At 51.8% G+C, this 243793-nt stretch overlaps 1 protein-coding gene across 2 annotated transcripts; it reads left to right on the top strand.

Annotated features, from left to right (window-relative positions):
- The first annotated feature begins 837 nt into the window (after window positions 1-837).
- LOC140428115 (H(+)/Cl(-) exchange transporter 4) lies at window positions 838-126605 on the top strand. 2 transcript variants are annotated; one of them, XM_072514191.1, is made up of 12 exons: window positions 838-943; window positions 61752-61903; window positions 75511-75610; window positions 79299-79486; window positions 81795-81917; window positions 108626-108832; window positions 109389-109469; window positions 112139-112684; window positions 116100-116286; window positions 119503-119901; window positions 121092-121308; window positions 125382-126605. In XM_072514191.1, the coding sequence occupies exons 2-12, from the start codon at window positions 61760-61762 to the stop codon at window positions 125470-125472; spliced, it is 2283 nt and encodes a 760-aa protein (XP_072370292.1). In that variant the 5' UTR covers window positions 838-943; window positions 61752-61759; the 3' UTR covers window positions 125473-126605. The 2 variants fall into 2 exon arrangements, with proteins under 2 accessions (XP_072370292.1, XP_072370293.1); XM_072514192.1 differs by lacking the exon at window positions 838-943 and adding an exon at window positions 16139-16465.
- Window positions 126606-243793: the final 117188 nt, after the last annotated feature.

The following is a 243793-nucleotide window of genomic DNA, read 5'->3' as shown; positions in this document are numbered from 1 at the left end:
TTCTGAGCCTCCGAGACAGGGGTGGTCGCTGAGTTGATGTACGCCTCGAAGCAAGCTAGCCAGTGTTGAAAGCCCTTTTTGGGGTCACTTGAATGCGGATCCAGCTGCAGGCGATCCGGTTTGATACGGAGGTCCACCTTTTGAAAATCTTAGAGCAATGAATTGATGCACAATCAATTGCACAAAGACTTAAGTTGGGTACAACTGAGGCTTTATTGCTCTAAGATGCGTGGCCTCCCACAGCAGCTGGTGAAATGGCTGCAGCATGGAGGACACACATATTTATACTCCGCCTACTGGGCGGAGCCAGCAGGCAGGGACTACCAATGTACCTGTAGTACAGGTCCTACCTTACATCACCTAATAGAGGTGCAACAGTGGCTTACCACAACCAGTCGGTCCAGCTGTCTGTCCACTGTACCTGTCTGTCCATGTATCTGTCCGCTGTACCAGTCTGCCCATGTCTTCCTGCGGTCTGGCACCATTCACCTCTTTGTCTATTATATTTCTGTGCTTCCTGCCATGTGCAAACGTTGAACCTATTCCTTTCACCGTGGGCGTTGATTTATATCTTCACTGAATGCTGAGATTAGATGCAAAAGAACACTGCTTCATTTACAGATCTGCCAGAACAATCCCTGCCACAGCCTGGAATTTAATTACTTACACAGACATTTGCATATCATGTAAAAGAATTGCATTTCTTGAAAGACCTGCCAAAATGTTTATTGTTGGCAGACTGGGAGCACGCAGCAGCATTTTAGCATTTGCTGCAATGTGACAGAATACCTTGAGCTGGGTTTCCAGGTCTATTCCTGGAATTGACAGCTTCGCACAAAGTCATGTGATTATTACTCTTTCCTGTTGGTGACATCGCGGCTTTCCCAGCTGTTCCCTGGTCAGGAGAAGGCAGCAGTCAGCTGTAGGCAGTGTGGCAGTGCAGGTAGGAAAGAAACAGCTGTGTGGCGCCGGCTGAAACATCCCTGTGCCAAAATTCCAGCCAAACAGATAAATAATTGCTGCTTAAGTGATACCACCGGCGGATTGGTCTTTTGACTGACGAGGGACTCAAATGCAGCAGGCACACCAAACGATTTGCACTTGTCAAGCCATTTGTGTGCGAGCAGGGCTGTGCGAAGCTGTGCAGACTGCAGCAGTGGTCCTGTTAGCAGCGTGAGCCGGCACTGTGCGCTGGCAGAGGGGCTGCCCTGCTGACAGGGGCTAGGATGGGGCGGGAAATGGATCTGCAGCTCACTGTCTCCAGAGTATGGTGTGTTTTTCCAGGCTGATCATTCCAGCCAGCAATATAATCATTGCGTAGCGTGCAACGGAAGTGAAATTCAAGGAAGAAATTCCGCAATGGTGTTGCTAAAAAGGACCCGTTTGCGATAAAATCCCTGGACGCTCAGCGGAGGAGCTGCGGAATGACAATTCAATCTGTGTTTTTGGGGAGGAGGCGGGGCGGAAAGCAAACCCAGCAAAATATCTGCTGGGTATAGATTTGCGGATGACAATGTCCATCCCTGGACCTCCTCAGTTTAAAAGGCAGTCAGGAAATTAAACCTTAACTGTAAAAATGCACTGCAGTTGCAATTTTTTTCTCTCTGAGCAACAAACCATTTATTTTGAGAAATGTGTGATTTAGGATGGCACCAGCGGGGCACCAATATCCTGGGAGGAAAGTTTCCTACGGCTCTTTGGGGGTGGGGGGGCCGGGTTAAACTAATTTGTCAGGGGGATGGGAAAACTAGCTGTAGTCCATAAGCTAGTGTTCAGAGTAGTAAGGTACTGAGGAAGGTATCAAGGTGGCAGGAGTGTACCGGCAGGAAGGTGGGTTGAAGTGTGTCTACTTTAATGCAAGGAGCATCAGGAATAAGGTAAGTGAACTTGGAGCGTGGATTGGTACCTGGGACTACGATGTGGCCATTATGGAGACATGGTTAGAACAGTGACAGGAATGGTTGTTGGACGTTCCGGGGTATAGATGTTTCAGTAAGAGTAGGGAAGGTGGTAAAAGAGGTGGAGGAGTAGCATTGTTAATCAAGGATAGTTTAACGGCTGCTGAAAGGCAGTTCGAGAGGGATCTGCCTACTGAGGTAGTGTGGGCTGAAGTTAGAAATAGGAAAGGAGCGGTCACGTTGTTAGGAGTTTTCTATAGGCCCCCAAATAGTAATAGAGATATGGAGGAAGAAATTGCAAAGCAGATTATGGATAGGTGTGGAGGTCTCAGGGTAGCTGTCATGGGTGACTTTAACTTTCCAAATATTGATTGGAACCTCTATAGGTCGAACAGTTCGGATGGGGCAGTTTTTGTACAGTGTGTGCAGGAGGGTTTCCTCACACAATATGTGGATAGGCCGACAAGAGGCGGGGCCACGTTGGATTTGGTACTGGGTAATGAACCGGGCCAAGTGTTAGGTTTGTTTGTGGGAGAGCACTTTGGAGATAGACACCACTTTCACTATTGCAATGGAGAGGGATAGGGCCATACGGTAGGGCAAGTTTTATAATTGGTGGAGGGGTAATTATGATGCGATTAGGCAAGAATTAGGGAGCATAAGATGGGAACAGAAACTGTCAGGGAAAGGCACAAATGAAAAGTGGAGCTTGTTCAAGGAATAAATACTGCGTGTCCATGATAGGTATGCCCCTGTCAGGCAGGGAGGAAATGGCCGTGTGAGGGAACCATGGTTCACAAAAGAGGTTGAATGTCTTGTCAAGAGGAAAAAAGAAGCGTATGTAAGGATGCGAAAACCAGGTTCAGTTGGTTCGTTTGAGGATTACAAGGTAGCAAGGAATGAGCTTAAAAAAAGGGCTTAGGAGAGGGCATGAGAACTCCTTGGCGGGTCGGATCAAGGAAAACCCCAAGGCTTTTTACTCTTATGTGAGAAATAAAAGAATGACCAGGGTGAGGTTAGGGCTGGTCAAGGACAGTAGTGGGAACTTGTGCATGGAGTCAGAAGAGATAGGAGAAACGTTGAATGAATACTTTTCTTCAGTGTTCACCGAGGAGAGGCTATGTTTTTGAGGATGAGAATGTGATCCAGACGGGTAGGCTGGAGGAGGTAGATGTTCTGAGGGAAGATGTATTAGCAATTTTGAAAAACCTGAGGGTCGACAAGTCCCCTGGGCCAGATGGGATATATCCCAGGATTCTTTGGGAGGCAAGGGATGAGATTGCAGAGCCTTTGGCTTTGATCTTTGGGTCCTCACTGTCCACGGGGATAGTGCCAGAGGACTGGAGAGTGGTGAATGTTGTTCCTCTGTTCAAGAAAGGGAATAGGAATGACCCTAGTAATTATAGGCCGGTTAGTCTTACTTTGGTGGTCGGTAAGTTAATGGAAAGGGTCCTGAAGGATAGGATTAATGACCATTTGGAAAGATGCAGCTTAATCCGGGATAGTCAACACGGATTCGTGAAGGCTAAGTCTTGCCTCACAAATTTGATTGAATTCTTTGAGGAGGTAACTAAGTGTGCAGATGAAGGTAGAGCAGTTGATGTCGTATACATGGATTTCAGTAAGGCGTTTGATAAGGTTCCCCATGGTCAGCTCATGAAGAAAGTAAGGAGGTGTGGGATAGAGGGAAATTTGGCCAATTGTATAAGTAACTGGCTATCACATAGAAGACAGAGGGTGGTGGTGGATGGAAAATTTTCAAACTGGAGACCAGTTACCAGCGGTGTACCACATGGATCAGTGCTGGGTCCTCTGCTATTTGTGATTTTTATCAATGACTTGGAGGATGGGGCTGAAGGGTGGGTCAGTAAATTTGCTGATGACACCAAGATTGGTGGAGTAGCGGATGAGGTCGAGGGCTGTTGTAGGCTGCAAAGAGATATTGATAGGATGCAGAGCTGGGCTGAAAAATGGCAGATGGAGTTTAACGCTGTTAAATGTGGGGTGATTCATTTTGGTAGGACAAATTTGAATGCGGATTACAGGGTCAACGGCAGGGTTCTGAGGAATGTGGAGGAACAGAGAGATCTTGGGGTTCATGTCCACAGATCTCTGAAGGTTGCCACTCAAGTGGATAGAGCCGTGAAGAAGGCCTATAGTGTGTTAGCGTTTATTACCAGGGGGCTTGAGTTTAAGAGCCTTGGGGTTATGCTGCAACTGTACAGGACCCTGGTGAGACCACATTTGGAGTATTGTGTGCAGTCCTGGTCACCTCATTATAGGAAGGATGTGGCCGCATTGGAAAGGGTGCAAAGGAGATTTACCAGGATGCTGCCTGGATTGGAGGGTAGGTTTTATGAGGAAAGGTTGAGGGAGCTAGGGCTTTTCTCATTGGAGCGAAGGAGGATGAGAAGCGAATAATAGAGGTTTATACGATGATGAGGGGGCTAGATAGAGTGGACGTTCAGAGACTATTTCCTCGGGTGGATGTAGCTGTTACAAGGGGGCATAACTATAAGGTTCAGAATGGGAGGTATAGGAGGGATGTCCGAGGTAGGTTCTTTACTCAGAGAGTGGTTAGAGTGTGGAATGGACTGCCTGCTGTGATAGTGGAGTCGGACACTTTAGGAATTTTCAAGCAGTTATTGGTTAGGCCCATGGAGCACATCAGAATGACAGGGAGTGGGATAGCTTGATCTTGGTTTCGGACAAAGCTCGGCACAACATTGAGGGCCGAAGGGCTTGTTCTGTGCTGTACTGTTCTATGTTCTATGCTTTTTCTTCATGGCTATCAATTTTTGTCTTATTTTTTTATTGCTAGTTGTTGCAATTGCTCTATTTTCAGACAATGCCCCCTGTCCTCCAGCAAACATGAAGCCTGCCTGGATTGGTGGGCAGAGATTCAGAATTTTACATCTTTTGTTTCGATCCAGCGCTCCCTCTCTGAACAGGGGGGCCGGTTTAGCTCAGTTGGCTGGATAGCTGGTTTCTGATGCAGAGCTAAGCCAACAGCAAGTGTGGGTTTAATCCACATACTGGCTGAGGCCTGAAGACTCCACCTTCTCAACCTGACTCTTCACCTGACATGTGGTGATTCTCATGTTTATCTCAGTTGGCTGGACAGCTGGTTCATGATAATTAATAATTAAATTTAAAAAAAATAATCTTCATTGTCACAAGTAGGCTTACATTGCAATGAAGTTACTGTGAAAAGCCCCGAGTCGCCACATTCTGGCACCTGTTCGGGTACACAGAGGGAGAATGTCCAATTCATCTAACAGCACGTCTTTCGGGACTTGTGGGGGGGAAACCGGAGCACCCGGAGGAAACCCACGCAGACACAGGGAGAGCGTGCGGACTCCGCACAGGCAGCGACCCAAGCTGGGAATCGAACCAGGGACCCTGGTTCCATGAAAGAACAGTACTTACCACTGTGCTACCGTGCCGCCCTCCAGTGATACCAACAGCACAGGCTCAATTCCTGTACCGACTGAGGTTATTCATGAAGGCGCACCTTCTCAACCTTGCCCCTCACCTGAGGTGATCCTCAGGTTAAATCGCCACCAGTCAGCTCGCCCCCACAAAGGGGAATGCAGCCTCTGGTCATCTGGGACTATGGCGACTTTACTTTTATTACTTTACTTCTGAGCTGAATCCAGCTTGCCGACTCCTGGGGCTCACATTGATGTTTTTAGTAAGGGGAGCTACTTCCTCTGTAGCCATTTTATCCTTTTCCACCAGCTCATTTATTGAGCATAGGGGACCTTGTGGAGCAGTGGTGGTGCCCCTACAGCCGCACTAGAAGCTCCGTGTTCAGGTCCACTGCCAGGACTCATTGGTCACAAAAGGAATGTTCATAACAGGGTTCAACAGGCTAATAATAAGCTCAGGAATCTTTCTCCACAATTCCCCAAAAGGAAAAAAAGTCTGTGAAAATACGCTAAAAGAAAAAGAGTTTCTATTCCTTGTGGCATCCGTGACCTAGAGGTTAGGGAGCCAACCTGTTGCCACATTTTCTCCGACAAATCATTGTGGGAACTTTATGAACTCAACCAAGAGTAAAGCTCACCCAAAATGTGCTCCTGTGAAGGTGCTCAGCGTCAGCTCAGAAACCACAACATGTCCAACCAGTACAGGGAACTAATAATAAAGCCAACATGGTGAACTACATGCCCAAAATGGCAGAATACAGGAAGCTCTGGTCAGACCCCACCATAAATGTTGTGTCCAGTTCTAGTCACTCAAACACCAGTGCAGCACAGAAAGGAGCCTCAATGCTGATTCATTCACCTTACAGCTTTGAGTTATGAGGAAAGGCTGGAGGGAAAAAAAATAAAAATTGCTGGAAATACTCAGCAGGTCTGGCAACATCTGTGGAGAGAGAAAATAGAGTTCGCTTTTTGGGCCAGTGACCTTTCAGCTCTCCAGCTCTGGTGAAAGGTCATCTATCTGAAACATTGACACTTTTCCTGCCCACACGGATGCTGCTGAATATTTCCAGCACTCAACTTTCTCTTTCTTTTCTGCAGTATTTTGTTTTTTGGAGGGTCTTGGGTCTCTCACGTTGAAAGGAGGAGTCTGAGAGATGGGTGCAAAATTGTAAATGTTATGGAAAAGGTTATATTGTAAAATAAATAGAAAATACAGGAAAATTATATTTAGGTCCAAATGAGAAAAGGCCATATTAAGACTGATATTAAAAATTGCAACATTTGGAAGGAATTTTCAGAGAAAGCGGTGGGAAGTGAAAATATTTAATTATGCAAGAGGAAATCATTAGGTTCGGTAATGAGCAGAGTGTGGGGCTGATCGGGATGGGTGAACTCACAGTCCTGGCCTCATTCAAATTCAGCGGGCGACCGGTGGAATGCCAAGCAGGTGTGTCCTGCTGCAGCTCACCAGATTGAAGCCTGAAAACAGGACCAGAGCTGCCACCAGCAAGATAACTTGCAGGGAAAATGGTCCCAAGGTGGCAGTGACCAAGATTATTTTTGTGGGGGCCTAGAAGACCAGAAGAAATAGGGGCAGTAGTGTCAGCTTTTTGGCATAATCAAAAAGATTATAGCTGATCATCTACCTCAACCTTCCGCACAGTTACCAGTATTCAAAGATCTATAGATCTCTATCTTAAATATACTCAAATGACTCACTCACTGTCTGGAGCTCTCTCGGGGTGGGGAATTCCAATGACACAGAACTCTTTGAAGATATTTCACCTCAGCTCAGCTCTAAATGATCAATCTTATTCTGATACGGTGACTCCTAGTTCTCGACTCTATTCCAGAGGAAACATCCTCCCAACATCGACCCTCTCAAGAATGCTATACACTCCAATTTGACCGCTGTTCATTCTTGTAAATTCTAGGATATATCATACATTATCATAGATTATCATAGAATTTACAGTGCAGAAGGAGGCCATTCGGCCCATCAAGTCTGCACCGGCTCTTGGAAAGAGCAACCTACCCAAGGTCAACACCTCCACCCTATCCCAGTAACCCCACCCAACACTAAGGTCAATTTTGGACACTAAGGGCAATTTATCATGGCCAATCCACCTAACCTGCACATCTTTGGACTGTGGGAGGAAACCGGAGCACCCGGAGGAAACCCACGCACACACGGGGAGGATGTGCAGACTCCGCACAGACAGTGACCCAAGCCGGAATCGAACCTGGGACCCTAATCTGCTTAATCTCTCCTCTTAGACTAATCCCCTCATCACTGGAATTAGTCTAGTGAACCTTTGTTGTTCTCCATCTAAGACAAGTATATCCATCTTTACATAAGGATACCTGAACAGTATGCGTTTTTCCAGGTATGGGGCAGGATCCTCTGTCCATTTACAGCAGCGGGATTCTCCATAAGACCATAAGACAAAGGAGCAGAATTAGGCCACTCGGCCCGTCGAGTCTGCTCCGCCATTCAATCATGGCTGATATTTTTACTCACCCCATTCTCCTGCCTTCCCTCCATAACCCCTGATCCCCTTATTAATCAAGAACCTATCTATCTCTGTCTTAAAGACATTCAGTGATTTGGCCTCCACAGCCTTCTGCGGCAAAGAATTCCACAGATTCACCACCCTCTGGCTGCAGAAATTCCTCTTCATCTCTGTTTTAAAGGATCGTCCCTTTAGTCTGAGATGATGTCCTCTGGTTCTAGTTTCTCCTACAATAATAATAATCACTTATTGTCACAAGTAGGCTTCAATGAAGTTACTGTGAAAAGCCCCTAGTCGCCACATGACGGCGCCTGTTCGGAGAGGCCAGTATGGGAATTGAACCCGCGCTGCTGCCTTGTTCTGCATTACAAGCCACCTGTTTACCCCACTGTGCTAACCAGCCCCTATACAAGTGGGGCCCCTACAAGCCCCTACAAGTGGAAACATCCTCTCCACGTCCACTCTATCCGGGCCTCGCAGTATCCTGTAAGTTTCAATAAGATTCCCCCCTCATCCTTCTAAACTCCAAAGAGTACAGACCCAGAGTCCTCAACTGTTCCTCATACGACAAGTTCTTCATTCCAGGGATCAGGGGCGTCATTCTCCGACCCCCCGCCGGGTCGGAGAATGGCCGTAGGCTGCCGTGAATCCCGCCCCCGCCCCCGCCGAAGTCTCCGGTACCGGAGATTGGGCGGGGGCGGGAATCAGCCGCACCGGTTGGCGGGACCGCCCGCTGGATTCTCCGGCCCGGATAGGCTGAAGTCCCGCCCAGAAATTGCCTGTCCCGCCGGCGTAAATCAAACCTGGTATTTACCGGCGGGACCAGGCGGCGTGGGCGGGCTCCTGGTCCCCGGGGGGTGCCCCCACGGTGGCCTGGCCCGCGATCGGGGCCCACCGATCCGCGGGCGGGCCTGTGCCGTGGGGGCACTCTTTCCCTTCCGCCTCCGCTACGGCCTCCACCATGGCGGAGGCGGAAGAGACTCTCCCCACTGCGCATGCGCAGGAAACTGACAGCGGCCACTGACGCTCCCGCGCATGCGCCGCATTTCCGCGCCAGCTGGCGGGGCTACAAACGCCATTTCCGCCAGCTGGCGGGGCGGAAATCCCTCCGGCGTCGGCCTAGCCCCTCAATGTTGGGGCTAGGCCACCAAAGATACGGAGCATTCCGCACCTTTGGGCCGGCGCGATGCCCGTCTGATTGGCGCCGTGTTTGGCGCCAGTCGGCGGACATCGGCCGTTGGGGGAGAATTTCGCCCCATTTTTGTGAACCTCCTCTGGACCCTTTCCAAGGCCAGCACATCCTTCCTTAGATACGGGGCCCAAAACTGCTCTCATTACTCCAAATGGGGTCTGACCAGAGCCTTATACATTCTCAGAAGTACACCCCTGATCTTGTATTCTAGCCCTCTTGGCCCTCTTGACATGAATGCTAACATTGCATTTGCCTTTTTAACTGCCAACTGAACCTGCACGTTAACCTTAAGTGAATCGTGAACAAGGACTCCCAAAACCCTTTGTGCTTCTGATTTCCTAAGCATTTCCCCATTTAGAAAATAGTCTATGCCTAAATTCCTCCTTCCAAAGTGCATAACCTCACACTTTTCCACATTGTATTCCATCTGCCATTTCATTGTCCACTCTCCTAGCCTGTCCAAGTCCTTCTGCAGCCCCCCTGCTTCCTCAATACTACTTGCCACTCTACAGATTTTTGTATCATCTGCAAACTTAGCAACAGTGCCTTCAGTACCTTCTTCCAGATCATTAACGTATATTGTGAAAAGTTGTGGTCCCAGCAGTGACCCCTGAGGCACACCACTAGCCACCGGCTGCCATCCTGAAAAAGACCCCTTTATCCCCACTCTCTGCCTTCTGCCAGTCAGCCAATCCCCTATCCATGCCACGATCTTACCCTTAACACCATGGGCTCTTAACTTATTGAACAGTCTCCTATGCGGCACCTTGTCAAAGGCCTTCTGGAAATCTAAATAAATCACGTCCACTCGTTCTCCTTTGTCTAATTTCCTTGTTACCTCCTCAAAGAACGCGAACATATTTGTCAGACACGGCCTCCCTTTGACAAAGCCGTACTGACTCAGTCCTATTTTACCATGCACTTCCAAGTACTTCGCCATCTCATCTTTAATAACAAACTCTAAAATCTTACCAATGACTGAAGTCAGGCTAACCGACCTATAATTTCCCATCTTCTGCCTCCCTCCCTTCTTCAACAGTTTGTTACATTAGCATCTTTCCAGTCCTCTGGGACCCTTCCTGCCTCCAGTGATTCCTGAAAAATCATCACTAATGCCTCCACAATTTCCTCAGCTATCTCTTTTAGGACTCTGGGGTGTAGTCCATCCGGTCCAGGTGACTTATCCACCTTCAGACCTTTCAGTTTCCCCAGAACCTTCTCCTTAGTAATGGTCACTGCACTCACCGCTGCCCCCGGTTCTCCTGGAGCTCTGGCATCCCACTGGTGTCTTCTACCATGAAGACTGATGCAAAATAACTATTCAATTCTTCTGCCATTTCTTTGTTTCCTATTATTACTTTTCCAGCCACATTTTTCAGTGGTCTAATGTCTATTTTTGCCTCTCTCTTACCTTTTATATATTGAAAAAAACCTCTTCCTATCTCCCTTTATATTACCAGCTAGCTTGCACTCGTACTTCATCTTCTCCCCCCTGATTGCTTTTTTAGTTGTCCTCTGCTCGCTTTTAAAGGCTTCCCAATCCTCTGGCTTCCCACCAATGCTCACCACTTTGTATGCTTTTTCTTTAGCTTTTATGCTGTCCTTGACATCCCGCATCAGCCATGGATGTCTTGTCCTCCCCTTAGCATGTTTCCTCCGCCTTGGGATGAATTTCTGTTGTGCCTCCCTCATAACTCCCAAAAACTCCTGCCATTGCTGTTCCAATGTCTTCCCTGCTAGGCTCATTTTCCAATCAATCTGGCCAGCTCCTCCCTCATGTCTTTGTATTTAATTGTAATACCATTACATCTGATTCCAATTTCTCCCTCTCAAACTGCAGGGTAAATTCTATCATATTGTGGTCACTGCTCCCTAAGGGTTTCTACACCTTAAGTTCCCTAATCAAGTCTGCCTCATTACACATCACCAAATTCAGAAATGCCTGTTCCCTTGTAGACTCTGTCACAAGCTGCTCCAAAAAACTATCTCTTAGACATTCCACAAATTCCTTTTCTTGGGATCCACTACTAACCATGGGCGGGATTCTCCGCAATCAGCACGATGTCCGCCGACCGGCGCCAAAATCAGTCCGGCATCGCGCCGCCCCAAAGGTGCGGAATTCTCCGCATCTTGGGGGGCGGAGCCCTCACCTTGAGGGGCTAGGTCCGCGCAGGACTGATTTCCGCCCCGCCAGCTGGCGGGAAAGGCCTTTGGTGCCCCGCCCCGCCAGCTGGCGGGAAAGGCCTTTGGTGCCCCGCCAGCTGGCGCGGAAATGACTTTGCCGTGCGGCGCATGCGCGGGAGTGTCAGTGGCCGCTCATGGCATCCCCGCGCATGCGCAGTGGAGGGGGTCTCTTCCGCCTCCGCCGTAGTGGAGACCATGGCGAAGGCGGAAGGAAAAGAGAGCCCCCCATGGCACAGGCCCGCCAGCGGATCGGTGGGCCCCGATCGCGGGCCAGGCCACTGTGGGGGCACCCCCCGGGGCCAGATCGCTCCGTGCCCCCTCCAGGACCACGGAGCCCGCCCGCGCCGCCTTGTCCCGCCGTTCGAAAGGCGGATCAATCCACGCCGGCTGGCGTGGGTTGACAGCAGCGGGACTTCAGCCCATCGCGGACCGGAGAATCGCTGGGAGATTTCCGCCGACCGGCGTGGCGCGATTCCCGCCCCCGCCGAATCTCCGGTGGCGGAGAATTCGGGACACGGCGGGGGCGGGATTCATTCCGGCCCCCGGCGATTCTCCGACCCGGTGGGGGGTCAGAGAATCGCGCCCCTGATTTTCCCAGTTCACCTGCATATTGAAGTCCTCCATGATTATTGTTATATTGCCTTTTTTACATGCCTTTTCTATCTCCTGATTTATTTTCTGCCCCACATCCTGACTACTGCTAAGGGGCCTGTACATAACTCCCATCAGGGTATTTTTACCTTTGCGATTCCTCAACTCTACCCACAGAGATTCTATGCCTTCTGATCTATATCGCTCCTCTCTATTGATTTAACGTCAATCCTTACTAACAATGCAATCCCGCCCCCTTTGCCCATCTGCCTGTCCTTTCGATAGGACACCAGCCTTGATCCCCTTGCAGCCACATCTCTGTGATGCCCTCAACATCGTACCGGCCAATTTCAATGTACGCAACAAGCTCATTTACTTTGTTCCGTATACTGCGCGCATTTAGGTACAACACCCTCAATCCTGCATTGACCACCTCCCCTTTCACACTCTCCTCAGTCACTGCACCCTGTACTGTGGCCCTCTTTGATTTTTGACTATGGCTTCTCTGCCTTACACTTTCCCCCCCTTACTGCTTTTTGTTTCTGGCCCCTTTTTACTTCCCTCTGACTTCCTGCATTGGTTCCCATCCCCCTGCCACATTGGTTTAAATACTCCGGTCCTGCTGCAGTGAATGGTTGAGCGCCAAATTCTCCGTCTTCGCTGAATGTTAACTTTTGGTGATTTGTGTACAAGGACACCCAGCTCCCTCTGTTACTAACATTTCCTAGTCTAACACAAAAAAGTTTTTAATTTTATTTTTCCCCTCGCAAAGTGGATAATTTCACTCTTTCCCTCATTATATTCCATGCAATGTTCTTACCCATCACTCAACCTGTATATCATATATATCCTATGGATTCTTGACATACTCCTTATCACTTACCCTCCTACCTAACTTTGTATCAGCAACAAACTCAGTGACGTTAAACCAGTTCCCTTATAGACCCGAACTAGGTCTGACTAAAAATGATAACCGGGGTCCTGTTACCTACATTCTTACATTTAAAAATTGTAAGATTTTATGCAAATTTTTGTTTTGATATTGTGCAAGTAAAAAGTGCACACCTATTTTATTCACTGCTACGGAAAATGGTTTCTTCCTCTGTAATGTTCTGCATTAAATTTTTTCAAAATATTTGGAAAACGGAAACTCTGAGAAAGAGCAAAGTCACAATCTGCGATTGTTAATCACACACAAACAGAATCTCTGGCTGGCACAGGCTTTTGATGACTGCTGCCTTCCTTTACTTTTCACTAAGTTTATGTGCCTCCCACATCTGCCTTTTAATTGGTATCTTGCTCATTCTTCAGTTCCAATATAATGCAGTCTTCTTCACGTGAATTTTGAAACCAGGTGGCAGTGATGCATAATAAAACCCGGGGGCAGGAAGAGAGGAGGGAACCTGAGGGAAATGAAGGGAACACCGCAGAGTGAGGGCAGGGGGTGGAAGACGCCCCCCCCCACAAGGCAAACACGGCGGAAAACACAAAGGAAAGGAGGGGAGGAAGAGGGAGAGCGGAAAAGAGAGGGGGGGGGAAATGCCTGTAAAAATATTTTTTTAAAAAAACTGAAAATGCTGTAATTACTCAGCAGTTGAGACAGCATCTGGAAAACATTAAAGTGGTAACCACTGTTAGGCAAGTACAGAGGCAGCAAAAGTGGAGCGGGAAGGCAAGAAGAAAATGGAAGGCGTGCGATATGGCGGAGGCGGGAAAGATTATTTGAGAAAAAGGGATGATGGTGCAACGGAAAAGCAAAGAAGAAAATCGGTCCAGATGAAGTGCGAATGTGAAGATCAGAATCATCACCGATAGCTGGCTCCCAAAATGAAAATGAAATTGGGAGCAGTGGTTCTGATCTGCAATTGTTGAACACAATGTTGAGTTTGGAAGTGCCTAATCAATGAATGAGTTGATGTTCCTGGAGCTTATGCTGAACTTCAATGGAACAGTGTAGAGACTTGTGGATGCAGAGGTCAGAGTAGCAGTGGGAGGGGGAATTAAAATGACAGATGTTATACATACCTGGTTCATTGTTCATGGTAATGTTTTTGAAGTAATTTTTAGTTCTTGGAAGATTAAAGTTTAACTGTAGAAAGTGGGATTAATGCAACGAAAGCAGTTTGAAGAGTATTGGAGGTGACGTAGGATTTTAATATGCAGATTGGTCATATAAAAACAGCATGTGGGCTCACTTAGTTGGAGAATTGGAGATGACCGGCTGGGATTCTTCGAGCCTGTGCCGGCTCGGAGAATCGGAGTTTATGCCGAGATGGGCCGTGACACCGGTCTGACGCCGGGACGCGATTTTCCCAAGGTCCAAAACCACACGAACGCGGCTGGTGGGGCCGGAGAATCGCCTAGGGTGCCCCGCCGTGCGATTCTCAGGGCCCCTAACCATACTGCGGCCCGGATGGGCAGAAGTCCCGTGCCGACTTCATTTCAACCTGCTAGAAAAAAGTGTCAACCAGTTGTGCGTCACGCGCCGCGACTCTAATGCCAGTCTGGGGCCACACCCCCACGCTTCCAGTCGCGCCCGTGCTGGCCCTTTGTTGCGCGCAGAATCGCTGCGCTTTCTGACCCTTTGATGCAAGCGTGAACCACTCTGGTGTTTACGCCGGCATCAACACTTAGCAGAGATTTCAGAGAATCCTGGGCTCTAGGCAGCAAAATTGTTGCTGTTAGCTGGCTCAAGACAAGTCTCAGTCTTTTGGTAGTTCTGTGCAGAAAGGACCAAGGAGAAGTCTGGGAGATTGGAGCTTAGCAGTATCCATAGACAGTGTTAGCTTAGTGAAGCTAGTCGGATATTAAAAAGCTGACAGTATGCCAGGAAATATAGACTGGAGTGCATATGCGGAAATCTAAGGGAATAGAGTCTCAGGAAATGAGATTGAAACCCTGGGAGATGTGCAGTCATTGAGGCAGTCTGAGTTGGAACAGCTTAGGGAAAATTCAGAGGCTTGATCTTTGAAAGTGAAAAGTTTGGAAAGGTTTGCTGAGAAATCCAAGGAATCTGCCTTGGTTGTATTTGCTAATTATTGCGCACATGGGGTGTTTGACCATAGTTTGCCTGTTAATTCACATATTCCTCATATTAACCCTGAATGTTAGAGTATAAGATAGATATTGTAAATTATTTTATCTTTTCAACCTTGTACTGTGAAGTTTTTTGTTGTACGTTCAAAACCTCTGGTCATGTGGCTTGATTCTTTAAGCAAGTGTCTTGAATCTCAAATTTCTGTCTACTTTAAACAAAAGGTATTGGTCACTCACTGGATCTTACCAAAAATTTGGGGATTCGGTCTAGGATGATAACACAGGTGACTGGAAGCTCAGGGCTGGGCTTGTGAACTGATTGGAGGTGTTCTGCAAAGCTTCCACCCAATCTGTGTTTCCTTTCCCTGACGTAGGATAGGCCACATCCTAAGCAGTGAATACAGTATGCATACGTAGATTCTTACCTTGCATTAAGCCACTTTTAGTGGCCATTCTGGTATTGACTAGATTCCTCAGCCACTGCTGTGCATCTTATTAGCTTGCACTCTGCCTTTGTGTCAGCCCTTGTCACTTGGGAAAAGAATTCACCCCCCAGGAGTCTGAACAAAGACGGGCAGCAATGAATGGGAGCGTGATAAAGAGATTTGCTTTGCGTTTTTATGTACTGAATTGAATGCATACTGTGGAGGATTGCTTAACTTCCACTTTGGGCAATATTTGTTCCCCAAATCAAATGCAGATTGTTGGATGATAATACTGGAGCAGTCACTTATATCAAACATGACGAATGCTTTGAAGCATGATTGCTGAATGGCTGCTGGCTTCCCATACTCCTCGGGAATGCGGCTGATTAACAGTTTAGGCTCTTCAATATTTTACCAATTTATATAAGCCACAAGGTGACAGATGTGATAAATAAAAGCATTTTGGACGCGTTTTTGAAATTGTGGTGTTGCTTTCTGTTAGTTCCGAGACATCGCAGCCTCAGTCTGAAACCACTCATGCCTGCGTTTCAGCACCAGCATTAACAAAAGACAAGTCGGGCATCAGAATCATTGATTGCAAGTGCTGTTGCGTAGCAACATCGAAATGTTGTCCCTTGCTCCAGCCATTATGTAAAATTAGTGTTGCATGCATCTTTGGCAATATTGCAACCAGGCAAGCATGGTTAAAGGGGCATTGATCTCATTGTTAAGTCGGGAAAAAATCCAAGCTCTGTGTCTACCTCTGCAAGTCTTTTCACTCAGTTACAGCAGTGAAACTCTGCTCAATGATCTCTGATAGCTTTAGAAATTCCTACCACAATTCTTGCATTTGTATAGCACTTTAATTTGATAAAACATTCTAAGGCGCTGCACAGGAATGTACATGGGTATAAAATGTACACCTAGTGAAAGAAAGAAGACATTACAATGGACTACAAGAAAGGTGGGGAGGGATTCTCCATCCATTCATGCTGGCAGTGTTCTCCTCTCCTGCTGCAGTGAATAGAGGTTTGGCTGTGCATCACATTGTCCGTCCTCGCTGGCAGCAGTAACGGGGCGAACTCGAATCGGAGAATCCCGGCTGTTATCTCAGCAGTGGGGTTTAAGGAGAGTATTAAAGGAGGAAGAACGGCTGAGAGCTTTAAGAAGGGGAATTCCAGAGCTCCAGGTCCAGGTAGGTGAAGGCTTGGGAACCAATGATGGTGCAAAGGCAGTCTCGGATACAGAAGAATGCAGGATCTCAAAGGATAGAACAATAAAATAGAATTCTTACAGTGCAGAAGGAGGCTATTCGGCGAATGGAGTCTGGACAGACCCTCTGACAGAGCACCCTACCTTGGCCCACTCACCGCCCTATCCCTGTAATCCCATAACCCCACCTAAATTGCACATCTTGTGAGAGGAAACCCGAGCACGAGGAGGAAACCCACGCAGACACGGGGAGAACGTGCAAACTCCACACAGACAGTGACCCAAGCCGGGAATCGAACCTGGGACCCTGGCGCTATGAGTAACCACTGTGTGTAGTAACCACTGTCACCGTGCCGCCCCCTGATTGTAGGGCTGTAGAAGGTTACAGAGATAGGGAGGAGTGAAAGGGAGATTTGAACAGCAGGCGGGGAGTTTTAGGTTTGCGATTGTATAGTCAGCTGTTTTAAGTTACTGGCAGGGTGGTACAGAGAGGTGCTTGGGATTTCTTTTCAAATTTAGTACCTGGTCCTGAGCTTTCACCATTGGTACCAGAATCCAAAAACATTCCTCTTCTTGTTATCTTTGTGGACACAATAACCCAGTTATCTTGAAGTGGTTAATGGCGCCTCTGAAAGAGAAGTGGAGAAGAATTTCAGACATTTGTCTGTTCGGGTTTCTAATCTCAGGGCCTTGATGTTTCAAGCGGATTTATTTGGTTCCTGTTAACCAGTGAATATCTGAGTCATCGGAGGAACTTGCTGGGCTGCTTTGAAGAGAGAATATATCTCAAAACAAGGTGACTTTTCAAACCGTCAAAATATCTCTTGCTAATTCCGCTGCTTGAGGGGGTAAGCTTTACATGCAAAAGTGGACTTGAGTTCAAATTCCACCACCGCCATTTGTATATTTGAATTCAGTTATTTTCTTGAAGAATATTGAAATAAATTTCGCATATCAATAAAAGTGTCCCTGGAGCTGCCATTTTGTTATTAAGTACTCCATTGGCTCACTAATGTCCTTTTGGGTAGGAAGCCTGCTATCCTTGTCCAGACTGCAACACGTGACTCCAGCCTAATACTAACTTGACTAACTCTTAATTGACCTCTGAAGTGACCCGACAAACCTCTTAGTTGCATCAGATTTCCATAATTCGGCAATTCCAGACGATGGCACACCACCACTATCTCAAGGGCAACTAGGGATGGGCAATTAATGCTAGCTTTGCCAGTGATTTCCATGTTCCAGAAAAAGGGATTGCTGGGTGATTTTATGTTTCCTGAAACAAACAACAAACTTGTACGTACCATTTATTTATTATAAATTTAGAGTACCCAGTTATATATTTTTTCCAATGAAGGGGCAATTTAGCGTGGCCAATCCACCTATCCTGCACATCATTTTGGGTTGCGGGAGTGAGACCCACGCAGGCATGGGGAGAATATGCAAACTCCACACGGACAGTGACGCAGACCGGGATCGAACCCGCGTCCTCGCGCTGTGAGGCAGCAGTGCTAACCACTGCACCACCACCCCGCCCGATGCGAACCATTTATGAATCACTGCTTGGACATCAGCCTAATTCTCAGCACCATACTTTGGAAGGATTCCAAATTGGCCTTGGAGGGGGACACAGGGGGGATTTAGCATTGGGATGAAGAATCTCCATTATGTGGAGAGACTAGAGAATCCGGATATATTCTCCTGAGCGAAGAGCAGGTTAAGGGGATATGAATTGGAAAGGTTCAACATTATAAGGGAATTTGGGAGAATGAATACTGTAAGACAAAGCAGTTTTAAAAAAAATTACTTTATCGGAGTTACAAAGCCAGAGCTCAGAGCGTGCACAGGGGCAAACCCCTAATCCAGCTCCTTGCTTGATTCAAAAACCAGTTCAAATTGAATCCATTTCATGGTCCCCACATCTGTGCTAGTCTCCTATTTCCATACTCACGAGCACGTGGCACTGCGGATAATCCAAAGATTACAACCCGAGAGGTCCTGCTTTTTACTCTACAGCCTAGCTCCCTGAATTCCTGATGCAAGACCTCATCCCTCTTTCTACCTATGTCATTGGTACCAACATGAACCATGAGCTCTGCCTTATCACCCTCCCCATTCAGGATGACCTCCAGCTGTTCAGTTACATCCCGAACCCTGGCACCAGCTGGCACCACCCAATCCTGGAGTCTTTATCACGACCACAGAAGCGCCTATCTGTGCCCCTTACTATGGAGTCCTCTATGATTATTGCTCTTCTACGCTTTGACCTTTCCTGTCCGAACAACAGAGCCAGCTGTGGTGCCACTGCTCTGGCCGCTGCTGTCGTTTTCCCCTGATAAGGCCACCCCCAACAGTATCCAAAGTGGTATACTTGTTAGAGAGGGGGAGGCCACACGGGATTCCTGCACTGACTGCCTGCCCTTTCATTTTAAAAAAATTTAGAGTACCCAATTATTTGTTTCTAATTACAGGGCAATTTAGCGTGGCCAATCCACCTACCCTGCACATCTTCGGATTGCGGGGGTGAGACCCACGTTGACATGGGGAGAAAGCGGAAACTCCACACAGACAGTGACCCGGGGCTGGGATCGAACCCGGGTCCTTGGCGCCGCGAGGCAGCAGTGCTAACCACTGTGCCACCGTACCCCCTCTTTGTCCCTTCTTTGCTTGTCCTCGTTACTACCAATTAGTGCCCTTGCAGATTATAAACCACAAAATTTAGTTTCAAACTATAATTGATGAAAGTTGTAAAGACTTACCAACCTTGTCCACTACTTACCAATCAGCTCTCTCCCTTGTATCCTCAGCTGCCGCAGGGCAAGACCATTCTCTGAAGAGTTCACACTTCAAGTCTTTTGGCTTTTCATCAGAACTAAAGGAAGGCAGAATTTGTTCGAACTGAGAGATTGCAACAAAAAAATAGCAAATTTACGCACAAACGTCAAATGGCCTGGTATGGGAAGGGAGGGGAGTGTTGTACTGAGGCAATACATGTATGGAATATTTTAAAATGGGCTTAAAGATGGAGGAGAAAAGTCACAATCTAAGCTTTTATTACTTTTTAATAATCTTCATTGTCACAAGTAGGCTTACATTAACACTGTAATGAAGTAAGGGCAGCACAGTGGTGAAGTGGGTTAGCCCTGCTGCCTCACGGCGCTGAAGTCCCAGATTCGATCCCGGCTCTGGCTCACTGTCCGTGTGGAGTTTGCACATTCTCCCCGTGTCTGCGAGGGTTTCGCCCCCACAACCCAAAGATGTGCAGGGCGGGTAGATTGGCCATGCTAAATTGCCCCTTAATTGGAAAAAATGAATTGGGTACTCTAAATTTGAAAAAAAACACTGTAATGAAGTTACTGTGAAAAGCTCCTAGTCGCCCCATTCCGCGCCTGTTCGGGTTCACAGGGAGAATTCAGAATGTCCAGTTCACCTAACAGCACATCTTTCGGGACTTGTGGGAGGAAACTGGAGCACCCGGAGGAAATCCACGCAGACACGGGGAGAACGTGCAGACTCTGTACAGACAGTGACCCAAGCCGGGAATCGAACCTGGGACCCTGGAGCTGTGAAGCAACAGTGCTGACCACTGTGCTACCGTAAAGTTGCAGAACTCAATGTTGGGTCCTGAGGGCTGCAATGCGCATTGCCTCAGCTTAAACACTGGGGGCGGGATTCTCCGAGCCTCCACGGTGAAAGTGCAATCAGCGCGGGGGGCGGAGAATGGGCACTGACGCCGAATTCTGGCAAGATGCCGCTCCCGCAATCCCTGGAGAATCGCTGTGAATCGCGCACCCACGGTCTCCGCGGCGCAGGTAGGGGGACCATTGACAGCGTCCCGATGGGACAGATGGTCCCACCCGTCGGGAACTCGACGTGGCGGCTGTGGACTCAGTCCGCGGCCGTCCTGGTGGGGGGCGGAGGGATCCTTCACCGGGAGGGCCTCACAAACAGCCAGGCTATCGATCGGGGACCACCGATCCGCGGGTGTGCGCGATCTCGGGGGGGCGGCCTATCTTTCGTTTTGGTGTGAGTCCGCCATGGGCGCATGAGCGGACCTCCGACCGGAAGTGCAGGGCCCTATATCGGCAACAGCAGCTGCGAGGGCTACTCCGGGGCCCTGCTAGCCCCCTTCAGTTAGGAGAATCACTCTGGACTTTCTTCAGCCCTGTGTCACCCGTCTTCTTCTTAAAAGCTGCTACTTTTTGTTGCAATCTCTTATAGCTGGGAAACATTCTCCCTCCCTTCAGCTCCTGACCTTATTATGGCCTCAGTTCAATTATGGACAAAAGAGCTGAACTCCATTGGTGAGGTTAGAGTGACTGCCCTTGGCATCAAGGCAGCATGTGACCAAGTATGGCATCAAGAAGCCCTAGCTAAACTGGAGTCAATGGGAATCAGGGGGAAAACTCTCCGCTGGTTGGAGTCATACCTGGCACAAAGGAAAATGGTTCTGGTGGTTAGAGGTCAATCATTTCAGGGCAGCACGGTGGCGCAGTGGTTAGCACTGTTGCCTACGGCGCTGAGGACCCGGGTTCGAAACCTGGCCCTGGATCACTGTCTGTGTGGAGTTTGCACATTCTCCCCGTGTCTGCGTGAGCTTCACCCCCACAACCCAAAGATGTGCAGATAGGTGGATTGGCCCCTTAATTGGAAAAAAAATAATTGGGTAATCTAAGTTTATTAAAAAAATTAATAAATAAGAGCTTAATCATTTCAGCGGCAGGACATTACTGCAGGAGTTCCTCAGGGTAGTTTCCTAGGCCCAACCATCGTCAGCTGCTTCATCAATGTACTCCCTTCCATCATAAGGTCAGAAGTGGGGTCGTTCGCTGATGACTGCACAATGTTCAGCACCATTCGCAACTCCTCAGATAATGAAGCTCCATGTCCAAATGCAGCAAGACCTGGACAATATCCAGGCTTGGGCTGACAAGTGGCAAGTTACAGTCGAACCAAACAGGTGCCAGGAAATGACCAGCAAGAGAGATCTAACCACTGCTCCTTGACATTCAATGGCATTACCATCGTTGAATCCCCTACCATTAACATCCTGGGAAACTGAACTGGACCAGCCACGTTAATACTGTGGCTACTAGGGCAGACCAGAGGCTAGGAATCCGGCAGGGAATAATTCACCTTCTGACCCTCCAAAGCCTGTCCACCATCTACATGGCACAAGTCAGGAGGGTAATGGAATGCTCTCTACTTGCCTGGATGAATGTGCAGCTCCAACAACACTCAAGAAGCGTGACACCATCCAGCACAAAGCAGCCCGCTTGATTGCTGCACCTTCCAAAAACATTAAACCCTCCACCACCACGCAGTAGCAGCCGTGTGTACCATCAACAAGATGCTCTGCAGTAACTCGCCAAGGTTCCTTCGACGGCACCTTCCAAACCCACGACCACTACCATCTAGAAGGACAAGAGCAACAGATACCTGGGAACCCCACCACCTGGAGGCTCTCCTCCAAATCACTCATCATCGTGACTTGGAAATATATTGCAGTTCCTGCACTGTCGCTGGGGCAACATCCTGGAACTCCCTCCCTAACTGCACAGTGGGTGTACCTAAATTTCCGGATCTGCAAATGTTCAAGAGGCAGATCACCACCACCTTCTGAAGGGCAACTAGGGATGGTGAATAAATGCTGGCCGAACCAGCTTTTTGAAAAGTTCTGATGAAGAGTCAAAGAACTCTAAATGTTATCTCGGTTTCTCTCCGAACAGGTGCTGCCAGACCTGCTGAGTTATTCCAGCATTTTCCGTTCTTGTGTCTGTTTTAGTGCTTTTGATTAGCCAGGACATTAAGGAGAACTTTCCCTCTCCATTGAAATGAGACCCTGGGATCTTTTATGTCCTAGGAGGAAGGCAGATGGGGCCTCAGTTTAATGTCCCATTCACAGGATGACACCATTGTCTGCGCTGCACTGGGAGTTGCAGCCTAGATTTTATATTTGGGTTTGTAAAGAAGGCCTTGAACTTGGAGGCAACGCTGCCACCTGCTTAAGCCAGGGCTGTCAGGATTCTACCAAAGCTTCAACAAAAACACTAAAAACCCTGGTTCTAATGAAGGACAGTGACTAAAGCGTTAACTCATCACTTCTCACCACAAATGCGGTTTCCAACATGTTCTGTTTCTTGTTTCAGAATTCCAGTATCTGCAGTATTTCTCTCTTCAATTCCCCCACAGGCCCAGGAATGTTCTCTCCCACTAATATCCGATAACCTGAACAAAAACTTGCATGAGCCAATCAGGAGTGTGAATCACTTCCACTTTCAGCTAACTTCAGACCATTTGGTCCATCTGGTTCACGCCAGCGTATATATTCCACATGCACATATATCCCTGGTGTTTTGTGCAGTTTTTCCTTACATACATCAAATAAAGATGGAGCAACATGACCCCAGCTATTCCACCTTACTTTCTGTTTCAGGATTTGCCTGTCTCTCTCTTATTTTAAAGCTTGATCTACATCAGTAACTGTCATATGAGGGTACCTTTAAGACATGGATGTTTAAGCAATGTACCTTTAAGAAAACAGTGATGTCATAGAGTGAGTGGAGCTCAGCTCAGTTCAGCCATTTTGAAGTTTCAGTTTTAAAAAGTGCCTGGCTGGTTTTGCTGAGAGCAGTTTAAAAGTGCCTGGCTGTTTTGCTGTGAGCTGATTAAAAGGAGAAAGCCAGTTTGAGACAGAATCTTGAGAAGTTCTGGTTTGCTGTGAGTTGCTTGAAGGGAGAAAGCCAGTTGGAAAAAGCAGTTTTTGTGTGTCTGTGCGTTTCCAGAGAGCTGCAAGAAGAAAGCAAGTTGCTGGAGCTGAAGTCAACCAAGCTAATATGTCTCTGCCATTCTACAGAAAATATATATATCATTTAACCTGGTGTGTTACTGTTTAAAGGTGTTAAGTCTCTTGGAAGTTTGAAGGAACATTTTAAGGAGTTATTTACTGTTGCAATATTTTCTGAGTTATCTTTGGAGTAAGGGGTGTTAAGAGATCCAATGTTTATTTAAGATGTTAAGTTGAGTTCATGGAATAAACAGTGTTTTGTGTTTAAAAACGCACGTGTCCATAATTGTAATCCCACACCGAGGGAAAAAGCCATGTGCTAGGAAAAGCAACAAATCCATTAAAGGGAGAGGTTGGTTGAACTCCATGATACATTTTGGGGTTCTGAAAACGCCTCGCCCAGAACAGTAACAAACTGTAATATATGTACTGGCAGATTTCCGGGGACAGAATTCAATGAAAAATTTTGTAAGTTCATTTGTGGCGGGTTTTTGAGGGAGCTATCCGGCGAGTCCCCCACCGCTATCAAACGACATGTAGTCACTTTTTGGTCCCTGGGAGTTTCGCGACGGTTTAACCCACACTTTTTGCAGCACTGGGAGCTGAACTCCGAGATCGGGCTGCCATTTTGAAAGCGTGCCCCGATCTCGAAGTGAACTTGTGGGTTCCGCACACCCTGTACCCATGGGAAATGTCACTCCCCCCCCCCCCCCCCCACACACACACACATGGGCACTACCTCATACCTCTAAGTGAGGACACTCTGCTATGGAGTCCCTGGGATCCCTCCCTTCCAGGACCCCCAACTTCCCAGAGACCCCTATTTACCTGCCCTGCATACCCCCACACTTTAACCCCCCCCTCCATCCTCCTTTCATGGGCATGCCCCCCCCCCCCCTCGGGCCTGACCCTTGGCAGTGCCACCCTAGTACCTGGGAGCAATTGCACTGGCACCCAGTCAGTGATCCAGCCAACTTGGCAGTGCTACCTGGGCACCTTGGCAGTGTCAGGGTGGCAGTGCCAAGGTGCCAGCTAGGCAGTTCCAAGGCGACCATGTTCCAGCGGTAGGACCAGGGGCCACCCGGCACCATCCCTGACCACCCAGGGCAATCCAATGGCCAAGGAGATCCCCCGGGTGCCATTCCACCTGGTCCATGTTCCTGTAGACCAGTACTGATTGGTGCCCGGCTGCAGCCTCCCTCGGGAGGCCGGTGAATCGAGGGAGGCAGGTAGATTCTGGGTAGGTAGGCCCGAAGTAGATTTGCAACCTACTTTAGTGAGCTCCATTTGGTCCCGCCCCTTTTGGACAGAGTTCCGATGCCGACGGCTTGGGTAACTTGGGTGTATCCGCAGATGATGCACTGTTTTATAAGGATAGAAGTGTATTACCAGATAAACCACAGTGTATAATCTTACTGGGAGTGAGGAGCTGTTTCCTTGTTCAGACCCGGGGGAGCTCCTTGGCCATTGGATTCCCCTGGGTGGTCAGGGATGGTGCCGGGTGACCCCTGGTTCCTTGTTCAGACCACAAAGTCTAATTATTAAGTAGCATAGCCTGGCTAATCAGAGTGCAATTGCTGGATGATGTCTTTTACGGTCCAATCAACTTAATAGAATCACAGAAATAAACTCAGGGACAAATTAAATGGAGCCTTTCCTGGTAGTGACACTGCCCAAAAATAACAGAGAACAACGGAAACCATCAAGATTAAATCAAAATATGATAAGAGGGGTCGATAAAGAATCCAACCCCTGCTCTGCCCACCAGACATGGAAGGCCTTGATGGTGTCCATGGACACTGTATGCTCTCTCTCCGAGCACACCTGGCCACAAATAAAGCCATGGAAGAAGGGCAGGTACTGGGGCGGGATGACCTGCTTGATCGGCCGCAGTCTGGACCTGTTAATGTCGAGTTTCGCCAGGCCCAGGAGCAGGTTTACGAGGAGGTCCTCTGCCTCTCTCCACACAGGGTAATTGCTGGATGATACTGTGCAGGGTGAGTTCAAGGATAATCGGTGTGTTGTGTCTATAAAACCTCGGATACTTTCCACCAGTTTACTTACTCAAAGGTTGACCTAGGTGTCCTTAATAACGAGGAGAACAAACCACAAATTCAAGTTGAACAATATTTATTTATCACAATTAACCCGTAAATTACCCACAAAATATATTCTAGAGTACCCAAGATCAGTGTATGCTACCCACAAAGATAGCTTGGTAGGCTATGGATTCAATCACTGCATTCCTCTGGTCTGTCTTCACGAAGATCGTTCTCGCCGGCAGTTCTTCCCTTCCCTCCCCTTTCCCATTTCCTCTGGCTTTCCACCAATGATGCATCGGGAGGGGTGTTAGCACCCAATGGTCTGGTTGCTGACCGTTTGACAGGACACCTGAGCCCGCCCCAGGTGTCCATCTCTGGTGGCGTTGGGTGCACCTAATCTGTTCCCATATAAGTTCATGATGTGGAGATGCCGGCGTTGGACTGGGGTGAGCACAGTAAGAAGTCTTACAACACCAGGTTAAAGTCCGCCTGCAATACGTGCCAGATCATCGACATGGGTACCACCATTAAACGTGAGAACACCACCCACGATGTATGTGGTACATACTCGTGCGACTCGGCCAACGCAGTCTACCTCATACGCAGTAGGAAAGGATGTCCCGAAGCATGTTACATTGGCGAGACACTGCGACAACGGATGAACGGGCATTGCGCAACAATCGCCAGGCAGGATTGATCCCTTCCAGCCGGGGAACACTTCAGCAGTCAAGGGCATTCAGCCTCAGATCTTCGGGTAAGCGTTCTCCAAGGCGGCCTTCAGGCCGCGCGACACGCAGAATCGCCGAGCAGAAACTTATAGCCAAGTTCCGCACACAAGAGTACGGCCTCACCGGGACCTTGGATTCATGTCGCATTACATTCACCCCCCCACCAACTGGGCTGGGCTTGCAAAATCCTACCAACTGTCCTGGCTTGAGACAATTCACAAGTCTTTAACCTGTGATTATCCCTCTCTCCAGTTGCTCCATCTGGACCTGTAAAGACTTAATTACCTGCAAAGACTCGCATTCAAAGTATCATATTGCATCATTAACTTTGTCTCTGGAACCCACCTCTTCATTCACCTGAGGAAGGAGCTGTGTTCCGAAAGCTAGTGATTTGAAACAAACCTGTTGGACTTTAACCAGTTGTAAGACTTCTTGCTGTGCCCATATAAGGTAACAGCAGAAACTCTGGGTGGCAGAAAGTCCATCCCGATTGGGCTGCTGACAATAGACCTGTGCATATCAATATGGTGCGATGATCTCCTGTATGGTGATTGACGGGCAGGTCCAGACGTGTTCTGGCAGCTTGTCTGTTGGTTGTGTATTTGACTTTAATCAAGTCTGAATTCCAACATCCTGCCTGAGCTTTGACTGCAGTATGATTTTAAAATGCCCAATTCTTCAATTTAAAATGGCCAATTGTAATCGGGCCTAAAACTAGGCCTTGCTAGGTTACCATAAGTGTATAATTTCTTGATGATGCTATGCATGGTGAGGTTAACCAGAGCTTAAATGCTTGATGAGACTGCGCAGAGTAAGACCCTTCTCAATAGTGGGGAATTCCTATTCTTCTGGAGAACTCCCCATCTTTTTGTGAGGAAATGGATTCTTTTTTAAAAAAGTATTTTTATTCCAATTTTAACATTTAACATTTTACAATAAAAAAGAATAAATACACCTAACATATTATCCCCCCAAACTAGAAAACCCCCTTTCACCCCTTAACAGTCAATAGTAACCAACTCTCCAAAATGCAAAATGAACTCTTGTGGAACCCATCACTCGTCCCCCCCCTTGTAGAAACGTCACCTTCTCCAGGGCTAAGAGCTCCATTAGGTCCCCCCGCCAAGCCGAAGCACAGGGTGGAGAAGCTGACCTCCACCCCAACAGGACCTGCCTGCGAGCAAACAGTGAGCTGAAGGATAAAACATCTGCCCCCACACCCGTCCGCAACTCCTACATCCATCCTCCATGATTCCCCGGATTGGCACAGCCCTCGACTCCGCTCCCAACCTGCCGGAATTGCCTCCAAATCTTCGGCGTGGCCACTACCACCGGACTTCCCAAATACTTCCCTCGAGCCAACGGAAGAGGGGCCGTCGCCAGTGCCCGCAACCCTGACCCCCTACTCGAACCCGCCTCCATCCTCACCCACAAAGCCTCCACCTCCCTATTCCAACCCCGTACCTTCTCCTCATTCGCCGCCCAGTAATAATGCATCAAATTGGGCAAGCCTAACCCCACCCCCACCGACTCCCATCCCCTCTGCAGTCCCACCTTCCTTATCCTGGTCACCTTCCCCACCCAGACAAATGAAGAAATCAGCCTATCCACCCACTTGAAAAACGCTTTGGGCAAAAAGACTGGTTGGCCCTGAAATAAAACCCCCCAAACCGTGGTAAAATATTCATCTTCACTGCTGCCCTGCCAACGACAGAGGAAGATTATCCCATCTCAACAAATCTGCTTTCACCCTCCCCACCAAACTTGAAAACTTCAACTTCTAAAAACTGCCTAGTCCCGAGCCACCTGCATCCCAGATGTCTAAAATGAGATACTGTCACACCTAATGGCAAACCCCTCCCCCGACCCTGGAGCGGAAACCACAAAATACTCACTTTTCCCAAGTTCATTTTATACCCCAAAAACATCTGAAATCTTTGAAGCAAACCTATTATGTCGCTCACTGAGGAGCCCGGCTCCAAAATGTATAGCAACAAATCGTCCACGTACAAGGATACCCAATGCTCCACCACCACCCTCACTATCCCCTTCCACAACTCTGAGCTCCTCAGCGCAATGGCCAAGGGCTCTATTGCTAACGCAAACAGAAGGGGGGACACAGAGCCTCCCTGCCTCGTTCCTCGATGCAAGGAAAAATACCCTGAGTTCATATCGTTCGTATGCACACACATCATCAGCTCCTTTTACAGCAACTTCACCCATGCCACAAACTTAGGCCCAATCCCAAACCTCTCCAACACAGATAGCCTCACTCCGCTATGTCAAACGCCTTCTCCGCATCTAACACCACCATCACCTCCAACTCCCTTCCCTCTGCCAGAGAAAGCACCACATTCAGCAGCCGCCACATATCAAACCCCGTTTGATCCTCCCCAATCACCCTTGGTGGCACACCCCCGACCTCAGTGGCAGCACCTTTGCCAATATCTTGCCGTCCACATTCAGCAGAGATATGGGCCTGTATGCCCCAAACTCCACTGGATCCTTGTCCTTCTTTAGCAGCAACGAGATGGAGGCCTGTCCCATCGTTTTTGGCAAATACCCCCCCGACCAGCATGTCTCGAACATTTCCACAAATACTGCTGCCAGATTATCCTTAAATTTCTTTAAAATTCCACCGAAAAACCATCCGGCCCTGCCACCTTCCCCGTCTGCATCTTCCCAATTCTTGCCGTCGCGTCTTCTACCCCCACCGGCTCGTCCAGCCCCACCCTTTCCATTTCACCCATCTTCGGCGCTCTCACTTCCCCAAAAACTCCGTTCATCCCCTGGTGGTTCCGACTTATACAAGACGGGCAGCACGGTAGCACAGGTGGATAGCACTGTGGCTTCACAGCGCCAGGGTCCCAGGTTCGATTCCCCGCTGGGTCACTGTCTGTGCGGAGTCTGCACGTTGTCCCCGTGTCTGCGTGGGTTTCCTCCGGGTGATCCGGTTTCCTCCCACAGTCCCAAAACGTGCAGTTTAGGTGGATTGGCCATGCTAAAATTGTGTGACCTCAGTGACCAAAAAAAAAAGGTTAGGAGGGCTTATTGGGTGACGGGGATAGAGTGGAAGTGAGGGCTTCAGTGGGTCGGTGCAGACTCGATGGGCTGAATGGCCTCCTTCTGCACTGTGTGTTCTATGTTGTTGTTCTAAGTCTCTATAAAACTTCTCAAACACCTTATTAATCCACCCCGGGGCCATCACAAGATCGTCCCCCACCCTAATCCTCACACAAGCTGCAGCTTGTCCACGGAGCTGACCTGCCAACGTATGGCCCGCCTTCACCCCATACTCATAGAACGTCCCGCTCGCCTTTCTCAGCTGACGCACCACTTTCCACGCAGCAACAGATCAAAACTTGCCTGCAATTCCTTCCTCTTCACCAAAGGTCTCAGGTCTGGGTCCCCCGGATGCCTCCTGTCCACTTCCAGAACCTCTTCTATAAATCGTTGATGTTCCTCTCTCTCCTCCTTATCCACCTTAGCCATAAACAAAATAACCTCCCCCCTCACCACTGCCTTCAGAGCCTCCCAAACAACCGACGGTGAGACGTCATGGGGCCGATTCTCCGATATTGAGGCCAAGTGTTCGCGCCGGCGTTCACAACGACGCAAATAGGGCCCGAACACGACCTATTCTGGCCCCCACAGGGGGCCAACATGGCGCTGGAGCGGTTCACGCCGCTCCAGCATCCTTACGCACGCTGGCCCCTCACCAACATGGAGCCGGTGTGGAAGGAGGTAGACCCGGGGGGAGAGAGGCCGGCCCGCCGATCTGTGGGCCCCGATCGCGGGCCAGACCCCATCGGAGGCCACCCCGGTGAATGCGTCTGCCCCCCCCCCCCCCACCCCCAGCATTCCTGCAGAGTTCCCGCTGGCAGCGACCAGGGGTGGACGGCGCCGGTGGGAACCTTTTGTGTCGTAGTGGCGGCTCGGCCCATCCGGCTGGAGAATTGCTGCTCGCTGGTTCTCCGTGCAGCCCGGTGCGAATCGCGCGCCACTGGTTTCCGGGGGGTGGGAGAATCTCGTGCAGGGGTCGGGGCGGCGTGGCGCGATTTTAAGGAAAATCCCAAGGCTTTTTACACGTACATAAAAAGCAAGAGGGTAGCCAGGGAAAGGGTTGGCCCACTGAAGGATAGGCAAGGGAATCTATGTGTGGAGCCAGAGGAAATGGGCGAGTACTAAATGAATACTTTGCATCAGTATTAACCAAAGAGAAGAAATTGGTAGATGTTGAGTCTGGAGAAGGGTGTGTAGATAGCCTGGGTCACATTGAGATCCAAAAAGACGAGGTGTTGGGTGTCTTAAAAAATATTAAGGTAAATAAGTCCCCAGGGCCTGATGGGATCTACCCCAGAATACTGAAGGAGGCTGGAGAGGAAATTGCTGAGGCCTTGACAGAAATCTTTGGATCCTCACTGTCTTCAGGGGATGTCCCGGAGGACTGGAGAATAGCCAATGTTGTTCCTCTGTTTAAGAAGGGTAGCAAGGATAATCCCAGGAACTACAGGCCAGTGAGCCTTACTTCAGTGGTAGGGAAATTACTGGAGAGAATTCTTCGAGACAGGATCTACTCCCATTTGGAAGCAAATGGACGTATTAGTGAGAGGCAGCGCGGTTTTGTGAAGGGAAGGTCGTGTCTCACTAACCTGATAGAGTTTTTCGAGGTCACTAAGATGATTGATGCAGGTAGGGCTGTGGATGTTGTCTATATGGACTTCAGTAAGGCCTTTGACAAGGTCCCTCATGGTAGACTAGTACAAAAGGTGAAGTCACACGGATTCAGGGGTGAGCAGGCAAGGTGGATACAGAACTGGCTAGGTCATAGAAGGCAGAGAGTAGCAATGGAAGGATGCTTTTCTAATTGGAGGGCTGTGACCAGTGGTGTTCCACAGGGATCAGTGCTGGGACCTTTGCTCTTTGTAGTATATATAAATGATTTGGAGGAAAATGTAACTGGTCTGATTAGTAAGTTTGCAGACGACACAAAGGTTGGTGGAATTGCGGATAGCGATGAGGACTGTCAGAGGATACAGCAGGATTTAGATTGTTTGGAGACTTGGGCGGAGAGATGGCAGATGGAGTTTAATCCGGACAAATGTGAGGTAATGCATTTTGGAAGGTCTAATGCAGGTAGGGAATATACTGTGAATGGTAGAACCCTCAAGAGTATTGAAAGTCAAAGAGATCTAGGAGTACAGGTCCACAGGTCATTGAAAGGGGCAACACAGGTGGAGAAGGTAGTCAAGAAGGCATACGGCATGCTTGCCTTCATTGGCCGGGGCATTGAGTATAAGAATTGGCAAGTCATGTTGCAGCTGTATAGAACCTTAGTTAGGCCACACTTGGAGTATAGTGTTCAATTCTGGTCGCCACACTACCAGAAGGATGTGGAGGCTTTAGAGAGGGTGCAGAAGAGATTTACCAGAATGTTGCCTGGTATGGAGGGCATTAGCTATGAGGAGCGGTTGAATAAACTCGGTTTGTTCTCACTGGAACGAAGGAGGTTGAGGGGAGACCTGATAGAGGTATACAAAATTATGAGGGGCATAGACAGAGTGGATAGTCAGAGGCTTTTCCCCATGGTAGAGGGGTCAATTACTCGGGGGCATAGGTTTAAGGTGAGAGGGGCAAGGTTTAGAGTAGATGTACGAGGCAGGTTTTTTACGCAAAGGGTAGTGGGTGCCTGGAACTCGCTGCCGGAGGACGTGGTGGAAGCAGGGACGATAGGGACGTTTAAGGGGCATTTTGACAAATACATGAATAGGATGGGAATAGAGGGATACGGACCCAGGAAGTGTAGAAGATTGTAGTTTAGTCGGGCAGCATGGTCGGCACGGGCTTGGAGGGCCGAAGGGCCTGTTCCTGTGCTGTACATTTCTTTGTTCTTTGTTGTTCTTTGTTCTAACAAAAAGTAAAAACATTTACACATAGGGGCGAGATTCTCCGTTATCGGCGCAAAGTCCGCCGACCGGCGCCAAAAACGGCGCAAATCCGACCTGCATCACGCCGTCCCAAACGTTGCAAAGTCTCCGGCCCGGAATGGGCTAGCAGTGATATGACGGGATCCGCGCTTGCTCACGTGGTTCACGCCGTGCGGCGTGTATGACGCCACACGGCGTGATGGCTCATAAGGACGCGCTGCTCCCCCCACACGACCAGAACACCCGACCGGATGGCCGCCCGCCGCTCAGCCCCGAGGTTCCAGTCTCGTGATATTGAGGCGCTCCTGGACGCGGTGGAGCAGAGGAGGGACGCCCTGTATCCCGGACACGGCCGCAGAGTTGCCCCACGCCACAGCCGGCGTATGTGGAGGGAGGTGGCAGAGGCCGTCACCGCTGCGGCCCTGACACCACGGACAGGCACCCAGTGCCACAAGAAGGTGAACGACCTCGTCAGAACAGCCAGGGTGAGTCCCCCCTCCCTGCCCGATATCCATATCCCCCTCCCCCATATCCCCCTCCCCATATCCCCTGTCCCCCATATCCCCCCTCCCCCATATCCCCCATATCCCCCCTCCCCCATATTCCCCCTCCCCCATATCCCCATATCCACCCTCCCCCATATCCCCCATATCCCCCCTATATCCCCCCTCCCCCATATCCCCCACCCTCATATCCCCCCTCCCCATATCCCCCCTCCCCGATATCCGCCTTCCCCCATTTCCCCAAGTGAATCCAGCCCTAACCTTAACCTCTGCAATACACGCGCACCCGATGGCATGCATTCATATACCTGTCTAACACTGTTGCCTTTTACCCCTGCCACCACCCCCCCCCCACAGGAGAAACGCGCACACAACACCAGGGAGCATGTGAGGACTGGAGGAGGCCCCGCTGATAAGAGGCCACTGACCGAACATGAGGAAAGGGCCCTGGAACTGGCTGGCGGACCTGAGGTCCGGGAGCCTACTAGCAAGTGAGCCACCGACAGCCCGTCCCCATATCCCCCCTCCCCTATATCCCCCTCCCCCATACCACCTGATCACTGCCTGCGTGTCTAACCATGCATGCTTCATTGTGTATCGCAGGAGCAAACGTCGAGGCACCCATCCCCGCAGCTGTCGACCGCCCGCATGATGCCCCTCGGAGACCACGGCAGACGGAGAGACCAGACCCTCTGGCATGCGACGCCCGCAGGATGCCCCTCGCAGACCACTGGAGATGGAGAGATCCGGACCCTCCGGCATGCGACGCCCGCAGGATGCCCCTCGCAGACCACGGGAGACGGAGAGACCTGGAGCAACAGGGAGACGACGCCCCCGTCACGTGCGGGTGCGATGACGCAGGCGTGTGCCACCCAGCGACGAGAGGGGCAACCACAGGCCCCAGGCACAGCCGAGCCACAAAACCACTACCCAGGACACCCCTACCCAGGCCACCACTACCCAGGAAACCAAAACCCAGGACACCACTACCCAGGACACCCCTACCCGGGACAGCACTACCCAGGAAACTGAAATACAGGACAGTGACACAGTGTGGATGGGTGGAGACGAACCCCCACCCCAAAGTGCCAAGGACTCAGAGTGGGATGAAGAGCACGACACAACGCCACTGCTGTCACCAACACCCTCCACCATCGCAGAAACATTCACCTCGGTTGGGCACTTTAGTGATGAGGCGTCTGGTACACTCACTGGTGCGCACAACACAGCCGTCCCGGTACAGCAGGTGGAGGTAGGAGCAGCAGAGGGGCCGGGCGGTCGGAGGGCAGCCCAGCCCAAGCGAACATCTGCCGCCCAGATGGATCCCGGGTTCCTGGAGTTACCACACCCACACATAGATCCGATGCAACCACCGACCCGGAGACGAGCGAAGAGGGTGACGGCCGGCTTGCGGCGGCTGCAGTCGCAGGTGGAGGAGTCCACCTGCGTCCAGGAGCTGGCAATGGTGCCGGTCATACGTGCCACCCAGGCTGACACCGCACGTGTGGCGTCCGCGGTGGAGGCAATGGGTGCGACGGTGTCAGACATGGGGAACGGTTTGCGAGGCCTGGGGCTTTCCGTGCAGGCGGCGTCTGTGGCCCAGGACATGGCTGCCCTTTCACAGGAGGCCATGAGCCAGCGCCAGCGGCAGATGCGCTCAACGCCATGGCCCAGTCTCAGCAGGCCATGGCCCAGTCTCAGCAAGCCATGGCCCAGTCTCAACAGTCCACAGCCCAGTCTCTGCAGGCCATGGCCCAGTCTCAGCAGGCCATGGCCCAGTCTCAGCAGGCCATGGCCCAGTCTCTGCAGACCATGGCCCAGTCTCTGCAGGCCATCGCTGAGGGCATCGGCGCCATTGCGCATGTCCGAGCCGGCGTCGCACAGTCACAGACAGGGTTTGCCAATCCCCTGAGCTCCATGGCTGCAAACCTGCAGACCCCTGTCGATACCAGCACGGGCCTCCAGGACTGGCAGCGCCAGATGTCAGGGGGGCGTCGGATGGCCAGTCCGTTCGCATCCCCCACCCATGTAGAGGCCTGGGGGCCATCGGGCACCCCGAGCGAGGAGGAGGTGGTGTGGTCCGTCCCGGCTCCCCCTGTAGGGGAGGTCCCGGAACACCGCGACACCTCTGACTCCCCCCCTTCCGTCCCAGGTGCATCGGGTGGGCAACGGGCAGGACAGGCTGGCAGCTCGCCATCCCAGTCGCCCGGGCCGCAGCCTGGCCCATCTAGGCCAGGATGCCCCAGGAAACGGCCGCCAAAGGGATCCCGTGTCAGAGGGCAGGAATCACAGGAGTCCAGCTCAAGTTCTGCTGTACCGTCTGGGGAACCACCTAGGCGTAGTCAAAGGGCCCGTAAGGCCAAACAATTAGACACTGAGTAAGTTGGCACGGGTGCAGGGCACAGATGGGTTTTAGGGGCTAGGGCACGTGCATGAACTCCTTTGGTTATTAAACTCAATGTTACACCGACAGAAGCTGCCTTTGTGCTCTGTCCAAAGCGTGCGGGGGTGTCATGTACGTTGAGCGCAAGTGTGTGTGTGAGGGGTGGTCTTACCTCAGACCCAGGTGAGTCTGCCCCCTTCCCCCTGGGCCGCCATCAACATCCCCCCGGGCAGAGGACGGGACCGTGCGCTGCAGTGTCACAGCCGCATGCAGGGATGGTCCGGGTGGATGGTGGTACTGTGGCCATGGGTCAGACATAGTCCAACGATGTGGAGCCAGGAACTCATCGCAGGGCGGGTTGTCATCATCCTCCATGGCCTGCGATAGACACGCGTCCACCCGCAACTGTGTGAGCCCGGCCCGTTGTGCCGCAGGTGGATCGGCAATGGGGGGGTGGTGTGCATGCGGGTGGGGTGGGTGGGGTTGGGGAGGGGGGTGAGGGTGCTGGGTGGGTGGATGGGTGGGGGGTGTGGGTGGTCGGCTGTTGCCATGGTGTGCGGTCTGCGGCCATACTACCCGATTCCCACGCCCATCTAGTCAGTGAAGCGGGCGGCTATCAGCCTGTCCCGTGCCCGCTGGGCCAGCCGGTAACGGTGGACAGCGAACCGCCCGTGTCTAGCCCGTCTGCCCTGACCATTGCCCCCATCCCCCTCATCTGGGGAGGACTGCGCCTCTTCCTGCTGCTCCTCCACTCCGCCCTCCTCTGCCTGCGGCACATCGCCCCTCTGCTGGGCTATGTTGTGCAGGACGCAGCACACCACAATGATGCGGCCAACCCTATCTGACCGATACTGGAGGGTGCCCCCAGAGAGGTCCAGGCACCTGAAACGTATCTTCAGCACGCCAAAGCACCTCTCGATCACTCCCCTTGTCGCTACATGGGCATCATTGTAGCGGTTCTCCGCCTCATTGCGTGGCCTCCGTAGAGGCGTCATCAGCCACGATCGCAATGGGTAGCCCCTGCTGCCCAGCAACCAGCCCCTCGGCCGGGGATGGCGTCCCTCGTACTTGCCGGGGATGTATGACCGCAACAACACGTATGAGTCGTGTACACTGCCCGGGTACCGGGCGCAGACATGCAGGATCATCATGCGGTGGTTGCAGACCACCTGTATGTTAGAATCATAGAATCATAGACGTTTACAGCATGTTCATCGAATAGGTCCCCTTCCTATTAGTGAACACGGCCCTGTTATCTGCAGGTGGCCGCACGGCGACGTGCATCCCATCAATCGGGCCCTGGACCATGGGGAACCCGGCCACGGCAGAGAAGCCCACGGCCCGGGCATCTTGGCTGGCCCGGTCCACAGGGAAGCGGATGTAGCGGTGCGCCATGGCATATAGGGCGTCTGTCACTGCCCGGATGCACCGGTGCACCGATGTCTGCGATATGCCGGACAGGTCCCCACTCGGTGCCTGGAATGACCCCGTTGCATAAAAGTTCAGGGCCACCGTAACCTTGACGGACACGGGGAGAGGGTGTCCCTCTCCAGTGCCACGCGGTGATAGGTGTGCCAGCAGGTGGCAGATGTGTGCCACGGTTTCCCGCCTCATCCGGAGTCTCCTCCTGCATTTCCGGTCCATGAGGTCCTGGTATGACTGCCGGGGCCGGTACACACGGGGTGCCCTCGGGTGCCTCCGTTGCTGTGGGGCCGCGACGTCCTCCTCCCCCCCCCTCGTCCTGTCGGTCAGGTGTCCCTTCAGCCTGGTCGGCTGCCGCCTGCCCCTCTGCGGCAGCCTGCGCCGCCTCTCTGGCACGCTCCTCCTCCTCCTCCTCATCCAGGGCAACATGGACATTAGCGGCTGCCACCACGGCGGCCAACATCGCTGGATGATCGGTAAACATGACGGCCTGGTTGGGGGGGGGGGGGGGGAACGACGACTTGTCATCATTGCCCATACCCCCTCCTCCCGCAGCCAGGTGGCATGGACCGCATGAGTCCGACTGTTGGAGGCTGGCACCTGGCCAGGTAGACCAACTCACTTGCCCACCCCCTCATCCTCCTCCCCGGCACGGACCCCCCCCCATCCCCCTCCCCGGCACGGACCCCCCCTCCATCCTCCTCCCCGGCACGGACCCCCCCTCCATCCTCCTCCCCGGCACGGACCCCCCCCCATCCCCCTCCCTGGCAAGGACCCCCCCCCCCATCCTCCTCCCCGGCACGGACCCCATCCTCCTCCCCCGCACGAACCCCCCTCCCCCCCCCCCATCCTCCTCCCCGGCACGGACCCCAACCTCCTCCCCCGCACGAACCCCCCTCCCCCCACCCCCCATCCTCCTCCCAGGCACGGACCCCATCCTCCTCCCCGGCACGGACCACATCCACCTCCCCGGCACGGACCCCATCCTCCTCCCCGGCACGGACCCCCCCCCATCCTCCCCGGCACGGACCCCATCCTCCTCCCCGGCATGACCCCCCCCCCCATCCTCCGGCACGGACCCCATCCTCCTCCCCGGCACGGACCCCCCCCCATCCTCCCCGGCACGGACCCCATCCTCCTCCCCGGCACGGACCCCCCCCATCATCCCCGGCACGGACCCCATCCTCCTCCCCGGCATGACCCCCCCCCCCATCCTCCTCCCCGGCACGGACCCCATCCTCCTCCCCGGCATGGACCCCCCCCCATCCCTCTCCCTGGCACGAACCCCCACCCCCATCCTCCTCCCCGGCACAGAACCCCCCCCCCCCATCCCTCTCCCCGGCACAGACCCCATCCTCCTCCCTGGCACGGACCCCCACCCCCCACATCCTCCTCCCCTGGCAAGGACCCCCCCTCCCTCCCCTATCCCCCTCCCCGACACGGACCCCCCCCCCATCCTCCTCCCTGGCACGGACCCCATCCTCCTCCCCGGCATGACCCCCCCCTCCATCCTCCTCCCCGGCACGGACCCCATCCTCCTCCCCGGCATGGACCCCCCCCATCCCTCTCCCTGGCACGAACCCCCACCCCCATCCTCCTCCCCGGCACAGAACCCCCCCCCCCATCCCTCTCCCCGGCACGGACCCCATCCTCCTCCCTGGCACGGACCCCCACCCCCCACATCCTCCTCCCCTGGCAAGGACCCCCCCTCCCTCCCCTATCCCCCTCCCCGACACGGACCCCCCCCCCATCCTCCTCCCTGGCACGGACCCCATCCTCCTCCCCGGCACGGACCCCCCATCCTCCTCCCCGGCACGGACCCCAACCTCCTCCCCCGCACGAACCCCCCTCCCCCCACCCCCCATCCTCCTCCCCGGCACGGACCCCATCCTCCTCCCCGGCACGGACCCCCCCCATCCCCCTCCCCGGCATGGAACCCCCCCCCAATCTTCCTCCCCGGCACGGACCCCACCCTCCTCCCCGGCACGACCCCCCCCCATCTCCCTCCCCAGCACGGACCCCTCCCCCATCCCCCCTCCCCGGCACTCATCCTCCCGTCCCCGGCACTGACCCCCCTCCTGGCACTCCCCCAGAGCCCAGCCCACTCTAACCACCCCCCCCCCCCCCCCCCGCCGCACACACACACACAAAACCCTACACACACCTCTCCCCCACACATTCAGACTGCGGCCACGCCATCGCCTGCCCACCGGCCAACCCCCCAGGCCGTCACTCACCTCCACGCTGGGGCACAGGTTCATGCCGATGAAAAGGAGGTTTGATTTACGCCGACGTGACCCGTCATCACGTTGACGGGACTTCGGCCCATCCGGACGGGAAAATATCGGCAGCCCCAAAATCGATTGCCTTGCGCCCACCCGTGCCAATCTCCGAGGTCTCCGGCGCCATTGACGCCCCGCCGACTTTTCTCCCTTCGGAAACTTCGGCGGGCGGCGGGGGCGGAATTCACGGCGGCCAACGGCCATTCTCCGACCCGCTGGGGGGTCGGAGAATCTCGCCCCTCATCTCTAAAAAAACAGAAACATAGAACAACCCCTCACAAAACCTAACTCTCGCCCCTCCTCCAACAACTAATGGTGACTAATTCCTTGAAATAAACAATAAAAGGCTGCCATCTTCGATAAAGCCACTTGATTGTTTCCCTCACGGTGTACTTATCTTTCTCAAGGTATAAGAACTCCATCAGATTGCCCAGCCACACGGTGGAGATGGAGACCTCCACCCCAGCTGTACTCGCCTCCGGGCAATCAACCTTGTGGGCCACGCCCCCAGGCCCATCTGCAGCTCCAGCGAGTCTGACACACCAAACATAGCCACTAAAGGACAGGGCTCCAATTCAATCTTCAGAATTGCCAACATGCTGCTGAAGAAGGAGACCCAGAAACCCACAAGTTTGGGACAGGACCAGAACATGTGCATGGAGTTAGCCAGACCTTCTGAACAGCGTTTGCACCTGTCCTCCACCCCGATAAAGAAGTGACTCATCCTGGACTTGGTCAGGTGCGTCCTAAAAACTACTTTGTGTTGGATTAAACCAAGCCTCGCGCACGAGGACGTGGGTTCACCCTGCAAAGGGCCTCACTGCACACCTCACCATCTCATATGGGCCTCAGCTCCTCCTGCCACCTAGCCATAACCCCCTCCACAGACACCGAATCTTCTGACACAATCCGTCCATAGATGCGATATAAACGCAGCGCAGAGGACCAGACGGGCTTTGTCAAAGGTTGACAGCTTACCTCAAACATGAGGCACCTGCTGAACGTGATAATGACCCCATCTGGGGAGAGAACACCAGAGGTGATTGTCTCCCTAGACGCAGAAAAGGCCTTCGACAGAGTCGAATGGAAATACCTCATAGAGGTACTGGAGGGGTTCGGGCTTGGAACAGGATTCACCTCCTGGGTAAAACTTCTATACAACACTCCCATGGCGAGCGGATGGACCAACAACACCAATTCCCGATACCTTCAGCTGCACAGGGGCACCAGACAAGGATGCCCACTGTCCCCGCTGCTGTTCACTCTAGCGATCGAGCGACTAGCAATTGCGCTCAGAGCAGCAAAAAGCTGGAGGGGGATCTGAAGGGCAGCAGAGAGCACAGAGTCTCACTCTATGCAGATGACCTGCTCCTCTACATCTCGGACCCACAAAGCAGCATAGACGGAATCATCGCGCTCCTGAAAGAGTTTGGCGCCTTCTCGGGCTACAAACTCAACATGAGCAAAAGCGGGATTTTCCCGGTACACCCACAAGGAGGGGGGCAGCACTAACGGGAATGCTGTTTAAGCAAGCCCGACACAAATTCCACTACCTGGGATCCAAATAGCCAATGACTGGAAAGAGATCCATAAATGGGCAGCACGGTAGCATTGTGGATAGCATAATTGCTTCACAGCTCCAGGGTCCCAGGTTCGATTCCGGCTTGGGTCACTGTCTGTGCGGAGTCTGCACATCCTTCCCGTGTGTGCGTGGGTTTCCTCCGGGTGCTCCGGTTTCCTCCCACAGTCCAAAGATGTGCAGGTTAGGTGGATTGGCCATGATAAATTGCCCTTAGTGTGCAAAATTGCCCTTAGTGTTGGATGGGGTTACTGGGATAGGGTGGAGGTGTTGACCTTGGGAAGGGTGCTCTTTCCAAGAGCCGGTGCAGACTCGATGGGCCGAATGGCCTCCTTCTGCACTGTAAATTCTATGATCTATGAAATCAGGATGCAATGTGGTTTGGAGAGAATTTTGTTTCCTCATGTGCCTGCTGCTTTTGTCCTTCTAGGTGGTTGAGGTCACGCGTTTGTAAGGTGTTGTCTGAGTTCCTGCAGTGAGTCTTGTACACATTGCTGCCACTCTGCATCAATGGTGGAGGGAGTGAATGCTATCGGTAGTGGATGGGGTGCTAATCAGGCTGCTTTGTCCTGGATGGTGTTGAACTTCATGAGTGTTGTTAGACCTGCACTCATCCAGGCAAGTGAAGAGTATTCCATTACGCTCCTGACTTGGGCCTTGTGGACAGGCTTTGGGGAATCAGGAGGTGAGTTGCTCACTGCAGAACTCCCAGCCTCTGACCTGCTCTTGTAGACACTGTATTTATATGGCTAGATCAGTTATTCTCGGGCAATGGCAAACCTCAGGATGTTGATAATGGGTGATTCAGTGACGGTAATGCCATTAAATGTCAAGGGGCAATGATTAAATTCTCTCTTGGAGTAAATGGTCAATGTCTAGCACTTGTGTGGTGCAAAAGTGTGCCTTGGATTTTTATCAGCCCAAGCCTGAATGTTGCCTAGGTCTTGCTGCAAATGGACATGGACTGCTTCAGTGTCGGAGTTGTGAATGGGACCATGGGGTGGAATGGCCAGCTTGCATGCAGGGATCACCAAGATGGACGGTGGAAAGTGCTACCGTGGGCAGGAGTCAGACATTGTCAGATGATACAGAGTTCATCGCAGAGCGAGTTGTCATCATCCTCCATCCTAGGGACCAGGCACACTGTTACTGCCAACTGTAGGGCGGCTCGTTCTCCATCCTGGGCGGCTGCCTCCTGTTCCTCTGCTGCACGCTCTACTGCTGCACACTCCATTCCTGCAGCTTCCGCCTCCTCCTTGAGCAGCTCCAGCTCGTACAGCCGCAGGGCATTCCCCAGGGCTGCCGCGAGCAGAAAGAAAGCCACCATTGCTGGTTGAATTTCAATATCAATTGTCTGCAGGGTGTGAAAGGACGACATGTTAGCGTGGTGCATGCTCCCGTGCCCACCTAGGGGTGTGGCAGAGGGCTTGATGCGGGGTTGGCATGGTGGGGCACCTATACGGCAGGTGTTACTCTGCAGAACCAGGGTGGGTACACAGCAAGATGGCTGCCTTACAGGTTGCAGTAATGGCGGTCCATGCCTGGACACCGCCCCGGTCCTGTGAGGGGACACCCAGGTCACTCGGCCAGTCCCCCCCGCCCCACCCCCCGCCCCCGCCCTGGCATGCCCCCTCACCCCCAGCCAGCCCGGCCAGCCCTGCCCAGCAGCCCTCAGTCACTCATCTCTGTGTCCTACCTCTTCTCTTTCTCTCATCAGCCATGATGCCGATTTCATGATTTGTAAAAGCACAAATGAAACGCGCCGTCGGGAACTCGGCCCATTGGAGGAGAATACCGGGGCGGGCCCGCTAATAATATGCAAACAGTGTTTTCTGTACGTGCGTTCCGGAACGCATTGACGCCACTGTCGAGGTGACGGAGAATTGCGATTTGGCGGCAAATCGGCTCCCGCCGCGATTTTGGTGTCTGAACCGCTTCTACGCCCAATCGCGTTGCGGTGTCAGCCAATGGAGAATCCCGCCCTGTATCTTTTCAAAAAGCTGTTAGATACAGCCCTTAAGCCAAAGGGGATCAAAGGATATGGGGGGAATGTAGGATTAGGCAATTGAGTTGGATGATCAGCCATGATCATATTGAATGGCGGAGCAGGCTCGAGGGGTCGAATGGCTTCCTCCTGCTCATATGTTTCTATGACTCTGGTTGTAACTGCTTCAACCTTGTCTTTTGCACTCATGTTCGGCTCCACCATCATTGACCATCACCATGTTTTTGGAACATTCATCTCTGGTTAGTTCTTTAATTGTCAACCTCCATTCATGGCAGGACTCTGCAGAGCTTTGATCTAATCCACTGTTATTGTGGGATTACTTGGGCTCTGTCAATAGCACAAAAGCCAGGCACTGTGGATGCTGGAAATCTGGAATAAACACAGAACATTCTGGAAATACACAGCAGGTCTGGTAACTCTCCGGAGAGAGAAACAGTTAACGGGCGAAATTCTCCCCCAACGGCGCGATGTCGCCGACTGGCGCCAAAAACGGCGCCAATCAGACGGGCATCGCGCCGGCCCAAAGGTGCGGAATGCTCCGCATCTTTGGGGGCCGAGCCCCAACATTGAGGGGCTAGGCCGACGCCGGAGGGATTTCCGCCCCGCCAGCTGGCGGAAATGGCGTTTGTTGCCCCGCCAGGTGGCGAAAATGGCGTTTGGTGCCCCGCCAGCTGGCGCGGAAATGTGGCGCATGCGCGGGAGTGTCAGCGGCCGCCAACAGTTTCCCGCGCATGCGCAGTGGAGGGAGTCTCTTCCGCCTCTGCCATGGTGGAGACCGTTGCGGAGGCGGAAGGGAAAGAGTGCCCCCAAGTCACAGGCCCGCCTGCGGATCGGTGGGCCCCGATAGCGGGCCAGGCACCGTGGGGGCACCCCCCGGGGTCAGATCGCCCCGCGCCCCCCCCCAGGATCCCGGAGCCCGCCCACGCCGCCTGGTCCCACCGGTAAATACCAGCTTTGATTTACGCCGGCGGGACAGGCAATTTCTGGGCGGGACTTCGGCCCATCCAGGCCGGAGAATTGAGCGGGGGGTCCCGCCAACCGGCGCGGCCCGATTCCCGCCCCCGCCCAATCTCCGGTACCGGAGACTTCGGCGGGGGCGGGGGCGTGATTCACGGCGGCCAACGGCCGTCGGAGAATGACGCTCAACATTTCAGATTGTGACCTTTCATTAGCACTCATGCTGAAAGGTCACGATCTGAAACATTAACTTTCTCTAACCAAAGATGCCGCCCGATCGGTCATGTCTTCCGAGTATGTTCTGCGACCATTTCTGTCTATTGCATGCGTGTACTCCTGTGTTGTAGCTTCACCATTTTTAGGTGTGCTTGGTGCTGCTCCTGGCATGCCCTCCTGAACTCCTCATTGAATCAGGGTTGATCCCCTGGCTTGATGGTAATGGTAGAGTGAGGGATATGGCGGGCTATGAGGTTACAGAGAAAAGTGGACTCTGTTCTCATGTTGATGGCCCACAATGCATCACGGTTGCCCAGTTTTCAGCTTCCAGATCTGTTCCCAATTAGACAACAGGATGGGGAGTGTCAACAGGCGATTGTGTCCGTGGTGACTGCAGATTTCCTTCTTTAAAGGTCGGTAGTGAGGCAGATGGGTTTTTCTGACAATCCAGTAGTTATAAGGTCGCTTTTGCTGGCACTGGCTTTTTCTTTTTCATTTGTTGGAATAAATTAATACAATCAATCACTTCTGGATTAGTCGTCTAATAGGGTAAACTCTATGATACTGGATCAGTAGGCGGTTCATTGTAATCAAGAAGACTAGGACTTGCCGACATTCCCAAGCCTTATGTGGCCCATCCATTGCAGAAGTTATTTCTTTAAAAAAAATATTTTTATTAAGCCATTTGTACAAACATTGAACACAAACCAACACAAAAGTAAGAACAAATAGAAAGTTCAGAATAAATAAATAATTAACTGAACGCCTGAACCTCCTGCCGTCCCCCTCCTCCCATCCTGCCCTCTCCATTTGAACCCTTATATCCACCCCCCCAGCCCCAGCTGACATCTCAATTCTCCTTGTAGAGGTCGATAAATAGCTGTCATTGTGGTGTTGGGCGTTCTGACACACAGATGAGCCAACACGGTTGTATATGGTACAACGCTATTTTATTTAAACTTTCTATGTACAGTTTTGTCTTGATACTCTGCACGTGGGGATTCCCTGTTTGTGATGTTTTAACAGGTCGTGTCCGTGTCCTTGTCCCCGGACCTACTGTCCACTAGGTGTCGTGTTCGTGCTTTTATGTGGTTCCTGTCTTTGTGTGTGATTGGTTGTGGTGTTGTGTGCTCTGATTTGTCTGTTGGTGTGTCCATCATGATGTGTGTGTTTGAATATCATGACAGTCATCTCCGGGCAAACCCATCCACTGACCCTCTTAAGGCAAACTTAATTTTCTCCAGTCTTAGGAACTCCACCAGGTCACTCAGTGGCTGCGGGTCCCTCCACTCCAGCAAAATCCATCTCCGGGCTACCGGGGAGGCAAAGGCCAAAAAGTCGGCCTCTCTCACCCCCGGATTCCCTGGTCTTCTGACACTCTGAATATCGCCACTTCTGGACTCAGGACCACCTTCACCCTCAGCACCTCGGACATTACGTCCGCGAACCCCTGCCAGAACCCCTTCAGCTTTGGACACAGAACCGCCTTACACAACCCAGACTCCATTCACCCCCCTCCCCCCAGCTACTCCTTCCATTTCCTCTTCATTTCTCCTATCGTGGCTCCCCCCCAGTCCAATAGCTCCTTGTAAATCTCAAACACCGTACCCTCCCCCACTCCTTCCTTTGACCTTATTGTGTAATCTTGGGCACGGCAGATCGATAAAGGACGGCACCTGCTTCCTCACATAATCCCACACCTGTAAGTACCGGAACCCATTCCTGCTGGGCAGCTCATATTCCTCCTCCAATTCCTCTAAACTCAAAAGTGTGCCCCCCACAAACAAATCGTCAAACCGCTCGATCCCTGCCCGTCGCCACCCCTGAAACCCCGCATCCAACACCCCTGGTGCATCTATGTTTACCGCAAATCGGTGCCCACACGAGGCACCTTCCAACCGCAGATACTGCCGCTGCAGTCCCCACACCCACAGTGCCACCATCACCACACGACGAGAACGGCAGAGGCTACGTCAACAGTGCTCCTAAACCCGTACTCCTGCAAGAGGCTGCCTCCATCTGCCCCCATGCCAACTCCTCCCCCAATACCCACTTCCTTACCATAGCAATATTCGCTGCCCAATAATAAGCCCCCCCCCCCCCCCCCCCCCCCCCCGCCGGCTCCCATTCCAACAGCACGTTCTTACCTGTGGGATTTTCCCACCCACACAAACCCCGAGATCAAAGCATTAACCTTTTGAAAACTGATTTTGGAATGACTTCCGGTAGTGGCCATGGAGTGAGTGGTCACACATTTGGCAGCTCCCGCTTGAGCCGTTTTTTTCCGGTCCTTTTCTCCGGTTGCCCGGCGGATGTTTTGGAGGAAAAACGTGTAGAGGTTGTCATGATATGCAAACATGCAGCTAATGAGCACATAGAATAGGACACGACCAATGAGCAGTCCGGACACTCAGGGGTGGTATCTCACTATAAAAGGGATGAGGCACTCACACCCCGCCTCTTTCCACAGACCAACATCTACAGAGTGAGACAGGGTGTATCCTCAGCATCACACCCTAGCACATGGGTTAGAACAAGGCTGGTTCAGTTAGACTGAGTTACTACATTTAGATTAGTAGAGAGTCAAACTCATTGAGAACTGTGCTAATAGTTCAATAAAACACATTGAACTCACTTCAAAGTCTGGGGAGCATCTTTTACACAAAACTGCATCAAATGGCAGCTTGTGTTATTCCAAATTACATAACACAACAGAGATGATGGAGGAAAGTTATACTCCACTAGTGAGGTTGGTGGATGGATTCGTTGACCAGAAGTGGGTTTAGAAGAAAGGAGCTGCAAGAGCAGGAAACTCTTTGTGTAACACAGGGGAAGATGGCGGAGAGTAAGGGGTCGGCCCAATGAACCCAATGGTCAACAGAGCAGTTGGTGAGACTAGCTGTCTCACTTTAATATGCAGATTTGCCAACAAATGATCCTGCCCACAATTGGCGAGGTTCACATTGCAACACCTTGCGAGATCCGCTTTAGATCTCAACGCGGGCCAAGTGAGCTGAGTCGATCCCGGGAATTGGGTCTCCCGAGTTTTGTCAGTCATACTGTACTGCGGCGAGCTGACTTTCAGGCACAGCGTGGCATTTGGATCATGTCTCTTCAAGGCACTGACATTTACCAGGCAAATTAAAAAGTAGCAATAGACTGGATGTTACACAGTTATTCCTTGCCGAGAGGGTAGGACGCCACTGGAATGCATTGAGTCATGTGCTAATTCTCTTGCATGACTTCAAAGGAAAGCTGGACTGGCTCTTGGTTAGTGTGAGGCTTGTGAGTTAAAGAAGAATTATCCAAAGTCTTTTCCCCTCCTTACTGGCATCGGTGTTTTTAAAAATGTTCTTTTTCCTCTCCCAGGAGATGATGCAGCTGAGAAAGGTTTGGGGTCTCTAAGTCATAACTTTCCAGTGATCATGTGCCAACATGGGGTCCTGGCTAAGTCCGCGACCACTCCCGCCCAGAATCTTCCCAATTTTTCGCAACCCCAAAAACATGTGCGTGTGATTCGCTGGCCCCCGCCCACACCTCTCACACTCATCTGCTGCCCCCTGAAAGAACCCACTCAGTCTCGCCCGAGTCATATGCACCCTGTGCACCAACTTAAACTGTATCAGGCTCATCCTTGCACAAGAGGAGGTCCCGTTTACCCTACACAGTGCCTCACTCCATACTCCCCAATTGATCTCCCCTCTCAGCTCCGCTTCCCATTTCTCCTTGATGCTTTGTTCTATTATAATCTCTACACTGTCTTGCCTTTTTAGATCCTCTGTCCAACTGCACGTGGTGCCTTCTACTGTCAGCTAACATTTTCTGTCGGAAGAACAGCGTCCGTTCAGTGTGGTATTGTGTGTTTTAAGCTGCAGCACAGTTTAGGCCAGTTGCCTTATGCACTGCAGATTTGAAAGAGCGATGTTGAACTGATTGAAAGAAAGCCTTAAATGTAACACTTTTCATAACCTCAGTTTGTTTCAAAGTGCTCCACGGGCAAAGAAGCACTTACTGAAAGGCAGTGACTGTCGAGATGTAGGAAACTCAGCCAAGGCATTTTGTTCACAAAATCTCCCACAGTCATGTAACAACCAGATAATCCTGTTTAGTGATGTGGATTGAAGATAGCAGGGACAACTCTCTTGCTCTTCAAAGTAGTACTACTGATTATTTTACGTACGCCTGAGACCTTCTAAACTCTTCTCTCCAGCTCGCACTGTTTCAGCTGTTTCTCTTTCTATCTGAAACCACACGGCCTCTGTAATTTTTAACAAAAATTTTAAATTAAAAACAAATTGAAGTACCCAATAATTTTTTTTTACCAACTTAAGGGGCAATTTAGTGTGGCCAATCCACCAACCTGCACATCTTTGGGTTGTGGGGGCGAAGCCCACCGCAAACACGGGGAGAATGTGCAAACTCCACATGGACAGTGACCCAGAGCCGGGATCGAATCTGGGACCTCAGCAGTGCTAACCCACTGCACTGCTGTGCTTCCCAAGAATACATGTTTTTACAGATTAAAAACTGATACGTGTTGGATCCCGAGGGTTTTGGGTATCCTTGCCCCCGAATCACAGAAAGCGTGCAGTCAGGAAAGCAGACAGAATGTTATTCCGAGGGGGTTGAAGCATAAAGAGTAAGAAAGTCTTGCTGCAGTTATGTAGGGCTTTGGTGTGACCACACCTGGAATACTCTGTGCAGTTTTAGTTTCCTTACCGAAGGAAGGATATACTTGCCTGCGAGGCCTGACTGCAAAAATTGAGCGCTAGGCTGAGAGAGCAGCTTTATGAGAATAGATTTGGCCTATATCTCTCACGTTTATAAGAATGTGCGAGGGTATTGGCAAAGTGTGTAACGTTCTTAGAAGACCTAGTAGGGCAGGTGTTGAGAGGATGTTTTCCTTGGTTGGGACATCCTGTGTTCAGGGGCGCAGGCTCAGAGTAAGGAGTTGGCCTTTTCGGACTGTGATGAGGAGGAATTTCTCCTCTCAGAGGGTAGTGAACCTGTGGCATTCTTTACCACAGAGAGCGGTATAGGCTGGTTCATTCAGTATGTTTAATGCTGCAATAGACAGATTTTTAATCAGTAAGGGAATCGAGGATTATAGGGATAAATCAGGAAAGTGGAGTTGAGGATTATCATATCAGATCCGTCATGGTCTCATTGAATGGTGGAGCAGACTCGATGGGCCAGATAACCTATTTCTGCTCCATGTCTTATGGCAGTGATGCACTCTGCTAATGGGCACAGGGGCTCTTTATGAAATCTTTTCCCCAGTTCCTTGGCATACCCCATCACCATGGGTGAAGGACGGCACAGTGACACAGCGGTTAGCACTGCTGCCTCGCAGCTCCAGGGACCCGGGCTCGATTCTGTTCTTGGGTGACGGCCTGTGTGGAGTTTGCATGTTCTTCGTGTGTGTGAGTGGGTTTCCTCCGGGTGCTCCGGTTTCCTCCCACAGTCCAAAGATGTGCAGGTTAGGTGGGGTTGCGGGAATAGGGTGAGGGATTGGGCCTGGGTGGTCTGTTCTTTGGCATCCTTCTGCACTGTAGAGATTCTATGCCACCGGATAGGAGGCTCTTAAGAGGAGGACTGAGGCAGAGAGGTTTAGGGAGTGAGATCAAAAGCATGGCACAACAACATGGCTGTAAAACTAAACAGGCCCCCGCACAACAACATGAACCGCCTCAGTTCTTTCACTCTGGGAGCTAACATTCTCGGGCTACAGTCTGAAATAATTTCAACAGAAAACCTTGAGAACTTATGCTGGAAGAATCTTGAATTTGTTGCATTCCGTCAAGGACTTACTCCAGCCAAAGAAATCGCAATCTGCTTTTGTCAAAAATAAAGCAAGTTGCACATTTTTACCCGATAACAGAGCTTTTCAAACTTGGCGTTGAAATATTCCCAGTATCTTTTGACATTTGCCCTATTTAGATTTCAGCCTTGGCTCAGTAGATTGCACTCTGGTTTCTGAGTCAGGACGTTGAGGGTTCAAGTCTCACTTGGAGCTCGGTTGGCACTTTGAGGGAATGTTGCACTGTCCGAAGTGCTGACTGTCTCGTGGAGTGTGAATGGAAGCTGCACCTGTCTCAGGGATCCCATAGGACGTTTCGACGAAGAGAACCAGGAGAGACTGAAAAATCTGGAAATATAGAAAAAAGCCGACAACAGTAAAAGTGGTCATAAAAGTTGAATTGTTGTAACAGCTCAACTTGGGTTCACTGATGTTTCCTTCCCTAAAGGTCCTGCTGGCCTTATCTGGGCGGGCCCCTATGATTCTAGCCCCCACACTAACCTAACTTCCCTCTGAATCCATTATGTTAAAGTGCTGCACGATCGCCTTCTTGAAGGCAGCTAGGGATGGACACCAAAGGCCAATAATACCCACATGCCCAGAATTACATTGATTGAAAAGAATAGCCAATTGAGAAGAGTTTTCAAAGCTGGTTTGGTGCACCATCTAGAGGCCAATTAGAGAACAGTATCGGTAGAGGTTTGGAAGTCAGGAACTTGCCCTCAGAAACAACACTGTGTGCTCGAGAGGGATTGAAGAGAGAATGTCTTTGTTTAACAAAAAAAGGGGGGGGGATTTCAATTATCTTTTTAAATCTTTGAGATGTGAAACGCCTGGTTTCTCACATTTGAGTTCCTGTACACTATTGTCAGAATCCAACAATGAAGAATGCATTTGCTCACTGTGGTAATGTACTCATTCTAAATTCTTTTGGGAATGATTTTTTTTTCAATTCAAGAATGAAGCCTTTGTTTTTAAATGAGTTAACAGAGAATGAAATGTGTAAAATATGCCTTGCAGAGGAATTCAGCAGGCCTGCCAAGTGTGTGGCGACAGTATTGGTTGAAAAATGAACCGCTTTTGGGCCTGGTGTATCGATATTGCGATTTAGGGGGTGGTAAATGGTGCTGCTGGCCCTGCTGTGGTTTGATCTGGTTGTTGTTTGGCTAACACAACTTTCCCAGAACACAAGACCTTGTTTATGGTTCAGGGCAGGAAACTGAAATTAAAAGTAGAAGATCAGCTGTGAATTTTTGGGGCAGCACGGTAGCACAGTGGTTAGCACAGTTGCTTCACAGCTCCAGGGTCCCAGGTTCGATTCCGGCTTGGGTCACTGTCTGTGACGAGTCTGCACATCCTCCCCGTGTGTGCGTGGGTTTTTTCCGGGTGCTCCGGTTTCCTCCCACAGTCCAACGATGTGCGGGTTAGGTGGATTGGTCACGGTAAATTGCCCTTCGTGTTCAAAAAGGCTGAATGGGGTGGTGGGTTGCGGGGATAGGGTGGTGTGGGCTTGGATGGGGTGCTCTTTCCAAAGGCTGGTGCAGACTTGATGGGCTGAATGGCCTCCTTCTGCACTGTAAATTCTATGATCTTGTTTTTTTTTAATATATTTTATTCAAAATTTTTGGCCAACCATGACAGTACCTTGTGTATCCTTTACACAGTAATATAACAATATAAATAACAATGGCCAGTTTTAAACAAGAAATAAATAATATATAAACAACATCAAAATTAAAAAACAAAACTAAATGGCAACTGCCTTGTCCCAAATAAATACTCTCCAAAAATACAATTCAGCAGTCCAATATACAATTACCTATAACAACAACCTATACATATTATACATATACACTAACATCCCTGAGAGTCCTTCTGGTTCCCCACCCCCCCCCCCCCCCCCCCCCCCCCCCCCCCCCGCTGGGTTGCTGCTGCTGTCTTCTTCTTTTCCATTCCCTCTATCTTTCTGTGAGGTATTCGACGAACGGTTGCCACCGATCCCCTTAGGACGAACTTAATCCGTTCCAACTTTATAAACCCTGCCATGTCATTTATCCAGGTCTCCACACCCGGGGGCTTGGCTTCCTTCCACATCAACAGTATCCTGCGCCGGGCTACTAGGGACGCAAAGGCCAAAACATCAGCCTCTTTCGCCTCCTGCACTCCCGGCTCCTCTGCAACCCCGAATATAGCCAACCCCCAGCTTGGTTCGACCTGGACCCCCACCACCTTCGAAAGCACCTTTGTCACCCCCACCCAAAACCCCTGTAGTGCCGGACATGACCAGAACATGTGGGTGTGATTCGCTGGGCTTCTCGAGCATCTCGCACACCTATCCTCTACTCCCAAAAATTTACTGAGCCGTGCTCCAGTCATATGCGCCCTGTGTAACACCTTAAATTGTATCAGGCTTAGCCTGGCACACGAGGACGATGAGTTTACCCTACTTAGGGCATCAGCCCACAGCCCCTCCTCAATCTCCTCCCCCAGCTCCTCTTCCCATTTCCCTTTCAGTTCATCTACCATAATCTCCCCCTCGTCCCTCATTTCCCTACATATGTCTGATACCTTACCGTCCCCCACCCATGTCTTTGAGATCACTCTGTCCTGCACCTCCTGCGTCGGGAGCTGCGGGAATTCCCTCACCTGTTGCCTCGCAAAAGCCCTCAGTTGCATATACCGGAATGCATTCCCTTGGGGCAGCCCATATTTTTCGGTCAGCGCTTCCAGACTTGCAAACGTCCCATCTACAAACAGATCTTTCAATTGTGTTACTCCTGCTCTTTGCCATGTTCCAAATCCCCCATCCATCCTCCCCGGAGCAAACCTATGGTTATTTCTTATCGGGGACCACACCGAGGCTTCCGTCTTACCCCTATGCCGTCTCCACTGCCCCCAGATTTTCAGAGTAGCCACCACCACCGGGCTTGTGGTGTATTTCTTCGGTGAGAATGGCAACGGCGCCGTCACCATAGCTTGTAGGCTAGTCCTCCTGCAGGACGCCCTCTCCAATCTCTTCCACGCTGCTCCCTCCTCTTCTCCCATCCACTTACATACCATTGAGATATTGGCGGCCCAGTAGTACTCACTTAGGCTCGGTAGTGCCAGCCCCCCCTATCCCTACTACGCTGCAAAAACCCCCTCCTCACTCTCGGGGTCTTCCCGGCCCACACAAAACTCATGATATTCTTCTCAATCCTTTTGAAAAAAGCCTTCGTGATCACCACCGGGAGGCACTGAAACACAAAAAGGAATCTCGGGAGGACCACCATTTTAACCGCCTGCACCCTCCCTGCCAGTGACAGGGATACCATGTCCCATCTCTTGAAGTCCTCCTCCATCTGTTCCACCAACCGCGTTAAATTTAACCTATGCAATGTACCCCAATTCTTGGCTATCTGGATCCCCAAGTAGCGAAAGTCCCTTGTTACCTTCCTCAGCAGTAAGTCCTCTATTTCTCTGCTCTGCCCCCCTGGATGCACCACAAACAACTCACTTTTCCCCATGTTCAGTTTATATCCTGAAAATTCACCAAACTCCCCAAGTATCCGCATTATCTCTGGCATCCCCTCCGCCGGGTCCGCCACATACAACAACAAATCGTCCGCATACAGAGATACCCGGTGTTCTTCTCCTCCCCTGAGTACTCCCCTCCACTTCCTGGAACCCCTCAATGCTATTGCCAGGGGCTCAATCGCCAGTGCAAACAATAATGGGGACAGAGGACACCCTGCCTCGTCCCTCTATGGAGCCGAAAATATGCAGACCCCCGTCCATTCGTGACCACGCTCGCCATCGGGGCCCTATACAGCAGCTGTACCCATCTAATATACTCATCTCCAAAGCCAAATCTCCTCAACACCTCCCACAAATAATCCCACTCCACTCTATCAAATGCTTTCTCGGCATCCATCGCCACCACTATCTCCGCTTCCCCCTCTGGTGGGGGCATCATCATTACCCCTAGCAGCCTCCGTATATTCGTATTCAGCTGTCTCCCCTTCACAAACCCAGTTTGGTCCTCATGGACCACCCCCGGGACACAATCCTCATTGCCATTACCTTGGCCAGAATCTTAGCGTCTACATTCAGGAGGGAAATAGGCCTATAGGACCCGCATTGCAGCGGGTCTTTTTCTTTCTTTAGGAAAAGCGATATCGTTGCCTCTGACATAGGCAGAGGCAGTTGTCCCCTTTCCCTCGCCTCATTAAAGGTTCTCATCAGTAGCGGGGCGAGCAAGTCCACATATTTCCTGTAAAATTCAACTGGGAATCCATCCGGTCCCGGAGCCTTCCCCGCCTGCATGCTCCTAATTCCTTTCACTACTTCCTCCATTTCGATCTGTGCTCCCAGTCCCACCCTCTCCTGCTCCTCCACCTTAGGAAATTCCAGCTGGTCCAGAAAACACATCATTCTCTCCTTCCCATCCGGGGGCTGAGCTTCATATAATCTTTCATAGAATGCCTTGAACACTCCATTCACTCTCTCCACTCCCCGCTCCATCTCTCCCTCCTCATCCCTCACTCCCCCTATTTCCCTCGCTGCTCCCCTTTTCCTCAATTGGTGGGCCAGCAACCTGCTCGCCTTCTCCCCATATTCGTATTGTACACCCTGTGCCTTCCTCCACTGTGCCTCTGCAGTACCCGTAGTCAGCAAATCAAATTCTACATGTAGCCTTTGCCTTTCCCTGTACCGTCTCTCCTCCGGTGCCTCCGCATATTGCCTGTCCACCCTCAGAAGTTCTTGCAGCAACCGCTCCCTTTCCCTACTCTCCTGCTTTCCTTTATGTGCCCTGATTGATATCAGCGCCCCTCTAACCACTGCCTTCAGCGCCTCCCAGACCACTCCCACCTGGACCTCCCCATTATCATTGAGTTCCAAGTACTTTTCAATACACCCCCTCACCCTTAGACACACCCCCCTCATCCGACATTAGTCCCATGTCCATTCTCCAGGGTGGACGCCGTTCTTTTTCCTCCCCTATCTCCAAGTCCACCCAATGTGGAGCGTGATCCGAAATAGCTATAGCCGTATACTCCGTCCCCCTCACCTTCGGGATCAACGCCCTTCCCAAAACAAAAAAGTCTATTCGCGAATAAACTTTGTGGACATAGGAGAAAAACGAAAACTCCTTACTCCTAGGTCTACTAAATCTCCATGGGTCTACTCCTCCCATCTGCTCCATAAAGTCTTTAAGCACCTTGGCTGCTGCCGGCCTCCTTCCAGTCCTGGACCTCGATCTGTCCAGCCCTGGTTCCAGCACCGTGTTAAAATCTCCACCCATTACCAACTTCCCCACCTCTAGGTCCGGGATACGTCCTAACATGCGCCTCATAAAGTTGGCATCATCCCAGTTCGGGGCATATACGTTCACTAAGACCACCACCTCCCCCTGTAATTTGCCACTCACCATTATGATCTTGTTTCATAGATAGAATTTACAGTGCAGAAGGAGGCCATTCGGCCCATCGAGTCTGCACCGGCTCTTGTAAAGAGCACCCTACCCAAGGTCAACACCTCTACCCTATCCCCATAACCCAGTAACCCCACCCAACACTAAGGACAATTTAGCATGGCCAATCCACCTAACCTGCACATCTTTGGACTGTGGGAGGAAACCGGAGCACCCGGAGGAAACCCATTGACAGAATGGGAGCTAGTGGTCATATAGCCTACTCCTACTCCTGATGCTCTTTAAACCTTGGGGAAAGGCTGTGTTGAAAAACAAACAGACAGTGCCCTCAACTATCTTGGCCCAGAGCTATGGAATTCCCTCCATTGCCTCCACTGTCTCGCCACATCTCTCTGTTGCTAACTTTTGCCTTAGTTTAATTGCTCTGTTTTATCACCTTTGCTCTTGAGTCGCCAGGTAGCTTTCTGATACCGCCATGTTGTTCAGGTCCGAGTAATGATCAATAATCCAATACACCGCTTAGTAAGATTTAAATCAAAGCACATTTATTATACACAGCAATCACTACTCGTGTATAAATTTTACGTCTAAGCTACTTCTACACCTAACAGGCCAATACTTAACTTGGAACTGGCCCACCAGGTCAGGGAAACGAATGGCCTTTCGTTCGGGTTCTGAGCCTGTGGGATTCGAAGTTGGTAGCTAGGAGCGCCTATCTCGTAGTGAGCGTTGAAGTAAGACTTATTGGATATCAGCGGCGGCTGGACCGGTCACTGTCAAGGGTTGGTTCGTGTTGCTGAGTGACCCGGTCAAGAAGCGAAGCAGAGGGCGATTTGAACTTGGGCTTGATTCTTATCGTCCCCAGGGGCTTCCCGCCTTTCGGGGCGGACCCTGTACCTGGTTCCAAGTGATTGGACTTTGTCCCACACTCAACCTGCAGCTGCTCGTTTGTGTCCTGTTGGCTGACTTTCCCATCAGCCTTCGCCGTTCGCCATTTTAAATCGGGAGTTAGCCATTCTAAATCGGGCGTTACCCATTTTAACTGGCTACATCTCTTAATAAGACTATCCTGAAAAAATCTACCTCGGACCTAACTTTTGGCCACCTTTCGTAATGTCTGCTTGGGCTTGGGTATCAACCTTTCTCTTGATTTTGGTCCTTTTGTGATGAAACTCAAAAACTTACCTTAATCTGAAGTCGGAGATCGAGGATTCCAGTTCCTGACAAGCCTCCGGCATTTTTCTTGTGCGCGGTTGGAGGACAGCGCATATGTGCAGCTCATTGATTTTTTTTTACCTTCCTCAGGTTAGGAACGAGTACTGGGCATGTACGCAGTAGCATGGAAGAGCAAACAGTGTGAAAAACAGGTCAGATGACCTGAACCGGACTACTATTACCGAGTGGGTGTCTCAGGGAGCACAGGAGGGGGACATGGAGAAGGTTCCAGACCAGGTAGTGGGGGCAGGGTGCGTTCCCAGAAGGATGTCCCAGGTAAGGGACAAAGACAAGGGATCAGGAATAGGTCCCGTTAAGTTAAGTTAAAAGAAAGGAGCAGAGAAATAGGCTCCAAGTTGAAGAAAAAGCTGCCCGGGGCTGACTTAAAATGAAGTGGAATTGAGGGAAGTGCTGAAGATGCAAGGAGACAGCCGAAGGCGAGCCAATGGGGCAAACATTCCCTTTGGAGCAAGTGGTGACCTGCTCAGTGTGCCTAACGATATGGGATTGTGCTTCGAAGGTGATACTTTAAAATACTCTTAAATCCAGCCAAAAGTAATCGCAGAAGGTGCGATTGAAAGCCTGCGAGGTGGGCCATTGTTGAAATTGTCCAAGTTAGAGTGACTTTAGAAAGAATTCCAAGGTGAGATCTTCAAATGTGGAGATTGGAAACCAGTGTGAGAAAGATGAAGTTCCAGTCAGATTAGTTGGCTCACAATGTGACAAAAGTCTGGGTGGGCTATTAAGAATCCATGGAATAAGGGCAGCACGGTGATGCGGTGGTTAGCACTGCTGCCTCACGATGCCAAGGTCCCAGGTTCAATCCTGGCTCTGGGTCACTGTCCGTGTGGAGTTTGCACATTCTCCCCGTGTTTGCGTGGGTTTCGTCCCCACGACCCAAAGGGTAGGTGGATTGGCCATGTCAAATTGACCCTTAATTGGAAAAAATGTATTGGGAACTCTGGGCGGAATTCTCCCCCACCCCCCCTCACGTCGGGTGGGAGAATCGCCTGGGCGCCGCGCGAGTCCCGCCACGTCGTCCCGACGCCCAGACGCGATTCTCCCACCCCCCCAAACCGGCGCGAATCACGGCTGGCCGCTGGGAGAATCGCCGCTTGCCGTTGGTAATGGGTGAGCGGCAATTCTCCGGCCCGGATGGGCCGAGCGGCCTGCCCAACACAACAGGTTCCCTCCGGCGCCATCCACACCTGGTCGCTGCCGTCGGGAACAGCGTGGGAATGCTGGGGGGGGGTGGCCTGTGGGGGGCGAGGGGGGTTCCTGCACCGGGGGGGGGGGGGGGGACTCAAAAGGGGTCTGGCCACCGGCGGGGGGGGGGGGGGGGGGGGGGGCTCCAAGGGGGTCTGGCCCGCGATCGGTGCCCACCGATTGGCGGGCCAGCCTCTCTGAAGGAGGACCTCCTTTCCTCTGCTGCCCCGCAAGATCAATCCGCCATCTTCTTGAAGGGCGGCCGCGGGGAGGACAGCAACCACGCATGCGCAGGTTGGCGCCGGCCAATCCGCGCATGCGCGGGTGACATCATTTACACGGCGCCGGTCGCGTCATTTACGCAGTGCCGCTTTTACGCGGCGCCAAGGCCCGCCGCACGTAAATGATGCGGTGCCGCTCCTAGCCCCCCGGGGGCGGGAAAATAGGGGGCAGGGAACAGCCTCTGACGCCGGAGTGAAACACTCCAGTTTTCACTCCGGCGTCGGGACTTAGTCTCCCGATGGGAGAATTGCGCCCTCTATATTTAAAAAAAAAGAATCCATGAAATCTGCTTTGGTCGCACAATTTACCTGTTTATTGTGGGGTGTTCAGTATCTGTCAGAGAGAGAAGACCGGGACTTTAATGAAATGAAATGAAAATCACTTATTGTCACAAGTAGGCTTCAAATGAAGTTACTGTGAAAAGCCCCCCCGAGAAGAAACATTGCAAGGCTCTGGGATCGTTGCTAACTGAATAATCAGTTATAGGACTCAGCAAAGTGATCAGTTTAGCAGAGGTGCTACTGAAAGGCTGAGTTTGGGGAACTAATTTGTTAGCTCTGCAGTTGAAGAAACAGTGCGGTTTGTGGGTATCTTTGGGAGAGATACAGGTTGGGTGAGAAACATCAAATTTCAGGAAATTGCTGGAAGAAAACCATTTGCAACTGTGCCAATTCCACACGAGAAGCCATAGTATCAAGCTGGTGGTAACATTCCACTGAGTTATGTGTCTGTAAAAGATATTTCTGGGGTAAAGGAATGTGGGGAATTTGAATTGTCTTGTGTTCACATTGAAATCCTTCCAGCATTTTTGTCCTGTGTAAAAAAATTAATTTTTTCTTGTTTTATTAAGTATTCCATTCTTTGTATTAAAAATTCATCAGCAAACCCTTGTGAATTTGTTCAGTAACTTTCCTCCATGGCTTCGCAAAACATTTTAGATTTATCAGGCCAGGTTTCACTCTGGGATCTGACTTGTCCAGTGTTAGCATCAGCTGGGATTAACATTAGCTGGGATTACATAGAACATACAGTGCAGAAGGAGACCATTTGGCCCATCGAGTCTGCATCGACCCACTTAAGCCCTCACTTCCACCCTATGCCCGTAACCCAATAACCCTCCTAACTTTGTTGGACACTAAGGGCAATTTATCATAGCCAATTCACCTAACAGCATGTCTTTGGACTGTGGGAGGAAACCGGAGCACCCGGAGGAAACCCACGCAGACACGAGGAGGAGGACGTGCAGACTCCGCACAGACAGTGACCCAGCGGGGAATCGAACCTGGGACCCTGGAGCTGTGAAGTCACAGTGCTATCCACTTGTGCTACCGTGCTGCCCCCACTGATTCCCACTGTGCCGCCGTGCTGATTGTAACTGTATGAAGAATCTTGGGCTCTATGTAAATGTAAATTCTTGTTTTAATTTGGTAGGAAAAGCATAAGGAGCACACTCATTCAAATCAATCTTTATTTTTTGTTTAAATGTCCTAAAGTTTATAAAGCAGTATTTGTGGATGTGCTATCTATCTAGTCAATTAATCAGCAGGCACCTTGAATAAGCACAGAGTGAATTTATTTTTTTCATTTTAGAAACACATGGGATAGATTTTTGCCAGTCATCTAATGTGCCAAATTACCCAACGATTGTAGACTAGATCGTCTGTGCTCTCTTCAATTCGCTAACATTGCAAGGTGACCAGCCAAGCGAAGACATTGGGCTGGACCACTTGGCTAAAAGGTCGGTAGCGAACCCGCCCACCATAGTGATGGCTGCCCCTCAGCAAATTAACACTGGAGGCCATGTTACCTTGCCTTAAGGTGAGACTTCTGCTCCCCCCACCCCCCAGGCAAAACCATCTCCCCAACACCAACCCATATAACTAAAGCTGCTAGGCTTCCCATATGGCAGGGGCCTCCCCTCACAATGGATAAAATGATGGTGAGGATGGAATGAGGCCCTTAAGTGGCTTCTTAAAGGTCTCAATATGTCCCAAGGGCATGCAGGTTACACTGCCCCCTGTGAAATATGGAACAGGTTCGGAGTGGGTAGGTGGTGGGCAGGCCATGCGCTGGATTTAACGGTGTCAAATATCAGCTAGGATTGAATGGCGGAGCAGACTCGATGGGCCAAGTGGCCTAATTCTGTTCCGATGTCTTATGGTGTCCCACAAAATCCAGCCCAGTGTCTTCACCTGGCTGGTCACCTTGCAATGTTACCGAATTTAAAGAGGAGCCCCCGTCTTCAAATAGGCCAGTGGAAGACAGTAAAATACAGCCCAATTTTTCACCCCACTTTTTAATGATGTTGGCCCTTTTGCTCTCATTTTCTTCACCTCTCAAGTACCGTGAAGGTTTGTTGAGCCATGAATCGAGAGGCCTGCCTATCAGCCAGCCAGCAAGCACTATTCATTGCTGAAGGGACTTCCAGCTGGCCTCTTCCTTTCAACTGTAACTGAGACTGAAAATGCTTCAAAACTCCTTCAATGATTTTGACTGATGTAAAGACTACAGAAAAAATATCTGTAAAGACCTTTTATTGCACTGTAAAATAAAACAATTTATGTGAAGATGAGGGGTGGGTTTCTCCCAGCCCCGCGCTGGGCCGGAGAATCCCCGCAACCGCGCTACGCCGGCGGCGAATCGACGCCATTGGCGCCGGCGCGTTTGGCGCGGCGCTGGTCGCGGGCCGCTCTACGCAGCCGGGCTGCCGATTCTCCGGCCCGGATGGACCGAGCGGCCACTCTAAAGCAGATTCCCACTGGCGCTGTCCATACCTGGTCGCAGCAGGCGGGAACTCTGCACTCAGGGTCGGGGGGCAGCCTGTGGGGGGGAGGCAGGGGAGGCTCCGACCCCAGGGAGGGGCCCACCGATCGGCGGGCCAGCCTCACGCTCCCCGGGCCTTTTGTTACGCACCGGCCTCTGAACTCCCGCGCCATGTTGCGTCGGGCCTGACACGTTGAGGGAGGCCACCGCGCATGCGCGGGTTGGCGCGGCGCACAGTTCGCGCCGGGATGGGAGGCTGGAGCAGCGTGAACCTCTCCAGCACCGTGCCCCCACCCCCCGCAAAGAGACTTTGGACTTTTAAGTCCACCTCCATCCCAGGACACTTCCCTTGGGGTCTCACTGCAATCCCAGCTGTGGTCACTGCTCCCAGTGGCACTGTTGGGACCAAATGGCCAGCGGCTCTTGGAGGTGAGACTTCCTCTCCCACAAGAGTGGCTGGCCCACCTTAAGCCAATTAAAAAGGCCATCCACCCTTTAACAGGCTTTACACCTGGGGTCAGTGATCCTGCCTCCCCTATTATAACCTGACCAATAACTTTCATTTACATAGCGCCGCTAACGTAAATAGTCCCAAGCAATTGGCAGGAACTGTTAGAATACTATTGCACTGTGCATTATTGTAAATATACTCCATAGACCATGGCCGGGATTCTCCAATCCTGCGGCCAAGTTCCGACACCGGCGTGAAAAGCAGCGCCAACCACTCAGGCGTCAATGGTCCCCGATAATGAGGAATGCTCCCCTTCCCAGGGCGCTAGGTCGGCGCCGGAGTGGTCCCCGCAGCTCCAGCCGGCGGGGAACAGCTGGCGTGAGTTCGCGCATGCATGCTGCAGCCGGTGTGATTCCGCACATGCGCGTGGACAGAGTGGATAGTCAGAGGCTTTTCCCCAGCGTAGAGGGGTCAATTACTAGGGGGCATAGGTTTAAGCTGAGAGGGGCAAGGTTTAGAGTAGATGTACGATGCAAGTTTTTTACACAGAGGGTAGTGGGTGCCTGGAACTCGCTACCGGAGGAGGTGGTGGAAGCAGGGACGATAGTGACATTTAAGGGGCATCTTGACAAATACATGAATAGGATGGGAATAGAGGGATACGGACCCAGGAAGTGTAGAAGATTGTAGTTTAGTCGGGCAGCATGGTCGGCACGGGCTTGGAGGGCCGAAGGGCCTGTTCCTGTGCTGTACATTTCTTTGTTCTTTGTTCTTGTTCTTTGTGTGTTCCCGTCTCCGTGCCGGCCCCCGGGTAATATGGCGGAGCCCTACAGGGGCCTGGCCCGGAGGAACATCGGCCCCCATGGAACCACCCCGTCCGCCGATCGGTAGGCCCCGATCGTGGGCCAGACCACTGTGGAGACTCCCCATCAGGTTCGGATCCCCCCGCCCCCCCTCCAGGGCGGCCCCCGCAGACACACCTTCCAGGTCCCGCCGTGTGGGACCTGAGTAACCCACGCCGGTGGGACTCGGCCGAACTTGGCGCTTTCAATGGCCCCCCCGATCGGTACGGCGGTGATCCCGCGGGTGCCTGAGAATCGGCGCCGGAGCATTGCTAAGCCGGCGTCCGGGCGCGATTCTCGCGCCCCCCCGAGGATTCTCCGACCCGGCACGGTGTTGGAGAATCCCAGTCCGTGTGTTTATAGCACAACATATTTCAACACGGTTTGATTTGCAGTCCAAATATTTTCTTTACATTGGAATATATTCTTAGTTGCTTAATCTTTTTTGCCTCTTTTTTAACAGGGTATGATATGGCAACAGGAAGTGAGATGAATGGCTCAGGAAATTTAATGGACTTCCTCGAGGAATCAGTCCCAGAGGTTGGAATGTATGAGGACTTCTACACAATTGACTGGTTGAGAGAAAAGTCCCGTGATACCGACAGACACAGAAAGGTATTCTTTAAATTATTTAATTTAGTCTTTCATGGCAAGGCCAGCATTGAATGTCAATCTCTAATTGTTCTCAGGAAGGTAGTGGTGAGCTTCCTTCTACAATGCTGCAGTCTGTGTGGCGTATAGGAACTCCCACAGTGAACATAGAACATACAGTGCAGAAGGAGACCATTCGGCCCATCGAGTCTGCATCGACCCACTTAAGCCCTCACTTCCACCCTATCCCCGTAATCCAATAACCCCTCCTAACCTTTTTTGATCACTAAGGGCAGTTTATCATGGCCAATTCACCTAACCTGCACGTCTTTGGACTGTGGGAGGAAACCGGAGCACTCGGAGGAAACCCACACAGACATGGGAAGAACGTGCAGACTCCGCACAGACAGTAACCCAGTAGGGAATCGAACCTGGGACCCTGGCGCTCTGAAGCCTCAGTGTTAATCACTTGTGTTACCATGCTGCCCATGCTGTTAGCATTTTGATCCAGGCGTAATTGGATACATATGCTCCATTTAAAAACAGTTCATATCGGAATCTGTACTTTCTTCTTCCACAGGCGACTGTTAGTTAAAACTAAAGCCCAGTAAACAGAAAGCCTCCCTACAGGGCCATGATGGTGAGGAACATCCCACCTAATACACCAGCTGAAGTGTTGGGTACTCTGCGACACAGATGAACCAACAGGGTTGCGAATGGTACAACGCAGTTTTATTTCAAACATCTATTTACAGTGGTAAACTGTTTACTGAGGTTCGATTATGACCCTTGATTCTATGGACCTATTCCTAATTCTATCTTGTAGTGGCACTCAGCACATGGTGGATGTCTGAGTGGCTTGTAATGAGCTCTGTGCCCTGAGCCGTCTCCTGCTCGAGTGCCCAGGAAGTGTCGTGTTCCCTGTTTTGTACTGTGTATGCTCTTGCCTGTGATTGGCTGTCGTGTTGTGTGTGTTGATTGGTCCGTTGATCTGTCCATCAGTATGTATGTATGTATGTGCTATGATGTTTACCTGAATATCATGACATCCTCCCTTTTTTACAAGAACATGTGCGTACGTGGTCATAAATAGAGATGCGTACTGAGTGTAGCTAAATGTGTGTGTGTGCAATATTTACAGCATGTACATGGGGCTAAACTATATACAAGGGGCGATGTTGGGTGCGACATAACAATGAGGTTGTACCATAACAAAGAACGGGGAAATGTTGAACGACAAAACAAATTCCTGTAACGATAAGAACAGAAACATATTAACACAGTGGTAGTATGAGTTCAATGTACAAGCAGTCTCATAAGTCCAGTCTAGTAGGTGGGCGTCGAATTCAGGTTGACCGCCTCAAGGGTGGGTCTGGAACCACCGGCTGAGGAATGGGCCTGGCCACGGGCGACGACGGAAGGGGCATGGTGGCAGGCAGCTCCACGAAGTCGATATCAGGAACAACAGGAGGGCGCAGTGTCGGTGTAAGTTCCCGTAGCGAGCGTGGAAGTAGGCGAAGAGCCCGGCGATTGCGCCTATGAATGGATCCATCAGGCATGCGAACCAGGAACGAGCGGGGAGCCACGCGTCGGAGAAGTTCGGCAGGTGCTGACCAGCCACCTTCTGGGAGGTGGATGCGGACTTCGTCTCCAGGGGCCAGGGCGGGAAGATCAGTTGCCCGTGCGTCATATGCCCTCTTCTGGCGACCGCGCTGCTGTTACATTCTGTGTAGCACCGGAGCGTGGTTGGTTGTGGGTGTCAGAATGGAAGGCACAGTGGTCCTGAGGGCACGACCCATGAACAGCTGGGCTGGTGAGAGGCCAGTGGCTAGTGGGGCCGAGCGATAGGCCAGCAGGGCTAGGCAGAAATCCGATCCGGCAGCAGCAGCCTTGCAGAGGAGCCACTTGACGATGTGAACGCCCTTCTCCGCCTTTCCATTGGACTGGGGATGCAGAGGGCTGGACGTCACGTGTTTGAAACCATATGAGGCAGCAAAAGATGACCATTCCTGGCTGGCGAAACAGGGCCCAGAGTCCGACATGACAGTAATCGGAATGCCGTGGCGAGCGAAGGTGTCTTTGCAGGCCCTTATGACAGCGGGCAATGTCAAATCGTGCAGGCGTATGACCTCTGGATAGTTGGAAAAGTAGTCAATGACGATGACATAGTCCCTGCCGAGCGCGTGAAAGAGGTCCACACCCACCTTCGCCCAGGGGGACGTCACCAGCTCATGGGGCAGAAGCGTCTCAGGAGGTTGCGCCGGTTGAAACCTTTGGCAGGTGGGGCAGTTGAGCACCATATTGGCAATGTCATCACTGATGCCCGGCCAGTATACCGCCTCTCAGGCCCACTGTCTGCACTTCTCGACCCCCAGGTGGCCTTCGTGTAGTTGGTTGAGGACCAGCTTGTGCATGCTGTGCGGAATCACAATCTTGTCCAGCTTCAGAAGGACACCATCAATGACGGCCAAGTCGTCTCGGACATTGTAGAACTGCGGGCACTGCCCTTTGATTGGTCCGTTGATCTGTCCATCAGTATGTATGTATGTATGTGCTATGATGTTTACCTGAATATCATGACACCAACAGGGTGAGAATATAGTGAAATAGATGATATATTCAATGTGAGGTGGAGGTGCCCTTGACATCAGGGTACATTTGGTCAAGAACCTGGCATCAAGAAGTCGAGTCAAACTGGAATCAATGGTAATCGTGCAAAATTCTCCACCATTTGGAGTCATACCAAGCACAAAGGAAGATGGTTGTTGTCAGAAACTCACTGGACCCGGCTCTCTCAATATTGTGTTGGGCCTTGGACACTACCCTGAGGAACTTCTGCAGTAATGTCCTAGAACTGAGATGATTGACTTCCAACCACTACAACAATCTTCCTTCGTGCCAGGTATTACTCCAATCAGCGGCGAGTTTCCCCCCTGGTTCCCATTGACTCCAGTTTAGCTAGGGCTCCTTGATGCCATACTCGGTCAAATGCTGACTTGATGTCAAGGGCAGTCACTCTTGTCTCATCTCTGGAGCTGAGCTCTTTTGTGTATGTTTCAATTAAGGCTGTAGTGAGGTCAGGAGCTGAGTGATCCTGTAGGAACCCAAACTGAGCATCAGTGAGCAGGTTATTGGCAATTGAGTGCTGTTTGATAGCACTGTTCAAGGCCCCTTCCATCACTTGGTAATTGGACGGTTTGGATTTGTCCCGCTTTTCGTATACGGGACATTGCTGGGCAATTTTCCACATTGCCAGGTAGTTGCCAGTGTTGCAGCTGTACTGGAACAGCTTGGCTAGGAGCATGGCAAGTATTATTGGTGGAATATTGTCAGGGCCCATAGCCTTTGCAGTATCCAGTGCCTTCAGCTGTTTCTTGATATCATGTGGAGTGAATCGTATTGGCTGCAGACTGACGTCTGTGATGCTGGGGACCTCTGGAGGAGACGGAGATGGATCATCCACTCGGTACTTCTGGCTGAGGATTGTTGCGAATGCCTCAGCCTTGTCTTTTGAACTGTTGCGCTGGACTCCTCTATCATTTGAGCCTCCTCCTCCAGTGAGTTTAATTGTCCACTGCTATTCATGGCTGGATGTGGCAGAATAGCAGAATTTGTAAGGACAGAAAACAGCGAGGAGTGAATGTGCGTAACAATTTGTGTGGAGTGGAGGGAAGGACAAGATTTATGGGTGGGTGGATTTCTGCGAGCTATGGGTGTGAGAGGGGAAGAGGGTGTGTGCGAGTCTTGGCTGCTCAGATGGGAGTCTTACCACACCAGGTTAAAGTCCAACAGGTTTGTTTGAGGTTGCGCAGATGTTTGAAGGCAAGTAGTGGGGATGTGGGGATGACCTGGGCAAGATGTTCGTCTTCATCGATGACATCTGTATGTATGTTTCTGGAACCTACCTCTTCACTCACCTGAGGAAGGAGCAGTGCAACGAAAGCTAGTGATTTGAAACAAACCTGTTGGACTTTAACCTGGTGTTGGAAGACTTCTTACTGTGCCCACCCCAATCCAACGCCGGCATTTCCACATCATGGCTACTAATCCAGTGACATCACCACCACGTCATGGCTGGCATGGATTCAATGTACCGAATGGCCTCCTGTGCCATTATAACTCCATCTATAACAGTGTTTTTCAATGTGGGGGTCGCGGCTGTTGAAAAAAGGGTCACCAAAAATTATTCTCAACCTGGGGCGAGATTCTCCGACCCCCCGCCGGGTCGGAGAATCGCCGGGGGCTGGCGTGAATCCCGCCCCCGCCGGTTGCCGAAGTCTCCGGCACCAGAGATTCGGCGGGGGCGGGAATCGCGCCGCGCCGGTTGGCGGGCCCTCCCGCGCGATTCTCCGGCCCGAATGGGCCGAAGTCCCGCCGCTAAAATGCCTGTCCCGCCGGCGTAAATTAAACCACCTACCTCACCGGCGGGACAAGGCAGCGCGGGCGGGCTCCGGGGTCCTGGGGGGGGGCGCGGGGTGATCTGGCCCCGGGGGTTGCCCCCACGGTGGCCTGGCCCGCGATCGGGGCCCACCGATCCGCGGGCGGGCCTGTGCCGTGGGGGCACTCTTTCCCTTCCGCCTCCGCCATGGTCTCCACCATGGCGGAGGCGGAAGAGACTCCCTCCACTGTGCATGCACGGGAATGCCGTCAGCGGCCGCTGACGCTCCCGCGCATGCGCCGCCCGGAGATGTCATTTCCGCGCCAGCTGGGGGGGCACCAAAGGCCTTTTCCGCCAGCTGGCGGGGCGGAAATTCATCCGGCGCCGACCTAGCCCCTTAAGGTTGGGGCTCGGCCCCCAAAGATGCGGAGCATTCCGCACCTTTGGGGCGGCGCGATGCCCGTCTGATTTGCGCCGTTTTGGGCGCCAGTCGGAGGACATCGCGCCGTTTCCGGAGAATTTCGCCCCTGATCTTTTTTCCCATTTTCTCTGAGTAAATTATTGCTGTGAGTACATTCATAAAGTTAAATTTCATATCTAGCCAATTAACAAATACAATGGGCGGAATGCTCCAACCCCCCCGCCGGGTCGGAGAATCGGCGCGGTGCCGCGAATCGTGCTACGCCATCCCGACACCGGGACCAAATTCTCCACAGTGCAGAGAATCGGCACCATCGGCGACGGCATGGTCGGCACGGTGCAGGTCGGGGTATGCGCCGACTCTCCGGCCAGGGCCGGCATGAGCCGGCGCGCCGATTCTTCGGCCCGGATGGGCCGAGCGGCCGTCAACAAAAAGCCAAGTCCCACCGCCGCTGTTCTAACATCCTCTGATCCGGTGGGACCTCGGCGTTGATGGGTCAGGGGGCGGCCTGTGGGGTGGGAGGGGGGTCCGACCCCGATGGGGGTGCCTCCGTAGTGGCCTTGCGCGCGATTGGGGCCCACCGATCGGCGGGCCAGCCTCTCTGCCCCCCGGCCTCCTTTCCTCCGCGCCAGCTCCCATAGCCCTGCACCATTTGGCATCGGGGCCGGCGCGGGGAAAAAGGCCACTGCGCATGCGCTAGTTGGCGCCGGCCCTACTGCGCATGCGCAGACCCCGCGGCCCCGGGTTCAGGCCGGGATCGGCAGCTGGGGTGGCGGAGGCTGCTCCAGCGCTGTCCTAGCCCCCTGTGGGCCGCAGAATGGGGTCCCGGAACAGGCACTGACGCGGGAGTAAAACACTCCCGCTTTTACTCCGGCATCGGCATTTAGCCGCCCGTTGGGAGAATCCCGGCCAATGTGTCATTCTGAAATGTAATATCAGACCAACAAGTTTAGGTAGGTGGGATAGTACACGGCTTGTCAAATCCTCAGATTGATTAAGCAGCCTTTTGGTACTTTGAACCCAGAGTTAAATCCCGGGTTCGAGTTGGAAACATCTGATTGGACAAAATCAGTGATTTCAGTGTCAGCGATGTGAAACTATTTGTTGGTGAGTGAAATTTTCAATATATAAGGTGGAATTGTTTTGTGGCCACGCAACATATTGCTTTCAACTATGCAGAACTGAATACAATTTACCGTCATAAGTGAGGTCGATCAATGATATTAATTTTAAATGCATAAACGTGAGGACAGGCTCACCTAAGTAGGAAGTGAACGTGGTGGTGGTCACGAGGGCCAGCATTTATGAAAAGTGGGTCGCCGGGAATAAAGTTTGGAAACCACTGATCTATAAAGTAATGTTTTTGGTTTTAACTTCAATCACACAACAGAATTCTGACAGGCTCAGTTTGTGCATTCCTTTTATGTCCTTATTAAAGTTGTCAGAAAGTTAAATGGGAGGGTAAAATTGTGGGTGAAAAGAGGATTGTTAATCCCGAGGCTGATCTGATCTCAGTCAGTTTGCCAGGCCAGTTTGATTAAAACTTTCCTTCCTGACTTGGACAGACCGTTGGGGCAACATTCCTTTTGTAAGTAGCACTTTGTTGGGTAACTAACAAGAGTATTTTATTTTAATTTTCATTGCATTGATTAATAAGTTAAATAAAACCTGAATTTTAAAATTTGCCATGGGCCATGATATTTTCTCTGCACTCGCTGCAGTTGCACGATGTGTGTCGGATCACAGTGAACGTTAAGACATTCCCTGTGGCTATTCCATAAACATAAATCCATCAACTGTAAATTCAACCCTTCCTCTCCCAAGGCCATTCTGTAAATGTAAACCTGTTAAATCCACTTCCTGAGAATATAAATCAGCTATTCCTCCAGGATGATATATTATCAACGTATTCCCCATCCTGTCTCCTGCTGGTATTGGGAATATAAATTCACTATTCCAGAAAGATAATATTATTCATTCTCTCAATTGATGTGCTGTGATGAGGAATTCCTGGGTTTTTTTCTCCCAAGGATTCTACAATTTATGTAGACTCACCAGTCAACATACGGTGAATGTAAATTATACTATGCCTCCCAACTGTACTATCAGTACTAATGCACAGTGATTGCATCCATTGTTTCCTGTGGATACATTGGGTACAATTCTCTGTTTTTAGACTAGGTGCCGCGAGGCCTTTCCTCTGGCCAGAATAATGGGATCCCGTGCCAGATTCTGTGCTTGGAACCTTATTAATTATTCACAAGCGAGTTCCCCTCCAATTCTCCTGGTGTCCGGCAGCTGATTTGTCTGCCCGCTGACATCCAGCCACCTGTGAATCCACCTGTCCAACACACTTGTATCATGCTCTTCAGCCCCCCTGTCTTCACCAGACCATACAGGATGTCAGCCACCCAGAGGGAAAAGGATAGAAGCCTCAAGAAGAAGTTTGTTCCTCAGTTCAACCATCCTCCTCCTGGACCCATCACCTGTGAGGCTCCCATGCCCCACTTGGACCTTTACCCATTGCATCTGGCGTCTTTGTACATCCCCTTCCAGTAAATAACATGGTGTCCCTTTCACCCCCTTGTTTGTAAGCTCCCTCATGCTGCCTTGTTAGGGTCTAGCTTCCCTCCCCTCACTCTTCCCTCTGTCCCCCATTGTTTGTCTTCCTCATCCACCTCCTTGACCCTCTGCATGCCATTGGAGGCAATGGTGCTGTGGTATTGCCACTGGTCTAGCCAACCAGAGACCCAGGATAATGCTCTGGGGGCTAGGGTTCAAATCCCACCATGGCAGATGTTGCAATAGGAATTCAATAAAAATCGGGAATTAAAAGTCTAATGAAGACCATAAAATCATTGTCAATTGTCTTAAAAACCCATCTGATTCATGAATGTCTTTTAGGGAAGGAAATCTGCCGTCCTTACCTGATCTGGCTTACATGTGACTCCAGACCCACAGCAATGTGGTTGACTGTTCCCTGAAAGGACCCAGCAAGCCACTCAGTTCAAGGGCAATTAAGGATGGGCAATAAATGCTGGACCAGCCAGCGATGCCCACATCCCATGAACTTCCACATTGCTTCCCTTGCCTTTGTCAGGCCATCCAACACCCTGCACTTCACTTCAGCCTTCAGCCTCCACCCCCCCCCCCCCTCACCCACCCCCCACATTGAACTTCAAGCTTTTGCTGCGGTGGCACCATGAGTCCCACAGCACAGCGCTGTGCAGGTAGACACTGTTGTGTGGCTCCAGGCGGAAGGAGACCCTGTAATCCCCAACACCAGACGCAGTGCTGATCCGACTCTATAACATAGGAGGCTTCATAGTCTAGCAGCGCGGTGCTGTCCACGAAGACCAGCTCAGCATGGAGATGGAAGCAGAAACTGGTCTGCCTCAGCAGCGTGGTGAACAACACATCAGGAGCAATGCAGCATGATTGCAGTGTTACACTTACCTCAATCTCTGGTGAGCTGAGGGCCGCCTTGTGCACTCCACTCATTATCTTCTTTATTCCCTGTCTATTCCCTTGTTCCACCCTTCCTTTTATTTTTGCTGTGACATTTTGATCGATGGATGATTTATGAGCAAATGTCTTTAAGGTAGCCTGCCATTTGAATTCAAGCAGACGGAAGCAAAGGCCTGTGCCTCTAATTTTGGGGCAGCATGGCAGTACAGTGGTTAGCACAGTTGCTTCACAGCTCAAGGGTCCCCGGTTCGATTCCCAGCTTGGGTCTGTGCTGAGTCTACACGTTCTCCCAGTGTCTGCGTGGGTTTCCTCCGGGTGCTCCGGTTTCTTCCCACAGTCCAAAGATGTGCAGGTTAGGTAGATTGGCCATGATAAATTGTCCTTAAGTTAGGTGCGGCTACTGGTTTACGAGGATAGGGTGGAGGTGAGGGCTTAAGTGGGGTGCCCTTTCCAAGAGCTGGTGCAGACCCGATGGGCCAAATGGCCTCATTCTGCACTGTAAATTCTATGATCTATAATTCAGACAGAAGGCTGTGCTGTTTTGTACTGGTGATTGCCGACTGGCCGGCATCAGGGATGACTCGGTTTGATTGATTTGGCTGATTGCCAATGAATGGGAGGCATGGTGGCACAGTGGTTAGCACTGCTGCCTCACAGTGCCAGTGGCCTGGGTTCATTTCGGCCTCGGGTGACCATCTGTGCGGAGTCTGCACTTTCTCCCCATGTCTGCGTGGGTTTCCGCTGGGTGCTCTGGTTTCCTCCCACAGTCTAAAGTTGCGCAGGTTAGGTGGATTGACCATGTTAAATTTCCCCTTAGTGTCCAAAAGGTTAGGTGGGGTTACTGAGTTATGGTCGGGGCATGGAAGTAGATAGGGTAGTCTTTTAGAGGGTTGGTGTAGATGATGGGCCTTGAGGCCTCATTATGTAGGAATTCTATGAACTGACCCAAAAGGCTGTGCCCTGCCCGGTTACTGGTGGTAATTGGATATTATCGCACTGGAATGTTTTTCAGAGCCCGAGGTTCCATTTTGCTTTCACTTTTGATTTCAGCAGCATGGAGGTAAAAGATCCAGCCAAATCCTCTCCGTAAACCTGTTGCGGAACCTCAGGGGCTGGTTTAGCACACTGGGCTAAATCGCTGGCTTTTAAAGCAGACCACGGCAGGCTAGCAGCACGGTTCGATTCCTGTACCAGCCTCCCCGAACAGGTGCCGGAATGTGGCGACTAGGGGCTTTTCACAGTAACTTCATTTGAAGCCTACTGGTGACAATAAGCGATTTTCATTTTTCATTCAAAAAAAAAATCCAGCTAACTCTCTCTCTCCAATAAGCCTGTGCTAGATTGCTGAAATCAGGGAGACAAATTACAGGAGGAGTTTGGTCCTTATTAATATTCAAGCAACTGTAACTGTGGAGCTGGTGACAAAGTGGTATTGTCACTGGACTAGTAAACCAGAGAACCAGATTAATGCTCTGGGGATCTAAGTTCAAATCCCACCACTGCCCATGGTGAAATTTGAATTCAATAAAATATCTGGAATTAAAAGTCTAATGATGACCATGAAACCATTGTCAATTGTCGTAAAAACCCATCTGGTTCACTAATATTAGAATTTACAGTGCAGAAGGAGGCCATTCTTAGAATCATAGAATTTACAGTGCAGAAGGAGGCCATTCATAGAATCATAGAATTTACAGTGCAGAAGGAGGCCATTCATAGAATCATAGAATTTACAGTGCAGAAGGAGGCCATTTGGTCCATCGAGTCTGCACCGGCTCCTGGAATGAGCACCCTACCCAGGTCCATGCCTCCACAGGCTGAGGGACTTGAGGCTGTTTTTGTTAGAGAGAAGAAGGTTAAGAGGTGACTTAATTGAGGCATACAAGATGATCAGAGGATTAGATAGGGTGGACAGTGAGAGCCTTTTTCCTCGGAAGGTGATGTCTAGCACGAGGGGACATAGCTTTAAATTGAGGGGAGATAGATATAGGACAGATGTCAGAGGTAGGTTCTTTACTCAGGGAGTAGTAAGGGCATGGAATGCCCTGCCTGCAACAGTAGTGGACTCGCCAACATTAAGGGCATTTAAACGGTCATTGGATAAACATATGACGATAAGGGAATAGTGTAGATGAGCTTTAGATTGGTTTCACAGGTCGGCGCAACATCGAGGGCTGAAGGGCCTGTACTGCGCTGTAGTTCTATCTATCTACCTACCCCATCCCCATAACCCAGTAACCCCACCCTACACTCAGGGCAATTTTGGACACTAGGGGCAATTTAGCATGGCCAATCCACCTAACCTGCACATCTTTGGACTGTGGGAGGAAACCGGAGCACCCGGAGGAAACCCACGTAAACACGGGGAGAACGTGCAGACCCCGCACAGACAGTGACCCAAGCCGGGAACTGAACCAGGGACCCTGGAGCTGTGAAGCAACAGTGCTACTGTGCCGCCCCTAATGTCCTTTCGGGAAGGAAATCTGCCGTCCTTCCCTGGTCTGACTTACATGTTACTCCAGATCCACAGCAACATGTTTGGCTCTTAATTGCCCACTCAAGGACAATTAGGGATGGGCAATAAATGATGGGCCAGTCTGCAACACCTATGACCCATAAATGAATTGAAAAAATATCTGCTGAATATTTCAGCATTATTGTTGTTATAAATAAACAGTAATTGTATTTCAATTACAAACCTGGTGACTGTATGTTATAGCCTGCCCGGATCCTGTTGGCGGGAATTGGTGACCCCCTGATCCTTGGAAGAATATGAGCTTCCCCAATGAGGGGGGCGGTGCAATCATTAGCAGTGCAGTAGTATAAACAGAACTGGCCAGTATGGTACTGGCTAGAGAGGGCACCAGTAGTGAACTGCTGATACTTTGTACATATTGTTGTAAATAATGTTACTTTCTGTGCTGGATTCTTTGTGGCCCTCACAAAACTGTAATTATTGGGCATCCAGGGGCCAAAGACTTTGGGAATCTTTATAAGCATTATCGATGAATTCACTTGTGTTGTGACTCCGGGGCATGTGGGGCTGGAATTGACTGAACACATGCCCAGTGGGGAGTCTCATTAGCCATCGGGTTTGACGCCAATGTGATTTCCTGCTGGTGTGACGCAAGATTGGTAGGCCTGATGGGACACGGGCGTGCAGCTGTTTCAATGGACATTCATGAGATGCAAATAAATGCAAATGAATGCAAATTGCATTAACCCCACCAGTCAGCAGGATGACTGACCAGCCAGTAACCCATCATTGGAAGAATTGCAATGTGATTTTAGATGGCAGGTTTCTGACATCTTGGCTTCTGCCAAATACTCTGCTCCCGCCCACCACCAAACCCACCACAAGCTGGAGTGGAGAATTCTACCCACTGTTTGAAGCAAAGTCAATATGGATCGAAACAGACAATTTTCCTGATTGTCCGATGACTATAACCCCCCATTTCCCATGTACACTTTGTTTAAAATCAAAGGTGCAATGCACAGCTGAAGATTGCAACCATGGTGACATTGAGAAGAGTTTCCCTTTTAAGGGAAAGGAGATTTCGCGGGAGCCCTGATGGTACCAAATGTAAGAATATTGATATATTTTACATTTCTTTTGTTTTAATCGAGATAAAAGAGTACTTGTATTTCAATTACAAACCTGGTGACTGTATGTTATAGCCTGCCCGGATCCTGTTGGCGGGAAAGTACTTGTTTAAATCATGTTGTCAAGCCCTTACCCGAGCTGATCAGAGGCGCCTACAAAGAGGTAACACTCCAGTGTGATCGAGCAAGGATGAGGCCTCTCGCCCTCTGGGAAACCATTGGAAACAAGTGGATAGTTGGAGAAAGTTGCCTTCATCAAGCAGGGAACAAGAACTCAAAACTGTTCGAAGATGGATGCTATTTTTAATTTGGAGAAGGAAGAGAGGAAGGGAAGAAGGAACAAAATCCAGGAAGGCTTGGGGAAGCCATCTTCATGATTTCCCCTTGAATCTCCACTCTTGTTTTGGATACAGGGCCAATGTGTGCTGTTCTGTATGGTTGGTTAGAGTGGATCGCATAGATACGTTGGTTAGGGTGTGTCAGGTTAATGATTTGTGGTAATAAATGAATAATCAAACATATTGCTGCCTCTAGTTTATACAAATTTGTTAAAGGACTGAGGAAAAAATATACAGTGCCAAATATCTCTTATCACTTGGGATCAGATGTGATCAAGGACTAATCATCGAACCTCTACAGTACAGAGCGAGGCCATTCGGCCCATTGAATCTGCGCCAACCCTCCAAAAGAGCACACTACATAGGCCAAGCCCCCTCCCCATAACTCCACCTCATCTTTGGACACTAAGGTGCAATTGATCATGGCCAATCCATCTAGCCCGCACATTTTTGGACTGTGGGAAGAAACTGGAGTACCCGGAGGAAACCCACACAGACAAGGGGAGAATGTGCAGACTCCGCTCAGACAGTTACCCGAGGCCAGTATTGAACCTGGGACCTTGGCACTGTGAAACAGCAGTGCTAACCACTGTGCCACCCTGACTGGTAAATCTGCTAACATGAAGCCTGGATATATATTTTTAAACTATAGAAAATCTTACTCAGTGTTGACTAGCCATGCTAGATTTTTCTGCTGGCACTGTTCTAGGTGTGTCACTGTGTGTCAGTACTCTCTAGTGATTTGGACTAGCTTGGATAGTGGTTCAGAGCTGACAATCTACTAATGAAAAGAAGGAATGGAAAAGAGAGAAGTGAATTGATTGGGTTCACAGAACATATCTGACAACCTTAGGACATCCCAAAGTGTTTTATAGCCAATTGAGAACTATGCTTTAGAAGTATGTTTATAATGCAGGAAATTGTGACAGGCAGTTTGCACACAGCAAGGTCCCACAAACAGCAATAAGGACAACGATGCCTTGGAGTGAAAATGGTTGAGGGATAAATGTAGACCAGGATACCAAGGAGAAACTCCTTTGCTTGTCTTCAAAATAATATCATGGGGTCTGTCATTTACACATGCTTAAGCACCTCATCTGAAAGACATCACCTTTTACACTGCGTCATTCAGTATAACACTGATATGTCAGGCTGAACCTCTGGGACGGGGCTTGAACCCTGACCGTCTGACTCTCCGAGGTGAGAGTGCAACCAGCTGAGTCAAGCCTGATACCCATGCTTTCCAAAAGTTCCCCTTTGCCATTTACAGATCGTTGCCTAACCCGTGAGCAGACTTTAATACCCATGGACTTCATGAACAAAACTGATATGAGTTGCATATTAATGTAGTTCAATTTACAGTAAAAGTACGATGGTGACGATGAGAACAATCAAAACATCATCAACTTGCCTCTATTTTCAGATCACCAGCAGAAGTAAGGAGTCGCTATGGGAACGTATCAAAGGCTTGTTGGATGCATGGTCAGGGTGGGTCGTAATGTTGCTGATTGGACTGCTGGCAGGTATGACATCACGGAATATACTTCCCAAAGCATATTCTTTAAATAGTCCATGTGATCACCTCGATTGAGGAATCAAAGAGAGGTTTACCAGAATGTGGTTTCTCTTATTGCCACAGAGTGTTTTTTTACTTTTTTTGACTCTTTTTGAAAATGTTTTATTCAAGGCATTTTCGCATACAAAAAATGAATCAGAAGAACTACCAAACTATTCAATAAACAACTAACAACCACTCCCCCCTCCCCCCGCTCCCCTGATGCCAACCCCATCTCATGTCCTGCCTTCCCTATTTTAACTACCCCCACCCCCTTGCTGACCTCTCAAAACTCCTTAAAGAAATCAATGACCAGCTTCCACCTCCGGGTGAACCTCTCTGCCGACCCCCTCAAAGCCAACTACACTTTCTCCAACCTTAGGCATTCCGCCAGGTCGCTCACCCACACCCCCACTTTCAGTGGCTCCGAGTCCCGCCGTCCAAGCAAAACTCCCCTCCGGGCTATCAGGGAGGCAAAGGCCAAGACATCAGCCTCTCCAACCCCCTGGACTCCCAGGTCTTCCGACACCCCAAATATTGCCACCTCTGGACTCAGAACCATCTCCACACTTAGCACCTTGGACATCACATCCGAGAACCCCTGCCAGAACCTCCTCCGTCTTGGACACGCCTAGAACATTTGAACGTGATGCACCGCCCACACCTATCCTCCACCCCCTCACAGAACCTATTCATCCTCGCCACTGTCATATGAGCCCTGTGCACCACTTTAAACTGGATGAGGCTTAACTTCGCACATGACGAGGATGCATTCACCCTCCGCAAGGCCTCCGCCCACGTCTCCACCCAGCTCCTTCTCCCATTTCCTCTTAATACCCTCCACCAGGGCTTCCTCCCACTCCATCACCTCCTTACAGATATCCAACACCTTCCTGTCCTCTATTTCATCCTTCCAACATCACCTTGTCCTGCAACCCCAGGGGCTGCAGCCCAGGAAATGATGGCACCTCACTTCTTACAAAGTCCCGAACCTGCAGGTGCCTGAAGCCATTCCCCCTGGGCAATCCATACACTTTCTCCAGGTCCTCCGCCCTGCGAATTTGCCCCCTATGAACAAGTCGCCAAAGTGCTCAATCCCCACCTGCTGCCACCCCCTAAGCATCCAGCCTCGCCAGCACAAACCTATGGTCATCGCAAATCAGTGCCCACACCGAGGCACCCTCCAACCCCAGATGCTGCCTCCTGTTGCTCTTTTTAGCCTTAGTTTTATTACCTCTGATTATGTCACCTTTGCTCACGAGTCGCCAGGTATCTTTCTGATACCGCCACGTGGTTCAAGCTCGAGTTATGATTAATAAGTCAGCACACCGCTTAGTAAGATTGAAATCAACGGTCATTTATTATATACAACAACTAATGCTTACACAATAATCCTACCATCTATATCGAAACCTACCACTACTGGCCAATACTTAACTTTAGGAAGGGCCCACCAGGTCAGGGAAACGAATGGCTTATCGAATCGGATCTGGCCCGCGGGATTCAAAAGGCTGATACGGGTCGATGGCTAGGAGTCTTTATCGGGTAGCGATCGCTGGAGTCAAATTTACGGTTCTTTGCTGAAGGTTCTTGCGAAGGCTGCGAGCAGGTGAAGAAGGGAGAGAGAGAGATCTGAATTTGGCCCCTCACTTTATAGGGCCCAGGGGCTTCCCGCCTCACGGGGCGGCCCTTGACCCTGAGTCCCAAGTGATTGGACTTGTTCCCAATCATTGAGTTCGATATGCTCCAATAATGGGGCGATTCCTCGATCGGGGGGTGGTCGTTCACCTGCCTTTATTTCGGCCACTGCAGGCGCCGACAGGTCTGGCCTGGCATTCAATTGTTAATATGTTGCAATTGTTCCCAGGGATAGCCGATTAAACTGCAGATGTCTGGGTTGATGTGCTGCTAATAGTCTTGAGTATCGATCTGGGCCGACTTCCCCAGAGCCGAATACGCTATTCTGTCTGCAGCTGTCTTTGTGTCCTGTTGGCTGCTTTTCCCATCAGCCTTTTCGGTTAGCCATTTTAAAATCGGTTTTGGCCAAATTAATAAGGAATCAGCCATTTTAGGTGGCTACACTCCACTGCCACACAACCTCAAAGCCGACACCAGCACCGGGCTTGCGGAGTACCTCGCCGGCGAAAACGGTAAAGGTGCCAACAACAAAGCCCTCAAGCACATACCCCTGCACGTTGTAGCCTCTACCCGTCCCCCCATGAATTTCTTATCATAGCAATGTTCGCCGCCCAATAATAGTTCATAATGCTCGGCAGCACCAGCCCCCCCCCCCCCCCCCCCCCCCCTCACCTCGCCGCCCCCGGAAATCAACCCATTGACTTTCCTAAAAATGACCTGGGGACAAAGATTGGGAGGTTCTGAAATGCAAACAGAAATTTAGGCAGCACCGTCATTGTCACTGTCTGCCCCCGTTACCCCAGCGGCAGCGGGATCACATCCCACCTCTTAAAGTCCACTTTCATTTGCTCTGCCAGCCGGGGCCAAGTTCAGTTTATGCAACTGGGGTGAGCAGGGGGAAATTTGGAATATGAATGGTTGAAAAAAAATTCTGTCATGGATATTTCGCAGCCTCATTATATGCTTCAGTGACCCATGTTGGACTGTCTTTGGCTATTTGTTTATTGATTTAAAAAAAAAGTTCAAGATATAAAAAAAAACAAAGAACTTGATGGTTCTTTGGTTTGAGTGGTACTTCTCTTCACTCCTGCCCCTAGTATATTCATTAAAAATCCATTCTCAGGGATACAGATGCTGGCATTCCCAACATTCATTACCCATCCCTAATCGCTTTGTGAAGATGGTGATGTCTATGTGGCTTCAGTACTCCTATGGTGGTGTATGAAAGGGAGATCCAGGATTCTGCCCCAGTGACAGTGAAGGAATGGTGATACAGTCCCAAATTGGGAGGACGTGTGACTGGCTGGCTGGTGGTGATGTTCCCATGCCCCTGATTCTTCCGGTCTTTCCAGTTAGAGGAGGTTGTGGGTTTAGGAGGTGTTGCTGAAGAGGTTTTGGCAAATTGCTGCAGTGCTTCCTACAGGCACATGGAACATACAGTGCAGAAGGAGGCCATTTGGCCCATCGAGTCTGCACCAACCCACTTAAGCTCTCACTTCCACCCTATCCCCGTAACCAAATAACCCCTCCAAACCTTTTTTTTTTAAGACACTAAGGGCAATTTATCATGGCCAATCCACCTAACCTGCACGTCTTTGGACTGTGGGAGGAAACCTGAGCACCCGGAGGAAACCCACGCAGACACAGGGAGAACGTGCAGACTCTGCACAGACAGTGACCCAAGCCGGGAATCGAACCTGGGACCCTGGCACTGTGAATCCACTGTGCTAGTCACTTGTGCTACCGTGCTGCCCTTAAGGTAGTACCCACTGCAGTGGGGTGCGCTGCTGTTGGAAGGAATGGATGTTTCTAGTGGGGATGAGTTACCAACATTGTGGTGCCATGCTTGTAAAAACACTGGAGGACTCTTGACGATCAGACAGTTTTCCCCTGCGGTGCAGATTTCTCCATTCCCACCCACCCCCCAAATCAAAAGTAGGTAACAGCTACAATAACAATAAACTGACGGAGCGTGTTTGTCGTTGCTGCAGTTAATGCTGTGCTTTGTGCCTATTCAGGGACACTGGCTGGAGTGATAGATCTGGCTGTCGACTGGATGACGGACCTGAAGGAGGGAGTCTGTTTGGCTGGATTCTGGTTTAGTCATGAACAGTGCTGTTGGACATCTAATGAGACGACCTTTGAGGACAGGGACAAATGCCCTCAATGGAAGACATGGTCAGAACTTTTGGTTGGCCAGCCAGAAGTAAGAAATAGCAAGAATACTTTCAACTCTCAGACCTATACACTGCAATACATGATACCAGGCGCAGCTATGAGCTACAAATGCACAATCTGATCTGAACAGAGTTAAAATGCACCAATTCCCCTGGAATTGTCAGATACCAGTTCCTCTCGAATTATATTTGTATTCCAGGCCTCCGGTCAGTGAAATTAGGCATTTTAAAAATCATCTGTGCGGAGTGTTTCTAGGCCAGAAGCATTCCTGAGATGTAACTCATTAACGATTGCAGTGAAATTTGCAACTTTGCTGAATTGAACATGTTTGAAGATTCTTTCCCCAATCTCAGTTTCTTAACAATTTTTTCACCTATGCCATGAATATTCTTCAGCCTCGATCATTATCATGTCTCAGTACTCGAGGACTCTGTCAAACGACAACCAGACGTGCGGACATACACCGTAGCGCCCCCTGGAATTCTTTTCCTGTTGTCTGGGAATGGAGCTAAGATCAACTTCCTCACTGTGCTGAGAGAACATCTCTCAGGATTTTAGCTATGATTTTCTTCAGGGTCTATCGTTCAGTCTGCAATTCTATCAACCTAACACTGTCTGGCTAAGGAGTTTGCATATTTCTTGATACGTGAGTCAGCAGACACCGCCTCCAGGGGCCAGATTCTGGTTCTGAGGTAGGTAGCTCGGCTCAGGAAATTTGCTGACTTGCCAGATCGGCCTCAGTGGAAAATGCCCCCGAAATGTGCAGTTTCTAATTACAGGAGGCCGGGTTTGGGAGCCAAATCAGCCGACCTCGCAAACAGAACTTAGATGATCATGGGGTTGGCCGAGTGCCAAGGCAGACTGGGGACCCTGTAGTTTCTCCCCCCCCCCCCCCCCCCGCGCAATGGCTCCTTATATCCTCCATTCAAACTCAATGCCAACACATGACCCTCATCCAATCCCACAACCCCTTGTACACTCCATGCAAACTCATGCTGCCTCCCACACACAGCCTCTCATACCCTCCATGTCAATTCCCTTACCACTTACTCAGTATCCACATTGGACAAACGTCAGGAACTATGTAGCTGAAAAAAAACACATCTAACATTCTAATACAGCTCTCACTCCTACACACTTGATAAGAGTAAAAAAAACAACCATCCATGAAGCCCATACAAAGCTTTTAAACCTCTGGTTAATCTGTCTTAAAAAGAAACATCTGTTCCACCCCAAAATCAAATATTCCTAATCCTTTTTTTAAAGCACACAATTCTTTTTTTTCCAATTAAGGGGCAATTTAGCGTGAACTAACCACTGTGTCACAGTGCTGCCCTGAAATATTTCTAATCCTTTAACAGAATCTTTCAACTGTCAATAAAAGTGTGAATTCTGAACCGCCTTCTGAGTTAATTCTAGCTCTTGAAACGCAGCCAAGCACTGATAATGGCAAAATTATCTGAATCCATTATTTTTTACATTGATTTAATGTCTCACCTGAAAGATCTCACTGTGCAGCACTCCCTTACTCCTACACGGCTGTGTCAGCCTGGATTGTATGGTAGAACTGAGCCATAAGGTGTCACCCAGTGGATCAAGATGTATTGGAGAATAGGATCCATTATTCATTTTTCCAGTACTCTGATATGTGGATCTTGTGACGCTGTGGGTAACATCCCTGCGTCTGAGCCAGAGGGTTCAGATTCAAGTCCCATTGTTGGATTTGATAACCAAAGGTGGTGTGTTCATCATCTGGCCAGAAATGTTGATTATCCTCTGCAAATCCTTCCAGCACACACCAATGGCAGCTGGTAAGACTGGGAGAGATCCCTGGTCAGTCATATGATGTAAAGAAAGTTGGAGCCTCATCCATCACTATCCGTAGTTCCAGACTGCAACATACATGTAAAAGTGCACGTTGCCACCTCAGCCCGGGCTCCCTGAGTGAACTGTCACACACCACCAGAGAATTGTAGGGAGCCATATAGTTCCTGTTTGTGGATTGGACAATTACTGAGAGTACTGTGTGCTTGTAATCCCGGGTACCCCTACCAAGGACTTCTGAAAGCTACACTCCATGCATTGTGTAAATAGCATTTAATTTGTATCTGATACATGTCTGGGTATTTTGTAGATCAACTAATTCTCATTGATTGCCACAATTAGTCAACAACTTCATTATTGTTGTATCATGCAACTTCTGGGATGGTAGATGAATTTTATTATTTTTCCATGTGAGGAATTGCTGTTATAGCCAATCACAGCTTTTTCATGATGTATACTGTAGAAACTCCAAGTTAACTGTAAGTGTCCATGTCTATGTTTTTTCCCCCCAGGGTGCGAGTGCATATATTCTGAACTACCTTATATATGTTCTTTGGGCTTTGACCTTTTCCTTCCTGGGAGTCTCGCTGGTTAAGATGTTTGCACCCTATGCATGTGGCTCTGGAATTCCAGAGGTAGGTACCAGCCCAAAGAAATTAAAGCTGCATTCTGTATTTTACATGTTGTTGTCTTCTACACAACAAAAAACTATCACTCAACAAATTAAGTGAGTGACAAACCATCTTGCAACTGATCCATATACCTTCAACACTGTTGACGATTATGAATGATCTGAATACGGTGGCCTACGGCACTGAGGACCCAGGTTCGATCCCGACCCCAGGTCACTGTCTGTGCGCAGTTTGCACATTCTCCTTGTGTCTGCGTGGGTTTCACCCCCACAATCCAAAGATGTGCAGGTTAGGTGGGTTGGCCACGCTAAATTGCCCTTTAATTGGAAAAAAAGAATTGGTTGCTCTAAATTTATAAAAAAGAAAAAAATGAATAATATGGCAGATGGAGTTTAATCCAGACATATGTGAGGTAAAGCATTTTGGAAGGTCTAATTTAGGTGGGAAATATCCAGAAAATGGCAGAATCCTTTTGAATGTTATCAGGCAGAAGAATCTGGGTGTACAGGTCCACAAGTCACTCACTGTAAGTGGCAACGCAGGTGGTGAAGGTAGTCAATAAGGCATACGTCATGCTTGCCTTCATCGGCTGGGGCATTGAGAATAAAACTTGGCAAGTCATGTTGCGACTTTCTAGAACTGCAGTTATGCAACACTTGGAATATTACGTACAATTTTGGTCACCACACTAGCTGAAGGATGCAGAGGCTTTGGAGAGAGTACATTAGCTATGAGGAGAGGTTGGATAAACACTGTTTGTTCTCACTGGAAGGACAGAGGTTGAGGGACGACCTGATAGAAGTCCACAAAATTATACGGGCATGGACAGAGTGAATATTCAGGAGCTTTTCCCAGGGTAGAGGGGTCAATTACTAGGGGTCATAGATTTGAGGTGTGAGGGGCAAGGTTTAGAGATGTGTGAGGGAAGTTTTTTTACACAGAGGGTAGTGGGTGCCTGGAACTCGCTGTCGGAGGGGTGGTAGAAGCAGGTATGATAGTGATGTTTAAGGGATATCTTGACAAAAACATGCAGAGGATGGGAATACGGACCCCAGAAGTGTAAAAGGTTTTAGGTTAGACGGGCAGCATGGTTGGCACAGGCTTGGAGGGCCAAAGGGCCTGTTCCTGTGATGTACTTTTCTTTGTTATTTGATGCTTTGTAACGCACTGGAGTTAATGCTATTTAAGTAAGAAGAGCGCAGGTTTGTAAGAAGTGCTATTCTGGGACACAGAACTGGAACTTTCATGAGTGAAGCTGGCTTTTGCTCACCTTTTTCTTGTTACCTCCCTGGCTGTTGGGGAAGGAGCACCGCTCCTTTCAGGGCCTCCCGCACTAACCTGCTTGTGTTCTGGAATTGAACATGAAGTGATTATTTCTGCTGAGCTCATTACATAGAGAGAACCCGACAGGAGAACAGGCAGCTTCGCTGAAACAGTTTCCGTTGGTATTCAGTCTCCTTACCAGACGTGACCTAATCCCAGCTGCCAATCATTTTCCCAGCTCCCTTTACCTACAAGTACCCGTGCTCAATCACCGTTTCTTGTTTCACTGCTTCTGTCACTTACTCTGGTAATATGCTCCACAGCCATGGAAATAAGTTTTATTTTTATACCTTCCTTAATCATTTCTATTTTATCTTGTATTTATGCCCCTTCATAAGACCATAAGATGTAAGAGCAGAATTAGGCCACTCGGCCCATCGAGTCTGCTCCGCCATTCAATCATGGCTGATATTTTTCTCATCCCCATCCTCCTGCCTGCTCCCCATAACCCCTGATCCCCTTATTGATCAAGAACCTATCTATCTCTGTCTTAAAGGCACTCAGGTGATTTGGCCTCCACAGCCTTCTGCGACAAAGAGTTCCACAGATTCACCACCCTCTGGCTGAAGAAATTCCTCCTCGTCTGTTTTAAAGGATCATCCCTTTAGTCTGAGATTGTGTCCTCTGCTTCTAGCTTTTCCTTCAAGTGGAAACATCCTCTCCACGTTCACTCTATCCAGGCCTCGCAGTATCCTGTAAGTTTCAATAAGATTCCCCCTCATCCTTCTAAACTCCAACGAATACAAACCCAAAGTCCTCAACCATTCCTTATACGACAAGCTGTTCATTCCAGGGATCATTCTTGTGAACCTCCTCTGGGCTCTTTCCAAGGCCAGCACATCCTTCCTTAGATACAGGGCCCAAAGCTGCTCACAATACTCCAAATGGGGTCTGACCAGAGCCTTATACAGCCTCAGAAGTACATCCCTGGTCTTGTATTCTCGCCTCGCAACATGAATGCTAACATTGCATTTGCCTTCCTAACTGCCAACTGAACCTGCACGTTAACCTTTAAGAGAATCGTAAACAAGGACTCCCAAGTCCCTTTGTGCTTCTGGTTTTCTAAGCATTTCCCCATTTAGAAAATAGTCTATACCTCCATTTCTCCTTCCAAAGTGCATAACCTCACACTTTTCCACATTGTATTCCATCTGCCACTTCGTTGCCCACTCTCCTAGCCTGTCCAAGTCCTTCTGCAGCCCCCTTGCTTCCTCAATACCACCTGACCCTCTACAGATCTTTGTATCATTTGCAAACTTAGCAACAGTGCCTTCAGTTCCCTCTTCCAGATCATTAATGCATATTGTGAAAAGTTGTGGTCCCAGCACAGACCCCTGAGGCACACCACTAGTCACCAGCTACCATCCTGAAAAATACCCCTTTATCTCCACTCTCTGTCTTCTGCCAGTCAGCCAATCCTCTATCCATGCCAGGCTCTTACCATTAACACCATGGGTTCTTAACTTATTTAACAGTCTCCTATGCAGCACTTTGTCAAATTCATTCTAGACCACTTAAAGTGGGGGCTGGAGACTGGGGAGGTAGATATACATTTGGGTGCCAGAGAGACAGTTACAGTGGGCAATACTTGAATGGGTTTGGTGTTGGTGTTGTCACTTGCTTCTCCCGGACGGATCTCGCTGCCGTTGTCGTCTTGTGCTCACCTCCGCTTCAGCCGATCCTCTCGTCTTTCGCCTGTATTCTCCTTGTTCTCTGTTCCTGGAGATGCCAAGTTTGTTATCGTATCCTGTGCCCTCCTTCCGGCTGTCATTTCCCTGCCTCCCCCCCCCCCCCACCTCCCTGGTTCTCCTCTCTTGTTCCCGGTCTCTTTCCCTTCCCCCCCCCCCCCCCAGCTGTGGTTCACCTTTCTTTCCTCTTAGGTTCAGCTGTCCCGTCCCCCCCCCCACCTCTCCCGGTCTCTCTCTCCCTCTCGTGCTTTGGCGACTTTCCCCTGATTCTTGGCTACCTGGCTATTCTTCTGCTTGTTTGTTGGCCACAAACAGGTCCCGGAACAATTTGGTGAATGGCTCCCACGTTCTGTGGAAGCCGTCGTCTGACCCTCGGATGGCGAATTTGATTTTCTCCATTTGGAGGCATTCCGAGAGGTCAGACAGTCAGTCTGCAGCTTTGGGTGGTGCTGCTGACCGCCAGCCGAACAGGATTCTACGGCGGGCGATCAGGGAGGCAACGGCAAGGGCGTCTGCCCTCCTCCCCAGGAATGGATCTGGCTGGTCTGACACCCCGAAGACCGCCACTTTCGGGCATGGCTCCATCCTCACCCCTAACACTTTGGACATTGCCTCGAAGAAGGCTGTCCAGTACCCCGCAAGTCTGGGGCAAGACCAGAACATGGAGGCATGATTGGCTGGGCATCCTTGGCACCGTTCACATCTATCCTCCACCTCCGGGAAGAACCTACTCATACGGGTTCTTGTTAAGTGGGCTCCATGTACCACTTTTAGTTGCATCAGGCTGAGCCTTGCGCACGTGGAGGTGGTGTTGACGCTGTGCAGTGCTTCGTTCCAGAGTCCCTACCCTATTTCAATCCCCAGGTCCTGCTCTCATTTATTTCTTGTTGCGTCCAGTACGGTGTCGGCCCTTTCTACCAGTCGGTCATACATGTCGCTACAGTTTCCTTTATCTAGTATGCTTGCGTCCAGTAGTTCTTCCAGTAATGTCTGTCGTGGCATTTGTGGGTACGTCCTTGTCTCCTTTCATAGGAAGTTTTTGAGTTGTAGATACCTTAGCTCTTTCCCCCTGGCTAGCTGGAATTTCTCTGTCAGTTCGTTCAGTGCTGCGATCCTGCTGTCTGTGTATCGATCCTTGACTGTCAGTGTCCCTCCGTCCTGCCCCCACCTTTTGAAGGTGGTGTCAGTCAATGCTGGTGTAAACCTATGGTTGTTGCAGATGGGAGCTTTGTCCGACATTTTGGTCAGGCCAAATTGCTGCTGTAGTTGGTCCACCCCCCGGGCCGCATACAAAGAACAACAAAGAACAAAGAAATGTACAGCACAGGAACAGGCCCTTCGGCCCTCCAAGCCCGCGCCGACCATACTGCCCGACTAAACTACAATCTTCTACACTTCCTGGGTCCGTATCCTTCTATTCCCATCCTATTCATATATTTGTCAAGATGCCCCTTAAATGTCCCTATCGTCCCTGCTTCCACTACCTCCTCCGGTAGCGAGTTCCAGGCACCCACTACCCTCTGCGTAAAAAACTTGCCTCGTACATCTACTCTAAACCTTGCCCCTCTCACCTTAAACCTATGCCCCCTAGTAATTGACCCCTCTACCCTGGGGAAGAGCCTCTGACTATCCACTCTGTCTATGCCCCTCATAATTTTGTAGACCTCTATCAGGTCGCCCCTCAACCTCCTTCGTTCCAGAGAGAACAAACCGAGTTTATTCAATCGCTCCTCATAGCTTATGCCCTCCATACCAGGCAACATTCTGGTAAATCTCTTCTGCACCCTCTCTAAAGCCTCCACATCCTTCTGGTAGTGTGGCGACCAGAATTGAACACTATACTCCAAGTGTGGCCTAACTAAGGTTCTATACAGCTGCAACATGACTTGCCAATTCTTATACTCAATGCCCCGTCCAATGAAGGCAAGCATGCCGTATGCCTTCTTGACTACCTTCTCCACCTGTGTTGCCCCTTTCAATGACCTGTGGACCTGTACTCCTAGATCTCTTTGACTTTCAATACTCTTGAGGGTTCTACCATTCACTGTATATTCCCTACCCGCATTAGCCCTTCCAAAATGCATTACCTCACATTTGTCCGGATTAAACTCCATCTGCCATCTCTCCGCCCAAGTCTCCAGACAATCTAAATCCTGCTGTATCCTCAGACAGTCCTCATCGCTATCCGCAATTCCACCAACCTTTGTGTCGTCTGCAAACTTACTAATCAGACCAGTTACATTTTCCTCCAAATCATTTATATATACTACAAAGAGCAAAGGTCCCAGCACTGATCCCTGTGGATCATACGGACGCTGTGATTAGTTTGTCTAGCGCTTTGAAAAAGGCCTTGGGGGATGTAGATCGGGCTGGATCTGAATAGGAAGAGGTACCTGGGCAGCACGTTCATTTTGATCATCTGGACACTCCCCGCGAGGGAGAGTGGGAGTGTGTTCCATCTTTGCAGGTCCTTTTTTACTTCCTTCGTCAGACTGGTGAGGTTCCATTTATCATAGAATTTACAGTGCAGAAAGAGGCCATTCGGCCCATCAAGTCTGCACCGGCTCTTGGAAAGAGCCCCCTACCCAAGGTCAACACCTCCACCCTATCCCCATAACCCAGTAACCCCACCCAACACAAAGGGCAATTTTGGACACGAAGGGCAATTTATCATGGCCAATCCACCTAACCTGCACATCTTTGGACTGTGGGAGGAAACCGGAGCACCCGGAGGAAACCTACGCATATACGGGGAGGATGTGCAGACTCCGCACAGACAGTGACCCAAGCCGGAATCGAACCTGGGACCCTGGAGCTGTGAAGCAATTGTGCTGTCCACAATGCTACCGTGCTGCCCATTTATGGATCTCTTTCCAGTCATGGGCTATTTGGATCCCCAGGTAGTGGAATTTGTATTGGGCTTGCTTAAACGGCATTCCCATTAGTGCTGCCCCCCTCCTTGTGGGTGTACCGGGAAGATCTCGCTTTTGCTCATGTTGAGTTTGTAGCCCGAGAAGGCGCCAAACTCTTTCAGGAGCGCGATGATTCCGTCCATTCTGCTCTGTGGATCTGAAATGTAGAGGTGCAGGTCATCTGCATAGAGTGAGACTCTGTGCTCTCTGCTGCCCTTCAGATCCCCCTCCAGCCTTTTGCTGCTCTGAGCGCAATTGCTAGCGGCTCGATCGCTTGAACGAACAGCAGCGGGGACAGTGGGCATCCTTGTCTGGTGCCCCTGTGCAGCTGCAGGTATCGGGAATTGGTGTTGTTGGTCCGTCCACTCGCCATGGGAGTGTTGTATAGGAGTTTTACCCAGGAGGTGAATCCTGTTCCAAGCCCGAACCCCTCCAGTACCTCTATGAGGTATTTCCATTCAACTCTGTCGAAGGCCTTTTCTGCGTCTAGGGAGACGATCACCTCTGGTGTTCTCTCCCCAGATGGGGATCATTATCACGTTCAGCAGGCGCCTAATGTTCGAGGTAAGCTGTCTACCTTTGACAAAGCTCGTCTGGTCCTCTGCGCCACCTCTGATACGCAGTCTTCTAGCATTTTGGCTAGGATTTTGGCATCTGCGTTCAGCAGTGAGATGGGGCTGTATGACCCACATTCCGTTGGGTCTTTGTCTTAAGTATCAGCGAGATTGAGGCCAGTGCTAGCGTGGGTGGCAGTGTGCCCCTAGCTAGCGAGTCTGTGAACATCTCCCGCAGGTGCGGGGCCAGTGCGGTCACAAATGTTTTGTAGAAGTCCGCCGAGAACCCGTCTGGTTCCGCGCCCTCCCCGCCTGCATGGAGCTAATGCTGTCCATGATCTCTCCCAGTGCTAGTAGTGTTTCCAGGCCACGTTTTCTGCCCTCCCCCACGACTGGTATGTCCAGTCCATCAAGGAACTGTTTCATCCCGGGCTCCCCCATTGCGGGCTCTGAGGTGTACAGCCCTTGACATTTTGTTGATCTTTTCTGGTTCTGTTTCTAATGTGCCTCTGCAATTTCTCTGGTGGCTGCCTGCTTTCTCAGCTGGTGGGCAGCACTGTAGCATTGTGGATAGCACAATTGCTTCACAGCTCCAGGGTCCCAGGTTCGATTCCGGCTTGGGTCACTGTCTGTGCGGAGTCTGCACATCCTCCCAGTGTGTGCGTGGGTCTCCTCCGGGTGCTCTGGTTTCCTCCCACAGTCCAAAGATGTGCAGGTTAGGTGGATTGGCCGTGATAAATTGCCCTTAGTGTTCAAAATTGCCCTTGGTGTTGGGTGGGGTTACTGGGTTATGGGGATAGGGTGGAAGTGGGCGCTTGGGTAGGATGCTCTTTCCAAGAGCTGGTGTAGACTCGATGGGCCGAATGGCCTCCTTCTGCACTGTAAATTCTATGATTCTGGTGTGTCAGCCGGCGGCTGGCTTTGTCTCCGTGTTCGTATCGGGTTCCACGTGCCTGGCGGAGTTGGTGCACTGCTTTCCTGGTGGAGAGCAGATCAAAGTTCCTTTGTAGCTCTTTCCTCTCCGCCGGGAGCTCTACGGTCGGTGCCTCGGAGTATTTACAGTCTACCTCCAGTATGGAGTCGACCAGCTGCTGCCTAGCCGCCCTTTCCTCCTTGTCCCTTCGCACTTTGAAAGCGATGTTTTCCCCTCTTAGTACGGCCTTTAGCGCTTCCCAGAAGGTGGAGGGCGAGACCTCCCCGTTCTGGTTGTTCTCCGTGTACTCTGCTATGGCCCGTGACATCCTTTCGTTGAAGGCCTTGTCGGCCCGTAGGGCAATGTCCAATCTCCATGTAGGGCGTTGGGCCCTGCCTCACGTCCATGTAATGTGGAGCGTGGTCTGATATCACAATTGCAGAGTATTCCACTTTGTCTATCCTCGGAAGCACCGTTTTCCCCACCACAAAGAAGTCAATTCTGGTGCATACGTGGTGTACTGGGGAGAAGAAGGAGAACTCCTTCTCCCCTGGGTGGGTGAACCTCCCGGGGTCCACCACTCCCATCTGTTCCATAAAGTGACCGAGTTCCCTTGTCATGCTTGAGGTTTTCCCCTTTTTGGGGTTTGATCTGTCAGTCGTTGGATCCTGTACACAGTTGATGTCCTCCCCCATGATTAGTTGGTGCGTCGCTATGTCCGGGATTTCTGCCATGGGCTTTTTGATGAAGCTTGTGGCGTTCCAGTTGGGTGCGTACACGTTAACTAGTACTACCAGTGCCCCATCCACAGCCCTGCTGACCATGACATACTGTCCCCCTGGGTCTGTAACCGTCTTTGTCACCCTAAACATTGTCCTCTTGACGATCAGTATTGCCACCCCCATGGCCCTCGTCCCGTAACAGGAACGGTAGGTCTGTCCCACCCAGCCCTTTCTTACCCGCAGTCGGTCCTGCTCTCTCAGGTGTGTCTCTTGTGTGTGACTATGTCGGCCCTCATATTTCTTAAGTGGGTGAGGACTCTGGATCTTTTCACTGGGCCGTTGAGTCCTCTTACGTTCCAGGTGACTATCCTGGTGGGGGGCTTCTGTCCCCTCCCTCCTGTGGGATTAACCATACTTACCTGGTGGACGTGCGCCTGCCCTCCGGGGTTTCCCTTTGTTACGTGGCCGTCCAGGATGGCCGATGTCACTGCTCTCTCCATGCGGTCGAGTCTCTGCGCTCCTGGATATCCCTTTGTCCAGGGGGCACCCGACATGGCCGCCTACTGTGTGTCCACCACGCAGGTAGTCCCCTGCACTCTGGGGTCTCCCTTCGCCCAGAGACCGTACTGGATGGGTGCTTGCAGCGATTCCTTGTTTCGAGCCCTTGGTTGTGGCACTTTGTAGCCCTATTGCTATTCCTTTTCTTTTTTTAAAATAAATGTTTTATTAAAGCTTTTCCAAGCTACGTTTTTACATAACAAAACTAAAGTACAAATAATAATAAAAATAAACAAGAATTATTAAACAAAACAAGGTGGGTGTTGTCTTCCTATAAAACTTACACTATATCAACAGTCTCCCCCCCCCCCCCCTCCCCCTCCCCCTGCCTGAGGACCCCCCCCCCTCGCGAAGGATGCTGCTGCTGCTGACAATTACTACTCCCCTAGAAAGTCAAGGAAAGGTTGCCACCGCCGGGAGAACCCCATCAAGGACCCTCTCAAGGCGAACGTTATTCGCTCCAGGCTGAGGAACCCCGCCATGTCGCTAACCCAGGTCTCCACACTCGGAGGTTTTGAGTCCCTCCACATTAACAGAATCCGTCTCCGGGCTTCCAGGGAGGCAAAGGCCAAAACCTCGGCTTCTTTCGCTTCCTGCACTCCCGGATCCTCCGCCACCCCAAATATCACTACCGCTGGACTCCAAAATCCTAGACATCACCCTCACAAACCCCTGCCAGAATTCTTTAAGCGCCGGGCATGCCCAAAACATATGGGCATGGTTCGCCGGACTCCCTGCACATCTCGGGCACCTGTCTTCCACCCCAAAAAAACATACTCATTCTTGCCGCCGTTATGTGCGCCCGATGCACCACCTTAAACTGGATTAAGCCGAGCCTGGCACATGATGAGGAGTTCACCCTGCCCAGGGCGTCGGCCCACAGGCTCTCACCCAGCTCCTCCTCCCACTTGCCCTTCAACTCCTCCACTGAGGCTTCCTCCACCTCCACCTCCTGGTAGATGTCCGACACCTTCCCCTCCCCTACCCAGACGCCAGACACCACCCTATCCTGGATCCTACACGGTGGCAGCAGCGGGAATGTCCCCACCTGTTTCCTAAGAAAGTCCTGAACCTGGAGGTACCTGAACGCATTCCCCAGGGGCAGGCCGAACCTCACCTCCAGCGCCTGCATGCTAGCGTCTATAAACAGGTCCCCCATTCTCCTAATACCAGCCTTGGAACCCCCCCATCCATCCTACCTGGAGCAAATCTATGGTTATTCCGTATCGGGGTCCACACAGAGGCCCCCTCCTCTCCAGTGTCTCCTCCACTGCCCCCAAATCCTCAGTGCCGCCGCCACCACCGGACTTGGTTTTTCGCGCCGGTGAGAACGGCAGAGGAGCCGTGACTAGTGCCCCTAGGCTGGTGCCTTTGCATGACCAGCCGCCCCCTCCTCCATCATCCACTTACTAATCATGGCCACATTGGCCGCCCAATAGTAGCTGCAGAAGTTTGGCAGAGCCAGTCCTCCTCTTCCCCCCTCCCCCGGCTACGCTGCAAGAATGCCCTTTTAACTCGTGGGGTTATATTCGCCCACACAAACCCCGTAACAATCCTATTCACCCGCTTAAAAAAGGACTTGGGGATGAAAATGGGGAGGCGCTGAAAGATGAAGAGGAACCTGGGGAGAACCGTCATCTTCACAGTCTGCACCCGCCCCGCCAGGGAAAGCGGGAGCATATCCCACCCTTTAAACTCTCCTTCCATCTGCTCCACTAGCCGGGTTAAGTTGAGCCTGTGCAGGGCATCCCAGTTCCTGGCAACCTGTATCCCCAAGTACTGAAAGCTCTTCTCTACTATCTTGAGTGGGAGCTCTCTCAGTCTCTCCTCCTGGCCCCTAGCGTGGACCACGAACAGCTCACTCTTCCCCACGTTCAATTTATACCCAGAGAAGCTCCCAAAGTCCCTCGGGATCAGCATGACCTCCCTGAGGCACGATCAATTTGGCTGGAGACGGAGTTGAATTCAAACTGAGGCTTTATTAGTCTCTGAAGTGTGGCCTCCTACAGCAGCTGACGAAATGCCTGCGAGCTGGAGGCCACGCATATTTATAACCCGGCTCCTGGGCGGAGCTAGCATGTAGGGGCCCAGGTGACCCTGTATGCAGGTTCTAACGTACAACACTTAATATAGGAACACAGTGGTTTACCACACTCCCCCATTCCCTCTAGCGGGTCCGAAATGTACAACAACAGGTCATCCGCTTAGAGGGAGACCCGGTGTTCCTCCCCACCCCCCCCGTGCACCAGCCCCCTCTAAACCCTTGAAGTCCTGAGCGCAATGGCCAACGGCTCAATTGCCAGGGCAAACAGCAACGGTGAGAGGGGTCCCCCCTGCCTCGTCCCCTAGTGCAGCCTGAAATATTCCGACCTTAGCCGGTTTGTGGACACACTCGCTACAGGGGCCTGATACAGCAGCTTGCCCCACCCTATAAATCCCTCCCCGAATCCAAACCTGCCTAGCACCTCCCACAAATACTCCCACTCTACCCTGTCAAAGGCCTTCTCCGCGTCCATCGCAGCCACCACCTCCACCTCCCCCCCCTCTGAGGGCATCATGAGAATATTCAGGAGCCTCATCACATTCGCGTTCAGCTGCCTGACCTTAACAAAACCCGTCTGGTCCTCCCCAATCACTCCCGGGACACAGTCCTCTATTCTGGTGGCCAGAATTTTTGCCAACAGTTTGGCGTCTACATTCAGGAGCGATATCGGCCTGTAGGACCCACACTGAAGCGGGTCCTTCTCCTTCTTCAAGATAAGTGAAATCAATGCCTGCGACATCGTTGGGGGGAGGGTCCCTCTCTCCTTTGCCTCATTGAAGGTTCTTAGCAGGAGCGGGCTCAGTAGTTCCGAGAACTTCTTATATAATTCTACGGGGAAGCTATCCGGACCCAGGGCCTTGCCCGACTGCATGCCTGCCAGCCCCCTGACTACCTCCTCCAACTCAATTGGGGCCCCCAATCCCTCCACTTCCACCCTTGGGAACCTCAACCGGTCCATAAACTGCCTCATCCCTTCCCCCTCCCAAGGGGTTCCGACTCTTATAACTTCCCGTAGAACTCCCCGAAGACTTCATTGATCCTCTCTGGGCTCAACACCGTATTACCTTCCTTATCCCGCACTCCCCCAATCTCTCTAGCCGCCTCTCTCTTGCGCAGTTGGTGCGCCAGCATCCTACTCGCCTTCTCCCCATATTCGTAGACTGCCCCTTTCCCTTTCCTTAACTGCGCCTCCGCCTTCCCCATGGTCAGCAAGTCAAACTCCGCCTGGAGTTTCCGGCATTCGTTCAGCAGCCCCCCCTCTGGGGCCTCTGCATATCTCCTGTATACCCGGAGTATCTCTCCCACCAGCCTCTCCCTCTTCTCTCTGTGGGACCTGATGGGGATTAACTCTCCCCTCACGACCGCCTTCAAAGCGTCCCACACCACTGCCACCGTTACCTCCCCTGTGTCATTCGCTCCCACATAGTTCTCAATGCTCCTCCCTATCCGCCCACACACCTCCTCATCCGCCAGCAGCTCCACATCCAGTCTCCAGAGAGGGCGCTGCCCCCGCTCCGCCCCCAGCCGCAGATCCACCCAGTGCGGGGCATGGTCCGAGGCCGCAATGGCCGAGTATTCAACCCTCCCCACCCTAGTGATCAGCACCCTACTCAACACAAAGAAGTCTATCCGCGAATAGACTTTATGGACGTGGGAGAAAAAGGAGAACTCCTTCGCCCTTGGCCGTGCAAACCTCCACGGGTCCACACATCCCCATCTGGCCCATGAACTCCCACAGAGCCCTGGCCGCCGCCGGCCTCTTTCCCGACCTGGAACGGTCCAGAATCGGGTCCAAGACCGTATTAAAGTCCCCTCCCATAATCAGGTTCTGGACTCCAAGTCGGGATCCTACCCAACACCCGCCTCATGAAGTCCGCATCGTTTGGGGCATACACATTCACTGACACCACCTGGGCCCCCTGCAGCTTGCCACTCACCATTATGTACCTGCTCCCCCCCCCCTTGTCCGCCACGATACTCCCCGCCTCAAATGCCACTCGTTTACTGACCAAAATAGCCACTCCTCTGATCGTCTAACACCGAGTGAAACACCGGTCCCACCCATCCTTTCCTTAGCCTCATCTGGCCCGCGAGCTTTAAGTGCGTCTCTTGCAACATGGCCACGTCCGCCTTCAACCCCATTAAATGCGAGAACACGTGGGAACGCTTGACCGGCCCATTCAGGCCCCTCACGTTCCACGTAATCAGCCTGGTCGGGGAGTTGGCCACCCCCCCATCCTGCCGACTAACCATCTCCCTTTTTCGGCCAGCCACGTGCCCCCGCCTCCCGATTCCAGCCCTCCCCTCAGCGACCCCCTAGCCCGACTCTCCATCCATTCCCCTCACCTGGCTCCCCTTCTGTCAGCACAGCAGCACCCCCCCCCCTCCCTGCCAAGCATCCGCTTAGCGCTCCCGCCCCTAAACATGTTGCCTCCTTCGGGCCCCCTTCCCCCTCAGGGTAGAGGGGCAAACGCCAACCGGGACCTTCCTATGCGCCGGACAGCCCGTCCCGGGCGTTTCCCGCCCCCTAAAACCAAACCCCTGAAAAACAAAACAAACAACAAAACCACCAACCAAACGAGCAGACAAGCAAATAATCTTCTGCTTTACCCGCCATCTTACCCCCGGTCCACCCTCACCCGCACACTTCACCCCCATACAACTGTCCCTTAGTTCAGGTCCTGCTTCTCGTGCCTGATGAACGACCACGCCTCATCCGGCGTATCAAAGTAATGGTGCCTGTTCTGGTACGTTACCCACAGTCACGCCGGATGAAGGAGGCCAAACTTCACCCCTTTGCTGTGGAGGACCGCCTTAGCCCGGTTGAACCCTGCACGCCTTCTCGCCAACTCAGTTCCCAAGTCCTGGTAGATGCGGATCTCGCCATTCTCCCACTTACTGCTCCGCTCTTTCTTCGCCCACCACAGGACTCGCTCCCGGTCTGTTAAACGATGAAACCGTATCACCTTGCCCTCGGTGGCTCGTTCACCCTCGGCTTTCTGGTGAGGACCCTGCGCCCCATCCAGCTCTAAGGGCCATGGGAAGGGCCCCGCGCCCCTCAGCGTCCCCAACATCGTGGTCACGTATGTGTTCGCGTCCGCCCCCTCCGCTCCTTCGGGAAGGCCCAGGAGACACAGATTATGGCTCCGAAAACTGGACTCAAAGTCATCTAGACTCTCTTGCTATATCTTATGTAGCGCCTCGTGCCTCTCCACCTTCACCGCCAGGCCCATGATCTCGTCCTCATTCTCCGCCACCTTCCTCCTCACCACCTTGATCTCCTTCTCCTGCGCCTTCTGGGCCACCACAGTCTTCTCCATGGAGGCCAACATCTCCGTTTTAAGCTCCACAAAGCAACTTTTTAAGAATTCTTGTTGTCCATTGGCCCACTGGGCCCACACCTCCCGATCTTCTCCGGTGACCATTTTGTTTTCCTGGACCTTCTCTATCTTCCCGGCGTTTGCACGTCTGCCGGTCTCACTCCTAGTTCTCTCCATGCAGCCCCGGGGGGGGGGGGGGGGAACCTCTCCCGCACCCGTTCCCACACTAGTCTCAGCCTCCAAATGCCACCACCGTCCCGTTCAGCGGCTCAAAATACCAACCTCGGCGGGAGCTGCCGTGAACGCGTGACCTAGCAGGTCATGGCCGCTGCCGGAAGTCCGCTATTCCTTTTCTAGCCTTGTTTGTCCCTCCTCCCCTGTGTCCACCCCCCGGTCTCTCCCTCCTTCCCTGTGTCGTCGTCCCCCCCCCCCCCGTCTCTCCCTCCTTCCGTGTCGTCCCCCCCCCCCCGCCGGTCTCTCCCTCCCAGTGTCTCTGCATCTGCCCCCCCCCCCCCTCTCCCTCCTTCCGTGTCATCCCCGTCCCCCCGCCGGTCTCTCCCTCCCAGTGTCTCTGCATCTGCCCCCCCCCCCGGTCTCTCCCTTCCCCCCCCCCCCTCCTTTGTCCCTCTTTCTCCTGTTCCTATCCCCATTTGCTCTCCCGCCTCTGTTAAGTGCTCCCCCCCACCCCCCTGCCTGACACCTTCCCCCTGTTGGGGGCGCCCTGCGTCCCTGATTTGTTGCATGCCCCCCGCACTAGCTTTCCTGCTAGTGCGGTGGCCCCCCTCTCTGGAGTTACTCTCTCGCTTCTCCCTTGCCCGGCCTCTGCGGTTTTCTGCCCGCTCTGCCCCTATCCTACCCTGCACTCCTCTTGCTTGCTCTCCCTTCTCCGCAACTCTTGCTCCCTTGTGCTGGGGCCTCTATCCTGGCATTTTGCCTTCTCGCGCGGGTTTTCCTGATCGTCCACTCTGCCCTTCAGGCTTCCCAGTGTTGTGCCCAGTCTCGCCGCCTCTCTCTCCAGGGCCGTGATCCAGTCGCTCATGTCAGTCGCGGCTTTCTCCAGCTCTTTAATGGTCACCTCTTGGGCTTCCAGTTTCTCCTCTGCTCTGCCCAGGGCCTGCTGCACCTCCGCCAGGGCCTTGGCCATTGCTGCCTGCACTGCAGCCTCTATGTCTGCCCTAGCCTCTGCCTTGTTTTCTGCTGATGGCCCCTCAGCACCTCGGCAAAGGCTGCCTTCCAGTTCCCCCCTGGCCCAGGGGGAAAATGCTCCTGTCTGCCCAGTTCTTTTTATTGCGGCAAACCTTCCGTTCCGCCACTTCGTGCACTGATTAGCTCGTCTGAACAGGCTCGCCCATTGCCCCGTCTGCTTTTGGTGCCCCTTCTCCTTTGGCTGCCTTCTGGCATTTTCCCCCCCACTTTTTTTCCCCCTTTCTTTCCCCCCCTTTTTCTTTTCCCCTCCCTTCTCTCCTTTATCCCTTTTTTTTGCAAACATTTTTTTTCAAGAGAATGTTTTTTAAAAAAGTGAAAAACATTTCTTTCTCTTTAAAAGTTTTCTTTTCAAAGTTTTGTTTTTTCAAAAGGGGGTGTTCTTTTTTCTTTTCCCTCATTCACCTAGGGTCGAGAGAGAGAGAGAGGCTTCTGGCCGGGGGCCCCTCTTTGTTCGTGCCTCGTGGTGGTCGCCGCCGGGGGGGGGGGTGGGGTGGTGGTGGCTTGGTCCCTGCCTTGGTCCGGGCCGCCACTCGTTCTGCCCTGCGCTCTGCTGCCGTGCCGGTGGGGGGTGCCGCTGGATCGCTCCGCTCCTGAGCGCCCAGTTCTCCCGCTCTAGCGAGCTTTGGAGTCCGGGCTTTTCTTCGTCCCCACTCTCTTGTTGCGGCGGGGGGCAGGGGGCAAACGGGTGAATTTGCGCGCATGGCTGCAACTTCTCGGCGAGGAGCGGGATGCAACTTTGTTCCCCTCCAGGAGCTCCTCCACCCGCAACCGCTCTCTTCCCCCGCTGGAAGCCGAATCAGACCAACCCTTAATAACAATGATGTAGAACTGTGTTACCTGCCTGGTGAGAGGGCTGGTGGGCAGGAGGGTACAGCAACAGCAGGTGGTCACAGCCAGAGACCATGGGGGTGTTCCCCGATGAACGGGAGGTTGGTAAAGCCTGGAGGCACTTAACCTCGTGGAGCCAACAGCTGCCAAGTTTCCCGCACAGTGTTGCTATGTGTTATATTGGCTTCCTAATTACTTTATGGGAACCCAATTTAAATATGTGAATGTGCAGTTCAGCCACAACTCGCCAGACACTCTGATACGCCTGCTGTAAAAAAAAAGGACAGAGATATGTAGAACGGTTTGGGGGCAAATTCCTCGTATTTCACTTCTTAACTCTCGGCCCTCTCCCACCCATTTGGGGGGTGGGGAGGACCGGGGCAATATAAACATCACTGTTCCAATCAACTCTTCCCATTCCTTCATCATTTCAAACACCCGAGGAGCTATTTTGGTGCAAGTGTGAAAGTAGGAGCAAATTGAGTGCTATGCCAGTAAGACAAAATAAAAATGATGTGGAGATGCCGGCGTTGGACTGGGGTGACACAATTCACACCTCTTTAACCTGGGGTTACCCCATCTCTGGATCTGTAAAGATTTAATCGCCTGCTAATGGTCGCATTCCTAGCATTGTTTGGCATCTTTGAATTTGTCTATATATGTGTTTCTGGAACATACCTCTGTGGTGTTGGGTGCTCTGGTGCACAGATGAGCCAACACAGTTGTATGTGGTACAACTCTATTTTATTATAACTTTTATAATACAGTTCGTTCTGGATACTCTGCACGTGCTGTCTCCCTAAGTCTGTTTGGCAACAGATGTGTCCTGGTTCTCCTCTGCAGCTAATACTGACCACCGGGGGTCGTGTCTGTGCTTTTATATCTTTCTGTCATTGGTTGTGGTGTTGTGTGTTCTGATTTGTCTGTTGGTGTGTCTATCATGATGTGTGTGTTTGAATATCATGACATCCCCCCTTTTTACAAAGATATGTGCCTACGTGGTTATAAATATAATTGTGTCGTGAGTGCATCGAAGAGTGTGTGTGTGTGTTATGTACAGCGTGTGTATATGACGTAACTATTTACATGGGGCGATGTCGGGTGCGTCACACTAACAAGGTTGTACCATAACAAAACTTGGATGCGAGAGAAAAAAAAAACTTGAACATTGGTCTGGTCAGACGATATCTGGAACAATAAACAACAACAGGTTATAATACAGAAGTGTTTGACTTTTTGAACGTATGAACAGCGTTATAAGTCCAGTCTAATGGGTGACCGCCTCAAGAATGGGCTGGTCCTCAAGCCGGTTCAGCTGTGGAGATTTGGGGTCACACTGGTTCACCTTGGACTGTTGGAGGTGATGCTGTTGCCGAAGTCTCTACTTTACCATTTGTTGTACTTCGTGCAGTGCTTGGTTTTTTCATTCGTGCAAATATAACATTCAACATCTTTGTTAGTGGTGCCTTGGCTGTGGTTTGGTTCTGGTGGCGATGGAAGGGGCATGATCCGTGGCATCTCCACGAAGTCATCCTTGGGAACCAGTGGAGGATCCGGCGTGTGCGTACGGTTCAGTTGCGAGCGTGGAAGGCGGCGCAAAGCTCGCTGATTGCGCCTACGCACCAATCCATCCGCCCTGCATGCCAGGAACAAGGTGGAGTCTTTTTCTTTTTATGTTTGTGGTGGACGGCATCTTGTAAGCCGATGGGTCGTCGCCATCGAAGTAGCACCATCACTAATATCATGCAAGGCGATGACTGTGCCAGATGTGGAAGTTGGCCGAGACCGTGTACGCTGGTTCCGGCCACCTGCTGTGCCGGAAGGGCGACTCCGCAGAGAAACGTCGAAGCATGTCGCCTTGGAGAGAGAATTGTTGCTCGCATCAACGTCTGGCGATGGCGCGAATTGGTGTGTCCATCTTGGACCGCCGGTGCTGGTTGCCACTGCCGACCCAGTGGGACTGCCACGCGATCCATTCCCTGTCGCCGTGGCATCCGCCGTCACCCTGAGCGTGCCATCACCGAGGCCGCGACACCGCCCGTCCGGAGCAAGGTCTGGCGTGCGCGAATCAGAGTCGGCGCTTGGCTGCTCCCCATCTGGAGTCCGGTCTGCCTTCCGTTGATGCCCCCCGTCCGGAGTCCCAACAGGTTCACTGGAGGCAGCCGAGATTCCCTGAAGCTGCACTTCTGGAGTCGGAACATGCAGGAATGCACCAACCAGTGGAGAGGGTCGAGCCATCGAGGGTGGAAGCGGTGCGCCGCCACCGCAGTCGTCAGTGGTCCCACCGTGATCGTCGAGTGCCTCGGTACGCACTAGGCGAGGTCCGTCACCTTGCACCTTTTGCATGGGAAGTGGGATGCTGTCGTCACTCGTCTCACATCCCGTGGATAGATCCTCATTAGCAGCTTGCTGTTCACTAGGGTTGGGTAAATTGTCAGAGTTTTCATCTGGTGGTGCACACCATGTCGGTGGACTGTCATTGTCTTGCCGTTGTCCTTCATTTGGGCTTTTCTTCTTTGGAATTTTAAATCTTCCCCCAGACATTGCAGAACCTTGTTTATTACCCCCAAATTCTCCCATAGGTATGGTCTCGAATATAGGATCCAATGTTTCTATCGACATTGTACTATTTTCCAAAGAACATTCCGTTTCACTTTTCTTCTCAGGTGCCTCATATGTATCTTTGTCTAATGTACATGCCTTCATGGTCTCTGGGTCTGATTTTGCTGGGACTGGCATGGTCACAGTCTCTCTTTTACTGTTCTCAATTGCCCACATTATACTCCCCATACATAACTGCTTAATCACTGGGGTTAGTGTGGTACAATGGATAATCGGGTCGACCTTATCTGCATCTTCACCATTAGTGGAAAGCACACTTGGTTCACTTGAAACTGCTGTGGGTTTTAAATTCGTTATCTGGCTACTCGATGTCGGTGTCCTCAGGATTCTTGCTCCAATGTTCTGCTCAATAATCAGTGGAGCGTGTATAGGTTCAATGCAATTAATGTTCCCCTCAAGGTTTGAAGAGTCATTACTGACTAACTGCTGGTCTCCGAAGTTGGGATTTTGCGGTGTTGTGTTGAAGGGAGACATTTGTCCCTGCTGTAGATATGATTCAGGTTGTGTTATTTCCATTACCTGAGGATCAATGTCTTGTCCATTTTTTCGATCCGTACTAAAACACTGGCAATTCTCAGTCTGCTCCTTGCAAGTTAAACATTCAATTAATTTCGTTAGCAAATCCTCAGCATCCTTCTGTGGCCGTGCAGCATTATTAATCTCTGTTCGGCTATAATGATCCTGAAGGTCAGCGCATAAACCTTTTTTCTTCGGGCTTGGACGAGGCGATTCCTTTGGCTTGTCTTCAGTTGGGCTTGAACAGTCTTCAGCGCTGTGCCCTTCATTGTAGCATGAGAGACCGTCATGTTCATGCTGCTGTGTAGTGGAGCATGGTAGGCTGTTATAGCCTTCTTGCTGTTCACGTGAGCATGGCAGACTTGCATCGTCTGCCGCTGGTTGGTCAGGAGAGGTTGCTAGACCCTCATGGTCTTGTTCCTGCAAGGACTGCGCTCTGGAGTCTTGCGTTCCTTCCATCGTGGAGTCCGTCCACGAGCTCTCTGTGGAGGCTTGTGACACTGGAGTCACTTCTTGTTCGTGCAAGGACTGCGCTCTGGAGTCTTGCGTTGCTTCTATCGTGGAGGCTGTCCACGAGCTCTCTGTGGAGGCTTGTGACACTGGAGTCACTTCTTGTTCGTGCAAGGACTGCGCTCTGGAGTCTTGCATTTCTGCAATTGTGGAGTCTGTCCACGAGCTTGCTGTGGAAGCTTGTGACACTGGAGTCACTTCTGGTTCATGCGAGGACTGCACTCTGGAGTCTTGCATGTCTTCTTTCATAGAGTCGGGAACGTTGAGCGGGACGTGGACCACGCTCTGTGTGGCAGCAGGGCACTCTCCGTGTGCTTGCACCGCTCCCTGTCTGTTAATGTCAGGCTGCAGCATCATCCGGTACTGATAAGTTGGAACGTCATATCTGCTGGATTGAAGATCCTCAAATCCGAAAAATGAATCCGCATCTGCGTCGGATTCAATGTGGGGGCCGCCAATGTGCAACACGAAAGGTTCGTCCGAGTCATAGTCATATAGGACCACGGAGCTATCATTGGGCTCGCGAGGTCCGGAAACACTGTAAAGATCGTCATCGAAGTATTCAAGGTCGGAATCATCGGCTTGTGCGTAGGTAACTGCTTGTCGGAGGGTTCTTCGGAGGTCAAATTCATCTCCTGGGTCAATTTGCGGCACTGTGCTGTCATTCCAGGTGAGGGAAGGTTGTTTTACAGCTTTAACAGATTTTTGTTTTTTTGATTTGGGACGTTCCCCTTTTAAATTGGATTTGGGACGTTTCCCTTTTAAATTGGTGCAGTCTGGGGCCTCTGACATCCTGACGCTCGGTATGTAGCACGTAGGAAGCGACTGCGCATGCTCAGATCGCTGTTCCTTTACCGATGGCCGTTTTCTGGACTGCGCATGCGCAGCATCTCGCGCATGCGCAAACGAAACTTCCGGTTCTGCGCACTGCTCGCGCAACTGTGCTAGCGTGATACCTTTAGCAAGATGGCCGCCGACCTCGACCCAGCCTTCTCTCAGGCCCGGGATTTTGGCCTCTGGGAATTCGGGCTCCGGGATCCCAGCCACGAGGTGAGTACTGCAGCTTTTCTTACCTTTATGTGCCGATTGGATTGCGTTTTCTTCACAGTACTTGGAGAATTTGCCCAGGACTGCCTGGTAATCGTACCTTTGCTGCCTCCTGAAGAACCTGAACCTTCTGAATATTTCTCTTGCCCTTGCACCGGCGATGGTGAGGAGAAATTCAATTTTTTCCCTATCATCCAGGTCTTGGAGTTCAGCTGCCACCAGGAACAATTCGAACATTTGCCGGAATCGCCGCCAGTTTTCGCGGAGGTCGCCGTGGCACTGGAGCGGCTGCGGAACCGGGAGCTCGTACATCATGCCTGGGCACTGCTGGTTGTCTGTGTACACGGAGGTATGCCGGCAGGTATCGATCCACTCCTGTACCATGTGGTGTTGGGTGCTCTGGTGCACAGATGAGCCAACACAGTTGTATGTGGTACAACTCTATTTTATTATAACTCTTATAATACAGTTCGTTCTGGATACTCTGCACGTGCTGTCTCCCTAAGTGTGTTTGGCAACAGATGTGTCCTGGTTCTCCTCTGCAGCTAATACTGACCACCGGGGGTCGTGTCTGTGCTTTTATATCTTTCTGTCATTGGTTGTGGTGTTGTGTGTTCTGATTTGTCTGTTGGTGTGTCTATCATGATGTGTGTGTTTGAATATCATGACAACCTCTTCATTCACCTGAGGAAGGAGCAGCGCTCCGAAAGCTAGTGACATCGAAACATACCTGTTGGACTTTAACCTGGTGTTGTAAGACTTCGTACAAAATAAAAAGTAAGACATGCCAGTTTCCAAGTCTGGATTTAGTGCAATAACCGCTTACTATAATTGAAACTTGCATGGAAGCACTTGAAGAAACCTGCAGGCTTAGTACTTAATTGCCAATTGGACACAATTTTCATGGAGCTGTATGAGGGGAGGCAGTGGCATAATGGTATTGTCACTGGACTAGTAATCCAGGGTACTGCTCTGGGGACCTGGGTTTGAATCCCACCATGGCAGAAAGAAGGGAATTTTAATTCATTACGAAAATCTGGAATTAAAAGTCCAATGAAGACTGTGAAAACATTGTTGATTGTTGTAAAAACCCAACAGGTTCACTAATGTTCTTTTAGGGAAGGAAATCTGCCGTCCTTACCTGATCTGGCCTACATGTGATGACCAGGATTGGGGACATGCTGCGTAGCAGAGGAGTGAGCTGCATGACACCCCATGAATTAGCATGCTTGTTCTGGGCCTCGATGGCAAGATCCGCGATGGACTACCACCTGAGCACATTCCTGCTCGGGTGGAATTTGGCATTGGCCCTAAGCCCCGAACTCTGCCTCGGCAGCCGGTGCCCCACAACCCACGTCAGCTCATGGAAATGCCCTCCATACCCTTTCCCACTATATGGCGGGGGGGGGGGGGGGGGGGGCTCTTGTATGGGCTGCTGCTGCACACCCTTCATGCTGTCATGGGTGAATGAGGGAAAAGAAAAAAGAACATCCCCTTTTGAAAATACAAAACTATGAAAGAAAACTTTTAAAGAGAAAGAAATGTTTTCACCTTTTTTTGTTTACTTTTTTAAAAAAAATTCTCTTGGAGAAAAAAAAAGGGGGGGGAAATGCCAGAAGGGAGCCAAAGCAGAGGGAAAAGGGGCACCAAAAGCAGACGGGGCAATGGGTGAGCCTTGGTGAGCCTTATCGACATCCGGCACTGGAGAGAGGGATAGTCACATAGGTTTCTGCTTGCCGATTCTTCGTTGTCGCGCCGAGCAGAAGCTTATAGCTAAGATCCGCACACATGAGTACGGCCTCAACCGGGACGTTGGATTCATGTTGCATTATATTCACCCCCCACCAACTGGCCTGGGCTTGCAAAATCCTACCAACTGTCCTGGCTGGAGACAATTCACACCTCTTTAACCTGTGATTATCCCTCTCTCCAGTTACTCCGTCTGGACCTGTAAAGACTTAATTACCTGCAAAGACTCGCATTCAAAGTATCGTCTTGCATCACTGACTATGTCTATATATATGTTTCTGGAACCCACCTCTTCATTCAACCGAGGAAGGAGCAGTGCTCCGAAAGCTAGTGATTCGAAACAAACCTGTTGGACTTTAACCTGGTGTTATAAGACTTCTTACTGTGCCCACCCCAATCCAACGTCGGCATCTCCACATCATTCTTTTGAAAAAACATTTTTAAAACTTTTTTGCAATTAAGGGGCAATTTAGCATGGCTAATCCACCTACCCTGCACATATTTGGGTTGTGGGGGTGAGACCCACGCAGACGCAGGGAAAATGTACAAACTAGACACAGACAGTGATCCAGGGCCGGAATCAAACTCATGTCCTCAGCGTCATGAGGCAGCAGTGCACCACCGTGCCACCTCAGAAATCTGCCATCCTTATCTGGTCTGGTCTACTTGTGACTCTAGATCCACCGCAATGTGGTTGACTCTTAAACGCCCTCTGAACTGGCCAAGCAAGCCACGAGTTCAAGAGCAATTTGGGATAGGCAGTAAATGCTGGAGGTGGAGGGAATCGGAAAAGGAGAGTGCGACATTCTCCTCACCCTCCTGTGCCTCATCTGCAGTGCCCACTGCTACTTTGGCTGGTCGCATGTCCTCCTCCCATCCCTCAGCCAGATAAAGAGGGACTCCTATTAAAGGTGCTGATGACCGAACATTACCTTTCTCCTCATGGCTCCGATGAAGTGGAGCACAACAGAAGTCCTCAGTGAATTTCAGAATTAAATGTTGATAAGAGTGAGGAAGTCTTGAGAAAGTGGCTTGTAAAATCTCCCAATGTAGTTTAATGGTCCGCTTCAAACCTCCAACAGCACGCTGTACAGCAAGGTGCTTTCAAGAAATGCTCAAAATCCTCTGCAATGACTTGGTTCCTCCCAACCAGCTGGTCACAGTTAGGAGCGGCTGTCAGTTCAAGTGCTAACCATCAGAATGCTAGGCAGCCTTCCTAATGAGCTCCATAAGACAATTTGTGAAGCAATCAGCCCTCAAATAAGCCTCCGATTGGCTTTCATCTCACAAGTTTCAATTCCTTTACCAAGATGGTACCTTGCACTAAACATGGATTGAACTAGTGTTTTTGCCTGTGATTCATCTTTGCTAAAGGAGGCTCATTAGCACCTATTAGAACCATACTTCACAGGACGAGGCCGTTCAGCCCATTATGCCTGTGTCATCAGAGAGCTATCAGTTAGTTCCAGTCCCATCCATTGGCTCTTCCCACATAGCCCTGAACATTTTCACCCCTTCCAGTAGTTGGGTAATTTCCTTTTGAAATTTACTTTTGACTCTGCCTCCAGCACCGTTTTGGGCCGTGCATTCGCGACCATAATCACCTCCATCGAATTACCCTTTCATTCTCTCTGTTCTATTGAAATCTGCTCCACTATTACAAGTTCATCTCTGAGCTTTCTGGGGAATAATAACACCAGCGTACACTTATATAAGTAACACCTTTATAGTAGCACGGCAGTTTACACTGCTGCCTCACAGTGCCAGGGGCCCAGGTTTGATTCCAGCCTTGGGTGACTGTGGAGTTTGTACGATCTCCCCGTGTCTGCCTGGGTTTCCTCCAGATGCTCTGCTTTCCTCCCAGATGTGCAGGTTAGGTGTATTGGCCATGATCAATGCGCGGGTTTATAGGGATGGGCCTAGGTAGAGTGCTCTTTCGGAGGGGTGTGCAGACCAGAAGGGCCAAATGGCCTCCTCCTGCACTGTAGGATTCTACGGATTCTTTGGATTAACACGTCGTAATGCGTCATTGGTCTGTAAAGAGGCATTAAGTTTGACACCGAACCACATAAGACAATATTCGGACGGGTGACCATAAACATAGCTGAATAGGTAGAGGCAGGGAGAGAGAGAGGCCGGGAGGTTTGGGAGCAAATTCCAGAATTATGGACCTAAATGGCTAAAGGCACAGCTGCCAATGATTGGGTTAGAAAAAGTTTAGGAATGCAAGCAGAGAGGGTGGGAGCAGTTCTCCGAGGGTTGTAATGAATAGTTCATTTTTAAAAGTTCATTTGTGGTATGTGTGTGGCGTTGTCTGGAATAGCATTTATTGCCCACCCCTAAATTGTCCTCGAACTGAGTGGCTTGCTTGGCCATTTCAGAGGGCGATTAAGAGTCAACCACATTGCTGTGGGTCTGGAGTCACATGTAGGCCAGACCAGGTAAGGACACCAGAATTCCTTACCTTTTGTTAAAAATTGTATTTTATTCCAAACATATTCAAAAATACAAAAACATAAATGATCTGGGAACATTCACCCCAACTCACAATTTTACAGTCTGTGCAAGTTTTCCCCCTTTTTCAGCCCCGCCTCCCATGACAAACAATTCCTCGAACATGGTCATGAACAGTCCCCACCGTGCCTCAAAGCCCTCCGCTGATCGCCTCAATTCAAATTTAATCTTCTCCAACCGGAGAAAGTGGTACAGGTCCCCAGCCAGGCCGCTACCCCGGCGACGTTGTCGACCGCATACCAACACAATCCTTCCCTGGGCAACCAGAGAGGCGAAGGCCACCACATCGGCCTTCCTCCCCTCCATCAGCTCCGGTACTTCTGATACCGCAAGAATTGCCACCATAGCGTCAGGCCCGACCTCTATCCCCGCAATATTTGCCAGCGTCCCAAACACCCCACCCAGTATCTCTCTAACTTCTCGCACCCCGAAACATATATACGTGGTTTGCTGGTCCTCACCCACACTTCTCACGCTCGTCTGCCACCCCTGGGAAGAACCCACTCATCCTTGCCCAAGTCTTGGGCTCCCTGTGTAGCGCCTTAAACTGTATCAAACTCATCCTCGCACACGAAGAGGTCGAATTCACCCTGCGCAGCGCCTCACTCCAGACTCACCAACCTATATCCTCCCCAACTCCTCACATTTCTCCTTGATCCTCACCATTTATGTTCCTGCCCTGCTCCCTCAGTCACCCGTATATGTCCCCAATCCTACCCTCCCATCCATGTCCGGAAGCATCAACTGTTCTAATAGGGCATACTTCGGCACCCTGGGAAATCCTTTCTGCACTTTCCGTGTGAAGTCACTCACTTGTAAATACCTAAATTCACTTCCCTTCTCTACCCTCTCCCGCAGCTCTTCCAGACTTGCGAACCTCTCCTCCAAATATAAATCCCTCCCCCCACCAGCCCCACCTCTCTCTATCTCCTGTACATACCATCCGTCTCCCCTGGTTTGAACCCATGGTTCTCACACAACAGTGTTAAGACCAACATCCCCTCCAGCCTGAAGTGTCTCCTCAGATGATTCCACATCCTAATTGTGTACTGTACAACTGGATCTCCGTATATCTCCTCGATGCCAGTGCTAGCGCCGTCGTCACCATGCCCCTAGATTTTCTTCCCTAAAGGACATTAGTGAACCAGTTTTTACAACTGATTTCTACTGAATTCAAATTGTATTGTTTTTGCCACCGTGGGTGGATGGGAACCCAGGTTCCCAGAGCATTATCCTGAGTCACTGGGTGACTAGACCAGTGACAATACCACTGCACCACCGCCTCCCCATTGATACATGAATGTAATAGAATCTGTCCCAATGGGCGGAATTTTTCAACCCTATCCCACCTACCCCCACGGCAACGTGTTTTCCGGTGACTCATTGGCCAGTGGCGGGATCTACCGGCCTTGCTGCTGTCAACGAATCATCCTGTTGTTCACACCGTTTGTTACCGAGAAACCTGCGGCGAGGGGGTCACCGTCAGCGGGTCCGGAAGATCCCACTGGCAAGAACGCTGGAGAATTTCAGCCAGTGTGTCTAAAATCAGTTTTTAATTGAGGTTGAACATTTTGCAGCTAGAAATAAATATTTGTTCAGAAAAAAAGACCCATCTATTGTATTTCTGTGAAGATTGTTGATGTGTTTAACTCCCTTTTAATTGACTTGCATCTTATTTTTTTCAGATTAAGACCATCCTTAGTGGCTTTATTATCAGAGGTTATCTAGGCAAATGGACATTACTGATTAAAACAGTAACTCTGGTGTTGGCTGTATCATCAGGCCTAAGTCTCGGGAAAGAAGGACCCCTAGTTCATGTGGCTTGTTGCTGTGGAAACCTTTTCTGCTGCCTGTTTTCAAAGTACAGTAAGAATGAAGGGAAGAGGAGAGAGGTAAGTGGTAATTTCAAATTATTGGAGCCTATCTCTGTTCATTAATTAAACAGAAACTGGATGAGGATCAGTTAGGAACTGGACTGAGGGATATTAGTCAAATACATATGGAGACAACATTATAGGCCTGAATCAGGCTCCAAAATATTTAGATGTTGGTAGAATGATTCCAAATGTTGGCAATGTCATGACATGGAAGGCAAATGAAGTGTAGACCATTCAGCCCTGGAAATCTGTCCCACCATTCATTCAAGTCATGGCTGATTTCTTTCTCAAACTTCATTTATCCACCACTGGTCAATAACTCTTCCAAACCTTTACCCAAGGAAACAATATATTCACCTCAATCTTGAGGATGTCAGCTCAGCATCCATAGCCTTTTGCGGAGGGGAGAGTATCCATTGAAAGTGGCCAAGCAGTGGTACCTGAATTCATTATTTATTGCCTGAGGCAATGGGAATAAAGTGATTAAAGGGGCGAGGGGTCTCATTTGTGATCATTTCATTGGTGGAAATGGGAGGGCAGTACACAACTTGACTCTTTGTCTTCCTTGCAGGTACTGTCAGCTGCTGCTGCTGCTGGTGTCTCTGTTGCATTTGGTGCTCCCATTGGTGGCGTGCTGTTCAGTTTGGAAGAGGTAAAATACATTCCCGGCGAGAACTGTCGTCTCAGTAAAAGTATCATACCTTAGAAAAGCAAGAAAAATAAAATATTGCAAACATAAGTTTTGAACGCCATTGTCAATCTTGTTGTTTTATTCATTCATGTGACGTGAGCATCACTGGCTAGTCCAGCATTTATTGCCCATGGCTAAATGCCCTTGAGAAAGTCATCTTCCTGAATCAATGCAGTCCATGTGGTGTAGGTAAACCCAGAGTGCTGTTAGGGAGGGGTGAGCAGGAATCCGAGCTCTAATTTTCCAATACGGGCTTGACATCTGGGAGTGGATTGGCTAACCACCTCCATTACGTCTAGCCAGCCCATGGCCAACAAACAAGGAAACACCATCATCCCCAAATGACCTGCCTTTGAAAGGAATGGGAGTGCGAGAAAGCTGGAGAACCACTTAGTCTGAGTGGGGTGACTTCAGCTCCCATTCCTAGATTCCACAGCGGCAGCACCAATCCTTTCCACAGCCGATTCCTGCTTCTCGACTCAAATAGTCCTGCCTGTATCTTTTACAGAAAGCATACTATTTTCATAGCTCCAAGTAAAAAACAAGGTACGTTATCTCACATTCCTAAGTCAGCAGTCTGTCCACTATCCCATTATTTAGATGGTAATAATGGACTGCACTCATAAATTCCCTTGAAATCTAAGGGGAAACGAACCCATCCTCTCCCATCTCATCCAAAGAGAGAATTGCAGGGAGATGATATAATGTTGGTTCTGGGACTGACTGTCCCTCAGTATGTTTAATTGTATAACTAGAATGATTAGCTGAAAGGAAGGTTGTTATTAAATTGATGTGAATACCATAAGAATGATATTGTCAGGTAAAAGCTGCAGAAATCACTGTAATAAAATGGCGAGCAGATCATTGCTTATGGGTTTGAATCTTTATTTGCTTACACCGGAGACACAATATGGAGGCATCATGGTTAAACCTGGTGTCTCACACACACACTTTCAGACAGGGCCATTGAATAACAATTGGAAGGTGCTGATTTTACTGTGGTCTGGAGGGTTCTGAGACCTGGTTGGACTGATCCAACTCTGCACTAACTGGGTATCAGATATCGGACACTCCTGGTGTGTGTATGAATCAGTGCCACACCCCTGGGAAGCTACTCATTTATCCTTTATGACCAAAAGCATGGCCAACATCCAATTTAATTCTGAGACTCAGTATTGTTCCTTGTTGCTTTTGATGAGAGGCTTCACATTTTTTGGCACAGCTCCCATTAATTCCTTTGATTCACATCGCTCTTACTCTTATACCATGTTTACAAGTATGAGGAGCCCCTATCAGTTTCTAATTCATGTTCACCCACAGGCGATCGACTGAACTGAAGTCCAGTGACTGCTCAGCTCGATCTGAAACTCTTTGTGCTTAAACTTTACTGATGTTTGTCCAGCTCTCATTTAGTTGTCAGTGAAAGCCTGCTCTCCATGGATCAATTTACAATACAACTGGGCAAGAAATCTGACAATGCGGCACCCATTTTGCAGGTGCTAACTAACCTCCTAGATATTTTCAGTACGGCAGGCAGGAGACGCACAATCATTGCAAGCTAGGAGTCCATTATCTACAGCAGTGATAAAGGTCAAATGCTCCCAAATGGTCACAGCTTAACTCTCAAACATTGTTACCCTTGCTGCCTACTCCAGTTACAGATGTACCCCATCATTGGTCATCCCTACCGTCCGACCTAATCACCTGTCCTTCCTCACTTTCTTTAGGGGCTCAACACCCCAATTTAGGATGCTATTTCTGTACAGCCATCGAACTAAAGGCTGAGGCCCAATATCAAGGACACCTCAGGCTTTACCATTTGACCCAAAAATGAAGCACCCTAATTTCAAAGCCAGGGCATCAAGTTATTGTTTTCATCATTTGATTAGTTGAAGCGTCTGTGAAAATGAAAGTGGCTAATATATCTAGATGGTCTGGCCTGAGAGTTCAGTGTGGGAGTCACAGTATCTTGCATTGTAATAACACTTTGCAAGCACCCAGCTTTGATTGCCACTGTGCCGTGTATGCTGATCTCCCACTGGCTACAGGGGTGTTAGAATCGACCCGGGTATCCCTACTTTAGAGAGGAAAGAACATGGTCCGGTCAGCCAGTATAAAGCACATTTAATAGTGGGTAGAGATGCCTGCATTTGAAATCTCTGGGGTTTTTGAGAAGTCCTGTGGGAGAAGGAGTAACTCCCAAAAATTGGGTGAAAATATTCTGAAGTGAGAGAAGTGTGGGCGGCACAGTGGTTAGCACTGCTGCTTCACAGCGCCAGGCACCCGGATTCAATTCCGGCCTTGGATGACTGTCTGTGTGGAGTTTGCACTTTCTTCCCATGTGTGCGTGGGTTTCCTCTGGGTGCTCCGGTTTCCTCCCAAGGTCCAAAGATGTGCATGTTAGGGTGGATTGGTCATGCAAAAATTGCCCCTTAGTGTCCAAAGATGTGCAGGTTAGGTGGGGTTATGGGGATAGGGCAGGGAAATGTGCCTAAGTAGGGTGCTCTTTCAGAGGATCGGTGCAGAAACGATGGGCCAAATAGCCTCTTTCCGCACTGTAGCGATTTTATGGTTCTTGTTTCTCAATAAGAGACACATTAGTGATTGAGGAATCTGCTCTTCTCTTTCAGGTCAGTTACTATTTCCCATTGAAGACACTCTGGAGATCGTTCTTTGCTGCTTTGGTAGCAGCTTTCACTCTCCGTTCAATCAACCCGTTTGGTAACAGTCGGCTGGTGCTGTTTTATGTGGAGTATCACACGCCCTGGTACATGGCTGAACTGGTGCCTTTCATCCTGCTTGGGGTTTTCGGAGGCCTATGGGGAACGCTTTTCATCCGAGGGAACATTGCCTGGTGCAGGAAGCGCAAGAACACCAAGCTTGGACGGTACCCAGTACTGGAGGTGATCGCAGTGACAGCTATCACGGCCATCTTTGCCTTTCCAAATCAGTACACGAGACAGAGCACCAGTGAATTAATCTCTGAGCTGTTCAATGACTGTGGAGCACTTGAGTCTTCACAGCTCTGCGACTACATCAATGATCCGAACATGACTCGTCCAGTTGACGATATACCTGACAGAGCGGCAGGCCCAGGAGTCTATGCGGCTATATGGCAGTTGGCTCTTGCTCTGATTTTCAAGATTGTCATCACCATATTTACATTTGGCATGAAGGTGAGGATGGCTAACACAAATCATTTACCTTCAACTGTCTTCACTGTATGATTCAGATCAGCACAGGACTAATTTGCCAATGCGTGATTAATATTGAATCAGAGCTGGTTTAAAAAATAGGCCAGTCTCCAGCATGGACAGTGTGGCTCTCCTGACCACTATCCTGTGATTCTGACAGGGAGCTGGATTTGCTGCTGACGGGATGCTCCGTTAAGCCGGCAGCCCGGGGGTTTCCCCACAATGGCAAATCTCATTGACTAGCCGGCGTAATGGAGCATCCCGCGGCGGGGTAAAACAGAAATGTGGCACGGCGGGGCGGAGAATCCAGCCCAGGGAGTAAGGACTGGATCGGGCCGAGTTATGTTGACACAGCTCCATAGCAGCAATGTTACTTCACTTAATAAGCAGAGGCCCAGGCTGAGAACCCAGTCGAACGTGAGTTCAACTGCAAAAATCTGCAAATAAATTACTGGTGTCAGTAAAACATGAAAATGATGCCCACATTCCTGAGAATTGAGTTTTAAAAGAATGTTTAAGTAGTGTGTAGGTGCTCACTGTGAGGTGAAAGTGGAATGGTAGGGGCTGGGAAGTGTAGCTTGAAAAAAATTCATTAAAGGGATGTGGGCGTCACTGCATTTATTGCTCAACCACAATTGTCCTTCAGGAGGCGGTGCTGATCTCCTTAAACCACTGCAATCCCTGTGGTGTAGGTACACCCACTGTGCTGTTAGGGAGGGAGTTCCAGGATTCTGACCCGGTGAGGGAAGGGCGATTTATTTCCAAGTCAAGTATTCAATAAGGAATGTCTTCAGAAGAAGAGAATTAGGGTGAAAAATTGGGAGGGCAAATTGAAGAGAAGCTAGTGCGACTATATAATTGATTCATGTGCAGTTAAATAATAATAATCTTTATTAGTGTCACACGTACATACAGTGCAGAAGGAGGCCATTCAGCCCATCGAGTCTGCACCAACCCACTTAAGCCCTCACTTCCACCCTATCCCTGTAACCCAATAACCCCTCCTAACCTTTTTGGTCACTAAGGGCAATTTATCATGGCCAATCCACCTAACCTGCACATCTTATGACTGTGGGAGGAAATCGGAGCACCCGGAGGAAACCCACACACACACGGGGAGAACGTGCAGACTCCGCACAGACAGTGACCCAGCGGGGAATCAAACCTGGGACCCTGGCGCTGTGAAGCCACAGTGCTATCCACTTGTGCTACCGTGCTGCCTAAGTAGGCTTACATTAACACTGCAATGAAGTTACTGTGAAAATCCCCTAGTCGCCACATTCTGACGCCTGTTCGGGTACACAGGGGGAGAATTCTGAATGTCCAATTCACCTAAAAGCACGTCTTTCAGGGCTTGTGGGAGGAAACCGGAGCACCCGGGGGAAACCCATGCAGACACGGGAGAAGACCCCTGATTTAGCCCAAGGTATTTGGTTATTTTTCAGGGGCCAGTAATCCCTTTAATGCAGTCTCTTGACAGTGCTACAATGGCTGGGTTTGTGACAGTGGTCAACCTCTTTGGGGTGATGGGAATGGTGGGGGTTGGGGGAGGAGACAGGATCAAGAAAATCCAGACTGTCCAACGGAAGAGCAGAGATGAATTCTAAACCGCAAGGTTTAAATTTGAAGAATTAATGTGGCCATCTGAACTCCTATTAGAATTGGGAGCTACCTAAATCTACATGCACAATACGTTATAGCGAGTTGGGACCCGATGGTACCCTGCATCACCCCTGAATTTCTACCATTTGCACAGTACAGGCCTGAAAATGACCCCTCCCCCACCATATTCTTTGCTGCTGCTTGCTCTGGGCTGAATTCCGACTGTTTGCCTTGTTTTCCTGGACTGTCTTTCAAATCGGGTTCGCTCTGTCAATTCAGCATTCGGCAAAATAAGCCTTGAAAATATTTTTTTAACTTTCATGATTGAAATGGACATAATTCCTGCGGAAACTTACATTTTTGGTAAAATAAAAGCAAAATACTACAGATGCTGGAGATCTAGAATAAAAATGGATGATGCTGGATAAACTCCGCAGATCTGGCAGCATCTGGAGAGAGAAACGGAGTTAACATTTCCAGTCCAAATGACCCTTCTTACACTTTCTGGGTTGAGCTATAACTTTGGCATTTAGTAGAAGGACAGACCTTCCTTTTTCAGCAGAAGATTATTGAAACAGTTGTGTTTTCCTGTACACGTGAGGATCCAGGCCTTTGGTTGTGTCTTCACCAATTTATCTCTTGTATTAAAATGGTACAGCATGAAAGGAAGCCATTTGGCCTGTTTTCTATGTGCTGGCTGTTTGAAAGAGTTTCTCAATAGGTCCCACTTCCTGCCCACTCCCCATAGCCTGACAATGTTTTCCTTTTCAAGTTTATATCTAATTCCTGTTAAAAAGTTAGGATTGCATCTGCACCCACAGCCTTTCAGACAGATCATAACAACTCGCTGTGCAGAAGGAAACCCCTCTCACCTCCCACCCGGTTCTTTTACGAATTATCTTAAATCTTCGTCCTCTGTTTACTGATCCGCCTGCAAGTGAGAGCAATTTTGTCTTCTTTACTCGATTGAAGCCCCTCGTAATTCTGAGCAGCTTTATTAAATCGCCCCTCAGCCTTCTCTGCTCCAAGGAGACCAATCTCCTTTCCTTCAGTTTTGTTGGCAGTGTCATTTGATAACATCCTGCAAATTAGTTATATTGCTGCTGCACAATTCTGCACTTCATCCCAGCTCATGAAAATGAAATGAAATTGAAAATCGCTTATTGTCACAAGTCGGCTTCAATGAAGTTACTGTGAAAAGCCATGTTACTCTTGTTCATAAATGGAAATGTCGCCTCAGTCCCTTTGTGAGCTGACTGGTGGTGATTGAACCAGACGGTCAGCACACCTCAGGCAAGGGGAATGGTTGAGAAGGCGGGCCTTCATACATAACCTCAGCTGGTACGGGAATTGAACCCACGCTGATGGTATTGGCTCCGTATCACCAACCAGCTGTCCAGCTAACAGAGCTAAACCGATCTGTCACTGGTTGAATAAATAGCGAAGGATTGAACTATCAAACCAATTATTTTAACTTGTGTACTAATGTTATTAAAATCTGGGCATTACTGCAGACAATCTGAACAAGCTGTTTTTGTCAATGTTGGAATTGCTATAAAGGTTAAAACAAACAGGTCTGAAAGCTTTGGGTGTCCAGAAAACTTAACATCGGCAAAATCTTTTCTCTCTATAAAAGAACGTTAACCACTGAATAGAGCACCAGTATTATTTACCACTATCAGAAGTGGCAGACACTTGGTTTGATTTCCTTTGCTTACTGACGCAGCACCCTATGGTAGAGCAAGCACACTGAAGGAATGCATCGTGCTGGTTTTTATTCTCATTGTTTCTGCAGATGCCATCAGGACTGTTTATTCCCAGCATGGCTGTCGGGGCAATAGCTGGCAGAATGGTTGGTATTGGTGTGGAGCAAATGGCCTATCACCACCACGACTGGTTCATCTTCCGAAGCTGGTGCAGGCCTGGAGCTGACTGCGTCACTCCAGGGCTGTATGCTATGGTTGGGGCTGCCGCCTGCCTTGGTGAGTGCCATCTGATTTGCCGTTGACCAGTAATTATTTAAAGAACAAGAGGAAGACCATTCTGCAGTTATGCCAACAAGCTTAGTATTCACATTCAACATGAACATTTTTAAAAAATTGATCCCTTTTGGAATCTCTTGATTGCAATCTGAATGTTGACCTATTTATTGGGTAGCTCCATTGAATTGTAGAGCAAGACTCTGCCGATTTCACTAGGTCTGTTGTGAATCTGTGTGCTCGGGCAGTCACTGAAGTTACCTGCAGCTGGACAAAAGGAAGCTCAGTTGGGAACTCTCTTGAGTCAGAAGATTATGGGTTTAAGTTCTACTCCAGAGACTTGAGAGCGCATCATCGAGGCTGACAATCCCATTTCACTACTGAGGGAACGTTGTATTATTGGAGATGTCCTCCTCCAGATCAGACATTAGCCTGAGGTCCCATTTACCCTTTAAAAGACCCTAGTAAACTATCTGAAGAAGAGTAGGAACTTTATCCCGATGTCCTTGACTGCCATTTATGTTTCAGCCAACATCACAAAAACAGATGATCTGGTCATGATCTATCATATTGCTAATTGCCGGAGCTTGATGTGTGTGTAAATTATCTGCTGTGTGTCCTGAATTATAACTGACAACATTTCAAAAACACACCACGAGTTGCCACACGCTTTAGGACACCTGAGATTGTGAATGGTGCTATATAAATGCAAGTCTTTCTTGACTGAATAATGGAATGAGGAACGGCCTGAGAAGAGTTTGGTTTCAGGTGAAGTTGGATATGGTTCTGTCGAAGAGAAAATAAATATCATGAAGTGACAATAAATGAAAATTAGTTTTTAAAACAAAGCCTTTGCATTTTTAGAATGAGAGTACTTCACAGCCAGTGAATTGTGAAACATCATCAGTTTTGTTTATTCATCAAATGTGAAAGGCCGTTTTCGCACAGTAAGGTTCCACAAAGAGCAATGAGATAAATGACAGGACAATCTGTTTTAATCATGTTGGTTAAGTGATATATATTGGCCAGGTAGAAGAGAAATTCCCGTTACCTGCTGTGAAATTGTGCCAGGGAATCATTTGACAATCATTTAAAGGACAGCAGGATTCTTGGTTTAGCATCTCATTTAAAAGGTGTCAACGCGGACAGAGGAGCCCACCCTCAGCGCTGCACTCCCTCAGCGCTGCACTCCCTCAGCGCTGCACTCCCCCTGTGCTGCTCTCCCTCAGCGCTGCACTCCCTCAGCGCTGCACTCCCTCAGCGCTGCACTCCCTCAGCGTTGCACTCCCTCAGCGCTGCACTCCCTCAGCGCTGCACTCCCTCTGTGCTGCACTCCCTCTGTGCTGCACTCCCTCAGCGCTGCACTCCCTCAGCGTTGCACTCCCTCAGCGCTGCACTCCCTCAGCGCTGCACTCCCTCAGCGCTGCACTCCCTCAGTGCTGCACTCCCTCAGCGCTGCACTCCCTCAGTGCTGCACTCCCTCAGCGCTGCACTCCCTCTGTGCTGCTCTCCCTCAGCGCTGCACTCCCTCTGTGCTGCACTCCCTCTGTGCTGCACTCCCTCTGTGCTGCACTCCCTCAGCGCTGCACTCCCTCTGTGCTGCACTCCCTCAGCGCTGCACTCCCTCAGCGCTGCACTCCCTCAGCGCTGCACTCCCTCTGTGCTGCACTCCCTCTGTGCTGCTCTCCCTCAGCGCTGCACTCCCTCAGCGCTACACTCCCTCAGTGCTGCACTCCCTCTGTGCTGCACTCCCTCTGTGCTGCTCTCCCTCAGCGCTGCACTCCCTCAGCGCTGCACTCCCTCAGCGCTGCACTCCCTCTGTGCTGCACTCCCTCAGTGCAGCATTCCCTCAGTGCTGCACTCCCTCTGTGCTGCACTCCCTCAGCGCTGCACTCCCTCTGTGCTGCTCTCCCTCAGTGCTGCACTCCCTCAGAACTGCACGCCCTCAGCGCTGCATGCCCTCAATTCTGCTCTCCCTCACTACACACTCCCTCACGCCCACACTCCTTCAGTACCCTGTGCTATCTTTCCTTCAGTGTTCCTCTCCCATACTACTCCATTCCCTCAATACTGCGCTCCCTTGGTGCTGCACTGGAGTGTCAGCCTGGAATACATTTACAACTCCTTGAAGACACAATCTTTTGTGTCCGAGACAAAGTATCAGCACTGAACCAAGTCTAACACTACAACAACTTACTACAAAATCAAATGTAACACTAAGACTGATACAATGATGTTAGATCAGGTGACCAAACACTTGGTCAAACAGGTCGGCTTTAAGGTGTTTCTTAAATAAAACAAGCAGTGTAGAAAGGCAGAAGTTTGAGGAGGGAATTACAGAGCTTAGGGCCCAGGCAACTGAAGTATTGACGACCGATGATTCAGTAATTAAAATCGAGGTTGGTCGTAAGTTTCTGAATTAAAAGAGCGTCAATATCTCGTAGGGTTGCGACGCTGGAGGAGACTACTGAGATAGGGAAGTGTGAGGCCAAGGAACGATTTGAAAACGAGCATGAGAATTTTAATATCAAAATGTTTCTTGACCGGATGTCAATGTATGTCAGCGAATGCAGGAGTCATAGGTGAACAGGACTTTGATCAAGTTAAGAGGTTGCCAGTCGAGTTTTGGATGGTGTCAGGTTTACAGAGGGTAAAATCTGGCTGGGGAGCCAGGAGTGCATTGGAATTGGTTCATGGTTGGGCAGCGCGGTTGTGCAGTGGTTAGCACTGCTGCCTTGCAGAGCCGAGGACACGGGTTCGATTCCGGCCTCGGGTCACTGTCCGTATGGAGTTTGCACATTCTCCCCGTGTCTGTGTGGGTCTCACCCCCACAACCCAAAACGATGTGCAGGGTAGGTGGATTGGCCACGCTAAATTGCCCCTTAATTGGAATTTTTAAAAAAAAGTAATTGGTTCATGATGGGAATGTTGTGTGAACTCAACTGTATCCAGTTCTGATATGAGAGATTGTAACTATTAACAACAACATCTTGCATTTACATAGTACCATTAATGGCATAACATATTGCAAAATATTTCATAAGAGTGTAATCAGACAAAAACTATATTGACTTCAAGTCACAGAGGGAGACAGATGATCAAAGATGATCCAGTGGGGGGGGGGGGGGGTCACACTTTCACTTTTTCACTTGACAAGGCACGACTTTAATCGAGAAGTTTCAATGTGTCTCATTCTGGCTGTTGCTAATTTTACCGCAGGTGGAGTCACTCGTATGACGGTGTCTCTGGTTGTGATCATGTTCGAGCTAACTGGAGGTTTGGAGTACATTGTGCCATTAATGGCTGCAGCAGTGACCAGCAAGTGGGTGGCCGATGCCTTTGGGAAAGTGGGTATTTACGAAGCCCACATACACTTGAACGGCTACCCTTTCTTGGATTCAAAGGATGAGTTCAGGCACCGGACTCTGGCAACTGATGTCATGAGGCCAAGACGCACCGAGCCTCCCCTCTCGGTCCTGACCCAAGGCAGCATGACAGTGGAGGATGTGGAGGCCCTGATTAAAGATACAGATTACAATGGTTTCCCTGTTGTCGTCACAAAGGAATCGGAGCGGCTCATTGGCTTTGTCCAGAGAAGGGATCTCATTCCTGCAATAAGTGAGTCATCCAGCTAGACAGCTCTTGCATCAAATGTTAGCCTTGGTTTCAGCATGGAATTTAATTGAGCCTGACAGCTTTTTAAAAACTGTTTTAAGTTGGAGTGAGACTTTTGCTCAGTGGTCATATTCCAGTCTCCTAACCAGAGGTGCTGGATTTGAACCCTGCTCCAGACAATCACAGCGAGTGGATACTCTGGCTCAGAATTCTGGGTTGGTGTCCAGCAGAGTACTCATGTCCAGTTGTATGGGTGCCTCCTCCCAACCCCTCCTCTTGGCTAGTAGGAAATGACCATGGTCCTATGTCTATGGTCGGGTCTTTCATGTAATACACTGTTAATCAACCTGCTAATCCCTCCACGCCACTGAGATTCAATTCAATTCACTCAGTTTAGTGCAAAGCCAGAAAAGTAGCTAAGGCTGACTGGCAACATCAAAAGAAAATTGGCAGAGACCCGAAAAGCTCACAACGCAAGCAATCCTCAGTATACAAGGCAATAATCAGTTGTGGCAAAAGTTATAATTAAGGTCTAGACATGTTGTTCACTATTTCCATAAATGGTTTGGTCTCCGGAATTAGAAACACCACTGTTAAAATTTGCAGAGGACACTAAAGTGTATCCATGACAGCATTCCTCAGCGTTCCTGACTGACAAAATACAGCTTGCAAATAGAGGAATGAAGTAGCTGAATAAATGTAGTAAGATTGGGGGTGCTAGTGTAGGGATTGGTGTGGGTACCAGAGGAAGGCTGTCCCACAATAGCTCAGTGGCTGAACCCATTGACCAATGGTATTTACCACACAGGGAGAAATGAGCCCAGATTGTATGCTGGTTTGTGCTGAGTTCAGCAATGCTCATTGGTGAAATTGGGGAAAGAATCAGCTTGGGTTCGTCTCCTCACCAATTCTGTCCTCTCCTTCCTGCTGGAAAGTGTACATTTGGGAATTTGGGATGAAGGTAGGAGTGGGGCTGGTGACAATAGGCCTGGAGTAGATGGCCTGGTCTTGGGTGCGAAAAATAGCCCAAAATGGATCAGTACTTCCTGGAGAGAGGAAGGGAGAAAATTGTTTGCTGGTGGTGGATGTTCGGGTGGGGGGGGGGGGGGGGGGGGGGGGGGGGGGGGGGAGTTCAGATCAGGGTACTAAAATATTCTTTCCTCTCAATTCTTGATTTTCCCCATCTATCTCAGGAAACGCAAGGAAGGTACAAGACGGAGTGGTGAGTAACTCCATTGTGTATTTCACTGAAGACCCTCCTCCATTGCTTGGTAACAGCCCCTGCCCACTCAAACTGTGGAGGATTCTCAACCTGAGTCCCTTCACTGTGACAGACCACACGCCCATGGAGACTGTGGTGGACATCTTTCGTAAGCTTGGCCTCCGACAATGTCTGGTCACTCGCAGCGGGTAAGTAGCTGTGGACAAGCAGCAGTGCAAAATGGGCACCTTCTCAATGAGTTTACTGTCTCCCCACAGAATATCCATCTGCAAGAAGACACAATGAGAAAGGGTTTTCACCAATACCAAACCATTGGATACACTGTCATCTTGATGACAGACTTTCAAACATTGAACAAAATTCCAATCCCTGTTCTCTTCCCGCACCTATTGGTAAACTAAGGCAGACTGTTTCCACAGCTAGTTATTTTTGGAAGAGGTCACTAGCCTGTCACCAGGGGCTTATAGTTTTGAGGGGCGCCACTCCACATTAAGCGTGGCTGAGTAGGAGTCTCCTTATCACCAGCCATTGGCGTGTTGGAAGCATTTACAGGTTGACACACTCAGCCTGTTAGGCCGTTTTGAACGGACCTTCCTTGGCCATCAAGACCTGGGGTGCGACTCTAACAGGGGTTTCTGGCTCAGATGCAGGGACACTATGCGAAGCGCCACAAGACCTCCATAGAACAAGAAAGAGGTTATGGCATTTTCAAAACACCAACAACTTGTATTTGTGTAGCACCTTTAATGTAGGGCAGCATCCCAAAGGGCTCACTGGAATGTTATCAAACTGCATTTGAGAGATTTGGACAGATGACCATGAGCTTGATCAGAGGGATAGGTTTAAGAAGCATTTCAAAGGAGGAGAGAGAAATAGAGAGACAAAGGAGGGTAGAAATGACGACTGGTGATGTGATTGTGTGCAATGGATTTCACTTGTATCAAGCTCCTCCCCTTGGTCTTTTTAAAGGGGCAGTTAACCCCTTTATTGGTATCAGAAATTATTGAATTTCAGATCCTTGGAATGAGCTTTCTGTTGTCAGCTCCGTGAACTGGTGCTGTTTATACTACATAGCTTAATTCAGCAGTTCCTTCTCAAAGTGGGGACCATGGGATTGTGCAGTGTCCAAGCACACTGGACAGGAAGGGCGATAAAGATGTGCAACTGGGGTAGCTCGGAATAAGCCAGTGTTGAGTGCCTCACTGAAAAAAGGAAAAGAACGACTTAGATTTCTATTGCTATTTTCACAACCTCTGAACCTCTCAAAAAGTGTTTTCATAGAATTTACAGTGCAGAAGGAGGCCATTCGGCCCATCGAGTCTGCACCGGCTCTTGGAAAGAGCACCCTACTCAAGGTCAACATCTCCACCCTATCCCCATAACCCAGTAGCCCCACCCAACACTAAGGGCAATTTTGGACACAAAGGGTAATTTACCATGGCCAATCTACCTAACCTGCACATCTTTGGACTGTGGGAGGAAACCGGAGTACCCGGAGGAAACCCACGCACGCACGGGGAGAAGGTGCAGACTCCGCACAGGCAGTGACCCAAGACGGGAATCAAACCTGGGACCCTGGAGCTGTGGAGCAATTGTGCTAACCACTATGCTACCGTGCTGCCCATTGTTTTACAACCAATAATATCATTTTAGGAGTATATTCATTGTTGTAATGTAGGAAACATGGGTGTCGGTACGCACTCGGCAAAACCCCTACAAACAGCAATGTGACAGCGAGCAGGTAAGTGTCTGCTTTTTTGATGGCAAATTGAGGCATAAATGTTTTGCAAGAACACCGGGGAGAACAGTAATAAAAAAGCAAATTACTGCGTATGTTGGAAATCTGAAATAAGAACACCAAATTCTGGAAATTTCTTATACTCGAGAAAATTCCGCTGCTCTTCTTCATGGGAGTGCCATGGGATCTTTTAGATCCACCTGGGTAGGCTGACGTGGTCACAGTTTAATCATAGAGTCCCTATAGTGCAGAAGGAGGCCATTCGGCCCATTGCATTTGCACCAACCCTCTGAAAGTGCACCCTGTCCCTGTAACCCACCTAACCTTTTGGACACTAAGCGGCAATTTAGCATGGCCAATCCACCTAACCTGCACATCTTTGGAATGTGGGAGGAAACCGGAGCACCTGGAGAAAACCCACGCAGACACGAAGAGAACGTGCAGGGTCCACACAGGCAGTCACCCAAGGTCGTGATAGAGCCTGGGACCTTGCCGTGAGGTAGCAGTGCTAACCACTGTGTCATCATGCCGCCATGATCTTATCCAGCTATCCTCTGACAATGCAGTGGTCCCTCAGCACAGCACTGCAGCATCAGCCTTGAGTTTTATGCTCAAACTCTGTAGTGGGACTTGAACCTGGAACCTTGTGATTCAGAGGCGAGAGTGCTCCTGCCTACTAAGGCAAGGCTGACACACACATATACACACACACACACACACAGGCGGGACTGCTCGCAACTAAGGCACGGCTGACACACAGGCACACATACAATCTCTCACACACGGACACACACGCACAATCACAACACAACTGTACACACAAACACACACACACCGACACACACACACTTTTAAAAAATAAATTTAGAGTACCCAATTTTCTTTTTCCAATTAAGGGGCAATTTAGCATGGCCAGTCCACCTAACCTGCACATCTTTGGGTTGTGGGGGTGAAGCCCACACAGACATGGGGAGAATGTGCAAACTCCACGTGGATAGCGACCCAAGGCCGGGATTCAAACCTGGGTCCTCAGCGCCGTAGTCCCAGTGCAAACCACTGCGCCACGTGCTGCCTGCACACACAATCACAACACAATCACACCCACACACACACACACCGACACCGACACACACACACACACACAGCGACACACATACACGGCCACATAATTTTTCTCACACACACCCAAGCGCACACAGACACACACGATACACAGACAGACACACATTGAGACTCACAGACAGGCACACACACACTCAGGCACGTACACAGAGATAGACACACACAGACAGACACACACATACAGAGACACGCACTCACAGACAAACATACACAGAGATAGACACACAGACAGTTACAGGCAGGCAGGCGCAGGCATATGCAGACACACACGCAGACATTGACAGACATAAATTAGGAGCAGGCGTGGACCAGCCAAGAGAGGCACAGAGGGGAAATGTAGGCTTGTTTCGGAGGGAGTCAAACCCAGCATGCAGCAAGGTCTAGGATTACTGAAGGGTTGGATTGAGAATTGTGAGGACACTATACCTAAGAGAGGAGAAGGAAAATGTGGCACAATGATGGAAGAGAGTCTAGGAGCGATAAAGAGAAAAGAAACAAAAGAGGAATAGAATGATGGGCTCAGGTTCAGAGTGACATCCATAATGTACACACAAATGGACCTAGAAATGCTAAATGACATTGGTCTAGTTCCATAAAATCTAGGATTCATAACAACCTGCTGGTGAACGTGCAGTTGGCGGTTATAGACAGGAGTCTGGAGCATTCAGAGGTCCTGGTGATGGGATAACAATGGTGTTGATAAGGATGGATTCAGTGTGGAGGATCGACAAGCTGTGTTCTGACTTTGGAGATATGTGTAGCAAGTGAAATCCTGAAGCTTTATGATGATAGTATATCAGAGGATGTACTGACGGTGCAGGTTTTGGTGGAGTGAGGGTCTAGGTGGTGGACAGTGCCAATTACAAGATGATGGCAAAGTTGGAGGACACCATCAATGTTGTCATCAAACACTTCCTGAGGGCAAGTCAGCATGGGCAGCAAACCCAGCCTTGCATTGGCAATGCCTTTTAAAAGGCATTCCCACTCCACAATGGCCTGCAGGAAAACATGAGGTGGCACACTGGTTAGCATTGCTGCTTCACAGCGCCAGGGACCTGGGTTCAATTCCTGCCTTAGGTGACTGTGTGGAGTTTGCACCATCTCCACGTGTCTGCGTGGGTTTCCTCCAGGTGCTCCAGTTTCCTCCCACAGTCCAAAGGTGTGCAAGTTAGGTGGGGTTATGGGGATAGGGCGGGGGAGAGGGCCTAGGGTAGGGTGCTCTTTCAGAGGGTCAGTGCAGACTCGATGGGACGAATGGCCGCCTTATGCACTGTAGGGATTCAATGATTCTTCTATGATTGTACCACCAGTTAATTGTAATCTCTCCTGTACCCTAATCCACATGAATGCACTTCAGTTATTTTAATGTAATTATTGCAAGTATTGTCTCCTTTTTTGCAGCCGTCTCCTGGGCATCTTAACTAAAAAGGACGTGCTGAGGCACATGGCCCAAATGGCAAACCAAGACCCTGAGTCCATCATGTTCAATTGACTCCTTGCTTGCTGACTGTGCCAGCCTTGCCCAGTTCTGATTTTGGAAGGTAATGGGCAAGACTAAGATCTCAGGATGCAGTGGCCTTTCACTGATCTGAATTCTAATCACTTGATCAGAAGCAGATTTGCTCAGGAGTGGAGTGATCAGCGATGCACTGGAGTAGGAGATGAGGACTGACACGCAACGAGTTCATTGTGTTCTTTCAGACAAGAGAAGAGAAAAGCTCAGCTCTTTTGCCTGGTAGATGATGCATCTTATGCTAACATCTCAACTGCCCAGCTTTGTCTGAAATCTGTGTCCACTAGGTGTAAAATAATAGAGATTGATAAATGCATAACACGTTGATATTGGCCAGTGATATAACAGACTGCAAGATACTAGCTACTGTACGAGGAAAAATAGGGAATAATTTCAAAGTCTGTTTGGATTTATGATTATACAGAAAATGTCAGTGTTATAGACTTTGCATTAATTTCTTCATTTACTCATTGAGTTCAGAAGGTGAGGGTACCTGTGTAACATTGAATTGTATTTGCATCAACATGTTATGTAGAATTTTACAGCACAGAAACTGGCCACTCAACCCATTGGTCTCTGCTGGTGTTTATTCTGCACCTCAGTCTCTTCCCACCATACTTCTTTCCACTGTGTCAGCATGTCCTTCTATTCCTTTCTCTCTCGTGTGTGTGCTTTCTCTGAAATGCATCTGTGTGGACAAACACAGCCCTGGCCTACGCAACTATAATTCTAACTCTTTTAGCCCTGGCACCATTGTAATGAATCTACACTGCATCCCCTCCAGAGCCAATGTGCCCTTTCTGGGGGTGCCCAAAGCTGAAAACAGTGTTCCGGATGCGGTCAAACCAGAATTATTAATGGGCTTTGGTATAACTTCCATCCCTTCGTATCCTAGCCCTCATGAGGTAAAGACCAACATTTTATTAGCCTATTAACTCATATGTAAACATTCAATTAGCCTATTAACTTGTGTGTTGGAATACGTAGAAGAATTTGGAGGTAAGAAGTTGAATTGTGCCAAGAGAATTCCACATTGTGCAAAGTGGAAAGTATTACAGCCCAGTGCTGTTGGTGCAGATCTTGATTGGGCTAGGGTGATGGTGAAGGGCGCCAGGGGGCGGGGGTGTGGTGTTGGAGGAGGAGGGGACGTGGTGTTGGAGGGGGAGGGGACGTGGTGTTGAAGGAGGAGGGGACGTGGTGTTGGAGGGGGAGGGGACGTGGTGTTGGAGGGGGAGGGGACGTGGTGTTGAAGGAGGAGGGGACATGGTGTTGGAGGGAGAGGGGGCGTGGTGTTGGAGGGAGAGGGGGCGTGGTGTTGGAGGGGGAGGGGACGTGTTGGAGGGGGAGGGGACGTGGTGTTGAAGGAGGAGGGGACATGGTGTTGGAGGAAGAGGGGGCATGGTGTTGGAGGGAGAGGGGGCATGATGGTGGAGTCCAGAGGATGTCAAGACTCACAAACAAATGGATCAGAAATCTTTTGGAACGTGATCCCACTGCGGACACCTCGGCAACATGCAGACAGAGGGTGTATTTGTAATTTTGTTGACACAGAAGAAGTGTTCAAACCTTCCTTTGTAGGTTTCTCCCAGATCTTTTTCGTGAATATTGGAGTGTGGTGCTTGCTTTGTTTCTGAATGAAAATTGACCAACCATTGCCTCTGGTGGAAGCTATTGCTCATCCCAATGATACATGCTAGCATGCCTGAATATCCATATTCCATTGCTGGTCAAAGAGGTCAGTTCACTATGGTGACACAATGGGAGTTAAGCAGACTCTCGAAGCTGAGTTTCACCCGGACGATATTGCGGCCTCGCTCCCCACACTTTCACAAAGGTGGTGATCTGCTTGCTTCCTACCTTTTCCTTCTCCATGGGCTAGGCTCCCCAGTGGAAATGCAAAGTTGGCTCCAGTGTGTCAGATGACAGCGGAGTTCCGAGTGGCAGCTCCTCTCCCCATTCTGTAAACTCTCTGCAGCCCCACGACGCTCCAAGATCTTTGCGCTCCTCCAATTCCGGTCTTTTCTGCGCACCTCATTTTTAATTGCTTCTCCATCAGTGGCTGTACCATTGGTTGCTTTAGCCTAAAGCCCTAGAATTCCATTTTTAAACCATTCCTCCTTTCTACATTTCGCCTGCTTTTAAGCCGCCACCACTTAAACCTACCTCTTTGACCAAGTTGATGGTCATGCACCCTAAAATGGCCTTGGCAGGCTTGGTGTCAATTCTTGTTTGTTTTTTTGTCTGGTAATGCTCCAGCTGCTCTAGAAGTACTCGGTAAATGTGAGTTGCTGATGTGGGGCTGGGGGAAAGTCCAATAAAAATAGAGCTTGTTGATTTCAAGTGTAATTTGACTGTAACTGATGGCCAGTTTGTGAAGGGGGAACACCCAGAAGATTTTTCTAGAATTTATAGTGCAGAAGGAGGCCATGAAATTTCTCTGGACATTGGAAGATTCCCATTTTGTATTACTAGCAAGAGCCATGGACCTTAGCCAATGGTGAGGAGATTACCAGAACAAATTATTATTCTGAAAACCTTTGGGCGTTGCATCAAACAAGAAATATTATTTTTTTTAAATAAATTTAGAGTACCCAATTTGTTTGCTCCAATTAAGGGGCAATTTAGAATAGCCAATTCACCTACCCTGCACATCTTTTTGGGTTACGGGGGTGAGAGCCACGGGGAGAATGTGCAAACTCCACATGGACATTGAACCGGGACCAGGATCAAACCTGGGTCCTCGGTGCTAACCGCTGCACAACCGAGCTGACCAGTGCATCAGACAAGAATTAATCTGGGGTCTCTATCGTCATATGTTTCTGGGAAAGTAAATAAAATATCATTTGTTATGTCAATAACTCTACTAATGATATCCTTTATTGCTAAGGTTAACATTGTGTTGAGTTAGTGTATGAATCCATGATAATGTTCTTAGCAAATTTCTTTCTCTTCTATTCAACTATTTATTTTAAAATGAGTTAAAATGCCCATTAAAATGGGGGAGAGAGACATTTGAGACACTAATGACAGTTATGCTTCAAAAACCATTGTGAGGTGTAAAGAAAATCGGCTGTGTTACCAACTCACCATCACTTGTTGCTAGCCGGCATCTGTAGACAGATTTCCCTTGACTTTTTCAGTACTGTTCATTGTTTGAAAGATCAGACATGGGTCTCTGTCATGTTTCAAAACAATGATCGTGTGGTAGTCTGTGTTAGAAGGATTACGGTACCTGGTATTGCCGGAATACCATTGGTGGAGAATGTACTTGTTCCCATTGGTTAAGCCTGTATGTTAGCTCCGCCCTGCAAGGCGGGGTATAAGAGCCCGTGTCGCCCCAGCAGCTTTCTTCTGTACCTGCGCTGCTGGGGGAAACATCTAGCGTATTAAAGCCTTCATTTGTCTCCAATCTTGCTTCTGGAGTTATTGATCGTGCATCAATTTAATACGCTAGTTTTTAAAGAATGGAGCTCTGAATCAAGCCAGAGTGTCTGCAACTCAACGCCCACGCGGCAAACTCAGCGGCAACCTTCAAGCACTGGCTGGCGTGCTTCAACGGATATCTTGGAACGGCCGAAAACACACTCACGGGAGAACAGAACCTACTCGAGGGTGAGCCCCGAAATCTACACCCTCATCGAGGACACGGACGATTTTGATACAGCAATGGAGCTGCTGAAAGGACATTATATTCGCCCTGTAAACCAGGTCGACGCCTGACATCTACTAGCGGCGAGGCGACAAATCCCTGGGGAGTCACTAGAAGAATTCTACCGTGCGCTCCTGGTGTTGAAGAGAAACAGCAGCTGCCCGCAAGTTTCGGCGAGCGACCACACAGAACTTCTGATCCGGGACGCTTTTGTTGCAGGTATGCTGTCCTCCCAAATCCGCCAGCGATTGCTGGAGAAAGAGACACTAGGCTCAAGGAGGCACGGGCCCTTGCCGGCTCTCTGGACGTGGCCTCCCGAAACGCCTGCGCTTACGTCCCCGACTGCGCGGCAGCCCCCTGGACAGCGTGGAACCCCCCCCGCTGCCGACCCCGAGACATCTCCCATCCCCCCACAAGCTTGTGCTGCAAGATGGCCTGGCAACCCCGGGGAGCCCCGCTGCTATTTTGCAGGCAAGCCAAGCACCCCCAACAGCGCTGTCCAGCCCGCTCATCCATCTGGAAGGGATACGGCAAAAAGGGCCACTTGGTGGCGGTATGCCAGGCCCGGGCGGTCGCTGCGATACCGACCTCCACCACAGCCCTCTCCACGGTCCCCGTGCGGCCAACGGGCGCCGCCATCTTCCTCCTCCAGGGCCATGTGCGGCCTCCGGGCGCTGCCATCTTGCCCCGCGGACGCCGCGAGTGAGGGATGGGCGCCGCCATTTTGTGCACCCCCAGCCATGTGCGACCAATGGCCGCCGCCATCTTGGAGGGACTCCCAGGACCCCAAGTCGGCTGACCACACACCACCCGAAGAGAACTTCCAACTGCTGCCACGAGTAGCCTCGGTGACCCTGGACCAGTCTCGGCCCCGAACACTCTCGACTGCTACGACGACGGTACTTATCAATGGGCATGAAACATCCTGCCTAACCAACTCTGGGAGCATGGAGAGCTTCATACACCCCGACACGGTAAGACGCTGTTCTCTCCCCGTCCACCCCGTTAATCAAAAAATCTCCCTGGCCTCCGGATCTCACTCAGGAGAGATAAAAGGGTTTTGTGTAGCTAACCTCACAGTCCAGGGAAGGGAGTTCAAAAACTACCGACTCTACGTCCTTCCCCACCTCTGCGCGGCCACACTCCTCGGCTTAGATTTTCAGTGCAACCTCCAAAGTCTAACTTTCAAATTCGGTGGCCCTATACCCCCCTCACTGTCTGCAGCCTCGTGACCCTCAAGGTCGATCCGCCTTCCCTGTTTGCAAATCTCACCCCGGATTGCAAACCAGTCGCCACCAGGAGCAGACGGTACAGTGCCCAGGACCGGATCTTTATTAGGTCAGAGGTCCAACGGTTACTGAGGGAAGGTGTCATTGAGGCTAGCAACAGCCCCTGGAGAGCTCAAGTAGTGGTTGTAAAGACCGGGGAGAAACATAGGATGGTCATCGACTACAGTCAGGCCATCAACAGGTTTACGCAGCTTGACGCGTACCCTCTCCCCCGCATATCCGACCTGGTCAACAGGATCGCACAATACAAGGTCTTCTCCACGGTGGATCTTCAGTCCGCCTACCACCAGCTCCCCGTCCGCACTAGTGACCGCAAATACACTGCTTTCGAGGCAGACGGGCGGCTCTATCACTTCTTAAGGGTTCCCTTTGGTGTCACTAATGGGGTCTCAGTCTTCCAACGAGAGATGGACCGAATGGTTGACCGGTACGGTTTATGAGCCACATTCCCGTACCTCGATAATGTCATCACCTGCGGCCACGACCAGCCGGACCGCGACACCAGCCTCCGAAAATTCCTCCAGACCGCAAAAATCCTTAACCTCACGTATAACAAGGATAAATGCGTGTTCAGCACCGACCGCATAGCCATCCTCGGCTACGTAGTGCGTAATGGAGTTATAGGCCCCGACCCTGAACGCATGCGCCCCCTTATGGAGTTCCCCCTCCCGCACCGCTCCAAGGCCCTGAAGCGCTGCCTAGGTTTTTTTTCCTACTATGCTCAGTGGGTCCCCAACTATGCAGACAAGGTCCGTCCACTGGTCCAATCCACAGTTTTTCCCCTGTCGATAGAGGCCCGCCTGACCTTCAGCCGCATCAAAGCAGACATTGCAAAGGCCCAATGCACGCCATTGACGATTCCCTCCCCTTCCAGGTCGAGAGCGCCGCGCCCGACGTAGCTCTGGCGGCCACCCTCAACCAAGCGGGCAGACCCGTGAACCTCTTCTCATGCACCCTCCACGCCTCCGAAATCCACCATTCCTCAGTCAAAAAGGAGGCCCAGGCCATAGTAGCTGTGCGACATTGGAGGCATTACCTGGCCGGCAGGAGATTCACTCTCCTCACTGACCAACGGTCGGATGCTTTCATGTTCGATAATGCACAGCGGGGCAAGATAAAAAACAACAAGATCCTACGGTGGAGGATCAAACTCTCCACCTACAACTACGAGGTCTTGTATTGTCCCGGGAAGCTAAACGAGCCTACCGATGCCCTATCCCGCGGCACATGTGCCAACGCACAAGTGGACCACCTCCGAGCCCTCCACGAAGACCTCTGCCACCCGGGGGTCACTAGATTTTTCCACTTTATCAAGACCCGCAACCTGCCCTACTCCATCGAGGAGGTCAGGACAGCCACCAGGAATTGCCAAATCTGCGCGGAGTGCAAGCCGCACTTCTACCGGCCAGAGAAAGCGTACCTGATAAAGGTTTCCCGTCCGTTTGAACGCCTCAGTATGGACTTCAAAGGGCCCCTCCCCTCCACCGACCGCAACACGTACTCCCTGAACGTGATTGACAAGTACTCCCGGTTCCCATTCGCCATCCCCTGCCCCGACATGACCGCAACCACTGTCATCAAGGCCCTCCATAGTATCTTTACACTGTTCGGTTTCCCCGCCTACATACACAGTGATAGGGAGTCCTCCTTTATGAGCGACGAACTGCGTCAATTCCTGCTCAGCAAGGGCATTGCCTCGAGCAGGACGACCAGTTACAACCCCTGGGGTAACGGACAGGTAGAGAGGGAGAACGGAACGGTCTGGAAGAACTTCCTACTGGCCCTGCGGTCCAGGAATCTCCCAGTCTCCCGCTGGCAGGAGGTCCACCCAGATGTCCTCCACTCCATCCGGTCACTGCTCTGTACCACGACCAACCAAACACCTCACGAACGTCTCCTTGTCTTCCCCAGGAAGTCCTCCTATGGGACCTTGCTCCCGACCTGGCTGGCAGCTCCCGGACCCGTCCTGCTCCGAAAACACGTGCGGGCGCACAAGTCGGACCCATTGGTCGAGAGGGTCCATCTCCTCCACGCTAACCCTCAGTATGCCGACGTGGCGTACCCCAACGGCCGACAAGATACGGTCTCCCTACGGGACCTGGCGCCCGCTGGACCCCCCCCCCCCCGCCACCAGTCCCACCCTCGCTCCCACCGACGCACCCCACAGCCGCCCCCTTCCCAATTGGACTGGTCCTTCCACTGGCCCCGTCTAGGCCCTCCCGTCCACCGGCGCACCCCACAGCCGCCCCCTTCCCAGGTCAGTCGGCCCTTCCACCGGCCCCGTCTAGGGGTGATGAAGCTGCCACAGAAGCCGAAACCACGCTCCCGGAGTCACAGACGCCCGAACCTCCACCGGCATCACCACCAAAGCTACGACGATCGCAGAGGACAACCAGGGTCCCCGATCGACTAATTGCTTCATTTTGAAATGTACATTACTGTTGTAAATAGTTAAAATGTAATAAGGCAAACGCTGTACAGAGTTATTACAGTACCTTCATAACTGTAACTTCTACCACTTTTACCACGTTGTAATACGAAGCCACCACCCCGCCGGACTCTTTTTTAACAGGGAGTGAATGTGGTAGTCTGTGTTAGAAGGATTACAGTACCTGGTAATGCCGGAATACCATTGGTGGAGAATGTACTTGTTCCCATTGGTTAAGCCTGTATGTTAGCTCCGCCCTGCAAGGCGGGGTATAAGAGCCCGTGCCGCCCCAGCAGCCTTCTTCTGTACCTGCGCTGCTGGGGGAAACATCTAGCGTATTAAAGCCTTCACTTGTCTCCAATCTTGCTTCTGGAGTTATTGATCGTGCATCAGATCGCTAACTACATTTACTAGCATCAAAGCTTAGAATCTAACAGTGTTCGGTTTCATAAGGGGCATTTGGGGATGTGAATGAATAATTATACTGTGCCATTTATCCGTTTGTGAGTATATTGATTTGTACTTTACATGTTGAGGCCCAGTGGGTTCCCAGCTGGTGCTGTAAACATCAGAACAGCAGACAAAACTGTCCAATGTTTGAAAGCGTGACTCCATTTTGAGAGTAACGCAAGAACGAACAAACCCAATTGAAAACTGATGGAGACCAGATTTGGAGCAACCCAGCGTTCTAAAAGCGTTGAAAAGTTGGAAGAGGTTGCCAACTGTGGTAGCACGTTCACTTGTGTCAGAGGATTGTGGCATTTGAGCACAAAACCCAGGCTGACATTCCAGTGTAGTGCTGGGGAGGAGCTGCAGTGTCCAAAGTGTTGTTTTGTGGATCCTGTCTGCATGTCCTGGGATAGATGTAGATGATCCCATGGCATTATTTTGAAGAAAATGTTCTCCCCTGATCCCTTGTCAATATTTATCCTTATCGTAGGTTTTGCCAGCTTAGTTCCAAATCTTCAGGGGCCCAGGCCATTATTGAACCTTGGAATGCAAGATGCCTCCCACATCCACTGTTGAGTTAGCCTTTATGTCTGGCATTGTTAAATACATACCTGCACCAATCATCTACCATGATCTATTTGAGGGCCCGACATATGACATCCCTGCTCCACCCCACTTATGACGATGGTCATTGTAAGAGTCAGGCAGAAGCTCCACCTTTATGAGGACCATCAGCAAGACGTGGGGCCATAGCTGGGCATCAGAGCTCTCACCCTGTTTCTGCTCATTCTGGCAGAATGGGATGGGCACCGAAGGCTGGCATTGGCAACGACGGCCACATCCTGTGAAAGAATTTAAAATGTGTTTCACCAGATCTCCACGGGAGCAGTCATAAAATTTGGGGGTTTTAATGTCTAAGCGTTGAACTGTATTTGATGGCAAAGAAGTGTGACTATAGTGCTGCCCATTCTTCACCTACAATTGTGCTTGGAGAATACGGAGAAATGACTGATGGTTTTGATTACATGCCAGGCGAGTAAAAAATGTCAGAAGCATTACTGAGAAGATGCCCCGGGGAGGACCTGGTCTCCGGTTCCAATTCATGCTCATCTTGTGGCACCTCACTGGGAGAGGTCAGCATTATTGGCTATCCTTATTTACTTACTCTGGAAATATAGTGTGCAGACCTCTTTCTGAACTTTATGAGTTAACCACATTGGTGTGGGACTGGGGTCACATACACGCCAGCAGTTTCCTCTCCATCTCCAAAGAAATAACGAGGCGGGTTTTATGTGAAAACATCATCACCAATAGACTTGAATCAGATACATTCCACCCCCCCATCCCAACTTAGAAACTTCTTCCATGCCTCCAACCTCCCAAGATTCTGATATTGCTCCAATTCTGGTCTCTTGTGTATTTCTAAGTCCCTTCGGGGAGCTGCATGTCTTCAGCTGCATAGGCCATAAGTTCTGAAATTTCCTGCTCAAACCTCTCCATCTATTTATCCTCCCTTGAGTATCTCCCTTGATACTTACTTCTTTGAGTAAACTTCTGGTCAGTATGTTTTCTTGCCCCCTTCTTTTGACCCAATGACAATTTTTGTCGAATTATGCTCCTGTTTGTTGTTAAGTCCTGTTTGTTTGGTTCTGTATATAATTGTAAGTTGTTGTTAGATGGAATGCAACTTTTGACAAAATAAATTATTTGATCACAAAATCTCCAGGACCACTGGATCGGGTTAAGTATCCATGATTCTTCCAAGTGGCAAATCCGTAGCCATCACGTAATTCCTTTGTGCTTCAGTTAATGTGAGCAATGTGCAAATGTGAGCGGTTGTAAAAGGTTTGGGAAAGCTGCAAGCATACAGAGGTCAAAGCTAACCACAGGATGGTTCACGTCATCATGGATAGCAATAGTGCCTGCTACAGGAGGCTGAATTTTTAGAGACCGTGCCCATTGTCAGGTACCTTACATGCCACAAGTTGACATCTGAAAATCGAAGGCTCCGTGCTCCCAATCTTTTCCAATGTGTTCTTTATTTCCCAGATTTTCTTCTTAAACTGGATTCAAAATTCCCATGGTGGAACTGGATGTTTTCAGGACCACAGCAATTAACCTCACACTATTGGAAATGTTAGCATCTATCTCGTTCAAGGCAACAGAGATAGGGGGAGGGGGAGGAGTATGTGTGGTTATTGCATGAGATAGGCGAGGTGGACAGGAAATATTCGAGCGACCCCACCAAGGAGGGGTTGGCAGAGAGAAAGAAGTTACAGGGGCAGTTTGATATGTTGATGACGGGGAAGGCAGTGGGGCAGCTAGGAAGGCGAGGGGGGGTGCAGTATGAATATGGAGAGAAGGTAAGTCAGCTATGGAGCCAGGGGAGATCTGAGGTTACGGACAGGGAAGGGGGAGCTACTGTTGGAGCCAGGGAAGATTAACAAGGTGTTCAGGGAGTATTATGAGAAGTTATATAGGGCTGATCCGGGTGGTGAGGAAGGAGTTGTGGGGCTGGTTTTGGATGAGCTGGAATTCCCAAGGCTGGACGAGGAGAGGAGGCAGGCGCTGAAGGAACCACTAAGGCTGAGAGAGGTGATGGATAGCATAAAAGGGATGACGTCGGGGAAGGCCCCGGGATCCGACGGTTACCCGGCGGAGTCCTATATGGAGTTTGCAATGGAGTTGACACCACATTTATTGGTGATGTTTAGTGAGACGCTGGAGAAGGGGGAGCTGCCGGAGACACTGACCCAGGCGTGAGCACACTAATCCTGAAGAAGGGGAAGGACCCGTTGGAGTGTGGGCCATACAGGCCCATATCATTGTTAAATCTGGATGTGAAAATGTTGGCGAAGTTAGTGGCGGGGAGGATGGAAGGATGCGTCCCGGGGGTGGCAGTGGACCAAACGGGGTTCGTGAAGGGCAGGCAACTTTCCAGTAACATCAGGCGAATATGAAATGTGATTATGACCCCATCGAAGGGACGGGTAGCAGAGGTAGTGGTCTCTATGGACGCGGAGAAGGCTTTTGGCCGGGTGGAGTGGTGGTACCTGCTTGAGGTTTTGGGAAGGTTTGGGATTGGGCTGCAGTTTGTGGCGTGGGTGTGTCTGCTGTACGTGGCCCTGGTGGCGAGTGTACGGACAAACAAGATGAGTTCACGGAGCTTGGGGTTGCACAGGGGAACGAGGCAGGGTCGTCCGCTGTTGTGGCTGCTGTTCGCACTGGGATAGAGCTCTTGGCGATGGCTCTTAGGAGGTCAGTAGGGTGGCAGGGGATTGTGAGGGGGAATAGGGAACACCGCGTGCCGCTGTATGCAGACGACCTGCTGCTGTTTGTGTCGGATCAATTGGAGAGTAAGGGGAGAATTATGGGCATACTAGAGAGATTTGGGGCCCTCTCAGGCTATAAGCTGAATGTCGGAAAGTGAAGTTCCGGTGAGCTCAGCGGGTCGGGGAGCCAATCTTGGGGTGTTGCCATTTGGGGTGGAGGGATAGGTTTTGGTATTTTGGGGTTCAGGTGACGGGGGAGTGGTCAACGATGCACAAGTGGAACCTGACAAAGTTGGTGGGGGAGGATAGGGAAGAGATGGGATACGTTATACTTGACACTGGTGAGGAGGGTCCAGGTGATAAAAATGAATGTTCTGCCAAGGTTCCGGTTTGTATTCCAGATTCTCCCAATCTTCATCCCGAAGGCCTTTTTCCGGAAACGGTGCAGTGATTTTGGAGTTTATATGGTGTTATGGGCCAGGGTTTAGAGAACCCCAAAGTGTATCATGGAGTTACCTGATCCACAACTTTTAATAGATTGTGGTATGGGGAGCACACGGCCCACTTTACAGGTGTGGTACAGCAGAAATGGAAAAGTATTTTTTAAAGCAAAACAATGTTTATTCTATGAACTCAAGTTAACCTTTTCAAAACAACAGTGAACATCTTAGCAACCATCAATTCAAATACAACCCCCAAAGAATACAACACTAAGTTCCTTAATAACTTCCCAAACAACATCCAGAAGACTAACAAAACACCTTTTAACAGAAGCACATCCGGTTTACATTCACTACTGAGAACATTTATAATTCTGAATTCACCAAATGATCAAGAGATAGTCTTTTCATGGCAGAGAGAACAGCAGTACACCTGCTCTGTCTGGCTTCAGCTCCAACACTGAAAAAACGAAACCAAAAAAACACAGACACAACCAAGCTTTTCTCAAAGTGAAACTAAAAAGCAGAGCCAGAGCTCAGCTCCACCCACACTCTGACATCACTGCAGTAACATGAGCAGACAGACAGTTCTTAAAGTGACATTCTCATGACAATGGGCGGGGAAGGTACCTAGAGTGAAGAGGGCCCTGCTATAGAGGCAGCAGCAGAAAGGGGGGTTGGCGTTACCAAATCTGCTGCACTACTATTGGGCGGAGAATGCGGAGAAGGTGAGACAGTGATGGGAAGGAGAGGGGACGGAGTGGGTTAGGATGGAAGAAGAGTCCTGCAGGGGGTCCAGCCTGAGGGCCATGGTGTCAGTGGCACTTCCGCTGGCACCGAGGAGGTACACGGCGAGCCTCATAGTACAGTCCACGAATAGGGTGTGGAACCAGTTGAAGAGACACTTTAGGATGGAGGGGATGTCGGTGCTGACACCATTGTGTGGGAACCATGGGTTTAAGCCGGGGAGACGGATGGCATGTATGGACGTGGATGGAGGTGAGGCCGATGAGGGTGAGGGATTTGTATCTGGAGGCGAGGTTTGTAAATCTGGAAAAGCTGTGGGAGAAGGTGGAGCTTCCAAAGGGAAGCGAGGTCAGGTATACGCAAGTGAGGGACTTTGCGCGGAATGACTGGAGAGAGTTTCACAAGCTGCCAGAGTATACCTTCCTGGAGCGGCTGCTGCTCCCAGATGTGGAAGGGAGGGTAGAATTGGGGATATATATATGGGTGGCTGGGGGAGCAGGGGGAGCGCAGGTGGTGAGGATTAAAGAGATGGGAGGAGGAGTTGGGGTGAGTAGGATGGGGGGTGTGGAGTAAGGTGATGCATAGGGTAAATTTGACCTTGTGTGCGGGATGAGTATGATTCAGTTTAAGGTAGTGTCAAGGGCGCATCAGACTTGGGCGGGGATGAGTGGGTTCTTCCAGGGGGTAGCAGACGAGTGTGAGAAGTGTGGGCGAGGACCAGCAAATCACGCACCTATATTAATAATAATAATCGTTATTAGTGTCACAAGTAAGCTTACATGAACACTGCAATGAAGTTACTGTGAAAATCCCCCAGTCGACACATTCCGGCGCCTGTTCGGGTGCACAGAGGGAGAATTCAGAATGTCCAAATTACCTAACGCATGTCTTTCAGGACTTGTGGGAGGAAACAGGAGCACCCGGAGGAAACCTATGCAGACACGGGGAGAAGGTGCAGTCGGTGAGAAGTTGGAGAGATACTGGGAGGGGGGTATTTCAGATGTTACCGAAGATTGTGGGGTTAGAGGCCGGACCGGACCCTATGGTGACGATTTTTTAGGATATCGGAACTGCTGGAGCTGATGGAGGGGACAAAAGCCGATGTTGTGGCCTTCACCTCTCTTGCTGCCCAGCGAAGGATTCTGTTCGACTGGTGATCGACAACGCCGCTGAGGGTGGAGGCCTGGCTGGAGGACCTGTATGACCTCCTCCGGCTGGGAAAGATCAAGTTTGAATTGAAGAGATCAACGGAGGGCTTTGAGGCATGGTGTGGACCGTTCATGACCATGTTTGAGGAATTGTTTGTCATGAGGGGTGGAGGGGAGGACTGAAAAAGGGGGGAAAACCTGCACGAACTGTGAGGTGTGGAGAATGTTCTTTGATTTATTTATGTGTCCGTACCATTAAATATGTTTGGAATAAAATGCATTTAAGAAAAGGAAATGTTGTACAGTTAGTATTTTACAGAGTTCCCATGTTAAAGTATGGGAGGAGGTGAAAAAGATAATGAGATGCATTTTCTTTATGAAAGTGGGTGTGTGGGTGAGTCGGTGTGAGAGAGTGGGTGTGTGGGTGGGCCGGTGTGAGAGAGTGGGTGTGTGGCCGGGTTGGTGGGTGAGAGTGGGTGTGTGGGCGGGTTGGTGTGAGAGAGTGGGTGTGTGGTTGGGTTGGTGTGAGAGAGTGGGTGTGTGGGTGGGTTGGTGTGAGAGAGTGGGTGTGTGGGTGGGTTGGTGTGAGAGAGTGGGTGTGTGGGTGGGCCGGTGTGAGAGAGTGGGTGTGTGGGTGGGCCGGTGTGTGAGAGTGGGTGTGTGGGCGGGTTGGTGTGAGAGAGTGGGGGTGTGGGCGGGTTAGTGTCAGAGAGCGGGTGTGTGGGTGGGCTGGTGTGTGAGAGAGTGGGTGTATGGGCGGGTTAGTGTGTGAGAGAGTGGGTGCGTGGGTGGGCCGGTGTGAGAGAGTGGGTGTGTGGGCGGGTTGCTGTGTGAGAGTGGGGGTGTGAGTGGGTTGGTGTGAGAGAGTGGGTGTGTGGGTGGGTTGGTGTGAGAGAGTGGGTGTGGGGTGGGTTGGTGTGAGAGAGTAGGTGTGTGGGTGGGCCGGTGTGAGAGAGTGGGTGTGTGGGCGGGTTGGTGTGAGAGAGTGGGTGTGTGGGTGGGCCGGTGTGTGAGAGTGGGTGTGTGGGCGGGTTGGTGTGAGAGAGTGGGGGTGTGGGCGGGTTAGTGTCAGAGAGCGGGTGTGTGGGTGGGCTGGTGTGTGAGTGGGTGTGTGGGTGGGTAGATGTGAGAAAGTGGGTGTGTGGGCGGGTTAGTCTGAGAGAGTGGGTGTGTGGGCGTGTTGGTGTGAGAGTAGGTGTGTGGGTGGGTCGGTGTGAGAGAGTGGGTGTGTGGGTGGGTTAGTCTGAGAGAGTGGGTGTGTGGGCGGGTTGGTGTGAGAGTAGGTGTGTGGGTGGGTTGGTGTGAGAGAGTGGGTGTGTGGGTGGGCCGGTGTGAGAGAGTGGGTGTGTGGGCGGGTTGGTGTGAGAGAGTGGGTGTGTGGGTGGGCCGGTGTGTGAGAGTGGGTGTGTGGGCGAGTTGGTGTGAGAGAGTGGGGGTGTGGGCGGGTTAGTGTCAGAGAGCGGGTGTGTGGGTGGGCTGGTGTGTGAGTGGGTGTGTGGGTGGGTAGATGTGAGAAAGTGGGTGTGTGGGCGGGTTAGTCTGAGAGAGTGGGTGTGTGGGCGGGTTGGTGTGAGAGTAGGTGTGTGGGTGGGTCGGTGTGAGAGAGTGGGTGTGTGGGCGGGGTGGTGTGAGAGAGTGGGTGTGTGGGTGGGTCGGTGTGAGAGAGTGGGTGTGTGGGCGTGTTGGTGTTAGATAGTGGGTGTGTGGTTGGGTTAGTGTGAGAGTGGGTGGGTAGGTGTGAGAGAGTCGGCGTGCGGGCGTTTGGTGTGAGAGAGTGGGTGCGTGGGTGGGCCTGTGAGAGAGTGGGTGTGTGGGTGGGTTCGTGTGAAAGTGGGTGTGTGGGCGGGTTAGTGTGAAAGTGGGTGTGTGGGCGTGTTGGTGTGAGAGAGTGGGTGTGTGGGCGGGTTGGTGTGAGAGAGTGGGTGTGTGGGTGGGTTGGTGTGAGAGAGTGGGTGTGTGGGTGGGTTGGTGTGAGAGAGTGGGTGTGTGGGCGGGTTGGTGTGAGAGAGTGGGTGTGTGGGTGGGTTGGTGTGAGAGAGTGGGTGTGTGGGCGGGTTGGTGGGTGAGAGTGGGTGTGTGGGTGGGCCTGTGAGAGAGTGGGTGTGTGGGCGGGTTGGTGTGAGAGTGGGTGTGTGGGCGGGTTGGTGTGAGAGAGTGGGTGTGTGGGCGGGTTGGTGTGAGAGTGGGCGTGTGGGCGGGTTGGTGTGAGAGAGTGGGTGTGTGGGCGGGTTAGTGTGTGAGAGAGTGGGTGTGTGGGTGGGTTGGTGTGAGAATGGGTGTGTGGGTGGGCCGGTGTGAGAGAGTGGGTGTGTGAGTGGGTTGGTGTGAGAGAGTGGGTGTGTGGGTGGGTTGGTGTGAAAGAGTGGGTGTGTTGGCGGGTTGGTGGGTGAGAGTGGGTGTGTGGGTGGGCCGGTGTGAGAGAGTGGGTGTGTGAGTGGGTTGGAGTGAGAGAGTGGGTGTGTGGGTGGGTTGGTGTGAGAGAGTGGGTGTGTGGGCGGGTTGGTGGGTGAGAGTGGGCGTGTGGGCGGGTTGGTGTGAGAGAGTGGGTGTGTGAGTGGGTTGGTGTGAGAGAGTGGGTGTGTGGGCGGGTTGGTGGGTGAGAGTGGGCGTGTGGGCGGATTGGTGTGAGAGAGTGGGTGTGTGGGTGGGTTGGTGTGAGAGAGTGGGTGTGTGGGCGGGTTGGTGTGAGAGAGTGGGTGTGTGGGCGGGTTAGTGTGTGAGAGTGGGTGTGTGGGCGGGTTGGTGTGTGAGAGTGGGTGTGTGGGCGGGTTAGTGTGTGAGAGTGGGTGTGTGGGCGGGTTGGTGTGAGAGAGTGGGTGTGTGGGTGGGCCGGTGTGAGAGAGTGGGCGTGTGGGCGGGTTGGTGTGTGAGAGTGGGTGTGTGGGCGGGTTGGTGTGAGAGAGTGGGTGTGTGGGTGTGAGAGTTGGTGTGTGGGTGGGTGGGTGTGAGAGAGTGGGGGTGTGGGCGGGTTGGTGTGTGAGAGTGGGGGTGTGTGTCGGCCGGTGTGAGAGAGTGGGCGTGTGGGCGGGTTGGTGTGAAAGTGGGTGTGTGGGTGGGTTGGTGTGAGAGAGTGGGTGTGTGGGCGGGTTAGTGTGAGAGAGTGGGTGTGTGGGCGGGTTAGTGTGAGAGAGTGGGTGTGTGGGTGGGTTGGTGTGAGAGAGTGGGTGTGTGGGTGGGTTGGTGTGAGAGAGTGGGTGTGTGGGTGAGTTGGTGTGAGAGAGTGGGTGAGTGGGCGGGTTAGTGTGAGAGAGTGGGTGTGTGGGCGGGTTAGTGTGAGAGAGTGGGGGTGTGGGTGGGTCGGTGTGAGAGAGTGGGTGTGTGGGTGGGTTGGTGTGAGAGAGTGGGTGAGTGGGCGGGTTAGTGTGAGAGAGTGGGTGTGTGGGCGGGTTAGTGTGAGAGTGGGGGTGTGGGTGGGTCAGTGTGAGAGTGGGGGTGTGGGTGGGTCGGTGTGAGAGAGTGGGTGTGTGGGCGGGTTAGTGTGAGAGTGGGTGTGTGGGTCGGTTGGTGTGAGAGAGTGGGTGTGTGGGCGGGTTGGTGTGAAAGTGGGTGTGTGGGTGGGTTGGTGTGAGAGAGTGGGTGTGTGGGCTGGTTGGTGTGAGAGAGCGGGTGTGTGGGTGGGTTGGTGTGAGAGAGTGGGTGTGTGGGTGGGCCGGTGTGAGAGAGAGGGCGTGTGGGCGGGTTGGTGTGAAAGTGGGTGTGTGGGTGGGTTGGTGTGAGAGAGTGGGTGTGTGGGCGGGTTAGTGTGAGAGAGTGGGTGTGTGGGCGGGTTAGTGTGAGAGAGTGGGTGTGTGGGTGGGTTGGTGTGAGAGAGTGGGTGTGTGGGTGGGTTGGTGTGAGAGAGTGGGTGAGTGGGCGGGTTAGTGTGAGAGTGGGGGTGTGGGTGGGTCAGTGTGAGAGTGGGGGTGTGGGTGGGTCGGTGTGAGAGAGTGGGTGTGTGGGCGGGTTAGTGTGAGAGTGGGTGTGTGCGTCGGTTGGTGTGAGAGAGTGGGTGTGTGGCTGGGTTAGTGTGAGAGTGGGGGTGTGGGTGGGTCGGTGTGAGAGAGTGGGTGTGTGGGCGGGTTAGTGTGTGAGAGAGTGGGTGTGTGGGCGGGTTGGTGTGAGAGAGTGGGTGTGTGGGTGGGTCGGTGTGAGAGAGTGAGTGTGTGGGCAGGTTAGTGTGATGAACTGGGTGTGTGGGCGGGTCGGTGTGAGAGTGGGTGTGTGGGTGTGTGGGTGGGTGGGTGTGAGAGAGTAGGTGTGTGGGTGGGTTGGTGTGAGAATAGGTGTGTGGATGGGCCGGAGTGAGAACGGGTGTGTGGGTGGGCCGGTGTGTGAGAGAGTGGGTGTGTAGGTTGGTAGGTGTGAGAGAGTGGGTGAGTGGGCGGGTTGATGAAAGAGTGGGTGTGTGGGCGGGTTGGTGTGTGAGAGTGGGGGTGTGGGCGGGTTGGTGTGAGAGAGTGGGTGTGTGGGCGGGTTAGTGTCAGAGAGTGGGTGTGTAGGTGGGTTGGTGTGAGAGAGTGGGTGTGGGGGTGGGTAGGTGTGAGAGAGTGGCTGTGGGGGTGGGTAGGTGTGAGAGAGTGGGTGTGGGGGTGGGTAGGTGTGAGAGAGTGGGTGTGCGGGTGGGTTGGTGTGCGAGTGGGTGTGTAGGTGGGTAGGTGTGAGAGAGTGGGTGTGTGGGTGGGTTGGTGTGAGAGAGTGGGTGTGTGGGCGGGTTGGTGAAAGAGTGGGTGTGTGGGCAAGTTAATGTGAGAAAGTGGGTGTGTGGGCAGGTTGGTGTGAGAGAGTGGGTGTGTGGGTAGGCCGGTGTGAGAGTGGGTGTGTGGGTGGGTCGGTGTGAGAGTGGGTGTGTGGGCAAGTTAATGTGAGAAAGTGGGTGTGTGGGCGGGTTGGTGTGAGAGTGGGTGTGTGGGCGAGTTGGTGTGAGAGAGTGGTTGGGTGGGCGGGTTGGTGTGAGAGTGGGTGTGTGGGCAGGTTGGTGTGAGAGAGTGGGAGTGTGGGCGGGTTGGTGTGAGAGTGGGTGTGTGGGCAGGTTGGTGTGAGAGAGTGGGAGTGTGGGCGGGTTAGTGTGAGAGTGTGGGAGTGTGGGCGGGTTAGTGTGAGAGAGAGTGGGTGTGTGGGTCGGTTGGTGAACGAGTGGGTGTGTGGCCGAGTTGGTGTGAGAGAGTGGGTGTGTGGACGAGTTGGTGTGAGAGAGTGGGTCGGTTGGTGTGAGAGAGTGGGTGTGTGGGTCGGTTGGTGAGAGAGTGGGTGTGTGGACGAGTTGGTGTGAGAGAGTGGGTCGGTTGGTGTGTGAGAGTGGGGGTGCGGGCGGGTTAGTGTGAGAGAGTGGGTGTGTGGGTGGGTTGGTGTGAGAGAGTGGGTGTGTGGGCGGGTTAGTGTGAGAGTTTGCGTGTGGGTGGGTTGGTGTGAGAGAGTGGGTGTGTGGGCAGGTTAGTGTTTGAGAGTGGGCGTGTGGGCAGGTTAATGTGAGAGAGTGGGCGTGTGGGTGGGTTGGTGTGAGAGAGTGGGTGTGTGGGTGGGTTGGTGTGAGAGAGTGGGTGTGTGGGTGGGCCGGTGTGAGAGAGTGGGTGTGTGGGCGGGTTGGTGTGAGAGTGGGTGTGTGGGTGGGTTGGTGTGAGAGAGTGCTTGTGTGGGCGGGTTAGTGTGAGAGTGGGCGTGTGGGTGGGTTGGTGTGAGAGAGTGGGTGTGTGGGCAGGATATTGTGAGAGAGTGGGCGTGTGAGAGGGTTGGTGTGAGAGAGTGGGTGTGTTTGTCAGGTTAGTGTGAGAGAGTGGGTGTGTGGGTGGGTTGGTGTGAGAGAGTGGGTGTGTGGGCGGGTTAGTGTGAGAGAGTGGGTGTGTGGGTGGGTTAGTGAGAGAGTGGGTGTGTGGGTGGGTTGGTGTGAGAGAGTGGCTGTGTGGGTGGGTTGGTGTGAGAGAGTGGTTGTGTGGGCGGGTTAGTGTGTGAGAGTGGGTGTGTGGGTGGGCCAGTGTGAGAGAGTGGGTGTGTGGGTGGGTTGGTGTGAGAGAGTGGGTGTGTGGGCGGGTTAGTGTGAGAGAGTGGGTGTGTGGGTGGGCCTGTGTTAGAGAGTGGGTGTGTGAGTGGGTTGGTGTGAGAGAGTGGGTGTGTGGGCGGGTTAGTGTGTGAGAGAGTGGGTGTGTGGGTGGGCCGGTGTGAGAGAGTGGGTGTGTGGGTGGGTTAGTGAGAGAGTGGGTGTGTGGGCGGTTAGTGTGAGAGAGTGGGTGTGTGGGCGCGTTTGTGTGAGAGAGTGGGTGTGTGGTTGGGTTGGTGTGAGAGAGTGGGTGCGTGGGTGGGTTGGTGTGAGAGAGTGGGTGTATGGTTGGGTTGGTGTGAGAGAGTGGGTGTGTGGTTGGGTTGGTGTGAGAGAGTGGGTGTGTGGGTGGGTTGGTGTGAGAGAGTGGGTGTGTGGGCGGGTTAGTGTGTGAGAGTGGGTGTGTGGGTGGGCCAGTGTGAGAGAGTGGGTGTGTGGGTGGGTTAGTGAGAGAGTGGCTGTGTGGGCGGGTTAGTGTGAGAGAGTGGGTGTGTGGGTGGGTTAGTGTGTGAGAGAGTGGGTGGGTGGGTGGGTTAGTGTGAGAGAGTGGGTGTGTGGGTGGGTTGGTGTGGGAGAGTGGGTGTGTGTTGGATTGGTGTGAGAGAGTGGGTGCGTGGGTGGGTTAGTGTGAGAGAGTGGGTGTGTGGATGGGTTAGTGTGAGAGAGTGGGTGTGTGGGCGGGTTGGTGTGAGAGAGTGGGTGTAGTGGTTGGGTTGGTGTGAGAGAGTGGGTGCGTGGGTGGGTTAGTGTGAGAGAGTGGGTGTGTGGATGGGTTAGTGTGAGAGAGTGGGTGTGTGGGCGGGTTAGTGTGAGAGAGTGGGTGTGTGGGTGGGTTAGTGTGAGAGAGTGGGTGTGTGGGCGGGTTGGTGTGGGAGAGTGGGTGTGTGTTGGATTGGTGTGAGAGAGTGGGTGCGTGGGTGGGTTGGTGTGAGAGAGTGGGTGTGTGGGTGGGTTGGTGTGAGAGAGTGGGTGCTTGGGCGGGTTAGTGTGAGAGAGTGGGTGTGTGGGCGGGTTAGTGTGAGGGTGGGGGTGTGGGTGGGTCGGTGTGAGTGAGTGGTGTGTGGGCGGGTTAATGTGAGAGTGGGTGTGTGGGTCGGTTGGTGTGAGAGAGTGGCTGTGTGGGCGGGTTAGTGTGTGAGAGAGTGGGTGTGTGGGCGGGTTGGTGTGAGATAGTGGGTGTGTGGGTGGGTTAGTGTGAGAGTGGGTGTGTGGGTCGGTTGGTGTGAGAGAGTGGGTGTGTGGGCGGGTTAGTGTGTGAGAGAGTGGGTGTGTGTGCGGGTTGGTGTGTGAGAGTGGGTGTGTGGGTGGGTCGGTGTGAGAGAGTGGGTGTGTGCGTGTGTTAGTGTGAGAAAGCAGCTGTGTGGGCGGGTTAGTGTCAGAGAGTGGGTGTGTGGGTGGGTCGGTGTGAGAGAGTGGGTGTGTGGGCGGGTTAGTGTGATGAACTGTGTGTGTGGGCGGGTCGGTGTGAGAGTGGGTGGGTGGGTGTGAGAGAGTAGGTGTGTGGGTGGGTTGGTGTGAGAATAGGTGTGTGGATGGGCCGGTGTGTGAGAGAGTGGGTGTGTAGGTGGGTAGGTGTGAGAGAGTGGGTGTGTGGGTGGGTTGGTGTGAGAGAGTGGGTGTGTGGGCGGGTTGGTGAAAGAGTGGGTGTGTGGGCAAGTTAATGTGAGAAAGTGGGTGTGTGGGCGGGTTGGTGTGAGAGAGTGGGTGTGTGGGTAGGCCGGTGTGAGAGTGGGTGTGTGGGTGGGTCGGTGTGAGAGTGGGTGTGTGGGTGGGTGGGTGTGAGAGAGTGGGGGTGTGGGCGGTTTGGTGTGTGAGAGTGGGGTATGGGCGGGTTGGTGTGAGAGAGTGGGTGTGTGGGCGGGTTAGTGTCAGAGAGTGGGTGTGTGGGTTGGTCGGTGTGAGAGAGTGGGTGTGTGGGCGGGTGGGTTTGAGAGAGTAGGTGTGTGGGTGGGTTGGTGTGAGAGAGTGGGTGTGGGGGTGGGTAGGTGTGAGAGAGTGGGTGTGGGGGTGGGTTTGTGTGAGAGTGTGGGTGTGTGGGCGATTTGGTGTGAGAGTGGGTGTGTGGGCAAGTTAATGTGAGAGAGTGGGTGTGTGGGCGGGTTAGTGTGAGAGAGTGGGTGTGTGGGTGGGTTGGTGTGAGAGAGTGGGTGTGTGGGCGGGTTGGTGTGAGAGTGGGTGTGCGGGCGGGTTGGTGTGAGAGAGTGGGTGTGTGGGCGGGTTGGTGTGAGAGAGTGGGAGTGTGGGCGGGTTAGTGTGAGAGAGAGTGGGTGTGTGGGTCGGTTGGTGAACGAGTGGGTGTGTGGACGAGTTGGTGTGAGAGAGTGGGTGTGTGGACGAGTTGGTGTGAGAGAGTGGGTGTGTGGACGAGTTGGTGTGAGAGAGTGGGTCGGTTGGTGTGTGAGAGTGGGGGTGTGGGCTGGTAGGTGTGAGAGTGGGTGCGTGGGCGGGTTGGTGTGAGAGAGTGGTTGTGTGGGCAGGTTAGTGTGTGAGAGAGTGGGTGTGTGGGTCTGTTGGTGAGAGAGTGGGTGGGTTGGTGTGACAGTGGGGGTGTGGCTGGGTTGGTGGGTGTGAGAGAGTAGGTGTGTGGGTGGGTTGGTGTGAGAATAGGTGTGTGGATGGGCCGGTGTGTGAGAGTGGGTGTGTGGGCGGGTTAGTGTGAGAGTGGGTGTGTGGGTCGGTTGGTGTGAGAGAGTGGGTGTGTGGCTGGGTTAGTGTGAGAGTGGGGGTGTGGGTGGGTCGGTGTGAGAGAGTGGGTGTGTGGGCGGGTTAGTGTGTGAGAGAGTGGGTGTGTGGGCGGGTTGGTGTGAGAGAGTGGGTGTGTGGGTGGGTCGGTGTGAGAGAGTGAGTGTGTGGGCAGGTTAGTGTGATGAACTGGGTGTGTGGGCGGGTCGGTGTGAGAGTGGGTGTGTGGGTGTGTGGGTGGGTGGGTGTGAGAGAGTAGGTGTGTGGGTGGGTTGGTGTGAGAATAGGTGTGTGGATGGGCCGGAGTGAGAACGGGTGTGTGGGTGGGCCGGTGTGTGAGAGAGTGGGTGTGTAGGTTGGTAGGTGTGAGAGAGTGGGTGAGTGGGCGGGTTGATGAAAGAGTGGGTGTGTGGGCGGGTTGGTGTGTGAGAGTGGGGGTGTGGGCGGGTTGGTGTGAGAGAGTGGGTGTGTGGGCGGGTTAGTGTCAGAGAGTGGGTGTGTAGGTGGGTTGGTGTGAGAGAGTGGGTGTGGGGGTGGGTAGGTGTGAGAGAGTGGCTGTGGGGGTGGGTAGGTGTGAGAGAGTGGGTGTGGGGGTGGGTAGGTGTGAGAGAGTGGGTGTGCGGGTGGGTTGGTGTGCGAGTGGGTGTGTAGGTGGGTAGGTGTGAGAGAGTGGGTGTGTGGGTGGGTTGGTGTGAGAGAGTGGGTGTGTGGGCGGGTTGGTGAAAGAGTGGGTGTGTGGGCAAGTTAATGTGAGAAAGTGGGTGTGTGGGCAGGTTGGTGTGAGAGAGTGGGTGTGTGGGTAGGCCGGTGTGAGAGTGGGTGTGTGGGTGGGTCGGTGTGAGAGTGGGTGTGTGGGCAAGTTAATGTGAGAAAGTGGGTGTGTGGGCGGGTTGGTGTGAGAGTGGGTGTGTGGGCGAGTTGGTGTGAGAGAGTGGTTGGGTGGGCGGGTTGGTGTGAGAGTGGGTGTGTGGGCAGGTTGGTGTGAGAGAGTGGGAGTGTGGGCGGGTTGGTGTGAGAGTGGGTGTGTGGGCAAGTTAATGTGAGAGAGTGGGTGTGTGGGCGGGTTAGTGTGAGAGAGTGGGTGTGTGGGTGGGTTGGTGTGAGAGAGTGGGTGTGTGGGCGGGTTGGTGGGTGAGAGTGGGTGTGTGGGTGGGCCTGTGAGAGAGTGGGTGTGTGGGCGGGTTGGTGTGAGAGTGGGTGTGTGGGCGGGTTGGTGTGAGAGAGTGGGTGTGTGGGCGGGTTGGTGTGAGAGTGGGCGTGTGGGCGGGTTGGTGTGAGAGAGTGGGTGTGTGGGCGGGTTAGTGTGTGAGAGAGTGGGTGTGTGGGTGGGTTGGTGTGAGAATGGGTGTGTGGGTGGGCCGGTGTGAGAGAGTGGGTGTGTGAGTGGGTTGGAGTGAGAGAGTGGGTGTGTGGGTGGGTTGGTGTGAGAGAGTGGGTGTGTGGGCGGGTTGGTGGGTGAGAGTGGGCGTGTGGGCGGGTTGGTGTGAGAGAGTGGGTGTGTGAGTGGGTTGGTGTGAGAGAGTGGGTGTGTGGGCGGATTGGTGGGTGAGAGTGGGCGTGTGGGCGGATTGGTGTGAGAGAGTGGGTGTGTGGGTGGGTTGGTGTGAGAGAGTGGGTGTGTGGGCGGGTTGGTGTGAGAGAGTGGGTGTGTGGGCGGGTTAGTGTGTGAGAGTGGGTGTGTGGGCGGGTTGGTGTGTGAGAGTGGGTGTGTGGGCGGGTTAGTGTGTGAGAGTGGGTGTGTGGGCGGGTTGGTGTGAGAGAGTGGGTGTGTGGGTGGGCCGGTGTGAGAGAGTGGGCGTGTGGGCGGGTTGGTGTGTGAGAGTGGGTGTGTGGGCGGGTTGGTGTGAGAGAGTGGGTGTGTGGGTGTGAGAGTTGGTGTGTGGGTGGGTGGGTGTGAGAGAGTGGGGGTGTGGGCGGGTTGGTGTGTGAGAGTGGGGGTGTGTGTCGGCCGGTGTGAGAGAGTGGGCGTGTGGGCGGGTTGGTGTGAAAGTGGGTGTGTGGGTGGGTTGGTGTGAGAGAGTGGGTGTGTGGGCGGGTTAGTGTGAGATAGTGGGTGTGTGGGCGGGTTAGTGTGAGAGAGTGGGTGTGTGGGTGGGTTGGTGTGAGAGAGTGGGTGTGTGGGTGGGTTGGTGTGAGAGAGTGGGTGTGTGGGTGAGTTGGTGTGAGAGAGTGGGTGAGTGGGCGGGTTAGTGTGAGAGAGTGGGTGTGTGGGCGGGTTAGTGTGAGAGAGTGGGGGTGTGGGTGGGTCGGTGTGAGAGAGTGGGTGTGTGGGCGGGTTAGTGTGAGAGAGTGGGTGTGTGGGCGGGTTAGTGTGAGAGAGTGGGTGTGTGGGTGGGTTGGTGTGAGAGAGTGGGTGAGTGGGCGGGTTAGTGTGAGAGAGTGGGTGTGTGGGCGGGTTAGTGTGAGAGTGGGGGTGTGGGTGGGTCAGTGTGAGAGTGGGGGTGTGGGTGGGTCGGTGTGAGAGAGTGGGTGTGTGGGCGGGTTAGTGTGAGAGTGGGTGTGTGGGTCGGTTGGTGTGAGAGAGTGGGTGTGTGGGCGGGTTGGTGTGAAAGTGGGTGTGTGGGTGGGTTGGTGTGAGAGAGTGGGTGTGTGGGCTGGTTGGTGTGAGAGAGCGGGTGTGTGGGTGGGTTGGTGTGAGAGAGTGGGTGTGTGGGTGGGCCGGTGTGAGAGAGTGGGCGTGTGGGCGGGTTGGTGTGAAAGTGGGTGTGTGGGTGGGTTGGTGTGAGAGAGTGGGTGTGTGGGCGGGTTAGTGTGAGAGAGTGGGTGTGTGGGCGGGTTAGTGTGAGAGAGTGGGTGTGTGGGTGGGTTGGTGTGAGAGAGTGGGTGTGTGGGTGGGTTGGTGTGAGAGAGTGGGTGAGTGGGCGGGTTAGTGTGAGAGCGGGGGTGTGGGTGGGTCAGTGTGAGAGTGGGGGTGTGGGTGGGTCGGTGTGAGAGAGTGGGTGTGTGGGCGGGTTAGTGTGAGAGTGGGTGTGTGCGTCGGTTGGTGTGAGAGAGTGGGTGTGTGGCTGGGTTAGTGTGAGAGTGGGGGTGTGGGTGGGTCGGTGTGAGAGAGTGGGTGTGTGGGCGGGTTAGTGTGTGAGAGAGTGGGTGTGTGGGCGGGTTGGTGTGAGAGAGTGGGTGTGTGGGTGGGTCGGTGTGAGAGAGTGAGTGTGTGGGCAGGTTAGTGTGATGAACTGGGTGTGTGGGCGGGTCGGTGTGAGAGTGGGTGTGTGGGTGTGTGGGTGGGTGGGTGTGAGAGAGTAGGTGTGTGGGTGGGTTGGTGTGAGAATAGGTGTGTGGATGGGCCGGAGTGAGAACGGGTGTGTGGGTGGGCCGGTGTGTGAGAGAGTGGGTGTGTAGGTTGGTAGGTGTGAGAGAGTGGGTGAGTGGGCGGGTTGATGAAAGAGTGGGTGTGTGGGCGGGTTGGTGTGTGAGAGTGGGGGTGTGGGCGGGTTGGTGTGAGAGAGTGGGTGTGTGGGCGGGTTAGTGTCAGAGAGTGGGTGTGTAGGTGGGTTGGTGTGAGAGAGTGGGTGTGGGGGTGGGTAGGTGTGAGAGAGTGGCTGTGGGGGTGGGTAGGTGTGAGAGAGTGGGTGTGGGGGTGGGTAGGTGTGAGAGAGTGGGTGTGCGGGTGGGTTGGTGTGCGAGTGGGTGTGTAGGTGGGTAGGTGTGAGAGAGTGGGTGTGTGGGTGGGTTGGTGTGAGAGAGTGGGTGTGTGGGCGGGTTGGTGAAAGAGTGGGTGTGTGGGCAAGTTAATGTGAGAAAGTGGGTGTGTGGGCAGGTTGGTGTGAGAGAGTGGGTGTGTGGGTAGGCCGGTGTGAGAGTGGGTGTGTGGGTGGGTCGGTGTGAGAGTGGGTGTGTGGGCAAGTTAATGTGAGAAAGTGGGTGTGTGGGCGGGTTGGTGTGAGAGTGGGTGTGTGGGCGAGTTGGTGTGAGAGAGTGGTTGGGTGGGCGGGTTGGTGTGAGAGTGGGTGTGTGGGCAGGTTGGTGTGAGAGAGTGGGAGTGTGGGCGGGTTGGTGTGAGAGTGGGTGTGTGGGCAGGTTGGTGTGAGAGAGTGGGAGTGTGGGCGGGTTAGTGTGAGAGTGTGGGAGTGTGGGCGGGTTAGTGTGAGAGAGAGTGGGTGTGTGGGTCGGTTGGTGAACGAGTGGGTGTGTGGCCGAGTTGGTGTGAGAGAGTGGGTGTGTGGACGAGTTGGTGTGAGAGAGTGGGTCGGTTGGTGTGAGAGAGTGGGTGTGTGGGTCGGTTGGTGAGAGAGTGGGTGTGTGGACGAGTTGGTGTGAGAGAGTGGGTCGGTTGGTGTGTGAGAGTGGGGGTGCGGGCGGGTTAGTGTGAGAGAGTGGGTGTGTGGGTGGGTTGGTGTGAGAGAGTGGGTGTGTGGGCGGGTTAGTGTGAGAGTTTGCGTGTGGGTGGGTTGGTGTGAGAGAGTGGGTGTGTGGGCAGGTTAGTGTTTGAGAGTGGGCGTGTGGGCAGGTTAATGTGAGAGAGTGGGCGTGTGGGTGGGTTGGTGTGAGAGAGTGGGTGTGTGGGTGGGTTGGTGTGAGAGAGTGGGTGTGTGGGTGGGCCGGTGTGAGAGAGTGGGTGTGTGGGCGGGTTGGTGTGAGAGTGGGTGTGTGGGTGGGTTGGTGTGAGAGAGTGCTTGTGTGGGCGGGTTAGTGTGAGAGTGGGCGTGTGGGTGGGTTGGTGTGAGAGAGTGGGTGTGTGGGCAGGATATTGTGAGAGAGTGGGCGTGTGAGAGGGTTGGTGTGAGAGAGTGGGTGTGTTTGTCAGGTTAGTGTGAGAGAGTGGGTGTGTGGGTGGGTTGGTGTGAGAGAGTGGGTGTGTGGGCGGGTTAGTGTGAGAGAGTGGGTGTGTGGGTGGGTTAGTGAGAGAGTGGGTGTGTGGGTGGGTTGGTGTGAGAGAGTGGCTGTGTGGGTGGGTTGGTGTGAGAGAGTGGTTGTGTGGGCGGGTTAGTGTGTGAGAGTGGGTGTGTGGGTGGGCCAGTGTGAGAGAGTGGGTGTGTGGGTGGGTTGGTGTGAGAGAGTGGGTGTGTGGGCGGGTTAGTGTGAGAGAGTGGGTGTGTGGGTGGGCCTGTGTTAGAGAGTGGGTGTGTGAGTGGGTTGGTGTGAGAGAGTGGGTGTGTGGGCGGGTTAGTGTGTGAGAGAGTGGGTGTGTGGGTGGGCCGGTGTGAGAGAGTGGGTGTGTGGGTGGGTTAGTGAGAGAGTGGGTGTGTGGGCGGTTAGTGTGAGAGAGTGGGTGTGTGGGCGCGTTTGTGTGAGAGAGTGGGTGTGTGGTTGGGTTGGTGTGAGAGAGTGGGTGCGTGGGTGGGTTGGTGTGAGAGAGTGGGTGTATGGTTGGGTTGGTGTGGGAGAGTGGGTGTGTGGTTGGGTTGGTGTGAGAGAGTGGGTGTGTGGGTGGGTTGGTGTGAGAGAGTGGGTGTGTGGGCGGGTTAGTGTGTGAGAGTGGGTGTGTGGGTGGGCCAGTGTGAGAGAGTGGGTGTGTGGGTGGGTTAGTGAGAGAGTGGCTGTGTGGGCGGGTTAGTGTGTGAGAGAGTGGGTGGGTGGGTGGGTTAGTGTGAGAGAGTGGGTGTGTGGGTGGGTTGGTGTGGGAGAGTGGGTGTGTGTTGGATTGGTGTGAGAGAGTGGGTGCGTGGGTGGGTTAGTGTGAGAGAGTGGGTGTGTGGTAGGGTTAGTGTGAGAGAGTGGGTGTGTGGGCGGGTTGGTGTGAGAGAGTGGGTGTAGTGGTTGGGTTGGTGTGAGAGAGTGGGTGCGTGGGTGGGTTAGTGTGAGAGAGTGGGTGTGTGGATGGGTTAGTGTGAGAGAGTGGGTGTGTGGGCGGGTTAGTGTGAGAGAGTGGGTGTGTGGGTGGGTTAGTGTGAGAGAGTGGGTGTGTGGGCGGGTTGGTGTGGGAGAGTGGGTGTGTGTTGGATTGGTGTGAGAGAGTGGGTGCGTGGGTGGGTTGGTGTGAGAGAGTGGGTGTGTGGGTGGGTTGGTGTGAGAGAGTGGGTGCTTGGGCGGGTTAGTGTGAGAGAGTGGGTGTGTGGGCGGGTTAGTGTGAGGGTGGGGGTGTGGGTGGGTCGGTGTGAGTGAGTGGTGTGTGGGCGGGTTAATGTGAGAGTGGGTGTGTGGGTCGGTTGGTGTGAGAGAGTGGCTGTGTGGGCGGGTTAGTGTGTGAGAGAGTGGGTGTGTGGGCGGGTTGGTGTGAGATAGTGGGTGTGTGGGTGGGTTAGTGTGAGAGTGGGTGTGTGGGTCGGTTGGTGTGAGAGAGTGGGTGTGTGGGCGGGTTAGTGTGTGAGAGAGTGGGTGTGTGTGCGGGTTGGTGTGTGAGAGTGGGTGTGTGGGTGGGTCGGTGTGAGAGAGTGGGTGTGTGCGTGTGTTAGTGTGAGAAAGCAGCTGTGTGGGCGGGTTAGTGTCAGAGAGTGGGTGTGTGGGTGGGTCGGTGTGAGAGAGTGGGTGTGTGGGCGGGTTAGTGTGATGAACTGTGTGTGTGGGCGGGTCGGTGTGAGAGTGGGTGGGTGGGTGTGAGAGAGTAGGTGTGTGGGTGGGTTGGTGTGAGAATAGGTGTGTGGATGGGCCGGTGTGTGAGAGAGTGGGTGTGTAGGTGGGTAGGTGTGAGAGAGTGGGTGTGTGGGTGGGTTGGTGTGAGAGAGTGGGTGTGTGGGCGGGTTGGTGAAAGAGTGGGTGTGTGGGCAAGTTAATGTGAGAAAGTGGGTGTGTGGGCGGGTTGGTGTGAGAGAGTGGGTGTGTGGGTAGGCCGGTGTGAGAGTGGGTGTGTGGGTGGGTCGGTGTGAGAGTGGGTGTGTGGGTGGGTGGGTGTGAGAGAGTGGGGGTGTGGGCGGTTTGGTGTGTGAGAGTGGGGTATGGGCGGGTTGGTGTGAGAGAGTGGGTGTGTGGGCGGGTTAGTGTCAGAGAGTGGGTGTGTGGGTTGGTCGGTGTGAGAGAGTGGGTGTGTGGGCGGGTGGGTTTGAGAGAGTAGGTGTGTGGGTGGGTTGGTGTGAGAGAGTGGGTGTGGGGGTGGGTAGGTGTGAGAGAGTGGGTGTGGGGGTGGGTTTGTGTGAGAGTGTGGGTGTGTGGGCGATTTGGTGTGAGAGTGGGTGTGTGGGCAAGTTAATGTGAGAGAGTGGGTGTGTGGGCGGGTTAGTGTGAGAGAGTGGGTGTGTGGGTGGGTTGGTGTGAGAGAGTGGGTGTGTGGGCGGGTTGGTGTGAGAGTGGGTGTGCGGGCGGGTTGGTGTGAGAGAGTGGGTGTGTGGGCGGGTTGGTGTGAGAGAGTGGGAGTGTGGGCGGGTTAGTGTGAGAGAGAGTGGGTGTGTGGGTCGGTTGGTGAACGAGTGGGTGTGTGGACGAGTTGGTGTGAGAGAGTGGGTGTGTGGACGAGTTGGTGTGAGAGAGTGGGTGTGTGGACGAGTTGGTGTGAGAGAGTGGGTCGGTTGGTGTGTGAGAGTGGGGGTGTGGGCTGGTAGGTGTGAGAGTGGGTGCGTGGGCGGGTTGGTGTGAGAGAGTGGTTGTGTGGGCAGGTTAGTGTGTGAGAGAGTGGGTGTGTGGGTCTGTTGGTGAGAGAGTGGGTGGGTTGGTGTGACAGTGGGGGTGTGGCTGGGTTGGTGGGTGTGAGAGAGTAGGTGTGTGGGTGGGTTGGTGTGAGAATAGGTGTGTGGATGGGCCGGTGTGTGAGAGTGGGTGTGTGGGCGGGTTAGTGTGAGAGTGGGTGTGTGGGTCGGTTGGTGTGAGAGAGTGGGTGTGTGGCTGGGTTAGTGTGAGAGTGGGGGTGTGGGTGGGTCGGTGTGAGAGAGTGGGTGTGTGGGCGGGTTAGTGTGTGAGAGAGTGGGTGTGTGGGCGGGTTGGTGTGAGAGAGTGGGTGTGTGGGTGGGTCGGTGTGAGAGAGTGAGTGTGTGGGCAGGTTAGTGTGATGAACTGGGTGTGTGGGCGGGTCGGTGTGAGAGTGGGTGTGTGGGTGTGTGGGTGGGTGGGTGTGAGAGAGTAGGTGTGTGGGTGGGTTGGTGTGAGAATAGGTGTGTGGATGGGCCGGAGTGAGAACGGGTGTGTGGGTGGGCCGGTGTGTGAGAGAGTGGGTGTGTAGGTTGGTAGGTGTGAGAGAGTGGGTGAGTGGGCGGGTTGATGAAAGAGTGGGTGTGTGGGCGGGTTGGTGTGTGAGAGTGGGGGTGTGGGCGGGTTGGTGTGAGAGAGTGGGTGTGTGGGCGGGTTAGTGTCAGAGAGTGGGTGTGTAGGTGGGTTGGTGTGAGAGAGTGGGTGTGGGGGTGGGTAGGTGTGAGAGAGTGGCTGTGGGGGTGGGTAGGTGTGAGAGAGTGGGTGTGGGGGTGGGTAGGTGTGAGAGAGTGGGTGTGCGGGTGGGTTGGTGTGCGAGTGGGTGTGTAGGTGGGTAGGTGTGAGAGAGTGGGTGTGTGGGTGGGTTGGTGTGAGAGAGTGGGTGTGTGGGCGGGTTGGTGAAAGAGTGGGTGTGTGGGCAAGTTAATGTGAGAAAGTGGGTGTGTGGGCAGGTTGGTGTGAGAGAGTGGGTGTGTGGGTAGGCCGGTGTGAGAGTGGGTGTGTGGGTGGGTCGGTGTGAGAGTGGGTGTGTGGGCAAGTTAATGTGAGAAAGTGGGTGTGTGGGCGGGTTGGTGTGAGAGTGGGTGTGTGGGCGAGTTGGTGTGAGAGAGTGGTTGGGTGGGCGGGTTGGTGTGAGAGTGGGTGTGTGGGCAGGTTGGTGTGAGAGAGTGGGAGTGTGGGCGGGTTGGTGTGAGAGTGGGTGTGTGGGCAGGTTGGTGTGAGAGAGTGGGAGTGTGGGCGGGTTAGTGTGAGAGTGTGGGAGTGTGGGCGGGTTAGTGTGAGAGAGAGTGGGTGTGTGGGTCGGTTGGTGAACGAGTGGGTGTGTGGCCGAGTTGGTGTGAGAGAGTGGGTGTGTGGACGAGTTGGTGTGAGAGAGTGGGTCGGTTGGTGTGAGAGAGTGGGTGTGTGGGTCGGTTGGTGAGAGAGTGGGTGTGTGGACGAGTTGGTGTGAGAGAGTGGGTCGGTTGGTGTGTGAGAGTGGGGGTGCGGGCGGGTTAGTGTGAGAGAGTGGGTGTGTGGGTGGGTTGGTGTGAGAGAGTGGGTGTGTGGGCGGGTTAGTGTGAGAGTTTGCGTGTGGGTGGGTTGGTGTGAGAGAGTGGGTGTGTGGGCAGGTTAGTGTTTGAGAGTGGGCGTGTGGGCAGGTTAATGTGAGAGAGTGGGCGTGTGGGTGGGTTGGTGTGAGAGAGTGGGTGTGTGGGTGGGTTGGTGTGAGAGAGTGGGTGTGTGGGTGGGTTGGTGTGAGAGAGTGGGTGTGTGGGCGGGTTAGTGTGAGAGAGTGGGTGTGTGGGTGGGTTAGTGAGAGAGTGGGTGTGTGGGTGGGTTGGTGTGAGAGAGTGGCTGTGTGGGTGGGTTGGTGTGAGAGAGTGGTTGTGTGGGCGGGTTAGTGTGTGAGAGTGGGTGTGTGGGTGGGCCAGTGTGAGAGAGTGGGTGTGTGGGTGGGTTGGTGTGAGAGAGTGGGTGTGTGGGCGGGTTAGTGTGAGAGAGTGGGTGTGTGGGTGGGCCTGTGTTAGAGAGTGGGTGTGTGAGTGGGTTGGTGTGAGAGAGTGGGTGTGTGGGCGGGTTAGTGTGTGAGAGAGTGGGTGTGTGGGTGGGCCGGTGTGAGAGAGTGGGTGTGTGGGTGGGTTAGTGAGAGAGTGGGTGTGTGGGCGGTTAGTGTGAGAGAGTGGGTGTGTGGGTGGGTTAGTGTGTGAGAGAGTGGGTGTGTGGGCGGGTTTGTGTGAGAGAGTGGGTGTGTGGTTGGGTTGGTGTGAGAGAGTGGGTGCTTGGGTGGGTTGGTGTGAGAGAGTGGGTGTATGGTTGGGTTGGTGTGAGAGAGTGGGTGTGTGGTTGGGTTGGTGTGAGAGAGTGGGTGTGTGGGTGGGTTGGTGTGAGAGAGTGGGTGTGTGGGCGGGTTAGTGTGTGAGAGTGGGTGTGTGGGTGGGCCAGTGTGAGAGAGTGGGTGTGTGGGTGGGTTAGTGAGAGACTGGGTGTGTGGGCGGGTTAGTGTGAGAGAGTGGGTGTGTGGGTGGGTTAGTGTGTGAGAGAGTGGGTGGGTGGGTGGGTTAGTGTGAGAGAGTGGGTGTGTGGGTGGGTTGGTGTGGGAGAGTGGGTGTGTGTTGGATTGGTGTGAGAGAGTGGGTGCGTGGGTGGGTTAGTGTGAGAGAGTGGGTGTGTGGATGGGTTAGTGTGAGAGAGTGGGTGTGTGGGCGGGTTGGTGTGAGAGAGTGGGTGTAGTGGTTGGGTTGGTGTGAGAGAGTGGGTGCGTGGGTGGGTTAGTGTGAGAGAGTGGGTGTGTGGATGGGTTAGTGTGAGAGAGTGGGTGTGTGGGCGGGTTAGTGTGAGAGAGTGGGTGTGTGGGTGGGTTAGTGTGAGAGAGTGGGTGTGTGGGCGGGTTGGTGTGGGAGAGTGGGTGTGTGTTGGATTGGTGTGAGAGAGTGGGTGCGTGGGTGGGTTGGTGTGAGAGAGTGGGTGTGTGGGTGGGTTGGTGTGAGAGAGTGGGTGAGTGGGCGGGTTAGTGTGAGAGAGTGGGTGTGTGGGCGGGTTAGTGTGAGGGTGGGGGTGTGGGTGGGTCGGTGTGAGTGAGTGGTGTGTGGGCGGGTTAATGTGAGAGTGGGTGTGTGGGTCGGTTGGTGTGAGAGGGTGGCTGTGTGGGCGGGTTAGTGTGTGAGAGAGTGGGTGTGTGGGCGGGTTGGTGTGAGATAGTGGGTGTGTGGGTGGGTTAGTGTGAGAGTGGGTGTGTGGGTCGGTTGGTGTGAGAGAGTGGGTGTGTGGGCGGGTTAGTGTGTGAGAGAGTGGGTGTGTGTGCGGGTTGGTGTGTGAGAGTGGGTGTGTGGGTGGGTCGGTGTGAGAGAGTGGGTGTGTGCGTGTGTTAGTGTGAGAAAGCAGCTGTGTGGGCGGGTTAGTGTCAGAGAGTGGGTGTGTGGGTGGGTCGGTGTGAGAGAGTGGGTGTGTGGGCGGGTTAGTGTGATGAACTGTGTGTGTGGGCGGGTCGGTGTGAGAGTGGGTGGGTGGGTGTGAGAGAGTAGGTGTGTGGGTGGGTTGGTGTGAGAATAGGTGTGTGGATGGGCCGGTGTGTGAGAGAGTGGGTGTGTAGGTGGGTAGGTGTGAGAGAGTGGGTGTGTGGGTGGGTTGGTGTGAGAGAGTGGGTGTGTGGGCGTGTTGGTGAAAGAGTGGGTGTGTGGGCAAGTTAATGTGAGAAAGTGGGTGTGTGGGCGGGTTGGTGTGAGAGAGTGGGTGTGTGGGTAGGCCGGTGTGAGAGTGGGTGTGTGGGTGGGTCGGTGTGAGAGTGGGTGTGTGGGTGGGTGGGTGTGAGAGAGTGGGGGTGTGGGCGGTTTGGTGTGTGAGAGTGGGGTATGGGCGGGTTGGTGTGAGAGAGTGGGTGTGTGGGCGGGTTAGTGTCAGAGAGTGGGTGTGTGGGTTGGTCGGTGTGAGAGAGTGGGTGTGTGGGCGGGTGGGTTTGAGAGAGTAGGTGTGTGGGTGGGTTGGTGTGAGAGAGTGGGTGTGGGGGTGGGTAGGTGTGAGAGAGTGGGTGTGGGGGTGGGTTTGTGTGAGAGTGTGGGTGTGTGGGCGATTTGGTGTGAGAGTGGGTGTGTGGGCAAGTTAATGTGAGAGAGTGGGTGTGTGGGCGGGTTAGTGTGAGAGAGTGGGTGTGTGGGTGGGTTGGTGTGAGAGAGTGGGTGTGTGGGCGGGTTGGTGTGAGAGTGGGTGTGCGGGCGGGTTGGTGTGAGAGAGTGGGTGTGTGGGCGGGTTGGTGTGAGAGAGTGGGAGTGTGGGCGGGTTAGTGTGAGAGAGAGTGGGTGTGTGGGTCGGTTGGTGAACGAGTGGGTGTGTGGACGAGTTGGTGTGAGAGAGTGGGTGTGTGGACGAGTTGGTGTGAGAGAGTGGGTGTGTGGACGAGTTGGTGTGAGAGAGTGGGTCGGTTGGTGTGTGAGAGTGGGGGTGTGGGCTGGTAGGTGTGAGAGAGTGGGTGCGTGGGCGGGTTGGTGTGAGAGAGTGGTTGTGTGGGCAGGTTAGTGTGTGAGAGAGTGGGTGTGTGGGTCTGTTGGTGAGAGAGTGGGTGGGTTGGTGTGACAGTGGGGGTGTGGCTGGGTTGGTGGGTGTGAGAGAGTAGGTGTGTGGGTGGGTTGGTGTGAGAATAGGTGTGTGGATGGGCCGGTGTGTGAGAGAGTGGGTGTGTAGGTGGGTAGGTGTGAGAGAGTGGGTGTGTGGGTGGGTTGGTGTGAGAGAGTGGGTGTGTGGGCGGGTTGGTGAAAGAGTGGGTGTGTGGGCAAGTTAATGTGAGAGAGTGGGTGTGTGGGTGGGTCGGTGTGATAGTGGGTGTGTGGGTGGGTGGGTGTGAGAGAGTGGGGGTGTGGGCGGTTTGGTGTGTGAGAGTGGGGTGTGGGCGGGTTGGTGTGAGAGAGTGGGTGTGTGGGCGGGTTAGTGTCAGAGAGTGGGTGTGTGGGTTGGTCGGTGTGAGAGAGTGGGTGTGTGGGCGGGTGGGTTTGAGAGAGTAGGTGTGTTGGTGGGTTGGTGTGAGAGAGTGGGTGTGGGGGCGGGTATGTGTGAGAGAGTGGGTGTGGGGGTGGGTTTGTGTGAGAGAGTGGGTGTGTGAGCGGGTTGGTGTGAGAGAGTGGGTGTGTGGGCAGGTTGGTGTGAGAGAGTGGGAGTGTGGGCGGGTTGGTGAAAGAGTGGGTGTGTGGGCAAGTTAATGTGAGAGAGTGGGTGTGTGGGCGGGTTAGTGTGAGAGTGGGTGTGTGGGCAGGTTGGTGTGAGAGAGTGGGAGTGTGGGCGGGTTAGTGTGTGAGAGAGTGGGTGTGTGGGCGTGTTGGTGTGAGAGTGGGTGTGTGGGCAAGTTAATGTGAGAGAGAGTGGGTGTGTGGGTCGGTTGGTGAACGAGTGGGTGTGTGGACGAGTTGGTGTGAGAGAGTGGGTGTGTGGACGAGTTGGTGTGAGAGAGTGGGTGTGTGGACGAGTTGGTGTGAGAGAGTGGGTCGGTTGGTGTGAGAGAGTGGGTGTGTGGGTCGGTTGGTGAGAGAGTGGGTATGTGGGCGGGTTAGTGTGAGAGAGTGGGTGTGTGGGCGGGTTGGTGTAAGAGTGGGTGTGTGGGCGGGTTGGTGTGAGAGGGTGGGAGTGTGGACGAGTTGGTGTGAGAGAGTGGGTGTGTGGACGAGTTGGTGTGAGAGAGTGGGTCGGTTGGTGTGAGAGAATGGGTGTGTGGGTCGGTTGGTGAGAGAGTGGGTATGTGGGCGGGTTAGTGTGAGAGAGTGGGTGTGTGGGCGGGTTGGTGTGAGAGTGGGTGTGTGGGCGGGTTGGTGTGAGAGGGTGGGAGTGTGGGCGGATTAGTGTGAGAGAGAGTGGGTGTGTGGGTCGGTTGGTGAACGAGTGGGTGTGTGGACGAGTTGGTGTGAGAGAGTGGGTGTGTGGACGAGTTGGTGTGAGAGAGTGGGTGTGTGGACGAGTTGGTGTGAGAGAGTGGGTCGGTTGGTGTGAGAGAGTGGGTGTGTGAGTCGGTTGGTGAGAGAGTGGGTGTGTGGACGAGTTGGTGTGAGAGAGTGGGTGTGTGGACGGGTTGGTGTGAGAGAGTGGGTGTGTGGGCGGTTTAGTGTGAGAGAGAGTGGGTGTGTGGGTCGGTTGGTGAACGAGTGGGTGTGTGGACGAGTTGGTGTGAGAGAGTGGGTGTGTGGACGAGTTGGTGTGAGAGAGTGGGTCGGTTGGTGTGTGAGAGTGGGGCTGTGGGCTGGTTGGTGTGAGAGAGTGGGTGTGTGGGCAGGTTAGTGTGTGAGAGAGTGGGTGTGTGGGTCGGTTGGTGAGAGAGTGGGTGGGTTGGTGTGTGAGAGTGGGGGTGTGGCTGGGTTGGTGTGTGAGAGTGGGGCTGTGGCTGGGTAAGTGTGCGAGAGTGGGTTGTGTGGGCGGGTTAGTGTGTGAGTGAGTGTGTGGACGAGTTGGTGTGAGAGAGTAGGTGGGTTGGTGTGTGAGAGTGGTGGTGTGGGCAGGTTTGTGTGAGAGATTGGGTGTGTGGGTCGGTTGGTGAGAGCGAGTGGGTGTGTGGGTGGGTTGGTGTGTGAGAGTGGGTGTGTGGGCAGGTTGGTGTGAGAGAGTGGGAGTGTGGGCGGGTTGGTGAAAGAGTGGGTGTGTGGGCAAGTTAATGTGAGAGAGTGGGTGTGTGGGCGGGTTAGTGTGAGAGTGGGTGTGTGGGCAGGTTGGTGTGAGAGAGTGGGAGTGTGGGCGGGTTAGTGTGTGAGAGAGTGGGTGTGTGGGCGTGTTGGTGTGAGAGTGGGTGTGTGGGCAAGTTAATGTGAGAGAGAGTGGGTGTGTGGGTCGGTTGGTGAACGAGTGGGTGTGTGGACGAGTTGGTGTGAGAGAGTGGGTGTGTGGACGAGTTGGTGTGAGAGAGTGGGTGTGTGGACGAGTTGGTGTGAGAGAGTGGGTCGGTTGGTGTGAGAGAGTGGGTGTGTGGGTCGGTTGGTGAGAGAGTGGGTATGTGGGCGGGTTAGTGTGAGAGAGTGGGTGTGTGGGCGGGTTGGTGTAAGAGTGGGTGTGTGGGCGGGTTGGTGTGAGAGGGTGGGAGTGTGGACGAGTTGGTGTGAGAGAGTGGGTGTGTGGACGAGTTGGTGTGAGAGAGTGGGTCGGTTGGTGTGAGAGAATGGGTGTGTGGGTCGGTTGGTGAGAGAGTGGGTATGTGGGCGGGTTAGTGTGAGAGAGTGGGTGTGTGGGCGGGTTGGTGTGAGAGTGGGTGTGTGGGCGGGTTGGTGTGAGAGGGTGGGAGTGTGGGCGGATTAGTGTGAGAGAGAGTGGGTGTGTGGGTCGGTTGGTGAACGAGTGGGTGTGTGGACGAGTTGGTGTGAGAGAGTGGGTGTGTGGACGAGTTGGTGTGAGAGAGTGGGTGTGTGGACGAGTTGGTGTGAGAGAGTGGGTCGGTTGGTGTGAGAGAGTGGGTGTGTGAGTCGGTTGGTGAGAGAGTGGGTGTGTGGACGAGTTGGTGTGAGAGAGTGGGTGTGTGGACGGGTTGGTGTGAGAGAGTGGGTGTGTGGGCGGTTTAGTGTGAGAGAGAGTGGGTGTGTGGGTCGGTTGGTGAACGAGTGGGTGTGTGGACGAGTTGGTGTGAGAGAGTGGGTGTGTGGACGAGTTGGTGTGAGAGAGTGGGTCGGTTGGTGTGTGAGAGTGGGGCTGTGGGCTGGTTGGTGTGAGAGAGTGGGTGTGTGGGCAGGTTAGTGTGTGAGAGAGTGGGTGTGTGGGTCGGTTGGTGAGAGAGTGGGTGGGTTGGTGTGTGAGAGTGGGGGTGTGGCTGGGTTGGTGTGTGAGAGTGGGGCTGTGGCTGGGTAAGTGTGCGAGAGTGGGTTGTGTGGGCGGGTTAGTGTGTGAGTGAGTGTGTGGACGAGTTGGTGTGAGAGAGTAGGTGGGTTGGTGTGTGAGAGTGGTGGTGTGGGCAGGTTTGTGTAAGAGATTGGGTGTGTGGGTCGGTTGGTGAGAGCGAGTGGGTGTGTGGGTGGGTTGGTGTGTGAGAGTGGGTGTGTTGGCGTGCCGGTGAGAGAGTGGGTGTGTGGGTGGGTTGGTGTGTGAGAGTGGGTGTGTTGGCGTGCCGGTGAGAGAGTGGGTGCGTGGGTGGGTTGGTGTGAGAGAGTGGGTGTGTGGGCGGGTTGGTGTGAGAGAGTGGGTGTGTGGGTGGGTTGGTGTGAGAGAGTGGGTGTGTGGGTGGGTTGGTGTGTGAGACTGGGTGTGTGGGCGTGCCGGTGAGAGAGTGGGTGTGTGGGTGGGTTGGTGTGAGAGAGTGGGTGTGTGGGCGGGTTGGTGTGAGAGAGTGGGTGTGTGGGTGGGTTGGTGTGTGAGACTGGGTGTGTGGGCGTGCCGGTGAGAGAGTGGGTGTGTGGGTGGGTTGGTGTGAGAGAGTGGGTGTGTGGGTGGGTTGGTGTGTGAGAGTGGGTGTGTGGGCGTGCCGGTGAGAGAGTGGGTGTGTGGGTGGGTTGGTGTGGGAGAGTGGCTGTGTGGGTGGGTTGGTGTGAGAGAGTGGTTGTGTGGGCGGGTTAGTGTGTGAGAGTGGGTGTGTGGGTGGGCCAGTGTGAGAGAGTGGGTGTGTGGGTGGGTTAGTGAGAGAGTGGGTGTGTGGGCGGGTTAGTGTGAGAGAGTGGGTGTGTGGGTGGGTTAGTGTGTGAGAGAGTGGGTGGGTGGGTGGGTTAGTGTGAGAGAGTGGGTGTGTGGGTGGGTTGGTGTGGGAGAGTGGGTGTGTGTTGGATTGGTGTGAGAGAGTGGGTGCGTGGGTGGGTTAGTGTGAGAGAGTGGGTGTGTGGATGGGTTAGTGTGAGAGAGTGGGTGTGTGGGCGGGTTGGTGTGAGAGAGTGGGTGTAGTGGTTGGGTTGGTGTGAGAGAGTGGGTGCGTGGGTGGGTTAGTGTGAGAGAGTGGGTGTGTGGATGGGTTAGTGTGAGAGAGTGGGTGTGTGGGCGGGTTAGTGTGAGAGAGTGGGTGTGTGGGTGGGTTAGTGTGAGAGAGTGGGTGTGTGGGCGGGTTGGTGTGGGAGAGTGGGTGTGTGTTGGATTGGTGTGAGAGAGTGGGTGCGTGGGTGGGTTGGTGTGAGAGAGTGGGTGTGTGGGTGGGTTGGTGTGAGAGAGTGGGTGAGTGGGCGGGTTAGTGTGAGAGAGTGGGTGTGTGGGCGGGTTAGTGTGAGGGTGGGGGTGTGGGTGGGTCGGTGTGAGTGAGTGGTGTGTGGGCGGGTTAATGTGAGAGTGGGTGTGTGGGTCGGTTGGTGTGAGAGAGTGGCTGTGTGGGCGGGTTAGTGTGTGAGAGAGTGGGTGTGTGGGCGGGTTGGTGTGAGATAGTGGGTGTGTGGGTGGGTTAGTGTGAGAGTGGGTGTGTGGGTCGGTTGGTGTGAGAGAGTGGGTGTGTGGGCGGGTTAGTGTGTGATAGAGTGGGTGTGTGTGCGGGTTGGTGTGTGAGAGTGGGTGTGTGGGTGGGTCGGTGTGAGAGAGTGGGTGTGTGCGTGTGTTAGTGTGAGAAAGCAGCTGTGTGGGCGGGTTAGTGTCAGAGAGTGGGTGTGTGGGTGGGTCGGTGTGAGAGAGTGGGTGTGTGGGCGGGTTAGTGTGATGAACTGGGTGTGTGGGCGGGTCGGTGTGAGAGTGGGTGGGTGGGTTGGTGTGAGAATAGGTGTGTGGATGGGCCGGTGTGTGAGAGAGTGGGTGTGTAGGTGGGTAGGTGTGAGAGAGTGGGTGTGTGGGTGGGTCGGTGTGAGAGTGTGTGGGTGGGTTGGTGTGAGAATAGGTGTGTGGATGGGCCGGTGTGTGAGAGAGTGGGTGTGTAGGTGGGTAGGTGTGAGAGAGTGGGTGTGTGGGTGGGTTGGTGTGAGAGAGTGGGTGTGTGGGCGGGTTGGTGAAAGAGTGGGTGTGTGGGCAAGTTAATGTGAGAAAGTGGATGTGTGGGCGGGTTGGTGTGAGAGAGTGGGTGTGTGGGTAGGCCGGTGTGAGAGTGGGTGTGTGGGTGGGTCGGTGTGTGAGTGGGTGTGTGGGTGGGTGGGTGTGAGAGAGTGGGGGTGTGGGCGGTTTGGTGTGTGAGAGTGGGGTATGGGCGGGTTGGTGTGAGAGAGTGGGTGTGTGGGCGGGTTAGTGTCAGAGAGTGGGTGTGTGGGTTGGTCGGTGTGAGAGAGTGGGTGTGTGGGCGGGTGGGTTTGAGAGAGTAGGTGTGTGGGTGGGTTGGTGTGAGAGAGTGGGTGTGGGGGTGGGTAGGTGTGAGAGAGTGGGTGTGGGGGTGGGTTTGTGTGAGAGTGTGGGTGTGTGGGCGATTTGGTGTGAGAGTGGGTGTGTGGGCAAGTTAATGTGAGAGAGTGGGTGTGTGGGCGGGTTAGTGTGAGAGAGTGGGTGTGTGGGTGGGTTGGTGTGAGAGAGTGGGTGTGTGGGCGGGTTGGTGTGAGAGTGGGTGTGCGGGCGGGTTGGTGTGAGAGAGTGGGTGTGTGGGCGGGTTGGTGTGAGAGAGTGGGAGTGTGGGCGGGTTAGTGTGAGAGAGAGTGGGTGTGTGGGTCGGTTGGTGAAAGAGTGGGTGTGTGGGCAAGTTAATGTGAGAGAGTGGGTGTGTGGGTGGGTCGGTGTGATAGTGGGTGTGTGGGCGGGTGGGTGTGAGAGAGTGGGGGTGTGGGCGGTTTGGTGTGTGAGAGTGGGGTGTGGGCGGGTTGGTGTGAGAGAGTGGGTGTGTGGGCGGGTTAGAGTCAGAGAGTGGGTGTGTGGGTTGGTCGGTGTGAGAGAGTGGGTGTGTGGGCGGGTGGGTTTGAGAGAGTAGGTGTGTTGGTGGGTTGGTGTGAGAGAGTGGGTGTGGGGGTGGGTATGTGTGAGAGAGTGGGTGTGGGGGTGGGTTTGTGTGAGAGAGTGGGTGTGTGAGCGGGTTGGTGTGAGAGAGTGGGTGTGTGGGCAGGTTGGTGTGAGAGAGTGGGAGTGTGGGCGGGTTGGTGAAAGAGTGGGTGTGTGGGCAAGTTAATGTGAGAGAGTGGGTGTGTGGGCGGGTTAGTGTGAGAGTGGGTGTGTGGGCAGGTTGGTGTGAGAGAGTGGGAGTGTGGGCGGGTTAGTGTGTGAGAGAGTGGGTGTGTGGGCGTGTTGGTGTGAGAGTGGGTGTGTGGGCAAGTTAATGTGAGAGAGAGTGGGTGTGTGGGTCGGTTGGTGAACGAGTGGGTGTGTGGACGAGTTGGTGTGAGAGAGTGGGTGTGTGGACGAGTTGGTGTGAGAGAGTGGGTCGGTTGGTGTGAGAGAGTGGGTGTGTGGGTCGGTTGGTGAGAGAGTGGGTATGTGGGCGGGTTAGTGTGAGAGAGTGGGTGTGTGGGCGGGTTGGTGTAAGAGTGGGTGTGTGGGCGGGTTGGTGTGAGAGGGTGGGAGTGTGGACGAGTTGGTGTGAGAGAGTGGGTGTGTGGACGAGTTGATGTGAGAGAGTGGGTCGGTTGGTGTGAGAGAATGGGTGTGTGGGTCGGTTGGTGAGAGAGTGGGTATGTGGGCGGGTTAGTGTGAGAGAGTGGGTGTGTGGGCGGGTTGGTGTAAGAGTGGGTGTGTGGGCGGGTTGGTGTGAGAGGGTGGGAGTGTGGGCGGATTAGTGTGAGAGAGAGTGGGTGTGTGGGTCGGTTGGTGAACGAGTGGGTGTGTGGACGAGTTGGTGTGAGAGAGTGGGTGTGTGGACGAGTTGGTGTGAGAGAGTGGGTGTGTGGACGAGTTGGTGTGAGAGAGTGGGTCGGTTGGTGTGAGAGAGTGGGTGTGTGAGTCGGTTGGTGAGAGAGTGGGTGTGTGGACGAGTTGGTGTGAGAGAGTGGGTGTGTGGACGGGTTGGTGTGAGAGAGTGGGTGTGTGGGCGGGTTGGTGTGAGAGAGTGGGAGTGTGGGCGGGTTGATGTGAGAGAGTGGGTGTGTGGGTCGGTTGGTGAACGAGTGGGTGTGTGGACGAGTTGGTGTGAGAGAGTGGGTGTGTGGACGAGTTGGTGTGAGAGAGTGGGTCGGTTGGTGTGTGAGAGTGGGGCTGTGGGCTGGTTGGTGTGAGAGAGTGGGTGTGTGGGCAGGTTAGTGTGTGAGAGAGTGGGTGTGTGGGTCGGTTGGTGAGAGAGTGGGTGGGTTGGTGTGTGAGAGTGGGGGTGTGGCTGGGTTGGTGTGTGAGAGTGGGGCTGTGGCTGGGTAAGTGTGCGAGAGTGGGTTGTGTGGGCGGGTTAGTGTGTGAGTGAGTGTGTGGACGAGTTGGTGTGAGAGAGTAGGTGGGTTGGTGTGTGAGAGTGGTGGTGTGGGCAGGTTTGTGTGAGAGATTGGGTGTGTGGGTCGGTTGGTGAGAGCGAGTGGGTGTGTGGGTGGGTTGGTGTGAAAGTGGGTGTGTGGGTGGGTCGGTGTGAGAGATTGGGTGTGTGGGTGGACCGGTGTGAGTGAGTGGGTGTGTGGGCGGGCCTGTGTGAGAATGGGTGTGTGGGCGGGTTGGTGTGAGAGAGTGGGGGTGTGGGTGGGTTGGTGTGAGAGAGTGGGTGTGTGGGTGGGTTGGTGTGTGAGAGTGGGTGTGTTGGCGTGCCGGTGAGAGAGTGGGTGTGTGGGTGGGTTGGTGTGAGAGAGTGGGTGTGTGGGCGGGTTGGTGTGAGAGAGTGGGTGTGTGGGCGGGTTGGTGTGTGAGACTGGGTGTGTGGGCGGGTTGGTGTGAGAGAGTGGGTGTGTGGGTGGGTTGGTGTGTGAGAGTGGGTGTGTGGGCGGGTTGGTGTGAGAGAGTGGGTGTGTGGGTGGGTTGGTGTGAGAGAGTGGGTGTGTGGGTGGGTTGGTGTGAGAGAGTGGGTGTGTGGGTGGGTTGGTGTGTGAGAGTGGGTGTGTGGGCGTGCCGGTGAGAGAGTGGGTGTGTGGGTGGGTTGGTGTGAGAGAGTGGGTGTGTGGGCGGGTTGGTGTGAGAGAGTGGGTGTGTGGGTGGGTTGGTGTGTGAGACTGGGTGTGTGGGCGTGCCGGTGAGAGAGTGGGTGTGTGGGTGGGTTGGTGTGAGAGAGTGGGTGTGTGGGTGGGTTGGTGTGTGAGAGTGGGTGTGTGGGCGTGCCGGTGAGAGAGTGGGTGTGTGGGTGGGTTGGTGTGGGAGAGTGGGTGTGTGGGCGGGTTAGTGTGAGAGAGTGGGTGTGTGGGCGGGTTAGTGTGAGAGAGTAGGTGTGTGGGCGGGTTAGTGTGAGAGAGTAGGTGTGTGGGCGGGTTAGTGTGAGAGAGTGGGTGTGTGGGCGGGTTAGTGTGAGAGAGTGGGTGAGTGGGTGTGTTGGTGTGTGAAAGTGGGTGTGTGGGCGGGTTAGTGTGAGAGAGTGGGTGGGTTGGTGTGAGAGAGTGGGTGAGTGGTCGGGTTGGTATGAGAGAGTGGGTGTGTGGGTGGGTTAGTGTGAGAGAGTGGGTGGGTTGGTGTGAGAGAGTGGGTGAGTGGGCGGGTTGGTGTGAGAGAGTGGGTGTATCGGCGGGCCGGTGTGAGAGTGGGTGAGTGTGAGTGTCAGCTGTCAATCGATCTACCTATCTATCTGTCCATGTATCTATCTACCTGTGTGAGGGTCAGCAGTGTGAGGGTGTGTGGGCGGGTCAGCGTAAGAGAGTGGGTGTGTGGGTGGGTCGGTAAGGAGGGGGAAGGATGGGGGGGGAGGAGGAGGGGGAAGGAGGAGGGGGGAGGAGGAGGAGGGAGGATGAGGGGGAAGGAGGAGGGGGAGAAGGGGGAGGAGGGGGGAGGAGGGGGAAGGAGGAGGGGAGGAGTGGGGAGGAGGGGGCGGAGGAGGGGGATGGAGGAGGGGGAGGAGGGGAAGGAGGAGGCGGAAGGAGGAGGGGGAAGGAAGTGGGGAGGAGGGGGGAAGGAGGAGGGAGGAGGAGGGGAAGGAGGAGGCGGAAGGAGGAGGGGGGAGGAGGGGGGAGGAGGGGGGAGGAGGGGGGAGGAGGGGAGGAGGGGGGATGGAGGAGGGGGAAGCATGAGTGGGGGAGGAGGAGGGGGAAGGTGATGCGGGGGGAGGAGGGGGAGGAGATTGAAGGAGGAGTGGGGGAGGAGGAGGGGGAGGAAGAGGGGGGAAGGAGGAGGGGGAAGGTGGAGGGGGAAGAAGGTGGGGGAAGGAGGAGGAGGGGGAGGAGGAGGGGGAAAGGAGGAGGGGGAAAGAGGGGGGACGGAGGAGGGGGGAAGGAGGAGGGGGGTGATGCACTATCAATTACGACGAGACGAGAGTAGAGAGTAATCGCGGCTTTATTACACAGTGATGTGTGGCCTCCTACAGCTGCTGCTGAAAAGACTGCAGTTCGGGGAGCACACACATTTATACTCCGCCGACTGGGCGGAGCCAGCAGGCAGGGATCTATCCCCGTACCTGTAGTACAGGGGCCTTACCGTAATACCCTCGTATGCAGTGCAGTATATACAAATAATACAACAGTGGTGACTACCACATTCACCCCCTGTTAAAAATGAGTCCAGCGGGGGTGGTGGAAAACTATTTACATACAGGTTGTCATTAAAATTTCAGAGAAGGTTACAAGTTTAGACGGTCGGGCGCCTTGATCCGTCGTTGAGAGCGCCGCAGTGCTGGTGGCGAGTCAGGCGTCGGCTCGGTCGTCGGTGACTCCGGGAGCGTGTCGAAATCCTCTTCATCCCCGGGTGGGACCAAGGGGAGGTCGGATTGTCCTGGAGCGAGGGCTGTGGTGGGGTGCGCTGGTGGAAGGGAGAGTGGCACCAGGGCAGAGGGGGGGGGGGGGGGGAGTCGTGTGGGGACCCAGCTGTGCATGTGCCTTGGCAGCCGTCGGGGTACGCTATGTAGGCGTGCTGCGGGTTTGCGTGGAGTAGCTGCACCCTCTCAACCAACGGGTCCACCTTATGGAGCCGCACGTGCTTGCGGAGGAGAACGGGTCCTGGAGCTGCCAGTCACGTTGGGAGCAAAATCCCGGAGGTGGACTTCCTGGGGAAGGCACAGAGACGTTCATGGGGGGTTTCGTAAGTCGCCGTGCACAGGAGCGACCGAATGGAGTGAAGTGTGTCGGGGAGGACATCCTGCCAGCGGGAGGCCGGGAGATTTGTGGACCGTAGGGCCAGCTGGACGGCCCTCCAGACCGTCCCATTCTCCCTGTCCACCTGCCCGTTTCCCCTGAGGTTGTAGCTGGTCGTCCTGCTCGAGGCAATGCCCCTGTTGAGCAGGTACTGGCGCAGCTCATCGCTCATAAATGAGGATCCCCGGTCGCTGTGGACGTAGGCGGGGAAACCGAACAGAGCGAAGATGGTGTTGAGTGCTTTGATGACAGTGGCAGACGTCATATCGGGGCATGGGATGGTGAAGGGGAATCTGGAACATTCGTCGACCACATTGTGAAAATACGTGTTGCAGTCGGTGGAGGGGAGGGGCCCTTTGAAGTCCACGCTGAGGCGTTCAAAGGGACAGGGCATCGGGGGGCTCGTTGAGCTTACCGGGGCGATACAAAATCTCGTAATTAAAGGTGGAGAGCTCGATCATCCAACGCAAGATCTTATCATTTTTGATCTTACCCCGCTGTGTGTTGTTGAACATGAAGGCAACCGACCGTTGGTCTGTGAGGAGAGTGAATCTCCTGCCGGCTAGGTAATGCCTCCAGTGCCGCACAGCTTCAACGATAGCTTGGGCCTCCTTTTCGACGGAGGACTGTCGAATTACGGAGGCATGGAGGATGCGGGAAAAGAATGCCACGGGCCTGCCTGCCTGGTTGAGGGTGGCGGCCAGATCAACGTCTGATGCATCGCTCTCGACTTGGAAGAGGAGCGTCTCGTCGACCGTGTGTATCGCGGCCTTGGCAATGTCGGCCTTGATACGGTTGAAGGCCTGGTGAGCCTCGGCCGTCAGTGGGAAACCGGTGGAGTGGATGAGTGGGCGGGCCTTGTATGCATAGTTAGGGACCCACTGAGCGTAATACGAAAAGAACCCCAGGTATCGTTTGAGGGCCTTGGGGCAGTGGGGAAGGGGGAGATCCATGAGGTGGTGCATGTGATCGGGGTCGGGCCCTAGAACTCCGTTCTGGACCACATAGCCGAGGATGGCTAATCGGTTCGTGCTGAACACACACTTCTCCTTGTTGTAGGTTAGGTTGAGGAGTTTGGCGGTGTGGAGAAATTTGGAAAGGTTAGGGTCGTGGTCCCGCTGGTCGTGGTCGCAGATGGTGATGTTATCCAGGTACGGGAAAGTGGCCCGCAGTCCGTACCGGTCAACCATTCGGTCCATCTCCTGTTGGAAGACTGAGACCCCGTTAGTGACGCCGAAGGGAACCCTAAGGAAATGGTAAAGGTGGCCGTCCGCTTCAAACGCGGTGTACGGGCGGTCCTTGCGAATGGGGAGCTGGTGGTAGGCAGATTTCAGGTCCACTGTCGAGAAGACCCAGTACTGTGCAACCTGATTGACCATATCAGATATGTGTGGGAGGGGGTACGCATTGAGCTGCGTGTACCATTTGGTGGTCTGACTGTAGTCAACGACCATCCTGTTTTTCTCCCCCGTTTTCCCCACTACCACTTGGGCTCTCCAGGGGCTGTTGCTGGCCTCGATGATGCCTTCCCGCAGCAGCCGCTGGACCTCAGACCTGATGAAGGGCCTGTCCTGGGCGCTGTACCATCTGCTCCTGGTGGCGACGGGTTTGCAATCCGGGGTGAGGTTTGCAAACAGAGAAGGTGGGTCGACCATAAGGGTCGTGAGGCCGCACACAGTAAGGGGTGGTAGAGGCCCCCAAATTTCAGGGATAGACTTTGGAGGTTGCACTGGAAGTCCAGGCCGAGTAGCAAGGCAGCGCAGAGGTTGGGGAGGACGTAGAGCCGGAAGCCGCTTAACTCTACACCCTGGACGATGAGGGTGGCGATGCAGTACCCCCGGATTGCCACGGAATGGGGTCCGGAGGCCAGGGAGATTCTTTGGTTAATGTGGTTTACCGTGAGGGAGCAGCGCCTTACTGTATCAGGGTGGATGAAGCTCTCAGTGCTCCCGGAGTCCAGAAGGCAGGATATCTCATGCCCGTTGACCTTCACCTTTGTCGACGCGGTCGCGAGGTTGTGCGGTCGAGACTGGTCGATCGTGACGGAGGCGAGACGCGGCTGATTGTCGGCGGTTGCAGGCGATGAGCGGCCCGATGAGGTGCCCGACGGGCAGGGATCCTGAGGTGGGGACGATGGTGGCGCCCACGAGCCACACGTGTCCTGAGGCAGGCAAGATGGCGGCGCCCTCGGGCTGCACGTGTCCTGGGGCAGGCAAGGTAGCTCCGCCCATTGGTTGTGAGGCAAGCAAGATGGCGGCGTCCAGGGGCCGCACGTGGTCTGAGGCGAGGAAGATGGCGGCACGGGGAGTGCAGGGACAATAGCGGTGATTGAGCGGGCCTGGCACACTGCAGCGAAATGTCCTTTCTTGCCGCAGGCCTGGCAGGGCGCGCCCCGTGCCGGGCAGCGCTGCCGGGGTTTTTTGTCTGTCTGCAGAGTAGCACTTGGGTCCCCCGGGGTTGCTTGGCTGCCGCGCGGCGCAGGCGTGGGGTTGGCTGGGGGCGGTCGCTGATGGGGTCCATGATGGGGGCATACGCCTGTCCGTTGCGTGAGGCGACTGTGAGCGAGAGCGCTAGTTTCTTGGTCGCCGCGAGGTCAAGCGTAGCCCCTTCTAAGAGGCGCTGGCGGATGTAGGCCGACCCTATGCCCGTAATGTATGCGTCTCTCATTAGCAGGTTAGAATGTTCAGCGGCCGAAACGGCCTGTGATGTACCCTCAATAACGACGGGGTGTAGGGCCGGAAGGGGGTGTGTTGTAGGGGGCGCCGGGTCCTGCAGGGGAACAGCGCGGGAAGGGGCGTCTGTGGTGGGGAATCCAGCGGGTGCCAGATCCCGGAGGGAAACCGTATATTGCCTGCCGTCGGGGTACTCAACGTAGGCGTAACTAGGGTTGGCGTGGAACAGTCGGACCTTTTCGACCAGGGGGTCCGTTTCATGGCTCCTCGCGTGCCTCCGGAGAAGAACAGGTCCCGGAGCCATCAGCCAAGGTGGAAGCGAGACCCCGGAGGTAGACTTCCTGGGGAAGACAAACAATCGGTTGTGAGGGGTCTCATTCGTGGCCGTGCAGTGGAGTGACCTAATGGAGTGTAGGGCATCGGGTAGGACCTCCTGCCAGCGGGTGGTTGGGAGACTTCTCGACCGCAGGGCCAGAAGGACAGCCTTCCACACTGTCGCGTTCTCCCTCTCCACCTGCCCGTTTCCCCGCGGGTTATAACTGGTCGTTCTGCTCGAGGCGATGCCTTTGCTGAGCAGATACTGACGCAGTTCATCGCTCATGAACGATGTCTCCCGATCGCTGTGGATATAAGCGGGGAAACCGAACAGGGTGAAGATGCTGTGCAGTGCCTTAATCACAGTGGCTGAGGTCATGTCGGGGCAGGGAATGGCGAATGGGAAACGGGAGAACTCATCGATCACGGTGAGGAAATAGGCATAACGGTTGGTGGACGGGAGGGGCCCCTTGAAGTCCACGCTCAGTCGCTCAAAGGGACCCGAGGCCTTCACGAGCCGAACCTTGTCTGGCCGGTAGAAGTGCGGTTTGCACTCCGCACAGACTTGGCAGGCCCTGACCATGGCCTTGACCTCCTTGGTTGAGGAAGGTAGGTTGCAGGACTTGATAAAATGGATGAGCCGGGCAACCCCCGGGTGGCAGAGGTCATTGTGGATGGCTTGCAGGCGGTCCTCCTGCGCGTTGGCGCATGTGCCACGGGACAGGGCATCTGGGGGCTCGTTGAGCTCCCCTGGAAGATACTTGATATTGTACGTGTAGGTGGAGAGTTCGATTCTCCACCTCAAAATTTTATCGTTTTTTATTTTGACCCGTTGCGTGTTATCGAACATATAGGCGACTGACCATTGGTCGGTGACGAGGGTAAACCTCCTACCGGCGAGGTAGGTAAAATGGCCGCCGCCGTCGGTCGCACGTGTCGGGTCGAGAAGATGGCCGCCGACAAGATGGCCGCTCCCATGATTCGCACGAGGCTGATGACGCGTCAAAAGGGGGCGTGTCGGGTCGGTGCGCAGCAGCATTGCGAGGCCTTGGGCCTGATAGCCTGATTTTCGGCCCGGCTGTTCTTTGTTTTTCTGGCCCCTGGGTCTGGCCAGGCAGACCCTCGCAAAAAGCCCTTTCTTCCCGCAGTCGCTGCAGATCGCGGAGCGGGCAGGGCAGCATGGGCATGGGTGCTGGCCCTGCCCGCAGAAGTAGCACGGTGTGCCTGCATGGTGAGCGGGTCGCCGCGTGGCGCAGCCTGTAATACGGCTGCGTCTGAGGAAGTGGGGGCTCGCAGAGTCCGCGGGGTACGTACCCAAGTTATGTCGGGCCACCTCCAGCGAGGAGGCGTGCGTTAGCGTGTCCTGGAGCTCTTTTGCCCTGTTTTCGAGCAGCCGCTGCCGGATGTAGGTCGAGCGGATGCCGGACACGAAAGCGTCTCTGATGTGCAGGTTCATATGGACTTCTCCTGTCACATCCTGATGGTCACAGTCCCTGGCAAGCGCAGTGAGTTTCTCGACGAATTCGTCTAGCGATTGCCCCGAGCTCTGCCGGCGGGTAGAGAGCAGATGCCTGGCGTGTACCTGATTGATGGGTTTGACAAACCGCTTGCGGAGTAACTCGACCGCCTCTTCATAAGTCATCGCCTTTTCGAGCGTGGCGGAGATTCTGTGACTCTCCCGGGTGTGGAGTAGACGCAGCTTGCGTGACCCCAGGATGGCAGTCTCTGCGGAGTCCAGGTAAGCCTCGAAGCACCGCAGCCAGTATTTAAAAATTTCCTTCGCCTCCGGTGTCCGTGCTTCCAGATTGAGCTTCTCTGGTTTTAGGCCTGCGTCCATCCTGAATCTAGTTTAGTCTAATAAATTGAGGTACCCTCAATAACGACGCTTCGAGTGTAATCGGTAAAGAAGGCTTTATTAGACTAAGAACTATGCTAGAGCTGAGACAAAACCCGGGGGAGGGTTTTCCATAAGACCATAAGACATAGGAGCGGAAGTAAGGCCATTCGGCCCATCGAGTCCACTCCACCATTCAATCATGGCTGATTTCAACTCCATTTACCCGCTCTCTCTCCATAGCCCTTAATTCCTCGAGAAATCAAGAATTTATCAACTTCTGTCTTAAAGACACTCAACGTCCCGGCCTCCACCACCCTCTGTGGCAATGAATTCCACAGACCCACCACTCTCTGGCTGAAGAAATTTCTCCTCATCTCTGTTCTAAAGTGACTCCCTTTTATTCTAAGGCTGTGCCCCCGGGTCCTAGTCTCCCCTGCTAATGGAAACAACTTCCCTACGTCCACTCTATCTAAGCCATTCATTATCTTGTAAGTTTCTATTAGATCTCCCCTCAACCTCCTAAACTCCAATGAATATAATCCCAGGATCCTCAGACGTTCATCGTATGTTAGGTCTACCATTCCTGGGATCATCCGTGTGAATCTCCACTGGACCCGCTCCAGTGCCAGTATGTGGAACGTGGAAAGTTCTTTACACAGAGGGTGGTGGGTGCCTGGAACGCATTGCCGGCGAAGGTGGTAGAAGCGGGCACGATCGCATCATTTAAAATGTATCTAGACAGGTATGGGCAGGGAGCAGAGGGATACAGGTGCTTAGAAAATAGGCAACAGTTTTTGATAGAGGATCTGGATCGGCACAGGCTTGGAGGGCCAAAGGGCCTGTTCCTGTGCTGTAATTTTTCTTTGTTCTTTCTTTCTTTGTTCTTTGTATGTCCTTCCTGAGGTGTGGGGCCCAAAATTGCTCACAGTATTCTAAATGGGGCCTAACTAATGCTTTATAAAGCTTCAGAAGTACATCCCTGCTTTTATATTCCAAGCCTCTTGAGATGAATGACAACATTGCATTTGCTTTCTTAATTACGGACTCAACCTGCAAGTTTACCTTTAGAGAATCCTGGACTAGGACTCCCAAGTCCCTTTGCACGTCAGCATTATGAATTTTGTCACCGTTTAGAAAATAGTCCATGCCTCTATTCTTTTTTTCCAAAGTGCAAGACCTCGCACTTGCCCACGTTGAATTTCATCAGCCATTTCTTGGACCACTCTCCTAAACTGTCCAAATCTTTCTGCAGCCTCCCCACCTCCTCCATACTACCTGCCCCTCCACCTATCTTTGTATCATCGGCAAACTTAGCCAGAATGCCCCCAGTCCCGTCATCTAGATCGTTAATATATAAAGAGAACAGCTGTGGCCCCAACACTGAACCCTGCGGGACACCACTCGTCACCGGTTGCCATTCCGAAAAAGAACCTTTTATCCCAATTCTCTGCCTTCTGCCTGACAGCCAGTCGTCAATCCATGTTAGTACCTTGCCTCGAATACCATGGGCCCTTATTTTACTCAGCAGTCTCCCGTGAGGCACCTTATCAAAGGCCTTTTGGAAGTCAAAATAGATAACATCCATTGGCTGTCCTTGGTCTAACCTATTTGTTATCTCTTCAAAGAACTCTAACAGGTTTGTCAGGCACGACCTCTCCTTACTAAATCCATGCAGACTTGTCCTAATCTGACCCTGCACTTCCAAGAATTTAGAAATCTCATCCTTAACAATGGATTCTAGAATCTTGCCAACAACCGAGGTTAGGCTAATTGGCCTATAATTTTCCATCTTTTTCCTTGTTCCCTTCTTGAACAGGGGAGTTACAACAGCGATTTTCCAATCCTCTGGGACTTTCCCTGACTCCAGTGACTTTTGAAAGATCATAACTAACGCCTCCACTATTTCTTCAGCTATCTCCTTTAGAACTCTAGGATGTAGTCCATCTGGGCCCGGAGATTTATCAATTTTTAGACCTCTTAGTTTCTCTTGCACTTTCTCCTTTGTGATGGCTACCATATTCAACTCTGCCCCCTGACTCTCCGGAATTGTTGGGATATTACTCATGTCTTCTACTGTGAAGACTGACGCAAAGTACTTATTTAGTTCCTCAGCTATTTCCTTGTCTCCCATCACAAAATTACCAGCGTCATTTTGGAGCGGCCCAATGTCAACTTTTGCCTCCCGTTTGTTTTTAATGTATTTAAAGAAACTTTTGCTATCATTCCTAATGTTACTGGCTAGCCTACCTTCATATTTGATCCTCTCTTTCCTTATTTCTCTCTTTGTTATCCTCTGTTTGTTTTTGTAGCCTTCCCAATCTTCTGACTTCCCACTACTCTTTGCCACATTATAGGCTTTCTCTTTTGCTTTGATGCATTCCCTAACTTCCTTTGTCAGCCATGGCTGCCTAATCCCCCCTCTGATAACCTTTCTTTTCTTTGGGATGAACCTCTGTACTGTGTCCTCAATTACTCCCAGAAACTCCTGCCATTCCTGTTCTACTGTCTTTCCCACTAGGCTCTGCTCCCAGTCGATTTTCGTCAGTTCCTCCCTCATGCCCCTGTAGTTACCTTTATTTAACTGTAACACCTTTACATCTGATTCTACCTTCTTTCTTTCAAATTGGAGATTGAATTCTACCATATTATGATCACTGCCTCCTAAGTGCTCCCTTACTTTAAGATCTTTAATCAAGTCTGGCTCATTACAGAACACTAAGTCCAGAATGGCCTGTTCCCTCGTGGGCTCCATCACAAGCTGTTCCAAAAAGCCCTCCTGTAAACATTCAATTAATTCCCTTTCCTTGGGTCCACTGGCAGCATTATTTACCCAGTCCACCTGCATATTGAAGTCCCCCATGATCACTGTGACCTTGCCTTTCTGACATGCACTTTCTATTTCGTGGTGCATTTTGTGCCCCCGGTCCTGACCACTGTTAGGAGGCCTGTACATAACTCCCATTATGGTTTTTTTGCCTTTGTGTTTCCTCAACTCTACCCACACAGACTCCACATCATCTGACCCTATGTCATTTAGTGCTATTGATTTAATTTCATTCCTAATTAACAAGGCAACCCCGCCCCCTCTGCCCACTTCCCTATCTTTTCGATAGGTTGTGAATCCCTGGATGTTTAAATGCCAGTCCTGAACCTCCTGCAACCATGTCTCTGTGATGCCTACCACATCATACCTGCCAGTCACAATCTGGGCCACAAGCTCATTTACCTTGTTCCGTACACTGCGCGCATTTAAATATAGCACCTTTAATTCTCTATTGACCGTCCCTTTTTGTTTTCTTAGTGTGGTGGACCTTGGTTTACTGAGCCTTTCCATACACTGTGTCATATTTTGTGGGATGGGAATTATTGTAACCTCTCCTGAGTTCTGTCTTTTTGTGCTTTTTTGTATTCCTAAGCAGCTACGCTTCCCACTGATTACTTCACCTCTTGGTTCCCTGACTTTCCCTTCCCCCCCAATCTTTAGTTTAAAGTCCTATTGACCACCCTATTTACTCTTTTCGCCAGAACACTGGTCCCAGCTTGGTTCAGGTGGAGACCATCCCAACGGTTTCCGCGGGAGCGACATGCCAGCCGGCCTGCCATGGGGCGAAGCCACGCCTGCAAGTTGAAGTCATGCTGATGGGCAAAGGCCACTGGCGCCGCCATCCCGCGCGGCCGCACGCCTTGACCTTGGGTGCGCCCAGCAGCCCCCCCCACACAGGTGCCGCAACACCCAGCTGACAGAGACCATCTCTGGGAAGGGTCAAGGCGACACACATGCCAGCCCCCTTGAGGGCATGGCCAGCCCACAGTGGCACAGTGAGGAGGGACGGGCAAAACTGGGCGGTGCCTGTGTGTCTGTGGCGACACTAGGGGAGGGGGGGGCACAGACGCGACATGGGGCTGGACATGGCCGGGAGGCTGCACGACGCCACCGGCTTGGCGAGCGAGCACGCGAGGCATTGATCGCCCCACGTTTCACCACTAGGGGGAGGGCATCGCTGAGCAAGGCACTTGCACCACCGTTCCGCCCAAACGCACCACCCAGCACCCCCCACCTCCCGCACCATCCGACAACCCTAGCTTTCACACCACCACTTTCACAACACCTTACACCTGCGGCACAATGGGATGGTCTCACACAATTGCTTGTGCAAGCGGGTGTGATCAGTGCCATGTTGAATGATGACAACCCGCTCTGCGATGAGCTGTGAGCTCTGGATCGTTAGACAATGTCTGACTCATGGCCACAGCTAAACCCTCCACCTGGGTGGTCCCTGTATGCGTCACGGACACTCCATCACATGGCCATGTGGGGAAGCTGGCGTCGATGTTCCGAGGACGACGGGGGGTTGGGGGGGGGGGGGGGGGGGGGAACACCCGGCCTCACCGTTGTACAGAACTTCGGTCCCAGAGCCACTCGGTCCCATTCACGACCCTTCAGGCACCGGGCAGAGCACAGAGGCATCTAGGTTTGGTGTAACAGTGACTTTAATCGTGACATTCACATACAAGTGCCCTAGCCCCTATAACTAAGCTATGCCCTGCACCCATGCCAACTTACCACGTGTCGAGCTTCTTTGCCTTACGGGCCCTACCACTACGCCTTGGTGTTTCCCCAGACAGTACAGCAGGAGTGGAGGCAGACTGCTGAGACTCCTGCCCTGCGGCTAGGCTCCCCGTCGGCACGCGTTTCTGGGGCGGCCCGGCTTGGTTGGGCCAGGCTGCTCGGCGGGCCTGCTGGATGGCGTGGTGTCACCCTGTTCTGCCCGCTGCCCACCCGATGCACCAGGGACGGAACGGGGGGAGTCCGAGTGTTCCGGGACCTCCCTTGCATGAGTCACCGGGACGTGCCCTAGAACCTCCTCCTCCCTCGGGGAGCCCGGTGGCCCCAGGGCCTCACTATGGGACGGTGGTGCGAGCGGAGACAAACACCGTGGCACCACTGACACCTGGCACTGCCAGTCCTAGAGGCCCGCTGTGGCATCGACCAGAGTCTAAACGTTTGCAGCGATGGAACTCAGGGGCCCTTTGAAATCCACGCTGAGGCGCAGAAAGGGGCGGGAGGCCTTCACCAGGCGCGCACGGTCTGGCCGGTAGAAGTGCGGCTTGCACTCTGCACAGACCTGGCAGTCCCTGGTGGTTGTCCGTACTTCCGCGACGGAGTAGGGCAGATTGCGGGCCTTGACAAAATGGTACAACAGTGTGACTCCCAGGTGACAAAGGCTGTCGTGTAGGGCCCGGAGTCGGTCTACTTGTGCGCTGGCACATGTACCTCGGGATAGGGCGCCTGGGGCCTCATTGAGTTTACCAGGGCGATTCAAAATCTCGTAATTATAGGTTGAGAGCTCGATCCTCCACCTCAATATTTTATCGTTTTTGATCTTGCCCCGCTGTGTGTTATTGAGCATGAAGGCTACCGAACGTTGGTCAGTGAGGAGGGTGAATCTCCTGCCGGCCATGTAATGCCTCCAATGCCGCACAGCTTGGGCCACTTTTTCGACGGATGAGTGCCGAATTTCTGAGGCATGAAGGGTGCGGGAAAAGAATGCCACGGGTCTGTCTGCCTGATTGAGGGTGGCGGCTAGGGCGACGTCCGATGCGTCGCTCTCTACTTGAAAGGGCAGTGTTTCATCTACTGCGTGCATCCCGGCATTGGCGATATCGGTTCTGATACGGGTGAAGGCCTGTTGTGCCTCGGCCGCGAGGGGAAAGTGTGCGGACTGTATGAGTGGGCGGGCCTTGTCTGCGTAGTTGGGGACCCACTGGGCATTATATGAGAAGAACCCCAGGCAGCGTTTGAGGGCTTTGGGGCAGTGGGGAAGGGGGAGCTCCATGAGGGGCCCATGCAGTCGGGATCGGGCCCCAGAACTCCGTTCTGGACCACATAGCCAAGTATGGCTAAGCGGGTCGTGCTAAACACGCACTTCTCCTTGTTGTAGGTGAGGTTGAGGAGAGTGGCGGTGTGGAGAAATTTGGCAAGGTTGGCATCGTGGTCCTGCTTGTCATGGCCGCAGATGGTGACGTTGTCTAGGTACGGGAAGGTGGCTTGCAAACCGTACCGGTCGACCATTCGGACCATCTCCCTTTGGAAGACCGAGATCACGTTAGTGACGCCGAAGGGAGCCCTGAGGAAGTGATAGAGACGACCTTCCGCCTCGAAAGCGGTGTATGGACGGTCCGATTTACGAATGGGGAGCTGGTGGTAGGCGGATTTGAGGTCTACCGTTGAGAAGACCCGGTACTGTGCAATCTGATTGACCATATCAGATATGCATGGGAGGGGGTACGCATCGAGCTGCGTGTACCGATTGATGGTCTGGCTATAGTCCACGACCATTCTGTGTTTCTCCCCAGTTTTAATGACTACCACTTGGGCTCTCCAGGGGCTGTTGCTGGCCTCGATGATGCCTTCCCGAAGCAGCCGCTGGACCTCGGACCTGATGAAGGTCCTGTCCTGGGTGCTGTACCGTCTGCTCCTGGTGGCGACGGGTTTGTAATCCGGGGTTAGATTTGCGAAGAGAGAAGGCGGATCGACCTATAGGATCGCGAGGCCGCACACAGTGAGGGGTGGTAGGGGCCCACCAAATTTGAGGGTTAGGCTCTGGAGATTGCACTGGAAGTCCAGGCCTAGTACTAGAGCAGCGCAGGGGTTAGGGAAGATGTAGAGACGGAAGCCGCTGAATTCTACACCCTGGACCGTGAGTGTAACCGTACAGTACCCCCGGATCATGACGGAATGGGATTTGGAGGCCAGGGAGATTCTTTGGTTGGCGGGGTGAACCGCGAGGGAGCAACACCTTACCATATCCGGGAGTATGAAGCTTTCGGTGCTCCCGGAGTTCAGCAGGAAAGAGGTCACATGGCCGTTGATTTTCACGCTGGTCGATGCGGTGGCCAGGTTGTGCGGACGAGACTGGTCGATCGTCACTCAGGCGAGTCGTGGTCGGTCGTCGCTGGCGTCAGATGATAGGGAGCCTGGGGGGCCCAGGTCTTGGAATGCTGTCGGTGTCCATGCCCCGTGGGGGAGAAAAGATGGCGGTGCCTGAAGATCTTGCGGGGGACAAAATAGCGGCGCCCATGGGCCGCACGTTGCGGGGGTTGTTCAAGATGGCGGCGCCCATGGGCCGCACGTGGACTGAGGGGGAGAAGATGGCGGCGCCACTGGCCGCAACGTGGTCCGGGGAGATGAAGATGGCGGTGCCCATTGTGTGTAGACTAGGGGGGTGGGGGCGATAGCGGCGTCTGCGTGGGCCTGGCACACCGCGGTGAAGTGCCCCTTATTGTCTTGCAAAGGGCCACGCGGGCCAGGCAGCATTGGCGAGGGTGTTTCTGCTGGCCGCAGAAGTAACATCGGGGACTCCCGGGGTGCGCGGGCTGGCGGGTGGTGCAGGCGTATTGGCTGGGTAAGGCCCCCGCTGGGGCGGCCGTCTGTGGGGTCTGCGGCTGGGGGGGTGTAGGCCTGAATGTCGCGTGAGGCGACCGTCATAGAGAGCGCTAGCTTCTTTGTCTCAGCTGGATTGAGCGTGGCCCCTTCTAACAGTCGCTGGCGTATGAGGTCCGACCCAATCCCCGTAACAAACGCGTCCCGCATAAGGAGGTTTGAATGTTCAGTGGCCGTAACGGCCTGACAGTCACAGTCCCGGACGAGTGGGATTAGGGCCCGCCAGAAGTCTTCTATGGACTCACCAGGGAGTTGAGAGCGAGTGGCGAGTACGTGCCTGGCGAAGAGCGTGGTCGTCTTCTGTGCGTAGTTTTCTTTGAGAAGCGCCATGGCGTCGGCGTAGTTCGGGGCGTCCTGGATCAGCGGAAACACGTTGGAGCTCAACCTTGAGTACAGGATCTGTATCTTCTGAGCCTCCGGAACAGGGGTGGTCGCTGAGTTGATATAGGCCCCGAAGCAAGCTGGCCAGTGATTAAAGTCCTTATTGGCGTCACTTGAATGCGCATCCAGCTGCAGGCGATCTGGCTTGATATGGAGGTCCATCTTTTAGAAAATCCTAGAGCAATAAATTGATGCACGATCAATTGAACAAAGACTAGAGTTGGATACAACCGAGGCTTTATTGCTCTAAGATGTGTGGCCTCCCACAGCAGCTGGCGAAATGGCTGCTGAATAGAGGACACACATATTTATACTCCGCCTACTGGGCGGAGCCAGCAGGCAGGGACTACCGGCGAACCTGTAGTACAGGTCCTACTTTACATCACCTAATAAAGGTGTAACAGTGGTTTACCACAACTGGGCCATGGCCTGCTGAGACTCGGCCAGACCCCGCAGCACAGCGGCAATGTCCAGCTGGCTCTGGGAAATGGCTGCCTGTGCAAAGGCAGCACTGTCCTGGGCCACGGATGATGCGTGCACATGAAGCCCCACGCCTCGCAGAACCTGACCCATAGCTGAAACCATTGCCCCCATTGCCTCCACTGCGGATGCCACCAGTGCGGTGTCGGCCTGGGTGGCAGCCATGACCGGCACCACTCCCTGTTCCTGGGCACGGATGGACTCCTCCAACTGCGTCTGCAGATGCTGGAAGGCGGCCGTCATCCCGTTGTCCACTCCCTGGGTTTCCAAACGCATCGGGTCTGTGGGTGGGTCTGGTAAGTCGTGGAACCCGGGAACCATCTGGGCGGCAGCTGGGTGCTGGGGCTGGGCTGCCCCCCAACCATCCAGCCCCTCGGCTGCTCCTACCTCCACCTGCTGTACCGGTTCGGCTGTGTGGTGCGCACCAGTCACTGTCCCAGAAGCTTCATCACTAATGTGCCCAACCGAGGTGAGGGTATCTGCGATGGTGGAGGGTGCGGGTGACAGCCGTGACGCAAGATCCATGTCCTCATCGGACCCAGGTCTGGGGTCTCCTGGGTTGAGCCTTGGACCGATGGACGTTGTCCCCGGCCCATGTGAGGGGCCGTGTCCGGTCTGTCCATCGTTTGTTTGGCCGTCCTCTGTGTGTCAGTGTCCAGAGTCCCCGTCCTCTGTCCGTTACTGTCCTGGCTCTCCGTCCTCTCTTTATCTGTCTCATAGCCGTCAGTGTCCTGACTGTCCATCCTGTGTTCGTTTGTGTCGGTCCTCTGTCGTTCGTCTCCTCTGGCCCGGCTTTGGAAGAGGGCCTTCCTGTCCGTCTTCCTTCCCCTCCCTGGCGTGCGGCCCTGTGGGCAGATGGACTTGGACCTGGACGGCGGTGGCTTGTCTGAGACGTTCCGGGACGATCGGCGGCTGGCCCTGGAATACACAATAAAGCAGATATCGTTAGACACACGGAGTCAGGTGTGAGGGGGTATAGGGGGCAGTGTGAGCGGGTGGAGTGTGGGGGGGGGGAGGGGCAGTGTGAGGGGGTGGAAGGTAAGGGGGGGTTAGGGGATGGAGGGGGCAGTGTGAGGGGGGGAGGGGGCAGTGTGAGGGGGGAGTGTGAGGGGGGTGGTTAGGGGGTGGAGGGGGCAGTGTGAGGGGGGATGGGGCAGTGTGAGGGGGGTTAAGGGGTGGAGGAGGCAATATGAGGGGGGTTAGGGGGTGGAGGGGGCAATGTGAGGGGGTAGGGGGCAGTGTGAGGGGGCATGGAGGTGGCAGTGTGAGGGGGGTTAGGGGGTGGAGGGGGCAGTGTGAGGGGGGAGTGTGAGGGGGGAGGGGGCAGTGTGAGGGGGAGTGTGAGGGAGGAGGGGGCAGTGTGAGGGGGAGGGGGCAGTGTGAGGGGTGCAGTGTGAGGGTGGAGGGGGCAGTGTGAGGGGGAAGGGGGCAGTGTGAGGGGGAGGTGGCAGTGTGGGGGGAGGGGGCAGTGTGAGGGGTGGAGGGGGAAGTGTGAGGGGGTGGAGGGAGCAGTGTGAGGGAGGCAGTGTGAGGGGGGGTGGAGGGGGCAGTGTTAGGGGGTGAGTGTGAGGGGGTAGATGGCAGTGTGGGGGGGGAGGGGGCAGTGTGAGGGGGTGCAGTGTGAGGGTGGAGGGGGCAGTGTGAGGGGGAGGGGGCAGTGTGAGGGGATGCAGTGTGAGGGGGGAGGGGGCAGTGTGAGGGGGAGGGGGCAGTGTGAGGGGGGTGGAGGGGGCAGTGTGAGGGGTTGGAGGGGGCAGTGTGAGGGGGGTGGAGGGGGCAGTGTGAGAGGGGTTAGGGGGTGGAGGGGGCAGTGTGAGGGGGAGAGGGGGCAGTGTGAGGGGGGTAGGGGGCAGTGTGAGGGGGTGGAGGTGGCAGTGTGAGGGGGGTTAGGGGTGGAGTGGGCAATGTGAGGGGGGTTAGGGTGCAGTGTGAGGGGGGTGGAGGGAGCAGTGTGAGGGGGGTTAGGGGTCGGAGGGGGCAATGTGAGGGGGTCCAGGGGGCAGTGTGAGGGGGGGTTAGGGGGTGGAGGGGGCAGTGTGTGGGGTGGGAGGGGGCAGTGAGAAGGGGGAAGGGGGCAGTGTGAGGGGGAGGGGGCAGTGTGAGGGGATTAGGGGGTGGAGGGGGCAATGTGAGGGGGGTTAGGGGGTGGAGGGGGCAGTGTGAGGGGGAGGGGGCATTGTGGGTGGGGGAGGGGGCAGTGTGAGGAGGGTTAGGGGTGGAGGGGGCTATGTGAGGGGGGTTAAGAGGTGGAGGGGGCAGTGTGAGGGGGGTTAGAAGGTGGAGGGGGCAGTGTGAGGGGAGTTAGGGGTGTAGGGGACAGTGTGAGGGGGGAGGGGGCAGTGTGAGGGGTGGAATAGGGCAATGTGAGGGGGAGGGGGCAGTGTGAGGGGGGTTAGGGGGTGTAGGGGGCAATATGAGGGGGGAGGGGCAGTGTGAGGGGGTGGAGGGGGCAATGTGAGGTGGGTTGGGGGTGGAGGGGACAATGTGAGGGGGGAGGGGGCAGTGTGAGGGGGGAATGTGAGGGGCGGAGGGGGCAGTGTGAGGGAGGAGTGTGAGGGGGGAGGGGGCAGTGTGAGGGGGGTGGAGGGGGCAGTGTGAGGGGGGTGGAGGGGGCAGTGTGAGGGCGGTTAGAGGGTGGAGGGGGCAGTGTGAGGGGGGGTTAGCGGGTGAAGGGGGCAGTGTGAGGGGGGTTAGGGGGTAGAGGGGGTAATGTGAGAGGGGGAGGGGGCAGTGTGAGGGGGGAGTGTGAGGGGGAGAGGGGACAGTGTGAGGAGGAGGGGGCAGTGTGAGGGGGTGCAGTGTGAGGGGGAGGGGGCAGTGTGAGGGGGTGGAGGGGGCAGTGTGAGGGGGTGGAGGGGGCAGTGTGAGGGGGTTAGGGGGTGAAGGGGGCAGTGTGAGGGGGGTTAGGGGGTGGAGGGGGCAGTGTGAGGGGGGTTAGGGGGCGAAGGGGGCAGTGTGAGGGGTGGTTAGGTGGTGGAGGGGGCAGTGTGAGGGGGGGTTAGGGGGTGGAGTGGGCAGTGTGAGGGGGGGTTAGGGGATGGAGGGGGCAGTGTGAGGGGGGGAGGGGGCAGTGGGAGGGGGTGCAGTGTGAGGCGGGGAGGTGAGGGGCTGAGGGAGTGTAGCCAGGCAGAGGAGTCTCACTTGGTACTGCGCCTCCGATCTGGCATGGCGCTACCTCCCGGGTGGCGGCTCCCACAGCGAGGTCCAGAGCCCTCTGCTCATGGACGGTGAGTGGGTGCAGAACAGGTGATCCCCCTCTGGGTCTTGCACACTCACGATGGTTGTGGGCTGTCTTATCCTGCGGGGGGGGGGAAAGCACCAGAGTTAGGGGGTCAGCAGCAAGACGCGCAGATGTCGGCAACATTATGACTGGGGCGGTGGGTGGGGGGGGGAATGGGCACCACGCCATGGCAGATCGCAAGAGTGGTGTGGCATCCATGTGCATCGTGTGGTACGTGGTGTCCCCCTCCTGTGTGGGCAGGGGGGGGGGGGGTTGCACGGCACGAGGTGCGAGGTGGGGGGGGGGGGAGGGGGGGGTGTGTGGCCCGGGGGAACTCTCGGGGTACTTACCCTGGCTGCCCTCGTGAGGTCATGGAGTTTCTTGCGGCACTGCTCTCCCGAGCGTGGGGTGTGCCCCTCAGCACTGACGGCGATGCCCACATCACGCCAGCTGTGCCTGACTGTGCTGGCCGGGTGCCGGTGGCCACGTCTTGGGCACAGGATCGCCCTCCGCTCTTCCACTGCGTCCAGCAGTGTCTCCAGGTCATTATCCCGGAACCTCGGAGCGGCATGGCGGGGCGCAGCCATCTCTCTCTGTCGGGGCCTGTGCGCGGATCACGCACATAAAGGGCAGAGGGGGCAGTGTGAGGGGTGTTAGGGGGTGGAGGGGGCAATGTGAGGGGGGTTAGGGGGTGGAGGGGGCAGTGTGAGGGGGGTTAGGGGGTGGAGGGGGCAGTGCGAGGGGGGAGGGGACATTGTGGGGGGGAGTGGGCAGTGTGAGGGGGGGTTAGGGGGTGGAGGGGGCAGTGTGAGGGGGGTTAGGGGGTGGAGGGGGCAGTGTGAGGGGGGTTAGGGGGTGGAGGGGGCAGTGTGAGGGGGGTTAGGGGGTGGGGGGGGCAGTTCGAGGGGGGAGCGGGCATTGTGGGGGGGAGTGGGCAGTGTGAGGGGGGGTTAGGGGGTGGAGGGGGCGGTGTGAGGGGGGTTAGGGGGTGGAGTGGGCAGTGTGAGGGGGTGCAGTGTGAAGGGGGGAGGGGGAGGGGGAGGTAAGGGGCTGAGGGAGTGTAGCCAGGCAGAGGCGTCTCACTTGGTACTGCGCCTCCGACCTGGCATGGCGCTACCTCCTGGGTGGCGGCTCCCACAGCGAGGTCCAGAGCCCTCTGCTCATGGACGGTGAGTGGGTGCAGAACAGGTGATCCCCCTCTGGGTCTTGCACACTCACGATGGTTGGGGGCTGTCTTATCCTGCGGGGGGGGGAAAGCATCAGAGTTAGGCGGTCAGCAGCAAGATGCGCAGATGTTGGCAACATTATGACTGGGGGGGGCACTGTGCACCACGCCATGGCAGCTCGCAAGAGTGGTGTGGCACCCATGTGGGTCGTGTGGTACGTGGTGCCGCCCCTCCTTCGTGGGCAGGGGGGCGCGTGGCACGTGGTGGGGGGGGAAGGGAGGGGTGGGATGTGGCCCGGGGGATCTCTAGGGGTACTTACCCTGGCTGCCCTCGTGAGGTCATGGGGTTTCTTGCAGCACTGCTCTCCCGAGCGTGGGGTGTGCCCCTCAGCACTGACGGCGATGCCCACATCACGCCAGCTGTGCCTGACTGTGCTGGCCGGGTGCCGGTGGCCACGTCTTGGGCACAGGATCGCCCTCCGCTCTTCCACTGCGTCCAGCAGTGTCTCCAGGTCATTATCCCGGAACATCGGAGCGGCATGGCGGGGCGCAGCCATCTCTCTGTTTCGGGGCCTGTGCGCGGATCACGGACATAAAATGGCGCGGCGCCGTGGCATCCGGGCGGCGCGCGATGACGGCGCCGCTCTGGCACCACGCCCACCGCGTTTCCCGCGGCACCACTGCTGGCCCCTTTTCGGGGCCTGAATCGATGCTGCCGACGGCCCGTTAGCGCCGTCCTGAAACGTGACGGCGTTCCCGTCGGCACGGACACTCTGACTCGCCATCGGAGAATCCATATGTCTACATGTAGGCCAAGGCTTTCTGGTCTCCCCCGCCGCGGAAATCGTCATGGGCAGGACGGCATATCTGGCAGATCAGCAAGATGTCCGATGGGTTTGGGTGGGAATTTCCAGTCCCATCCGCTCATAGGTGGTACAAAACTCCATAGAGCGGTGTTTAAATGTAGCCAGGCAAAACCCCTCTGCATCTCTCTCCTGCCTTCCGGGAACTTCTTAAAGCCTACCTTTTTGACTAACTTGTGACTTTCTGCCATAATAACTGTTGATGTGGTTTGAGAATATTCTAGTGAAATGCCTTGGAATGTCTTTCCATGTTAAAGGCGATATATAAATGTAAGTGGTGGTTATGATTTCATGGTCACATGAATGGAGATGAAATCTGGCTCCCAAGTCACAACAAGCGGTTTTGTCCCATTGTCCACCATGGAATCCAGTGGTGCACATTTTAGGCAACTGTTTGCTGTTCTGTCCCATTGAATGATTTTGCACATGACAAAATCTCGGGAACTGTTACCAACCACGAAGCAAGGTTTGGCCAGTGGAGCTGGAAAGCGAAGGTGGGATGAAAAGAATGGCAGAACTGGCTGATTCAAATGAATGGATCATTCCCAAATGTTGAAAAGAACCAAAAGGTTTTAGTCGTGGCTCCCTATTGAACAATTTCAGCCAAGAGTGTCTCTTTTGATTCTTCAGAAGATCAAGAGATTCTGAAAGACAATTAACTTGACTCTCGTGAGGAAATTGTTAAGATAAAGCTGTACAGGGACCAGGCTGTCATCCATAATTGAATTAGAACATTGCTTTTGATTCTGATGTTAATACATTCCTGCTCGTTAGAAATACGACTGGATCCAGGGATTCGAGATATTCAGGCTGGCTTTGTTCTGTTTGTTTGAGTTTAAGATGCCCTGACTGGTTTTTAGTATATAATAGATTCATTTCTCCACTTTTAAAAAACTTCTGACTTTGCTTTGATATTTTAGTGAATTTTGGAAGGAATTGCAGACTATCAATAGTAGGACAGTAGAAATTTGGAGCACTCTTCTCAAAGGTCAATGTGTGCTGGAGCACTTGGTGTTTGCAAGGCAGAGATGGATTTCTGTTGGGTAAGGCCAACAAAGGTAATGGGACGAGGGTGGGTGGGGTTGAGGTTAGCTATGACATCGTTGAATGGCAGGTTATTCTCGAGGGACTGAGGTATCTACACCTGTTCCTATGATGTATGTTTGTGTGTTTGCTATGTGCTCCTTGCATGTGTTAATGACTCTCATTAAGTGCTCCTCTACAAACCCTTAATAAGTGAGGTATCTGGAAGTGTAAACTGAGCCAGTGATTGTAGAAGTAAAATTCCTTTGGCCTGTGAAAATAATAAACAAACTGATTAATATTAAGAAAGTGTATTATTTTGACTTGTTATTGTGGATCAATACTCTAAGTCCAAAGTTTTGGAGAGTAAATTAGATCTGGAGATTTATTTGTTCTTAAGGGCAGCACGGTAGCATTGTGGATAGCACAATTGCTTCACAGATCCATGGTCCCAGGTTCGATTCCGGCTTGGGTCATTGTCTGTGCGGAGTCTGCACGTCCTCCCTGTGTCTGCGTGGGTTTCCTCCGGGTGCTCCGGTTTCCTCCCACAGTCCAAAGATGTGCGGGTTAGGTGAATTGGCCAATGATAAATTGCCCTTAATGTCCAAATTGCCCTTGGTGTTGGGTGGAGGTGTTGAGTTTGGGTCGGGTGCTCTTTCCAAGAGCTGGTGCAGACTCAAAGGGCCGAATGGCCTCCTTCTGCACTGTAAATTCAATGATAATCTATGATTAATCTAGGATAAAGGTTCGGCACAACATCGTGGGCCGAAGGGCCTGTTCTGTGCTGTATTTTCTATGTTCTATGTACATCCTGGGGATAATTCATTTGACTGACATCAGGCATACAAAACAGTAAGAGAACCGTATCTCACTTTCGGCATATTTATATGGGTGACACGGCAGCAGAATGGTTCGCGCTATTGCCTCACTGCACCAGGGACCCCGGTTCAATTCCAGCCCCGGCTTACTATCTGTGTGGAGTTTGCACTTTCTCCCTGTCTCTGCATGGGCTTCCTCCGGGCGCTCCAGTTAGGTGGATTGGCCAGACTCAATTGCCCCTTAGTGTCCAAAGGTTGGGTGGGGTTATGGGGATGGGGCGGGGGATATAAATATAAATATATATATAAATGATCTGGAGGAAAATGTAGGTGGTCTGATCAGCAATTTTGCAGATGACACTAAGATAGGTGGAGTTGTAGATAATGAAGGGGACTGTCACAGAATACAGCCGAATAGAGAGAGATTGGAGAGTTGGGCAGAGAAATGGCAGATGGAGTTCAATCCAGACAAATGTGAGATGATGCATTTTGGTAGATCAAATTCAGGTGTTAATTATACAATAAATGGCAGAACCCTTAGGAGCATTGACATACAGAGGGATCTGGGCGTTCAGGTCCATAGGTGGCAATGGAGGTAGTCAAGAAGGCGGATGGCATGCTTGCCTTCATCGGCCGGGGCATTGAGTACAAGAGTTGGCAGGTCACGTGACAGTTGTATAAAATTTTAGTTAGGCCACGTTTGGAATATTGCGTGCAGTTCTGGTTGCCACACTACCAGAAGGATGTGGATGCTTTGCAGAGAGTGTAAAGAAGGTTTATCAGGATGTTACCTGGTCTGGAGGGTGTTAGCTATGAGGAGAGGTTGAATGAACTCGGATTGTTTTCTTTGGAAAGACAAAGGCTGAGGGGGGACTTGATTGAGGTTACAAAGTTACGAGAGGTATAGACAGAGTGAATAGTCAGAAGCTTTTTCCCAGGATGGAGGACTCAATTACAAGGGGGCACAGGTTCAAGGTGAGAGGGGGAAAATTTAGGGGAGATGTGCAGGGAAAGTTTTTCAAGAAGAGGGTGGTGGGTGCCTGGAATGCGCTGCCAATGGAGGTGGTAGAGGCAGTCACGATAGCAATGTATTATGGACCAGGGTTTAGAAACCTCCAAAGTATATCATGTGATATGGGCCAGGGTTTAGAGAATCCCAAAGTGTATCATGGAGTTCACATGACCCACAACGTTTAACAGATTGTGGTATGGGCAGCACACGGCTTACTCTACAGGTGTGGTACAGCAGAAAATGGACCAGTGTTTTTTTAAAACAAAACAATGTTTATTCTATGAACTCAAGTTAACGTTTTTAAAACAAACAGTGAACATCTTAGCAACTAGTAAATCAAATACACCCCCCAAAGAATACAACACTCAGTAATCTGTATGCTGTTCTTTTAACATCCAAAAGACTTAACAAACCTTCAAACAGGCTCCACTGATGGACTTGCTTAAGAAACGTCGTTAGGGTTTACATTCAATACTGAAACATTTATACGTCTTCTGAATTCACCAATTGATTAAAAGATAGTCCTTCATGGCAGAAATCAACAGCAGTGCAGCTCACAGACTCACCCAAGCTTTCTCAAACTGAAACTAAAAAGCAGAAGTGGAGCTCAGCTCCATCCACACTCTGACATCACTCCAGTAACATGAGCAGCTCCATTTCTTAAAGGTACATTTCTTAGACACCCATTTCTTAAAGGGTACTCTCACATGACACCTCCCTCCCAAGAAAACAAACAAACATCAACTTCAAGATGGTTTCATTTTTCACCTTTGCACTATCCTTTAAGAGATGCACACAGTAAATATACTTGTTTGTTTAAAAAAACAACACACGCAAACAGGTATAATAATAAAGTCCATTTTTGTTCTCCTTCCTCCAACGGAAATCCTTCTCAATTAACAGTCTCTTTGAACAAGAAGGTCTCTGCACGATCTGTCCAATTCTCTACGCCTCGGCATTTCTCTTTAAAGTCAGATAACTTAGTTCAATCTGATCATAGAGTCCCTTGCAATTCTCCAACACAGGAGCATTGGTTATCACAGTTTTCAGGCAGTCAAATGCCTGTCGAAAATCCGCTGTCCATTGAAATTTTTGACGTTTCTTAAGCAAGTCCATCAGTGGCGCAATCACGCTACAAAACTTTTGCACAAATGTTCGATCAAATCCACTCATGCCATGAAATCGCATTATTTCCCTTCGTCTCAAGTGTATCGAAAACTCCTCAAGGAAAGTGATTTGGGCTTTTCCAAATTCACTTTTGGCTAGGTTTATCACCAAACCCGCCTCTTGAAGTCGATCGAATAACTCCATCAGATGTTTTAAATGGTCTTTCCATGTCTGGCTGAAAATAACCAGATCGTCGATGTATACCGCACAATTGGGTAATCCTCAAACAACTTTGTTAGTTAACCGTTGAAATGCAGCTGGGGCATTTTTCATGCCAAATGGCATAACTTTGAATTGGTATATACCATCTGGAGTCACAAAAGCTGAAATCTCCTTCGCCCTTTCGGATAAAGGTACCTGCCGATAACCTTGAAGTAAATCCAATTTGGAAATAAAAGCTGATTGTCGCACTTTCTCAATGCAATCCTCCAAACGTGGGATAGGATAAGAGTCCGTTCTTGTAACTGCATTAACCTTTCTATAGTCCACACACAACCGTTGGGTACCATCTGGTTTTGGTACCATCACTATGGGTGAGCTCCATTGGCTGCAACCCACTTCAATTATGCCATTTTTAAGCATACTCTCAATCTCTTTGTTAACCTGTGCCAATTTCAAAGGGTTAAGTCTATATGGGTGCTGTTTGATTGGAACAGCATTTCCCACATCTACATCATGTGTAGCCATTTTAGTACTTCCCAATTTATCTCCACAAACTTGCCCATGTGATATCAATAACTCTTTCAGGTCAGTTTGTTTTTCCTCTGGAAGGTTACTCAACAATTTATCCCAATTTTTAAGAACATCCTCATTTTCCAATTTAATTTGAGGTATGTCAAATTCACAGTCATCTGGGTTTGGTTCATCACTTTGAGTTGGAATCATTAAAACCTCTTCCTTTTTCTCTCCTTCCCTTTCAAAGTACCTTTAAAGCATATTCACATGACACACTCGGTGAGTCTTCCTTCTATCTGGTGTTTTTACCACATAATTCACCTCACTTAATTTCCTTTCAATCTGATATGGTCCACAAAACCTAGCTTTTAAAGGCTCACCTACCACTGGTAACAACACTAAAACTTTATCTCCACTGGCAAAACTACGAACTTTGGATTTCCTGTCCGCTACCCGTTTCATCACATTTTATGCAACTTTCAAATGTTGTCTAGCCAATTCACCTGCTCTATTCACTCGTTCCCTAAAATTTGACACGTATTCCAATAATGTAATTTCCGATTTCTCACCTACCAATTTTTCTTTCATCAATTTAAGTGGTCCTCTTACCTCATGACCGAAAATTAGTTCAAAAGGACTAAATTTGGTTGACTCATTAGGAGCATCCCTAATTGCAAACAGTACGAATGGAATTCCTTTATCCCAATCCTCTGGATAATCTTGACAATAAGCCCTCAACATTGTCTTTAATGTCTGATGCCACCTTTCCAATGCTCCCTGCGATTCTGGACGGTACGCAGTTGATTTAAATTGTTTTATTCCTAAGCTATCCATAATTTCTTTGAATAACTTTGAGGTAAAATTTGATCCTTGATCCGATTGTATTTCTGTGGGTAGTCCATATCTAGTAAAGAATTTAAGTAACTCCTCCACAATCTTTTTAGCTGTAATATTATGTACTGGAATGGCCTCTGGAAACCTAGTAGACACATTCATTATAGTCAAAAGATATTGATTCCCACTTTTTGTTTTCGGAAGCGGTCCTACGCAATCAATTAGGACCCTTGTAAAAGGTTCCTCAAATGCTGGAATGGGTATTAAAGGTGCTGGTTTATCACTGCTTGAGGTTTCCCTATCACTTGACATGTGTGACATGATTGACAAAATGTAACTACATCTTTATGTAGTCCAGGCCAATAAAAATGTTTTTAGATTTTAGCTTGAGTTTTCCTTATTCCTAAATGACCTCCCACTGGTACTCATGTGCAACTCGCAACACCTCCTTTCTATACCATACCGGCAATACTACTTGATGAACTTCTGCCCACTTTTCATCCGCCTGCATATGTAAAGGTCTCCATTTTCTCATCAAGACATCACTTTTACGGTAATAACACTCTGGTATACACTCAGATTTCTCTTCCATGTACGCTTTCTGATACATCCGTTTTATTTCTATATCTTTTTGTTGTAACTCTACCACTTTTCCTGAACTAAAAATATCCGTCTCATCCTCCACCTGTTCTTGTTCGTTTTCAGCATCTGAGCAAAATTCGTTTCCTATAATTGCACTTCAACTTCATCTTCACTCTTTGATTTCTCCTCTTGTCTTAACCTGTGACTTTGCGACCTTGTTACTACACAATCCGGAAAAATCCCAGGATATTCGTCCTTCAACACTTCAGTTGTCTGATTTTCCACTGGCGTATCAACCACAGTAGGCATCACTCCCACCTGCGATCCAGCTATATCATTACCCAAGATAAACGGTATTCCTGGACAAGATAGTTTATCTATTACTCCAACTACCACTTCACCACTCTTCACTGGACTTTCCAACCTTACCTTATATAATGGCACGCTACTCCTCTCACCCTGAATTCCACATATTACCACCTTTTCACAACATTCTTCCCAAACTACATAACTCCACATCTCTTACCATTAAAGATTGACTAGCTCCCGTATCTCTTAATATTCTAACTTCTTCACCTGCTCCTCCTGATATACATGAGTAAACTTTACCCACACAAGTAAATTCTTTAAAGAGATATGGCACCTTCTTATCAATCACCTCTTGATCAGGCTGTACAATCTTTTGCACTTCCTTTGCTTCACTTGGGCTTTCCTTTACCACTTTAACAAACCCCACTGTCTTATCCTGTTTTACCACATCAGCCTTCCCAGTACTTTTCTTCAACCACCAACATTGTGACTTTACATGGCCTAGTTAATTACAGTGAAAGCATTTGAAACTTTTCATGTCTCTTTCACCCTCCTGGACTTCCTTTTTAATCTGAGGTACACTCTCCTTATTATCTCCCATCAGATCACATTTACTTTTGCCACTTGAGTATTTCTCATGTCCCCAGTTTCTATCCCTCACAGGCTGAAACTGATGTCGGAAACCAAGCTTTGATTTATGAACTAATTCATAATCATCTGCCATTTCTGCTGCTAACCTCGCAGTTTTAACCCTCTTTTCTTCCAGATGAATTCTTACTACATCAGGAATTGAATTTTTTAACTCTTCCAAAAGTATAATTCTCTGAGCGCTTCATACGTTTGATCTATTTTCAAACCCCTTATCCACCTATCAAAATTACTCTGTTTGATCCTTTCAAACTCCATGTATGTTTGACTAGGTTATTTCCTTAAATTGCTAAACCTTTGTCTGTAGGCTTCAGGCACTAGTTCATTTGCACCTAAGATGGATTTTTTCACCTCCTCATATGTCCCAGATACCTCCTCCGGTAGTGATGCAAAGACTTCATTAGCTCTACCGGCCAGCTTTGTTTGAATCAGTAATACCCACATGTCCTGTGGCCATTTCATTTGTTTAGCTACCTTCTCAAATTAAATGAAAAAGGCTTCCACTTCCTTCTCATCAAACCTTGGCAATGCTTGGACATATTTAAATAGATTCCCACCAAGCCTTCACCTTTGACGCTCTTTCTCACTATCTCACTATCCTCATCACTATCATCCAACTGTACGTTTCCCTTTACGTCTGCCAATTTTAACTGACTGTCATGTTTCATGGCTATTTTCTGAAGTTCAAACTGTCTCTCTTTATCTTTTCCCCTGATCTGTATCTCCCTTTCTCTTTCTTTTTGTTCTGCCAGGACTATTCTTTCTTTTCTCCTTTCTTCTCTCTCCTTTTCTTTTTCCTCTCTCTCTCTTTCTTTTTCTGCTCTCTCTCTTTCGTATTCAAGCTGCTTTAATTCTTTTTCATGTTCAAGTTGCTTAATCTGCAACTGGATCTTTGCCATTTCTAATGTATCAAACTGTATCTCAGGCAACTTTAAGTGCTTAACCACCTCATAATGACCTAATCTTTTCGCATTTTGTCAGGTAATGTTAACTGCAATGTTTTTGCCAAATCTAACAGTCTGCTTTTAGTTTCTGTCCGTAAGGTACTGTGTGTGACCGTCTCCACCCCCAAAAACTTCTGAGCCTCTGAAAGAGCCATTGTCCACACCACACTCCCCACTTAAACTAAAATACCACACCTGAAAAGCAACCAAAATATGCTCACCCCTCACTGTCTTTAAGTTCACTAAGCCAATCCAATAGATAGACTTTTATCCCTCTCGAGCCACCAATTGTTATGGGCCAGGGTTTAGAGAATCCCAAAGTGTATCATGGAGTTCACCTGACCCACAACTTTTAATAGATTGTGGTATGGGGAGCTCACAGCTTACTCTACATGTATGGTGCAGCAGAAAATGGACCAGTGTTTTTTTAAAACAAAACAATGTTTATTCTATGAACTCAAGTTAACCTTTTTAAACCAAACAGTGAACATCTTAGCAACCATCAATTCAAATATAACCCCCCAAAGAATACAACACTAAGTAATCTGTATGCTGTCCTTTTAACATCCAAAATGCTTAACAAACCTTCAAACAGGAGCATATCAGGGTTTACATTCAATACTGAAACATTTATACTTCTTCTGAATTCACCAAATGATTAAAAGATAGTCCTTCATGGCAGAGATCAACAGCAGTGCAGCTCACAGACTCACCCAAACTTTCTCAAACTGAAACTAAAAAGCAGAAGTGGAGCTCAGCTCCACCCATAATCTGACATCACTCCAGTAACATGAGCAGTCCCATTTCTTAAAGGTACATTTCTTAAACACCCATTTCTTAAAGGGTACTCTCACGTGACACATGGAGTAGACCTGACCTACAACTGTTTATTGATTTTGATTACGCTGAGCACATGGCCTGCCTTTCAGAGACCTGAAGCACTTTAATCAAAAACAAAGTTTATTCTACGAATTTAGTTAACATTTTTATAAACATACACAGTCAGCATTTTTATCAATACCAACATAAATACCCCTCACAGCCACAGTACTCCATACATAACCCTTAATAAATTCCCCCTTTAGCTGTTCCAATTTAATAACAAATTCCCATAAACCCTTTACAATGGTGCGGCCCAGCACACAGCACTCAAGACCTGACATGGATTCTCCTGTTTCCTTTCCAAAACTGCAGGTTTGAATTTCTTCCAGAAAACAGTTATTTCTTTTCAAGTTATCAAGCTGTCTCAAAACAGCTTTTAAAATGCAGATAGAGAAAATAAGCCTTCTTTCAACTGAGCAGAACAAAACCAGTTCAAACTCAGAGCGAAAGTAAAACCAACTCCCAGAGCCACAGCCCAGCTCCACCCACTCAATGACATTACTGAAGCCATGTGATCAGACAAAAACATTTCTTAAAGGGACACTCCCATTGACACATGAACGGGTGGAATTGGTGGGATACAGGTCATTTGGGCAATAAGTAGCAGGTCTAAATCAGGAATCTAGATCAGCGCAGGCTTGGTGGTCCGGAGGGCCTGTTCCTGTGCTGCAATATTCTTGTTTTTTCTTCTTCTTTGTTCACCAGGCATGCTGCAAAGGTTCAAGGAGATGGCCCACCACCACCTCCTCAAGGGGTAACCAGGCATGGGCAATAAGTGCCAGCCATGCTAGTGCCATTCACATCACAAACAAAGTTTGTGACGTCAATGATAAGTGAGTTTGCACTCGGACAAGCACAGAGAATCGGGCCTGAGGGGCAAATCAGGCCCAGTTTGATTTGAAAAGCAAGTGTAAATGTGAGATGAGTACAACTGGATCGTTCAGTGGAAATCAGTGTTCTGTCCTTTCCAACATGTATTTTATTTTGTATTCACTAGATGGCAGACAAATACAGAGTACAGAACAGTCTGTTCCCCTCATAAAAAACAAAATACTACATTTGCTGGAAATCAGAAATAGCAACGGAAAGTGCTGGAAATACTCAGGTCAGAATACTCAGCAGGCCATTAGCCTGAAACATTGGGCCTTAACCTCCGATGGAATAGGAATTGAATTGAATTGTCGCTCGGCTTGAAAATACTTACCCTGAAATGCAGGCGATCCTACCATGAGGCTGAGTAGTGAAGCGGGTCCCCGTGCCTAGTGTTGAGGGTCAGGCCTCAGGGAAGTGCTGTCGTGTTGGGCCTGTGGAGGGGGGTCTGGTTGGGCCAGACTCGGGCCGGGTATTGGGGAGTTTGGGGGGTTGGTCTGTACAATAGTTACCCAGAAGTTAGAAGAGGTTCTAATTATTCTACTTCTTTCTGGCTAACTATGGGTGTGACTCAGTCTGAATCACAAACCTCAGATGGTTTCCAGTCTAGGACAATTGCCCAAGGGAAGTTTGCACTTCCGGGCAATTGCCGTGCAAACCTTTCCTGGGAACCTCTGTGGTCAGTGATGAGGGGTGTCCCCAGTGCATCTTTGGGGTACCCCTCTTAATGCAACACCCTGGAGCTTGTAAGTTATGGCCCAATACTAACTCTGTTTCTCTCTCCGCCCATCGTAACGTAGAGGTACTCAGTGACTGTTGAAAGTCGGAAGGTTTGGATTTATGGGAGCTGCTTCGATAACGAGGAGCTGAAACCATGTTTAAACTATGCCTAACTGTTTTAATTGTTGAAAGAATGCTTCTCAGCCTGGAACAGTAAGGGAGAAATTCGGCTCATCTTGGCAGAGTGACTAATTGGTGGAGGCCTCAGGCCTAAGGGTGATGGTGCAAAACATGTCTGTCAACTCAGGGGCTGGCAAATTCTGCTCAGCTTCACCATTGAGTTGCTGGTCCACATGTTTGCCATGGGAGAGAGAAGGGGAGGCAATACTGGACAACCCTGTGTGTGGTTTAGGACACATTTATTTCTGAATGCAATAACATAAATTTTCTTATCAACCTGCTTGAATGCATTGTGGAATTTTAAAGTTCCTCCTTCGATTTGGGCCTGGGTCCTAGTTTCCACCAGGCTCCACAGTCAGGGCTTTAATGTCTGCAAATGGGAGTTGATCCTTAGTCAGTTAAGAAATAAAGGCGGTGGTAGTCACCACTAGTGGTATATTATATGTATTACGGCACTGCCCGTATTTTAGAGGTACAATGGTAAATCCCTGCCTGCTGGCTCTGCCCAGTAGGCGGCGTATAAATGTGTGTGCTCCTGTGCTGCAGCCATTCTGGTTCCAGCTACAGGAGGCATAACATCTTGCTCAATAAAGCCTCGATTGTTCCACTATTCTCGTCTTGTGGTAATTGACGGTGCATCAATTTATTGAACAAGATGTTGTGCCTCCTGTAGCTGGAACCCTCAAGCAGCCAACGCCACGTCCACCTTCGACCACTGGCTAGCCTGCTTTGAAGGCTACCTCAGAGCAGCCGCTGAAGAACCCTCGGACTCGCAGAAGCTCCAAGTCCTCTATTCATGGGTGAGCCCTGACATTTTTCCCCTCATCCGGGATGCGCCCACCTACTCCGAAGTGATGGCACTCCTGAAGGGACATTATGTTCGACCGGTGAGCCAAGTATATGCCAGGCACCTCCTGGCCGCGAGACAGCAACTCCCCGGGGAGACTCTGGACGATTTCCTGCGTGCCCTGCAGATCCTAGGTAGGAACTGTGACTGCCAGGCAGTTTCGGCAGTCCAGCGCACAGAACTTTTAATTAGAGACGCTTACATCACGGGCATGAAGTCTGCGTACATCCGCCAGCGACTACTGGAAGGGGGTACTCTCGATCTTGCAGGGACTAGGCAGCTGGCTAATTCGTTAGAAGTGGCCTCCCGTAACGTTCAGTCCTACGCCCCCAACTGCGCGGCACCATCGTGGGCATCATGGGCCCCATCAGCTGCTGACTCCAGCTACCGCAAGCCTGCTCCGCGCGGCAGCCAGCCAACTCTGAGGGGCCTAAGTGTTATTTTTGTGGACAAAACAAACACCCCAGGCAGCGCTGCCCGGCGCGGAGCGTGACCTGCAAAGGGTGTGGGAAGAAAGGACACTTTGTTTCTGTTCGCCGCTGTTTCCAGGCCCGGCGTTCCTACACCCCCCACATACGATCCAGGGGTGCCGCCATTTTCCCCTTCGCAAGCCATGTGCGACCCGTGGGCACCACCATCTTCCTCACCGCAAGCCACGTGCGGCCCGTGGGCGCTGCCATCTTTGATGCTGCCCGCCATGTGCGCCCCGTGGATGTCGCCATCTTCGGCGCCATTTTGGACTGCGTCTCAGGATCACTGCTTGACCGGCCGATCAATGCCTACCGCTACCTCCGCCACCGCTGACCAGACCGGTACCTCCCAGCATCTTCCGCAGCTCACCTCTATCACCCTGGATCAGTCCCGGCCCCGCAACCTCGCGACCGCGACGACGATAGTGATGATCAATGGGCACGAGACAACCGGCCTCTTTGACTCCGGGAGCACAGAGAGCTTCAACCACCCCACTACAGTAAGGCTTTGCTCCCTCCCGGTACACCCCGTCACCCAGAAAATCTCCCTGGCCTCCGGATCCCATTCCGTTGAAATCCGGGGGTACTGTATCGCGACATTCACCGTCCAAGGCGTAGTGTTCAGCAACTTCAGGCTCTACGTCCTCCCCCACCGCTGCGCTGCCCTGTTACTCGACCTGGATTTTCAGTGCCATCTCCAAAGCCTGACTTTAAAATTCGGTGGAAGCCTACCCCCCTCACCGTCTGCAGCCTGTTATTGAAAATATGGAAAGATGTGTCATTTGAAACATGGAAGTCTGACAATATCTGGTCTGAGAGAAACATGAGAGAATACAGGGAAAGATCCCACAAAGGGTTAACAGCAGCTGCTCAGGCGCTGGATTGTTGTAAAATGCAGATATCCTTGGTCAAACAGGCTTAGCAAACAAGACAAACAGGATTTTGAATGAAGCCAAAAACAATGGCTCACACCTTCATTGAAAGTAACTATCTTAGGTAGCAGCTGGAAAAAAGGATGAGGTTCAGTTGAATCTGGTGATAATTCTAGGTGTGAAATTTTGCTAATACCAGGTAAATTAAAGAAAACTGGAGACTATCAGTCTACGACAAACATAATTCAAAGCCAAAATCAAAGTCTAAATTTTGCAGCTTTTAAAAGAAAAAATATAATAATAAAATAACTTAATTTAACCTGAAATAGTGGTTATTCCAAAGTCTACTTTGCTTACTTAGCAATGCGGGACCCAGGATGGATGAAATCTTCGGTGAAGGTATGAGTTATACCAGGGAATAACTTGAAAACATAGTTTGATCTGAATAGCACCCACTGAAGCCTGTATCGGAGTCGGAGAGTGAGAATCCCTGATCACCATTTAGAATGTCGTCCCTTTTTGGTATAGGGGGAATTCTAAGAATAGTGGTGAGTTTTCAAAAACATGGCGCCCAACGTTTTAATTAAAACCCTATTAAACCCTGGGGGCAGCACGGTAGCCTTGTGGATAGCACAATTGCTTCACAGCTCCAGGGTCCCAGATTCGATTCCAGCTTGGGTCACTGTCTGTGCGGAGTCTGCACATCCTCCCCGTGTGTGCGTGGGTTTCCTCCGGGTGCTCCGGTTTCCTCCCACAGTCCAAAGATGTGCAGGTTAGGTGGATTGGCCATGATAAATTGCCCTTAGTGTCCAAAATTGCCCCTAGTGTTGGGTGGGGTTACTGGGTTATGGGGATAGGGTGGAGGTGTTGACCTTGGGTAGGGTGCTCTTTCCAAGAGCCGGTGCAGACTCGATGGGCCGAATGGCCTCCTTCTGCACTGTAAATTCTATGATAAATTCTATGATAATTACGCCTAGCGGGTTGCTTTATTTTCTACATGGCACCCGTCGTGTTAACACCGTGTTAATTACGCCCAGCCGGTTATTTTGCTTTCTCCATTGCACCCAGTTTGGAGGCCTAGAATATTAGAAGTTTCTAGGTAAAGCGTGGCTAGAATATTAGAAGTTTCTAGTTGAGCAGAATGGGGGCTAGAGTGGGGTCTAGAATATTTTACATTTCTAGTTCCCAAGAAACGGTTGGAATATTAGAAGTGTCTGGTCGATGTGTGAGTCAGACTTTACCTGCCGAGTTTAGTCTGGAGAGTCATGTGTGATTGACTTTTGTAAGGATATTCTGTGGATCGAAGGGACATAAAACTCAGGTTGGGTGTGGAAATCAGCAGACTAGAAGATGCAGACCCTGAGAAAAAGTCTGCAAGACATCTTGGTGACAGCACTAAAAACCTTGCATCTATTACTGGTAAAACGAGGCCAAAAAATAAATCATCCTTAGAGTAAAGCAGATTGTGAGGTTAAAGCATAGAGAAATAGGGGACGCCTCGAATCTTTAGAGACCAATAACCAATCGACCCTTAACTAAAACAGGAAGATAGTGCCTTAGTTAGCCTTGGATAGGGCCCAGAAAGGGTACTTATCCTTAATTTCAGATTGCAACTGAAAGGGACAACCAGGAACAGAACTTAGAATTCCAAAAAATGGCAATTAGAATAATCCTCTTGCTCTGAAACACAGTCAAGAGAGTTGCAGCAATGAAACAAGAGTGGAAGAAATTAACAGAGGCAAAAAACTCCTGCATAAGTGAAACTTTATCAGCATGGAGGGGTCTCGATTTTTGTTAACAGTAACTAAATAGAGGTCCAAGATCTCAGTGGATAAATGAGTGTGTGTTTAATAAGGGTTTGTGAAACCCTACAAAGTAGAGATCCAAGATCTGAGTGGATGAATGCATGTGTGTATGTTTAATAAGGAATTGTGAATTTCCTTTGGTGTTTGTATTTTTTAAAAAATGTTCTATTTTGCAAAACCGAGTTTCACATCAATTGGAAGTTATAAATGGCAGGTAGAAATGTGATCAGTATTATGAGGTAATAAATCAGTGTATTCATAGCTAAATTGGTCTCAGAATCAACGGATAAAGAGTTTGTACTGGGCAGCAGTCAGCTGCTTGCAGGCTTTGAAACTGAGCATTGAACTTGACACTGCATAGCTCCGCAGGGTCCTAGTGCCCGACGATCGCTAGATGTTCACTGGCACAAAAAAAAATGATGTTTATAATGTTAAGTACATTGAAGAAGGAGCTTTGGAGAATAAAGATATTGGACCAACAGTTAGATTAAGAGAATTACTTGCAGTATCAGGAAATGAGAATCTGATGGCAGGGAAAGATTTGATAAAAATTGATGCAGGTAAAATTAAGATATTAAAACCAATTGATAATACAGAGGAAGTTTGGGTGAAGCTACCAACTACGACTGCAGGGAAAATAATCAGTGAAGCTGTAAAATGTAAAGACAAGATTGTTCAGAATCTGGGTAAACATACAGTTGAATTAGAGATTAAAATAGATGACCCGATTGGTGGGAAGACAGTGAATTAAAACCCGTGAGGAGCATTGATTGGACAGGTGATCAAGTTAAAATGTCATGTTTGGAACTTACCTTCATAACAATCTGACCGTAATCAAAATAAAATAATTAAAGTAAATGCAGTAGCAATATCAGGAATGTATCAGGGTTAGGTTTCGACCAGATTGGATCAGAGTGAGCAAAAGAGGAGGAGTTTGAGATTCTTCGAATCTCACTCAGGGGTGCAATGACAGAAGGAGGAAGCTTAACAGGCTTTAATTGTATGATGTACATCAATGAAAAGGAAAATAAACCAGTTCAAAAAAAAAAGAAAAAGGAAAGAAATGGTGGCAGAAGAAATCCGGAAGTCCTGGAGAGGGCATTTCTGGAGTGTTTAAACGAAGATAGAAAGTACAAATGAAAGAATAGAGCCCTCTCCACCCTTGACCTGTTCATTTGATTTTTCAGATGGAAAAAATAAATAACAGACAAACCAGTTCACAAGAAGGAAGAGCACTACACTCCAGAAAAGAATGTTTCAGATAGGATTGGGGGGAAACTAATGATACAATTGGCTACATATTTGAGAGAATTAAATGACAGAGCCCGGAGGAAAACTTTACGGGTCAGAAACAAATCAAAATTTCAAATTATTACTGAGCAATGAAACCTCCGGTCAGCCATCTCTAATTGGACATCAGCTGATGGATGATCTGCGATCTCCATGCGGTATGTACTACGTGGTGGAGTTATTAAGGGTCTCAGCAGAAAGCAGCGACTGACGAGGAATCACAATATGATAAATGACAAAAGTTTAAGAATTTTTGTAGCTTGATGCCACTGCGGGAAAATTATTAACAATGCAGCAAACAATATTGCATTGAAGAGCTGTAATAGTTATTAAAGAAGAAATGTCATGTAAATTGGTAGGGACTGTTATGTATAATAATGGGGGTATGTGTGCCATTCGAGAACTTGATCAGCATTTCTAAACTGTGTGAATGTTTTAATAGAGGGGGAATAGTGGTAGTTTAGAGTGTTGTCTTGATTTAACTAAATAGAACAACACAAATAATATTGATGTTGTTAACACGCCATATTTAGTATGTAATGACTATTGGTTCCAAAGCCACGAAGGGATGTGTAGATATTGTACTTTATTTTTAGTATTGAAATTGTGATAACAGTTGAAAATATGTAAAGTTGTAACACACAGTCTATTTGTGTGGTTAGGTGATGAGTAATGTGTTAAAATAAGACTTAATTTTTTTTTTACTGTGTATTTAACAATAGGGAGAATTTATTTGGAAAAAGAAAAAGTGACAGTTCGATGTGGTTTTGCGAATACTGTTGGCATATTGTATTGCAAATGTTGCAATGGAAAATATACACTTTCATGTTGTAAGGGAAACGATGACAGGTGAAAGGGATTTGAAGGAAGTTTGTCAGAAAGATATTCTCTCATGCACACCAGGGGCTGGCAGACATACATGGTTCAGGACAATATTAGACATTAATATGAGGAAGTCAGGGATAGAAGTAGGATCAATTGAACCTTTTAAATTAATGAAGCAAGGGAATCAGTGGGTGGTACATGATATCATAATTTACCATTCCGATGAGAAACAGAAAGAAATTTGGATGACAGACAAATGGGACACTAGACAGCCAGTGATGGACAAAAGACCTTTTTGGTTACTGATGGACTGAGTTGTGTGCTGTTTCTAAGGGACATGAAGAAGCTTCCATGGTGCTGCTACCCCAAGGAAATAAAATGCTTTGGATGTAGTGGAACATACGGATAGCTATTGTGTGACCTTCCAGAGCGGCTGCGGCTATGGTTCATGCTAATTGGACTTGAGGAAAGAACGAAAAAAGACACTGGTCTGTGATATGGATACATTTACGAATTGATTTCGGTGCACAATTTAAAATCACAAAACATGTACATACAAATGAGAAAGATCGGGGATAAATGTTAGTCAGTACAATTAGATGGGGGGGATTATTGACCAAAAGATATAGTTATGTTTCAAATGTCAAGACGGGGTGTTATTGAAAATATGGAAAGATGTGTCATTTGAAACATGGATGTTTGGCAATATCTGGTCTGAGAGAAACATGAGAGAATACAGGGAAAGATCCCACAAAGGGTTAACAGCAGCTGCTCAGGAGCTGGATTGTAAAATGCAGATAGCCTTGGTCAAGCAGGCTTAGCGAACAAGATTTTGAATGAAGCCAAAAACAATGGCTCACACCTTCATTGAATGTAACTATCTTAGTTAGCAGCTGAAAAAAAGGATGCGGTTCAGTTGAATTTGGTGATAATTCTAGGTGTGAAATGTTGTTAATACCAGGTAAATTAAAGAAAACTGGAGACTATCAGTCTACGACAAACATAATTCAAAGCCAAAATCAAAGTCAAAATGATGAGCTGAGGACATAATTGGAAAATAAAACTACAGAAGTGACAGGAACCAAACCAAACTTCACACCTCTTGAAGTCAAAGCATTTTTGAATATCACAAAGGACACAATGTAATCAGATCTATGAGATGAAGTCATGTCAAAATGAATACTTAGTTGGATTAGAATGTTTAGATCAGAGATACCTTTTACAATCAAAGTGAAAAATGTTACTTTACAATAAAGTCATAAAAACTAGATAACTGTTAGAAAAATATATAAACCTAAAGACCAGAGCAGGAACCAGAACCAGAACTCAGAGAGAGGAGGAGAAGCAGAGTCAGATTACAGTCAGCTCGGTCATGGGAAAGGGACAGTGCATAGCAGCCGAGCTAAAACAGCTAATACATCTGAGGAAGACTAGAATTTAAAGAGTCGGCAGAGTCAGCGCAGAGTCATCTCAGAGATAGCCAGCAGAGTCAGCTCTCACAGCTCGGTACATGGGAAAGATAGGACACAGCAACCGAGGTAACCAGTGAATACATCTAAAGAAGACCAGATTTTAAAGAAGATTGATGGCCACCTCTATCACTTCCTTAGGGTTCCTTTTGGCGTCACTAATGGGGTCTCGGTCTTCCAGCGAGAGATGGACCGAATGGTTGACCGGTACGGACTGCGGGCCACCTTTCCGTACCTACATAACGTCACCATCTGCGGCCACGATTAGCAGGACCACGACGCAAACCTCCAAAAATTCCTCCATACCGCAAAACTCCTTAATCTCACATATGATAAGGAGAAACGCGTGTTCTGCACCAACTGCTTAGCCATCCTTAGCTATGTAGTGGAAAATGGAGTCCTAGGGCCCGGCCCCGACCACATGCGCCCCCTCCTGGAACTCCCTCCCCCCCACTGCCCCAAGGCCCTGAAACGATGCCTGGGGTTTTTCTCCTATGACGCCTAGTGGGTCACTAATTATGCGGACAAGGCCCACCCACTCATTCAGTCCACAATTTTGCCCCTAACAGCAGAGGCCCGCCAGGCCTTCAACTGCATCAAATAGGACATCGCCAAGGCCACGATGCACGCGGTCGACGAGTCCGTCCCCTTTCAGGTGGAGAGTGATGCATCGGACGTAGCTCTGGACGCCACCCTCAACCAGGTGGGCAGGCCCGTAGCCTTCTTTTCCCGCATCCTCCATGCCTCTGAAATTGGGCACTACTCTGTCGAAAAGGAGGCCCAAGCTATTGTGGAAGCTGTGCGACATTGGAGGCATTACCCGGCCGGCAGGAGATTCACTCTCCTCACTGACCAACAGTCGGTTGCCTTCATGTTTAATAATACACAGCGGGGCAAGATCAAAAATGACAAGATCTTGAGGTGGAGGATCGAGCTCCCCGCCTATAATCACGAGATCTTGTATCGCCCGGGGAAGCTCAACGAGCCCCCTGATGCCGTAACCCGCGGTACATGTGCCAGCGCACAAGTGGACCGACTCCGGGCTCTCCACTATGACCTCTGCCTCCCGGGGCCACCCGATTCTTCCATATTATCAAGGCCCGCAACCTGCCCTACTCCATTGAGGAGGTCAGGACCGCCAAGTCTGCGCAGAGTGCAAGCCGCACTTCTACCGGCCAGATAGAGCGCACCTGGTGAAGGCCTCCCGCCCCTTTGAGCGCCTCAGCGTGGACTTAAAAGGGCCCCTCCCCTCCACCGACTGCAACACTTATTTCCTTAATGTGATTAATGAGTACTCCCGGTTCCCTTTCGCCATCCCATGCCCCGATATGACTTCTGCCACAGTAATCAAAGCCCTGCGCAGCATCTTCACTCTGTTCGGTTTCCCCACCCACATCCACAGCGATCGGGGATCCTCCTTCATGAGTGATGAGCTGCGTCAGTTCCTGTTCAACAAGGGCATCGCCTCGAGCAGGACGACCAGCTTCAACCCCCGAGGAAACGGGTAGGTGGAGAGGGAGAATGGGACGGTCTGGAAGGCCGTCCTGCTGACCCTGCGGTCTAAACAGCTCCTGGTCTCCCGCTGGCAGGAGGTCCTCCCCGACACGTTCCACTCCATCCGTTCGCTCCTCTGCACCGTGACTAATGAGACCCCTCACGAATGTGTGTTTGCCTTCCCCAGGAAGTCCACCTCCGGGGTCTCGCTCCCGACCTGGCTGACAGTTCCTGGGCTCGTCCTCCTCCGGAAGCATGTGCGGACCCATAAGTCAGACCCCTTAGTCGAAAAAGTCCACCTCTTACATGCAAACCCGCAGTACACCTACGTGGCACACCCCGACGGGCGCCAAGACACAGTCTCCCTCTGGGACCTGGTACCCGCGGGAACCCCACCCACGACCCCCGACATGACACCGCCACCTCCCCCCGATTGTCTCATTCACCCCTGCGCCAATCATCCTCCCACCAGCGAACCTCACCACAGTCCCCACCCCAGCGGGATCCGTCCTCCCACTGGTTCCACTCAGGGGTGACGAAGAGAGGACAACACGCTCCCGGAGTCGCAGGTGACCAAGTCGGCGCCCACATCACCACCAGGACTGAGGCGATCGCAGAGGAGGGTCAGGGCCCCCGACAGATTTAACTTGTAATGTTTCCACCACCCCCGCCGGACTCTTTTTTAACAGGGGGTGAATGTGGTAGTCACCACTAGTGGTATATTATATGTATTATGTCACTGCCCGTATATTAGAGGTACAATGGTAAATCCCTGCCTGCTGGCTTCGCCCAGCAGGCGGCGTATAAATGTGTGTGCTCAACAGTGCTGCAGCCATTCTGGTTCCAGCTACAGGAGGCACAACACCTTGTTCAATAAAGCCTCGATTGTTCCAGCATTCTCGTCTTGTGGTAATTGACGGTGCATCAAAGGCTCAACTGCATTTCGTTTGCATAGCTGCTGGTGTTTATATACTTGATATGCCTTCAAAAAGCACATGACGAGTGATGAATGTAACTGAGGCTTTAATACACTAAACAGCAAACTTCCTGGCCTCTGACCCGAACTGGGTTGGAGGCGGAGACTTGCCACCTTTATACATGAGCCCGAGGGAAGGAGCCACAGGCGGAGCCAGCCTGGACAAGCCCAGGCATGTACAACACAACACAATGCAATACAATGCAAAACCGTGGTTTACCACATTCACCCCCTGTTTAAAAAAAAAAGTCCGGCAAGGGTGAAGTGGTCTTAAAGGTCAGGTCTGTCGGGGGCCTTGACCTTCCGCCGTGATCGCCTCAGTCCCAGCTGTGGTGTGGGCACCGGTGTTGAGACCTGCGCGTCCGGGAGCATGTTGTCTTCTTCTTCACCCAGATGTTGAGTCGGTGAAGGGGTGGTGTATGGGTGGAGGTGGTGGTGATTGCCGCCAGTGGGCCTGCGGGTGCTAGTTTGTGAGGTAGGTGTGCAGGGGTAGGGGAAGACGGTGTAGGGTCGGTGGGTGGTGGTGGTGGTTGCTGGGGAACCTGCAGGTGCCAAATCCTGAAGGGAGACTGTGTCCTGTCGCCCGTCCTGATGTGCCACGTAGGCATATTGTGGATTGGCATGGAGGAGCAGAACCTTCTCGACGAGGGGGTCGGTTGCATCCTCGCATGCATCCGGAGAAGGACTGGCTCTGGGACTGCCAGCCAGGATGGGAGCGAGACCCCGGAGGTGGATTTCCTGGGGAAAGCAAACATACGCCTCGTGCGGAGTCTCGTTGGTGGCTGTACACAGGAGCGACCGGATGGAGTGGAGCGCGTCGGAGAGGACCTCCTGCCAACATGAGACTGGGCGACGTCTAGACAGTAGGGCCAGGATGACGGCCTTCCAGACCGTCACGTTCTCCCTCTCCACCTGTCCATTTCCCCGGGGGTTATAGATGGTTGTTCTGCTGGAGGCGATGCCCTTGCTGAGCAGGAACTGACGCAACTCATCGCTCATGAAGGAGGATCCCCGATCGCTATGGATGTAGGTGGGGATACCGAACAGGGTGTAAAGACTGTGCAGGGCTTTGATGACGGAGGCAGAGGTCATGTCAGGGCATGGGATGGCAAAAGCGAATCTTGAGCACTCGTCAATGATGTTGAGGAAGTACATGTTACAGTCAGGGAGGGGAGGGGCCCTTTGAAGTCGATGCTGAGGCGCTAAAAGGGGCGAGAGGCCTTTACCAGGTGTGCTCTGTCTGGCCGATAGAAGTGCGGTTTGCACTCCGCGCAGACCTGGCAGTCCCTGGTCACGATCCTGACCTCCTCGATGGAGTAGGGCAGGTTGCGAGCCTTGATGATGTGAAAAGAATGGGTGACCCCCGGGTGACAGAGGTCAATGTGGAGGGCCCGGCGTTGGTCTACCTGTGCGCTGGCACATGTACCACGGGAGAGGGCATCTGGGGGCTCATTGAGCTTCCCGGGTCGATACAAGATATCATAGCTGTAGGTGGAGAGGGCTTCCTTTTCGATGGAGGAGTGTCGAATTTCGGAGGCATGGAGGGTACGGGAGAAGAAAGCCAGGGCCTGCCCGCCTGGGTGAGTGTAGCGGCCAGAGCAAAGTCAGACGCATCGCTCTGCACCTGGACTGGGATGGACTAGTCCACAGCATGCATCGCAGCTTTGGCAATGTCTGCCTTGATGCAGTTGAAGGCCTACCAACCGCCTTCCGAAGCTCGCCTCCATCACGCTCGATCAGTCCCGGCCGCACCACCTCGCAAAGTCTGCGATGACTGTCCGAATCAACGGGCACGAGACTGCCTGCCTTTTCGACTCCGGGAGCACAGACAGCTTCATACACCCAGATTTGGTAAGACGCTGCTCCCTCCCAATCCTACCCACGACCCAGAAAATCTCCCTGGCTCCCAGATCCCACGCAGTAGAAATCTGGGTTGACCAGTACGGGCTGCGGCCCACGCTCCCGTACTTAAACAATGTCACCATCTGCGGCCATGACCATGGAGGTGTAGGCCTCCATGTTCTGGGACGCCACCTCCAGCGAGTTGGAGTGGCTCTGGGAGGCCGAGTGTCCCCACTTTTAGTAATCGCTGGCGGATATAGTTTGATTTCATGCCTGCGACATAAGCGTCCCTGATCAGCAGCTCCGCGTGCTGGGTAGCCGACATCGCCCGGCAGTCACAGTTGCGGCAGAGTATACGCAAGGCACGCAGGAATTCTGCAAGGGTTTCCCCAGGGCGCTGCCATCTCGTGGTGAGGAGGTGCCTAGCATACACCTCGTTAACAGATTTCACGTATTGTCCCATCAGTAGCATTATTGCCTCCGCATACGAGGGGGTGTCCCTGATGAGAAGAAAGACTCTTGGGCTCATCCGTGCATGGAGGATCTGCTTCTTCTGGAGGTCTGTGGAGTCTTCGGTGAAGGATCCGAGGTACGCTTCGAAGCAGCTTAGCCAGTGCTCAAAAGTTTCTGTGGCGTCGGCTGCTGTGGGTCCAGCTCCAGGCGATCAGGCTTGAGTGATGAGTTCATCTTAAAGTTTAGTGTATTAAATTGATACACCATCAATAACACATGACGAGCGATGAATGTAACTGAGGCTTTAATACACTAAACAGCAAACCTCCTGGCCTCTGACCCGAACTGGGTCGGAGGCGGAGACTTGCCACCTTTATACATAAGCCCGAGGGGAGGAGACATAGGCAGAGCCAGCCTGGACAAGCCCAGGCATGTACAAGACAACACAATGCACTACAATGTAATACCGTGGTTTACCACAATACTCAAGGCCCCTGCCACCATCCTCCCCCCTTGCACCCCCACCCCCTCCGCAACCACCACCATCACAGGTGAGTTTAAATGTCTTGAACAGATTGGCAAATTGCCCCAAGACAATTCCAAACAAATAAGGAGGGTCTGATTTTCCCATCACAAACAACTGGACTCGCAGCTCCTAATGAATATTTAATGTTGTACAACCAGCATGTCTGAATCAATCGAGTCGAAAAAAAATGATGGCTGTAACTTGGGGAAAACAATTGCAAGCATTAATTGTGCTCGCTGCTATTATGTCCTATTATCGACCATTCTTGTCATCAGATTTAATAGATGTGACTGGCAAGACGGATGAAAGCACTCCTATCAAGACAGTGTCCCAAGGCATTTGCAAACACATTAAATGTGTTTAACATGTTACACATTACCACATACTTTCTTTGCCTAGTCGCAGATGTGCCTCTTTGTTTCTTCCATGCCTTCTACATTCAGCAGGTCGCAGTTGGGGTAGATTCTGGAATGACCTGCTTTTCAATCTGGGTTAGCCATTAGCCAAGCTCGAGGATCTCTACCAGCAGAAACAAATAGATGCAGGGAGGAGGGGGCGGTGGGGGGGGGGGGGGGGGGGGGGGGGGGTCATCACTCCACTCGGATACTGGTGTCCTGTTGGGTGTACACAGAGACTGCAAGCCCCATCTCCAGTCAGTGGGACTGCTTTGAGTGTGGTTTGAACCCATAACCTTCCAATAACAGGAATGTTACCTGCACTGAGCCAAGGGTGACTCCAACAAATACTCTGACGAAGCAGAATAGTCGTTTACAGCTTCTTTGTTGGTCCAAGTGGATTTCCTTGTATTTGTTATTACCACGTATTTTCCAAACTGCTAATCCTTGGAAGCTCAGCAGGGAGGAAACATCAAACGGCAAGACAAAAATCAGTTCAGGGATGTGGGACAGGCGTCACATATGGATAAGCCCAGGTAAGGGTGGCTGCTGCCCTTCTGCAAAGAACATGGGTGAACCAGCTGTGTTTTGTCGAAGTCCAAGAGCTCTGTAGTCACGTTTACTGAGACCAGGACTGGTCTGGTTCCAAAAAGGTGGCCAATTTGTGGGCGTGTCCTCTATTGTGAGCAGCACTCAATGCCAATTTGGTGACGGTGCTAACAGGGACTATCCAACAGACGTATGCAGAGTAGGCAGATTGTTACACCAATCAGTGTGTCACACTGAGTAGATGCCGATGCTGCCATTTTGCTCAACCCTCCACGATGACCTCTTGTAACCTTGCACAGTTTATGAACAGGAAAGACCACCACTCTCCCACCCTATGCATTTTAAAAGAAGCCCCATCAACTACTTTCAAGTTAGTTGCTCATTGATTTTTATTGGCCTTGCTGCCATTGTAGAAGTGTTTGTAGAATTGTTTCTGGTTATTAAAGTAGCCTGGAATGTGTTGTCGGGGGGGGTCGGGGTGGAAAGTGGGGGGGTTGGGGTGGACAGTGGGGGTGTCGGTGTGGACAGTGGGGGAGTCGGGGTGGACAGTGGGGGTATGGGGATGGACAGTGGGGGGGGGGTCGGGATGGACAGTGGGGGGGTCGGGGTGGACAGTGGGGGGGTCAGTGTGGACAGTGGGGGGTCGGGGTGGACAGTGGGGATATCGGGATTGACAGTGGGGGGGGTCGCGGTGGACAGTGGGGGGAGTCGGGGTGGTCAGTGGGGGTGTCGGGGTGGACAGCGGGGGGGCCGGGGTGGACAGTGGGGGTGTCGGGGTGGACAGTGGGGGGTCGGCGTGGACAGTGGAGGGGTCGGGGTCGACAGTGGGGGTGTCGGGGTGGACAGTGGGGGTGTCGGGGTGGACAGTGGGGGAGCCGGGGTGGACAGTGGGGGTGTCGGGGTGGACAGTTGGGGGATCTGGGTGGACAGTGGGGGTATCGGGATGGACAGTGAGGGGGTCGGGATGGACAGTGGGGGGGTCGGGGTGGACAGTTGGGGAGTCGGGGTGGACAGTGGGGGTATCGGGATGGACAGTGAGGGGGTCGGGATGGACAGTGGGGGGGTCGGGGTGGACAGTTGGGGAGTTGGGGTGGACAGTGGGGGTGTCGGGGTGGACAGTGGGGGCTCGGGATGGACAGTGGGGAGGTCGGGGTTGACAGTGGGGGGCTCGGGGTGGACAGCGGGGGAGTCGGGCTGGACAGTGGGGGGGTCGGGATTGACAGTGGGGGGGTCGGGGTGGACAGTGGGGGGTCGGGGTGGACAGTGGGGGTGTCGGGGTGGACAGTGGGGGAGTCGGGGTGGACAGTGGGGGCATCGGGGTAGACAGTGGGGGGGTCGGGGTGGACAGTGGGGGGGGGTCGGGGTGGACAGTGGGGGGTCGGGGTGGACAGTTGGGGGATCTGGGTGGACAGTGGGGGTATCGGGATGGACAGTGAGGGGGTCGGGATGGACAGTGGGGGGATCGGGGTGGAAAGTTGGGGTATCGGGATGGACAGTGAGGGGGTCGGGATGGACAGTGGGGGGGTCGGGATGGACAGTGGGGAGGTCGGGGTTGACAGTGGGGGGCTCGGGGTGGACAGCGGGGGAGTCGGGCTGGACAGTGGGGGGGTCGGGATTGACAGTGGGGGGGTCGGGGTGGACAGTGGGGGGTCGGGGTGGACAGTGGGGGTGTCGGGGTGGACAGTGGGGGAGTCGGGGTGGACAGTGGGGGCATCGGGGTAGACAGTGGGGGGGTCGGGGTGGACAGTGGGGGGGTCGGGGTGGACAGTGGGGGGTCGGGGTGGACAGTGGGGGGTATCGGGGTGGACAGTGGGGGTATCGGGGTGGACAGTGGGGGTATCGAGGTGGACAGTGGGGGTGTCGGGGAGGACAGTGAGGGGGTCGGGGTGGACAGTGAGGGGGTCGGGGTGGACAGTGGGGGTGTCGGGTGGACAGTGGGGGGTCAGGGTGGACAGTGGGGGGTATCGGGGTGGACAGTGGGGGTATCGGGGTGGACAGTGGGGGTATCGAGGTGGACAGTGGGGGGGTCGGGGTGGACAGTGGGGGGGTTGGGGTGGACAGTGGGGGGTCGGGGTGGACAGTGGGGGGTATCGGGGTGGACAGTGGGGGTATCGGGGTGGACAGTGGGGGTATCGAGGTGGACAGTGGGGGTGTCGGGGTGGACAGTGGGGGTATCGAGGTGGACAGTGGGGGGGTCAGGGTGGACAGTGGGGGGGTCGGGGTGGACAGTGGGGGGTCGGGGTGGACAGTGGGGGGTATCGGGGTGGACAGTGGGGGTATCGGGGTGGACAGTGGGGGTATCGAGGTGGACAGTGGGGGTGTCGGGGAGGACAGTGAGGGGGTCGGGGTGGACAGTGAGGTGGTCGGGGTGGACAGTGGGGGTGTCGGGGTGGACAGTGGGGGGTCGGGGTGGACAGTGGGGGGTATCGGGGTGGACAGTGGGGGTATCGGGGTGGACAGTGGGGGTATCGAGGTGGACAGTGGGGGGGTCGGGGTGGACAGTGGGGGGGTCGGGGTGGACAGTGGGGGGTCGGGGTGGACAGTGGGGGGTATCGGGGTGGACAGTGGGGGTATCGGGGTGGACAGTGGGGGTATCGAGGTGGACAGTGGGGGTATCGAGGTGGACAGTGGGGGTATCGAGGTGGACAGTGGGGGGGTCGGGGTGGACAGTGGGGGGGTCGGGATGGACAGTGGGGGGTCGGGGTGGACAGTGGGGGGTATCGGGGTGGACAGTGGGTGTATCGGGGTGGACAGTGGGGGTATCGAGGTGGACAGTGGGGTGGTCGGGGTGGACAGTGGGGGGGTCGGGGTGGACAGTGGGAGTATCGAGGTGGACAGTGGGGGGGTCGGGGTGGACAGTGGGGGAGTCGGGATGGACAGTGGGGGGGTCGGGGTGGACAGTGGGGGTTTCGGGGTGGACATTGGGGGGTCGGGGAGGGCAGTGGGGGGGTCAGGGTGGACAGTGGGGGGGTCGGGGTGGACAGTGGGGAGCTCGGGGTGAGTAGTGAGGAGGGGGTGAGGTGGGCAGTAGGAGGGGGTCAGGGTGGGCAGTGGGGAGGGGGTCGGGGTGGGTAGTGAGGAGGGGGTCGGGGTGGGCAGTGGGAGGGGATCGGGGTGGACAGTGGGGGGGTCAGGTGGACAGTGGGGGGGTCAGGGTGGACAGTGGGGGGGTCGGGGTGGGCAGTGGAGGGGTTGGGGTGGGAAGTGGGGAGGGGGTCAGGGTGGAAGTGAGGGGGTCTCGGTAGACAGTGGGGGGGGGGTCGGGGTGGACAGTGGGGGGGTCGGTGTGGACAGTGGGGGGGTTGGGATGGACAGTGGTGGGGTCGGGGTGGACAGTGGGGGGGGTCGGGGTGGACAGTGGGGGGGTCGGGGTGGACAGTGGGGGGGTCGGGGTGGACAGTGGGGGGGTTGGTGTGGGCCGTGGGGAGGGGGTCGGGGTGGGCAGTGAGGGGGTTGGGCTGGGAAGTGGGGAGGGGGTCAGGGTGGAAGTGAGGGGGTCTCGGTAGACAGTGGGAGGGGTCGGGGTGGACAGTGGGGGGGTCGGTGTGGACAGTGGGGGGGGTCGGGATGGACAGTGGTGGGGTTGGGGTGGACAGTGGGGGGGGGGTCGGGGTGGACAGTGGGGGGGTCGGGGTGGACAGTGGGGGGGTCGGGGTGGTCAGTGGGGGGGTTGAGGTTGACAGTGGGGGGGGTCAGGGTGGGCAGTGAGGTGGGGGTCGGGGTGGGCAGTGAGGGTGTTGGAGTCAGCAGTGGGGAGCGGGTTGGGGTGGGCAGTGGGTTGGCCGGGGTGGGCAGTGGGTTGGCCGGGGTGGGCAGTGAGGAGGGGGTCGGGGTGGGCAGTGAGGGTGTTGGAGTGGACAGTGGGGAGGGGTCCGGGGTGGGCAGTGGGGGGGTCGGGGTGGACAGTGGGGGGGTCGGGGTGGACAGTGGGGAGCTCGGGGTGAGTAGTGAGGAGGGGGTGAGGTGGGCAGTAGGAGGGGGTCAGGGTGGGCAGTGGGGAGGGGGTCGGGGTGGGTAGTGAGGAGGGGGTCGGGGTGGGCAGTGGGAGGGGGTCGGGGTAGACAGTGGGGGGGTCGGGTGGACAGTGGGGGGGTCAGGGTGGACAGTGGGGGGGTCGGTGTGGGCAGTGAGGGGGTTGGGGTGGGAAGTGGGGAGGGGGTCAGGGTGAAAGTGAGGGGGTCTCGGTAGACAGTGGGGGGGTCGGTGTGGACAGTGGGGGGGTTCGGGATGGACAGTGGTGGGGTCGGGGTGGACAGTGGGGGGGGTCGGGGTGGACAGTGGGGGGGTCGGGGTGGACAGTGGGGGGGTCGGGGTGGTCAGTGGGGGGGTTGAGGTTGACAGTGGGGGGGGTCGGGGTGGGCAGTGAGGTTGGGGTCGGGGTATGCATTGAGGGTGTTGGAGTCAGCAGTGGGGAGGGGGTCGGGGTGGGCAGTGAGGTGGGGGTCGGGGTGGGCAGTGAGGGTGTTGGAGTCAGCAGTGGGGAGGGCAGTGGGCAGTGGGTTGGCCGGGGTGGGCAGTGGGTTGGCCGGGGTGGGCAGTGAGGAGGGTGTCGGGGTGGGCAGTGAGGGTGTTGGAGTGGACAGTGGGGAGGGGTCCGGGGTGGGCAGTGGGGGGGGGGGGGTCGGGGAGCAGTGGGAGGGGCGGGGTGGACAGTGAGGGTGTTGGAGTGGACAGTGGGGAGGGGGTTGAAGTGGACAGTGAGGGTGTTGGAGTGGGCAGTGCGGAGGGGGTCGGGGTGGACAGTGGGGGGTCGGGATGGACAGTGGGGGGTCGGGGTGGACAGTGGGGTTTCGGGGTGGACAGTGGGGGGGTCGGGATGGATAGTGGGGGGGTCGGGGCGGACAGTCGGTGTTTCGGGGTGGACAGTGGGGGTGTTGGAGTGGACAGTGGGGAGGGGGTTGAAGTGGACAGTGAGGGTGTTGGAGTGGACAGTGTGGAGGGGGTCGGAGTGGACAGTGGGGGGGGTTGGGGAGGGCAGTGAGGGTGTTGGAGTGGACAGTGGGGGGGGTCGGGGAGGGCAGTGAGGGTGTTGGAGTGGACAGTGGGGAGGGGGTTGAAGTGGACAGTGAGGGTGTTGGAGTGGGCAGTGCGGAGGGGGTCGGGGTGGACAGTGGGGGGTCGGGATGGACAGTGGGGGGTCGGGGTGGACAGTGGGGTTTCGGCGTGGACAGTGGGGGGGTCGGGATGGATAGTTGGGGGGTCGGGGCGGACAGTGGGTGTGTCGGGGTGGACAGTGGGGGTGTTGGAGTGGACAGTGGGGAGGAGGTTGAAGTGGACAGTGAGGGTGTTGGAGTGGACAGTGGGGAGGGGGTCGGAGTGGACAGTGAGGGTGTTGGAGTGGACGGTGGGGAGGTGGTCGGAGTGGACAGTGAGGGTGTTGGAGTGGACAGTGGGGAGGGTTCTGGCTGGACAGTGAGGGTGTTGGAGTGGGCAGTGGGGAGGGGGCCGGGGAGGGCAGTGAGGGTGTTGGAGTGGGCAGTGGGGGGGGGTCGGGGAGGGCAGTGAGGGTGTTGGAGTAGACAGTGGGGGGGATTGGGGAGGGCAGTGAGGGTGTTGGAGTGGACAGTGGGGGGGGTCGGGGAGGGCAGTGAGGGTGTTGGAGTGGACAGTGGGGGGGTCGGGGAGGGCAGTGAGGGTGTTGGAGTGGACAGTGGGGGGGGTCGGGGAGGGCAGTGAGGGTGTTGGAGTGGACAGTGGGGGGGGGTCGGGGAGGGCAGTGAGGAGGGGGTCGGGGTGGGCAGTGGGGAGGGGGTCGGGGTGGGCAGTGAGGGTGTTGGAGTGGACAGTGGGTAGGGGGTCGGGGTGGGCAGTGAGGGTGTTGGAGGGGGCAGTGGGGAGGGGGTCGGGGTGGGCAGTGAGGGTGTTGGAGGGGGCAGTGGGGAGGGGGTCGGGGAGGGCAGTGGGGAGGGGGTCGGGGTGGGCAGTGAGGGTGTTGGAGGGGGCAGTGGGTAGGGGGTCGGGGTGGGCAGTGAGGGTGTTGGAGTGGACAGTGGGGAGGGGGTCCGAGTGGACAGTGAGGGTGTGGAAGTGGACAGTGGGGGGGTCGGGCTGGACAGTGAGGGTGTTGGAGTGGACAGAGGGGGGGTCGGGGTGGGCAGTGAGGGTGATGGAGTGGAAAGTGAGGGTGTTGAAGTGGACAGTGGGGAGGGGGTCGGGGTGGGCAGTGAGTGGGTTGGAGTGGACAATGGGGAGGGGGCCGGCGTGGGCAGTGAGGGTGATGGAGTGGACAATGGGGAGGGGGTCGTGGTTGGCAGTGAGTGTGTTGTGGTGGACAGTGGGTGGGGTCGGGGTGGACAGTGGGGGGGTCGGGGAGGGCAGTGAGGGTGTTGTGGTGGACAGTGGGGGGGTCGGGGTGGGCAGTGAGGGTGTTGTGGTGGACAGTGGGGGGGTGGGGGTGGGCAGTGTGGGTGTTGGAGTGGGCAGTGGGGAGGGGGTCGAGGTGGGCAATGAGGCTGTCAGGTGGATAATAGAAGGTTGGGGTTGGATGTTGGGGATGCCGGCGTTAACAGTGAGGGGGGTGTCGGGGAGGGCAGTGAGGGTGTTGTGGTGGACAGTGTGGGGGTCAGGGTGGACAGTGGGGGGGTCGGGGAGGGCAGTGAGGGTGTTGTGGTGGACAGTGGGGGGGTCGGGGTGGGCAGTGAGGGTGTTGTGGTGGACAGTGGGGGGGTGGGGTTGGACAGTGAGGGGGTCGGGGTGGACAGTGGGGGGGTCGGTGTGGGCAGTGAGGCTGTCAGGTGGATAATAGAAGGTTGGGGTTGGATGTTTGGGATGCCGGGGTTGACAGTGAGGGGGTGTCGGGTGGAAAGTGGAAGGTTCATAGATTATCAAAGAATTTACAGTGCAGAAGGAGGCCATTAGGCCCATCGAGTCTGCACCTTGGAAAGAGCACCCTACCCAAGGTCAACACCTCCACCCTATCCCCATAACCCAGTAACCCCACCCAACACTAAGGGCGATTTTGGACACTAAGGGCAATTTATCATGGCCAATCCACCTAACCTGCACATCTTTGGACTGTGGGAGGAAACCGGAACACCCGGAGGAAACCCACGCACACAATGGGAGGATGTGCAGACTCTGCAGACAGTGACCCAAGCCGGAATCGAACCTGGGACCCTGGGTTGTGAAGCAATTGTGCTATCCACAATGCTACCGTGCTGCCCTGAAGGTTGGGTTTGGACAGTAGGGTGGGCCTGGGTGGACAATGGGACATTCGGAGTAGTTAGTGGGGGGGAGTCGGAGTATCCATCACCTACATTACAAAAGTGATTACATTGGATTGGATTTTGTTTATTGTCACGTGTACCGAGGTTCAGTGAAAAGTATTTTTCTGCGAGCAGCTCAGCAGATCATTAAGTACATGGGAAGAAAAGGGAAGAAAAGAAAATACATAATAGGGTATCACAAGATATACAAGATGAAGCATACAGGGGTGTAGTGTTAATGAGGTCAGTCCATAAGAGGGTCCTTTAGGAGTCTGGTAACAACAGGGAAGAAGCAGTTCTCAGACTTCTGTATCTCCTGCCCGATGGAAGAAGTTGGAAGAGTGATTAAGCCGGGTGGGAGGGATCTTTGATTATGCTGCCTGCTTTCCCCAGGCAGCGGGAGGTGTAGTTGGAGTCAATGGATGCGAGGCAAGTTTGTGTGGTGGACTGGGCGGTGTTCACGACTCTCTGAAGTTTCTTGCGGTCCTGGGCCGAGCAGTTGCCATACCAGGCTGTGATGCAGCCTGATAGGATGCTTTCTATGGTGTATCTGTAAAAGTTGGTAAGGGTTAATGTGGACATGCCGAATTTCCTTAGTTTTGTGAGGAAGTATAGACCCTGTTGTGCTTTCTTGGTGGTATCGTCGACGTGAGTGGACCAGGATAGATTTTTGGAGATGTGCACCCCTAGGAATTTGAAACTGCTGACCATCTCCACCTTGGCCCCATTGATGTTGACAGGGGTGTGTACAGTACTTTGCTTCATGAAGTCAATTACCAGCTCTTTAGTTTTGCTGGCATTGAGGGAGAGATTGTTGTCGCTACACCACTCCACTAGGTTCTCTATCTCCCTCCTGTATTCTGACTCATCGTTATTCGAGATCCGGCCCACGATGGTCGTATCGTCAGCAAACTTGGAGATGGAGTTGGAACCAATGTTTGCCACGCAGTCGTGTGTGTACAGGGAGTAGAGTAGGGGCTAAGTATGCAGCCTTGCGGGGCGCCGGTGTTGAGGGCTATTGTGGAGGAGGTGTTGTTGTTCATTCTTACTGATTGTGGTCTGTTGGTCAGAAAATCGAGGATCCAGTTGCAGAGTGAGGAGCCAAGTCCTAGGTTTTGGAGCTTTGATATGAGCTTGGCTGGGATTATGGTGTTGAAGCCGGAGCTGTAGTCAATAAATGGGAGTCTGATGTAGGAGTCCTTGTTGTTGAGATGCTGTAGGGATGAGTGTAGGGCCCGGGAAATGGTATCTGATGTGGACCGGTTGCAGCGGTATGCGAATTGCAGTGTATCAAGACGTTCTGGGAGTATGGAGGTGATGCGCTTCATGATCAACCTCTCGAAGCCCTTCATTACGACAGAAGTCAGGACCACCGGACGGTAGTCATTGAGGCACGTTGCCTGGTTCTTCTTTTGTACCGGTATGATGGTGGTCTTCTTGAAGCAGGTGGGAACCTCGGAGTGGAGTAGGGACAGGTTAAAGATGTCAATGAATACCTCTGCCAGCTCGTCCGCGCAGGCTCTGAGTGCACGACCAAGGATCCCATCCGGGCCCGTCGCCTTCCGAAGGTTCACTTTCAGGAAGGCCGATCTGACTTCGGAAGCTGTGATGGTGGGTATGGGTGAATTATGGGCTGCTGGGGCACTGTACAGCGGATTGTTGGTTACCTGCTCGAACCGAGCATAGAATGCATTGAGTTCATCGGGGAGGGGTGTGCTGCTGCCAGAGATACTGCTCGGCTTTGCTTTGTAGCCCGTTATGTTGTTTAGTCCTTGTCACAACTGCCGAGAGCCTGTCTGTGACTCTAGCTTGGTTTGATATTCTCTCTTGGTAGCACAGTGGTTAGCACTGTTGCTTCACAGTTCTAGAGTCCCAGGTTCGATTCCCGCCTTGGGTCACTGTCTGTGCGGAGTCTGCACGTTCTCCCTGTGTCTGCGTGGGTTTCCTCCGGGTGCTCCGGTTTCCTCCCACAAGTCCTGAAAGACATGCTGTTAGGTAATTTGGGCATTCTGAATTCTCCCTCTGTGTACCCGAATAGGTGACTAGGGGCTTTTCACAATAACTTCATTGCAGTGTTAATGTAAGCCTACTTGTGACAATATAGATTATTTTTTTTAAAAAAAATTATTAAAAATTGAATGGACTTTGGGCTATCCAGAAGTTGTGATAGGTGCTATAAAAATGCAAGTTCTTTCTTTTCCCTCTTTGTTCCAATCTCAATTGATGAATTTTCAGTCACCCATTCGCTAACCTTCTAATGGTGTGTTGTTTACAGCAGAGCCATTGAAGTTCACAGCACCAAAGAGGCCCTTGATGCCCATTGTGTATGTGTAGGCCTTTCATGAGTGCAGTCCAAAGACTGTCCCTCCCAAAGGCCTCGACCACCACCTGCTTCAAATATTTACTGTTCTGAGTGGCCCATTTGTGGGTACATAAATTACATATATTTGAAGAATAGTAGATTAAAATCAGCAGGTTGTGAGGAGAATGTATTGCACAGTGAGTTCTAATGAACTAGAAAGTGCTGCCTGACAGAATAGTGGAAGCAAATCCAGTAGTAAAGTTCAAAAGGGAATTGGATAAATAATTGAAAAGGAAACATTTGCAGGTCTATAGGGAAAGGACAGAGGGGGTGGGGGGGGGATTAGTTTGATCGACTAATTGGACAGCTCTTTCAAAAAGCTGAAACAGGCAGGATGGACCAAGTGGCTTCTTGCTGTGCTGAAGAGTCAATGAAAACATATGGCTGTAATCAAAGCTGTTTCTAACATGCTGAGGGCTGGGGGGTGGGGGGGACTACGGACAAAATCCCAGTAAACTCCAGGGTAGTTAATCAATAAGCTGAATTTCTAATCTGGTACCGTTCGAGCCTTGTTGGAGGGGTCTCTGAGCAGTTCATTATGTAGCACCGTCACCAGGGATGCAATGGGTGCCTAGTGCTGCTCCCATGGTGCAGCCTGTACTGCTGGCCAAATTTATACACCCTATATGGCGGTCCAGCAGCAGGACACATTCCTTGTGTGCATGGGGAAAGCTTTGATTTAACCCTTTCCTGGTATTACGCAAAAAAACATTGGATTTCAAATTTGGACAACGAGAGTTCTGGCAACAAATTTGTGCTTTGGTCTTAAAAAAACAAGCAATTTTGGGAAAGCTGGGCCTGGTACTACTGCTATTTGTCTGTTCTCTCCCTTGTTTTTATTCCTCTGCATTATAAAATAGTTAGACTTTGACCTAACTTGCACAGTGGCTTTGCAGCTTGTTACTGAGGTGCAAATACACGCTTCCCTCATCGAAATAATCATGTTCCCAGTTATTTGAATCAGTCGCAAAGATATTTTCTCCTAGTTCTTGCTGAGGTCGAGACAAGCCGCAGCACAAATTCTTACATCAAGGCCTTGCGTGTCCAACACAAACACATGGTGGCTTTGCAGAAAGAAATTGAAAGAACTTAATTTTCCTCAGTGTTCTGGTCAACATTCAATCTTCAAACAGCACTCAAAAATGATTACCTGATCTTTCATCTCATGGTTACTTGTACGGAAATAGGATGCCATGTTTCCTATTTTATAACAGTGACAACACTTCAAAGTACTTCATGTTGTAATATAGCTTTAAGGGATTGCAGCATGTCATCACTGGAAAGAAGTGTGTCATGCAGTACAGTTTTGGTTTTGCTACATACACACACACATACAAACACACACATACACATATGCGCACACACATACAACCACATACATACACACCACATACACACACAATACACATATACACACATACAAACACATCCATACACACACATACACACACCACATACACACAGATACACATATACACACCTATACAAACACATACATACACACACATATACATACAGACACATACAAACACATACACTGACATGCACACACATCCATACACACATCCGTACACACACATACACATATATACATGCACATACACATATATAAACACGCTGCATATACACACACACACAGCTCTGATGTCTTGAAGCTTTATGCCTCTGTATAAATGTTCCCATGTGCCTAGTCTCAATAAATGAATCCACACATGTTCACACATTCCCATGTGGGTGGTTGATGCCTTTATATTCATTAAAAAACATGGTATGGTGGTAGCAGTGGGATACCTGCAATCACTTAAAAGTATGATAAAGCAGCTAATTGTAAAGTGCTTCAGGACACCCAAATGTTGTGAGAGACACTATAGAAATGCAAGTTCTTTCTATTATTTTGGTTCGTTACTGGGTACTTTTAGTCTATAAATGCTTTGCAAATCATTTCCATTTAGTCATTGAGATATTTGATTGGTAAAGTAACATATCAGTGGTTGTTTGAGCCTGTTATGATATCTTTTACCCAAATCACTACTGCTTGTGTGGCGGTCTTGTGGCGCTGTGGGCAGTGCCCTACCTCTCAGCCAGAATCTCCGGGTTTGAGTCCTACCCCAGCACTTCATGGTCATGGCGGGTGCGTTCATAATGCGGCCAAACAGGTTGAGTGTCAGCCTTGAGAATCCTTCCAAAAATGGCTGGTTGGAAGAGTGGGAGAGACTCCTGGTCAGTCATACTTAATGTGGATTGGTGTTCCTCAAGCTGTCATCCCCTGGCGACAGATTAGTGAGCTTTAATTATATTATAATTTATTGAAATGAGGTTCCCAACCTTCCTGGGTTGGAAACTCGTTATGTCACTGGCGGAGGCGGGGAGGAGAATTGGAGAACGAGATAGCGCCATATTCACGAAGAACGTGGCGTAAAGTTGCAGCATGAATGTTTATTAATACCTCATAACTATATACATCTCCAAGCTTTCGCTCTAACCAGGTAATCTCTCCATGCTAGCTTCGGCTTGACTCTTCTGCACTCAATATACTAATATATTATTCCCACGTCAGGGTTATTCAAACTCAGGGTCATGAAATGTGAGTGGGTCGCAGGCACCTGGAGTGTCACAGAGCAATCGGTCATGGCACTTCCAATCGCAGGAGAAGCGCCCAACAGCCGCAATTGGCTTTTAAAGACTTTGGGTTGAAAATGCCTGTCGTCCCACGCCTACGTGCCTCCTCAGGCGAATCCGGCAGTGCGCAGACCCAGAGCCCTACGGGGCAGGTTGCCTCTTCCTGATGTCAGCGCACATTCCTCCATTTTGTAGCTGCCGGCAAGCAAGCGCCAGGACTGTGTGAAGAACTGAAGATAGATTATTTTATAATAAGGAAGGGAGGGCCAGAGACACCAACAGGCCAGAATCTCACAACTGAATCTTCTGGAAAGAGCCTCTCCGGAGGGTCCATGACAGGAAAAAGCAGTGCTCGTGCGAGCTGTGTACAGAGCCTCAGATCCTCTGGTGGACAACTCATTAAGTGGCTTGCTCGGCCATTTCAGAGGACATTTAAGAGTCAACCATGTTCCGGTGGTGGCCATGGAGTGAGCAGGTGGACATTTGGTGGCTCCCACTCATGGACAAAATATTTGAGAGCAAGAGGTGCAGGAGCGCCTGCGGAAGGTTTTACTCCTCTGGTGTCGCTGGTGGATGGATCCACGGACAAAGAGTGATGCGAGATGGAAAGAGGTACTGGAACAGGAGAGTCTTCGAGGTGCGCCACAGGAAAAGATGGCGGAGGGCACTGCCTGCCCAGTAGTCGATGGAACAGTTGGTAGTGTTCCTCAATGACAAGTTTCGGCAGCAGAGGAAAGACATAGCCAAGGTAGTGGAAACAGTTAATTCTGGGATTGAGAGAGTGGAGTAGAGGCTGAAGTTCCACCGGAACGTGGTTGACTCTTAAATGCCCTCTGAAATGGCCGAGCAAGCCACTGAGTTGTATTCAACTACTGCGAAAACACAAAAAAGGAATCAAACTGGATGGACCACCTGGTTGTTCGCTGCGGGTTGCGAAGGTCGGCCGGCATGGATCGCAAAGGTCGGCCAGTTGGTAAAAGTGGGTCCTGGGAAAAAAAGTTTGACAAACACCGTGGGTGGTTCTCCAGTCCCACATTAACCCTTGCTATGCCCAACATCCTTATACTACACCAACACCAATTGGAAAACAAAGAGACTCATCACTCAATTGGATGATGCTTGACTGTGGCTCAAGCAGCCTTTCCACTCCCCCATTGTAATTACCTTCATATCTGCTGAAGAGAAAGGTTCAAAGAAAATGACAACAGAACATGAAATGAAAACTGCCGCCGCCATAGTTCACCTGCATCGACACTGAACAATCATTTGGTGAGAAATTCTAAACAGGCATATTTGAACAGAATGTAAGCTTCCCTCAGGGTGAAGGTTGTCACATGGGATCCATCTTTCTGCCAAATATTATTACAGTCCCTGCTGCTTATAATGGGTGTGATGGTGTTAACGTGATTAGCCCACTGTATAGCCAGAGGATAAAGCGTGACAGATTTATTAACAATAAACAGTTTATGAAGTCTGGTCACCTTTAAAACCCCTGGGGCAATTTTAACATTGTTTCCTTGCGTTGCAGTGGTTCAGTGATGGATTGTCATCTGATCTGAATTCCATTCCCAATTGGGATGTCCATCGTCATTAGGGACGCCAAGTGATGGAATGGGAGCAAGAGGCCAACTGGATTCCAATCGTGTGGTGACTCCTTCATTGACTGACCAATTTGAGTATCGTGGAGTATGGTCTTAATTCTCTGATTGTCAAGTTGTCCCCATTAAACACAGACAGTCTTGTGGCACAGCATTCATATAACGGCTTAACAGGCTGATAATCAACCCAGGAATGCTTCCACCACTTCTCCACTATTCCCCAAAGGGAAAAACAGTGTGGGTGTGAAGGTACGCTAAAAATAAAATGAAACACAGAATGAAGCAGGATTGTCGACTCATCCCCATTTCACAGAGTCTTACTCTCAGGTTTTGATGAGCAGAGATTAAGTATGCTCTCTCACTGGATTGTCTTGCCATCATCACGGGAACTGTTTGGAGTCCAGTCTTTGTACTGTGTCAGGGGTATTGAGCATGCCCCTTCACGGCAACTCTCTCTCAATCTCTGACACGCTGGTTGTGTGCTAAATTGTCCTGTGTTAGGAAAAAAGATGGTTAGTGAGCACTTGTGGTGCAGCTGATGTTTGCATACTGCCCGTCTTTACCACCACCCACTGGCAGCGGTGTGCCATATGGAAGACGCAATGCTGTTAGTCCCCAAGTGAACTTCTCGCATAAGGATAACAGAGGCAGGGTAGAACCCCAGCACCTTGCAAAGGGCTTTTAAGCATGGGCAGCTCAGAGTGTGGCCTTGCCATTGAGGGCCGTGTCCCAGTTCCCTTTCATTGAGATGAGTATGTGGAGTATTATGGAATCATAGAATCCCTACAGTGCAGAAAGAGGCCTTTCAGTCTATTGAGTCTGCACCAACTATTTGAAAGAGTACTCCACCCAGGTACACTTCCCTGTTCACCCTGCCCTATCCCCTTAACCCCATAACCTAACCTGCACAAATCTCTGGACACTAAGGGGCAATTTAGCATGGCCAATCCAGCTAACATGCACATCTTTGGATTGCAGGAAGAAACCGGAGCATCTGGAGGAAGGCCACATAGACACGGGGAGATTATGCAAATTCCACACAGACAGTCACCCAAGACCGGAATCGAACCCCGGGTTCCTATGCTGTGAGGCAGCAGTGCTAACCACTTTGCCAGGTGGCTCATTTACCCTGGCAGTACAGATGAGGTAATTCATCCTTTTCGTGCACAGCAGGGTGGGCCTCCTGTGTGCGGAGTTGGCACTCAGCACCCTGGCGACTGCCTTCCCTGCATGTGTGGTGTTGTGGGCCAGGGTTTAGAGAACCACAAAGTGTATCATGGAGTTCACCTGACCCACAACTTTTGATAGATTGTGGTTATGGGGAGCCCACGGGCCTACCTTACAGGTGCAGTGCAACAGAGAGTTAAAGTACTTTTAAATTAAAACAATGTTTATTTATGAAACCAGTTAACACTTTATAAACCCACAGTAAACCCAAAATACGGTACTCTATAAGTAACTCTTAATCTTTCCTTGCAACATCCATAAAAAAAAAAAAACTTTTTACAGAAGGTCAGCAGATTTAAATTCTCTACTGAGAGCAGTTACCGCTTTGAAACCACCAAATGAACATTCTTTAGCTTGCAGAGATTCATACACATCTTGCTGGGACTGCAGCTTCTCCAAATCTAAAACAAAACTAAAAAACACCCTGTAGCTGCGAGCCCAAAGCAAAAGTAAAAGCAGACGGACAGCCCAGCTCCACCCACACTCTGACATCACTGATAAACACCCATTTCTTAAAGGTACATCCACTACAGCTATTTTATAAACACCCATTTCTTAAAGGTACTCTCTCATGACAGTGGCGAGATGGATAGACTTCCTTCTCCGAGGCATGGGTGAGCTTTAGGGTCAGTGCTCGTTGAATCCTTACTGCCATGTCTTACTCCGAAGTCCAATGCATAGAATGCCTACAGAATCATAGAATTCCTACTGTGCAGAAGGAGGCCATTCAGCCCATCGAGTCTACACCAACCCTTTGAAATAGACCCCACCTAGGCCCAACCCCCCCACCCTATTCCATCAACCCCGCCCAAAGGGGCAATTTAGCATGGCCAATCCAACTAACCTGCATGTGTTTGGACTGTGGGAGGAAACCAGAGCACCTGGAGGACACCCATGCAGAGGCGAGAAGAACGTACAAACTCCACACAAACAATCACCCAAGGCCAGAATCGAATCCAGGTCCCTGACTTTGTGAGGTAGCAGTGCTAACCACTGTGCCACCATGCCATCCCTTGATGAGTCAATAGTTGTCCGGGCACCTTTGAAATATTGTGCCCGCATATTACGGTGAGGTGGCGGCTTAGGGTGGCGACATGGAGGTGGAGGTCGCTGGCAAGTGCTGTTGTGAGTCCAACAGGAGGAAAGATGGTGAGGGCTGGTTCGTCGAGTGGGGCCGCTCCCATTACGATTGAAATTCTGACTGAGGTGGTGTCGGGGGAGTTTGAATGGCTATTCGCTATACATTTAGAGGTGCATCAGAGAGAGATAATGACCTTGCTCAAAGAGTGGGTGGAGGAGATGCTTGCTCTGATAAAGGCTGCATTGACGAAGACGTCGGTCGAGGTGTAGGAGCAAGGAGAGAAGATGAAGGGGGCAGAGGAGGCATTGTTGCAGCCTAGCAGCCAGGTCACCTCGATGTGTGAAGAGATGGGAGGGTGGTGGAGATCAGTAAAGAGCTAAGAGCCAAGTGGAGAACCAGGAGAACGGTCGCAGACAAAATTTGAGGATCATGGGCTTGCCTGAGGGGGTGGAGGGCCAAAGGCCAACCGAGTACTTTGCGGACATGTTCGCCAAGTTGATGGGGGAGAGGGAAGAGCTTTCCCTCTAGGAGTTGGACAGGGCCCATTGGTCGCTCCGGCCGAAGCCTAAAACAAAAGAGCCATGGAGGGCCGTGATAGTCAGCTTGCACAGTTACCATGTGAAGGAGAAGGCTTTTGAGTTGGGTGAAACAGAAGGGAGAGGTGAAGTGGGAAGGCATTAGTATACGTATATACCAAGATCTTACGGCGGAATTGGCGAGAAGGCGGGCATTGTACAGCAGCGGTGTGAGGTTTGGAATGGCCTAGACAATGTTCAGCAAAGCTGAGAATGACTCACAGTTCAAAGAACTTCTACTTTGATATGGCGGAGGATGCTGAAGGACTGGGACTGAGATGTTTGGGATTTGGACTTGGACTTGGACGTGATGGACAGGGGGTTCTTAACAAAAGCGATGGGACAGGCCTCGATCTCGTTGCTGCTTAGGAAGGATAAGAATCTGGTGGAGTGTGGGTCATGCAAGCCCATATTTCCACTGAAAGTGGATGCCCAAGATGTTGGCAAAGGTGCTGGCGTTAAGGTTGGAGGGGTGCCTTCCGAGGGTGATTGGGGAGGATCAAGCGGGGTTCATTAAAGGCAGACAGCTGTCGTCAAATTAATGTGGTGCTTTCTCCGGCAGAGGGAAGGGAGTTGGAAGAGAAGGCGTTTGATCGGGTGGAGTGGAGTTATCTGATTGCGGTGTTGGAGAAGTTTGGGATTGGACCTAACTTTGTGACATGGATGAAATTGCTGTAGGAGGAGCCGATGGCGAGCGTGCGCACGAATAATATGAATTCAGGGTTGCATTGGGGAATGAAGCAGGGAGGCCCCGTATCCCCCCTTCTGTTTGCGTTAGCAATAGAGGCCTTGCCATAGCACTGAGGAGCTCGGAATTGTGGAAGGGGATAGTGGGGGAGGGGGGGTTGGAGCATCGTGTGGCCTTGTACACAGACAATTTGTTGCTATACATTTTGGAGCCAGGCTCCTCAGTAGGGGACGTAATAGGCTGGATTCTCCGCAGCCCTGCTCTGAAATGGCGTTGGGCGCGGGGGCGGAGAATCCAATTTCACTTCGAAATCGGGCCCGGTGCCGGTCCGCCGATTCTCCCGGACCCGAGAATCGGCGCGATTGCGGAGTACACCGTGCGGCTGGGGGCCTATTGACAGAGGCATGCCCAGCGATCCTCCGCTCCCAACCGGCCGTGTTCCCAACAGCGTGGAACTAACCTGGTATTGCCGGTCGGGATGCTGGCATGGTGGCTGTGGATTCAGTCCGTGGCCGCCCTGGTCGGGGGCCGGGGGAATTGGATACCGGGAGGGGGGTCCTTATAGGGGACCGGGGGTTAGATATGCGGGGTCAGATACTTGGGCGCGCGGCCGATCGGGGGGCTCTAATTTTTGTTTCTGACTCCGCGGTCCGAGTCCGCCATGGAGCTCGGCGCACCCGCTGGAGGCCGCTGCCCTGCGCATACGCGGACTCAAAACCGGAAGTGCAGGGGCCCGTATCCGCAGCTAATGCTGCGTAAATTACTCCGGGTCCCTGCTAAACCCCTACAGGGATTAAATTAGCTGTACTTTTTTCCAGGAATCTCGAGTGTAAAACTCCAGCGTTTTAACGCCGCCGTGGGGACATTGTCCCATTTTGGGAGAATCCAGCCCAATGGGTTTGCTTCAAAGATTTGAGGCTTTTTCAGGGTACAAGCTGAACTTGGGGAAAAGTGAGTATTTTTGGTTTCCACTCCAGGGTCAGGGTAGCGGTCCCCATTTCGACGTGAAATTGGATTCTCCGCCCCTGCGCCAAACGCGATTTCAGCGAGGGGCTGCGGAAGTGTCTCATTTAGATATCTGGAGGTTCAGCTGGCCCGGGATTGGGCAGGTCTTCAGAAGTTGAATTTTTCAAGTTTGATGGGGAGGGTGAAAGCAGATTTGTTGAGGTGGGATAATCTTCCTCTGTCATTGGCAGGTCGGGTGCTGGCGGTGAAGGTGAACATTTTGTCGTGGTTTTTGTTTTTGTTTTGTTTATATTTCAGTGCCCACCGGTCTTTTTGCCCAAGGCGTTTTTCAAGTGCGTCGATAGGCGGATTTGGCCAGCACAGTGGTTAGCACTTTTGCTTCAAAGCACCAGGTTTGCAGGTTCGATTCCTGGCTTGGGTCACTGCCTGTGTGGAGTTTGCACGTTCTCCCCGTGTCTGTGTGGGTTTCCTCCGGGTGCTCCTGTTTCCTCCCACAGTCCAAAGATGTGCAGTTTAGGTGGATTAGCCATGATACATTGCCCTTAGTGTCCAGAAAGGTTAGGTGGGGTTACTGGGTTACAAGGATGGGGTGGAGGCATGGGCTTAAGTGGGGTGCTCTTTCCAAGAGCCGGGCAGACTCGATGGGCTGAATGTCCTCCTTCTGCACTGTGAATTCCATGATTTACGGGGTTGGAATTGTAGTGATCTTTGTATGTGCATGTACACAAGGGGTTAATGTGTAATCAGTAGCACCACATGATCACTAGAGGGCCGGACCAACAGGGGTATAAAAAGAAACCACACTGTGTGTCTCTCTCTCTCTCTCGGGTGCACTGTGACCAGGGCAGTATCAGATTAGTTCAGGTGGCTAGTGGAGTTACGTATAGTTACTGTAGTTAGATCTTGTTAAGCTTATCACTAGTATCAAAGTTAAAGTAAAGAACTCATGCAATTATTGTTATAGTTACTCAATAAACCTTTTGTTACGACTGGACGAGTTCAAGTCTTCTTCATCGAGATTCAGAAGACCTCTTCATTAACCAAGGATTAAGTAGCACCTGTTACCTACCACACAGGTAACAATACAGGAATAGGGAGGCTGGGCTTTGTGGGTAAGGATGGAGGTGCGTTCGTGTAGGGGTCAGGGTTGCGGGCGCTGGCGATGGCGCCGCTCTTGTTGGCTCCAGGGAAATATTTGGTGAGTCCGGTGGTGGAGGCCACGCTGAAGATTTGGAACCAGTTCTGGCAGCATTTTAGGTTGGGAGTGGAGTCGAGAGTAATGCCAATTAGGGGGGATCATGGCTGGGAAGGATGGATGGAAGGAGAGGAGGATCAGGAAGATGAAGGATCCGTTTCTGGGAGGGCGGTTTGCGAGCTTGGAGGAGCTGAATGAGAGGTTTGGGTTGGCGCAGGAGGAGAGTTTCCGGTACATGCAGGTGCGGGACTTTGCGTGGACGGTCTTTCAGACTTTCCCGATAGCGGCCACCTCTTTGCTGTTGGAGGAGGTGCTGTCAGTGAGTCATTCTGGTGAGTGATTTATGGGAGGATTCTGGAGGAGAATAAGATGTTCCTGGAGGGGATTAAGACTAAGTGGGAAGAGGAGTTGGGGTCGCATTGGTAGAGGGTTTGTGGTCCGAATTGCTGCGGAGGCTAAATGCCTCAACCTCGTGTGTGAGGCTGGGGCTGATACAGCTGGAGGTTGTGCACAGGGCGCACCTGACAAAGTCAAGGATGAGCCAGCTGTTTGAGGGGGTGGAGGACATGTGTGGGCGTTGTGGGAGGGGTCCTGCGAATCATGTCCATATGTTTTGGTCTTGCCCGAAGTTGGGGAGGTTCTGGAGATCAGTTTTCAGCATCATCTCGCTGGTTTTGTATGTAGATGGCCCCTGGGGGCCATATTCAGGGTGTCGGACCGGCAGGAGCTGCAGGCGGGTGGGGGGCGGCAGATGTTTTAAACTTAGCCTCGCTGATTGCTCATAGGCAGGTCCTGTTGGGGTGGAGGTCAGCATCTCCGCCCCGCGCCTCGGCGTGGGGGAATGGGGGGACTTCTGGAGTTCTTAGCCCTGGAGAAGGTGAAACTTTCCCTCAGTGGGGGCGAGTGATGGGCTCCACAAAAGTCGCGATTTGTTCATTCCGCATTTTGGAGAGTTAGTTACCATCGACTGTTAAGGGGGGGGGGGGCGGGTGTGTAGGGGAGGAGAAGCTTCTTATTGGGTCGGGGGATTTAATATATTTGGTGTGTTTTCTTTGTAAAATGCAAAATGTCAAAAATTGGAATAAAAATACTTTTTAAAAAATGAAGATGAGGTGCACGACCTCCTGCCCAGAAAATTCCTGGAGCGATGATTAATGAGCCCAGCACTGCACAGTTTGGTGAGTTTTCCAACCCGGCCCTGCAGCGGGAGTCCCTCTGACCTCCCAGCCCCGCCACGGAACCTAGGCCCAGAGTGGATGATTCTGCCCATCGTCTGATCCTGCCTGCATTGCTTTGATTGGCTGCAATCTGTTTGATGCAAGAACATTTCTAATTTTTTCCTCCCGTCACTCATTTGGATGGCAGAAAGATGAGCGAAAACACACAAAACGCACCCACTCTGTTTTCAGCTTGGAAAAAGCTAAACCTGTGGATTGGACCCTGCATTGATCCAACATGGAACAAAGTGAAATAACTGCGAATGCAGGAAATGGGAAATAAAAACAGGACTTGCTGTAACACACCCAGCAGGTCGGAACGCATCTGCGGAGAGAGCAGCAGAGTTAGCCATTCAGCTCAGTTGACCAGTTCTGATGAAAGGTCACAAACTCTTTTTCTGTCTCCACAGAGGTTGCCTGACCTGTTGTGTGCACTTTCTGCTCAGATTTCCCATCTCCTAGGACCCTGTTCAATTCAACCTTCGCCCAAATAGGGGTGCGAAGGACCATGAGTGAAAAGTGTTCAGGCGTTGATTTCTGCCTGCTTTCCAGTCGAGAGCAAGTGCAACTCACAACGTTAACATCACAATTCCAGCACAGTGGTGCAGTGGCTAGCACTGCTGCTTCATGGCACCGAGGTCCCAGGTTCGATCCCAGCCTCGGGTTACTGTCCGTGTGGAGTTTGCACATTCTCCCCGTGTCTGCGTGGGTTTTACCCCCACAACCCAAAAGATGTGCAGGGTAGGTGGTTTGGCCACGCTAAATTGCCCCTTAATTGGAAAAAAAATAACTGGATACTCTAAATTTAGAAAAATAATCCCAATTGCAAATCGACACTGTGGGAAAAAAAGAGGGACGGATGTTAATTCAGCAAAACCCTGCTTGTTTTGAGTTCAAAGATTTGCAGAAAATCTTGAACAAGATGGGAGAGTGCCCTTTAATCCCACGGCAAACTATAAACCACTGTCATTCCCACCAAGAATCTTATTCATTTCCTCTCAAAATCTTTGATAGGTTTATTAATGAAGTAACAAAAAGACATCTGCAATATTATCTCTGCCCAGGGTGTGTCAGATCAAAAGGAATCTGACACTTGTTTGGTGAAAGGAGGCTGGTGTCTAGATAATGGCATTGTTTCAATAACATAGTCTTCACTATTACTCCTCTAACTATGACTCACTTTTCAATCGTTCAGGCTTATTTGAATCATGTTAGTCTGATGTGAGGTGGAACTTGAGACCACAATAAACAGTTAGGAAGCAACGAACAAAAGAGCTTTGATTTGGTTGTTTACTTCCATTTGTGAGTAGGCCTGGGGGCTAAGGGATCATTTCCCACCTCTGAGTCAGTAGGTGCTGGCTCCAAACCCCACTCCAGACAGTCAGGGCGAAGTGGAGGCAGGAACGCTGGCTCCGAATTCTGGATTGACGTCCGGCAGGATACTTCAGTGGATGTAGCCGCACATCTCAAGTAGTACATCGGAAGGAGCAATCACAGCAGTGACCTGTTAGAGAGACTGTCAATTGGCCTGCGGATCCTCGAACTACTATATTGCAAAGACAGAGGGAGAAAATACAAAAACATCAATAGGGTTTTTGATAGAGAAGCTGGCAGAAGCGTCATTCACCAAGGGATACAGATTTAAGAGAATTCACTCAGAAACTAAAGGAGAGATGAGAACATTTTTTTACACAGGGATTTGCTATGATCGAGGGCCTCCTTGGCCCCACTGCATTGCTTGAAAGGCTGGTGGAAGTGGATAGCAGCTCTTAAAAGATTGTGTCAGTTTGCTTCAGTTGGTTGCACTCTTGCCTGAGTCAGAAAGTCCAGAACATGAGCACAAAAATCAAAGTTGCCACCACAGTGCAGTACTGAGGGAATGCTGCAATGTCCGTGGCACTGTCTTTTGGATGAGATGTTAAACAGCCCTCCCACGTGAACATAAAAGAAATTCAGACACAATTTTGAAGAAGATTGTGGCCAAGGTTTATCCCTCAATCAGCATCACAAAAAAACAGATTCTCGCATTGCTGTTTGTGAGAACTTGCTGTGCCCATATTGATTGCTGTGTATACTACATTATGACAATGACTACAATGGATAAATACTGTAAAGTGATTTAAAATGTCTGCCGGTGAAAGAAGCTCTATAAATGCAAATCTTAATTTCAAGGGGAAATTAGATAAATACTTGAAAAGGAAACATTTGCAGGGCTCTGGAACATGAGCGGGAGAGTGGAACTAATTCAATGGCTTTTCAATGAGCTGGCAGCTCCCTCCGTTGGGCACAGGTTGCCCGAGCAAGAGGGGGTCACCAGCTGCTGGCAGGCCTGCCAGGGTAAACCTGGCAGCTTTCCCGCATGCCATGGTGCCCTTCTGCTGCTGGTACAATAGCAGCAGTGGTGGTCTCAGACTCTTAGGTAGCACCTAATTGACCACTTCGAGGGCTCAATTGGCCTCCAAGCTGGAAGGCAATCCTTCACTCTTCCTTCCCTGGACTTGACTGGAGAGTCAGCAATGAGGCAGGCTCTTCATCTTGAGCCTTCCCGTCCCATTTTACAGGCCTCTGCATCCCAGTCCACACCTGGGGGTGCCTTAAATCCCACCCTGTGATTCTTTGACCGTCAGTACAAATGTGAACATCAGCATTTTTCTTCACCAAAACAAACCAACTGACAACATATTGCAAAGCTAGGCCTGATCTATGCCAGTGAGGTAGTAAATGAGGTAGCTTCTGAGACCCGGCTGGAGAATTTGTTTGTTCACTTTTCTATCTTTGAAGGAAGCTTCAGCCTCCTAGATAGATACGAGATGCCGATCCTCGAGAGGTAGACAGCTTCTGGCCAATTGGGAGCCTTGCACTCAGCCTGCTCAGGTAGGCCGCTAATGCAACTTTCTGCTCATAGAATTATTTTTTTTAACATATAAAAAAAATTCCAATTAAGGGGAAATTCAGCGTGGTCAATCCATCTACCCTGTACATTTTGTGGGTTGTGGGAGTGAGACCCATGCAGACATGGGGAGAATGTGCAAACTCCACATGAACAGTTACCTGGGGCCAGGATCGAACTTGGGTCCTCGGCACAGTGAGGCAGCAGTGCCAACCACTACCACCATGCCGCCCTCTGCTCATGGAATTATACCAAATGTTTCCAGCCAGCAGTAAATGTATAAAATGGAGTCATGAATCACAACTTTCGAACAGTTTCTCAAGCAAAAACCTTCATGGTGGAGTTGAGACTGGGAACATTGCAGGCAGGATACCATCTCAGCTCTTGAATAAACCTGCATGTTTCGACTCTTTCTCTACCTATAATATATTCTGGCGGATTATAGCTGAACAATGATGACAGATTGGGGAATCAAGCAGAATGGGTGATAGTAAATCAGCCGACTGTTGTACACCTACATACACCAATCTTCAGAACATGCGGCAACAGGCTCAAAGTGGCTCATTGAGTTTCTCAGGAAAATGAGATATCTGTGACTGGGTTGAGGGCGTCTAGCCAATGACGCTGCAACCAGCATGAATGTGAAATAGGCCTGATGGACTGGCTAGTCTATTCCTGTCCATCATTTCCATTATGTTCAAATATGTTCCCGGTTTGCCTTTAAGGACAGTGCCGTTGCCCTTGACTTGGTAAAGTGAGCGAGGTGATGGATGTGAGGATGATTGAATGGGTGATCCACATCTCACCATCGTACGCTAATTGCACATTTGATCAACATGATTCTTCGTGCCTGGGCGCTATTATGAATCACTTCACAAACAGTACTTCACAGCCGCAGCCCCCAAGCTAGTGACTAGCACTCTGAGACACACTTCAAACGGAAAACTTGACTGAGATCAGGAAACCTGACTCTGAGCTTCCCTGACCCCAGTCACAGAACTTCAAAGAATGTAGTCCCGTTTTACCAGGTTTCAGCTGCAGATCTTTGCACTTGGACAGTTGTAATTAGTTTTTTTTTCCCCATGGGTGTAAACACATTCTAAGCATTCAGCTTTGGTTCATTTAATGTAAAGATGTGTTTAACTTTTAGTGCTGGTTTGACATTTGTCCCTATTATAGAGGGAGCTTTTGTTTGTGCTCACTGGTACAAAGGAGCTGCTGTGAAAGAAAATAACTTATATTTCTATCGCACCGTTTACATCCTCAGGGTGTCCCAAAGTGATTTACAATCGTAAAATACGTTTGTACCATAGCCTCTACTTTTACGATGCATAATGCATCATAAGGAGACAAAACTCTAACTAAAATGGGAATTGTAGACGATCATACGAATTAGGAGGAGTAGGCCACTCGGCCCCTCGAGCCTGCTCCACCATTCAATAAGATCATGGCTGATCTGGTTGTAACCTCAACCCCACATTCCTGCCGATTGCCGATAACCTGTCACCCGCCCTGTTAATCCATAATCAATCTAGCTCTGCCTTAAAATATTCAAAGACTCTGCTATCACTGCCTTTTGAGGAAGAAAGTTCCAGAGACTCTTGACCATCTGAGAGAAAAGATTTAGCCTCATCTCTGTCTTAAATGAATGACCCCTTATTTGTAACCAGTTACCCCTAGTTCTAGATTCTCCAACATGAGGAAGCATCTTTTCCACACCCACCCTGTCAATACCCCTCGGTTTCAATCAAGTCGCCTCTTACCCTTCTAAACTCTAATGGATACAAACCTAACCTCTCCACTCTTTCCTCATAAGACAACCACCCCATTCCGGGTATTAGTTTAGTAAATCTTCTATGAACTGCTTCCAATGCATTTCCATCTTTCCTTAAATAAGGAGATGAACACTGTACACAATACTCCAAATGTGGTCTCACTATGCCCGGTACAACTGAAGCATAACTTGCCTACATTTGTAATCAATTCCCCTCACAATAAACAATACCATTCGATTAGCTTTCCTAATTACTTGCTGTGCCTGTACACCAGTGATTCACACACTAGGACACCCAGATCCCTCTGCACCTCAGAGCTCTGAAATTCACACCAAGTAGATGATAAGCGGGGGCTGGATTCTCTGTTTCAGCGGCTAAGTGCCGGCTCAAACGGAGAATCCGCGGGAGATTTACGATGGAAAAATCGGCGCCAACCCCTCACCGATTCTGGGACCGGTGAGGGGCTAGCAGCAGCGCTGGGTGAAACTCCTGGATCCCATGCTGAAAACAACTGGAGAATGGCCAGATCACTGGTCGTGCATTCGAACGGCTCGCGACCTGCAGCAGTCGCGCAATACAATATGGCGTCGGCCATGCGTGGACCCAGCCTGCCAACCGCAACCCCACAAGCCACCTCCTGGCCACCTCCTACCAGTACCCCCAGCCCCGGCCAGCGATACGGATCCCGGCCGAGTGTGGTGGTGCTGGACACAGTCTGCAGCCTCCATGCTGGGTTCCTGGCCGCTGAGACCACAGATGTCCCGTGCCGTCGGGAACTCGGCCCATCGGGGGTGGGGCACCGTGGGAGATCCGGCCGAAGATGCGCCAACACTGTTGCAATGGCGCACAACGCGATGACACCATTTCCGAGGGGCGGAGCATGGCTTATCGGCATCAAACTGGCGGCGGCCCCGATTTGGAATGATTATCTGCCCGATCACCGCTTACAATATTGGCGATCGGGCAACGGAGAATCCCGCCCCTTATTTTTTATTCCTCCTGGCAAAATGGACAATTTCACATTTCCCACATTGTACTCCATTTGCCAGATTTTTACCCACTCACTTAATATATCTATGTCCCTTTGCAGCCTCCTTTTGTCCTCTTCACAATTTACTTCCCAACCTATCTTTGTGTCATCGGCAAATTTAGCAACCAAACCTTCAGTCCCTTCATCTAAGTCATTTATATAAATTTTTAAATGTTGAGGCCCCAGCACTGGTCCTTGTGGCACACCACTTTTCAAAACCTGACAACTAGGGAAAGACCCTGGAGAGGCAGTGGCTTAGTTTGGGCAGGCAGCAGTGAGGTAATGCATTTTGGAAGGTCTAATGCAGGTAGGGAATATACAGTGAATGGTAGAACCCTCAAGAGTATTGAAAGTCAAAGAGATCTAGGAGTACCGGTCCACAGGTCATTGAAAGGGGCAACACAGGTGGAGAAGGTAGTCAAGAAGGCATACGGCATGCTTGCCTTCATTGGCCGGGGCATTGAGTATAAGAATTGGCAAGTCATGTTGCAGCTATATAGAACCTTAGTTAGGCCACACTTGGAGTATAGTGTTCAATTCTGGTCGTCACACTACCAGAAGGATGTGGAGGCTTTAGAGAGGGTGCAGAAGAGGTTTACCAGAATGTTGCCTGGTATGGAAGGCATTAGCTATGAGGAGCGGTTGAATAAACTCGGTTTGTTCTCACTGGAACGAAGGAGGTTGAGGGGAGACCTGATAGAGGTATACAAAATTATGAGGGGCATAGACAGAGTGGATAGTCAGAGGCTTTTCCCCAGGGTAGAGGGGTCAATTACTAGGGGGCATAGGTTTAAGGTGAGAGGGGCAAGGTTTAGAGTAGATGTACGAGGCAAGTTTTTTTACGCAGAGGGTAGTGGGTGCCTGGAACTCTCTACCGGAGGAGGTAGTGGAAGCAGGGACGATAGGGACATTTAAGGGGCATCTTGACAAATATATGAATAGGATGGGAATAGAAGGATACTGACCCAGGAAGTGTAGAAGATTGTAGTTTAGTCGGGCAGCATGGTCGGCACGGGCTTGGAGGGCCGAAGGGCCTGTTCCTGTGCTGTACATTTCTTTGTTCTTTGTTCTTTGTTGACCATGAAATCATTGTCAATTATTGTAAAAACCCATCTGGTTCACTGACGTCCTTTAGGGAAGGAATTCTGCCGTCCTTACCTGGTCTGGCCTACATGTGACTTCAGACCCACATCACTGTGGTTGATTCTTAACTACCCAATCAAGGACAATTAGGGATGGGCAATAAATGCTGGCACAGCCAGAGTCACCCTCATCCCATGAATGAATTGTAAAAAATGCAAACTCTCTGTTTCCTGTTAGCTGGCCGATCTTCAATCCATGCCGATATGTTACCCCCTACACCACAAACTTTAATTTTATGCAATAAACTTTGATGTGGCACCTTATCAAAGGCATTCAAGAAATCGAACTACAGTACATCCCCTTTATCCAGAGCACTTGTGACTCCTTCAAAGCACTCCAATAAATTGGTTAAACATGATTTTGGTTTCACAAAAGCAAGTTTTTTACAAAAGTATATTTATTAGGATTTTACAATTTTTAAACAATGCAACAAAATTACAAAATAAATGCGTTGCAGTAAGCAAGGAAATAAAACAGCTCAATATATACATGAATACAGGAGGGAACAGGAGAACAACATTATCATGGCTTGATACAATCATTAGACTGCCAGATGCCTCTGTAAGCCCCACTAGACACCAAGGGAGAAACAGGATGAAGCCATGAAACCTGGTAAAATGGCTCACAATTACCCCGAGAGTTTAGGATACATTTTCTGCGCCATGTTCGGATGCACACCAATATATATCTCAGTCAACTCCAGCAGTACCAAACACACCAATGACACATCACAGCCTCATCACCTCGGATACCAACCCCGCCTGCACCCATGCAGGAACCGATTATGGATTCATTATACCTACTCTTACAAAAGGAAAGAAAATAAGGAAAATAAGCAAAAACCTCAGTTCTAAAGGGGAGTTACAAATATACCACACAACACAACAAAAGCCTGGTCTCAGGCCCAGTACTGTGACATTATACAAATGTACAGCATGTGAAGAGTTAATGTCATGTTCAGTCTAGCCACTAGAGGGAGCTAACGAACAGTATTATAAATTGCACTGGCTCTTAAACTCGGGGGAGGAGATTAGACTGGAACTGAAGTAGATAAGATACACAGTGTATTGCAGAGTTAGTTCAGATATAATAGCTGTGATTGGTAGATAGAGATAGTGTTAGTGACGTAGTTTAATTCTTACATGTATGTTTGCTATTCAGAATAAGCGTCAAACTACGCCTTCCATCCTGGAAATCTCAGCCTTGACACCACGTGTAGCATAGATACAGTTTGTACAGTTAGTTATCCTTACTTTATTGCTAGAGTTAGTTCAGTGGAGCGTCAAACTCATTTATTTTTTATCGTTACTTAATAAATTCTTTCAGTTTACTTCGAAGACTCGAGTGTTCTTCAACATCATCTACAGTTAGTAACGACATATGTTACTTAAACCCAGTAATATAACGTGCTACCAGGAGTAGCAATATAACAGTACCAAGAGTGTATTCCAGAAAAACAAGCAGTAAGAAAGAAGAAAGAAAATAAATCAGCGCATCGCTACACATCTGAAAATCTGCAAAGAACAAAGAAAATCCAAGACCGAAATGGGTGCTGCGCAAAAGCCAGATAACTTCAAGATGTCCGGTAAACTAAGTTTAAATTGGAAAAACTTCAAGCAGCAGTTTGAAGTCTTTCTCTCTGCCTCTGCACTTGAATCAGCTCCTGACATTAGGAAAATAGCTCTTCTACTAAGTCTGGCAGGTCGCAGGCATTTGAACTGTTTAACTCATTTGATTTCTCAGAAAATGAAGGTAAACTAAGTATGAGAAAGTAATGGAAACATTTGAATCTCATTGCAAAAACAGGTCAATGAGGTGTATGAGAGATAGATGTTTTTAAAAAGGGTGCAGCTAAAAGGGGAATCTTTTGACTCTTTTCTAACTGATTTGAGGCTCCGAGCACAATACTGCAATTTTTCCTCAATTACTGAATCAATCCTGCGTGGTCAAATTGTGTTTGGCATATTTGAAGAGCAAATGCGGGAATGTTTACTAAGAAAACTAAACTTAGCTTTAGAAGAAGCCACCAACCTCTGTAAAGCAAGTGAGCAAGCCACCAATGAATATGCTGAATTCAGATCGTGTGAAAAAGGCGCGAACTTCGGCAACGTGGTCGGCACCATTGCCTCTGGGGCATAGTTTAAACCGAATCGTGCTGCAGCAGGTAGCCATTTTACGAAGGTGCAGGTAAGAAAAAAACACAAAAAGGACATTCGACGTTCTGCGCATGTGCAGGATCCGTTCGCACATGTGCACTTTGAAAAAGATGCAAACCGGAAGTTGACCCATTTGCGAATGCACACGAGAGGTTTATGAGAGGTTAACATAGGTAATGATGTCATTAACGTGATGACATGTAGACGCTGTGGCCACTCCCACTTAAAGCAACACTGTCCAGCATTTGGAAAAAGATGCACAACATGTAACAAACTCAATTATTTTGCTACACAATGCAGATTTAACACAACAACAAACCAGAATCAATGTAAAAAGACATTTTAACAGCATAAAAAAGTCAACACTATACAAAACAAGGAAGAAGAAGAAACATTTTTTAAATCAAAGATTGATCTCACTATGCCTACTTCACTGGTCAACTTCATAATAGAAGCCATCACTAAAACAAATGGAAATGATACACTAAAACAAATGGAAATGATACTGCTGATAAACCAATCAGGCAACTATCTGATAGAAATAAAGATTGGATAGAAATATTGATCATAAACGGGTCAGAGGTACAATTTAAATTGGACACTGGTGCACACGCCAATCTGATAACAGAATAGGATTTGGGCAAAGTAGCAACCGTCCAAACTATAAAAAGACACATTGTGGATTAACAGACTACAATGGAAATGAAATAGCAACAAAAGGTTCATGCTACCTCATAGTTCAGAGTGGTGACATTAAAATTCCATTTGATTTTGAAATTGTGGATGACGCAAAATCCTCACTTATTGTAGTAGATGCATGTATCCAGCTAAATATGATGCAGAGAATTCACACTGCCAATTCTTTCCCTGGTTAAAAAGATTTAGTACTTGCGAATACATTATCCAGAGCCACAACGCACGAGGATAACAAAGTTGTTGACGTTGTACTCAGTGCTGAAGCACAAACTAACTTCAACACAGAAATGTTGCCTGTCACAGATGCTAAACTACAAATAATCAACGCAGAAACTCTATGAGATATGACACTTCAGCAAGTGATACAATATATACGTACTAACTGGCCTAAAGGGAAATGTGCAAACTTTCACAACATCAGGGAAGACCTGACAACAATAGACGACTTTCTAGTGAAAAGGGACCGTATTGGAGGACAGAAGGGACTTTATCTTAG

The sequence above is a fragment of the Scyliorhinus torazame genome, chromosome 8 (assembly GCF_047496885.1).
Source record: "Scyliorhinus torazame isolate Kashiwa2021f chromosome 8, sScyTor2.1, whole genome shotgun sequence".
Classification (NCBI taxonomy): Eukaryota; Metazoa; Chordata; class Chondrichthyes; order Carcharhiniformes; family Scyliorhinidae; genus Scyliorhinus; species Scyliorhinus torazame.
This window is presented reverse-complemented; position numbering and strand designations above follow the sequence as displayed.

Bases quoted from the DNA above. Each gene is read 5' to 3' on its own strand.
- LOC140428115 (XM_072514191.1), top strand. From the start codon at position 61,760: ATGGCAACAGGAAGTGAGATGAATGGCTCAGGAAATTTAATGGACTTC. The intron at 79,487-81,794 runs GTAAGAAATAGC...TTTTCCCCCCAG, and splicing joins TTTTGGTTGGCCAGCCAGAA to GGTGCGAGTGCATATATTCT. The intron at 112,685-116,099 runs GTGAGGATGGCT...TTGTTTCTGCAG, and splicing joins TATTTACATTTGGCATGAAG to ATGCCATCAGGACTGTTTAT.